The sequence below is a fragment of the Drosophila nasuta genome, chromosome 3, assembly GCF_023558535.2.
Source record: "Drosophila nasuta strain 15112-1781.00 chromosome 3, ASM2355853v1, whole genome shotgun sequence".
Lineage (NCBI taxonomy): Eukaryota > Metazoa > Arthropoda > Insecta > Diptera > Drosophilidae > Drosophila > Drosophila nasuta.
In genome coordinates, this window is record NC_083457.1 from 34,165,976 (window position 1) to 34,439,294 (window position 273,319).

The following is a 273,319-nucleotide window of genomic DNA, read 5'->3' on the forward strand; positions in this document are numbered from 1 at the left end:
GTTTAATAAAAAGCGCCAAAGTTGAGCACAGCATAAAAAGACTTTTCATTGTTGTTGCTCAGCGACAGCGACGTCGAAGTCGAAGTCAACGTCAACGTCAACGTCAACGTTGCTGGCTTTTTAGTTGTTGTTGTATTTGTAGTTGGCGCACATTTTATGTTTACAAGTGAACGAACTTTGACGCCGCTGCTTCGCTCACCGCCTCTCTCTTTCGCTCTCGCTCTCTGTCAGCTACCTCTCACTCTGCATTGTTAGAAAGTGTTTGTTGTTGTGTTCTCGGCACGTCTTTTAGAATATGTTTCGTATGTAATTTTACGTAATTAAAATGAAATTGCTTCCAAAGTGTGAGCGAATGTAAACTGAAGACAACAATGATAAAGATGAGACGACAGATAGCGAAAGTCAAATTGAATATTCTCTCCCCTTTCGAGTGTCTCCAAAAATATTGTTGCAACATAATGAGAGTTAATAAGCGAAAGGCAACAACTGATAGTTATTATTATCTCTGCTTACATCTCAAAAGCTTCCATGTGATCTCCCTAATTGTTGTTTGTCTTACCTGATTAACTACAGTGAGTAGACATTGTGTAGTTGCTACGGAAATTCATACTTTTATTGTTAGTTTGACTTACAACTTTTTCGTTGGTTACTGTGAAGCACATTAAAGCTGTTTTTTAAGATTAACGTTAATTTTAGGTTATTAAAAGACTTGATTAAATGGTACTCGACATGTTAAACTTTTTTAAAGTATCTTTAAAATTTCGAGAAAATATCATTAATAAAATTGGTTCTATTTATTTGGAAAAGAACAATATAATGTTAAAATTGTAGTAATAGTATAAAATAAAAAGCTTTTCTTATTTTTAAGGAAATTATATTAAATATCTCCATTAATTGCTAATACAGAAGAATTACTATCATAATTGTAGTTTAATTTTTCATGATTCCAAATGAAATCTAACTATTTATTTGACGGAGTAATATAAAATAGACGCCTTTTTATCACTAAGACATTGGATTGTCTACTTTCTATTTTATTCAATTTTTGTAAACTATTTTCAAGTTTATTTTAAATTTTCTGGTAACAGATCAGTCAAATCTCAATACTCAAAAAAATAAATTTTCAAAGCAAAAAAAAACATTTTTTTTATCAGTTTTAAAGCAATTTATTCCATGCTAATACTTTTGAAAAGGTTTAAATCCTTTCAGAATGCCCCTTTTCAACGTTGGCTTTGAAAATATTCAAATATTATTAAAATTTTGCTAACACAAAATATCACTTATAAGGACTAAAAGCTATGTCCGCCATTTGTTTAATCATTTCAACATGTTTGAGTTGCATAAATAATCTGTTCTAAGCTCTGTTCTAATGGGAGGGATACAAAAAAAAAATTACAAGCTTATTTGTAGCTAGAAAATACAAAATCAATCCGTATTTCCGTACATAACTTTTGGTCATGTTTCATTTGTTTGTTTTGCCGGAAAACAACACAAAAGGAACACGCAAAAAAAGAGAGAAATAAAATAAATAAACAAGCTGGAAAACATGGCGTCCAAATTAGGAAGGGTTCAACTCATATGTGCGTGGTTTTTTGGAGAGACTTAATGCCAAAAAGGACTCGGTCCTAAGCCAAAAGGGTTTCCTATCTTACAGGAAAAAGTGCAAGTATTTACAGAACAGAAGCCAGAACGGGCTTTGAATGTAAATCCCCAATCCCAAGCACATTTCTTGGGCACTGAACTTGTTGGGCTTTTGCGTCTTAGGCCACATTAGTTGACCAATTTAACCAACCCCACCACAAATCACCCTTGGCCTCGGACTCTCGAGTCGAACTCGGTCTCGGAGTCGGTGTCGGATTCGAAGTGAAATGTCAACTTTTAAAAGCCTCAGTTTCAGCTTCAGCTTCAACTTCAACCGCAGTCATAACAAACTAATTAGATGTAAAAGCTCTGCATGTTCTCTTATTGCCGAGCCGCAGGCCTTTTCCTCTTTCTCTCTCTCTCTCTCTCTCTTCCCCTCTTTATCTATCCCCTCTGCTATGGCCAAGTTAAGGGTTGGGGGTTAGTTAAGTGCGTTTTGCGGCAAAGACTTTGCTGAAAGCCCGCTGGCAAAATTCTTGATTAAAAGTTTACGTTTTCGTTTGTTGTCTTCTGTTTGCGCCATTTTTACAGCTCATTTGTTGCTATTTGCGCAATCACAAGGCCCTCGTGCCAAACCCCCCCTCCACACCATGCCCCCACTCGAAAGTTTTGCTAGGCATTTGGTATTGGCGGAAGCTACTCATAAATAATGCATTATTTACTTAAAACAGCCAACGGCCAAAAGCTCAATTAAATTTTTGAAAAATGACCAAAAGCATTGCTCCCCAGTGAACAATGAGAGATGAGGGGCAGAGGGGGTAGGGATGAGTCCACGTTGCGTTGTCCAGTGAGGGGTGCACACACACATACATACATATACACATAGCTCACATTGCATCAACTGACGCCATCAATCAAAGTGTGCGCTGAAATGTCCATCAAACGAGGCTCGTTACAAGCATCAGTCGCATCGAATGTCCTTCAAAAGCGTACACAATGCATATCGGAAGAGGTGGCACGAATTGTCAAAATACCCTACACACAGAATGTATTTAAACGTTAAGAGAAAACGAATTTAATATCCTAAATAATATTCCGAAATATAGTTACCTCAAGTTAAACTTTTGCATACATATGAAATTCTGAAATGGAAGTATTATTAAATTATAATTAGATAGAAGATCACTTTAAGATAACTAAAAAATAGTAAAAGTATTTTGTTCGTTTTTATTATTTTATTATTATTGTATTAAAATTTGATATTCATATTCTTAGAAATAAACTGAAATTTATATATTTACTATTATATATATACTATACTATACTATATTAAAGAATTAGTTCTAAAATAACCCGTATAGCAACGGACCTCCACTCGGGATATGATCCGCCCCTCTAAGGAGCAGCCGGCTCTACCTAAGCCTAAAGTAAAATAGTATAGTCAGATCAACCTTAGCATTGAAGTTGTTTTATTGTACACTATTTGTTATTTTGAGTTCAGTAATGACTTACATAAAAATATATTAATTTTAAATTGTGATTATATTATATTTTTATATTATATATAGTGATAATTTTTATTAATACTTTAAACTTTTGTTTAAGGCCACACAACAAATTTTGGTTCAAGGTACTTGAAGAACGCAGTGTAATATTTTAACTATCAAAGCTTTTAAAATTCATTAAGAGCAATAAAGTTTACTACAAATAAGCTTAAGCTTTCATTATGCTCTATAACAAAATGTAAAGATTTAATACTATGCATAAACTCATCGGCAGTAGATATATTAAATGTAAAATTGAAAACTTTACGAGTATAAAACTATACATGATTGTTACACTAATCCATAAAAGCTTTTTTAGAAGTCGCATAAAATCAAAGCTTGCTGAAAGTCCATTCATTTTGCGTATTTCCTCCACAATTCTTTTGTAGAGCTTTCAATAGTTGTTTGAAGAGCAACTTTAACTCGCTGGCATTTACGATTAATCACAATTCTAGCTATGGCTCTCTTGAGATCATCTAATTTACCTGTTGGACTCGCAACTACACGCCTGATATTACGAGTTGGCTAACAAATCTTGAACTCAGAATCTAGTGAAATGAAATTCACATAGTTCCCATAGGGTTACACAGTGCATAACAAAGTTATGCTACCACCTGCTGGACTATAAATAATTGCATTTGAAATTTGCATGCAGTTGAACTTGTGCGCCACTGTTTGTGTTGGCCTCGCAGAGAGGGGTGGGGGGAGCGAAGAGGGGGATCAGGTTAGTCTAGGCCTTGGCTATCCTCACAGTTGCAGTCGGAGTCGCATTTGCAATTGCGTCGAGTTGCGGAAATTTGCAATTCGCTGCTTGCTGTTGGTTGTGGCAAGGCATACGCTGCGTATGCGTGATAAATGTGCTTAACGTAGGCGTGGCTACACCTGCACATACAAGCCTCCCCTCTCCCACTCCACCTCCTCCCCTTGGTCTCCCCAGTGGCCCCCTCTTGGCATCATCAGCGGAAATGTGTGCGGTTCCACCTACGCGCCCCTTAACGGACCCTCCGCCTGGGGCGTTATTTATGCGATTTGCTTTACGACTTTTGGCGCGCACTATGAAGCTGAAGTGCGCCTATACTATATAGTATAGTGTGTGTGCGGTGCACGAGGGGCATTCGCAGCATTCGTTGTTGTGCCCGACGGCTAAAGATTTGATCAACTTTTGTGGCAACCAAAGATTTTTCGGCCCATTTTCAACTTTGAACCACGATTTGATTTACATCGCACACTCGAATACGAAACAGCAGCAGCAGGGGGGACGGGGCGACAGGGTTGCCACCGCTTGTAGGAAGTTGTCGACACTCTGGTTAATTGGGCGTTACACAGTTGAACTTGTTGGCTCTGTCTGGTGTTGTTGCTGTTGCTTGGTGCTTGGTGCTTTTGGCTTAATTGAATGCGTTTCTCCTCGGCCGAGTTATGGCAAAAGACGAGACGTGGGTGGAGCAAAGAATACCAGCTGCTGCTGTTGCTAGTTATTGTCGACAACTTCTCGCTTTTGTTATTGCTCTGGCAACTCTGGCAAGTGAACTTTTTAATCAGAACTTTAAATACTTACCCACTTTGTTGGATACTCTCTCGCACACACACAAAGTATGTGTGGTTATGAGAGTTAATTAAAGGCTTGAGCGCAACGATTCTAAGGAAAGTTGTGTCTACTTAACTTGTGCAGGTGACAACTCTATCAAGGTTACTATTTTGTTTAAAGTTAAGGTGTATTTTTAAGGAAAAGTTGGTTGTAAATATGAGATATCATTAAATGTAGATTAGGAAAAAATTGTGGGAATTTAGCTGTTAAGATATTTATTAAGATTAATTTTTATATTGTAAATATTTTAGGCAAAAGGTAATTGTAAGTATAATTATAAGTAATTATATGTAAATTAAGAATTGTTCGCGATACTGAGAAGTGAAAAAAGTTTTACATTTGGTTTTATATTGTCAAAACATTTAAAGATTTAATCAAGTTAAATTTTTGAAGTGTTTTGACATTGGACATTTATGTTATGAGTCTCTGAAATCTAGAGACTAGAAAGTTAAATCAATATATGAACAATTCTAGAGTTCAGAATCTATATAAACAAAGAAAATTATTACCTAAAATCTTTTTGATTTCTTTATCAATATTCTTTTGATTAAATTTTTTATATTCGAAGCTATCCTTAAACAGATATTTACTTTAACATTCCGAAGTCTTCAACTTAAGCTAACATTGATAAAAGGATTTTATGCAATCACAGCCAATCTTTAGAGAAATAGACAACCCTGGCCGGCAGATAAACTTCCTACGTGAAACACTCCCAAGTTAAGCGTATACTGTAACCTAAAGTGCGTCCAATTATACGATCCAATTGAGGCGGCAGCTAACCCTGGCCAATTAACAATCGCAATCCTGTTAACCCCTCGCCTCATTATACCATTCGCCGGACTTGGGCTTAACCCTTGTGAGCTACTTGAATTAGATTAAACCCAGTTTGCCTTTTCAGGTTAACTACAACTCTTCACTTCCCCTTTTCTGCCTCTGATTCTACTTCTGTTTTATTCTTTTTACGATGCTGCGGCACCCAACTAATTTATGGCCCAGATTTTCCTTTTCTACTATTTTTGATGAATGCATTTTGCCCCTTTCTCCTAGGTGCTTAGGAGAAAGTTTCGCTAGCCTTTCGGTTTGTAGGACAGAGAAGGGGGAAATGATGGGGCAACCGCAGCGGGGCAGATAAAAATTTGTTAAGCGGATGCGGAAGCGTCGACCGCCCGTTGTGCACACACACACACACACACATAGAGAAATACACCGACATAAAGTTGCAACAAATTAAATATGGCGGCAACATATCGTCTGGAAAAATGGCAGACCAAAACAAACTACAGCAACAAGCGCAGACATGGAACAACAACAACAACAACACGGGGGCACAGAAATGAGAACAACTTTTAGCAAAGGGTCAAAACGTGCACAGACTGTAAAATTAACGCCACCTTTTTTTTGGGGGGGGCTGATGGCCGAAACGTGTAGAAAAACTTAAACAAAAGGTCGCAAAAAAAGGGCCCGACACAAAAAGGGCGCCAAAAAAAGGGTGCAAAAGTCTAGAAAAAGGGTTGTATGTTTGTGTGTTGAAGTTGCTCATACGCCACGTGAGCCACATGATCCACTTCCCGCTTGCACTGGCAATGACACTGACGGTGGCAGCGGTGGCAAATGTCGGTGGCAGTGGCAACATGAAAGAGCGATACGAGCCAGCCACCGACTGGCTGACCAAACAAAAATAAAATCGCCTACAATCCGCCCATAAAAATGTAAACAAAGTTGCCTTGCTTTGCCAGCACAAAATACAAACAAAGTCGTTAGACAAATGCTCTTCTTAGATGCTTCGAAATTTCTTCAGACTACTACATATAAAGTAGTGTTAAATGTGCTTAATTTTTATTGAAATTACCTTCGTTTGGAACTTAATAAAGTTGGCAAAATTGATAACTCTGGTAAATAAAAGTTGGAGTCGACTTAAGATAGCTTAAGTAGTTAATTTCAAATAAAAATGTCCATAGCAGATGATTGCAAATTAACACAAAAATATGGCGATTATTAAAGAAATTATGGGGAAGAAGATCAATGTCTCAAGATATTGAAAATTTCTTTTAATTTCGAACAATTGAATTAAAGTTGTTACATATACTTGACTTATATTTTTATATGAATCACTTTATAAATTAATATGTAAAGGAAATAAAGATATTTAATGACTACTATGATTTTGTTTTCGATGGGTCTACACAGAGAGAAAAAACGTGCTAAAATCATGAAAAACTTCTTGAATCAAGATTATATGATGTCAAAATTCAACCATTCTCAAAACAAGATCAAAATTCTACAAGAAATATAGATTTCCTAACCTTCAAATTTAAGCATTTAATCTCTTAATTTAGTTTCTTGATGTTTTTATTCAGAATGTTTCAATCCAGTTCAAATTTTTAAGATATATGAAAATGTTTATAACTAAATTTAGTTTTATTTTTGCTGAATTAAATAATTTCTTTTATAGTAGACATTCAGTTGTTTCTTTTATCCAATTCAGATTTATTTTATGTTTTGGAAATCCTTTGAGAAAGATTTATACTAAATATACATATAGAACTGAGGAAGGTTTTTTTTTAATAATAATAATAAATTGTAGAGTTTTAAATCAGGAACTAATTTAATTGGCAATTGTAAGAAACTGATCAAATTTCCTACGCAGTGACAAGGAAATTCCAGAGAATTGAATACTTTAAAATCAGGTAAGTTACTTCTGAAGATTTTTGAGTTCATTAAGATGCTTTCATCAGGGTATTCAAGAAGACCTTCAGCTCATTTAAAGGACTTGCACGTGCATACATACATTGTTAGGGACTCTCGTCTTTTGGTAATCAACTAAGTAATCTACACCTATTAAAGCCAGCTTCTTCCTCTGCTGGTTCCGCTTCCCTTTCCATTTCCTTTCCTTTCCCTTGCGCCAACTTCTTGCGACGCCACAAACCCCTTTTCATAGAGGGGAGCAAAGAGAAGCGTTGCGCATTTTGTGATTGGCAAAAATTGTGAATGTCTGGCAACGATGCGACATCGACTGCCTCGACGTCTGGTAACTTTCAAGCGACGCGTCGTCTATGACGTCGTGTAGCACACACACAAACACACACTCAGCATTTCCGTGTGTGGGTGCGAGGTAAATACCTAAACAGAGCCAAGGGTGGATCGGACGGTGAACTACCTTTTGACGTTGCGTCGTAAAAGTTATTGATTTTTGCTTAAAGTTGCCTCGCGTGAAGCTTTAACAGCAAACACACACACCACACACAAGTGGCAAGTGACAAGGGGCAGGGGAGGATTTCATAATTCCATGCTGCATGCCACAAAGGACATGTTAAAGCGCGCACAGGACGTGGCTATCTAGGAATGTTGCGCCATAAATTGGCAGCCAAGCGGACAATTTTCTTTGTTCTTTCAGTATCCTTTGCCGCTGTTGTTGTCGTTGTTGTTGTTGTTGTTGTTGTCGCTTGCTGTGTAATTAAAAAGCGCAACAGGAGGGCAACAGTTGTGTGGAGAGAGAAGTGAGAGTGGGGGAAAAGGGAGAGCAGCGATTTGAAGCAGAAAATTAAATAAATTTGCATGTCAAATGCGCATTAAAAGCAGCGCAGTCTGCCTCTCTCTAGTTTTTTTTTTATCCTATATCCTTGCATCCTTCGTGTCCGCCTGATTGTGACAAGAGGGAAAAGGATTTGGCTGAATCAGAAAGAAAACAAAAATGTGCTCAAAACACATGGAGAGTAAAAAAAAAGAAATACGCGACGAGAGATGGCAATCTCTGAGGTTTTATAACAACTACAAGGAAAGCAACGACAACAACAACAAGGACATCAAATTAAATTAAATTGTTAATTCTGCCAGCAAGGGGGAAATGAAGGCAAAGAAAAAAAGGGGCGTGACTGCAATTCAGCTGCTAATGATTTTGGCTTGTTTTGAGGATTTTCAGTTTTCCACTGGCCGAATGAATCAAATGCATTGTCATTGTTAGTAAGACACCCTGTAAAATAGAAACTATAAGGCGTATACGTGACAAAAAAATATGCTAAAAACTTAATTGTTAGTAATTTATAAGCCACAGTTCCACAATTAGTTTTCTAGGGCACCTCAAAGTATAGCAAAGTCAACGATGTAAAATAACTTGTTTGTTATTGTTGCCCCAAAACAAATTGCAAAGAAATGTTCAGCCTGCAGGGAAATGTATGGTCACGAGAAGGAAGGAGTGGAGTGAAAGAAAGCAAAAACAAGCAGGGAGAAATGATTCGGTTTGCGAATACGACGAGCAAGTAAATCCGTAGCCAAACAATGCAATTTTACTTCAGCCAAATTAGTAGTTTTAGCTGAGCTGCCGGCAACTTTTGAGGCGGGGGTTGGACGACGGAGGAAACTATTGAAAACTGTAGTGAAATTTGTCTAAAAGTGGTCATTAATTGACCAAGTTAGGGAATGAACTCCCAAGGGAGTCGAAGCATGCGAATTCTTTGCAATTGTTTCGTATTTCCATTCAGTTGGCAAAATTTAGCAAATAAAACAATGATAAGTACTGCTTGTAGTACAACTATATTTCTTAATAGAGATATAAACTACAAGCTTAAAATGATTGTTACAGTACAAAAGAGCAACATTAAGAAGGGAAAGAATTTAGCTCTTAATGTTTAGTTTAAATAAAATTTTGTAAATTAAATTAAATAGGTTCTACTGCAACAAATTAAGTGAGTATTTTTCAAAAAAAAAAAACTTTATAATTTCTTATTAATCTTTAATAGTCAGCAAAAATGTTTCTGATAAATATATAAACTATTTTCTAGATTAAATTAGATTATTATAAAATGCAGTTCTATATAATATGTATACTTTTCGTATATTACTTTTTTTTTATTAAAATTCTTAATACTCAAATGAAATACTTTTGATAACAATGCAGAATATAAGAAATACGTTCTGTAGTCAAACATTAAATTCATATTTTTCAATTCAAATATATTCTAGAATATTCTCAATATTTGGTACAGTTTTGTATAAGTTACTCAATTTCAAATATTTTATAATTTGTACTCATTGTTTAAAATCGTAACATTCACTCAAAATATTATTATTTAACACACCACTCAACAAGTTCCCGGCCTAAGAGGGAAAAACACATTTTTTTCTAAAAATTTACTTTTATTCATCAATATAGTTTCCATCTAAGGCTATACAGTCAGTCCAGCGCTTCTCCAACCTTTCGATGACATTTTTGTAGAAGGATGAACTTTTGCCCTCCAAATAGCCCTACTACTACCCCTTATATGTCGGGCCGGGAACTTATTGAGCGATGTGTTAACATATTATATAACACACACAAAGAAATTATATTCAGTAGCTAAAAATTATATTTTTAGAAAAATACTATCGCGTGTATTTGACTACCCAATTTAAGACGAGAAGAACAGTGTAGATTTATTCTCAAAATATACTAAATCACATACCTCAAAAATACTAAAATATACCTATTGGTATATTAATATAATACTAAACATACCAAATAGTAAGCCAAAGCAGCTTATACCATTTTGCAGTAATCATTTTATTCTTACAAAAGTATTTCTTAAATAACATGTTTTGATTTTATTTTATTCATATTTAAATAATATTTAAATTTATATTTAGAACTTAATTCCTCATTAGTTATTATTTATTTTAAATGTGGTTTTCTGATTTTAAATAAACTTTGAATTTAGTTTAAAACTTAATTCTCCAAACATTTTTATTTGTACTGAATTGAATAACTTTTTTTCAAGGTATATAACGCTGTTTTTAATGCGACAATTTGTGCGCGCTAAAATAAGTGATAATCAGGAAATTAGTACAATGTTTCAATTGGCATTCAATTAGAAGCACATGCAAGATGCATTCAATTTAATCCGCGAGCTTAAAGCTTAACAACGCTGAAAGTGTTAATATCGCATAGCATAGACTGTTAATTTAAAAAATAAACAATCAATTGATAGCAAAATAAATAACACTACACTTCAATGCGCAACAACAACAGCAAAGTGAACGTGTGTGAGTAAAGTGAATAGCAATATAAACAAATGTGAAGCACATAAAGATATATAACGGAAAAGCAGAGCGAAATGTTAATGCGCAGCCTATCAATCAAAACGAATTCAATTGAAATTCAACTGCAGCTCAAAGGGAAAATACTCGCAGTACTCAATAAAAAGAAAAAATATAAAACGCTGGAATATTGACTGTAAATATGCCAAATATTTTTTACCAACAGCATTTTGCAAACATTATAAATCAATAAAAGTAAATACAAAAAAGACCAAAGGGCGACGGAAAAGCGAATTTTCAAACATATAAAAAAGATTCCAGAAGTGTTTACTAAAAAAATCACTTTATGATGTACAACAAATTTGATGTAAAGCGGCAGCGGCATCAGGAAAATGAATCAAAGTTTGTTGTCATTGGGTTTCGGCAAATATTTATGAGCCAGAAAATTGGGTTTTCCATACAGTAAGCGATCGCCAGCGGAGAAGGGAAGGGGTAGAGGGAATCAACTACTTGACACTTGGCCGGTTGAGGCGGCTTTCTGCTTTTTATTGCACAACAATAAAAAGCCTATCAAAGTGACTGGCAAAACGCACATATTGAGCCATTGCGTAGTCAAGCAAAGAGGAGGAAGCACTTCACTTGTGCATCATTGACAGCGACTCCATTCATCCATTCATCCATCCATCCAACGATACAACGATACATCGAGTCAGTCAGTCAAGTATTCAACCGCCGCCCACTGCACACGCCTCGGCACGGACCAATTTAATGTGCCATCAATTTTTGCCGCCTCTTCGGCTGATTTTTATCAGGCAAAAGACGCAAGAAAGTTGTAAAAAAGAAAAGGCTAAGAACGAGAGTGCTCCGAAAGGGAGAGAGAGAGAGAGAGAGAGAGAGCAGCATCCCCAGGCACAGCTCTTTGCCCTCCTTCATTTTTTTTGCTCTCTGTGTGTGTGTGTCACCTAAAATGCCATCAGCAAAATTGGAAAAAATCTATACACATAAACAGAGAGGCAGTCAGACAAAAAAACACAACCACACACACACACACGTTCTAAGATAGGTATAACTAGCATTGACAGTGTTGGTAAACGCATCACATAAGACTACTACAAATAGGCTAAGGAAGGGCGGCTGTCACTTTAAGGCCACGAATGCGACGTGAGTCCTGTCAAGGACTGAGCACCCATGACATTCTCAATTGAGGCTCAGGCAATCAAACGAAGCTTGTTATAGTCTGAGCCTTGAGTGTGTGTGTACGTTTGTGTGTGGTGGAATTCTTGAGATATTCGTATGCAATAAAAGCAAATACATAACTGTAAGCGACACTAAATGCAAACGATACTGTTACGATAGCGGAATGCTGATGGACTTGCATGACATGGATACAATCTATTCAATTGATCAAAAACTAATAGAATTGACTTGAAATGATAAGAAATTAAGACTATGAGGATAAATTTCTTATAAATATGTATTTGTTATAGAACACAAAATTAAAGTTTCTTTATAATTCAAAGCTATATATTCTGTTATACCAATTATTTTTCTAAATATGTCCCAAAAAATGACTTAGCAATTCAATATGACATAAATAGATTCCATTGAATTGCTGTACAACCAATTGAAAAGATTGTAATGATATTAAATTAAAACCATCAAGATAAATATTTTTATTTGTTATAGAATACATTTAAAGTTTTTTTTTCATATTGCTAAATATATATATCCCATTATGTAATCAAGCAATTAATCAATACAATCGATTGAATTGCTTAACAACTAAGACTGTAAAAATAAAATATTAATACCATCACCATAAATTTCTTTCAAATTATTATATTTCATAAACAACGAAATAAATGATTTCCTAAAGTTCAAAGCTAACTCTATTCGCATATAATTTAATTTGTGTACCTTTAAATATATCCCAAAAAGTTGACCGACAAAATCAAGTTGACATCGATTGAATTACTCAAGAACTTATAAAATAGATTGAATTGATAAAAAATTAATACCATCAAGATAAATTTCAGCAAAATATTTATCTGCTAAAGACCACAAAAATAAAACTTCCCTTAAGTTCCAAGTTAGCTGCTCTGATATACCAATTTTCATATTTCTAAATATATCCCACAAAAGTTGACCCACAGAAATTCCGTTGGGGATTTCTCTTTTAACCTCAATTCGGCTCGCTTCATTCCTCGCCATTCTTCTATTATTTTGTGTTTACAATCAACACCCGCCCCCGCAAAAAGCATTCGAACGTCAAAATCAACCCCAACTCCCATTTAGTTCGTGTCAATGGCCCCAAAAACAAAAATAAAACTGGCACAACAAGTCAAAAAAAATTTGTCCGTTTTTTTTTTAGGCGTAACTCACATAAAAAATGCAAACCCTTAACACCGCTCCCGCTCCTCGTCGTCCTCTCACGAAGCTCTCCAGCCAACGTCCCTCGCGTTGCCCGCAAGTCAACCAATTTGCGATAAAAACAAAACATATTGCTCAATAGACGACAAACAACTCTTGGTAGAAGAAATATTTGGCTTCTCTTTCTTCTACTTCTTGTCCTTACTCTCAAGCGCTCTTATTCTTTCTTTCGCCATCCCTCTTCTGTATTCTGTCCATCGGACCAGCACGTCGTATGCGTGATGTGGGAAAACTTTCACAGTTGCAGTTGCCATTGTCACGTGCCGCATTTGCTACCTAAACATTTTTGTGTATTCCCCCCAACTGCTTTTTTGGCTATTGTTGATTCCTAATACTCTATACTTTGGGTAATGGAAGCCGCATCAGCAACTAAGCATTTCGATTTATTTTTATGTAACACAAAGAGGCTTTTTTACTATATCTGCAATTACTTTGCATTAGTATATTAAGATAAACGAAGAGCATTTACTTTGATTCAGTTTTAAATAAATATTTATTATGTGTAGAATTCACTTTTAAAATCTTTTGTTTTTTATACTTAATTACTTTAAATAATTTTTGTTGATACTTTATATAACTTTAATACACTTAAAATGTATTAAAGTATATTTTTATTTATTTTTCCAATATTCGATTTATTTTTGTAATAATTGAGTGTATTTATTACTGTGTAAATAAAATAACTTTTTTACACACATTTAAAGATTTATTGTAATCATTTTTATTTACCACTTATATTATTTATTTTATATACATTTCACTTAGAATACTTACTTAAAAATAAGTGTTTTTATTAAAGCATATTTTTCATTATATTTTATATTCATATATTTTTAATTTTCATTTCAAATTTCTTTACTCATAAATAAGCACTCGTGTTTAAAATACTTCTTTCATTGCTTGCTCTTATTTATTGTCAAAATCAATTCAAGCAAATATATATTTAAATGCTTTTGAATGCATTTCTACAGTATTTATATTTTCTATTTTAGCATTTACCTTTTCATGTATTGATGCTTCTCGATATTGCTCAATTTCAACATTTATTTCGTTATTTATCTTCTTATTGATTGGTTTGCATTTATATTTTCAGAAATTTTCAACTGTATTTACTTGTATAAAAATATCTACACACATTTTAAAAATTACGCAGAAACATACTTAAGCGTACAACATTCTAGGCGAGTAAGCAACATTTTATGCAATTTGCTTGTCTCATGTGTTTCTTCTTCAACTTGTGTTTTTATTTTACTAGAAAGAAAACGAAACTTTTGGCATGCACAAAATATTTGCTTCGTCGAATTGATGGTTAAAACTTTAACTTTGTTTTTCGGGAGCCAGAGGTGTTTGAGTATTTTGTTGGGGGGCAATTTTCTTTTTCCATTTTTTTTTTTTTGCAACTACAATTTATAGAAAACTCAGTGCAGTTAGTGAAAACACATCGGAAGCAGTTGCAGTTACAGAAGGGGATTGCTAAGGGATTACATTTCATTTATCGATTGATTTGAAAGCATTGCCAAGTTGTTGCCATAAAGTTCTCGGAGCCAGACTTGCAGGCAGGTAACTTTTCAAGTTGAATCTTTTGCGCATTTGCATGCACTTTTCAATTCGTATCTATTTTATGCATTAGAATGCCAATTGATGCGCAAATCGGGTAATTCAATAAGCTTACGATTCTTGTTGTTGTTCATGTTGTTGTTTTTGCTATGGAAAATTGTGCACATTTTGTTGAGGAAATGAAGCGAAATGTGTCTAAATGCGCAAAGGATGTTTCCTACACACACACACACGAGCACACACTTAAAGATAAAGATACTTTTACATTGAGTGCATTTTACATGCATTTTCCAGCAGTTGACAGCACTGCTTTTTTTTCTACACAGTTTCTTATATTGTTTTCCATAGTTGTTCTCTCGCTTGTCCACACTTTAAATATGCGATTTATTTGACATTTTCTGTGGCTTTCCCTTTGCACATTTTTATGCTCGATTTTTCCGTTTCCTTAGCCCAATATGCCAAAACGAACTCATGCCATAAATTATGCATATAGTCTGAGTTATGGGCCCAGCTTGAGCCAGCTGCCAAGCTGCTATTTGCCCGGCTAGCTTTTTCTATAATCACTCAAAAGTATTAAATATGATAAACGACATTGAGCAAATACTCTTAGTGGTTAGTTTTGGCCCAGAGTCTCATAAATTTTATTACACTATGGTCAACTATATATATGTACATATATGGAGTATAATACATCAGCGTAAATATATATTGAAAGCTGTTTTAGTTTTTGATTAAAAGTTATTATTATACACTAATATAATATATTCTCCTCTTCTAACTACGATTTCACTCCGCTCTGTTGGGTTACCCAAGAATAAAGAGAGAGAAAACCAATTCACAACCCTTTTGGGATTTTTCATTATTTTAACGAAAGCAATTTATAGCACAAGGCTCCCCAAAAATGGGGCCACAGTGGAGTGCCCCCGAAAAAGAGTAGCAGCCGCCATATGCTCCAAATTGACCACAGCATCATAAATTTGAGGATTTAACATGTGAGTCGAAGCAAAAGCAAAGGGAGAGGGGGGAAAGCAAGGGCAGTAGAGAAAGTCGCCACTGGACACTCTCGACTGCTTGGAGAAAACTGAAGATTGCGAAGCTGCTGCAGGTTTCCTGTTTTTTTGGGTGCGGAATCCGTGCATAAAAAATGCATTAACGTAATGAAAATTTATTGAGTGCTCGATAAAAGGCCACTACATATTACATACAAGATCATTATGAATTTTCAAGCAGCATATGTTTTATGTGTTATGTGTGTGTGTTGACAATTACACGCAACGGAATTACTTTTTAATCGGGCAATAAAAATAATCATTTTCGTATGCTCAGCGCAGTTTCACACATTGATAAGAACAATGAAAATAAACCAGAAACTCTTCTTCTCCTTTTTTTTTGAGGGTTCCAACCATTTTTCAAGCTCGCTGCCATGGAAAATCGTTTTCCAATCACGTAAACACAGCTGGAATTTTATTGCTGCGTGTTTTTATTGCAAAGCAAAAAAAAATGAAACCGAAAACTACGAAAGCTCGAGAATCTCAACCAGAAAAAAATGAATGCAAAATGCATGCCGAAAGAAGCTGAGCAAAATCGCTGAACGCATTTTCACAGAACGTTCACATTGCAATAATAAAAGTTTTTACGCCAAACGCCGCCCAAAAGTCCCCAAAAAACAAAACGCAACGAGTCAGCAGAACCAAAAAACAAACCAAGAGAGGAAAAAGAAAACGACAAGAAAACGAAAATGAAAATGAAAATGAAAATACACCCAAAACGCAGCCACAACAGCCACCGAAATCTGTATGCCGTCCAATATGCCACAATGCGTTGCACATTGCTTTTGCTATTGCTATTGCGAGTTGTATGTTGTGCTTGTGCTTGTGCTCTACTAGTGTGCATGTAAGCCTCTATACTATATTGTATTTTGTATATATACTCTGCGCGAGTACACTCGCCATACACCATATAAATCAACCCAGGCACACACATATTACTACATATACTTCTTGCTGCACTCTGCCGCGCTATAAAGTTGCCACTATTCAAGCATTTTAATACTCTTTTTCTTGAATGAATTTACTGGTTAGTAAATAAAATAAGAAAACTATAATTTGCGATAAGGGAATTGCCAAAAAATTATAGATTTTCAATTGCAATTGAATTAAAAAATATTTTAATGAATCGAAATTTTTACTTTTAAAAATTTACTAAAGAGAAAAAAATTGATTTCTTTAAGCTTTTTAAAATAATAAATATTTATAAGAATGGAATAAATGATCATATTTCTATCCAATGTATATATACAAACAATAGTTCATTCTTAATCAGATTAATTTAAGAAAAAACAATAAAAGAAACTTAAGATTTCTTAAACATAAAATATTATACAAATATATAAATATAAATTTTATAATCGAAGATATTTCAAATTGTATAAAATAATAAATACAATTTTATTTCGGCATTTATACCGAAACTAATTAGTTTGAAAGAAAACAATATAAAGAAAAACCTTTCTTTAAGGAAAAACAATGTAAGAAGCACGTTGTAAAATTTATCAGAGGAAAAAACAATTTTAAAAATTCAATAAATGTATTAAAATTTATTGAATATTAATTCTTAATTGTATTTAATAAAAATTATACAAATGGCATTGCTTTATTGCAATTAATTACAACTTTAGAAATAAGTTAGTGTTAGTTTTTATTATATCTAACCTTTTAAAATAAAAAATAATTACAACTGTAGATTTGTTCTAATAAATTTCGTAGAGCGTATTCAAGTGCCTGCTGTGTAACTTGTAAGTTTGTGAGCACTGTTTTCCTGTTGCATGCGTGGGAGGAGTCGAGGGGCAAAGCAACTGCTGTTGCATTCTGCTCGCATCCTTTGCATTGTAGCGAGTTGTTTTCCTTTTTTGCGCTTTTGTTGTAGAGTTGCTGCTCGCGTATGCTTTATTTTTGTTATCGTGTTGCATTTATTTATCATATTCTTGGTTCTTTTGTTTCGCTCGCTGGGCAACGGGGCGTATGATGAATGCAGTGCGCATTAGAGAAAGCGCGTGCAAGAAGCACTGAGGAAGAAAAGCGTCTGCAACGAACGGGTATGCGGTGAATTTATTTGTTTTGTACTTATGGTGTCATAAAATTGTTTTAAGGCCAACTTAAATAAAAAATGCTGAGACCAAAAAAGGAGAACAAAAGATGCGAAAAGAAGCAGCAACTGCAACAGCAGGAAAAGTGTCAGAGTGGACAGCGAAATGCAAAGCAAATGGCACAAAATCAAATGAAGATAAGAAGTGCACGAGAGTGGAAAGTGGAAAAAGCACTAAAATGCATTGCTTGTCATTTTGCTGCATTTTTCCCCAAATTGAAAATGTTTCGCGTTATTTATTAAATGAAAGCAGCTGAGGACTGTTGCCCAAACAGATCGTAGCATTAAGATTGCAATAAGGAGAACTTGAACGAAAGCAGCATACAAATGAGTAATTTTAATAATTCGCTGACGACTTGAAGTTCTAAAGTTGTTAGAGTTGGGTATACACAGTTTCTGGTTATTTTCACAAAATATATTTAATATTTATTGAATTTATAACAAGATTATTATTTTTATTTATTTTATTGAATCTTAAAATTTGAATTCTGAACATACTATTTAAAAACAAGTAAGAAAGCTACAAATACTAAAAAATACCGAAGGTCACATTTGGTATATCGATATACTGAATATAGAGCGCCAAGCCTTTTACATTTTTTTAAGCATATTTTAATTTGATATACATTTAATTCCATTAATTAGACTTCCTTTACGAATTTGTTGAATTAAAAATATATCTTTACATGCTAATTTCTCATTATTTTTTTAATGTATGTGCTATACCCTTTCGACTATCATCTTAAATGCAACAGAACCAAAATGCGAAACCTTCTGCGATTCCCTTGACATGAATTTGTAAAGCGCTTGCCATAAATTTAAGCTGAAAATGCGCTTCTGTCAAGTGCCTCGTTTCTTTTGTTGTTTTTACTGTCTTTTCCGTAGTTTTTGTTTTTTTTTTTATGTTTTATATATTTTATTATACAGTTCAGCTCTGCCACTGTTGCCACCCATGGGCAAGGCAAAGCATTAGATTTAAGCTGCATAATGAAATGTTTGCAAATGCTTAGCATTGCAAATGCAACTGCCGTTCAGGTGGCAACTCAACTGCACTTCCACATAGATGCTGCACCTCAACTGGCTGGCAAATTATCTAATTAAAGCAAACGAGCCCCAAACGTCAGCTGGAGCTTACAAGCTTTAAACTATTTGTATATACATATATATGCAAATACAACAAACCCACAGCGGGGGAGCTTGGAAAAAAATCTTAAAATAAAAAGTAAAATAATAATACAGACACGCGCAGACAGCGAGAGAATTAAATGGAAATAAAAATAAAAGTAAGCGGAATGCAAGGACCAACTTTCAACTTTCAGCTATAGCAGAATTCCACTAAGCAGCTTTAAGTGTCTGTCAATGTCATATTTTTGCGAAGCTTACAGCAATTTTTTGGTTCTCGTAGTTTTGATAAGCTTAAAACAAATGCTCAAAGGCAAATGACAACATATAAAAAAGAACAGAAATGTTTTCAAGTAAACCGAAACGTGGATGCTCTGTAAATAGATACTAAGGTAATTGTTCTTTATTTTGATAAAAGAATAATACATTCATGATAAAGACAAGTAGGAAAGATACAGTCAAATGTACTCGACTGTGAGATACCCACTACCCATTGTGGGTATTAATTAAAAAATATACCACATGAATATACTGCAAAATACTAAATTATCGAATACTACACGTGGTATATTAATATATAAGATGTTCAAAATATACAAAAATATATATATATATATATATATATATATATATATATATATATATATATATATATATATTTATATATATAGTGCAAAATATACCAGATTGATAGACAAAGTCACTAAAACCTCTTTCTGTCTGTTCCATACATTTCCTGAAGGCACAAACTTATAATTCCCTTATAATAATAACAAATTATTATAAGAAATTAAGTAAAATCAAACACAACCTCGGAAAACATATAAAATAAAATAAAAAAATATGATATTTATATAAATATGATATTTATTTTTAATTATCTTTATAAAAAAAATGGCTGGAGTAGAATTTGATAGTTGAGATAACAGGTTACTCTAAGAATATATACTTGAAAGTCACTTTAGAATTGAATAAAACAAACTTTAACATTGGCTTGCATACCTTGCCACATTAAAATAATAAAATAATAACAAATACAGTGTACAGAATCAAAATTAAAACAATAATACTATAATAAATTAATAAAAAGTATAAAACTAAATTCATGAGATAAAGAAAACATTGGCTCAAATATAAATGAATAGTTGAAATAAATGGGATTAAAAAATTATCCATGAAAAGAAAATATGTGTACTCGAAAACTATTTTAATGTAACATATGTTATTACTTGCAAGCCTTGATACTTCAAAAATCATTTGCAATTAAATTAAATATTCATATCATATGCATGTTGCTCTGCAACAAAGTCGAGTTACCCTTTGATCGAAACAGCATGCAAAATGTGAATTTTTAAAAGGGGTTTCTGAGCGAGTGATAAAGTTTTTTTGCCATCGCGTTCTACAACTAAATTCTTTGTTGCAGTTGGCAGCTCGTCCTTTCAGACTGTCTGTCTCTGTCTCTGTGTCTGGCTTGTGGCTTCATAATTAAGTAATCCCCATTGCGCAGAGGCAATGCAATGCACCTTAAGCTGAGATTGAAAGACTGAGAGTGGGCCAACTGGTTTTTCCCTGACGGCTGTTATAACGGGGCATCAAGCCCAGACAGGCAAATGGGTGGAGTGGCTACCAAAAAAAAAGGAAGAATGAAGTGACTTGTACCCAAGTGTCAAGTTGAAGCAGTAGCCAGCACTGCACTGCGGGGCAGCAGCCCAACAAGTCTCCCAAAAAACTCGTCTTAGTTATGGCCATGTGCGAAGGCAATGAGCATATCTTATTACCACTGCAGAGATTACCAGCTAACAGAGTTCAGAAGAGTAGGAGCAGGAGACAGCAGAGGAGCAGGCCAACTTTAACGGCCTTTTTGCTTTGACTTTGACACATGTTATGAAATTTGAATAGATCACCGCGGCAATTACGTGAGACAGAGCAAAAAAGAGAGAGAAAGCAACACGCTTGCGAGAGTGTTGAGAACGAGTGGAACAGACAACAAGACTACAGCACACAACACACAACACGATGATGTTGATGATGATGATGCAGCAAACCTGTAAAGTGTAGTTAGATTCTAATGTTTGTTTTTGGTATATTAAGTCGAGACTCGTGAGTCTCGTTTCGAGTTGTTCAAGAACATCTGGACGATGAGTTTACATGAATCGAGTGCCTGTTTAATGAAGTTGTTCGTTGTTAAGAATGTGCGCCGAGAGTTATGATCCTCCTCTATATGCATTACACAATTCGTTAATAAACTTCAGCTGAAAAATATAACTACTCTTCAGTGGAATGTAGTAAACCCAAGTAATAGAAATTTTTGTTTTTAAGTGTAAAATTTATTGCAATCGAAAAGTGTTTTTGTATGATATAAGTTTAGACTTCATTCGTTTTTGTGTTTTAAGGAGCAATAACTTCTTAAAAAGTCATATTCTATTCAAAGCTAGCTTATTTGCAGTGATTCGAAGGAAATATTCATTTGTTCAATTAAATTTTAAAACAAAATTTACTGTCGAGTTCAAATCAAGCTAAGCATACTAAAAAGAAAGAGAATTATAAAGTTCAAATCAATATTAGTAATATAAAACCCGCAAGAGTTTAATGTTCTTAATGACACGAATTCTTTTATTTCTTTTTGAACAAAAAAGCATTTATTCTTAAAGAAACTATTGACAATATAGTAAGATAAATATAAAATCAATTTGGAATCTATTTAAGCCAGTGAATTTGATTAAAACATATTATTACAAAATGTTATGTTAAGTGTTTATTTAAGCAAACAATTCCTAAAGCAATTCAATTTTACGCTTTGGCCAAGATCTTAAGATATATTAGTCTGCGAAAACCAGGTAAGATATATCTTTGCCAGAGAAAACAAAACATTACAAGAAGAAACTTGTAGCTGTCTTTGCTGAGTTGTCGTTTAATTTGCAATATCAATTTGCCATTTCTGCTAAGGACTTCTTCGTCGCCTTGTGCATTGAGCAACTAACGTTTTAGTCAATAATCTAGCAAACTACTTGGTTAAACAATTTAAAATCAATTTGCACTGCAATTTAACCACACACACAAACACCCCACAGCAAGAGCTAGCGAAGAGACAGTTCTGTTCGACAAGAAACCGTAATTATGGGAAAACATGTTGCGCTTGTAGTTGAGAGTTAGTTGAGAGACCTAGAGGAAGAAACTACTGGAAAGTGTGGCAAGTGCTTAAAGGCAACAAGCGATGAACAGGCATTATTATGCGCCAATTATAAATGTATCAATCAAACAGCAACAACTGATAAGTTTTCGATCGAGGGCAATATCTTATCGCATCAGTCAAGCAGCAGCTCCTTTAGTTCCGTTAATTAATTGAATCTGGCTATAAAACTTCTGCAACAAATCAGATAAGGCAGGAGGGAGAGAGAGAGAGAGGGGAGTAAAGAGCAAGTTGTGTGGCTGAGACTGGTCTGGGCAGCTGGTTAAGCATTGAGAGCAGAAGACATCTCTCAGCACACACAGCACACACAGGTGGCCCCGGCACAATCGAAGTCAAATCAGGAAGACAACAACGGAAATCGCTCTTGAGGCTTGATCATTATGCATGCCACCAAGGAGTTGCAACGCGCAACGCGATGAGGAGTCGAGTCATCGTGCTTGTTGTTGTTGCAAGCTCTCGCTGATTGTGTAAACGGCTGAGGGAGAAACCGTGGCACCTCATCATCGTACAGCTGCTGCTGCCACTGTTGCTTCTACCGTTTTAATTGCCGCAAATTAAAGTATCATTAAAATATATACACAACATACACTCCCAGCCTTATGCATAAATACGAGTACGTATCACATATTACACATTCTCTCTGACAGCCCAGAAAAAAAAAAAACACTACAAGAGCGAAAAAATTTCAAATTGATTAAAACCCATTAACATGTTCTTTATCACTCAACACACTTGTGGCACTTCTCATGCTTCTCTCTTTCTCTCTGGACACTCTCTCGCACTGTCGTCAAGTGTTTCCAGGAGAAATTCTTGTAAGCTCTGGGAATCAGTTTGTGGGTTGGTCCAGCTGCAAGTTGCCTGCCTTGCCTTCTAGCTGCCAGCTGGCTGAGTCTATGATTTAGGAGGCCTGTTCACCGGGGTGCTCAAATTTTATGAGCCCGCATTGATAGATGGTTTCAATCAGTTTGCAAGTATCCATTCAGCTATGCTAACGGAAAAAGCTTTCGCCAACTTGCTGCAACTTGAGTTGATCGAAAACGAAATACTTAGCTATAAACGCACTAAAGTATTTTTATGTATACTTTATTACTGTGTATTATAGTTTTGGTAGTAAAAGCTATTCTTAACTTATAAAGAAGATATAACATATTTTTGGTCAGCATCAACAATTGAAATTGAAAAACGTTAGACATGTCGCTCTGTCTGTTCGTTAAAAACGGTTGATTTTAGAATCTAAATTTGTTGTTTACTTCATTCAGTAGGAAGATCATGTTTATTGATCTTGTTAACATATTACTAAAACTTAGAGCAAATTTTATTTAAAGCTTAACTTGAGAACAATAGTAACAATTTATGAAGATTAATTTATAAAATAAGAATAAAGTTTGTGCTCTAAATATATTTTCCAATTTTGTTAGGAATCTCAAAAATGGAGTGTAAAGTATTTGTTAAGCTACAATCAGAGAACTGATTTGATAAGGATATATAAAAAGATGTAACAAATCGTAACTTATAATGTATAATTTAATGAGTAGAGAGTATAGTTTAGTCTAGCACTTTCGACTTGAGAGCTTTTACTTTTTTTACTGCTCAAACTTAAAAGCTAGTTTAACCATCTATTGTGATCTACTTAAAAAATGAAACGAGCATCGAAAGTGTTGACCTAAAAATGGTGCTAAACGTTTTCACATTTTTTTGTATTTAATATAAACAAATTTCCTTCATCATTAACTTACTTTAATATGTAATCAAACATTCCAACTTCGATTTATAACTGTTAAATCTGCTCAATAAATAACAATAGTAACAATTTATGAGCATTACATATTCTGCACAATTTATTAAATTTTTAAGTTGACTTAAATAAAAATAAAAATATTATTGATAGTTAATTTTATTATGTTTTCTCTAAATAAATATCAGAACATACTTTTTGAATATTTCAAAGTCATTCTTTATTTCGTTGGATATTTTATGTTGTGTTATTTACAATATTTGATTTATTAAATGTAGTCATAAAATAGATTTACCACTTTAGAACACAAATGTCTTTCCATTTATATATCACAATACTCATTGAAAATTAGCTAACTAGTAATTTATTCGTTTAGTTTGGCTTCACTTTACAATTGAGTCCCTTAGTTGATAAACATCTAACCTAATTTTGAGTGACAGATCAATTTTCTAGCAAAAACTCAAATCATTTAAATGCCAATAGAGAATCTTGATGTGCTGCTGGCAACTTCATTTCGCCAATCGAACTTATTTCCACTCAACCAAACACCTCAAAAACTTTGTTCGCTTTTTGCAATTCATCAATTTTATTGTTTACCACAGAAAGCGAATGCGAAAGAGTAAGAGAGAGAGAGAGAGAGAGAGAGGAGGAAAAAGCAAATGGATAAACTATTGCAATTTCCATTTGTAACCGCAACTAATTTCAACTTTATTATTTGATTTGGAGCGATGAGAGCAATGGTCAAAAGTCGAAGGCAATAAATCACTCATACGCCAAGTGTGCCACAAGCTAGAAATGTGTCTGTGTACGTGTGTGTTTCTCTGGGCGTGTGTGTGTGTGGGTGGTGGCGAACAGTGTTGCAAAATCCCCAACAGCTGTCGCTGTACGTTTCATGGTTCGTCGCTCTGCCTTGAACCCAAGGATTTTAGCTCCTGTTGCCATTTTTTATTTGTGTGGGTTTTTTGTTACTACCTTTTTATTGGTTTGGGCCAATTTCGCGCTTATTTACGCAGTTGACATGTTGCAACACGTGCGCTGACAAATCTGTCCAGCCAGTCTTAACCCCTTATTGCCCCACCAGCTCGAAGACAATTTAACACCTGAGCGAGAACACGAGCTGCAATACACTTAATTTATTGACATATTTGGCCACTTTGATTTGCCTTTGCTTTTGCGTTTGCATTTTTTTCCCCTTGGCATTGATCTGCCCGACAATTTCATGGCCCAGTGAACAGGCAGCTGTTCTCTAGGTTCAATCACCCGCAGACACTGGGCGCCATATGTGTGCGTGTGTGTGTTTGTGTTGAGTTTTCCACGTTTTTCCGCAGCATTTTACTTCGTTTACCCTTTGGGCTAAACATAACAAAAACTTGCTACTTTTCGCGCCCTGTTAGCCAAACTGGCTGCTGGCTGCTGGCTGTTCGCTGCTAATGCTGTCATACTCTTGGCCTTAACACTTGACTGGGCCTAAACGCTTTTCCAGACCTTGTCGCTACTTTAGCGTCGCCAATCGCTGGTGAATCGCGCATCGCGACTGCACTTAAGGCCAATTATAGTTAATGTCTCAATTAGTGGCAGTTATGAAAATTATTGACTTGCAGCATAACATTGCTGCCACTTGTTGCTTCTCTTCTTTTTTTTCCTGCAGCCATTTCTTTAGTTTTTCCCCAACTATTTTCACTGCGCTGCGCAGTTAATGTCCCCCAAGTCACAATCAACTGGCTTGACCGCCGCCTGATTAAAATGGTAGCGAAGCATCGCGTCGCGACGCCTTGTTCAGTAGCTATTTGATTAGGTTGAATGACTGCACCAGATAAGATTTATTTTCGTTTGATACAGCCGGAAATTGCATCAAGATGCGGCTAGCTTATCGATAATGTCAGTTGTCTCCTTGCCTTAAGCGGGCTCTTTACTTTTATGGGAACACATTCGACATGGCTGTTGTCTTCTTCTACGTCCGTAACTCAATAGCTTAAAGGGAAATTTGAGAGTTAATGCTTAGCTTGCGATAGTATGGGAAATTAGCAACAACCACTTACTAAGAGCTTCGCAACTAGAAATGCTGTAAATATTTCCTTTTATTGGCTTTCGATTTCCGATCCTAAAGAATATTAATCAGATTTCATTTACTAATTGAAAATGAAGAAGTAAGTACATTGTATTATTTGAGTTATTTTATTTACAATCTTCCTTATTGAAAATTAAGAAGAAATATTTATATATTAAATACAATTTGCATATATTCAGGAGTGCCAGGAGTTTCAGGTGCCAGACTTTTTTCCCAGTGATTTCGAAAACACTGATTTTGTTGGCAGTGCTTTTAATAAAAAAAAAAAATTAAGCTTCACTGTTATGTACAAAATGTCATTGATTTATAAAGATTTTTCAAGTTTGGATTAGACTGTGTTAAAATAATAATGGATTTAATTATTTCAGCCTTTTTATTGTTTCTTTGTTATCAGTTATGACAACTTATCTTAACTATTTCGTCTTCTGTTCACTTCACTTTACTCTCTTTGGCTTTAGCTAAATTCACTTAGCATTTGCTTAACATTTACAATCTTCTTAGACATATTCATCTCTTGTATTTATTATCGAACCTAAAATTAAGACCTTGAATAATTTTTTAACTCGTATGCTTCAAGCATAATCTTTTTTATATTTTTTATTTTTAATTAGCTGAGCTAAATCCTCTGCTTTTTCCACTCTCTTCGGTCTAATTTTTGCTAATTTCATTAGAAATTCACCAGATGAACTTGACTTGAGTTTTCCGCTTATATATTTTGTTCACATCAATGCACACTCAACAGTTGCAAATATGAAAGGATTTGCCAACGCACTCATGCTGTTAAAGTGCTCTTTAAATGTTCACAACTGTGGCAGCTCATTAAGCATGAAAAAGACTTCAATGCCGCACATAAATTAGTCGACGGTAACAATTTCATTTGGCTAGTGGAATTGACGGCCAGCCCCCAATGGAGCAGCAGCAAAACTGTCAAATGCTATATAGAGGGGGAAGGCGAGATGATGATGAGATAGGGGATCTAGAGGGAAGAGAGGAGGAGTAGGTAGTGTAACCATCGTAGCTGTGGCACCAACTGTGCCATAAATCAAAAGCAGCGCACGGCTTTTAATACACTTGACGCCAGATTTCCGCGACAATTTGCGCATGAATTAAACATAAAAGCAAGTCGACAGGGTAACGCAACGCCCCCATATCGCTATGCTACTTGCCTCGGTTCGCCCTATCCCGCTACCCCTCTGTCACTCCCTACATGCTGCCAAAATCAGAGTGGGAGGCGAGGATGGTTTCCCCGGTTTCCTCTGAGTGGGCAAATAAAATCAAAGTAGGTAACACGCGCAAATAAAACACTTGACACATTAAAACAGCAACAAGAACTCACATGTGTTGCATGCAACAGGAGATGCAGGGAGGCGGGATGGCGGGGAATTGGCGACGGCGACGCCATGAGCAATGTGGCTACAAATTTCCATTTTGTCCTGCGAGGCAAAGCGGCTCCCTCTCAACCAACCCAACCAAACGTTCCATGCAAATAAGTGACACTCGCCGAGCAGACAACCGACAGAGTGAGAGGGGGATGGGGAGGGTACCAGGATATGAGTGAGTGTGTATGTGTGTGTGTGTGTGTGTGTGTGAGTGTCGCCTTACATGCGCATACATACAAATTTAACGAGTCGCATTTATGATACCACAGACAAGTATAATAATTTCAATTAACGACACCCGCGGGTGTGTTTGCATCATGAGAGAAGGAGAGATGAAGAGATCGAGCAAGTAAACGAGAGAATGAGAGATGGAGAAAAGGCATGCTTGGAGCAAGGTAGAAGTAGAATACGCTACTCCTGCTGCACTCGTTAAAGATGGGACAATGAATAAACACAACTCAAATAACCGCAAGGTAAGAAAATAACAAACAACAAATGTTCTAACGAAAATCGAAAATAACTTAAACTTAATAATAAAATATAAAATCTCAGGTTGACATTCTTAGCTTACACTTTGAAGTTGACTTTTGTAAAATATTTGTAGCATACTTTTGTGGGGTTGCTTAAAATGATATTAATTATATATTACACAAAAAGCTTTCATTTATTTAATTAGCAATTAGATATTTAATAAGATTTATTTTGAAATGAGGCTAATAAATGAGATCTTCTAATTAATAATATTATTAAAATTAAAGCGTCACATACGACAAATTTTGTATTTGTCATTTGAAATCTATATTGAAATCTATGGGTAATACCATGGCGAAATTTGTCCCGTGCAAAACAATTTTAAAAATAAGTGAATGTTATTCTTAAAGCTATAGATAAGCAGTATATTTAGAATAAAGATTGATTTTAGGAACTTGTTCTGTTTTACGATAAAATATATAATTTCCTTCATTTTTTGGTTTTGCGTACGAATTGGTTAATTTTTGCAATTATCACAACAGAAAACAAAACAGAAAGAAAATTCCAAAACCATTCTTAGCTCTAATTAAAATACTTATCTAGAATTACCCATATACATAAATTATGCTTCGTAGATCAGCGATCAGTGAATGTCGGAAAACACAAAGTCGTAGGTGTAAAAAAATAAAATTGACTAGTTCATAAAACGACCAAAATTTAATGGAGCTCTCTAAGTCACTGTTAATTTTCTCATATAAATCACTGTGATTTCACCATATGCCACATCACTATGAGATGCTGCGTCTGGACATAAAAAGGAGCTACCGCACAGCAGAAGCAACAAAAAAAAGGGAAGCAACAAAAAAAAATTCACGCATCGTTGGCAGAATAATGTGAATGTGAATAGCCGGCAAAAGAGTCACGTTAAGCTGGTGTATGACAGTGTTAGTAGGTCACAGGTGTGTTAATATCTGTGTGTTGAGTATAAACAAGCGTGTGTGTGTGCGTGCATTATTACGCCTCTAATTAACTAAACGCATATATTTTCTTAGCCGCATTCCTTGGCCAAGTTTCACAGCGTCGCCATCTCATCAGCATAAAAGTTTTTAATGAGCCATTTTGCTGGCTTTATCGTTAGCTGGCGTTCGCTCCTCTTGGGTTCCTCATTATTCGTCTTTATAACATATATATGTATACTTAAGACTATATAAATGTGTATAAAGCACCTCATACATCCCACATCCTACCCCAGATTGTTTCTCTTTTTGGCTTCTTGAATGTGTAACGAATTTGTTTTGACAAGCTCAGTTGACACGTTTTAATTAAATTTAATTAGTGCGTTCGCTACAACAGCAACAACAACAAATTGGCCAACATGACAGCGGGATTAGGTGGGCAGGTGAGACATGGCACAACGTCTGACAGCTGAATGGTAAATCTTTACCCCTCTCTACTCCACACGATGATGATGATGATGCCTGACATTTGTCGGCATAAATATGAGCTCGACTACAAATAATTGCAACATGTGTAAAGTTTATTGGCCTTGAACCACGCATTGAATGAAAGCCAGCATGAATGCAATCAACATTTTCATTTCAAAAGTTAGACGAGGGCACCGATCTTAGCTATGAAAAGAAAGAGAAGAACAAGCGATTCAACAGCAAAATAAACTAGCATAGAAGCCAGAGTATGTCATTATGTCAAATAGAAGCTATTCACAACTTTATCAAAGCATGTTTTAACTGGGTTACCTTAAATGGATTTAATAAGAAAAATTTTAATTTTGGTAAATATATTAACCAGTGATATTTAAGTTATTATCAAAGAGTTTTATTTAATTTAATAAGCTAATCATAGATTAAATAATTAAAGAAGAGTGTAGAATGAATCAGAAAGCAGCATTTAGTTATGAAATTAAGGTGAGTAATCATAGTATATTTTTTAGTTTAATAAAATAAAATTTATGAAGGTTAAGTGCGATTTTTGAGTTACAAACTCATTCAAAAATGTAATTAAAAAATGATAATATGTAATTACGTCTTTGAGAAACCAAATTAAGAATGAAATGAAAAATACTTTGAGCAGAAAATAAAGTCAAACAACGTTATATAAAAACGACATAGCATTCGAAAATAAAATTGATATATTTTCTTAAAAAGTAAAGATACAGATAAAGTAATATACAAAAAAAATGAGTTGATAGAAAATGTTTTAAAACATACTCACTTTAGTATGCGTTTAAAGCCAACGTTATGCGAGCTTAAATACTTGTAGTTTATAATAACTTCACTAGCGTTATGTGAGCTTAAAATCGATTAGTAAATAATAACCTTACTAATATTAAAATTAAATATAGTCAATTAAAATTTTTACTACACTTTCTGCTAATAAAATCAGCCACAGACGTTTCCCCAATATCTTTTCTATCATATCAGTAAACTTTAATAGACCACTAAAAAATGCTTTGCAGTTCCTCGTCATAATTATCTCGACTGTCTACTATATAATGTCTGCAATAGCCCTGTCATCATAGAGATTTCCATTCCTCTTGCACAACTCCAAAGCGCCACGCGAGAGAGAAAAAGCAATGAGCGGAAAAAAAGAGAGGCCAATCAATTTGAAAATTATAAATGCAAATTGATGGAGTAACAGCAATCAGGACAGCTCATTGATTACCCACATGCCAGAGCATAAACAGTGGCGACCACTTGATAAAGAACACAAGACAGCATAGAGCGAATAAAGAAAATAGATGAAAAGGCAAAAAAAAGTGCCAGGGAACACAACAATTAGAAGTTTCCTGCCCAGTCTAAGGCCCAGCTACTACGATGGAGTAGGGATACATTTGAGGTAGACAGAAGAGAGTTGGGAGTTGGCTGCTCAAAACTGGAACTGGGAACTGTGTGTGCTCGCTTGGTAGGTAGACTGTGGCAACGGCAACTTGTCAGCTCGAATGACTTTTTAATAAGTCACATAATTCATGGCCTGGCATCGGCATCGGCATTGCCGATGTCGTTGTCGATGTGGATGTGGATGTGGAGGTTGATGGCAGCTCTTGAGGATGACAATGTTTTGTGCCGCGTGCCCCAAAACGGCAGATTATTCTCTCGTGTGTCGCAGAGCAGATTGCATAGCATGCCATGGCTGCTGCTTCTGATGCTGCTGCTGCTGCTGCAGGCCAATGTTTTTTGGGGGGACGCATTGACACAGTGTCTCCCAACCCTGCACACCTCACAGCCTCAATCCCCAATCCAACGTTTTGTGCTGCGTGTCTTGTCAGCTGCTCATTTGTCAATGTAATTGATTTTATGCCTGAGCTTTTGACTAAGGTTGTCGTTGGTTGGCTGGGGCTACCTGGCTAGCATTTTGCCTGATATATTATTCGATTACAGTTAGACGTAAATCAAGTGGAAGCGCATGATGTAGCCATCAGAGAGCAGAGCGTCCGCCGTTGGGAGTATGAGTAGCAGCTACAAAGTTATTGCAGCGAGTTCATACTTTATACAGATTGCGTGTGGAATTGCTAAAGCGGGTCAAACTACCACACAAAAGGTCAAATCGAGGGTTAAAAGATAATTGCCTGAGAGATGCGATTCACTTGAAGGTGGATTTCAAGATTTCGAAGTACAGCATTGCAAAAATTGAAGTGTAAGATACTGCCAGATGATTTATCATGCTGCTTGTAATTGAATTTTAACACGTTGCACACAGTCGCATCACTGCAACTTAATTTGCAATCAATTGAGGCAAAAGCACTGACCAAGTTCGCTGCAAACCGGTAGCGCAGCTTTGGCTTGGGCTTGGGCTTCTGTGATACCGAAGCGCAGAACTGTTTTATGGCATTGCATCTTCCAGCTATGTAGCTAGATACTTTTCTCTTTATCTTCTTCTTTTCTTTAGCGCGCACTTTGTTCGCCTATTGCTGTCTTTGGAACTCATAAATTTTTATAGCTTGTAATTTGGGACGTCTTTGCACATGCGCGCCAGGCGGTCGACTTGTCTCTGTCTCTGTCTCTGTCTCTGTCTTCAGCTCAGGCTTCTTGGCCAATTGGCCGCACTGACAGTAGGAAGTGTCTTACGGCTTTCATTGGCATTTCTTTTTGGCGTTTGCTTAAAGCCAGATTTATACTTTTCGGTGTAATTAATAGCGTTGTCGTGGCCCATTCTGATTGGCTTAAATGGCTTTATGGATGCTGCACACGTTCCAACCACAAAAAATACCAAATAAAACACAACCTGTCTCGTCTTGTGCAATTAACGACAGCCGTCTTTATGACACCTGGCCGTGTATGTCTCTCTGTCTTTGGCGCGCTAATAGGGTTGTCTGCTAATTAAATTGCAACTCAGGATATTCAATGATACTTAAGGCGCAACAACAACAAAACAAAAACTCCAACTCAATTTCCATTAAACTCTGCACAACGGTAATTTTCAACTGCAAAAAATCACCTTAAAAACACCACCATGAATGTTAAGATAAAAATTCAAACGGATTGCTGATTACGCATGCTTTTTTATTAATAATTCCACCAAACTCAGCGATTTCCATTAAAAACTCCATGATAGCAATAACAAACAATCTGTTCCTGGTTTTACTATTGACAGCATTAGATTATGGCATGATTTAATTGTAGAACTTGTTTGCATAAACAGTTTATTAATAGATCAAGGAGATGGTTTTATTAATTAATCGCATTTATCATACATTGGAAATTAATACACATTGTCTTGAAAATTATTAAACCTCTTTAGATGACAACTTTTTAAATGACACTCATTATAAAAAAAGAGGTCCACAAAATATTTGAGAAGCAAAAAAATCAAGCTGAACGATAAATATTCAACGATACTTGTTGTCACACATTGAATCAATTCTATGTTGTAATGTGACCAAATTTTGTGAGAACAAAAAGTCATGGGACTTATGGGTTCAAAACGAGGTGAATATTAAGTATTGAATGGTAAACTTTAATATTCAAAATAATTTTTCTAAGAACTTGTATATAATAATTCTACCCGCTAGAAGCGCAGAAAAACCCATTAACTTTTGTCGGTATGAAATGTAGGTAACAGATTTTCCCAACTACATAAAGTATATATTCATTCGTGATCTAGGTGAACAACAGAGACGATATTATATTATTAATTTACAATTTCTAACACATCGATAAAATAGCTGTGGAGTTTAAAAATAATTCAAATAATTAGTCATGATATTACAGAAAATCAGATAAAGTTGTGGCAAAAACATGTATGTTAAGATAATTTGATGGTATCGAGCATGTTTCCAGTTCAAAATTTCTACATAAATTAGAAAAGGTAGCTAAAGGTTTTGTCAAAGTAAAATGTGGTTTAATCGTGCAATGTTAGTGCTATTTGCAGTAGCCATCGGAATATTAAGCTTCACCAAAGCCCACCGATATAAAATCGAGTTTGAAGATGATGAGTTATTCAGCGATTGCCCAAATCAACGGGAGAGTGTACTCAATATTCATGGACTCTTAAATTTGACAGAGTGGACCATAGACCGGCCACAGGATAGTTTACAATTTTCAGGAAATTTTACTACGGTATGGAATATTCAGAAAACGGATCGCATACAGGTGAGTTCCAATTAATATTCTATAATGACGAATGACGAAATGTGGATTTCAGGGTAGCTTGGATGTTTTCAAATATGAACGCCGAGAGTGGGTACCAACTATCTACAAGATGAGAGCACTTAATTTCTGTTCAATACTGTTTGATAAGAATCAATATTGGTACAGAGTGTGGGGACAACACGTAACGAATCTCGAGGAAGTAAAGGACAAGTGTTTTAAGCCAGGGGTAAGCAATTATAAACATATTCACTATTATGATATATATATAAAACAAAAAGATATACATACATTTTTAGACGAAGTACATGCATGAAACCTTCGAGATGTATCTTGATTTTGAAAATAGAATGCAAAATGTGGAAGGAGAACATAAAATACAATTTGAGTTAAAAGCATTTGACGAGTTCAACAGGATGCGTCCAACTTCCATATGTTTTGTATTCAGAGTAAACTTTGTAAAATTGCCGAAAGAAGATAGGTTTGAATTGCCTTTACAAATCGGCTTACCACTTACCTAAAATTTCGTTAATTGTTTTTTTGCAATTAATGCAATAATTCCTGTTATAATTGTCGTGAATAATAAAAAATAATTTTTAAACCATCAATATATCTCATATTGTTTGCCATCTCCTTGTCTCGTTAGATGAACAGCAAAAACGTAAAAATTAAATATATATTTCGAGCAGACTGTGGAAGATTGCAATATTGACAAAACAATAAAATCATACGTTTACTAATACTAATGTGCTTCTCATTTTGTTAAATTCGGGGGTCAAAAATTGGTCGATGAACTATATAAAAATTAACGAACAGTTATTAAAGAAGTTCACCAACTCATTATATTCTGTTTACTATATCAGGATATTTTGTAAGTAAACACATTATATAAAATTGAAATTGCATTTTAATTCACTACAAGATCCCCTAAACATTTGATGCAATCAAACCCATGTTGAAAAAGTAATTATAATAATTAGCGATAATCTAAGCAAAATCAGATAAAGTGGTGGCAAAAACATATTCATCAAATTAAATTAATCAAACCTAGCGTGTTTCCAGTTCAAAATTTCTACATAAATTGGAAAAGGTAGCTAAAGGTTTTGTCAAAGTAAAATGTGGTTTAATCGTGCAATGTTAGTGATATTTACAGTAGCCATCGGAATATTAAGCTTTACCAAAGCCCACCGATACAAAGTCGAGTTTGAAGATGATGAGTTATTCAGCGATTGCCCAAATCAACCGGAGAGTGTACTCAATATTCATGGTCTCTTAAATTTGACAGAGTGGACCATAGACCGGCCACAGGATAATTTAAAATTTTCGGGAAATTTTACTACGGTATGGAATATTCAGAAAACGGATCGCATACAGGTGAGTTCCAATTAATATTCTATAATGACGAATGCCGAAATGTGGATTTCAGTGTAGCTTGGATGTTTTCAAGTATGAACGCCGAGATTGGGTACCAACTCTCTACAAGATGAAAATGCCTAATTTCTGTCCATTACTCTTTGATAAGAATCAATATTGGTACGGAGTGTGGGGACAACACATAACGAATCTCGAGGAAGTAAAAGACAACTGTCTTAAAGTTCCAGGGGTAAGATATTATAAATACACTTACTATTGTGAAGTATACAACAAAATTGAATACTTATATTTTTAGACGAAGTACATACACGAACCCTTCGAGATGTATCTTGATATTGAAAATAAAATGGGAAATGTGGAAGGAGAACACAAAATACAAATTGAGCTAAAAGCATTTGACCAGTTAAACAGGATACGTCCAACTTCCATATGTTATGTATTGAGAGTAAACGGTGTAAAATTGCCGAAATAAGTTAGATCAAAATTGGCTTTACAAGTCGGCTTATATAAATAAGTTACCACTGATCTAAAATTTCGTGAATTATTTTTTGCATCTAACTTCTGCAATAATTTCTGTTTTAAATTACGTGAATAATAAAATAACCAATTCGAAACCATTCATATATAAATATATACATATATTTTTAGCAAAATGAAATATGTATATATTTCAAGCTGACTGTGGAAGATTGCAATGTTGACATAACAATAAAAACATATTACAAACAATTCTCGAATTTAATTATTTTAATGTATTTCTTATTTTGTAAAATTCGCAGTTTGAAGAATTGGAGGATAAGCTATATACAAGTAGTTATTTAAAAAATTCAACAACTCATTATATTCTGTTCATTTTATCGAGGGTTTACTTAAATAAACACATTATATAATTTTTAAAATTTTAAATTTATCTCCATTATAGGATCTCCTAAGCCATTGATGTAACGGTGTTGAAAAAATAATTACAATAATTGGCCTCGATATTACAAAAAATCAGATAGAATTGTGGAAAAAACATATCCGTCAAATTAAATTAATCAAATCTAGCGTGTCTCCAGTTCAAAATTTCTACATAAATTGGAGCAGGTGACCAAGGGTATTTTCAAAGTATAATGTGGTTTAATCGTGCAAAGTTAGTGGTACTGACTGTAATCGTCGGAATATTAAGCGTTACCAAATCCTATCGATACAAAACCGAGTTTGAGGATGAAGATTTATTCAGCGATTGCCCAAATCAACCGGAGAGTGTACTCAATATTCATGGAATTGCAAATACATCAGAGTTAACCAGAGTCTTACATCACAATCTTATACAAGTATCGGGAAATTTTACTTTGGTATGGGATATTCAAAAAACGGATCGTATTCAGGTAAAATCCTAGAATATTTTTAATAAAAACCTATGTAAACCACAACATTTGGATTTCAGGCTACTTTAGATGTTTTCAAATATGAACGCCGAGAGTGGATACCAACTCTTTACAGGATACAAACACCTCATTTGTGTTCAATACTGTTTGATAAGAATCAATATTGGTATCCAATGTGGATTCAACATGTAACGAATATCGAAAAAGTAAAGGACAAGTGTTTTAATGTTCCAGGGGTAAGATATTAAAAATACACTTACTATTGTGAAGTATATAACAAAATTGAATACTTATATTTTTAGACGAAGTACATACATGAAACCTTCGATATGCATCTTGAATTCGAAAATAAAATGGGAAATGTAGAAGGACAACATAAACTACAATTTGAGCTAAAAGCATTTGATAAGTTAAACAGGATGCGTCCAACTTCCATATGTTTTGCAATGATAATAAACTATGTAAGACTATCCCAAAAGTCCCGAAAATAAACAACTAGCATATATGTACTATATGTATATACAAATTCATGAATAATTATTGATTGTGCAATTAATAATAAAACCATGTCTATCTGTGCTTTCCGAAATAGTCTTCTTCTTATTCTAAGCCATTGATACAATCACTATGATGTTAAAAAATAATTCTACTAATTATTAGAATGACATTACAAAATATCAGATAAAACACTACCAAAAACATGTTCGTTAAATTGATTAGATCAAATCTAACTCAAAGTTTCCAGATATAATAGAATTAGACCCTATAGGTCCTATTAAAGTATAATGCGGTTTAATTGTATAAAGCTAGTGCTAGTTGCTCTATTCGTCGGATGTTGTAGCTTTTCCAAAGCTCATTGATACAAAATCGAGTTTGAGAATGAAGAGTTATTCCGCGATTTCAGGACTATGTTATTTACAAGTATCAGGAAATTCTTCGTTGTTATGAAATATTTGAAAAACAGATCGTATAGAGAATTTTTTTATAAGTTATGTGTATTACAAAATGTAACTTTCAGGCTAGGTTTTACGTTCTTAAATATATATAATACATAAAATTGCAAGATAATCGGTAACATATGTATATAAAATATTATATATTATTAGGAGAATTTATTATTGTCAAAATGAAATTATGTTGCAAATTTAAGCAATACATTATTAATTATTTGTCTCAAAAATTTTCTAACTTATTCCCGCACAAAGCAACTTTCATTTAATTATCCACTCTAATTGAAATATTATCTGTCAACTGTTGTGGAATCTAATTATTAGGCTTTTGCCAGCTGCAAAAACTGCTGAATTTTCTGTGTGCTTTCAAAAAGCATCAGAAAGTCAATTATGTATGTGGGAGAACACACATCTAACATATTTTGTATAAACCCCTCAAGTACCCTAAAGTTTTGCCACCAAGATTTGCAGCTACTCAAAATGCGCAAATATTGTAGCAGCATCTTGTGGCAGTTGCCAACTTGCTTCTATCACACGCAGTTGCCTTCGTTGCCTTTACTGACTGAGTCTCAGTTGGCTGTTGGCTGCTGCTTTGCCTTTTTGATGATTACAAATTAATCACACTTTAAACATGGCAATTACGCTCCTTGCACCGCGACAGACTCTGCCTCAACCTGGCTTTAACTGTAGAACTGCGATACGAGCAGCATCATGAAAGCATGCGGGAATTGCGTATGCAGTTTCATCAGAGGAGGATCCATTGAGCAGGAACCCAAGCATATCGTTGCCAACTCGGGAGCAAAAAACAGCTTCCACAACACTGAGCAAAATGATTGCAATGCTTTTTATTGATATTCGTGTTACTAGCAGACTGAACACCTCAATCTTTGTTTTGAAACATTATTTTATTCAACTTTGCTCCCCCCTTATGAAGTTTTTTTATTTCTTCATTCATTATTATTGCCGTTTTTTACATTTTTTCAATTTCCAAAAATTTGGCGGTTTTTACAATTTTTTCCATTTCCAAAATTTTGTCGATTTTTAAATTCTTTCAATTTCTAAAATTTCCCGATTTTTAAATTTTTTCAATTTCCAAGATTTTGCCGATTTGTACTTTTTTGAACTTCTAAAAATTTGTCGAATTTACAATTTTTTGAATTTCCAAAATTTAGCGATTTTACATTTTTTTTAAGTTTTTACATTTTTTCAATTTTTTGCTGATTTTTACATTTTATCAATTATCAAATTTTTCCGATTTTACAATTTTTTTCAATTTTCAAAATTTTGCCGATCTTACAATTTTTTTAATTTCCACAATTTTTGCCGATTTTACAATTTTGTCAATTTTCAAAATTTTGCCGATTTTTTACTTTTGTTTTAAATTTTCAAAATTTCATTTACCAAATTATTTTACGATTTTTAAAATTGTGTCAATTTTACAATTTTTTCCAACAAAATTGCTCGCTCACTAAACCATTTATTATTTTATTTTATTTTATTTATTTATTATTTATTTATTTATTATTATTTTTTTTTCTTGATTTATAAGTGGTGAAACTTTACTTTACTTTTTATATATATAGATGTAAATAAATACACATACATATAACATATATGTGAAAAGCCATTTGAGCCATTGCACTATGGGAAAAAAGTCGATTTTTTTTGGCATTTCAAAATTGTTAGGACAACATTAAAAAATCTTAAAAAAAAAAAGGAAAATAGTTATTTAAGTGTTTGCTCAAATTATAAATATATGTTACAATGATATATTATAAATTTAAGGTTCTTAATATTTTAAAATATTTTAATGGGTAGCGTATGTTTAATTTGAAACATAAAACAAAGCTGCACATTTTTTACTGCAAATTAAAATGTATTGAGTCTAAATCTTTGTTAAAATAAAAAAAAAGTTTCGTGAGAGTAGAAAAAGGGTTTTTACTAAATAAGAACAATATTCTTAAATTAAGAATTTCATATTTTAAATGACAATTATTTCATCGTTATATAAACGCCAGGTTTATTTGGACCAGCATTCTGTTAAACAGTTTCTAATTCATTCCTATATGAACGAAATTTAAGTATATCTCTGATTCAAAAAAAATTTGCATAACGTTCTTCAAAGATTCTCTCAGTGTTTGCTCTTTCTATGGCTTCTATATGGAAAAATTGCTTCCTTTCGCTGTTTAACTTTCGTTTTAATAAATAATCAAGTGGAGTGACTATCGTTTTGATGTTATAGCTGGACCCAGGCACTTGGTCAGCGTCGCCTCATGATGTTGCCCATGGCTTGAGCATCAGAAGCATCAGCAGCACCATCAGCTACAGCTTTAGCAACGCCGTCTTGGTCTTCGTCTTTGTTTCAACTTGAGGCTGTGTTGTTTGTTGGTTGGTTGGTTCGTTGGTTGGCTGCGGTTCGTCAAGTCCCTCATGTAATTTCCAGGCAATTTCTCATACCCATAATTGCATAATTTCAAAGTTGTTGGCAACTTAATTGCGCGCAACGCGACCAAACGCTGGCAGCTGCCTCTCTGCCAGATCTCTGATCTGACTACGACTCTAAGCGTATATACTACGTACGTATATCGCCTCCAGACGAGAGTTGACCATCCAATCGGGATTCGGTTTTGCTTGCTGCTTTTGTTGCCTTGTTGCCTGGCCTGTCTTCGGTGTAAATAAAACCTTTTTAAACGGTTGTCATGTGGCCCCCACGACTACCGGGCACTCAGACTCAGACTATGTAAAACTTTTGGGGCAGTGCTGGAAGCTGGAAGCTAACTGCCTGCCTCCACGATGAGTCTGCTGCTGCTGTCTGCTGAGATTCTAACTTCAAAGCGCGCACATCATCAAACATGTGTTGCAGCTACTTCGACTCGACTCAACTTGACTCGACTCGACGCCAACGCCTTGACAGATGACTACAAAATCCATGACTCCATCTCCATTTCCATGGTCGCAGCCTGCGGCCATTTGCCATCAAAGTTAATATGCTTTATATTAAATTTGTTGTTCTTGTTGCTCTTGTTGCTCTTGTTGTTATTGTCTGGCCTTACAATCTGCATCTGCTACAATTTCCACGCTGTCTCAGTCCGCGCTCTTCCCTTGGCTCATTTGTTGAATTGTTTCGACTGCGTTCTCTCATCAAATTACTCAATTAATTTCACTTGTATTAAAAACACTGTCCAGCGAGGACTGCCATATATAATTCCATTTTAACTTTAAGACATTCGAGTGAGACAGAAGGAGCAACCACAACATTGGCAAATGATTGTTAATTTGGCAGGCACATTTAAATGCTGAACAATGGCAATTGCTGCTCTAATTGAGAGCCGACTAGTTAGAGTATCTGTCAGCCTACTTGGCGTATGCGTGATTTCGTGCCGCCGGCCAAAAACTGATTAATGGCCACATTGCTTGCAAATGAGCCAAGCAAATCAAAACAAGCGCATTGCCTGTAGCTGAGCGGGAGAGCGAGGGGAGAGCGCTAAACCTGTTTTCGGGCCAAGTCAAATGCATTTGGCACGCAATTATGGCCCAAAGTGTTAATTGCATTTCCGCTGACGCAGAGTCAACTGCCGGCAACTGGCAGCAAACTGTTGCAACTGTTGCCAACTGTGGCACAGCCCACAGCTCACGCATTTGGCATTCAACGAAGCTGCACTCGAAGCAGCAACAGCAGCTGAAAATGAAGAAGAAGCTGTTGCCAAAGCAAAAGGCCAACACATTCAGCGATAAGGCAGCGTTCTCCAGTTAACGGTGCTTTTCGTTTGGCCCCTCTAGAGACACTGTTGCAAAGATGGCGCATGCGTGGCAGACACGCAGCAGGCAGCCAAATGGGCAGCAGCAGCTTCACGTATCCAATGCTCCAATGCACTAACGCTCCAGATGAGGCGAAACTAAGTCAAATATTTGTAGAACATCTCAGTAGACAAGCAGAGTACAAACGGACAGACAACCAGCGAGGCGAGCAGCTCCCCAAGCTAACTGCAAATGCGAAATTTATGGCCCCCAAAAGGAACATGGACATCGCAGTTGCAGCAAGAGAGTAGAATTTAAGGCAACCGACATTTAAGTGCCACACATGTAAATACCCTAACAAAGGAATGATTTGAAAATATTTGAAGGTGATTAGACAGCATAGGCAGCAGATAATTTCAATTAGAGTCGAAGAATATTAAAAATTTAAAAATAAACTATTAAATGACAAAACAAATAATATAGATTAATATGCTGAATTTGTGAAAGCTATTTTAAAGTTAATGAAGCGTTTTTACACGTTTTCTAATGTTATGCTCCAAAAAATTAAAAAGGAAAATCAGTGTAGTTGACCGACTACAATATTCTCTATGTAACATATATTATAATATGCATCAAAATTATAATTTATTGTAAAGTGAACAGATTTATGGCATAGGACGACCAATAATCAGCCAGTTCTTGTACTAATTTTGCAAATTTACTATTCGAAATACGTGTTATATAGAATATTCACGCTTATTATGTAAGTAAGATAAAGAAGTTATCAATTCCTTAATATTTATTTTAAAAAGATATAAGGTCGCAATGTTCTATTATATGCACTTCTGAAAATATATATAAAAAAAACACTTTCAAAGTCGTCACATCTAATAATCAAATATCATAAGCTTTTACTAAGAACCAATCAAGAATGCAACTGTTCAAGTTCAAGTGTCTTAAAAGCTTGCATTAAAAACATTGCTGCTCTTACAATTGAATATAAAAACTAGTTTTAGTGACTCTAATTTGCCACCTTCTAAAAGAGAAACTTATTCTTATTAAACTGTAATTTATAAATATTAATTAATATGCACAAAATAGAAACTTAGATCAAAAGAGATTAAAAACTTAAACTTAAAACTTAAAAACAAAGTTTGTTATAAATCTGCTAGTTTCCTTTCTTAAGAATTCTTGTTGCAAACTACCCGCCACTATATACCCTAACTATACCCTTTCTAATCGTATGCAAATTTAAAGCCGAAGCTGGCAAGCGAAAAGAAATGATTTCTTTTTGGCTCGCCGCATATTCATAAAGTGCTTTTTAATGGGAGCAAGAGGTCTTAGTGCCGCCAGTCAGACAACGTCCCAATCTATGTCCCAGTCTGTTGAAATCCTCTGGCTTAGACCGAGGCCAAGTCCAAGACACGTTCTTATGTGTGTTTGTAGTTCGAAACTCAAACACACACTGGGAATGAAAGCGCTGACAAGGCGGCCAAGCCAGGAGGCGTCTGTCACTTATCGAACTCTTTGCATGTCTTTGCATGCGGCCACATTTGATAAGCGAGCAGGAAAGCTAAGCAAAAGGAAAAAAACAAGCAAATCAGAGAAAAAAGAGAATTACTGTATGTAATGCGGAGACAGATTCGATTGGAACAGCTGAGACTGCGACTACGACTCGTCCATCTCTCTGCTTCTTCTCCCTGCACCTCGATTCTCCAATGTGGCATTGGCCTTCATGTGAGTATTGGCATTCACTTGGCTTTGCGTTTGGCGTTCTGGGCTTTGGCCAAATCCGTTAATAAGCCATTTTGACAAATTGGATGATTGCCGTCAGACTGCGATTGCCAATAATGTCTGTATATGTGTGTGTGTGTGTGTGTGCGTGGAAAGTGTGGCAAGCGTTTGAGGCAAGTAATGATAAAGTAGACGATTGCCAATTGATCTGAAGAGTAACGAGCAACATTTAAGCATTTGATTGTTGCCAAAAGAAGCAAAACCATGTTTGCTCTCAACAGTCAAGTTCGGCTAAGATACAAAGTAAACTTTGGAAAAATCGAAGCTGCAAAGTAAACAAATCTTAATTCGTAAGTGGTGAATGGCGTGAGCAACTTGGCTTATACTTATACTTAATAAGAAACGACATCGAATTATATCTTGAACATTGATTTAAAGCGAATGAATTTAATGAAAGTTGTTATTTAAAGGAAATATTCAAGAAAAAGCATCAAAATTAAAAAAAAAAAATTTCTTTTAGAGGAAATACTCTAGAAAGAGCATCAGATTTTAATAGAAGGTTTCATTTAGAGGAAATACTCTGGAAAAGTGAATTTTAATCAGTTTTGTTGTTAAGTGCAAGAAAAACAAACTCTATTAGTTAGGAAGCTGAAGCTGGAAACTTTGAGGGGAAAAACACATAAGTGCAGTCTTAAGGTCTGCTAAGTCGAATTTAAATATTATGTTGGATGTGGTATCCCAAATATAATTCATTTATGTTCTTTAAAGCTAATTCAATGCGCCTTGAAGTGAAATATAGAGAATACTTTCGATTAAACTTTGATGTTGTGTCTCTCAATAAAAGCATTTTACAATAATTAATAAGATTTGAAAATTCATTCATAGTTGTAATCGCAATTGGAATTGGATTGCAAATTGAGTTTCAAAAATACTTCTAAGCATTTTATTGATTGATTGATAATTAGAAAATACCCTTTCAAAGTCACCATTAATAAGATACTCATAAGTTCTTGTCGCATTTAATTCTTTAGCCATCTGTTTATTATTTTAAAAAACCACAAATTTATTTTTCAATATTTGCATAGTTATTATTTATTAAAAATTTAATTGTAAATTCGTTAATACAGTTTTCTATATTTCTATCTCAGTTTCTCCATCTCTCTAGACCTCTCCTTGAGTATCTGCTTACTGCATATCACGCTCATAGCATCTGATCGTGTTCCGGCACTCGTCATCATGCACTTGGCTGAACACTGAATAAACGCAAATTGAAAACGAAGTTAAACTAATAGATTGCCCAGCTACTCTCATTAGCAAAACTTACCATTTTTGGTGTTGAAGCAATTCCATTGGCTCAGCTCACACTGACCGGGAAACTCGACGACACATTTGCCATTGGAGGCACAAACGGGAAGCGCCTTCTCAGGGCAATTGTAGTTGCATTTGCCCAGTTCCTGGAGATCGCGTTGCGCTTCAGTCAACTCAGGCACTTGCACCTCCTCCGATGAAATCAAACGCAGCTTGTGGTGCTCTGGCGCTGAGGTAGTTGATGTGCTGCTGCTGCTGTGTTGCTTCTCTTTTTGCTTTTGCTTCTCCTTCTGTGCGTTGAGCTTCTCGCGCTCGCTGATCGCCTGATTGATGGCCAGGGGAATATGCTTCTCGGCCTGTTGCATTATATAGCTCACTTTCTGGTGTAGCTGGTTGACCTTGTCGCCAACATTGTGCAGTTGCGGCTGCTTGCCGGGCACTGTGACCACAATCTGTGATACCGGCGGCATCACCACTTTGTTATGGTCGGCAACAGGAGCTGCATGCTGCTGCCATGTGCCAGTTGCTGTATGATTTATCACCTGCGGCACTGTCTTTGGCTGCTCAACATGTGGCGGCAGCAAATCCAAATGCGGCACAGCGATTGTAGATTTTCCTTTTCCCTCGCCTTGCAACTGTGGCACGTGGCCAGTTAATACTGTGGCCGTCTGTCCATGCGGTTTTTGTGTCGTCGTCGTCGTCGTCTGCAGCACATGATTGATGTGATTCGTTATCAGTGTTTGAATATGCACGGGAAGCTTGTCGGGAAGCTGTTGCTCTGGCTTGTCCAATTCCACGGCCAGTGATGCCGCCAACAACAGAGCTACAGCAAAGACCATTTTTATTATAAATTCCTTTCACTTTACCTGAATCCCGCCCACTTACCAAACATGAAGAAAGTTCTCATTTTTTTATTGATCTCTTGCACTCTTTCCAAACGACGCTCGATTGCGTTCTGTGACGATTTTGATGAGAGCCCTCAGTTTATATACGAACTGATCGAGTATCATGTGTGCACACAAGATTTGTCATAAGCATTTCAGCATCTTTATATTTTAATGCACTTTTTATGTTAATTAAATTATAAAGCATTGCGCTCATCCCAAAAGGAACTGGTTTCGTTTTGCCTCAACGATCGACTGACTGTGACGGAAATTCGCTTGAATCGCACTTAATTCGCACTTCCTTATAGAATATTATTTTACACAAAATTTGAGATATTTTGTGTTAACAACACCTCGTGCTTGGGGCGTGGCATGTGGTTTAAGCCTACATCGCAACACAATTGAATTTCAATTAAATAACGAGTTTAGTTCTTGCTTGTTTTCAATTCATTTACAGTTTAGAATGCATTTGGTGAGCAGTTTAGGCATTCAGCCTAAAAGTATGCTTTAAATATTTTTGTATTGTAATTTCTACACAATAACCAAATTTATACAAAAGCAAAGCAAGTACTAAATATGCAAATTTCCCACGGGACGAGCAAACACAAAAAGCTTTTATTTTTGGCAGGCGAACAATCAGAATAAATGGCAGGCCCCAAAAGATGATGACATTGATAATATTACAGTTTTGCATATTTTTGTCAGGTGTTAAAATAAAGGATTATGCGAGGCAAGCGGCAATCGGATGAACAAGTTGAAGAGTCAAAAAGCTGACAAAACTTTCTTATAAAAACAATATGGACTCGACACAAAATCAACAGTTCAACAGTTGCTGCACACACAGCAAGGTTAACCTACAACAACAACTATCAAGTCCAAACAGCTCAAAATGAACCACTTTTCGGCACTTTGCCTGTGTAAGTTTAACAAGCATTGCTCCAACAACTCAAACTGTAACTTTCGCTCTCCTTTTGCTTCCCTTGTAGTCCTCGTTACGCTCGCCGTTGCCAACGCTAGTGTGTTGCCCGTAAAGCGCAATCATTTACCGGCTGTCAATCAGCAGGGCGAGGTCGTCTGGCTGGATGAGATGAGCCACTCTGTGCCGGATAAATGTGACTTTAGCTGTACGGATCAAGATTTAAGCGTATGCGCCCACAACGGACAATGCCTGCAACTGTTCACCAGCCGCTGTACGATGGCCGCCTACAATTGCCGTAATCCTCAGAAGCGTTTCAATATTGTCGAGAACTACAAATGCACACTGGGCTACGTGCCGCTCTGCAGCCCCGAAGAGCGCAAGGAACTAGGAATTACAATGTGAACAATATATTAAAAGACTTTTTGGAAGTTGATAATTGTAAAACTTAAATAAATCTATACATATATATATTATTAAAAAATTGATCTTGTATAATTTTGCTATTAACGTACAAAGATCGAAAGAGATCGAATTTCTAGCCGATGCCGAAGGAAGTAATTAAAGACATTTCACAACTTCAATGAATTCATATGCAACGGATGGTTTATGCACTGCATACAATTTCTTCATTTGGCGTATAGTTCATACACGTATTCCAAATATTCTACGTATACTTCATATACTTAAAACACTACGTATACTCATACGTATATAGTGTATTCTTCATATTTCAAATGTTCTGCGTATACTTTATATACTAAATATACTACGTATACTTCATATAAAAATTATAATACGTATGCTTTATACACTACATAGACCGCGTATACTTTATATACAAATTATACTACGTATACTTTATACCCTACATAGACCGCGTATACTTCATATACTAAATATACTACGTATACTTTATACATCTCGCATATTATGTGTACGCTTTACATTTACTGCATATACAGCTTATACTTAATGCTTGCTATTATATATAATATTTTATTGTTAGTGGTTTAAAGAATTTATCTTCGGTATAATGGGAAAATATTTATACAATTATATTACAACTTAATTAAAATTAAATCAATCTTATCTATATATAATACGGCGAAGCTGTACAAAAGCTTCTAGCTAATCAAATATAATATTTTATATTTTAACATAACAAACTAAAAATATACGGAAGCAAAGCCGTAAAGAGTATTTTCTGCAAAAACTAATATTAAATTTGATACACTTTATCCACTAAGCGATTAACTCTGCTGGCACGTTTGCAATTACTGCGTTGCTTGCATGCGCGCATTAATAAATGAATACTACTTAACGAACTAATTAAATTGGTGATTAAATTACACTTAATTGCATAACGAAACGCTCGTGTGAAACTGTCATCTTATATCAAGAATTTGACAGCATTAAACGCACTTACAAATGCGTACTGGGAATACAAGGAAGGCCAAAGTGTAATAGATCAAATTCTTGAAATAATCACAGCTTTCCTTGTAAAGTTGTTGCAATGAGCCACAGACTCTTGAGAGATAGTAGTTGAATGTACGAGTACCTAGAGAGCCCCGTTGAACTTTCCTATATAGCAGAGAGATTATAAAAATGCTTGCTGTGAATCAAAAACATTCAGAGGCGAGCAATACTCTAAGCTCCTTACATTTGAAGCTTTGCCACGAGTTGAATAAATAAATTTGTTTTGCAAATGTTCATAGAGTTAAAAGTTGGGCTTCATGTTAAGCACTCTCTTGCTAATCCGAAAAGTATTCGTAATTGCATTTGAGCTTTTCGAATATGCTTATAACAAAAGCAAACTAATTTCCGAATGTTGCATCCATTAATTTTCTCTTAACACTAGTCGACATTCAAATAATTGTACTAAAAAACTGTAATAAAAAAAATGAAAGAGAATAGCTTTTATATGATATTAAGTTGATTTTTTATTTATAGGCAAATTTAATATTATAATATGAAGCAAGTAAAAGGTTAATTAAAATTACATATTGATATCTTCTGGAGTGCAACGCCTTGCACACAAACCCCTGCGACAGACTTGCTCATCAACTTCGCGGAACGTTGAATCACGATGCTTGCAGTTAAAGCTATCCATAATGCACTGATTGGGGAACTCATGGATGCAGACGCCATTAGTGGCGCAGATGGGAAGCAGCTCGAACTTGGTGCACACCGCGTCGCAGTTTTCGGCCTCAGTGGGCGGCATTGGCATAGGATGGGGCGTGGTCGTCATGTCGCCCAGCAACAGCTGGAAGCAGTTTCTTGTCGCCACAGTTTTGGGCATCTCAATTGGGGTCATGGTTGTGACAGGCGCTTGTACGACGACGGGTTCAACCTCTGAGGCAGCCACATAAGGAACACCAGGATTAGGCTTGCCAGGATTGGGCACTCCAGGGTTGGGCAGACCGCGATTTGGGATGCCAGGGTTGGGCATACCAGGGTTAGGCACTCCGGGATTTGGCATTCCGGGGTTTGGCATTCCAGGGTTGGGCAAACCACGATTTGGAATACCAGGATTGGGCATACCAGGGTTTGGAACTCCAGGATTGGGCATACCAGGGTTAGGTACTCCAGGATTGGGCAGACCGCGATTTGGGATGCCAGGGTTGGGCTTGCCAGGATTAGGTACTCCTGGATTAACTGTTTCCACTATAGCTCTCATCTTGCGCACCTTGGCCACCGGCTTGCTCACAGTGGGTGGCACCACAACCTGCTCAGTGGTGCTTACCTTGCCTGGTTTCACCTCAACAACACGCGCCACCTCCTCCTTCACATCATCTACTTTATCCTGGGTGATCACGGGCTTTCCATTGACCAGCAACGGCACTTGGACTGTAACCCGGCCGATCTCTGAATTTGGCTTCACCTGCGCTGTGACAATTACCGAACACAGCAGCACTACGAAGAAAGTAGAGAGATTGATCAGTCAAGTATTGAATGATTCGCAAATGGAAGCTCTTACCTGTGGCCAAAACGAAACTGAGCTTAAACATCTTGTAACTTCACCTCGAGGGTCTTCTGTGTCCTGAACTGGGTCTTGGCAACGTCTTAAATACATTATCAGACAATCCCTGATGTAACTCGCCAACCGGTTGCAAGTTCAAGGCAACAGCTGGCAAACAGTGCAAAACCGGTTCCCACCAAAACTTTCCTCCATAAATCCACCAATTATTGTGGTTATTGTTTTTGGGTGGGTTTTGTCAACGCTTCATTAGCATTAATTCATATTCGAACATTCTCCAAAGAACAACTGAACACTCTCTTGTTTGTTTGTTTGTTTTTATAAAATACTTCTTTTTTTATTATTTTTATTTTTAGTATTGTTTCGTACACTTCCTTGGTGTAAATCATATAGTATGTAGTTAAGCTATATTATTAGGCGTAGACATGTACACATAGTTAATTTATATTTATATCGATGTACATAAATTGTAATGGACTTGTTTATTAGTTTTATCTAAAAGCTTAAAACTTTTCTTTACTTGCCTTTTACAACACTGTTCTATGATACAAAAGAATTGCTTAATTGGTATAAATCATTATAAGGCATCAAATATTTTGATTAGCAAAGTTCTCTATATATAGATTTTTAATATTGTATATATTCATATAGAAGAGTTGACCACTTGAGTTATGTATGTATTAAGTTTTCGTTGAGTTCTTTAGTCTAAGCTAATTAGGGATCGTCTGAACATATCCGGAGGGGTTTTCTACAGTAACGATCCCTAAACCTTTGCACATTACGTCCATCTATATAGGTTTTACATACGATTATAATATACGTAGTACGTAATTCAGATAAGATTAGTTTTGCAGTTTAGTAATATCTGTGTAATTATTTGTAAATAATTGCTTTTCATTCTAACTAAAACTCCGACTACATATCCTGGGGATTGTCCATACCATAAACGCAAATTGTTTGATAGGTTCTTCTTGGATCTGGATATAGTATATATGTGAGGCAGCCTAAGGCTCTTGATAGAAAGATATTAAAACAGAAATAAGAGCAAAAAGGTAAAACATTTCTGTAAAATAAACCACAGGCTGCCTCTTTTAACGTATCTGAAATAATATCGCATATAAAACACTTTAAAAGGTACTCAAACTAGGGAACGGTTCATATAAACATATCGTCGTATTGTTGCTAGTTAAAATTGTTAATAAATATTGTTTCATTTAAAAGGTGTTTCTTCTTAGATTCTAAACATTTGTTTTTTTTTTATAGATAATATCTTCCAAGGTTCAACAATACTACAAAATCTATAAACAATAATTGGATAGACGATTTTTCGTTTTAGACAATTTGGGTTTTTGTTCTTTCTATTTTACAAACATGAAATTATTTATACATAACAATTATATTAATATAAAAGGGATACGAAAAAATGAATGAGTTTAACAATTTTAACTAATTTCACACAATTCTGTTTTTGTTCTGTTCCATTGCGTTAGGTTTTCTTCTTGGTTTTTGTTTTCATCAGTTTTGTGTTGTTCGGTTTAAAAACTACAATAAATTTTTTATAAAATAAATTATGACTTAAGTTAAATATACATAAATATATGGGATTTTTGCTTATGATATCATTTAAAGTAGTTAATTAGTTGGTTTGTTTTTCTTTTTTTTTTCATCTGTGTGTTTCTATGTTGAGTTTACGTTAGGTGGTACAGAAACTGTAAAGTGTCTGGGCTGTTTATTCTTCTCCGTCTCCGTCTCCTTCTCGTCGTCGTCTTCATCTACTTGCGCTCTATGGGCTTGACTTCGAGCAGCTGGGGATAATTCTCCACAATGTTGAGTAAGATGGTGTCGATGTAATGCTTTAGACGGACATTCTCATCTTCCTTTTCCTGGAAGGCCTGTTGCAGCTGCAAGTGCATACAAAATACTGATTAGTGTTGAACAACGTGTGAAAGCTAAGGTTAACACAAAGTCAGGCAAAGTTATGAAACCTTTTCATCCTCTTCTTGTTATTTCATAAAAACTAAATGAACCCAACACATAATTTTAAATTTTGTATTAAACATTTTGTAAAAAGAGTGCCAAAAAGAATTTGTTAGAGAACATGAACCAAAAACCATAAAAACAGTGGCCATTAAACTGTAGCGCATGCACAGTGGCTCCAAAACCGAGTGATGTTGTGTTTCGATTTTAGTTGCGTTTCGATATTTGGAATTTTGTTTGCTTTTGTTTTTTTCTTGTGGTTGTTGGTGGTTAAGCATTACCTGACTTAAGGATGCTAATGTGGCTGAATCCACAGAATCCTGTAATACAATAGATACAATATATAATATATATAGACATATGATATGGGGTACAACGGGCACAATGTGTATGCAGCAGGACTCTCAAACTGTGTGCAACAATTAAAAGCGTGACTGTGCGTGGGCGTTGATTTTAAAGTTGTTGAGTGGACAGTACTAAGTACTAAGAAGGCTTCAAAGCTTGGGACGGGGGGAAAAGCGGGAAATAGCAGCAAATTTGCATTTCAAATACACACCTGAGCTTGTGACATTTCCTCCAGCTCCTGGGCCAGATTGTTGAGGGTGCCGCTCAACAGGTGACGACCCTGCTCCACGCCATTGGTCAGCATGGTGGCCTGATTCGTCAGCATCGTGGCCTGCAGTTCCTCGTTCTGCTCCTCGAGTGCTAAGGTAGACATAGGATTAGCTTTCTCGATCGATTTGAAGTAAGTTGCATACTTACAGCGATTCTTTTGTCGCATCTCCTCGAGCTCTTGATGCAGCTCCTCCAGTCTTATGCTCTCCGGCGATGTGGTGGGCATGGCACGTGCCCCATTCTCTTCGCGGGCACGCTGCAGCTCGTGACTCAGCTCCAGCATCAGCTCCTCGGTGGATTTCTTCTCCTGCTCGTGGCGACGCAGCGTCTGCAACTGTTCATCGTATTCCTGCTGCAGTGCGGCAATCTGATCGCGTGCCAGCTCCAGCTGCTCCTCGGTGCGATGCAAATCATTGGCCTGTTTATCACACAGCACACGCAATCGTTGCGCCTCATCGCGCAGTGCATTCGCCTCGATTTCGGTGGCTTTTATCTTCATCTGGCAGTTCTCATTCTGCAACGAGGCTTCGCGTTCCACGCGCGCCAAGATCTCGCGATGACGCTTCTGTTCCTCAGCCAAGCGTTCCTCGGCGCGCAACTCCGACTAAAATATGCAGAATGATAGCAGTTATTAAAAAAGGTACTACATAACAGTGCTTGCAAAACTGTAACCCACCTCTCTGTATTGCTCTTCGAGCATGTGATAACGCGCCTGGAGCACCGCATATTCTGTTTTGGTGCGCGTTGTGCGATCCTCGGCTATATTCTGTGTGTCTGACAGATCATCCACCTTGCGCTGCAGCAGCTCCAGCTGTAAACGATACGAAAATGGAAAAAGTTTGCATTAATTAAAATGGCATTTAATGGCGAAATTTCTTTTCGCATATTTTTTTGTTTTTGCATTTTCATTAACTACTAACACAATCGCTTTTCATGTGCCGCAAATCGTGGAGCAGCTCATTCACCAACTGCACATCTGCCATGTGATTTTTCAAATACATTTGCATATATCTTCGTCTATATACATTATCTGGGTCTCTATATAGTAATGATATTTGTATATCTATATTGCCGCGCTCTGCTCATCAAATATTCAACGAAATATTTTGCAGTTGGCGGCTTCAGATTCGACTTCGGCTGCGGCGTCGTCTTTGCTCATTTGCTTGCCACAACGAGACTGCAACACGTAGCCGCCGGCTGTTTTTGTTGATTTTTTGCTGCTTCTTTTGGTTTTTTGTTCAGCAGCAGCAAAGACGACGACGACGACGCACTCTGTGGGCTGCAGCATACACTTAATTACACTGTTCAACAAGGGAATCGTATTTCACTTTCTGAAATCTACAATGAATCGAAAACAAAGCTGCCACAATTTGTTGTTTAGTTGGAGATACAATTTCCAAACAGCAATTTGTTAGCTATTTAGCAATTTTTAGCACTTGTTGCACAGTGTTATTGAGCATGCCGAGCCCATATAAATTTCATAAATATTAAGCATACGCCCATTGACTGTTTGTTAGGCACCCACAAATGTTGGCGTTGCATTCATTAACTATTTTTGGTAGACACTTGAAACGCAAATATTTGATTGCAAACTGCTGTTCAGTGTAATTATCGGCACAAATATATATGTGTATAGTGTACATATATAATGGCTGTATATATACAATGTCTATATATACGCTGCATATTTGAGAAATCAGTCGTTGCTTGTGTGACCAGCTGCCGATAAGAAACTGTGTGTGAAGCGGATGCGTCTTTTGGGATGCAAGTGTAATACAGGGTAACTGATAGCAAACAGTTGCTACCAGTGTTGGAAAATATACTCAATTCAATGATAGTATAAATTTGAGCAGTGTGGGATAATATGCTCGATTCGTAAGTATGGAAATTTAGAGCAGATAAATACACAAAGTTATTTAATATAACTATCCAATAAAACGCTTTATATATTAAATATATTTTGCTAGAGTAAATAACAAGCTTAATAACATTATGCAGTGTTGTAAAGCAATCACTTCGCAACATGTGACAGTGTTGTTAAATGCTTATAATTTCTCAGCTGTGCAATTAGATGGATTGCTGCCTTTGCTTACAAAAAGTCAATTGAAAAGTTCAATTCAATAAAATGCGCGGCATTTGCCATACAAATTGTGGGTGGGTATTTTTATTTGGGCTGCGCAGTGACTGTCCAACTGTTCAACTTTGTTGGCAAAGGCTTTAATTAAGCTTAATTAAATGCAATTTGTGGCGAATTGGTGACGCAGAACAGTCGCTCGATGAGCAATGTAAACAGTAAATAAAAAATCAGCGGCACACACAGAAAACAATTTGTACTCGACGCGTCGAGCGGGAGAGCGAGCGTATATGGCGACTATATAATATGTACAAAATCGGACGTAACAAACAAAAAAAAAATATAACTAACGATACGGCGCACGGCACATCAACAACTGAATGAAAGGCCTAGGAATGGGGCACCGAAAATGACATGTAGACTCTATGCGAGTGGAATTCGGTGAGAGGCGCAAATAGCGAGAGAGAGAGAGAGCGAAAGAGCAAGGTCTTTAGGGCCTGATGTACTCATCATATGTGTACAATGAACCATGCCAAAAAAAAGAATTATAGTATCTTTTATATAAGCATAAGAAACTAGAAATTTTATTTGAAATTCTAGAGAAAACAACAACAACATGGATCACGAAAACAGAGACCGAGAACCGTTGGCCAAAATAAACAAAAAGTCATACAAGCCATAAAAGAAACTAGACAACATACTATAAAGAAAAGGCGAAGCAAAACACCAAGAAGAAGACGAAATAATAATAAAATAAAATTCAGCCAGACAAATTGAGTAACAAGTGCCGTTTTACAAAGACACACACAGAAAGAAAGAGAGAGAGAGAGAAAGATGGACTGTTGAAAGAAAGCGGGAAGTGGCGGGGTTATCTTAATGCTTCACTTTTTCTTGTCACTTATGTTGAAGCCCATCAAAATGTCAGCAGGGTTAGTTCCAGGGTCATTTGTGGTCTGCTCCCCATATACCATAACATTAAGATGTGTGTAAAAATCGGAAACTCACTGTGAACAAGTTTATTTTTGGTTGAGGAAGGAGAAAACTGGAAGGCTTTCGACTTTAGCTGACAGGTGACATTATTATGGGGGGAAATGGGGAAATGTGTGAGCACTAATAATGGAAAAGTGTGTGCATAAAAGATCAACACAGCTGGCAAAGGTTTTTTGGGGAAATGCATTAGGCAAATTTTGATTGAGTTCAACAAACAGATGAAGAGTTGAAAGATGAACCATAATTGAAATGTGTCAGCATTAATCAACACTATTTGAAAATTAATTTGTACGACACGGAACTAAATTAAAAAGTAAAGTGTCAACAAATGACGTATGAAAAGCAAATAACTTTAAATTGCAATGATGATTGTCGAAAGTTGTCGAATAAACTTGAGATAAGATAAAACCGATATACCAACACTGATCGATGATCAACTCATGATGTACGATAAGTATACACATTTGTATTATTTTATCTATCATCCAACACGTAAATTCGATAACTAAAGAGATGCTACCCATCATAATCACTTCAGCTCTGCGTTGGTGCCATTCTTCTAGACATTAACAGCTCATAAATTTCAATCGCAATTGAAATAAAAAAACGGAGCAATGCACAGAGTCATTACAATCAGCATTAGCTTTGACCTCAAAAGATTCCACAAGCATCAACTTGCAACACTTTCCGCTGTCTACAACAATGCTCCCATTTGTTACATATATCAAATAAGAGTCCGTTCCCATTAGCATACAACTCGTATATATTGTTTAGTATCGGACAAATGCGTAAACAAACTCTGGAGAACAGCGAAGACATGTGGATTGGCATCCGTTTTGCTTTGGCCTTATCGGACTTCCATTGACCTCCAGCCCGGATTGTGGGGTGTTGAAAGAGTTATCAAGACGTTAGTTTCGTTTGATTAATCACACGCTCGCATTCACAGCTCAGCTCCGCTGCTGGCCAATTAGCTGAACCCAATGTTAGTACGACTGGAAAATGGAAAATTGCATCATGCAATTAGTTGCATGTCGAATTCTGCCGCTTGCTGCTTTTGTGCCCCATGGTGCATGGTTACACGTTGCAAGCGTTGGGAAAAAAGAGGTTGTTCCCGTCACAAACATATATATCTCATATCTCTCATAGGTATTTCCTTTCCTTTCTCATTCCGCAATCGCATTAGACGCTTCATTTTTAGAAACTTAAGACCCAAAGGCGCTTCTGTGTTCTGTTTCTCTCTTTCAGTTACTTTCGTTGACACATTTTGTTGTTATGGTATTGCTGCCCACTAATCATCGACCAACCACTTGGCTAAGTTTCAGTTCATTCATCTGTCTCATTCATTCATCAGCATTATTTTTTCTCTAGTTTTCGTTTTAGTTTTTTCTCTGACTGCTGATCTCATTTGACGCTTCGAAAAAGATAATTTATGAATTTTTTGTTTATTTTTAACACATGTTTGCAATTTAACACAAAAAAAAAGAGAGAAGAGAACAACTATTTAATGTTATTCTTTTAGTTTCGCTGTTCTTTTTTGTTGATAGGTAAATATGTCAAGGAAATTCGTAAACATTTTCTGAAATGTTCAATTTTACTGACGATTAAGGCAAATTTATTTTCGCAAGAAATGAAATGTTTTTCCAAAGAGAATGGCGCAGATGTTTTACTTAAAAAATTTATTCATCACAATCACGAATGTTTTTATAAAAGTATTTTTCCATCAGCATTTCAACACTCATTTGTTCAGGCTCAATTTGTCTCATTTTTTGTGTTAACCAACACTGATTACTTATTTAAATGTCGAACTAATGCACTTAGCTAAGCATTATATAACACTGTTTTTGCTTGCACTTTTTGTTTTGTAAAATACCTTTTGGCAACACTCACATCATTTTCCACACATGCTTCAAGCATTTTTGCTAAACACTTAACATAAATCAATCAACTAGTTAGTTATTTTTGAAATAAATATTTATTACAATTCCTCTCGCCCTGAACAATGCCAGCAACAATCCGAAGGTAGACTAAATCACCTGACTGCAAAGCCTCGCTTATTTATAGTAAATTGACATTATTGACATGCCACGAAATACTATACTATAGTATAGAGGGTTAAACTAGGGGATAGACTAGCAAACTGTCTCTCTAACATGCAAGCATGAGAGGGTGGCAGCTGGCTGACCACGCAATAAATGTACCCTGAACTTTGCATACAACGAAAATAACAAAAAAACAGCACAAAAAAATTAGCCAAGGGGACAGGCGAGAGGTCAGAGGTTTGTGCTTACTTGCTCATTGAGATTATCGCATATCTCAGCACTGAGAGCTCCGTTCATTTTGTTGTTGTTTGTACCGTTCGCTGAGCCGCCGTTTCCGTTTCCGCTTCCACCGTTTTCCTCGAAATCACAGAGTAATTTGTTCTTAAAGTTTTTCAAATTTTCCAATTTGAATCCGTTGGTATTTGTATTATTGGTTTTATTATTAAATTTACTGGTTAACGTTTCCAAATTGTAGATCTTATTATTGTTATTGTTGTTGTTGTTATTCGATTCAAGACTGTTATTATTATTCTCAAGTTTGTTCTCGATGAAAACAAGTGAATTGGGTTCCGAATCGGATGGCACAATATCCTCAAAATCAGCTGGATTGAGACTCAGAAATGTCTCCTGATCGATCAAAATCGGTTGCTTGTCGCCGAATGCCGAATACGGTCCTCCAGTCACTCCCAAACTGTAGGCGTTACACAGCGGATTTTGCGTGGAACTTGTGTTGAAATTCAAATTCAAATCCTCCAAACTGTCCGCCGCTGAGAGCTTCTGACTAGTGTTCCGTTCACTCCCAAATTTCACACAATTGTTATTGTTGTTATTATGGTTGCTGCTGCTGTTATTATTGTTGTTGTTATTGAGTGTGTTTTGCTTTTGATTTATCGACGCTGCATTCGTTGTGGGTCCGACAAACTCGAATTGACCCGCCCACATATCATAGGCTAAGTCAATGCTATCGGGCTGGCTGGCAGGTTGACTACTCATGATTTGTTTTTGTTGAACGATTGCTGTAATAGTTTTTCTTCTTTTTTTCTTCTTATTTTTGGCTTTGTTTTCTTTTATGCATTCGATTTTTGGGGCGGGGGCGTGGCACTGGGGTGTTGGATATTCACACTTCTTCGACTGTTGTTGTTGTTGTTTTAGATTCTTGTGTTGTTTTTATTGTTGCGGAAGACAAGGTGTTGTTTTGTTTAGGTTTCAAGGCACATTTTTCAGATATTTCAAAGTTTTCAGCTTCCTCTTGTTGCTGCTTACATTTTACACTACTTCTTGGGCACTTTTCTATGCATTTTCAACCTTTTGATATGCTACGTAAATGAATATATTTTTTATTAAAATTGTTAATTTATTGAACACAAACATAAATTAAAAACTCTTAAATTATAAAACATAAATTAAATCAAATATTTATTTGATCTCTTTGTATTTTACAATCTAATTAGTAAATTAAAATATATTATTTTCAACTTTTTTTATTTTGTAAATGTTATTTGTTTTATTTATATGTATGTATGTATATTAATATTTTATTTTTAATTTTTCTGTGTACCACACATTTTTATTAGTTTGTTGTACATATTTTTTTAATATTATTTGTTTTTGTTTATACATATTTTTGAAGAATTTTTCAATTTAATTTTGTTTTATATTTTATACACATTTTTTGTTGGTATAATTTGGTATCATTTTTTTCATTTGATTTATATGCACATATTTATAATTTGTTAACTTTATTGTGTGTCACATTTTTTTTTAATTTTAGTTTGCTTTTATATTTATTCTCATATTTGTTAAAATTTTAATAAAAATTTTTATTTTTTTTTATACACATTTCTATTAGTTTGTTGTGTCATTTCTTTAAGTTACTCATTCATTAAATTGTTCATTTCATATTTGCAGCTTTTACTCTTTGTTTAGTCTACGAAAATCTCTTGGAGATCAGTCTCTTAATTACGCTTTATGAAGCATAATTGTTTTGGCAAAAGGGCACGTAGTACATTTCCCTAATGAGTTTATTCAACTTCATAAACAAAAACAACAGAGTTCACAATTCATTCTTTGATTTCAGTCGAGATATTTAATGTTTAGGCATAACTCGAAGAATACTGATGCTGCTGAGATGGTAATCAGAATCGCGAGGCCAAACAAATTGAAAGGTAATATTGTTCCGGATTGTGGATGCAGCAAGCAAGCAAGCAGTAGCCTCAAGGGGGGCCACCCAGAGTACAATGGGAAAGAAAGCAAAATACAGATCAAACAAACAAAGGAAAAATGGCAACTGGCAACTCGCAAATGGTAAATGGCATTAAAGAATTTTTTGTTGCTTTTTTTGCTTTTTTCCTTCAATCTTTCAATATTTCATGCAGAAGGAAATGCGCGATGCGCTCAGAGCAGAGCAAAACAAAAGCCATAAGGCTGCAGCAAAAGTTCTTCACTGTTTTTCTGCAGTCACGCCTCTCTTTCTACACGACTGAATTCGGCGAGTCTTCTCTGTGTCTGTGTGTGTGTGTCTGTGTTTAATTTCCGACTTGAATTGCGACTTGAATTGATGAACTTCGTGCAGATAAAGAAGCAAACAAGAAACAACGTCTTCTTCGTCGCTGCAATGCTTAGTGGAGCATAGAATGCTGCAATTCTTCATTCGTTTGCAATTGCATAACATTCGTCTCCCAGAAGAGACGCCGTCATCTTCCCTTTGCCGTCGTCTGCAGCTGTTTTTTTTTCCAACAACAAACTGATGTGTTTTTCCTTTGCCGTTCTTGATGATGGCGATTATGATGATTCAATTCAAGAAATGGGAAAATGTGTCATGCACATGAGTCTTCAAAATTCTGAGATGCCGCCACTTTTGCGCGCTGCTTAAATTGTTTATAATAAATTCGCATGATTCACAGTAGAAGCAGAAAGCTGAAAACATTTTCCTCAGCTAGAATTGCGCATGTCAAACGCTCTTAAGTGGTCGCCATAATAAATTTAAATTTATTTGCTCAGCCCAGTTCAGCAAAAGGAAAACGAATACAAAATTTCAAGCAAAAACTCGAGCATATTTAATAATAGAAATGCACTCAAGCTAACGCCAGTGTTGTAAAATACTGCAAAGGCAAGAAAGCAAAATGTCTTCGTCTAAGTTTGCTGCCCTAGATGTCAATCAAAAAGCTTCCCCTCAGGCAGGTGTTGTTGTTAATGTTGTTGTTGTTGGACCGCAAATCAACATTAAGTTAACCACAGACTTTATTGATTTATGGTATTTTTTTGTCAATGAACCATCACAGTAGCAACATCAACAACAACAACATAAATAACAACAACAACTTTCACCAGTCTCTCTTGACCAGTCGACAGTCTGTCGCATATTTCGCAGCCAACTTGTTTACCAGTTTGTTGTCGCTTCACTTTTTTTTTCTTCACTTCATTTTTTTTCTTTAAACATTTCTCGAGAAAAGCGCATCAAATTAACTCGTGTCCAAAATGGGGTTTGGCCTTTAGCTGCTGCAGTCGCTTTGCTTTTATGACCTGACCATTTATAAGCGATACTTTGATCGGTGGCGTATGCGTGATATTTCAATGCAGACGCGTTTTATGATGCTCTTGCCTGCTCTATTGATTTGTGTAGCTGCATTTGATTTGCTTGCGGGCGATTTCACGATTTTAGACAATGGAAATCAAGCTAATGATGCACCAAACCGAATGCCTTGACTGGCGCCTGTCGTGAGAATGAATTTGTGATCAAACAAAATCATAATATTATATACAAAACTCTTAAGCAGCATAATGATGAGATTTTCTCAGATTTTAATACATTTTTATTGCCGTTGCGTGTTGCATGTTGCGCCCCCACGCACACACAATGGCGGAGGGCAGCTTTTGAATGAATGTAAACTAAATTGAGCTGCTGTGAATGCTCTGAGGGGATTAGTCACAAAGAGTCATATAGTATCCCTGGATGAGGGAGGGTCTAAAAAGGAGTATATATAGAGACAGTCTGCTTAAAATATTCTTCGAAATGTAGAGACTATGAAGAGTATCAATGGAGTGTATAAAGTTCACACAAAGTTCTTGCTACATATAAAAATGTTCATCAAAATATCATCAGTAGAGAAAAATTGTTTAGAGGATACTGAGAAATCATTCTCTGAAGTATCTAAATACTATTAGTATGGGAAATATTGTTTTTCGAGGTTAATAATAGAGAATAACTGTAGAGAATTGAAGAAGTAGAGTCACTACAGAGAAGACCTAAAAATGAAGTCTAACAATAATAATAGGAACTTTAATAGGACAAAGTTTAAAATCATTTTAAGAACACTAATAAGTGATGATCATTTATTTGCAAATTATATGTGAGAAGCAAGTACAGGAAATTGAATTTTCTTCATCACATCATACTCTATCTAATAGTTTATCCCATTCAGTTTTAGTGAAGATAACTTCACACTTAGTGCTACGAATGTCTGCATCAATTGAATGCCCCTTGAGAATGTGAATGGAGTTCACACTGTCATAATCTAGTTGTTCTACTTTCAAACGCCACGAAAAGTGTTGCAGGAAAGCAATTTAACCGCATTAAAACCCTAACAAGTTCATCCATTTTACACAAGCCACACATTTGAGCCAGTTTCCAAGCCAAGCCAAGCCGAGCACATTGTCTGGCTGTGCACACACAACACATACAACACATTTTCGCCATGTCCATTTGCCATTTGCCAAACGCCCACTCACTCAGCCCTTTCAGAACATGGCCAAAACACACACAGACACATAGACAATGGCTAACCTCGTTTCTCAAACTGTCTGTCAGGGCAAAGAAGAAAAAAAAAGAGACACAGTCAGACAACAGCTGTTTGCTGTCACACTGATCTCTCACCTTGCCTCTTTGCATAATTTTCCAATGCAATTGCGAATGCAGAACAACAACGTGAATGAAGAGGAACATGGTAATAGAATAGGTAACTAAACTGTTTAGTAATCTACAGAAGTGGCAGCAGCATATGCTAAACTCAACTAAACTCAACTTGGCAACTTGGTTCCTCTTTCATCTTCATCATTATGTAAGCATCAAGGGGAAGACTCAACAGAGCGTTAAATGATTCTCTGGCAAACTGCTCTTAAAAGACAATTACAATCGCCCCTCAAGGAACATTCTACGCTTGTTTTCTATGCTGTTTCTTTCAGTGTAATGAAAGCAGTTGGTCTTTATATTATTTTGCATGTCCAGATTGCTGAGCTGTCTTTCTTCCTCCCCCCAAAGCTTTGGGCATTGTTCTGTGCTTCCAACTAGTTTCTAATTACGCTAAATTCAATGCTCTGCTGCTTTTCAGCCATGGAAAAAATATTGTTCGCATTCTATACACAGTTTCTACAGAGTTTGCCAGCTTATCAGTAGTCGACTCTATAGGTAAAGCGCCCTTGGCACTTCTAAGGTCAATTTTAGACGCAGTCGGGGAATGATTGATAATGCTTTGGAAATTCGGTTTATTAGTATGCACAGACGCTGATTAGACGCCGCCATAAGGTTGATTACAGCTAGGAAAAGTGTAGAGTGTGGAAAAACGAAACAGATGATGAATTACTAGAGTGTAAATACGAAAATACAAATAAACTAGGTCTGAAAAGGGCGTTGATACATGAAAAAGTTACAGAAATACACAAAAATTTCAAGCTGTTTATTTGTAAAATTAAAAGAGACTTGTGTAAATCAACAGGAAAATAAGAAACAATATTACTATCAAAGTTTTAAAAAAAGAAAACAAAATTTCTATTAACAATTTAAATAAATTACAAATTTCATTAAATTTGCAATCAAATTGAATTTGAAGCAATCAAAGTTCCGTGAAAAACTATGAAAACTGTACAAATTATCACACAAAACTATTGCAAGGGAAAGACCAGCGCATAATTAACTCTGTTAAGTCAACTTTCTTTAGACGGTTTTGTATATGTTTTTTTTAATTTATTTCATAAATTTACTGCTCATCTTCACTCAATAAACAACAACAGTAGCTAATGCAGCAGCAGCGGGATCAGCGGGAAAACTGAAGAAAATATCATTAGCTTTTCCACGGCGCATTTACATACAATTGCCTCTATACAAACTTATTGTTGTTATTGTCGAGTAGGGGAACTGGCCGCTGTGATAGGGAGACAAGAGAGTCTTCGGGGGGATTGGATTTGGTTGCTTTATAAAATAAGCAACTCATTAAATGCAAATTTCCTTTACAACAACACATTTTGTGTGTGTGCCGAACAAAAGAGCACTGCGCATATTTTTAAATCAATTTCGCTTTAGGATTTTCTTCACTTTATATTCCATGTTGTTATGGAATTTAAATTTGCATGTCAAGTGGAAGCATATTTCCAAATTTCAATCACAAAACTTAAAAGATCACATTGGAATAGACATTCTAAGAGCAGCAGCCAAAATACACAACACTTTGATCGTACATTTTGAAGTAGTTTGCATTAGTAATTTACTATTTATTTTGGGGTTTTGATTGGCACGCGAAAAATACCGAAAATCAACAAAACAAAACAAAACAAACCCGAAAAGTCTCTCTGTTATTTCGACTTAAACACGCGAAACGCGAAAGTCAAACTGAATGCCAAATTCAGGGGGCATTTTTTTAAAGTAAACTATAGCAAATGCAAACTGAGAGAGTCAGCGATAAAGAGGAAAGAGAGCGCCTTTTACTGAGAGCAACCCCCTGGCAGATCTTATAAATAGTCAAATGAAATAACAAAGAAATCAACGTCGATCTTCTCCCTCTGCTGGGGAGGAATTGAAAGCCCAAAAGATGAGCACTGGGCACCGAGAGAGAGAGAGCGAGAGAGAGAGAGAGCAACTGGGGAACTATATGGAACTGGCCTTTCAATCAACAATTTGCCATATGTGCGCCATCAATGTACATTTACGTATACATCTTCGTACACTCGCCACATATGGTACAATATTCAGCGAGGGGTGTTCAATAAATATAAGAAAATAATATATATATGTACAATGTTTAAATTAAAGGATTATTTCATTACCAATTACAAAAATGTAGTAAAGTGATAATAATACCAATCTCATTTTAAATCTTTTGTGATCGACACCTTTATATAGTAATATAGCTTCTTCTTCTTACAAAGTTTTTGAGCTACCCTCTCTGAACTCGCACTCGCATAATTATGAGGCATTCCATACCCAAATGCGACTCCCCCTCGAACAAAAGCGCAAGTGAATAAGCACGGACTCAAGCCATGTGAGCGCGCTCACTTAGTAACACCGCAACCGGGACAACACGCATACGGGCTCAACGATGGACACGCGCCGTCATCAGAGTAGAGGAGCAGTCTCTGCTCTCCCTCTTTCTCTCTCTCCCACTCTTTTCCTGTACGTGCGTGTCATGCGTCTGATGTCATATATAGTCAAAAGATGGAGGAGATTTCCCTCGGAGAGACTTTTGCTTATTGGCTTCTGGTTCCGGTTCTTCTTCTCTTTCTACGATGGTCGGTCGGTCGGTCGGTCGTTGTGCCGTTATAATGCCGACTACTAATTGACTGGCTAATGAAAATTTCTAACAAAATTAACGGCATGGAAAATGTTAAGAAGCGGAAAACGGGAAAACTATTCGTTTTCCAAATGAACTTGAAATTGTGCGTGATTCTTGTAAAGGTTCATGATTTATTTTTGTATGGTTTTTATAGTTGCCCCTCCCCAGCACTTACATATTTACTATATCATATAAAAAAAAAGGGCCTTGTTAATGTTAGAAACTTCCGTTTTTCGTGGCTGATGGTGTCAAGTACCGTTTTGAGTGGCTCTCTCAGAGATTCTTAACGAAAAGTCTGCAGATACGATCAAATCAAAAATAATAAATATTTATGGTACGAACATTTAATTTTTAAAATTTTCAGAAGTACTGTATTACAATTTTCTTTTTATTACTTTAGTATTTTTGCTAGTTTTATTTTATTATTACTTCAAAATAATTCATATTGGAAATATTGTTTGGTTTATTTACAATTATTTTTTTATGGTTTTTTTTTTTTGGAATTCATTATTTTTGTATTTTTAGTTTTATTGAGTATTTTATGAAAAGCAATGTTTAAATATAATCAAAGTTTATAAGCTCGATTATATTTTTCTTTAATTTTATTGCAATCGGCCTATGCAGCCCCTTTTTATTCAACCACAAACTTCAATTTCAGATCAATCAAACTTTTGATATCGTTGTTTTCGATTAGCCGGCTGAGTGGTCATAAGCCATAGACCGATGAATCGAGCCAAGACACGTAAGGCGTTTACAACAGACGCCGCAATTAGCGTCGCTTTGTGGTCGTCTTAATTTTCATATTGAATAATCGCTTAATGAGACGCACACACACACACGTTTAGATTTATGCGAAACACCTGACACAACTGATAAGCGATCGATATGTGTTTCCGATAAACCACAATCGATAAATATTTGGTCAAATTAAATTTACACTTGGCACATTTTCCTTCTTGCACGAATATTTATTGCAAATTATTTAGCACCCACCACAGAAAGGTAAAAACAACAACATCGACAGCAGCTGCTGCAGTTGGCGTCTTTTGCATTTTCCGCACAAATACAAAAACAATAACACACGCTATCGAGCAAGCGAGGTAGCAAACGTGCTCAGTCAAACACGCAGAGAATAAACGAACAAGCAAGCGAGCGAGCGAGCGAGAGAGAGCAAGAGAGAGCGCAACTCCCCCAGCCAACGCGAGGCGGCCGTCTATTTATTTTTTTCCCGTTGTTATCGCTCTGTCCGTTGTGCACGCGGCAAGAGTTAAATGCAATCTGAGCGCAGAGCGAGCAAACGAACCACGAACCAAAAGCAAAAGCATAGCACATTGGCGTCGACGCCAGCAGCGACGCTAGCTACCAACACTAGGCACAAGCTAACTTGTTGGGTGCCGTTGACGTCGCAGTCGACGTCGCAATTTCTTTGCTGTTGTACAACGCGTAGTAGTCGTTGTGGTTGTAGTTGTAGTTGTGACTATGTAAGCAGCCGAAAAAGCGACTAATGCGACTTAGCAAGGGAAATTTGCAATGAAATTTCAACATGGAAAAGGCTTAAGAATGTACAATGAATTAATCAAAATAATGAATGCCATTACAAGCTTGTTACGAACCAGCTGATTATGTAATAGAAGGAATAGTTATGTTTGATAGACATTTGTTTGGTCTGCGCTACTTAAGAAACCCGTTGCTAAGCACCCTCAACTCGACCCTCTTAAGTGGGGAGTTCTACGAGGAGCGTCGTCGTCGTCGTCACAGCAACAACTCAAATAAACAAACTACATTTTGTACACAAACTCGACCGCAAAATAAAAATAAACACAACTATAAAAAAAACCGCAATTGCAGCTGCATGCAGACTATTTATATGCGAATATAGCTGGGATCGATCGAAGAAGTATAAGGCGCATAATTAAATGCCAATTGTTTGAATAATCCAATGCATATTAACAACAATTTCATAAGATCAACGAAACAAATATCATAAATTTGCATGAGTTTGCAGAGAGAGAGAGAGAGAGAAAAGTCAACTTAAAGCTCAATGTGTGTCACATGCAGATAAGCAAATGATAAAAAGCTGATAACAAAGTTGCGAACAAGTTCTTCGACTCTTTTCTTTCTGGGTTATTATGATCGAGCTACTTCATTTTGTGCAAATTTCATCCGACCAAGTCGATTAACTAGTTCCATTCCATTTGATAAGATTAAAGCAACTCTATAAAGTGAACTAGCTGGCGTAATACTCGGTAAACACATTACTTTTGCCCACTTAAGTGACTAAGACTAAGTGCAATCATCATCACTAGCTTCCTCCATCATTCTTCCACTGCTTCACAACCACTTCCTTTAATCGCAAATGCTGAAAAAGTTCAGCGTGATTTCATTCGCACGTAGGACGTAATTGTTAACTCCCAGCGTCTCCTGTCTCATTATTTATAATAAATAATTTGCGCGATAAAAATACAAAACAAAAACAAAAGCAACACCAAAGTTGGCGATTTTTTGGTGCGGCAAGTGCGCGAACTAGTTGACTATTAATGTAACGCCCGTTTGCCTTGTACAACCTTGCGAAAAGCAAAGCTAAAGCAAAGCAAAACTAAAGATTATCGCAAGAGTCGTGGCGAAGATACCCTATATAAGTAGTATATAGAATGGACAACATTTATTGTTTTATATGCGCTTTTATGATGAGATAATGAATTCAATAAATTAGCTAGAGATTCCTAAGAAGTTTCTAATAATTATAAATATAACAATACCCTTTAAAAGAGGTATATAGAATGGATTGAAATTATTTTTATTTTAAATGTAATTTACGATGAAATTATACATTCAATATAATAACTAGATATTTCCATTATTTAGAAAACATAAATCAATTAAGAATGGGACAACATTTTTTATAATGAAATTATGATTTCAATCAATCAAAATAGATTCTTAGAAGTTTCCATTATTTTCAAATGGAATAATATCCTATATATCCAGGGATAACAATTTTCATGTGCAACGTTTAATATTATAATCCTTTTAAATAAGAAAACAAATTTATTAATAATAAGGAGATAGCTAGAGATTCTATTGAATACAATATACAATAACTAAAGATTCCTTGAAATTTATATTGTTTGAAAATATAAAAAATCAATTTTGATTTTTAAACAGATTTTAACATATTGAGCATTGATGTAATCGAAATAGAAAACTCCTCTTTAAACCGATTGCAAAATAATAAGCATATGATGCGATCTAAATAAAATTCGAACAATTTTGCACAGCAAAACGTAACAAGTTATTTTTATAACATCTCATTTTTATTGCAACAAAATAACCCCATTTTTCTCCAATTTATGGGGTATTAAAAGCGGCTTAAAACAGCTACAAGCAAAAGTCACAGTCGAAATCTGACGTAATAGGCAAACGGACAGACAGACGGACAAACGAACAGCAGGCGTAGGATTTGAGTTGTTGTTGATATTATTATTATTGCCACGCCCTAAGTTCGAGTGACGCCCCCCGTGTGGGAAACCAACATAAACATTTTATGGCCAATTCTTTTTGCGATGTTTCGCCGCAGATAGGCAAACAGTTCTTTTGGGCCCGTAAGCTCGCAGGTGTTGAACTCATTGTCTCTCGCCCGGCAGAAAAGTTAGATAATAAACTTGCGGCATACGTAAATACTTTACTTTACTTTACTTTACTTACTACGCTCGTCTATAAACAGTTAGATATGTATTTGATTGTCTGTTGTTCTTGTCTTGCTTACCTGAAAGCAAAGTGGGAAAATGTACAAATTATTATCTGATAAACCATAAAGAAATGTCGAGTATATGTTGGGTTGATTACAATAAATATTTGAGAGCTTTGTAAGAAGCAGTAAAATAAATAATTAATAAGCTGCATAAACGTATAGAAAGTACACCTAATGAATAGAGTAGTAATAAGCTAATAAAAAATAGCATAAAAACAATATTCAGCACTAAAATTGCCATATCAAGTATACGCATTATATAGCTTGATAGATAACTGTTGTAGTAAACTATATATACATGTATCAATAGTTCATAAACAGTAATTATAATGCAATATATGTGTTCATATCTTTTAGATCTCACAGATGATAATTAAAAAACGATAACTTATTAAATCAGAAAATGTATTTATTAATAAAGATTATATTTGATGCAACTTCGAAATAAAAACATATTTAAAATCGTCTATAAAACCTCGTCTATTGACTGTTATTATTGTAATCTTCTTCTTTTCTTTAATCTTCCATTTTACACTTAACTACAACCTCCTGAATCAGAAAATTAACATATGTGATTATTAATTAAATATTATATTTGAAGCCACAACAACTTTAAAAGAAACTTTCCCAACTAACATATTAAAAATATTTATGCTGTCTTTCAGTTTCTGCATATAATGAATGTTATTAATGTAATCTTATAAACAATTTTTCCTTTTCCACTTAACTACAATTTCCTGATTCAACAAATGTAGTATTTATTAATTAAAGATTATATTTAAATCAATAAAAAAAAAACAACGAAAAAACTTCACCTTACATATTTAAAAGAGTTCATAAAACCTTCTCTATCAGTTCTTAACTATATTGCCCCTTATTATTTCAATCTTTTAAGCAAGTTTCCCTTTTCCCGCTTGACACTTTAACGTTTTGTTAAGCGCATAATTCGAAAATTGTGATAAATTGTAAGTCGCATTTGCATTAATTATAATAATTGCAACAGTTTATGCCACAATTTGTTGCGTCTTGCGACGCGTGGGTTGCGCTTCGCTTTGTTTCTCAGCTCAGCTCAGTTCAGCTGAGTGTTTCAGTTTCAGTTTGAATTTTCTGGGTCATCACAACATTTGGGTTAAAAATCGATTTTCGTTTATGATTTTTACTGTTTTGTCTTTTTCGCTGTCTCCCATCCATTTGTCTTCTTTTTACACATTTCGCCCTTTGCTTCGCCTTCTGTGTACTATGGACTTTGTGTTGTATGTTGTGTGGGCAGCAGGTGCCAGAAAATTGTTTAATCGATATGATGGAAGAGCAAGCAATTTGTTGTTGTCCTATTATACTAGATACATTCGACTTGCTGTTAATGGATCGATCTGCGAGCATACCATGAAAAATAGGCCTTTTTAAGGGATTAACTAGAGACACATGGAAATGTTGAAATGACAGCGAAAAGTAAGCAAGATTTTCAAATACAATCTAGCGAAGAATTTCTATAGAAAATTATAAACATTAAACCCGCTAAATTGAAGAAAATTTTTATCAGTTTCAAAACTGCGAAGTCTATTTTATTTGTATAAGGATATAACAAATGGGTCTTCAAATAAAGCATTCAATGAAGTAGAAAAGATATGATAAAGATTTTCACTTAATTAGGAAAATTTAATACCTTTGAATACACACAAAATTACCAAAAATGTTTGTGAAAAATCAGTGAAATATTTCTTCTTCCAGAACAAAAAAATTTCCTACTTAAATTAGAAAAGCTTCAATTCCTTTCCTTGTACTTTTCATGACCCACTCAAAGTATCATAAAGCATTTTAAGAAGCTGTAAAACTTTTTACACTTTTCACCTTCAGGGAAACCCGATCAAAGAGTTTTCTTTTTTGGTTGCTTGGACTTTTCCAATCTTTTTCCTATACCTCGTATTATCTTGTACGCTTCGGGCTAATTGTCAATGCTCTGATTGCCTCGGTGGCAACAAGAAAGTGAAAAGCAAGAGATGAAAATGGAATAGAAAAGAACCTCAAAAGGTGTGTTAAGCCCGTTGGACGCATTTAATTAGCTAAGGTCAGTTGGGTTCGGGGTTTGGCCTGGAACAGACACTTGAGGAAGTAACTAAGAAAAAAAAGAAACAGTGACTTTTATAGTGCATTCAATTGCATAAGCAAAGCTCCCCTCGAGCTCTATGTCTGAAGTATCTGTCAGATCGGCTCCCACAACTCTTCCCAGACACGTCGCCAGATTACCATCTGTGTCACAAGTGTGAGTGTGTCTGAGAAGGGGGAGACTCAAGGGGAAGCGGCGACGCACTTATGCAATTATAACTGTAGGCATTCGAGTATGTTAAACCGACAAAAGACAATGGCAATTGCAATTTGTTCAATTGTCGAGAGAGAGAGAGATCTTTCGGCATTTAAGTGGAGTACGAGTATCTGAGAGACTTTGGGTATCGCTCTTGCAGCAAAGATGACGACACCAAGTTGCAACACGCAATTTCTCAATTTATCCGCAGGAAAATACAAACACACAAATACATAGAAAGTTGAGGGATTTATGGTGTAGAAACTAAAGCGGATGCTAACACTTTGAAAACATTAAATCGAGTTCTTAAATTGTGTACACTTTTTAATTAATCTTTTTTAAGGTAACTTGAAATTTTCAGTCTAATCGGATCAAAAATAGCGAAGATGTTAAGAAAAAGGTAAAGCAACCACGTTTCAAAGGTGTTGTGGTGCATGTCTCGCTGCTGGCGGTTTGTGTCTGGGCTAAGCAACTTTAATTACAACAATTTGAAGATCTCTAGACCTAGTTCTAGTTCCAGAGATTGTTTTTCACCTAGTTCTTAACAATTAAACACGAACTACAACTGCAATTGAAACTGCTTTTCCCGTCATCTCGTTGCAGATTTTCCTTTTTCTTGTATTTTTTATTTTGCATGTCGCATTTCCTTATCAATTAATTGCTTTTGCCCTGCTTTTCGCTCATTTTGTATGCAACGCCAACGTTTCACACAACAATCAACGACGCCCTTCAATCGCCGCACATCTCGCATTGCAAATGATCTGACTTGCCACATGCCGCACGCCACTTGCCACCTTTTGCTTCGGTCCTGAGTGCCTGGCATTTCCGTTTCCCGCTTGGCCTGTTGCATAAAAGAACAATCAAAGGTCTTCAAATGATTCGTACGTGATATTTTTGCGTAAAATTTTTGCCATTTTCTGTTGTTGTTGTTGTTGTTTCTGTTTTTTGTTTTCTTATTTTTTCCTGCGTTTTGGAATTTTCCTCACTTCAGGTGCAAGTGAACACCTTTCATTTTCCATTCACCACAGCTCTTAAATGATTGTGTTGTTGTTGTTTTTATTGTTGTTGCCACTGCTGCTGCACTTACTCCTTTTATTTTGCTTTTCGAAAATTTACAAATAATTACATGCAACAGCAGCCCGTCGACGATAAAAAATCCATTTACAATTTACACCTGTCGCCAGATACTCGACAAAAAAAAAAAAGAAAATTTGCATAACAACAGAATTCCTTTTATGGAACATTCGAATTCTCTCGACAATTACAAATTCCTGCCGGATATCTGTCCCTCTTCCCCCCCAAGACAATTTTGGTAGTTAAATTCAACGCAGTGCCAAAAATTGATGCAACAAAATTGTTTATTTGGTTACATCCGTTTAATTGTCTGGCTATCGGCGCCTAAATCTCAGAGACTAAAAGAGCTGAAGTTAGTAAATTTGTTGGCAATAATCATATTATTAAAATGCAGTTCAAGACTCTTATTATATTATTCTTATTATATTATTCTTATTATTATATTATTATATTATATCACTTTTAAATCTAAATAAAAGTATCCTAAATGCATTTAAGGAGTCTTTTTCAACAAAATTTTTTTTGAAAAAAAAGTAAAAATTTAGAAATTGTTTTATGTGGTGTTTTTCTTCATGCTTTTATTTATTATGACAACATTAACAAAATCTTAACTCCAACTTCATTTTTAAATCTAAATAAAAGCGTTTAAAATGCATTTAAGCATTATTTTGCAACATAATGTTGTTTACTACAAAACATTAAAAAAAACTGTTAAAATAGTTAAAATGTATTATGACAACATTAACAAAATGTTAGCTTTACTTTCAAGTCCAATCAAAAGCGTTAAAAAATTGATTACTTTGCCATTTGTCAAACATATTTATTAACGACACATAAATGCAAATGGGAAAGCTGAAATGTACACGAACATTCGATCACTTAATGATCGCAAATCAATAGTCGAATATAATCAGTTACCGAGGAAGAAGATAAGCCACAGTAAATGAAATGACGACCTCATTGGCACCAAGTTTGGGTGAGCGAGCAGCGGGCTAAGTAATTGGCAAGTCGCGTCTTAACTTCACTTCTCTTCACTTCACTTCAGCTTCAGCTGGCCTGAAATGCAATTCAAGTCAATTTCAATGACCTTGGGGCGTCGTTGCACTCGCTGCGAATTCGAATCTCTTTCCTTTTTCGGTATTTGGCCAATTTTCATGCCAGCATTTTATATAATAACGAGGCAAAACAGGAGAGCTAACTGAAGAGGAGAGTGCAACCCACACCAAATAAAGAGTTTCACCTGCCTGCCACCTAACCACGAATTGTGTGCAGTTAAAACAATCAAAGACAAAGACTCCGACGAGAGGGAAAACATGTTTTTCTGTGACTTTGTAGCGGGCGAATTTCAAGTGAAAATACACTTTTCCAGCTACCATGTTGAACAACACGAACAAAAACAAGCAAACTGAATTGCGGCGACGTTGACTGAATTGGAATTTGGTCATTAATGAATTGGCCAAAATTGACTGCCAAATCGGTAGCCTAAATGTGTCTTCAATCTGTCAATTTGTCAACGCTTTTGTCATCGCTGGTCAAGTGCAATTTTTGCGTTTCATCGGCATCAGATTTCGTTATCGATTTCAAAGAGACATTGAAATCTACCGAATACCCATGATTTTTAAGACCAATCATGCAAGAGTCTGCGAATTATGACATTGCAAATTTTTGAGATCGTGTTCGCGGAACGGATTCCCGCATTTTTGTAACGATTTGTGCAACAAAAGTTGCAAAAGCGAATAGAGAATGAGACAGAGATAATGGGAGAGCAAACTAGAGAAGAAAATATCTTAGTCTGACAGTTATATAAAGTTGACTTACCCGATAATCGTAATCATGACGATTCTCCAAGCTTATGTCGCTGTACATGTCTTCAGTTGTATCACAGTTGGAACTACGGCCCGAGGAGTTGAAGCTCGATGATCTGTAAAGTTGGCTGCAAATTGAAAGTAACACGTTTAAATATCAATTCAATTAACACATTCAATTTAAGCCAACAATTAACATTATTTCAGAAATTTTAACATTACTTGCGTCTATTGTGAACATGTTGCTGCTAACAGTGGTTGGTGTCTGCGCTAACTCGACGAAAGAGTTTGCGAACGACGCAGTGCAGACATCAACCATACAAAGCCTAAGCACAGACATCAACCGCACACAGCCTAAGCGCAGACACAATCCACAGACAAGACAAAATCAAACTGTGGAATGCAATGCGCAGTGCGCACCGAACTGTGTTTAGCCAAGACACTGATAACTGAAAACCGCACAGTTAATGTAAAACGGTGACTCCAAAACTGTGACAGTGAATTTAATGGAATTAACTAACGTTTGAGTATTACTTAAGCGATTTTTTTGCAATATATTAACACTGTAACACTAATAACTGTTAAATTTGATAATATATTTGTTTACAACTCACCTGGCTAAGGCATTGGAACTTATCTGCCTGCGGCCGGAACTGAAATGAAAGCGATAAAAATAAAAAAATAGTTTAACGACGAAATAAATCGGATATTTAGAGAATCAAGTGTGCTCTTGCTTAAAAGAGTGCCCTTCAAGATGAAGCCAAAGCAAAGAAATTTCTATAGATTGATTGTGCCTTAAAGCAACTGCAAATAAACTATCTGGCATTGAATAAAGAGCAAAAGACAACGAAAAAAGACAACAACAAAAAACGACAAACACGTGATAAACAAATAAAGAAAAAAACAACATCAACAAAAGCGAAAAGGGAAAACAATAGCCACCCACGCGAGCGATTGACGCCTTCGCCTAGGCACACAGCAAAGTCAAAGAGAAACAGGTAAAAAGAAATACCAACAACAATGGCAACAAAACAACAATAGCAAGAAAATGCAGCCAAGAAATTGTAACAGCAACAACAATAACAGCAATATAACTGAGACGAAAATAACTAAAATTAAGTTGTAAAAGTGAAAAAGCAAGACATGGAAAATGTGTAAAGTGCATTTAGAGAAAATGTGTCAAACGGGAAAATGAAAATAAATGTGGAAATATTTTGCATTTTCAGGTGTTTGGGTGAAACTCATCAAGTGTGAAATGGGTGCAGTCAACAATTCAAATAAAATGCTTAGATAAATAAAGTTTTGTATAAACTATCTTTCTCTATCTCTTACTAACGCATTTGAGACCAATCCCTTATATACCAGCGCTTCTTAAACTGTATAGTTTGCAAAAAACGTGAGCAGCGTTTTTGTTATTGTGGATTTGTTGTTATTTTACCTGCTGCGGTTTGTTTAAACAGAGAACATATGGAAAACTCATGGAAAATATTCAATTTTCCGCCTGTGCATTTCTGTAGATAAGCAAAGCCGCAAAGCGGCAAATCAGTTTTTGCACTCTAATTGAATTAGAAAATCAACGCAAAAATGTTTGCCAAAATAAAACCGAACAACCTCAACAACACCAACCGCAGACTAACGAAAAATAAGATATATACATATATATATACACATATATATAGTATATTTTGCTTATTATGGGGGGCTGTGGCTCAGCCTTAGCTGCAGCCTCTCTCTCTCTCTCCCCTTACTCTTTTCCCCTAACAACTTCGACTAAGAGTGAACTCATTAACCCACTTTGTTGTTGTTGTTGTTGCTGCTGCGCTAGAAATATAATAAAATACAAAAAAAATATGTCTCATCTGGTTTATGACTTATTTTTAGCAACAACATAAAGTGTACAAGACCAGCACTACTCACAACAACAACAAAAACAAAAATAATCGTGGCAACAGCAGCCACAACAAGCATAAAAAGCAATTCATTCAAATTAGCAAGGTTTTGCCAAGCTGGAGACACAGATAACAATTTATAAAAATACAAAATAGATAAACTAAATTTGTATAAAAAACATGTAAATTGCGTGGCGAATATAAGATGAAAGTAAACAAAAAAAATATAATTAAGCATTACATTAAATAAAATATATAGTTAAGCCAATGAAAATAATTATATTGCAAAAACTCCTAAATATATAATTAATAAACTTGAAAAATTAAATTAAATGAAACGAAAATAATAATTAAATTGCATAAACTCGAAGATGAATAAATAATAAACTTAAAAAATTCAATTAAATTGCATAAACTTCAAAATGAATAATAAATAAACTTGAAAAATAAATGCGCTTTGCATAAAAATAATAATAATAAATAATTATCAATAACTGAACTAAATTATACTTCACAACACAAATTAAAGTACACAAAAAACATTAATGAAGATAAAAGCAAATAAAACAAAATAAAACACCATATTAACAAATTTAAAAAATCATAATAAACAACAATATTGTTGTACTGTTGTTTTTGTAAAAAATTGGCAATTGCGCATATTTGTGCGAAGTGTTCGAGCCGAACAACAATTTTAATGTGCCACACAAAGTTGCGCAATTTGAGCAACAATTTTCAGCATAATCAACGGAAAAACTAGTGGCGGAAAAGCTAGAAATTCGCAGCTGCGTGTCGAATTCGAATACCCTAATAAAATTGGGAAATTAAAGGTATTAAAAAGATCTAGTTTATAAATAAAAATATTTCGTATGACAAATTTAGATTAATTTTTATTTTTTCCCCATAAATGTATGTTTTGCTTGAGTATTCGTGTATACCCTATTCAATTATAAATAGAGTATAAATAACAACTGCAAATCGTCATCGAAAATGGGAATAAAATACACGTAAAATACTTATACTTGAGCTGTGCGGTTGGCTTTGAGTTTTTCTTTTGGTTTTTGCTTTTGCTTTGGTTCACAGCGCTTGGCATTTTATTGATGCAAATTGAAATTGGCATTAAATCGCAACGAAATGTGGCAGGTGGCAGGTGCAAATCAAAGTGCTCTCGACGCGGCATTAGAATGTGGCACAGTTGCACGACACAAGACATGCAACATCATCATCTATAAACCAGCAGGCCACAAATAAAAAAATAGTCGAAAATAAAACCGGCTACAAAAAGACAGCAGAAATAAATTTAACATTTGGTTGTTTAACAACTTTTCAATGCGTAGAAAATTTGATATCGCAAAACAAAAAATTATATATTCGTGCATTAAAATGAAACAACGAATAGCACAAAAACTGACAGTTAATTATAAAAACGATCAAGGTAATGACATGTAATCAACAAAAACAAAAAAAAAAACAAAAACTACGCATTTGGAAGGAAAAAAAACTGTTTAAACAAATTATGATTGAGGTCGCATTTGGTTTAACTGCCTTTTTTATATACATTTATATTTTTCGACTCGCTATCGATAGAAATTGTTGCTGGCATTTGGACAGCTGTGGCACCTACATTCATACATTCATACATACACACTCACATTCAAATTCATACATATTCAAACAACCAGAAGTAGGTGACCTTCGCTTTAAAATAATATTCGGGTTCTGCTCGTTTTTAGAAACACTTTGGAACACACGCTCGAATTGCAGTTAATTGAAACACGCCGGCCGGAAATTGCGGCAGACAGTTTTTTATGTTTTTTATTTCACATTACGATACTCTGCAATTAAATACGAGATGCCCTTTTCGGTGTTGCTCAATCGCCATCTCCCTCGCATTGTTTCCCGCTCGCACTCAGTCTTTCTTCTCTTCATTATTTTTCCTTTTTTTTTTATTTTTGTACTTTTATTTTGTCACATGCATTTAGCAAGAAGTTCTTAATGATCTAAGGAAATCATTTAATGACCTACAAGTTTTAACTTGCTCTTAAATAAAACTTTTAATATACTCTTTCTGTTAAAGTATTAACAACGTATCATCCAAATACATACTACATAGTTTCTTGAAATTAAATATATTAGTATTATATTCTATCATATTTCTATCTTTTCATGAACTTTTTATATTATTTTTGCCCCAACTTTTATGACTTTTGCTTTGTTTTATTTATGTAATATTTTCAGTTGACACGGAAGTATTATTGCTGACTGTCTTAAACTTGAACTTGTTTAAGTTAAATTTGCCACCCATCCTATTGTACTATATATCTCTAAATAGAGAATTTAGTATATATCATAATATACTTTATACCTTATATATATGTATATGTATATACCATAATATACCTTATACCTCATACCATAATATACCTTATATGTACCGTAATATACCATATATACTTCATATACTATATATACCTCATAAAACATTTAAGACTGCCTATATTTATATATTTTTATAAATGATTATTTTAAATGCATCCGTATATTTAAAATAATATTTACTATATTCTCTGCTCTTTGTCCCCTCACAATATGCCGTAATTGCATCAGCTATTATTTAAAAGGAAGTATTTAACTATGTAGGTATGCTCTTGTCATCCTTTGTCAGAATGTTTTCCTAGAAGTTCCCCCCACTTTATCGTTTAATCACCTCTCTCGGCACCCTCAGGCAGCGCATTCAACCTGAGCTCAGCCCTTGCAAGGAGTTTTGCAGTTCTCAGCCATCAAAGTGACAGTTGAAGAAGAGACACCGGTACAGGTCACACACACACCTGTTGAATGAATGTTTCTCTTCTCTACTCTTCTCGCTCCCTAAAAGCTGCGAGGCGCACGCTCAATTGCTGTGACTGCCCTTTCCCCTCCCTACAGCTCCCTTCTGCCAACGTTCCGCTTGGTTTACAGTTGAGAATTTTGTTTGGTTTAGCAAAAGGGTAAAAATATACGTATGAAAAAGCTTGCAAAAGTCATGTGTGTAGAGTGAATAGAAATTCATTAAAATTTTTATATAAGTTTCATATTCTTTGTTCAGTCAATGACATAACTAGTGGCTTCACTATAGAAGCGAGTTCGTTGCTCCTCGCTATCGAATGCTAACTGTATAGTGTGATGCTCTATTCAAATGCGATAGAGCTGTTTATCAAAAGGGATTAAATTGAAATATTTGTTTTTGGTTGTATATTTGGATTATTAAATAGAGACATGGAATATAGAATAAAATACTATATATGCAACATATACCACATATGCCATATATACTATATATACCACATATACCGTATATACCACATATAGCGTATATACCACACATGCCATATATGCCATATATACTATATATACAACATATATACCATATATACCAAATACACATATAACATATATACCATATACAACAAACGTTCCATATATACTTAGTCACGGTTTATAATGAGTCGTAAACAACTTTTTCAATTCTCCGATTCTGTGCGATTTCTATAAATATTTCTATCAATACAGCCACTCTATTCACAACTTTCTTTTCATTAGCAACTTCCACTTGTTTCCCACAAAACTTTGCTTACGGAAATATAATTAAAAAAAAGTCGCTTTGCTAGTTGAATTTTGGAATGCGGAGAAATGACAATAAGAAACGTTATAAAATGAGTTTTTCACCCATTGAAGTTTTTCCCGAAAAAAACAAAATAAATTAAACGGTACCAAGAGCACATTAAAAATGCCATAATACCATTAAAAAATAGTCGCGTTTCTCAGGGCATTTAATGAGCAGGTTTCGAGCGGACTTGAAAGGTGTGTTTAGAGTGACCATCCTTTGGTAATATTCCACAAAACAAAAAAACTGTTCACTCACATACTTGAGGCATCGAGGCGTTTCATTTGAAACTGCTTTGTGAAGTGCAAACAAACGCAATTTGCAAATATTATTCGAGTAAATGTGGGTCAATTTATAGAGTAGATACTACTTAGCATTGGGCCCCGCCTAATATGCTTAGTCAAGTGTTCGGGGTTTTGCATAATTTGCCATTTGATTGATTGACTCGCAGCGCAGCCACAAAAAATATGAAACATAAATATAAGCCGAGACGGCATAATGCAAAATAAAAGAAGAAATATCCGAGGGGAAAGAAAAGTAAAGTTCCATTGTCTGTGCGTTGAATTTTAAGCAGACAACCACAACGAAGTTCAAGAAACTCACAACTTTGGCTGATTATTTAATTTGTTGCTGTCTCGACGCCTACCGCGACCCCGCCTCTCCTCTCCACCGACTCCTTACCAGGGTAAGCTTTATAGCTGAAGAGGTAATCGTAATCATTAAAACTTTCGGTTGAGTTTGCTTTGACTGTCGGTCGCACGTTATGACTGCTTTGACTTTTACCTGAATCGCAACAGGTATTAACAAGTGCGTCAAACTGGTAACAATATTTACAAATACTTCACTGGAAGAGGGGATAGAAGAGCAAGGGGAATGCTGGCAAATAGTGTTGAGGCCAGTGGAGTAGAGCTAGTGAAACGCGACCCTTTGTCAGCTGACATGAAGCGCAGTAAAGTCTAATTAACAGCAGGTTGTTAAAATACGCAAATGACGGCACTTTGACAATGTTCCTAACAATTATTATATGTGGGGGAGCAGGCATTACCGAACTGATAAAACCAGTGTGACAATGTGTGAGATAAATCACAGCAACTACGAGCAAGTAGAGAACGATGATCTTAAGTAAATAAATATAGTTGAAATTTATAGTTGAATTTTATAAATATTTGATTATATATAGACTATATTTTGATATACTACTTTGGTAATATTGCTACATAATTCAGTACTATTTGATATACTGCAGTATTTTTATATACTGTATGATGACAACTCTACGTTTTAAGTTGCATACAAACAGAAACCATTCTCTACGGCTTAAATTGAATATACTAATAAAACTTAGTATTGTCTAATATATTCCATTAAAATATACACAAATCTATGTTTGATATACTACAGTATTTTTATAATACCGTATACCAATAAAATTATAATTCTTTAGTTCTATGTAGTACAAACAGAAACCATTCTCTAAGTTTTAAATTGAATCACATTTATCACTAATCACATTTATTGTCTTTTATATATTCCATTGAAAAACATGATTAATGACTTATAAATAGGGTTAATCTTGATATATCTTCCGCATTCAAACTAGCACACTAGCTATTCAGTTATATAATAATCTATGTATGAAAAAAAATCATGCTCCAAAGAATACAAAAATTATATAAACAGTTAAAAAAAAAAAATGCAAAACTACATAATGTCATACACAATGACTTTTATATTTATTGATAGATTGGCAAATGATTGCTTCATTTATCATAGTTAAGCAGCTAACCAAACGTTTTTCTTACCCAAGATTATTAAGCCATTAAAACGGTTATTTTCTAGTTAATGTCTTAAAGACATATTCCTAAAATTTTATAAGAATCGTTAGACTAAGATTTCAAATTTGTAGCACGATTAAATATGGCAAGTTTTCACTGCCTATTATTTTATTATAATTAGCCTAAAGATATTGCGAAAGCTATTTTTGCCTATAGTGACACTTTTTTAAAATGCTTATAGGAATATTTACTTATTTGTTTAAATATATTTCTGTGCTTCAGAAAGTTGCTATAGACTTTTCTTTCAATAATATTTTTGAGTCTTTCAGAAAGTTGTCATGCTACGTTTACGACGAAGGGAAAATCCATTGAAATACTTAATGCTCGGGTCAAGACAAATTCGCGATTGTTGCGATTTCCAAAGAAATATTGTGATCTAGGTAGGAGTCTCGAGCTGACTCACAAAGCCACACAATTGTTTACAGAAGCGAAAGTGTGTTTATTGTTATGTGGGTGCCAATTTGAATGTGTGTGTGAGTGTGTGAGGGCGTTGATGGGCGTGTCGCTTAGCTTTCGAGTTTCTTAAGAATTAGCAGACATTTCAACAATGCTTTACATGACATTTAGGTGCAACAACAAATAACCACAACTAGAACAACATTCAACGAAATTATCGTCAAGTATACGCACATTTTTCTCAAATGACTGCGGTCATAAGGAAAATACTCAAAATATTCATCATCCATATGTGATTGTGTTGCCTCGTCTTCGTATTTGATTGTTCATTTAATTTGGTTTTATCTTTGCAATTAGCTCATTTCTTATCGTCTTGGCCATTGGCCGCATTGCTCGTCATTCAAATGGCCTTTTCTCAGATAAGATAAGTCTGTTAAGAAATATTTTACAAAGCAAATTCATTGAATTATCTCTGTTTCCACTTGATTTAAGCCGTTTACACTGGACTGCGTCAAGTGGTTTCACAATGCTGTTTACACTGCACAACAGGACACTTTTTAAGACACTTTACACTTCCTGGTTAAAGATTTTTATGCAACGTCAATTTATTTCGATCATTTAGTTGATGTACATCCCATTTACACACGCTTGCAACATTTTTCAGCGGTTTTTTTCCTACAAAATTTTCAGCACTTTTGAAGCTCAGTTTTGTGTTCGATTTTACACTTTCGCAAGAGGCCACGCTTCACTTTTCATTACAAATCAACTACAACACGAACGAACGAACAACTACAACAATAGACAATTGCATTTGTAGCGCCTCTGTGTCTGTGATTTATGGCTAATATTTCATAGACACGCGTTTTTCTTCATTGCAGCTTTCTTAGCTCTGATAACGTCGTTAAATGCCCCCGTCCGAAAGCGAAAATGAAAACTGAAAATCGACATCCAACAACATCCAACCGACAACCGAAAAAAGTGAGTAAAAGCAAAATCAGAAGACAACAATAGAAAATCAAATGCGATCACAGTCTGTCTGCCGTTGCTCTTCCTTCAACGCCTTTTGATCAACTACCAATGAAATTGTGCACCAACTGTTAACCGACTTTTATGGCTGCTTAAGTGTAATTAAGGCTATAAAACGATTTGATTTTGATTGATGCATTGCGCGCTCTCTCACAAAGGGTGTGCAATAAACACAACCACAGACACAGAGACACAGTCACACACACACAGATACACATACACATTGATGCACTTAGTCAGAGTGTTTGGAAAAGAGAAGTCTACGCTGTCTGCTGCGGTCTTCTCTTTTTAATAGATCTTATGGACGGCCACGTCGAATTGTTGATTGCAGTTCTTCGATTATTCAACTGTTTAGTTTGTAATTAATCAAGTGAATATACTTTTGACGTATATGCTGAAGCAAAAGATACACTCAAGTTACGGATTGTTTGCATTTTTAATTGCATTATATTACGATTAAAATGTTAAATTGACAACAACACATATTTAAATTTTTTTGTTTAAACTGCAAATTCTTCAAAATCTTTTTAGTGATTTATTTTATTTTATGAATTCACATATTATTTTATTTATTTTGAGGTTGTTGAAGTGTAGAAACTTGTCTGCTTTCTTATTTCGCATTATTTAACTAAATTTCAGCTGCAAATATTATTAAGGAAAAATTTGCATCGCTTTCAAGTTTTTTAAAGACTTTACAAAACACATTTGAAAGGGTATCGACAGCCACACAATTATGGCCAGTATAAGAATTTTCGTGAGTGTTTTGATTTGGTTTTTTTGTATTTCTTGATTTTAATGTTGATGTAAGACATTGCAACGCGTGCAACAAAAGGGCGTGGGCAATACATTTTTGACCACGTGTGTGTGTGTGTGTGAGTGAGTGAAGACATGTCAGAGACAGAGGTGTGTGTGTTGTCTATCTGATTGAGTGTGTGCTGCTGCTGCTGCTTTGCTGTGCGAGTCTCTCTGTAGGCATGTGCAACAATGACTCTCAGCTTCGTCAGTTTCGGCCCGTTCGTCAGTTGTTGACGCTTGTTGCAGTCATTAAGGCGTGACGCCGTAAATTACCAAAGTGTAAGCAACAGCTACAGCAACAATAACAACAGGAGCTACGACACCAACAACAAGCACTTAAAACGATAACTCGTTGTAAATAGTAATAGTAATAACAACTAAAACGCGCGCTGCGTTTTCTATTCCATGGAAAGCGAAATTTATGGCCAAAAAATCTTAAAATATTTCATTATTTTTTTCTGTATTTTAGTTTTAATTTTTTGCTGCTCGTTTTCGCGCATTCTTCGCGCTTAATAACACAAACAGCGAAGCAATAACGTAGACAACAATAAAGAGGAGTCACAAACAACGCAAAAAAACTAAAAAACTTTAGCAATGTTTCGCATACGACGCGTTGTCCGCTTTCACATACTTTTTATTATGCTGCTGCGGAATTTTGTGTAGATTTTTATAATGCCACACCGGAACCGAGTGTGACTGACGATGGATGCGATTCAGTCTCGAGTCGGATGTGAATACAATAACACAACACAACAACAAACACGCACGAACAAATGTTTGATGCGAAATTCAACGTAACGAAAAATGCCAACTGCACGCGTTTGCAGCAAGTTTCAAACTAAAAATCAACGCAAAATGCCGCTGCCAATCTGAAAATGCGGCTAACAAACAGGTTCGACGCAACCAAAAACACACATAGCGAGAGCGTGAGAGCAATGAGCGCAACCTCGATTATGTGTGTGGAGAGTGGCAGAGAAAGAAAGAGAGAGCGAACAGTGGCCGAACAGGCAACCAAAACATAATAAACAAACCAGCTAGCGATGGGCAAGTGCAGTCTCTCACTATGCTCTCTGAGAGAGCGAGAGACGAAGTGCACGCCACTCTACAAAATAAAACTATTTGCTATGGCGCTAAGGTGAGCGTGGGAGAACGCATACGGCGTTGCCAGACTGCTGAAAAGGGCAACTGCACAGCCAGCAAAGCAGCATCCACAGTGCAGTGGCAAAAATTAATCTGAAATTACTAATTTAGTTTATTAGTGTAAATTGTATTTAGTAAAAGTTTATTTTACATTTCGGTATAGTTTCCTATACATTCAATGCTATAGGGATAAAGCAAGTTATTTCTCTAATTGACATTCTTTTTATTTTTAACACTGTTTCGAGCCCTTGACAGTTATTATTTTGGAACCATCTGGTTAATGGAAAATGGCTCTAAATATTATATACCAAAACCAAATGCCAAGATGACCAAGTTTTTTTTCTGGTAAACCATTAAATCAGTATGAGTAATAGTGCTGTCATTTACTCCCCAAAACTAAAGAAATCTGGCAGCTCGTTGTTTGCTTTGGTTTCGAACAAAACTGTTGCCCTGCACTTGCAACAAGTTCGATGTTCGTCAGGTTCGATGCTAAAAACTATTTGCCCGGCCAAGACAAACAATGCAGTCTAAATGGAATATTTTAATGTGGCAACAACAAATGTGCACAAATATATGTACATATTTGCTTTTGTGTGTATCCAATAGATACCAGCAATCGCTAACTGCCAAATAACCGCTGACACTTTGCCAAATGCTGAAGAATTGCCAAAAAAAACTGTAAAAACGTGAGCCAATTATTTAAGCCTTAAGTCTAATTGATGGGCTGTAACCTCAGAAATACATAAACAAAAGTAGGCATGAAAGAAAACTAAAGTCACTTTACAAAGTTGAAAAGCAATCGCAGCAAACATCGTCCAGTGTAGACTTTTGCTTTAGCAATTTGATCGAACGTTTTTCAGTCTCACAAAAACATTCATACTTTTAGTTACTTGATATATAATAGTATTACTTTTAATAATGAAAGGATTTATAAAGAAATGGTTTTCATCTAAAAATGAGACCGAAAAAACTTCGTTGCGTTTCGTTGATTGGTTCTTCGAATATTTGAAGGGTTTGCCCTGGCAATCCTTGATTTTCTATATCGTATTTGCTTTTTCTGTGTTTGTCGCTTATGGATTGATAAAATATGAGCGGATCCTTATCGGTGGGAAAAACACCCTGATGAAAATTATTCGTAATATGGACCGGAAACTTACAAACATTGAGAATGCCGTAATCAAAGAACACGAAGAACGTCGAGAATTTGAAGAGGATGGCGATGAAATTCCAGTTCGGGAAATGTCTGTGCAGGCAGATTTTCCGGAAATACCAATTCCTCCAACTTCGACCAGGATTCTTCCAGGCTCACCGAAATTGCAACCATCGAGAATTCCAGCCCCAACTCCAACTCTAAGGGAAGACATGCAACGCTGGCGCGTTTAAACTAGTTTTGCAACAGTTTTTTTAAGTTTGGTATTGAATTAAGTTAAATTTTAAATTGAATTAGGTAAATACGGGAATCACCCACCAAAAAAAAAGAAAAAAAACTTGAAGCAAGCTTTTCCCAAGAAAAACAAAAGACATTTGCATGACAAATTAAAGCTGGCTGGGAACACAGCATAAAAAGTGCTTGGCTGGTTAACTCGATAGATGCAATGGCCGGAAAGTCAAGAGCCCAGCGGCAATAGCAGCAACAGCAGCAGCCCCAACAATTTACGAGACACTTGCACATCAAGGTTAACTTAACCTTAACTGATTGCAGCGCAATGTTTGCATCTAATTAGCCAAGATTTCCCACCACTAATTGACGCTGCACGAACACTCGGCAAAAGCATTACAAAAGAAAAAAAACTACATTGACCAGCTGGCAAAACACTTTTGGGTCAATTGCCAATTGTGGTAGCTTGACAAAATAGCGGCCTAAATTCTGTAGCAAGATGAAGATGAAAACCAAGAGTTAACTGAATTTGCCAGCAGCTCGAAAAGTAAAACCCGTTTCTGTTTCTCTCCAGTTTACTCTCTTTCGCTGTGCGCATTCCAACGGCATGACAACCCCAACAAAATAATTCAAAAATACAAAGGCAACAACAAAAGCGATAAAAAGAAGTCTGCAAAACTTGTAAGCCAAGTCAACTCGAACCGAAGACCCCAAGACTCTAAAGAGTACCTTCAACCTTTTCACTTGAAGCGGACTTCAGTCAGAACAGAGTTTAGCGAAAAAGAAGGCGACACAGGAAACAAGGAAAAATCAGTCGAGAAGTTGCTTAATCTTTAATCTGGCACTATTAATCTCTAGAATTTATATCCAACCATGAACTAGACAATTAAATGCGACCGCAAACAAGAATTCTTTTTCGCTGAGATGGTACAATTTGATGACAACAAGCACGAACATTAATTTTTGTGGGTCGCAAAGCGGAAAACATTCACAACAAATTTATGAATGTACTTGAAAAAACGAAAACAAGTCAATTGAATATTATATCGAGCAAGCCCAAAAGATTAGCTGAGAAAATGGAAAAAAAATATGCGAAGAAAAGTGTTGGATTAAAATTCAGATTATTCAAGTATTAAAATGCATTAACTTTTGTACATATTTACAGCTTATTCTAGTTGTTATATAATTAATAAACCACAACCAGATGGGCAGCAATTGAAATGACGAAAGTTAGATTCATATGAAGAGCTCTACATGATAACCCAAAGAAGCAAGCCAAATTATGAAGATGAAAATGCGAAACTCAAAAGGAATTATGGAAATTGTTGCTTACTGTCTCATGGAGCCCCAACGACGCTGGGATAAACTATCTGGATTGCTGTAAAGAATTTATATGATATTTTAATGAGAATAAGTTGCGGTATATGGGGGAAATCAATTATGACATAAGACACAAAGTTTCAATAAAGGAATATACATGAAAATACTATATATGTTTTCTCTCTCACTATTTTGATGTTTTAGTTTAGTTGGTGTTGCAATAACTGTTGTCTGCAAAGCTATTTAGTTTTCACATTTTCATGTTTTTCTTCTGGTATTGCAAAGCTTTTTTGTTGATATAATATATTAAACTGTATGCTAAATTGGTTTGCAATACAAAATTTGTTCTAGACTAATTTTTGGAAAACAAATATAGAATTATCTTGCATTTCTTTTCTAAAATCAGCATTATTACAAATCTTTTCTTTTAGCTATCAAGTAATATTATATTCCAGATTTTCATATTCTTATTGCTGCAACGCTTAATGGATTGTACCTAAGCAAAAGGTTGATCACAGCACAGCTTGCCTACGGTACGATTTAAGAGCGCAGCCATGCTCTGCTGTCAGGTGAATCTTCAGTTCACCACAGCAAGCCACACAGCACACCTTAGTTCGTCTCTCTCCCACTCTCGCTCACAGCTTGTGGTGAGTTGACGACTAAGCGGAAACAATGAGCGCTCTCTGATCACGACTGCGATTTTTGGTCTGAGGCACGCATGAATCACGGCCTAAACGAGCGGCAAAAAAGAGAGAGAGAGAGAGATCGTGATAGGCAGATAGAGAGGCAGAGAGTGGCCCATAGAAAAAAAAAAAACAAAACTGGTTTCTCAAGCCGTGTATGCACATTTTGTGTACCTACAGATGGAGATATGTGAGCCATACAAAGAAAAGGTTAAATATTCAAATAGTTTTACAGAAACAGACGGACGGACAGACGGGCGGACGGAAAGCAGTTGATGATCTCCGGCCAACTGGTCACTTTATGAGCATTACGTCAAAATGGAGACACTGATTATGCGTGTGTGTGTGTGCACAGTGTCAACATAATAAATACTTGTTTCTACTACCACATATATGTATGTATATGCGAATTTATGCAGTGCTTTCCATATCTAATTGCCGATCGTGTTGGCCTTATATAGTAGTTCCCACTTGTTTGTTGTTTTGTTGTCTTTACCTTGTAGGCGTGCGTCTCAGACTGCGTCTGGCCCAATTGTCGCGGGGCATAATGTTCAACTCCTCGTCACTGCAACACAAAAGTTGAATAAGTCAATAAATAAACTCAATGTGCAGCAATAAGAGTTCGACTTACTCCTTGGGCGATGATGAGACATGCGGCGCCAGATCGAGTTCAATGCCAGCGCTGTCATTCAAATTGTTATTGCCGTCATTCGAGTGCCCACTGTGGCCAACACCATTGCCATTGCTAACGCATAAGCTTCCATTGCCACCACTGATGCTGTTGTTGTTGTTGTTATTGTGGCTGCCACCGCTGTTACTTTGGGATCCGCCTGGCACACGCAATTGGCCGCTGTATTCATTCTCGCCATAACCCTCAAAGGACTCACCATCTGACAGCGACGAACACTGAGATTTGGCTACGCCAGCTAGTCGATAAGACAAAGAGAATACCCATTAACGAATGTATCTAATATATAGTTAAGGTATTGTATCTTACCTGTGCTCGAAGGCGGACTGCTGGGCGTTGGGCTGCTGTCGCCGGAAACAGTTTCCGCATAGAGAAAATTATTGGTGCTGGCCTTGATTGCCGCATTGCTGTTGGCCAACTGAATGCGTGGCATGGGCGCCATTCTGTCGAACCGCTCGCTCACTGCAATCTGCAATCGAAATGGAAGAAAAGCGAAACATTATTGCTTGCATTATCTAACAGTGAGTTTGCAAAGTTGTAAAGAGGTCAATAGGACAGTCAATCGACTTGCCACATGCAATCGAAGAGGCCACAAAAGTGCAACGTGCTTCAAAATCCCACCCAATCTCATTTTGCGCATTCTCTCCCTTTGACTGACATGCATGTAGAGCACTTTCTATTCCGGCATGACATTATTAAATATTAAATACAATTCATTTATTTTCAATCTATTATTCAGTATTGAAAAGACGAAATGCATTTCGAGAGCTGAGCTGAGGAAAGTGGAGTTAAATTCTTTCTAAAATCGTATTCTAATTTCAGCTTTCATTTGTAATTTTTTAATATTGAAGCCCTTTTCTAGATTAATAAACAACAAAGAATAACAATGAGATTACGGTTTTAAAGAACCTTTAAGGCTTTAAAATTTCAATGGATACTTCTAATTTAGTTACAAAGTCAAAGTATTCGACTATTAAAAACAATAACAGAACTTTCGGGTATTTCCCAACACATGTCAAGTAATTACAGATATATCGATTGTACAAAAAATGGTGTTGTGCAGCTCAACTGAAACGTAAATTGAAAGTATGTACGTATAGTAAGTGCAACAGGTGCAATATGCCAACTATAGTAAACCATAAAAAAGAGGGTAATAATCGAACGGAAGTGGTCAACCAAAAGCGTAACAAGTTCCCCAAATGGGTCGAGGTTTGTTGTGGTCACTTCCTGGTACCCAGATATTAGCATTGACAACATGACAGCTACTAGTAAGCTACAACATCCCCCGCAATTAGCTGCAGAGGGGAAAAGGAAAGGAGCTCAGTCACTGGTCGGTCAGGCGACATTTCCAGCGGCCTATTTGTCACTCCCGATATGCGTGCGTAATTACTTTATAATTGTTGTTAGTTCCTTTTCCAATCCCCAGCAGAACTTTACCTACTTTCGGCTTACGCACGCTTTCGTTACGAAGAAAGCAAATAGGCGGACGAATTGGTGGAATGATTGGGAAGAAGAAACTCTATAAATAGTATTGAGTACGATTGTCAGATAGTAGGTTGATTGTATGAGTTTGGCTCTGATGATTGATTGATATGTCATGGCCTATTGGTTGACGTTTGGTTCTGAGAATTGGGTCAGTGTTATTGTCGCTTTTGGGTATGCAAGATAATGCCCATTATTGGATATACTTATGGCCGACAATTAGCGAAGAACCTTCTTATTAGGGAAAATAGGAAATGGGAAGTTTAGCTTAAGAAATTATTGTTCATTGAGGATCGATAATCATATATTTCCTTTATATGTTTTGATGAGAAATTATAATGATCTTTGAACATAAATATTAGAATTTATTAAACTATGAATCAAACATTTAAAAATATGATAATTCGATAATCGGGGTAAAATATTTTCAAAATCTTGATTTATTTATTAGAATTTTCATTTCGGTCAATGACCTATAGCTCTTACAATCGAATAGTAATAAACATTTTTGTATTTGTAATGAAATTACTTCTTCTTAATCATACAATCAGAATAGATAATTATTTTCTGTATTGTATACTTTCTTTAAGAACACTTGCAATATCATATTTTGCAATCTAATATTGTTGTGGTCTGTTGAGTAACTTTCTTATTTGACAGAAATCTCTGTCAACCTCAGCTGAACTTGATCGCGTGACTCTTTTCTCTTTTAATACGCGGAGTAAACAATAAAATAAAAGACGCAGCAATTGCAAATACACAATTATAGGAATTTGTCATAATGGGGGATACATAAAGAGCTGTGATTAAATATTGATTATCTGACTATATATCGGCAATTACACAAAACGTTTTCAACTGGAAAAATGCGCAATAATGAAAAATGATTATTACATGACAGAAGTTCAAAACGAAAGCAAATAGAAAATAACAACAACAACTACAACAACATAAACAACAATCGCAACAATGGCAGCAAAACAAGCAACAATAAACAAATACACTTAAGCAAACAACAAACAGAGTAACTTTATTTTTATGCTTTTGACATTTGACCAAAACAGCGAAAAGGCGTAGGTAAATGTGGGTGGAGGAGAGGGAAGCGACAGAAGGAGGCTACTTCGACGAGGGCAATGAACTCGTCGCCTATCGTATCGGGTCTCAACTCGAATGGCAATCGTCGAGTCGGCGTGACGACAACTGCAGCGACGAAAAATCGATGCTGGAATGTTGGCGAAAAACTTATGCAATTGACTTTTCCTATGCATAATCAAACGAACAAGAAGAAAGAGGGCGTGTGAGAGCTTGACAGCCCCTTCTGCCCCCTGTCAAAGCTGATTGCTATAGCACCGCAACAGCAACAGCAACGTTAGTTGCCTGTCACTTTTTATATACCCTACACGCAGCGAGGTACTGCTGACTTGTAGTGTATCTTGATCGTGATGTTATTTTATTAGTTGAGTTTATTTATTCATTAACTAAATATTTAAATTTAATTTTTCATTTTTAGATATTTCATATTTTTTATATTGTTACTTTGAAAAAAATAGAATAGATAGAGTATAATTGGATGAATCTTTTTACGTTTTCCTTCTTATTTATGTATTATTTCTTGAAAATACGAATTTAACTCAATTTCTATTGAATCCAAAAAAATAAATATGTTTCCAATCAGTTTTACTCCCTTCATATTCAATAGAATTACTAATTCATTTATTTTCATATTCAATAATTTAGTTGTTATGCTTTTAGAATAAAATATTTCAGTATCAGATTTTTATTTATATTGTAGCTAGTGTAATTACTAGTTTACTTATGCAATAATTTATGTGATCAGCTGTTGTGACTTGAGAAGTATGGAAAGTATTTCTGTATTACCTTTTCAGTTATTTCTGTTTCTATTGCGTATTTTCGTATTTTATTAAGTGCAGCATTTATTCTTTGAAATTATCTTTTCTTTAAAATAGAGTATTTCGGCAATCACTTTACAGTGAGCTCCAAAAAACATCTGTGTCAGCTAATAATAATGCCAATTTAATTTGATGCCATCTGGTCGAGCCACAAAACCAAATTTTCAGTTATTGCAACCTGCGCCACAACACAACGAGCAACAACAACAACAATAAAGAGAGACCGTTTCGTTTACAGTTACACAAAGGCACATAGGATGCTGTAGTGCAATAAAGAGGGAGGGGAAAAGATAGAGAATGGGGCGGGCCTGAATCAAATTTATCTGTCATGCCTCACGGCGATTCTCAAGCATCTTCCTACATCGCTCCCTCTGCTTGCACTTCGCTGATTCGCTGATTTGTAATGCATTTTTCATGCAAGCTTGCAGGTTTTTGTTGTCGTCTCCGCTTCTATAATTATAAATGTATTTCCCATGAACGGTTTTCCATTGTTTACAACTCCAACACACAACCCATCAACACCAACATCATCATTATCATCATCATCGTCGTCATCATTATCATCAGCACCTGATATGAGTGTGCGCAATAAAAGTAAAGAACGGTGTGAAAAGTTTGCGAAAACAAAGAAAACTCCTATTGTGAGAACAATGTGATTAGCGTAAGCATCATTAAATTACTGTTGCTAAGAGCTTTAAGCTGTTGCTTTAATTGAAAAAGCTTTACTAGCCACTTAACTCTATTAATCAAGTTGTTTAATCATTCCACACTGCAGCTGCTTTGCAAACTATTCTGTACTCTAGAACAACTAGAATTTAAGCGGAATTGACGCAGTCGGTTAACAAACAAATTTATGGCGAAAGCCTAAATAAGTTACGAATATTATTAACTAAAATGTGTTAAGTAAGCTGTCAAATATTCTAAGCACTACAATAATTTACTTTTACAATTGCAGTTTAATACACAACTAAGTATTGCAATCTTAAGAGAAACAAATCAGATATGTAAGAAAAGCTTCTTAAAATTATCTTGTAAAGCTTCTATATGACTGTCTAAATATATTTACACGGTATTTAAAAGATGGAGGGGTATTTTTATATAGAATAATTCGATTTTTACTGCAGATTAATCTATGTTACTTCTCAATATTAAGACAATGAAATGCAATATATATGAAAAGCTTGTTTAAATCATCTGGTTAAGAGCTTTAAGCTGTTTTGTAAATACAAAATAAATACACTTTACAAGCTCTCATAACATGTTTCTTACAGTTGAGCACGACTTTTCCAAGATTATTCTCCATTTAAGTTTCAGATTACATCGTGAAACACATTGATACTTGTACTGAGAGCATTAGCCATATGCTACAGATCAAGAGCACATGCCAGAGAACTCAATATATTTTTAATTATAGCACAAAGCGACTCGCTTGTGGGGGCGTTTGCTACTTATTAGATGTTATCCGAGACTATAGCCAGCCAAATGGGCGACTGCTGACCACAGACTCAATGGAGCAATAGAGCAGCTGCCGTTGCCGTTGCCTCTATTGCTGCTGGTGCTGCCCCCAGTGACTTTGACATGAGTCACAAACTTGAACTTGTCCGGCACAGCACAGCACAATAAATATTGAGAAAAACGAGTGTACTACATATACAAATACATGTGTATTAAGTCGAGAGAGAACATACTCTATATATGTACACATATGTACATTTAGTGGATGATGTCAAATTTACGATGGGCAAACGCGTCAATTTACTAATCAAGTGAACTGCTGAACGATCTCTTTGGATTATTCCGAAATGACACTGCGAACAGCTGTGAAGACTGTAAAGAAAAGGGAGCAAAGTAGAGAGAGAGGTGTAGGAAGTAAATGACAGGGAGTTGAGGCAGTCTGTGCTTATGGATTACATGTGTTGTTGAGCTAATAACAAGCATAAATGTGTCTAACTTACCTACAAAGAGGAAAATAAACAACAATTTACTAATAAGATTGTATGTTGAAAGATATTGATACCTTAAGTGTTGCTAAATACATTTAAAACTAACCGGTCAAATCATACTTTCTCTGACATGTCGAAGTAATAAAAAGTTTAATGCAAACAGAGTCAAAAGATATCGAAAAACAAGCTATAAAAATATGTAGTTTCAAATTGAAGAAAAACAAACTTTCAAAAAGTCGCAGTAGTTAAAAGTTTATACCATAAAAAAATTGTAAATACATAAATGCAAAAGCCAAAAGTTGAAAAATAAATAAATGAATAATATTTATAATAAAACTAAAAAAAGGTGAAAGAGAAAATAAAATCTAAAGCAAATGTCTTTCAAAAGCTGTTTTTAAAGTTTTTGGATTAAGGTAAATTTTCAATTCGCATGGATTTATGAAACGTTTGCGAATGATCAAACAAAGGAAAGTGAAAGAACATATTGGTAAGACCGTATTGGATATAAAATACAAAACAGAATACTGAATAAAGATTCTTAAATGGTTTCAAGTAAATTATATATTTACATGTGTATTCTAATTCCATATTCCAGAGAATATAAACGTGAAACGTTTGAGAATTTGCAAACAAAGAAAAGAAAAAGAAATACTGAATAAAATACTAACTTATAAGAGCAGTAGCTCTCGGTAAGAGACATATTTGTATGTGTATTCTAATTTGATATTCTTAATAATATAATCGTAAAACGTTTACGAATGTGCAAACAAAGAAAAGAAAAAGAAAATATATCTAAGACCATTTTGAATATAAAATACTAAGTAAAATACTGAGTAAATGAACTTAAACCTTTCCAACTTATGAAAGCATTGGCTCTCTGTCGTCAACTTGAGTTGACAATTGAAAATTTGTATATTTTTGGCCCAGTTGACGCTGAGAAGAATGTCTGCAATTAACTGTCAGCTGGTCTGGCATTTTAATGAGCCTACCAGCTATGATCAGTCACATGGCTGGCTATACATGTGTACATATATCATTCATTCCTCGGGCATAAACTGGCATATAATACGTGTAATGCGATGGTATTATGAAACCACACGAACTCTGGTCTCTGGCGAACAATCGAGCGGGCAGCCAAGTTTGGTCATGTAACTCTCTCAAGTGCCACAAGCAAGAGGAGGCAAGCGAAAGAGACCAATGTGGCAACAGCAACTAGAAGAACAACATGTGGCATGGCACACGCGATTCGCTTTGGTTGCGTCGAGATTGAAATGGGATTGGAATAACTCTAGTGCATAATTCATGCGAAGCAAATGCCAGAGAGTATCATAGAGAATCCTATTGAAATTCTCTGCCAAAAGAGTGGGATGTTCTCTCGCACTCTGAGAAACCTTTTTTCTTTCTCTGGTTTCTACCTGCTCAAGATGCGCACAGTTGGCGAGATATTTTGCTGAGTGCTTCAACAGCCGGTCCATAAAGAGAGAGATAAAAACTGCCGATAAGATAAATTTGGTTTAAAAATATTGTAGAAATTTGTTGGACAAATGCTCAACCGTTAGCATCCCACTTATGCAATAGCTAAAACAACTAATCGAGTTCTGAAGAGTTTGTGACTGTAAAAAAAAAACGTGTTTTACGTTCAAATACATTAATTATAACTAACTGCATTGCACTTGGAACTGGCTACGTGATTTTACTGCAAATACTTGCATACTTTTGCACTAAGTAAAAATAAAAAAACAACAAAGAACTTATAAAGATTGCAAACAGTACGATTAAAAAGTTAAACTGTTTATAAAATGAAAATCATTTAGCGGATTTCAAGAAAATTTGTGGGATAAGTGCAAAATAAATCAGTTAACAATTATACAAGTTTTCATCTCAATAGCGTTCAAATTGAGGAAATTGATAAGGAAACAAAAAATCACCATAACAAACAACATTAAAGCTTATTTAATGGCCCTTCAGAACGCCCCCCATTAAACAAATAATGGTAGGAGGGGAAAAAAACAAACGCCCCCCATAAAAAAATAGACAAAAGTCGAAAAGAATCAGAGACCAAATAGATTAAGACAATATTGATTAATTGTGCAACAACAAGAACATGAAAACCAAATGAAAAGAGAAAATGAGAAAATGCATTGCGACACTTGAAAGTGAAGAATCAAATGTGAAGAATTGGGTCACTGGGTGGAGGATGAAAAACGTGTGGAAAATGCACAAAAACACAACCGAATGACAATACAAACTGTGGGAAAACTGTAGCAAAGTTTCTAAAGTTTTTTTTTTTATTTTTTTTGGGAACTTGAAATTCATTTACAGTTTGAAGTTGACAACTTTTTTCTTTTATTTTGGGCGACAAATTGTTTGACAAATTGGGTCAAAATACGAATGAAAATGGCAATAATTTAGCCAGATGAAGGGCACAAAAAAGGCCCTCCCAAAGCAAATGTGTAAATTGTAGTGTGAAAATTCAATTAAGATTTTCCTCAACGCACTCTGCACGGAAAATTCGCCCGCCTTCTACTACATACTACTCCTAAAATACCAGAGCAAATCCCATTTGCGACGCTTTGACATATTTTATTTTTATGCATCTCGAAAAACTGTCTGCACCTCGAGAGAGTTGCTATATTTTTTGGATCGTGGATGCCTCGCTGGCAGTTCCCGCTAATTTGTAGCCCAGCCTCGTAGCCCAACCTCACTCCTCTCCCCTCTTCCTTGTTGTCAACATGCAGCAGGTTTAAAATTCTTGAGGCCTACACACTCAAGCGGAAGCCAAAAAAGAAAACACATACATATATTCTACTTGGCCGACTGCCTTTGCTGAATGAATAATGAGGCAGTCGAAGTTGTTGTTGGGGCAGGCAGCAAGCATACTTCTTCAACTCTGCCACATCGCTTTTAAGTACTCAGTTGCATAGCAAGATTGTTGCAGACGAGAGTGCTCGACTAGGAGATGTTAAATTGGATGCAGCTCAGCAAATAAATGGCTAAATCGAGTCGACAGTTGAGGCAACGACGACCAAAGGTCACTCTTTTAAGCCAATACTTAGCGGAAGGATATCAAAGTCAATTTATTGAGGAAATAATGAGCAACATATTCAAGGTTTCTTTTGAAAAGAAATAGAATTATTAAAAATGCAATAAAAATATATTTATAGTTGTGAAATTTAAAACATTTGAGACTGGCACTTTAATTAATACGAATTTAGAAAATTCGTTAGAGTAAATATCATAAATTTTGACAAATCAAAACTAGAAATCAACGTTCAAATAAAAATAAAATGTTAGACAACGAACAAGAAGGATTTAAATTGTTTGCCAGAAGTGAATGAATGAAGAAAACACATTCAAAAGCAAGAGTAGTTTTTTGAGAAAAGTAAAAAGAAAGTTTAGACATGACATTTAATATATTTTTAGATTTAGAAATTAATTTTATTTAGAAATTGTATGCATTATTTCAATAATAATAACAATATATACATTTCACAGGGTTTATTCTAGTTCATAGAAAATAGATCCAAAGTCAAGTGAAGTTCTTTACTAAAAGTGAAACCAAGTTCAATTTTGAACACCAACTCCGTGTTTGACTTGAAATGCAAAATAAAATGCACTTCAAAACACAATGGGGAACTTCAAAGTAAAGATAGAGTTCTTAAGTAAAAACAACTATTTGTTAGGTACATTTTACAGGGTATGCAAGGCTATAAATTGCATATCCAGAAGTAAATTAATAATCCAACAACCAGTTGAAACTTCAAAAGCGAAAAGTACACAACTTTGTGCCGAAGAAAGAGTTCTATTTATGCCAAAAAATGAAGTTGTAAACTGCTGTTGACCCACAATCGTTGCAGCTCAGTGAAATTAGAAGCAATGCAAAGTAATTATAATGTCTTAAAAAAGCAATTCCCCTCATGACAATTGCAGCTGGAATGGTGCAGGAGAATTTTTATTAGATTGACGGGAACAAACGCACAGGCATCTAGAATGCTGAGATATTTGTAATCAAAAGGAGATGCGGAAGTCTGCGGCTCACGTACTTGTATCTGAAAGATACATTACAGAACTGCGTGCGACGCTCGCCGCACATGACAGAACAAAAACATAAAAATAAATACAATGTACATATATCTAGAAACATTCGTTTATAAACAACAACAAAGTAGTCGCCACCTGTTTAAAGTCGTTGCAGTACTTTTGAGAGTCCCTCTCTATGAGTTCTCTGTTTTTTTTGTACCGCGTGTGTTTACAGACTTTTCAGTCACCGCAATTGTATTTACTTAGGCCAGAAAGCGGTTGCCTTCAAAAAGAGACGAGCGAGAAAAGTGTCGCCAGACTTGGCGAGGGAAGAGCGGGGAGTTTCCCTGACTAATTACAAACATATGCGTTGTTCCAATGACCAATCGCATTCCCCCCTCCCTCCCTTCCTCTCTACATTCCCATTTCAATTGCACCTCAATTTGGTGGTGCATGCAACGGCGGCAGGTGGTAAATGCATTTGACCCACTTTGATGACGACTGCACTTCAATTCTCAACCAATTATAAATCAATTGACGATGTCATCATCTGTCTAACAAAAGTCGATAGGCAGCTTTTTTAGCTTCTTTTTTGTTTATTTCACTTATCTCGCTCTTTTCTCATCTCATTCTTCTTCTGCTTATGGCAACGAAAATAACAAAACAACTGGCGCGAGTTCTCGGTTATAAACAAAAAAAACACAACAACAAAAAACCAGAAAAAATAAGTAAAAAGCTAAAACAACAAAATCATTTCGACTCGTTTGCCTTGAATCGAATTGAAGTTCAAATCTGTAATTTTATATTTAGCTGCAGCTTTTTTTTTATATAGTATCATTGTTATATCGTTGCTTTTATGCATTAATTAGCGGCTTTATACAAGTTGTATTTTTTTAATGGAAATTCGTTTGCATTTGCAAAAAATTGTACTAAAGAATTGTTTGTTAATTTACTTCTGAGAAACTTTGGTAATGTATTGAAGAATTGTTATTTATGGAGACTAGCTGAAACTTATAAGCTGCATATATAATATTTAATATATTTCTAGGCTTATAATACTTAAAAAAACAAAATACTTGAAACAGTATATTAAAGCAATATTTACAGTTTATTTTTTGTAAAATCATTTATATAATGTTCCTTACTATGTTCAACTTTATCTTTAAATTAAATAGAAAAACTTAAATTCTCTATAACTTTTATTTTTGTAATATAAATTCACGTACACCTAAGTATACGTATTTTTCTTAAATAAAGATTATTAAAATAAATAAAAACGAGTATTTAATCCCGTTGCCAGTGCTTCTTAAACCTCCTCTGAACAACTCTCAAGCAACTTAGCAGCTTCAAAGCGCTGCTCAAACCTGTTATGCATTTTGACACTTTGCAGCTCGTTAGTGCTGCTGAAACCGTGTAGGAACAGGTCATGCCGAACATAGAACCCCAAAACTGCAATTGCAGTAAAATACTTCAGGCATAAACCAGAAGACAAACAAGTTAAAGACACAACAACAGCAAACAAAACGTGGCCAAGCCACATAACTGTGCCAAGGCCCGACAACAGCAACAATGCATATTTTTGGGCATATGCAAAGTGCATTGCAAAGCAGAACCATTAGACAGCTAAACGAGTGAGGGAGATGCCAATAGAGTGGTGGTAAAACAAGGTGGGTGGCAAGAGAAAGACAGGAACAGGGGGGACTGCTATGGCTGTTGTAATTTTAGAGCGCTAAGCAATGTTAATAGGGGCCAAATGGACTTGGGCGAAATGAAGAAAACTATCAAATTACCATACGTATGGAAAATGCAAAAAAAACACACACAAGAAAATAGGAAATAAAATCCATACGCGTGTGATGCAATGCAAAAGCAAAAGAAGAAGCAAAAGAGCGTAAAGAGCAGAGAGCAGCTGCTGCTGCATCTTTGAGTGGGTTTCGCATTACCGAAAAAACCAAAAAAAACATCGTGGCTGCTTCGAGTGTCTAATGTCGCTTCAGTTTTTTTTTTCATATAGACTGACTGGCTTCCTGTTGCATTTATGCCGGGGCAGGTGGCCATAGTTACAACAACAAGAGCCGGAAACACTTGTGCATGCTCTCAATGCTCCTTTGCTCTCATTCTGGTTGTCGCGCTCTCTTGGTAGCGCTCTTGCGTGCACTGCTTGGTTGCAATTACAGCAAATGGATTAAAAGCAACAGCAAAGCTTCCTATTTGTAAGTACGTGTGTGTGTGTGAATAGATACCCTGCAGTGAGTGTGAGTGAATAAGCGGTATTATGCAGAGGCGGAGACCTGCTTGCAAGCAGTGCACTGTAAGGATGCTGCATATAATTTCCACTTGTTCTCTATTTTTAGCAGTCTATAATACCCTTTCTCTAGCTATTATCAGAGGGTAAAAATGGCTAAAACGCAAAAACACAAAAAACTAAACCAAAGAAAACAATAAACCAAGCAAAAAGCGTCGTTGGCGATGGCGCCAACTGGCACGGCAACTGAAAAAAACAACAGCAAACGAAATGGGAATTTCGCATTGGTGCAAATGTTACAACTACAACTACAACAAGTAATTTGCTTAATTGCGCGTACACCACAAAAAAGTAAAAACAAAAGCTTAGACAGCAATGCTGCTTCAACCACTGACAACTGCGCTTACAGTTTGAGAATCAATAATAATAAGTATTGCGTGTCAACAAAAACCAAGACAAATGACTGTGCATGCTAACAACATTAATATCATATTTCATTTATTAAACTTGATAACACATATTTAACATCCAATTTAATAACAGCTCTTTATTTTGCCTTGGGTAACAGTTTGACAGTCCCCAAAAATGCTAATGAGCATTTACAAACACAGCCATGCAAACACAAGCATATGTGCATTTGTATGTGTGTAACGGCCACCAACTGTTGTTCCCCAAATGATGTAAAACAGTTAAAGAACAAAAAATAACACAAAACGCACCTGTTTAGAACTGTTGGGCAAAATATTTGAGCGTAGCGCAATTAACTAAATATTTTAAATGCACTTCACGCACACAAACTCATAAACAGACGCACACAAACGAAGAAGCGAGAGACGCAACAGTTAGATTTTTCTGCTTCTTCCCGCTTGTTATTCGTGTTATTGTTGCGCACCTCTTTTTTTTTTTGTAATCCACTGCTGCTGCGCTTCTTCTGCTTCTGTTTTCCGCTGCGTCCAACGAACTTCTTAGACAACAGGTAGTCCAAGTGATTCTTTTATTACGGCTATATTTTGCTCTTAATTATGTTTTAATTTTGCTGTTATGTACTTGTTTTGTTTGCTTTGTTGTGTGGACAAGGCCAAAAAATAAAGGTGTAAGCTTTGATTTAGTTGGAATATTTGTTGCACTTTCACTCGGGTCATGAGGGTGATGTTGATGCTTTTTACGCTTTGCGGCTTTTCAAATGAAACACGCACACACAAACAGACACAATTTGGGGTTTTTTTATTTAGCTGTATTTACTACGCGTGCGTAACGTTGGCAACGCATTTGCATACTTTGATTAGGTTTTGATTTGCTGGCTGCACAAACACATACACACGCAGAGACACACACACATACGAATATACAGGTAAGTTAGAGCGACGAAACGAAACGCAAGAACGTCGAAGAAAAGCGCGCGCACATCCGACCGAATCGCACAATTCAACGAAACTAGCAAACAATTCATACTGTGTGACCGAATATTTACAAGTAGCAAACACCAAACGTATTGACTTGAGGCAAAATACTAAAAGTGAGTGAGTTTACACTTCGAAATTTAAATTTGTGTATTTTTTTTTTTTGGTTGACTAGTGTTTAAGTTTAACAGACGATTTTTGCTTACAAAGATTATACTAAACAACAACAGTGCACAGGTTTTGCATGGTGCTTATTTAATTCTCCATTTTTGTGGCCTCTGGCTTCGAAATGTCGCTGGACGAGGACGCGGAGGATTCCTCATCCTCATCCTGCTGATCCGTCGACTGCTCCACGTCCTCATCAACCTGCTCGGACTCGCTGTGATCAGATTCCGCTTGCTGCAACTGCTGTTGTTGCTGTTTACTGCGGACTGTTTTGGCGGCAGTATTGACAACACTCGGATTGGCATTGTTAAAGGAACTGGCCGCTGCCTTATAGAAGGCACTGTTGGCTAAAGTGCTGACCAACTCCTGCTGCTTGGTAATCGCATTCGCTTGACTAGTCACCGAAGCCAAGGCACTGTGATTGCCGCTCTGTCCATATTTAAAGCCCGAAATGCTGTTAACCGCATTCAAAGGCAGCGTGGCAGCAAAACCCAGTTGTCCACTTCCCGGCGATGCAGAGCGTCGAGCGTTGTGCAGGGTTGGGCCTTGCATTGAAGGCGCATTGAAGCCCACCTTAGGCACATTGAAGGTGTCCAGTTTGAAGACATGACGAGACGCCGTTCGATTCCTTGACTTCTCTACGCGCAACGTCTGCACAGGCACAATGGGTTTCTGGATCATGCGTCGCATGTTCCGCGATTGCAGCTGCTGTTGCATTGTGTCGAAATCACCGCTGATAGCCTCACCAGCATCGCCCCCAATAGCATTAATTGTACGTCCCGCCTCCATGCGTTGCTCGAAATGTGGCTGATTGTGCGCATTGACCTCCGGGTGCAAAACTCCCTTGGCCAGTCGTTGACTCGCCGTCTGCTTGGAATGCTCTGGCAGCAGTGGCGCAACCTGCACACTAGCCGGTTGATTGCAATAAGTGCCTAGTCCCAGTCGTTGCTTCACTTCCAGCATCGTTTGCTGGGCCACTTGACGTGCTCGATCGGCACCCATTTCCAGCATGTAGCTCAGCTCCTTTCGATTCGCCATATGTCGATCGATCTGTTCGCGTATGGGACGCAAATGCTCAATGACGGCATCGGCCACACGTTCCTTGTACCGTCCGGTATCCAAGGTTTTGGCCTCCTCTACAACGGTGGCAATGCTCGAGTTCGTTACATGGGCATGTATATTGACGAGATTACTGACGCCTGGACGCGTATTTGGATCGTAAGAAATATCTGACGTAAAGTCTGTCACAGCTTTTTTTGATTTTCTCTTTGATTTGCTCAGGGGAGTCGGCCAGATTAATTGTGCCCTTGGGATTAGGATCCGATTTGGACATCTTCTTCGACACATCACGCAAAGACAAGACTCTGGAGCCATCGTCCTGCTCAATGACAGGAGTGCAGACGGGAAACAGCTCGCCATAGCGTCCATTGAAGTTGCGTGCCAGATGCTGGGCCAGCTGAATGTGCTGCAGCTGATCAATGCCAACGGGTACATGGGTAGCTCTGCAAAAAAACAGTTGGGTTTAAGTCAAGGCAAGTATAGGTTAAAGCACTCTCTTACTTGTAGAGCATTATGTCGGCGGCCTGCAGCACGGGATAGACATATAAACCCAGCGGCACATCGCGCACCTGTCGCGACTTCTCCTTGAACTGCGGCAGCTGCGCCAATCGCGGCATTGTCGTCAACGAGCTGAGTATCCAGTTTAATTCGCTGTGCTCCAGCACCGCCGATTGCACAAACAATGTGCACTTGGCCGGATCAATGCCGCAGGCGAGCAGCGTGGCTGCCATGGTGAAGATATTGTCACGCAGCATTGGAGGATTGTGTGGCATTGTTATCGAATGCATGTCCACAATGCAAATCGTGATGCTATCGCTGCTGTTCTGCTCCTGCATTTGCAGCCATTTTCGCACTGCACCTAAATAGTTGCCCAGATGCAGTGAACCCGTTGGCTGGATGCCACTGAACACCTTGCGCGGCCAGCGCGTGCTGCTTGTCTGCCATTTGGAGTGGGGAGTGAGTGAATTGTTACATCACCGTCCAAGACTTCTGCTACTCACCGGCTGCTCATTGCTGTTGTCCACACTGGGCGACTTCTTTTGCTGCTTGCCAGCTGCGTGTAGTTGCGATGTCGCCGACGATGGCACTGTTCGTTGTTCCTTTCCGCCAAATCCAATTGTGGTAGTTTGAAATTGATTGGCATTCAAGAACCGTTTGGCCAGCGACATTTGCCGCGAGATTGAAATGCAATTGGAATGGTTCTTGGGAACATTGATTTTGATGGCCACGCGAAACATTGCGCAAGTGTTTCTTATTCGGAATTTTGTGTGCGGTTTCTGTTTAAATTACATAAATAGTTTTAAATGGTTTTGCATATATGGATCACACTTAATAAAAAAAAAAGCAAAAGTTAAAGAAAATAACACCCCGAATCTGATTGTGTGTTTAATTTTGCACTAGGTATTTCTTTTTTAAAAACCAAAATATGAACATATGTCAAGTGTGACCGAACAAAACTGACACTTCGATAACTTAGTTGTATATCGATTGCTACACCTTATTTCAAGTTGCGTGCATTTATTTTGCAAAGATAGCTGAACTTTCCCTACCGACAACCAAAGAAATATACAAAAAGGTTCATTGTGTCGATAAGTCGTCTATTTCATATTCGCTTTTATATATGTAGATCGACTGAAACATATCGACCGTTATATTAAAAAATAAAAGTATTTATTAATACATAAACAATTATAAATCGTATTATTATCACTTATTAGAAATTCGTTGTGAACAAACCTTTATTTAATGGCATTGTTTAATATTTTAGCTTATCGATAAACGTAGATAGTCTTGCCAATCACGACCAACCATATTCAGCACCCACCGATAATTTGTAATAAAATAAATGCGCGCTTGTTATCGTAAATTTAAACGCGATTTTATTGCTATACTTAGGACAACGATTTTCAATTATATATTTTTGCAATACATTGCAGTTCTATATATTTATCGGCGAATTTTTGAAATATTTGCACAATGAGAATTTTCAACTCGCAGACACTTTTAGGTATATCGAAATGTGTTGATTTTTTGTTTGTTGCAGGGCAGCAGCAAGAAAACGATCTAGAAATTAATGGGTTTGCCAAAAGCAGCAGCCACATTCGCCTCACGCAGAGCCTCAGCGCAGGTCTACAAAGAAACATCAATTTAATCAATATATTAAGAAGTGGGAAAGTGTTTTTCCAACTTACTGGATGAGCATGACAGACACGGGCAATATCCTCAGACGATGCGCCATACTCCATGGCCAGAACAGCCTCATTGATCAGCTCACCGGCCGAGGGGCCAATGATGTGCGTTCCCAGCACGCGATCTGTGGCCTGATCAGCCAAAACTTTAACGAAACCATCGGTCTCGTTGTTTGTCTTTGCACGCGAATTGGCCATGAAGGGGAATTTGCCGACCTTGTAGGCGACACCCTCCTGCTTCAGCGTCTCCTCGGACTTACCAACCCACGCGACCTCGGGATGTGTGTAGACCACGCTGGGCACGCAGTTGTAATCGATATGCACATGACCGCCATTGATGCCCTCGATGGTAATCAAGCCCTCATCCTCAGCCTTGTGGGCCAACATTGGGCCATGAATGCAATCGCCGATGGCATAAATGTTTGGCACGACCGTCTGGAACGTGGCATTGACGGGAATGCGACCACGATCGTCCTTCACAATGCCAACACCCTCGAGGCCAAGACCCTCGGTGTAGGGGCGACGTCCCACGCTCACCAACAGAGCATCGCACTGGATCTCCTCCTTGGCACCAGACTTGGCATCCTCTACGTTGACGGTGACATTGTTGCCGCTGCGTGAGGCGCCCATCACTTTAGTGCCCAGCTTGAACTTGAGTCCTTGCTTGGTGAGGACCTTCTGGAAGGTCTTAGACACCTCATTATCGATGCCCACACCGCCAATAGTGTCCATGAACTCAATGGCAGTGACTTCAGCGCCCAAACGAGACCACACGGAGCCCAGTTCGAGGCCAATAACACCAGCGCCGATCACAACCAAATGCTTGGGCACCTGAGCCAGTTTCAGGGCTCCAGTGCTGCTTACAATCACCTCCTCATCGATCTGCACATAAAACCACGTAAGAGATTGAAGAAAAAAGAAGTGATATTTATATTTACCGTGATGCCTGGGAAGGGAGTCACTTCGGAGCCGGTGGCAATCAAAATGTTCTTGGTCTTCACCGTTTCGGTGGTGCCGTCGTTCTTTTTCACCAGCACTTCGTTGGGATTGACAATGCTGCCAAAGCCGGTGAGCTGGGTGACCTTGTTCTTCTTGAACAGCATCGCGATGCCGCCCGTCAAGCCCTTAACGGCATTCGTCTTTTGGGCCATCAGCTTCTCCAGATCGAGCGTTACCTCGCCGCAGTTGATGCCACGCTTTGCCAGATCACCGGAGTGTGCCATATGATAATAATGCGAATTGTTGAGCAGTGCCTTCGATGGAATGCAACCGACATTCAAACAGGTGCCGCCGAGCGTTGCCTCCTTCTCCACGCTGACGGTCTTCATGCCCATCTGGGCCGCTTTGATGGCGGCCACATAGCCACCAGGGCCAGAGCCAATCACCACAATATCAGCTTCGTGTGTTGCGGAATAAAAACGGGCATTTAAAGAGCCCAAAATGGCAGCATTGGTGCGTAGCTGAGACTGCAAGCAAAAATTTAAAGAACGGTTTTAATTTCGAAAGACACACTGGTCACACTGTCAATATTATTTTTACGGTTTTGTTGTGTTTACGCTAATCGCAGAGGCATTTAACAGTCTTTTTGAGATTAACAATCTTAATAACAGCGGTTAATGAACGGCCTTGACATTCACAATCACTTTACGGTTTTGACGTCACTAATGCAGTTAATGCCAAAGTTATGACCTATTTAGGTTAGAATTGCATAACCCTCGATTGAGATTTTTTGGTAATGTTTTTTACATTAACTTCTTAGTTAGTACCTTGGCAACAGCCGCAGCTCTCGATAACGTCGACTGCATTGTTGGTTAGTTGTAAAATTTACTTTCGTGTTTTGAAATTCCACCAACTACTACTATGATTTCCAATAATTTTCAATGTTTGCACTGAAAATTATTCTGGAAATTTTTTGCTAGAACACGGCACAAATCGCAGATGATGACTGGGCCAGCGTGACCACAAGTTGCATTGCAAAATATACCACTGTATTGTGAGATATATCACATTTGGTTGTTGGAGACTGGTTACACTATTTAGAGATAAGGTCAATTGTAGACCATTTAGAAAATTTATTTTAAATTACATCTAACGTTTTTAAAGATCCCTCAAAATTCTTTAATATTCTTTTGCAGAAAACAAAAAGTGGAATTCGTTACATTTTCCCGCTCAATTTAGTGTATTTATTTCGATAAGAACTTCATTTCGATATGCAATGTAATCGGACCAAAATTTTGGTATTTCAGGCCCTAGCATAGCATGCATGGTATGTTTAGTTATTCGCTGTCTGTGCACACTTGTACACGAACACAACAAGATGGCGAGAGTTTGTCTGCAAATTCAGTAAAGAAAATCGCAATAAAACGTGCAAAATAATTGTTAAAACATAGTTAAAAGTGTTAAGCGGCCGCAATAGCAAGCCGAGCAAATAGTGCTCGCAATTTGTATATGCGGCAGCGTCTGCTAGCGACTTGCGAAAGTTGCTGCGCTGTCTGGCCTTGTTGTTGTTGCTGTTGTTGTATGAGTGCCTAACTTGAAAGTTCGTCTGCCTTTTGTTCCTGTTCCTGCAACTGCGACAAAATGATGAGCAACTACGGCAACATTATGATGGACTCACCACGCTCCTCGCCCCATGGCGGTCGATCGCCAGTGGTGGCGCGACAGGACTCGTCGGGAACGTTGAAGACAACGATATCGTTAGGTAAAACACCAACAATAATACACACAGGACCATTCTATTCGATGAAGGAGCCACCAGCGAAGGCTGAATTGACAGGTGACAAGGATCTCATGACCGAATATGGACTGCATCATACGTTAACAAAATTCAAGGAGAAAAAGTTCAAGGAATCCTTGGCCTCTTTTCTGCCAAATATACCAGGCATCAATGACCTCATCACGCATCCCGTCGAGAACAGCACACTGCGTAGCGTAATCGAGAAGCCACCCATTGGTGGCAAAGAGCTGCTGCCACTGACTGCCGTGCAGTTAGCCGGTTTTCGTTTGCATCCTGGACCGGTTTGTCTCATCCTTCCAATTGTAATTGTATGTATTTCTAATCATATTTATTATTTACTATTGCCAGCTGCCGGAACAGTATCGCACCACATATGCAACACCTGCGCGTAAACACAAAAACAAGCACAAAAAGCACAAACACAAAGACGGCGTCACCACGGGCGGCACAGAGTCAACGCTGCTGGGTAAGTTCAAGTGGAGTTTGCGCTTAGCTGCAACTCTTCTCATTGCAACCTTTTTAGATTCCGCTGGCTTGGAGACCTACGAGAAGAAGCACAAAAAGCAGAAACGTCACGAGGATGACAAAGAGCGCAAGAAGCGTAAAAAGGAAAAGAAACGAAAAAAGAAAAATCAAAGTCCTGAGCCTGGGTCAGCGTTGGGCATGGGCATGCCCGGCGGTGGCGGTGCCTTGGCTGGTGGCATGGGAGCTGGACCAGTTATGGGCGCCACAGCGGGCATGTCGAATAATCCAATGGGATCAAGCGGCGTTATTGGCGGCATGAATACGGGCATGGGTCTTAATAGTTTTCCGCCATCGCTGCAAATGCAACAACAGCAGCAGCCTCAACAACAGTTGTCAATGCAGCATCAACAGCAACATCAGCATCAACAACAAATGCCCAGTGGAGCGTTATTGGGCTCTGTGCTTGGCACAAGCGGCGGTGGACCGGGTGGCAACTCGAGTAGTGGCGGAGCGGGCGGTCCAGGCAGCTTATTAGTGTCACAGTTTTAGGCGAAATCCATTAGTTAATAGACTTGGCTCATTACCTCTCTCACACAAACACACACATCCATAGCTCCTTTAACAACAAAAGAAAATCACATGTGTCCAAAATACAAACGCACGTTCTAAATGCAATTTCTTGATAACAAAAAAACAAAAAGAAAAAAAAACAAGTTTCATGTTTAGGTTATAATTTAAAGTTATGATTGTAAAAATAGTTTAAATTGTAATTAGCCAACTTTTCGTTCGTTTTGTAATGCATTGCTAGCTTAATGAGATTTATTTAATGCAAATTATGGTACAAAATGCTAAATTTTCGCTCTAGATTCCACAATTACAAACCCCCAACACTTCAAAAACCTAATTATATACACCGCATATACATTTACAAATTTATACAAATCCTAGCATGCACTTTACAAAATGATCAGTCATCAAAATGAATATTCTTATTTTGCTTAAAATTTTAGTGCTAGCTACAGTATTTCTCTTTGTTTGCAATGGTTTGTTCTTCCAGCATGTTTGTATAAAAAAAAAACAATTAATAATGAATGAAAGAAAAAAGCTGAGATTTAACAAAACAGAAACCTGTACTCTAAGTAATTAATTATATATGTAAGCGCCCATTACAATAATAAACGGCATAGAAATGTAATAAACAATTATATTTAACAATTTCGAATTTCATACTTAGCGGGCAATGAAAGGGAAAATGTTGGCAAATGCAACAGCTACTGCGAGGAATGTACTAAAATATACCGTAAATCGACAGTACTTATGGACCAGCTGAGCCTGAAAGCAAACAGCTGATTGGTTTTGGAGAGCTGCCAGATAGTTGAAAGGCCATCAGCCCATAGATATACATAAATAAATTATCAGTGAATGAAATGTTGTAATTAAAAGGTAACCTGCAGTACGAAACTAACATTTGATTATCCCAGTCCCATGTGTAAGCACTTCATCAATTAAAACACAACGATAAACGTACAATGTATAAACAAACGTGCACCAACCTATTGAACCTATCCAAAGATGAGGTCAAAGCTTGGCTAGATAGCTTTGATTCTGTTATTACTGATTGCGATGGTAAGTGAAATAAATTATTAAATGATGCTACATCACAAATATATATATGTATGTATGTAAATTGCGTAACGATAGGAAGTTTTCGAAAGCAGACAGGCTCTACGTCACCAGTCACTATAGGTTTGTGTAGTTATGCCTTTTGCGTGTTGTGCATGTGTTTTTGTGTGTGCGTGTGCGTGGCCGCGCAAATTTCAATGTCAAAGCACAATGTCAATGGGGTGCGGCTAACAAGACCTCTTGAAGCTGCTCCACTTCATGCTCAGGAACATGATAATTGATATTATGAAATATTATAAAATTTGTTTGTCAACTTTAGACAGACAATGAACGAATATAGTCTAGTATTATTTAAAAAACAAACCATTTATTAAATCAAAGATACTATAGAATGAGATATGATACAATATTTACGAGATTTAAAAAATTATATTATATTTTTAATGAATATCATATGTGGAAAACTGGTAAATGAAAATAATTCCAACTTAAATTTAATAATACTTTAAAGTTAGAAAATAATTCTGGTAAATGTGTATTATAAAATTTGTGGTAAATATTTTATTGATTTTCTGGATGATTAACTATTATTTATATTCATAACAATTTAATCTTGCATTTATACAGGCGTGCTCTGGGTCTATGGTGAGCCGATTGCTGGATCCGCAGATGCTATGAATAATTTAAAAACCATAGGCAAAAGCATTTATTTTTGCACAAATAACTCTACAAAGACTCGCGCCGAGTTACTTAAAAAGGGCGTTGATATGGGATATCACATCACTGAAAATGGTATTATATCAACTGCCCATGCAACAGCAGCTTACTTGAAGGCACACAACTTTAGCAAAAAGGTCTATGTGATTGGATCGGAGGGTATTACTAAAGAACTGGATGCCGTTGGCATTGCGCATACAACAATTGGCCCAGATCAGATGCACGGATCGTTGGGAGAGTTTATGTCAAAGCATTTAGTATTGGAGAAGGATATTGGCGCCGTTGTGGTTGGATTCGATGAACATTTTAGCTTTCCGAAAATGACAAAAGCCGCATCGTACCTTAGCGATCCGAACTGCTTATTCATCGCCACAAATACGGATGAACGTTTTCCAATGCCAACGCTTGTCGTGCCAGGCAGCGGTAGTTTTGTGAGAGCCATTCAAACATGTGCGGAACGGGAACCGATCGTTATTGGCAAACCGAATCCGGCCATTTGTGCACCATTGATCAATCAGAAGATTATTGATCCATCGCGCACTCTGATGGTTGGCGATCGTGCTAATACAGATGTACTTCTAGGCTACAATTGCGGCTTTCAAACGCTGCTCGTTGGCACCGGCATTCATCAGTTGAGTGATGTTGCCGAGTGGAAGCAGAGCAAAAATCCAGAGGACAAAAAGCTAATACCTGATGTGTACCTGCCCAGATTGGGAGATCTGCTGCCTTTTATTGTTGATAAGGCAACTGGTGGCAGTTATTAAGTTTTTAACTTTTAACTTTCATTTGAATTTATTCATTTATTCTCAATCAACTAACCTATGTATGTATTCCGCTCAGGGACGCTATTAAAATATAACCAATAGATGGGAATTTATTTTACACATAACAAAAATATAAATGTTTCTAGTTCAATTTACAATAAAACTACAATTATTTTGTAAACTGATCGTGTTTATTGAAATGCCATCAAGTGTAGCGCATATGAACTATCCATACATAGGTGCAAGGGAGACAGCATGCACAGCGAGCTAACTGTGTTTGCCGCTCAGCCGACGCTCAATTGTGGTTGGGGCACGAACGTTTTTTGTGCCAATTCGGCTGACAGTTATAATCAGTGCGCCATTACAGCATGTTTAAGGCGAGCGGCACGAATTTGCTAGATCTTCAGGCCGAGCAGGTGAGCGACTGGCTGAAGAGCTTCGATACGATTATCAGTGACGGCGACGGTGAGTAAGCATTTCTATGTGTGCGTGTGTGAGTAGAAGACTGCAAGTCAAAGTGACCGCAAGTGGAATATACCAAAGTATACTAACTTGCTTACACTATTTAAAGTGTGCTGTCCATTTCAAAGTTTAAAAAAAGCGCATCTTTTTAAATAATTTTCCAGTTTTTTTAAATAAAATACGATAACTTCTAGATCTTAGAACAGGTTTTTGTTGCCCTTCTGAACGATCAGATTTTTATCTAGAATTATTAAAAACCACAAAGCTATAAAAGGCAACATATGAGATATTGGCGTTGCCACCTATCTTAAGTTATGTATCTGTAGAAGCTTTACGCGCGCGATCGAATTTGAATTTAAACTTATTATTTAATTCATATTAATTAGGCACAATATGGTTTGATGATACGGCTATCGAAGGCGCTGTAGAAGTGTTGAATGCACTGCAATCACGTGCTGGAAAAAAGATTTACTTGATGACAAATAATGGCCTCAAGACTCGCCATGAAATCTTTCAACGCGCTCAAAAACTGGGCATTCATATACCAAATGAGTCGCACATCATTTCGCCGACACAAACCATTGTTGATTATCTCAAGCAGCACAAGACATTCGACCGCACAAAGCGGGTTTACGTGGTCGGAAATGCGGCTATTGCTAGGGAATTAACCGACGCCGGCATTGAGAGCTTTGGTGCTGGTAAAGCCGAGGAACTGCAGCCAGGTGACAAGTGGCAGGAGTTTGTCCAGCGTGAGTTTAGTACGCCCGCAGCTGCGGCCAATATTGGAGCCGTTGTTGTCGGTTGGGACGAGTATTTCAGCTACTGCAAATTGGCCCGTGCCTGTCACATTTTGAGCAGCAATCCCGATTGCCTATTTCTCGTTACGAACAAGGATGCCGTGCACAAATATCCCTCTCTTCACATACCCGGCACCGGCGCTTTTGTCGCCGCCATCGAAACCTGTGCCGAACGTCCGGCATTGGAAATGGGCAAACCGAATCCTTTGGTGCTTCAGCCACTGCTGAGCACAGCTGCATTGCAGCCAGAGCGTACGCTAATGATTGGCGATTGGTAAGCAGCAGCTGCGAAATGTCATTCAACGTCAAATCTGTCACACTTTCTCTGCCTTTGTAGCTGCAAAGTCGACGTCACCTTTGCTAGGAACTGTAACATGCAATCCCTCCTAGTGGGCACGGGCAGCTATCAATTGGATCAGTTGCGTGAGAACCCCCAGCTGCCAATGCCAGATGTTTATCTGCCCAAGCTAGGCAATCTATTGCCTTATATATAGGCCTCGATAAAATTGTAAATAATAGTAATAAATAATAGTGTGAACAAAAATGATAAGCAAAAACCGTGTTGAATAATAAATACGCTTGCCTGTCAATAAAATGCATTTTAACAAATTTTGTACTGTCTAGTCTATACATACATAAATAACTTAGAAAAATAGTAAATGAACGTATAATGTCATGCTGATAACAGAATATATTTTTCAATTGTAAATTTTTTATTCCACAGTCAAAAAATTCAGCTAGTAGCTGACGTTCATGTTATACCCATTTTTAATATTTATTCAGGTCAATAAATTAATTAACGAAATTATTGATCGTGGATGTTTTTATATACACATCCTCGATCATTAGACTATGTATATATGGTAAAATAGTCTTTGTTATATTATTTGTATTTTTTGGTATATTTATTTGGTATATTTCTAAATTAATACTGCATTGTATAGCTTTGATTCACAATAGGTGGCGGGTATCTCACAGGCGAGCACACTCGACTGTATCTTGCTTAGTTGACCTAATATATTGTAATTACAATTTCAACACCATATTGATTGCATCAATGAGTTAGATAATCCCATAATGGAGAGAAATACAATTTTAATCTTATATAGTGATTATATATATAATATTAATATAAATTTTATATATAACGTTTGGCTTTTAATAAAAACAATAGCGCCTATATTTTTTTTGTATCAATTTCACGGTATGAAGATGGCGTGAAAAAAATATTATACAATCTTGATCGGCCTGCAACAATAACATGTGATGTGATCGAAAGTTATAATACCCTTCGACCTCATAGGTAGCAAGTAAAGAAACTTCTAATTTAACAAACATTTATTGTTATGTAATAAGTGTAACTTACAGCGGACAGCTTAAAATTTACATCAGCGTTTTGTATTCCATAAGCTTTAGAACACTATTCCTTTCAGCGATTTCCCTGTACACCAATCTGGAAAATAGATAAAACAAAATCTAGAATTTAAAACGGATATTTGAAAACTTTTGACTATTTTTTTCCAGACCTCTAAGGCACGAATTATTGCGTAACTAAATACAATAATAAAAACTCACAAAGTGGTAGACAAGTAAGTCGTTTATAAGGGCAATTTTGCTTTTACTTCTCGTGCTAATTTTACAAGGTTTATTTTAACTTCATAACATATAATAGTTGGACGCATCCTATTTAACTGATCAAATGCTTTAAGCTCAATTCGTAGTTTATGTTCTCCTTCCATATTTTGCATTTTATTTTCGATAACTATATACATATCGAAGTCTTCTTGTATATACTTTGTCTGGAAAAATAATTATTTTATATTGCCGCAGTATCATTCAAAATAGTTTATGATTTTTAGATATCTTACCCCCCGGAACATTTAGACAATTGTTCTTCATTTCGTCGATACTCGTTATGTATTTTATCCATAATGTGTACTAATATTGATTCTTATCAAACAGTATTGGACAAAAATTAGTACTTTTTATAGAGTAGAGAGTTGGTAACTTTAACCTTAAAATCACATTTTGTCATTAGCATAATTTTTTAGAAAATATTAAAAGAAATCACCTGAACGCGATCCGTTTTCTCAATATTCCATAGCATTGTAAAATTTCCTGATACATGTAAATTGTCCTGTTGTCGGCTAAAAGTCAACTTTGACAAATTTGCGAGTCCATGAACATTGAGTACATTCTCCGGTTGGTTGGGACCAGGGTTGCCAATGCAAATTTATACATTTCCCCAAAAATCGGGATAAAATTCCCCAAGTTGGGGACAAAAATCCGCTGATTCCCCACAAATTCCCCACATAGTTTTTTTTTTAAATGAAAGTATAAAAAGCTGAGTATAACTCATATTAGTATTTTTAATTAATTAAAATAAAAACTCAAACAGTTAACATTCATATTGTTTTCCACATTTTTGTTGATAGAATTTTGTTTGACGGGTTGAACTTGACGCTGCCGCCTAGTTTTTTAATGCCTTCTCTTGCAGCCATAAATGATACAACAGTATCTGTATTCATTCGATTCCGGTTTGCCGTTTTCAAATTCTTAAGAACACTAAATTTGCGCTCGACCGATGCATTTGAAAAAGGCAGTATCAGCAACGACGAAATAACAATTTTCATATTTTGAAACAAGTATGCTCCCGCAGCGTTTTTCAGACGAAACACTTTACTCTAGTAACATTCAGCATCAATGTTATTTTGAAGTTCAAGCCCATGTTGACAAAAATCCAGCATTGCGTGAGCTCGCCATTCATCGTCTAATTTTTGTGCTGTCACAAATTTATAAAGGACAGGAAATCAAAAAATGTAAAAATCCCCGAATTTTCCCCACATAATGTCAATCCCCAATAAATCCCCAATCAACTTAAAATTCCCCGCACTTTGGGGAATTCCCCACAAATTGGCAACAGTCACTGAACAACTCATCATCTTCAAACTCGGCTAAGTATCTATGGGCTTTTGTGAAGCTCACAATTCCGACGACTACTGTCAATTGCACTAAAATGACACGATTCAGCCACATTATACTTTGATATGTTAAGACCTATTCTCTCTTACTCTTTTATATGTTGAAATTTCGAGCTGGACACGCGCAAGATTTGATCAAATTATCTAGACGAACTTGTTTTTGCTACCGTTTTATCTGATTTGATTTGAAATTATTATAATTACTTTTTCAACACTATAATAATTATAGGTGTAGTTGATTTTATAATGAAGGGATATACAATTGCAATCTTTTATAATGTTTTTATCTAAGTAAAAAGCCGATAAAGTGAATAGAATTTTGTAGGATTTTAGAGAAACACCATTAAGGTGGTGATGACATTATTGAGTAATGTTTAAGTAATAGAATGTTGCATAACTCTTTTAATGCTGCACAGACTTTATGAAATAATTACAATACTCACCAGCATTTTTATCATATCATTGTTTGTTATCTTTTAGTGTTGCTATCAGTTTAATTAAAACGCGAAACGCACATGATGTATACATATCATTTATATTTATTGTATTTTTTTAAAAGTACATACATAGAGTTCCTCAATGTGCTGGCAAGTTTTCCCATAACGCTCTTAATTAAGCTTATTGTAATAGTAATATCTTTGAGTTGCGCTTGCTAGTAACCAACTGCTGTTCGTAAATAGTTCTTTCAATCTTTTAACTACATTCTATACTTTGCCAGACACTGAAGAATTGACGGCAAAATTGTCTTAACATTTGCATTATTATTTGATGTGATCCCTCAAAAAGCTCATTAGACCAAAACTGATATACACATATGTATTTAAATTGAACATATTCGAAGTAGCATAAGAGTTTATAGTATAGTAGAGTGTTTAACGTTAGATCGATAACTTAAGCTTAAAGAGATGTGGCAACTTATAAGCTAACTGTACAAATAATATATAAGAGGTGCACTTGAAATACTCCACAAGAGTCAAGTATTCTTGTGCTGTTTGTAGTCCTGTGATATGTTTTTATCATTTTATCGGTTTAGCAAGTGTCTGCATAGCAATTTAGCGCGTAAAGAAATCCCATGAAGCGTTCGTTTAGCAAATCAGGTAAAGAGCAAATAACTGAAGCCATAAATCATCGATAAATTTCAACTCTATTCCACTCTTCTCCACTTTCCTCTCCTGCCCTTTTAACATTCACACTCTTGCCCCTTTGCCGCTGCTGCAACGCTGCGTTGATTTCTTTAAGGACTGTGTCTAAATTGCTAAAAGGTAACATCAGGTGCTCGTCGGCGTATTGGCCAAAATGCGTGAGCTACGCGACAAATAGCCATACCAGTAGAACACATTGATCAGAAAGAAGAGCAGCGGAAACACAATTCGCGAGGCACGATCGATCTTCGATACCGAATTGTATTGCGGCGTCCGTTTGCCCTTGCGACGTGCCTCCAACTCCTCCCGGCGATAGAAGGACATGCGTCGACGTCCCACCACAGGCGGAGAGTTTTGCTCAGCTGCTGCTGCAGCTGCCGCCGCTGCAGCTGCCGAGGTGCAAGGTGCTTCGTCGGCACGCAGCTGCGTCTGCTCATCATCCTCGTCGTCGTCGTCATCGGAGCAGGTGGCCTTGCGCTTGGGAAGCCGCTGTCGGCGTCGCCAGCTGAACCAATCCAGACAGCGCCAGAAGCTCGAGCCTCCCAAACCATGTCGACGATTGCGTGTGCTGCGCCTTGAGCGCAACATGCCACTCGGATTGCCAGCACTTGGCATATTGATGGCGCACATGGACAATGGTATTACCTCGTAGATCTTGGACTCGCTGCTGCTGCGAAAATCCGACTGTCCACTGGCATCGACATCCGTCTCGGACTCGGCCGAATCCGAGTCGAGTTCCTCGATAATGAAATAACACTCGCCCGAACCGTATTTGGTGAAATAATGCACAACAGCAAACTGCAGAATGGTGGCAAAGATGAAGCCAAACGAGAGAAAGACAAAGAAATCCAAGGCAGTGGGATACGACACCTTGGGCAGATCAGTGCGTGCCTCCAATCCCAGAAAGGTCATGGTCAGCACGGTGGTAATGCCAAGGGAAACTCGATCAGCGGTTGCCTCGCGATTCAGCCAAAAGGAGACCCAGCTGAGAACGACTAGGAGACAGCAGGGACCGTAGACCTGGATGAGAAAGTTGCCCATGTGTCGCTGCAGATGAAAGTTGACCATCAGCATGGAGTATTCCGCTGTCGAGTGATAAGAGCATCAGTCAGCATTAAGAGTTAAGGTAAGAGTAAAGTGACAACTTACACGGATGATGCGTTTCGAGGGTGATGCTGCCCGCCAGATTTGTGACAAGGCCACCGCCTCCTGCCACGCCCCGTCCCGAACCGAAGGCACCTTTGTCTAGCTTTAAGCCAGTGCCGCGTACATGTTGATTTTTGGCACCAGGACCAGCGAACGTGGTCATTGCCTTGTTGTTGTTGTTGTTGCTGTTGCTGTTTGGCGTCTGCTTGGGTGACAGCGTGTCCTTGTTGTTGTAGCCCTGGGGCATGGGTGCGGCTGCCTTGTAAACAATGTCCGTCAAATTACCCGCCGGACAATCGACCAAATCGAATTGTGACAATTTCATGTCCTCAGCAATGGCAACTGCAGGACGCTCTTTGTTCCACCGATAAATGACATCCGACGTGGTGTAGCCAACTGTGGCCCCAGTTGCCAATTTCGGGAGGTGGAAATAACATGAGAGTTAGAGAGTGCGATTGTGTCAGATTTGTTATTCTAAATATTGGCAATTAAGAAAGAGAGATAAAGACTGAAAGAGCGAGGGAGAGATTGAGATTACCTCAGCAGTGATGGCAACTGGGCTGAGATAATTGAGTAATGATTTTATTTGGAAAAATTTAGTGAGAAAAGTTGGACATATTGTTTAAACTCCTATAAAATGTATCTTTTAACTGTGCATAAAGGAAGTAAATAATTTCGAAATTTAATGGTATCAACTACTTAATTAACTTAAGTCAGTTTGCCCTAAATAATACTATTGGCCACTGAAATCACTTTTCCGATTTAGGTAAAGTTTTAATCTAATGATTGGCTTTTCTGAAATCAAATTAAGTTATCCCAAGTTTTCCAATTCATAAGTTATGGGCACACTTTTCTTGTATTTATTTACCTTTCTGTATTAATCCTGTTTCTGTTTCTTGTTTAAGGAGCTGACATTTCAATACAATTTTGTAGCTGAGCACCAAATAATAAATAATAGCTTTTCTATTAAAATAATTATTAAAATTTCTATTGCTATTAAGAGTTAAAATGAGTAAAGTTGTAATACCAATTTTATATATTATACATAAATAAATAAAAATAAAAAATAGGTATTGTTTATTACTATAATTCCGTACGTACAATTCAATTATTATTTGCACTTTCAGTTACTATAAATAATTTAATGTACGGTATTGTTCATCTTTCTTTTGATACTAAACACTTAAATTTAATATTACTCCAATCCTGGCAACCTTCAAGGAACCTCTTAAATATTTGCTAAAACGAATCTCATTTATTTTATGATAATTACTTTCACTTGTTTTTACAGTGATTAAATGTTGGTCTAAGCAGATTTTGCTTTCTGCCATGCACAGTCTTTGGCTCATTCGCAGTTCATCATATTTTTCCACATCGCTATTCCAGCATTCACATTCTCATTCTCACTCACACTCTCACTCACACTCGCACCCATAGACTAACTAACTAGTACTCGTACTCTTCCTTTCCCTCCCCTTCCAACCCATCAATCCATTGCTCTGCAAACGTTTGCTATCAACACACGTACAGTTATTTTATTTTATTTTGTTTTGTTGTTGTCGCCTCGCTGCACAAATTGCCAAACATTGCGACATGTGTGTGATGCGGATTGGTTTACCTTATTCCCCAATTCTTTTTTTTTTATTCTTTTTTCCTATTTGACTTTGGCAATATTTTCAGTGACTCTTCGTCGTCGTCGCATCAAATGGGAAATTGTCAACATTAAGTGGCAGGCAATAACGGCAACGTATGGAACGGAGTGGCGAGGGGTAATTGAATTCTTGACTGCATGCAACATTATTCACAACAAATAGGAAGCAATAATACCTAGAATAGCTCGGTGTCGTCTGTTAATTTACGTTTCGCAGATAAGACTACACATAATAAAGTGTTGCCTTCTAACTGGAGCTTCTGATATTCTTTATGTTCTACATATTTAATGAACATTTGATATTGAAAATATCTTTAGCTATCGCCCACTCTTTAAAATTGTTTGCTGAAAATGCATCAACGTCAGCAGTTTGTTGGTAAAAATAATTGAAATGTCACCTGCATAGCTCTCCGAGTAGAATAATCAAGTAGAGTCAGGTGTTTTGAACTTGGGTAAAGAACTAGAAAATGTCAAAGGTATGAAAAGCTAACGAGTAAAGCTTCGAGCGGTATGGAAAATAAACAGAAGAGTGTACTCATATCTGAGTCTGAAGATTATACAATTTTGTTTAATTTTTAAGTGATTTATTTTTAAAATAATTTCAGAACCTTTTACCATCGACTTATTTTATAAACGTATCTCAGTACTTAAGTTTTAAATCTTTCTTTGAAGCCAACTATAATTAAAATGAAGTTTAAGCATAAAATAAAACTTATTAATAAAAACTAAAAGTATTCAATTAAAATTTGAACGAAACTAAAAGAAAACTTAAGCTGAAAAATTAAAATAAGAAAAAATATATCTGAAATTGAAATTCAGATTAGAAAAACAATCTCCTAAACGGATCTGAGATAAAATATATTTTAATTGTTTTATAACAAGGTTGAAGCTACTCAAAACTTAGTGAAGGCGTTTTAATTTCTAACTATCAATGACAATTATTGCGCTTTAAGGGGTTTTAGAATCCTCCTTTGGCAGCATCAATTGCCATTAGCGCAAGGCAAATCCGCAGTTGGTCCCAATCCTCTTACTATCAAAGCATTTTACTCTTTGCACATCATCTCACAATCCAATGTCATGGCATATTCATTGCATAAATCCGAGTGCCCTTCCAACTACAACAAGTGGTCGACCCATGGACATGGACATTCATAAGGCCATCAGCGTTCACATCAAAGCGCCTCTCAGCGCCAATTATGCATAATTATGCCAAAGCACAACCATCGCCTCTTCCTTGCCCAACAGTTTTTTTTTCTTGCTCATATAACGTATTTTGTATTTGTTTTTTATGGTTGTTTTTGCACTCACATGATCCAAATTTCAGAGGACATTTCTGTATGTCCATGGGAAAATCCGCGAGATTCATGGGACAACCGGCTTTGATTGTCAGACGACTCGAGTACAGAACGCGTCCATTCTGATAGATGCGAACGAACTTATTCGGCGTGGTAATCGTGTGCAAATAGCTCTGTTTGCCATTGTAAAAATACGTATCGGGCTTCCAAATGCGCGCCAACATTGACACTGACAGCGCCAGCGTATCCTGGCCACCCTCGAAGGCGAGACGTTTATCCACCCAGGATTGCCGAAAGTAACAGTCCATCGAATATGTCTGCAATAACGCACAAGCCAGGCAGAGAGAAAGAGGGAGAGAGAGTGAAAGTTCATAAGACACTGCAGTTACGTGACTCAAGTTGGAAACACTCGCAATGTCCTTGGAGTGCAGTATTGAGTGCGGGATTTTGTTGAGGCATTTGTTGTTCACAACTTACCATATCCACCTCCGATATGGGACCCATGCTACGCACCATTATGTCGACTTCTATTGTAGCCGGGGGACCTGCAATAAAGTACATGGTTCATTATTTTGTAAAATTTGCAATTATTGTGCAATTCGATAAATTTACAGTTTTGTTTGGACAAGAAGCAAATGGAATTTTGAATTTATAAACAGCACTGAAGTTTCATATAAGCTTTTTAATATATAATCAGTAGTTTTTTATTAAAATTTAAGCAAACACGGTTAACTTGTTATTTTTGCCATTTAATGGAGAATCCTATTTTTAAAACTTTTCAATACAATAAAATTTTAAATTTTCTTGGTAAACATTAGGAATAATAATAATAATATTAATAATAATAATAATATAGTAATCAACAGAATTACCACTATCTAAATATTGCAAATGACAAAGATGATCATAGTTTTATATATGCACAAAGCATGAAGGCATTTTTAAAGCAACCTAATTCCCCGGCAAAAGTTAACTTAATATTAATATTTTTCAGTGTCTTTTTATACCCGCTACCCATAGGGTAGAAGGGTATTATAACTTTGTGCCGACAGGAAATGTATGTAACAGGTAGAAGGAGGCATCTCCGACCCTATAAAGTATATATATTCTTGATCAGCGTCAACAGCCGAGACGATCTAGCCATGTCCGTCTGTGTGTCTGTGTGTCTGTCCGTCCGTCCGTATGAACACCTAGATCTCAGAGATTATAAGAGATAGAACTATAATTTTTGTTCGACAGCAAATTTGGTTGCGATCAGATAAAAATTGTCGAAGTTATTAAAGAAATACTTTTGTATGGGCAAAATCGCCTACTTACTAGGGGTCTAATTTGCTTTGGCCGACAATCTGGTATATTGTGGCGTCTATCGTATATTTTGAATGCGGTACTATATCGATATACCAAATATATCATTTGGTATATTTTTAGTATTTTTAGTATATTTGGCATATTTATGTATAATAATACCCCAAAATATATTTTTAGTATTTTTGTAGTATAATTTTTTGAGAATAATACCGCAAAATATATTGCTTTTATTCAAAATGGGTAGCGGGTATCTCACAGTCGAGCCCACTGGACTGTAGCTTTCTTACTTGTTTATTTATAGAATGCAGAAGAGTACAATTCATAAAAATTTCATAAAAATATAGAATTTCTGAAAGAAAATGAATTAAAATGAAACTCAATAATCATATTAAAACAATTTCTAACGCTAGCTCACTTAACTTTGCGCTAATCAAACTTCATTCTAATTGCATTGTTATAAAAATCTTTGAAAACTTCGAAGTTAAGTTTAGAAAGTTGAGCCAGACTTTTTAATCTCTTAAGTGAAGTTTTTGCAAAGAGTCCAGAGCTCTACATTTCCCATAGTGATATATACGAGCTTTATATTTCGTATAATTCCTGCATATGAATTATCCCCCAAAGTCCTTCACATGAAACGGAATTTAAATGTTGCCTCTGTTGAACAATGACACTTAAGCCGCTTGGCAGACAGTCTCATTCCATGGCAGCCCCCTTACCCCGCACCTCCGCACTATTCGCGGTCCGTCGGTGGCCTCACTTTATGGCTGGGATATCATCATCATATCATCTATCAGCTCTTCATGGCGTTGTATTTTGCGCTAATATGCAGTTTTTCTTCCCCCGCTTTTTTTTGTTATTTTGTATTCTGCCTATGCGAACAGTTTTTAATGACTTTGGGGCTCTGAGCTTGGCAAACATGCGTTGTGCATCCTGCAAGCTGCAGCCTGCCGCATGCCGCATGCCGCACATGCCACCTACATCGGCATCGTAATGTTACGGCACTTGGCATCCTTTCGACTACCTACGAAGCGTATGCTCGCATCCTGCTGCACGTCACACGGCAAAGCAGCCATTCTTAATGAAGTGTTTAAAACAATGTAATTTGGGCTTAAGTTGCGTAAACGCAAAACTTTTTTCTTTTCTTTTTTTGTTTGTGGGCGTCGCGCGTTAAGCTCCATTGAGTGCCCGCCAAACCGCTCATTTCTCGCACTCGCACTTGCACTCGTTCTCTTTCTCTTTCTCAGCCGCAAGGCTTTTAAATTTCGAAAATATTTAAATTTTTATGGTGTCGACAATTTGGAAAATTGAAAAAGCTTATCAATTTGCCGACGCGTCTGCTGAAGGGAAATCCTTGAGAGTCACGACAAACAAAACGAAACGAAACATAGCGAAATAACGATAAAAATATAGCGAAGAGGCGCAGGGAAATACGCAATGAAAGTCTATGTAAATATTTGTCGATTTTGACACTAACTATTTGCCAAGGGAATTGCCGTCATCATCATCATCATCATCACCAGCAATGACGACGACATCCACGTCATCTTGACTCTCTCCTGGCAACGATTTCCGCTTCATTAAACGTTTCCGCTGAAGGGGCAAATCTGCTCACATGCTGATTACAGGAATCTGTGAAAGGGTAAACAGCCAAAAGGCATAAACAAATCTCATCCCGGTCTTGCCAAGGGATGCAACCACAGCACAGCGGAAGCAGCGGCACCTTAATCTCAATATCTCAGATCAGTCGGAAGCTATATAAGTTAGTAATTCCAGATTACCTTTACATATAAATCTATATACATATATTATTATTTTAGTTACATTAAGTAATGTTGGGTACAGAAATAATTGATAATATATGTAAAAGTAAAGTCTGATAAAACTTAAATAATACTGCTTCCTGTTGACGACTCACTTCGTTATTACTTTTAGCTGCTGCTGCTACTGTTCTACTTTTTACGAGTGATGATCTACTTCTAAAGACTGATGATACCGATAGCTTAGTGCCTATCTACTTGTTAATGTCAACCGATTCCGATAGGATCTATCGACTAGCCTCCACCTCGATTGGAAATCTTGATACTTCTCGATCTCTAAAGATAACCATGAAAGAAATATTTTAGGTTGAAGAGATTTTAAACGAGATTTCGTTCTTTAATCATCAGAAACTATAGTTTCTGTTGTTGTTTAAATCGAGTTTCTACTCTACTAAAAACTATATACAATTAAAATACAAAATATAATTTATTTTTATACTCATCTAATATATCCCATGTATAGCCATCTAATATATTAAAACATCTATTAACATTAAATTTTTCATATATAGCCTGGTAGTTATAAATGCTTGAAGCTCTCTGAACAAATGATGACTCCATTCTGTATATATTATTATACATTCATTAACATACTGTTTTGCGCCGCCTGAATCCAAATTATATATGCGTCTAACTATTTATCAGCAGACTATATCTGCATTATCTGCATTTTAACTGCATATTAGCCACGGACAAACTTGGCTTGGCTTAAACTTACCCCCAAAATCGGGTCGAATGCTATTGTCGTAGCCACGCAACAAATTGTCGAGCAGCTCGGAGATATTAGCATGATTATTGCTTTGCGTTAGCCAGGAGCGAGTCAGTGAGCCGGCACCAATCTCGTCCAGGCGATGTGCATCGCCACGTCCCTTGATACTGCCGGCCATGACGCCAAGTTGAAGACCGATGGACGCTTGCCAGGCATTTGTGTAAATGCAGCACATTAGAAGCCAGCAGCTAATCAAAACTTTAAATATGCGCAAGCTCAAACGTTGTCCTTGCCACAGCCACAGCCACATCCTCGTCCACAGCCAGGAGGACATGCTCCGGCCGACGACGACGACGATGAGGTCAGCCGACGCATTGCCGGATGTTGTACTTGTTTCGGTTGCTCTTCTTGCTCCTCTTCGACTGCAGCACATATTGCCCGACTGTTTGTTGTTGTTGCTGTTTGTTTGCTGCTGCTGATGTTATTGTTGTTGTGTCTATTGTTTAGACATCTGACGGACAACTGTTCTGGCCTAATCTACACATCCGTTTGGCTAACATTTGTCGTTCCAACTGGCCAGCGTCCAGTACTCCTTGCAATCTTCTTCTTCTTCTTCGTTCGCCGCCTGCTGCTGACAGTTTCTCAGTTTGTTTTGGTATTTATTTTCATTTATGCACCGGAAGTTGCACTCGCCTGTGACACAGGCTGCATTCCGAGTCGGGTTTTTCTTAATTTCCACAAGCACATCCCCACAGCTCCTCTTCTTCTGCTTCTTCCTCTCGACTTGTTTCTCTCTCGCTCAGAGCATTAGTTCCGTTTATCTTGTCCGTTATCTTGACTTTGGTCTTTGTGTATTTCAATTCGCTTTCGCTTTTGCGTTCACTTCTGCTGCGATGAGCTTTATGATTTTAATTGTTTGAACTGTGCCTGTGACTGTGTCGCCTCTGCTCCTGGCACTTTGATTCAATGCCATCCACTGTGATTGGCCAATTAGCCAGCAGCGTTTTGATGGCTGCCAAGAAATTAGTTAAGTTGCTGGCAGTTAAATTAGCTTTTATTCGAATCTGCACAGATTATACACATTATATTTAGATTAACGGTAATCGATTAATTGAAAACATTACATATTATATTTTTACTTTATTTTATAACTAGGCGTATGCGTAATATGTTGACTACCATTGGCAGCTTTATAACAATTCACATCAGGGCGTATGCGTAATATTTTATAGTTTTCGTTTAATCACTTTATATTTATTTAAAATAAATGTCCACATTATTTGATTAATTTTCTATACTTGCAAAACATTTTTAACAACTTTGATTTGTGTTTATTGAATTGTATGTACAATGTGACGTATGCGCAATATTTTGAATTCACAATTAAATAGGTTTTCCTAAAATTTACTTTCTATATTTATTGAGTTGCCACAAATATTTTAAATTGCAAATATTTTTTCACTATTTACTGAACACGTGACGTATGCGTGATATTATCATAATTATTATTATTAGTTTTTTAGTTAAAGTTTTCACTTTTGTATTTATTGAGTGTGTTTTAATTTTCTCAAATTAAATTAAAAATAAAGTTCTTAAACTTTTTGCAGCTTTTATTTATTTTACACACATTACACGGCGTATGCGTAATATGAATCTTGGTTAAGTACACGCCTGGGAAACGCGTGAAGATTAATGCACGCAAAGCTCACGCTGTGAGGGGGATATTTCACACAACAGAAAACAACAAATATTTATAAATTAATCTCGAAAACCAAGTAACTCAACTTATATTGATGGCAAGTTATTAAATGGAATAAATAAAATATGCACCCAACGGCACCGACCACCGAGCTGTTAATGAAAAATCAACTGCCATCGGGCCAAGAGGCAGGCGAGATGTCCTTTAATAAATCTACTCGTATTTGGTCATTTGGAAGGTGCATCAAGGCGACGACGAGTCCATCTATCTAATTATGCAAAATACTTGTACTTGTGTGCAATGCGACCCATAAAGTTGATAGTTGATTATGTGTCTCACCCACTAACCTAATTGTGTGCTAATGCTGCTACCTGATGAGGGTCCATTCCAAGTGCATTTTGCCTTGCCTCCTTCTTCCTCTTATTCTTCTAGTTACTGATAGCATCTCCAGTCAGAGACGGAGACTGAAACTGAGGCATCGAGGCCTCGTGTTCGTCAATGCTACTTGCCACTTGATTAAGCGCTGTGTTTGCTAATTAAGCATGTGGTTGAGCCGCAGGAAATGTGCATTAGATTCACTTGGTTTGCCCAGCACTTGACGCATGTGAAAAATTCTACAAAATTCAGCTAAGCTTACAAAGTAAATTAATTCAGTGTGAAGAGCACTTTTTTTCTGTTTGCCATCAGATACCACTCTAAATGTTGAGAAGGGTTTTGCTATCGACTTTCACCATAAATTAACCAGCTGATCATAAATTTGAATGCCGTAATCTGAGCTACACACATTTTGCTATATTTTCCCTTCATTTGAATCACTCTTTTCGTATTCTTTTATTTTGCATTTTTGCTGCCAGTTTGTTTCGTCACAAAACAAGCAAACATCAGCCATCAGCATCAGCAGCTTTACTTCTAATTTCTTGCTTTGGTTGTCGCGTCGCGTCGCCTCGCGACGCCTTTACTTCGCCTTTCCTTCCTTCCTTCTCTTTCTTCTACTCGCCTCCCTCTCGTCGACACCTTGTTGCCTTTGTTAACTGGCGAAAGGGTTAAATGCGGCCCCGAACCGAGCCCGGCCACAAGCGTAAAGCACAACTTGAGCACGTTCAACGCATTTTCTCATCAACGTCGTCTAAATTGCACTCAATTTTTGAAGGCTGCCCTCCTCTTTCATCGCTGCCTGCTTCCGTTCTTTCCTCCTCCATCTCTTTCTTCTGCCACTCTTCTATTCTTCATTCCCACTTTCTATAGAATATGTCGCCTTTTTTCGGGTCTGCCTGCCAACTGCATTGTTACAAACCACTGTGTGTGGTGGCCCTTGCAGGGTATAAATTCACTTTGCAAACGCCATCAAGCATATCAAATAATCGTGGTTTATTCTATTGGCTTCCTAATGTTATATACAATTTGGTTGATCAAATATTATTAACTCCATTATACGAAATGTGCTTTACGTTCAAACTTTTCAGTTCAGAAGGAAATTATAAGTTTATTTTAAAGTGATATAATAGCCAAGTTTCTCTGCAACTTGAAATATTTTAATATTTCGAACTTTTTTCGTAATTAATTGTCTAATTAATTTATTCCAAAATTTGTAATAGGCCTTTAAACAATCTTTCTTGACATTTTATAATTATATTTTAAAGTGATATAGTATATGAATATTTTCTGCAAGTTGGAATATTAAATATTTCAATCTATTTACGTAGTTAGTTGTCTCATTTATTTGCGATAGGATTTTAAATTTAATGTGGAAACTGAAAACATCTTTCTTGAAATTTTAGATAATTCTTAAAAATTTTTTAAATTTCTTATTCTGTCTTATAAACTTGCATAATTACAGGGTATTTAAACTAAACTATATGCAATTCTCAGCAATCTGAGCAGTTTTCTAAACATCTGGTGCATATAACATTGTTTGTTATATGGTTTCTTTTTGTCTTTTGCTGTGAATGCTGTGTGGGTGCAGCAGGTGGTTTCTATGGACTCAGGTCCTGGCATTATTTCGAACGCCTTTTTGTGTCTGCGCTTACCAAATGAGTTTTGCATTTCAATCTGCTAAAGAATTTTACTATACTCCAATTTAAATGCATATATGCTAGTTCTGCTTTTCTGGGCAACGTGTGAATTTTCATTGTCTGAACTATGGAAAGAGAAAGGGAAACGGGCAAAAACGGATTTGGCCACAAGTTTTCTAGTTAACTTAAGTAGCTTTAAAAATGTGCAATTTAATTAAATGCAAGTCAAAATTTTGTGGCCAACAGAACTCGGGCATAAAATAATGCAATTGTTGTAATTATTTTAGACTAAAGCTGCTGCACGTGCTGCGGCAACGATGGTCAGGATACGAGGCACACGACTTACGGAAATGTTTGCCAGCCCAAGCAAAAGCAGCGGAAGGAAGTGGGAGTAGAAAGTGAAGGAGGTGCAGCAGATAGCACAAAACGCAGCCTCGCTTCTTGGCATCTGACTTAGCTAAGTGCATTCTCCTGGACTATGGTGAGGACTAGCAGAATAAGAAGGATTATTCGCGAAGAAGAGGCATTCTTGAGTTATCAACAGAAGATTTTCCTACAAAATTATTGAATATCTTAATAGAAGAAAGTTTATGTTAAAAATGATGAATAAATTAAATTGAAATTTTTATTCCAGAAATCCCAATAAAAATTTAAATGCAATTGAAAAACTTCTAAATGAAGAAATGTAGCAAAAATGTTGTCATTTTAATTTCTTTCTTTCTTGTATAAATTTAGTTTATATATTTTATAAATATATTTTAAAAAATCGTGAATAATAGAAGAGCTGGTAAAAACTAGCTACATCCCATGGAAAACAATTGTGTAAAACTGCAAGTTTGAGACTATAATGCAATAAAGATACAGAAAACTTTGAATTAATTTTAATGAATTTGTATGTAAAAAAATCTTTTTACAATCCATGAATTGATTTTATTTGCTTTTATAATATATTCAAAGAAGAAAGTTGGTAATTGGAAAATTAAACTTCTTACCCTGAAAAAGGAATCGAAATGCATTTAACAGGCAGAGTAATAAAAAAAAATAGGAATCTTTAATTTTAACTTTTTAAAAATAAAAAATATGCTAAATGCATATTAAAAAGATTTAAAGATTTAAAAGATTTTTTAAAGTAACATTATAAATAAACTGTTGTCTAATTTTCAATAAATTTTGGAAAAGCTTGTTTGTTTTAAAAAAAATTTAAAATATAACGCCACTTTTATGATTATCTTTTACACAATGCATTAAAAGATAATCATACAATTCAAGTTGTTATAAATGTACCTTATAGTTAGAGTCTTTAACGCAGTTAACCGAGAAGAGGATTGTCAATACTTACAATACAATAACTTTTGTGCCATATAAATTTGTAACTTTTGGCCTAGCTGCATTATGAACGCTTCGGGTATTACTCTTAAGTATTGCCAAACATTCAATTTGCTGCGCTCGAGCCCAAACGCATTTCAAAGGTAAACAGAAACATTTCAACTTGGCTGCAAAATTAATGAACGCAAATGCAGATCCCCATGAAGAAGAAAAGAAGAGATGCCATTGCTGTGACAAACCAAACCAAATACATACAACATTGAGAACTGACCCTAAGACCCTAAAGTAAACAAGTTTCATGAGTATGGAGGGGAGACAATAAGAAGCAGAAGAAGTGGACTTCAGACTTGTGGGGCAAGTAACGAATCCCCAAACCAATTCAATAAAAGCAATACTCGTAGACGAATGCAAAAGCATAAGCTGCGAGGGCGGGGGGATGAGGATGAGGGCAGCAAACCACAAAAAATCTGCAAAATTCAATTAATTTAAATGCAGTTTTTGTTAGGCTGTTGTATCATCATACCACACACACACACACACTATATGCAGAGTAACGAGTGGAAGAAACAGAACGAGGGTTGGGTTAAAAGCTAAACGCATCACTTTACAATGTAAATCTCAAGAGTGCGATGCCCAGCAGCTTTTCTATTTTGCTTTTTTTTTGAGACTCGTATCTGCTTTGCATTCGCCCAACCGACAGATGTTTTGTAACACAAAACGGGAACTGCCAAAAAAAATGAATGCTCTATAAAAGGGTATGGCTGAGAGATACCCTGTAGTAAGCAAAAAAATTTTAAGCATAATTATAATTTTCTTCAACTATCTGACTTTTCTATACAATTCAAAAATTTTACAAATTTTGTAAAATAACATTCTAGAATACATTTTACTATGTTATACCCTTTAAACTACTTAGGTTTAGGCCCTTTTTCATACGGCTTATGGTTACGACTGTATAAAAAGTAAACTGAGGACTTGTAGATGGTTGAAAGTGCTGTAGTTGTCGGCATCAAAGCTGCAGAAATACATTTGTTTCGGTCAACTTAGCCACAATCGCCAACAATAAACAACTTTATACTCATTCTGCTATCAATCAAACGTTCATTTTCTTTAATATTTTGTTGCACTTTAAAATTTACATTAACTTTGTACTTATTTTACTCTTGTGTATTCAAGTATTTATTGTAAAAATTTCATTCTCAATTTTAATGCATGTTGAAAATCTTTGCTTTCCTCTTTGGAAATTTGCATAGCCATAAATTGCATCGGAAAGCCACATTAGAACACTCATAAATAAGGCTAAGTCACGCCCAGCAGGTTCCCCACTCCCAAATGGATTGGTAATAGTTTTGTTAATAATTTGCTTGGTTGACCAAAATTTTTTGGGTTTTATCGGATTTACACTCCCTCTGGTGTGCTTCTCGTTCGTTGTTCAATCTGCGATAATTACATTTTACTTGCACTTTACTTTTTTTTATTACATTTTATTTAAATGTCATATTTGTGGTTGTTCACATGCGGGTCAACCGCACTGCAATTGATTTTTAATACATTTGGGGTTTCAGTTCAGTTCAGTATTTGTTGAATACATAGATTTAATTGAGCAGTTGTCAGTGCGTCTTCTATTTGAAATTAGCATTAGTTTTATTTATTTATTTATTTTTTGGCATCCCGCTCGACATTTTAATTGGCTGTTCATAAATACTGATATTGTTTGAAAGGCTAATTAAGATAAACGCATTTGCATGCGCATTTAAATTGTAATTTATTTCGTGTGGCATTCGTCAATCAATTTGGAGGCCCATGAGATTCAAGTTTTAAAAATTTCGATGTGTAAATAATTGTGCATTAATTTGCTCTACTTTAATATGTTTAGAAGTTTTATTTTAAACGACATTTAAAAATGAACTTGAAATTTATTGAATTTAAATTTGTTACACATTTATTACGTATACGCCAAGTAGCCGTAAGAATTGCTTCAAATTTGTTTATTATTTTTGCATTTAGATAAATAAATTGACATGCATTATGTTTCATAAAATATTTTTATACTTATTATCTTCCATATTGCGATTAATTATATTTTTATTACTACATTTCACGCACACGCTGATAGTTTATATTATATTATATAAGTACGTACACACATAAGTACGTAATATACGCCTACTATTTCTTTAAATTTTGTTTTATTAAGTAATTTCTTTAAGATGTAATTCCGTTGATTAATTTTTTTTGCATTTAACACATGCGGAAAATGTTTAGATTAGCGTCAGTACAATTCAGATATATTACGTATACGCCAAGTTGTCGGATGAATTATATACAATTCTTTTTTATTTAGGTGTATGATGAAACTCTTTTATTATTTTTTATTTAATACTATTATTCGCATTTCATAAATTATTTTTTCACATTACTCATACGCCAAGTTTAACAAATATAGCAATTTTTTGTCCAAATTTGTAAAATTTATAAAAATTGAATGAAAATACTGTATTGCAAATAATTTATATAAAATTCATTTCTTTTTTCAATATTTATATTATATTTTTATTCATTGTATATTACGCATACGCCAAGGTGTCATATTTATTTATGATTGCGTTGCATTTACTTTTTAATTGTAAATTCAGATTAAAATTAACTGCACTTCAAATTTTTATTTTGTTCTTTGTTAATTTGTTATGAAATTTTTTAATGAGAATGAGTAATTTAATTACTTCAATTATTATTACTAATTAACTGCTTTTCGCTTCACAACTTCACAGCAAGAAAAAAATGCGGAATGCATTTTTCAATTAATTTCACAATCCGCCGTCGCGACCGCCGTCAATTCAATCAATCCGCTTCTAATCGCCTTGCAAAGGACATAATACTTTCTTTTGATGCCGCCGCCAGCCAAATGGCAATAATAAACAACAAAAACAACGGGAAGAACAACAACAATGACAACGACAATATGTTTACAAATAAACAGATAACGAGGCGCGTATTGGAAATGGAAAACGCTTAATGCCCGTTGCTCGCTTAGGAGAGAGATTTGGTCACAGGAATACGTCGAGACGCGCCAAGCGCGCAACGCCAACTGAAACGACATTAAAAGCAAACGCTTGGCCAAGATTCAATTGTGCAGCAGCAGCATGAGCAGAGGATACGCCGACAGCATAAAGCACACACACAGAGGCGCACACACTCACACTCATACACACACACTGACTGCGACACATTCACGGACATGCAAAAGGCGCAAAATCAGTTTCGCCCTGCTGCCACAGCGGGACTAAATCATGGCTGGAATCCATTAACACTACGAGCGAGGTTTGTGGGTGCTTCAAGCTGCCTCGGGGGCTAAGTGGAGGCGTGTGTAACAGCGCTTCATTCATGAATATCTGACTGAGTTTTTTTTCGTCTTGTTTACGTTTAAACTTTGGCGCCTGCGCGTTGCCAAGCCACGTGCTGTTTGTTATGACGCCCCCAAAAAAGCAGCACCTGTTGCATGAACACTGCTCCCATTTAAAGCGTAACTAAACTGTCAATCAAACTTGCATTTTCGTTGACAGTCCAAATTTCTCAATTACGATAATTAACTGGAATTACTTTTTTATATAACATGACTTTTTCGGCAAGGTATAAAAGGCACAACTTCTGCTTTTGTTGGCACAGTCAAGAGTCAAACATGGCAAATCTAGCACTATTTCAACTTATTGTTTACAATTTATTGCAAGCGAACCTAAGAGATGTGATTATATTTCATTGTGCGCAGAAGTATGGTAAATATTATGCAATATTTCAATATTTAAATTTAGCAGTTATTAAAATTTTGTTAAACATTTTGAGTCGGTATCCATTAACTATCAATTTTAAATTTCATTTTTGACTCAGCTCTTCTGCCGCTTGTACAATTATTTTCGAAAAACTACATTTTCTCACAATTCGTTAATCTCAATGTGGAGCAAGAGCAACTGTCTAACTTTCACAAGGATTATTTGGATAGCGATTTGACCAAACTGGGAGTGTTCTTAGATCTAAGCTGCAGCCACAGTTCCTACATAACAAATCAGGTAAGATTGTTTACTTCTTTTTAACTTTGACTACAACATAAATCATGCAGTCAAGTCAAGCGCGTCTCTATACGGAACACTTTCATTGGCTGCTCTATGATGAAGTGGGCAACATGACTCAACTAGAAGAACTCTACAACAAAGCAAATCTAAGCATTAATGCAGATGTCACCTATGTGAAGTTAGCGGAAGAATCGAATGAAGGCAGCATTTTTACCCTCTATGATGTCTATAATAGAGGCAGCCATTTGGGAGGCAAACTCAACGTTACCATCGATCAGAATGTTTACTGTAATCGAAGCAGTTGTGAAATCAAGGAGTATCTGAGTGAGTTGCATACGAGAACCAGGCTACAACAGCGCAGTAATTTAGAGGGTATTACCTTCAGGCAGGTGGCGTTGGTAAGTTGGAGATTGCCTTTAGTTTTTTTTATCACTAAGAGAATTGACCATAAAGACTTCCTTTAAAGGTCACCGTGTTGCCGTTGAACTCAAGCGAACAAGTGCTTCTCGACTTTTTGAACAGTGAGCAAGATGCTCATGTGGATTGGATATCTCGTCTGGGTTATCGCAACAATCTGCATTTGCAGGAAATGCTGCAATTCAAGTAAGCTAAAAGAAAAAACATTTTACAAGCAACCATAAAATATTATATACAACTAAAATCTTTTCAAAATTAAAACAAAATTAGAAATTTATAAGTTAACCAGAAAATTGAGGAAAATTGTAGATTGGAGGTTCTTCAAATAGTATTGCATAAGTTTAAAAATTTAAGGAACAGCACAAATTATTAAATCAAGATACAAATTTCCAGTTTATTATATTTAGAATGTTTATAATATATTCTTTCTTAGTTTTCGTTTTATAGTTACTGCTTTTATGAATGCACATTCTTCATCAGTCATTAATTTTACTATACTTTTTAATATTTTTAAAATTACAAAAATTTTGTTTTAAGATTCAAATCATATTTTTGGATAAGACTCGAATTTAAGTATTTTTATACCCGCTACCCATAGGGTAGAAGGGTATTAAAACTTTGTGCCGACAGGAAATGTATGTAACAGGTAGAACGAGGCATCTCCGACCCTATAAAGTATATATATTCTTGATCAGCGTCAACAGCCGAGACGATATAGCCATGTCCGTCTGTCCGTCTGTGTGTCTGTCCGTCTGTCCGTATGAAACACTGGTTCTCAGAGACTATAAGAGATAGAGCTATAATTTTTTTTTCGACAGCATTTGTTATGTTTGCACGCAGATCAAGTTTGTTTCAAATTTTTGCCACACCCACTTCCGCCCCCGCAAATCAAAAAAATCGAATAGCAAGCGTAATTTTAAAGCTAGAGTTTTGATATATACAATAATTATTATAGTAGTTATGATTCCTGAAAATTTGGTTGCGATCAGATAAAAATTGTCGAAGTTATTAAAGAAATACTTTTGTATGGGCAAAAACGCCTACTTACTAGGGGTTGCTTTGGCTGACAATCTGGTATATAGTGCGTCTATGGTATTTTTTGAGTGCGGTACTATATCGATATACCAAACATGCCATTTGGTATATTTTTAGCATTTTTTCAGCACATTCTGTTGTTGTTTGAGAAAAATACCGCAACATATATTTCTTTTATTCAAAATGGGTAGCGGGTATCTCACAGTCGAGTACACTCGACTGTAGCTTTCTTACTTGTTTTTTCTGTTTCCAAAAAAAAAAATATTTACTTAATTCCAATATTGATCGACTTTCTCATTGACAGCGTCACCAATGTTTGGGTGGATCAGTGGAGTCTCAACGATACCATTGGCGGTGCCATGGGTAAAGTGGTCAACGAGCTTGTGGAATTATCGACCACAGCTTTTGTACTCTCAACTGCACGGCTAAAGAAGATCTTTCCCACCACCGACATTGGACAATTTCGCTCGGTTTGCATATTTCGCACACCACACAATGCGGGCATCAAGGCTGGCGTTTTTCTCGAGCCCTTCAAACCAAGTGTTTGGCTCGTTTTTGTCGCTTTGCTGGTGCTCTCTGGCCTGCTGCTGTGGCTGATATTTCGACTGGAGCATCATTGGATGCGACGCTATCTGGCCTATATACCCTCGCTTTTGACCAGCTGCCTGATTAGTTTTGGCGCTGCCTGCATTCAGGGCTCGCACTTGATTCCACATTCGACGGGCGGACGACTGGCGTTCATAGCACTTATGCTGACCTCCTTTCTCATGTACAACTATTACACATCGATTGTGGTGTCCACCTTATTGGGTTCGCCAGTCCGTTCCAATATTAAAACCATACAGCAGCTCGCAGACAGTTCACTAGATGTGGGCTTCGAAACAATACCGTTTACTCGGGTATACTTAAACGTAAGTTTTGCTGGGGTAAATTACAATATTTATACTCACTACACATAGAGTAGAATGGTATTATGCTTTGTGCTTCCATGAAATGTATGAAATAGGCAGTAGAAGTCATACCTAAAAATTCTATATATTCGTAATGTCATGTCCGTCAGTCAGATAAAAATTGTAAAACTTATTCAAGAAATTTTGTATTGCAAATTACGTTTATTACGAGTCTTAGCTGCTTTGGTACTTCATCGATATACCATATATGGCTTTCGTATTTTAGTATTTTTGCGATATATTAATTTGGTATATTTTAAGAATAATATCGCACTGTTTTACTCTTGTCCAAAATGGGTAGCAAGTATCTCTGTCGAGCACACTCAAATATAGCTTTCTTACTTGTTTAATAGAGTTCCCCTCGTGCTGATATCATCAATTTGGTCAAGCGAAAGGTTGATGGTCGCAATCCCAGCAGCATTTGGTTCTCGGCTCAAGAAGGCGTGTTACGAGTTCGCGATCAACCTGGCTTTGTATTCATCTCAGAGGCTTCATTCTCTTACAACTTTGTAGAGAAATATTATATGCCTCACGAGATATGCGAACTGAATGAGATCCTCTTTCGCCCGGAGAGCACTGTCTATACCATTGTGCATCGCAACTCAACGTACAAGGAGCTGTTGAAGCAGATACAATTGAGGATGCTAGAGGGCGGCATGACCCAGAAGCATCGACGTTTCTATACGAAGACCAAGCTACACTGCTTCTCCAACAATTATGTCATCAATGTGGGCATGGAATATGCTGCACCTCTCTTTATGGCTCTGCTGGCTGCCTACATTCTCTCATTTATTATTCTAGTGCTTGAGCTGGGATGGTCATATCTGAGTAGACACCACTTGCAGCGTTCGATCGGTGGTCAGTAAGGAGAATATACAATTTAAAATGTAGTTTTTTAGGTAGGTAAGTATCAAGCGATTTAATAATTGGCCAATTAGTTAGTCCTGCCTTTCAGCTGTCGCTCACTAGCCACACGCATCCATTAACTTGTCAACTGTCAATTTATGATGATTTATAGTGTTCTTATAAAAGCACTGCAAGCTAAACGATTTTGTCATTAACTAGCTGTAATTGAGGTGCAATCATGTTCACAATTCAATTTATCATCTATTATTTTGTGCATATTGCCAAGTTGAATAATGTCTTATTTCTACACTGTTGGCCAGCTAATTGTGAGTTTAATTTAAAATTTGATTCTTATGCTAAATTATTGTTTATTTACAGCACTCTTTCAACTGGTACACTTAGCACATAATTCTGGGATATTCAATCAATTTTTGGATCTAAATGCTTCTTTCTCGCAAGCGGAGCATTTGCAAACACAACTCGTTAATCATGAACTTATTAAGCTGGGCATTTACTTTGACATCAATTGTGATCAGAGCAATGAAGTTTTGCAAATGGTAATTTAATTTCCTTGTAAATATTTGAGCAATTAAATTTTATTAAATTTTTATTAACAGGCAAATATACAAAGCTTATTTAATGATCATTATCATTGGTTAATCATTGATCGCAACTTTAATTTAAAACAACTTCGAGAAAGATTTGCTGAAGCACTACTTTATGTCAACAGCGAGTTAACTTATGTGGAACCTCAGGCAAATCTTAGCAGCTTTATACTCTACGATTTATATAATAAAGCTAAGCACTTGGGCAGTAAACTAAACATAACCATCGATCAGCAAATTGTTTGCAATGAGCGAGGTTGTCACGTCAAAAGATATCTAAGTGATCTGCATCTGCGACTTCGATTGCAAAATCGCAGATATTTCACTGACATTACACTGAGAGTAAATGCAGCAGTAAGAACAAGATACAATTTAATCTCTTAACTAAATAAACTTAATGCTAACTCATCGATTAAACTAAATTATTTTAATGGTAGATCACCGCGATGCCTGTAGATTCCCCAGAGGAGCAGATAAAAGAGTTTCTAAGCAGTCTTGATGATATTTACAAGGATTCATATGCCAGGCTGGGCTATCAAACGCATCAGGTGTTCAAGGACTTACTGGATTGCAAGTGAGTTGCATTACATAATTAAGAGTGAAATAATATAAAAAATTAACAAAAATGTTAAAGGAGATGTTTGTTATTTGATAAAAAAAATATTCTATTTATTTGATTTATAATATACATTATATATCAATTTCAATTTTTTTATTATTATTTTTGGTTAATTTAACTATCACTACAAAAGGATTTTTATATTTTTGAAATCAAACATTCAATTTTTATTTTGATGTTGAAAAAAAAGATTGAAATTAATAATTATACTACAATAAATACAATAATTATTTATTTGAATAAATTTAGATCAAAATTGATAAACAAATATTTTGTATTTAAGTTTGTTTATGACTCAGATAGTCATAATTCTTACTTAAAATCCCTAAGCATATTTTGTCATATAAATTTTAGCTTTTCATTCACTTTTCGCGATCGCTGGACGGACTCGGAGCTAACTGGCGGCCTCATTGGGGATTTGATAAATGGCAGCGTTGATATGACAACCACCGCTTTCTTATACACCTTGGGACGCACCAAGTACTTTAGGCCCTTGACCTGGCACAGTTCCTTTCGCTCCGTCTGCATGTTTCGTAATCCACGCTCAGCTGGCGCCGAGTTGCGTGTCACGGAATTCCTCGAGCCATTCAGCTGGACGGTTTGGCTTATGTTTAGCGCACTGCTGCTGTTCACTGGCTTCTTGCTATGGCTGACATTTCTGCTGGAGCGTCGTCTAAACCGAGCTAGCAGCATGGAAACATCCTTGTTGACCAGTTGCCTGTTATCCTTTGGTGCAGCCTGCATTCAAGGAGCTTGGCTACTCCCTCGCTCAACGGGTGGTCGCATGGTCTTCTATGCGATAATGTTGACCTGCTTTCTAATGTACAACTATTATACATCTATAGTTGTGTCCACACTACTGGGAGCACCGCCAAAATCAAGTATACGCACCATACAACAGCTGGCAGATAGCAATCTGGAGGTGGCCGTTGAACCCACCATTTATACGAAAGTTTATGTAGAGGTGGGTTAACATTGATCTATTTAAGTTATCAAAAAATCATTTGCTTCATTTGGCAGACTGCTGAATTTCCCGATATACGCAGTTTGTATTTGAACAAGATTTTAAACAAAGATCCCAAACGCATTTGGTTGCCCTCAGAGCAGGGCGTGTTGATGGTTCGAAATCATCCTGGCTTTGTGTTCATAGCAGAATCAGCTAGCGCATATGTTTTTGTACGAAAACATTATTTGCCACACGAGATTTGCGAGCTGAATGAAATTCTATTGCGCGATGAGACAAGCGCCAATACGATCATATTGAAAACATCTAATTTTGCAGAGCTTTTCAAACTATGGTGAGAGCAACACAAATGTCTTATTATAAAAGAATTATAAATTATTCTGTCATTTAGTCAATTGCGCCTCTTAGAGACTGGAGTGCATTTCAAGCACTTTCGCTATTGGGTGCGCAACAAGCTGCATTGCTATCAAAGCAATGTCACCGTTGTGGTGGGCTTGGAATCCGCCGGACCGTTGTTTCTCCTACTACTCATGGCGTATATCATCTGCTTGTTTGTTTTGGGCCTGGAAATACTGTGGCATAAACGTCAGTTACGCAAAAGAAGAAATTAAGGCAAGTGGCTCGCTAATTTATTGGCAATTTAAAACAAACATGCAGCTGACAGGCGACAGGAAAATTGGCCAACGACTTTGACTATAAAAGGAAAGCTCCGAAAGATGTCTGAAGCTCAAAAGTCAACAATAAAGAAAATGCAGTTGCTGCACTTGGCCAACTTTGTGCTATACAATTTGCTACAATCGCGCATCACTTTCATTGTCATCTTTCACTGCTGGCAAAGGAATGAAAGTGATTAACTAACTAATAAATTACTTAATAATATTATTTAGTTCTTTTCTTTTTACAGCTTTTTAAAAGTAATTAACTAACTAATAAATTACTCAATAATTTGATTTATTTCTTATATAATTGTAGCTTTACAATTCGCTCAACAAATCTATAATTCGCCGCAACTCATCTATCATCAATTTGTGCACTTGAACGACTTGAATTGGGAGCATTTGGAACAGCGCTATTTGGATCATCAGCAGCCCACTTTAGCTATCTATGTAGATCTGCAGTGTGAGCGTAGTGAAGCGCTTTTAAAGGAGGTAAACTGAGAATTTCCTGCCCTAAGCATTTTCAATTTAAATTTTTTTTTAGGCTAGTCAATCGCAGCTTTACAATCAGCACTATCATTGGCTTCTACACGACAGCTTATCTGGCTTTGGCTTCTACCAATTCTTTGCACCCTTCAATCTATCTGTAGATGCAAATGTGGACTATGTGAAGCAGGAGGTTCGCGACAATGGAGACACCAACTATGCGGTCTACGATGTCTATAGCAATGGCAATCACATTGGTGGGAAACTCAATATAACTGGCAATTACGAAGTAAACTGCAATGTTACAAAGTGCACATTGAAGTGTTATTTGAGCACCTTGCATCTGCGCTCCAAATATGGCCAACGAGAGCAGCTTCGGGATGTGGTATTGCGTGTGGCCACTGTGGTGACTCAGCGACCCATCACCTGGTCGCCAGAGTGTTTGATACGTTACCTCAGCCAGGATAACAACACGCACATCGATGCCATAGCGCGGTTTGGCTTTCATATCAATCTGGTGCTCAAGGATATTCTGCAGTGCGGGTGAGATTGAAAATAATATTAATAGAGTTACAATATGATAATATCTTCATTTACTATTGTGCTTGATTTATCCATTTAATTTATTATTATTTAACAAGTTGTAAATGTTGAAAGGCAAATTTTGATGAAGATAAATTTTTCTTTATTAATATTTTTAATTTGTTCAATTTTCTCTTTTAATTTACTGATATTTAAATTGTAATATGTTTAGAATAAACTAGGATCACATATGAAGCATCAAATCCTGACTTCAACGAGCTGCGCTTAGTTATTTCTTTTAATTTATAGATTTTTACAAGGAACAAATGTAGAAAGCCAAGACTTGAATAAACGGCTTTGCATTAATAATTTTCTTAAAATTTTCATTGATTTTCATTTAAAGAATTTACTTTTATGTTTATTGGCAATGTAATTAATAAGGAGAAAATATAAAATCAGAAACTTTTGATTACAAAAACCCGCACTAACTTTAATTCTTATTATGAATTATTTTCCGTTCTATTTTCCATTTTAATATTTCTTTTTTTTAGAAATTTTACCTATTTTATTTACATTATAATTTGACTTGAAAGAGCTGTATTACTGATCCTTCCTTTTCAGCATGAACTACACTTTTACGGATCGCTGGAGTTATAGTGATATTAATGGCGGGTCTGTAGGCGCTGTGGTTGATCAGACAGCGGATATTGCCTCGGCTCCTTGTTTGGCCACCGAGGGTCGCCTGAAGCGTATGTCGGCTATCATTGAGACGGGTTACTTTCGCTCCGTTTGTATCTTTCGCACACCCCACAACGCTGGCATACGTGGCGATGTCTTTCTGCAGCCCTTTAGTGCCATTGTCTGGTATCTGTTTGGTGCTCTTTTATTGCTAATTGCCCTACTGCTTTATCTGGTATTTTATGTGGAATACAAACGAATGCCGCGACGTCGTCATCTCAACTATATGCCCTCGTTGCTGACCACTATCCTGATCAGTTTGGGTGCAGCTTGCAGTCAGAGTTCTGCTTTAATACCGCGCTCCACTGGCGGACGTTTAGCCTACTTTGCGCTGTTCCTCATCAGCTTCATCATGTACAACTATTATACGTCTGTTGTGGTTTCTTCGCTTTTAAACTCGCCCGTCAAATCGGACATCAAGACAATGCAACAGCTGGCAGAAAGCTCCCTGCAGGTGGGCCTGGAACCGCTTTCATTTACGAAAAGTTATCTTAATGTGAGTTAGACATTATATTATTAAATACTTTATACTCACTGACTGACTGTATTAGCTGCGCATAGTCCAAACGGTAAGAACTATGATGCTGTAATTTACATAGAAGATAATTGAAACACTTTCAGCGTGCATTAAGAGGGGGTTAAAAATTTTTACTCTACTCTACTACTAATGGTAATTTCCAATATCTAATTTCATATGAGTATGTCAGTAAATTATTATACATCAAATTATTTGGCCTGATTTACTTAACTTCTGTCATGACTAAACAGCTGAGGCTACGATGCAGCAATTTATATTTCAGCGTGCAATAAGAGGGGATTTCTTCAAAATATCTACTGTAACTCTTAACTAATGACCCTTTATATTAGAGACTGTAATTATGCTCTAGCTCTTAGTATTTGTTCACATTCAATTGCTGGCTAAAACTATAGTTTCTTCATTCCTGCCCTTCCCTAGTACTCTTTACGTCCTGAAATACATCTGTTCAGTAAGCTCAAAATTGAGACACAAACGAATAATCCGGAACTCTGGATACCCGCCGAGAAGGGCGTACTACGCGTAAGAGATCGACCCGGTTATGTGTATGTACTGGAAGCCAGCTCTGGCTATGCCTATGTGGAGCATTATTATACGCAGAAGGAGATCTGTGACCTCAACGAGATACTCTTTCGTCCCGAACTCTTGATCTACACGCATCTGCATCGCAACTCGAGTTATAAGGAGCTCATACGCCTCAAGTAAAGTATTTGGCTTAAATCGAAACTATGCAACTAACTGAATATTATTCGTTAGATTATTGCGCGTTCTGGAGTCGGGAGTTTATCGCAAGCATCGCAACATTTGGGCACGCATGAAGTTGCATTGTTATGCCCAGAACTTTGTCATTACCGTGGGCATGGAGTATGTGGCGCCGCTGTTCTTTATGCTCATCTGTGGCTACGTACTGGTGTTATTATTGTTGCTGCTCGAACTCGCCTGGGAGCGCTATGTGCAGCGTGCACGTTAAACACTTTGCACCTACTTTTTTGTGTGGCTTCTTGCACCTTGAAGCAGCTCGACTGCACGTCATGGCTTTAAGCTATTATGCAAAAATGGAATCAAAATAAAAGCACTTTGCGTTAACTTTTTCCGCTGTGAAAATTATGCAGGAATGCAACGACCCGGTTGTCCGTGCCTTCCTGTTGTCAGAACTGAGGACTGAGGGACTGAGGACTGAGAGCCCGCGCAATTGCCGTGCACGCCTCGCTGCGTTGACCACGTTTTCATGTTTTCATGCGATTGTCGTATTTGCATTAAAAACTTTTCCCGGTTTGCCGTATTTTGGGCTACGATTTTTCTGCGTTTTTACCACCACCCTCCCATTTTTTCCATTTGCATTTTTATGCCCAAACAACGAGCAAAAAGAGTCAACAAAAATGGAAGACTGCAACGTGTGGATGCCACAGAACACAGTTAAGAGATTAAACGGTTATCAGCATTTGGCAATTGCCGCTTGTCGCAACCTTTGAATGAAACCTTGACAGCGGATTTGTCGCAAGTTCTTCCTCTCTCTCTCTTATCACCCAGACATAACTAATCAATCATTTCATATTTATATATATTGGATTTCGCAGTGAGTCACGTGATTTATGTGGCAACCTGCGGGCAATACTTGACACCATTTCATTTCAGTTGCACAATCGGAAAATTGTGGCACGTTGTTGCGAAACCATAAAACAGGGCACCAATTAATGCCAATGTATCCGGATATTTTTTGTTCGCATAAGCAGCACAACTTTATATACCACTTAAAATTGATTTAAATGGGTAAGCGAGAGTCAATAAATTTATTCATTTCTTATTATTATTATTATTATTATTATTATTATTATTATTATTATTATTATTATTATTATTATTATTATTATTATTATTATTATTATTATTATTATTATTATTATTATTATTATTATTATTATTATTATTATTATTATTATTATTATTATTATTATTATTATTATTATTATTATATTATTTTTTAATTTTTATAATTTTTGTTTCATAAACCGGAATAAATACGAACCTCCCCAATTCGCTTACCACTTCAACTGTCTGACCCATGAGCAGGCAACTGTTATGACAAATTGCCGTAGAGCTGACAAATTGCCAGCTCAATCTTGTTGTCATCAGTCCTTCCCCATGTAGTAACTTGTAGCACAACGCTGTCAATCTTTGCACATTACATTGAACGACAAATTGACACCCAATTGTAAATTATTTACTACATTTACTTGTCTTTATCGAGTTGGCAACAGAGCTATGTACCCCCAACCGATACTGTAACCCTATCGCAGTCACCCTGCGTTGCAGTTGTCAACAACATGTTTTGGTTTTTGATTCTCTCTCGCATTCCCAGTTTCCTTTTTTTGTTACATGGCAACTTTAACTTGCTCTACTCTGTGAATAATTTCACTTTTATTTTAATAAATTTGAATATAGTTTTTCTATTTTAATTTATTTACATTTTGCTCTGTATACTTTTACTCTTTTAATTGGTTGTGGCTGAATTAATACAAATAAATTACTATCTTTCGAATTTCATTTTAAATTAATTTTTAGTTGTATTTACGTTTTAATAAAAAGTTGTTTAATTTAATATTTCTATCTAGTTAGTCAAGGGTATTAAAAGTTCTCTGCACTGCAGTGCACTGCAATAGAAAAGCAGCAATGCATTGCTTGTATTTATTTTTTGTTGCATACTTTGCGGCTGCTGCTGTTAAATTGATTTTGGTGGTTTGTGTACGTGCTAAACGCGCACGCAAAATGGTTTTTGTTTAAACTTGCATCTGGCAATTTGTTTCGAAATTCAACTCTTCACTTTATATACCTGCTTTACTACAGTTTAGATGGTGTTGTTAGTCTGAAAATTACTCAGTTCTAGATTTACGATAGCTGTTGCCATTTGCTGGCGCTGGTCTGATACTATCTTAAGATTTATACGGCCCGTGTTCATCTTATCGGCAATTGTTATTGCTGGCAACTGGGAAGTTTAATCTATGCCCAATGAATTACTCAGATAAAGATAATGTTGGACGATAATGTTAATGATAATGATAATGATGTCAATTGGCACTTAAGCGTTCAGTTTAGCTTTTAACTTGATCACATTCAGTTGGTTTTCATTGTTCGCACGCGTTCAACGTAAAGTCCTTCAAAAGGGTAATCTATAAAATGTGTGTAATACTTGATAAGGTCTTAAGGTTTTTAGTATCTGTAGAAATTTAAGTACCAACGTGTTTTAGAGAGGAAGAAAGGGAGAGAAAGGCCTTGCTGCAGCTCAACGAACTTTACTTTGAGTTGTTGTTTCAATAAAAGTGGAATGTCAACGAAATTCGTTTTAAATCCGGTTTAAGTTACTTGCAATTCTCGTTCAGTCTGCTTAGAGCTCCTTGACATTGCGCATACGCCATGTACGCCTAATAACAATAATAAGTCTGCTGCTTGAATACTTAATTAGTCTTCCAAATTCGATTATTCAATATTCTTTCAATTCATAATCTTCTTTAGCAGCTGCCGATTCACAAACAAAACAACATTCACAAAATTTAGCTGACAACAGGTGACAAAAAAAGTGACATAAAAAACGTGATGTTGCTGTCGCTGCCCCCGTCGCCCTCTTGCCCTTTGACTGTCTACTGTTTTCGTAACTGCAGCGCTGCTCATTCATAGCAACTGGCAGAACCATTTCTCAGCTTTATAGTATATTTACTTGCAGTTAATTACCTGCCAGATCGGCATTTCTTCTTGAGCTTTTTTTTATGCTGCCGCTCGCAGCTCGCGTGATTTTTTAGCGCTTCAGCTCTTCGACGTCGCCGTCGTCGTCGTCGTCGTCGCTGTCGCAGTCGGTGTCGATATTGTCAGCGTTGTTGTGGGTCCCGTTTGGTGGGCGGTCGGTTCATTCAGATTCAGTCGGTCGTGAAACGTTAAAACGTGCGAAACGTTGTCAGCGACGTTATCTAAAATTCCCTGAGTTTCCGTTCTATAAATCTTAGCTACAAATAATTAACAACAGCAGCGGCAACATTTGAAATCAAGTACTTGCGAGATAAAGCTTGAACAAACGGTGCGCTCTCTAACGGGTAATCAACTTATCAAAATTTCTATTCGACACATTTCAAATCAGTGCAATTATTTTCAACAAGTTATCTTTATAATGCAATAAACAAATCAGCCCAGGAGTAGCTAAAGTCCACAGCATATTATAAAAACTTTTAGAACAAAGTTTTTATTGACACTTTCAACTATTTTTAGTTGCATATCCTAATAATATGATTAGCCATTATCTATCAAAAAATCGCCCCAGTTCTAATTCTAAAAACCGGTACACAAATTGTAATCCCTTTTTACCTGTTTACGACTCAATTAAAAATGCTGATATACCTTTAGCCTCGAACGTCTCTAGTTTCCTATGCAGTTCTATAGTTCTATCGTCTTTCGCAATACGAAACTGAAACTTCCTATATGCAATTTAAATGCATAGTACATAAAAGTAAATATGATGTGAATAACACAAATTTAATGCGGCGGCATAAATTGTTAACCCAAGGCAAATGTCGCAAACTTTTTTCGTATGTCTCGATTTACATTTCGGAGTTATAATGCGAAGTGCATTTAGCATTTTGCGCTGGATGAACGGACGGGTGTCAGGTTTATTTTCATGGGGTATGCAAAACGAAAGTGACAACTAAGCTGGGATAGTCTTACAAAGTGGGTCAACAACACCGCTCTATGTGAGAGTGCGAACACCTGAATGAGTCAGATAGAGAGAGAACTCAATTGATCACTTACAAAACACCAATGCGGATCGAGAACTTTGCCTGAGAATATCTAGCGGCTGGCAATTGAATTGATATCGCTTTAATTACAATACAAGCACTCGGTTAGTTCTCACGTGGGTTGGACAGACGTCTAAATAGCGTGTGTTTTTTCTTCTTTTTTTCTTATTTGCTAATCTCAAGCATTGACAAGGTCAAATAGCTGAGCAGCTCGTTGAGATAATTTGATTAGATACAACTGTTCTGGCCCACGACAATGTGATATACCCCCAATTTCTTCCGCCCCTTTCTTTCTTTCTCTCTCTCTCTAGTTCTCTTCTTTGCTAATTTGTGCAGCCTACGAAAGGTATTTAAGTGACTATTGATTGTACGTAACTGATCGAGTAATTGGCGATATAATTAATTATAAACTTGTGCGATATCGTGACAACTTTTTACACCAGTCACTTAGCATCTCATTGATCTTTTGAATGGGCCTCAATCGTCACAGTTTAATTAAAGAAAGTTGTCTACCCTTATATCTTCCTGTGTATGATATTTAATTGATTCTTTGAATGAGAAACGATCGATAGAATTGGGAGTCAGCTTTTTTTTACTATTACATTTAAATTTTTATCATATTTCATGAAATGAGAAACAATCTTTTTTTATTTGTTCATAAACATGATCGTTAATATTTTATATTTTCTTCACTTTATCTAAAAGTTTTTCCCCTATGTACATCGATTGATTTATAACTTAAATACATTAGTATTGTTCTCTAGCAATTGTTGTTTTGCTGCATAAAGTCACAAGCTCTTGGGATTGTAAACAAACAGAACCATTTGTACTTTGCCCAGCCGAGAATCGTTGCCAACAAAGTGTTGACTTTTTTTCTATATCCGGGCCTAGTTCAGTTCCCTTTTGATGCCATCCAAATAGTTGATAAATAGATTGTATTTTAATGATATATGTGCGCACGTATTTAAACAAAACTTAATTTCTAGTTGTGTTAAAAATAAACAGCAATTAAATTTAAAATCACTCGAGTGACGCAATTGCTAATTAAGCCAGACTTTTCGGCCAGGTCAACATATAAAAGTAAAAGCCAAATTTGCGTCGTCATAAACAAATATTCTGTGCCAATACGCGTAAATTCTTAAGCCAAGCACATAAATTTAAATAAATAAACACAATAGTAAAATGTCTGGCTAAATATTATGCACATAAGGTGAGCGAGATAGGAAGTGTAAAATACTAAAACAATAATAAACAGTTGCATCACTCGGTTAACTATTTGAAGCACGTAATTCCCATTTTTTTCGTTGTTCTCCTGAACTTGCTCAATGAAATTTCGTTTGCCTCAAGACCGCTCATCGCACATGTTTCGCCTACTGAATTAAATTATTATTTTTTTGAAAAGCTTCTCTCATCGTAATCACTTGTAAAGTAATAAATGTATTAATAAACTGAGCGCAACACTTGAACTAATTTAAGCTGTGCGCTAAACGAGCTTTTAAATAGCGTGTCATTTTTTGGATAATATATTTTTATTGCACCTGTTTATACAATAACTGTGAGAGAACTGTTAAATTGTTCAAAGAGAGTTTTATTCATAGTGTTTTAAATGACGCTTTATAGCTTATAGGCATCTTAAAGACTATGATGAAACTGAAGATGAAGATGATGAGGAATATTCTGAAGGTTGTAGCGAAAATTCGGCAATTTAGATAATATACTTAAACTTCCTTAATATTGAGGATAAAGTTGTATCTAATGAAATTACTATGTTCTGTAATCTTTTTAGTCAGCAATTCGCGATATACAATTAAGTCATTTAATTTATATAGAAGCACGATTACTTGCATTCAAATTTGTTTAATATTTATTATTTCAATGATGATTAAAAATAAGTTGATATGCAAAAACATTTGGTATTTATTGATACTTTAAATAGAATATTTAAATGATTATACAAATTTAAAATGAAGGATGATATTGAGCTTAGCATTTCTCCATTGCAGTACTCCTGCTCAGAATGGCGGCGACAAAGCAGCAAGAGGCGGAGGACAGCGAGCACAATCCCCAAGTGGTTGTGACTCCTTCGGGAGCCGCTCACAGCGTGCGACATGATCGCAGCCTGTGGCGAGACTTGACCGCCTACTGGATACTCGGTCTGTGTAATAACTATGGCTACGTGGTCATGTTGAGTGCTGCCCACGATATCATAGCGCAGTTCAACGATGAGGTAAGTCACCTTAGGAAGCCTGTTAAAGAAAATACTTTATAGTTTTCTCACTTTGTCAGGAGACGGAAGTTGGCGATGAAGGTGGCAATGGACGCGAATGCCATTTGGTGTCCACCGGCGCCATTTTGCTAGCGGATGTGCTACCCTCGCTGTTTGTCAAGATACTCATGCCCTTCTTTCCCTTCTGGGTCAAGTGAGTTGTTTCCCTCTTTACTCTTAACAACTCAATGTTAATCTGAACTAATCTTTGTAGTGTACGCATTGGCTTGGCGGTTGCCTTTTCTGCAGCGGGTTTTCTGCTTGTTGGCTTTGCGAATGCCGAGTGGATGGCGTTGTTGGGGGTGGTCATCACCTCAGCCAGCAGCGGCATTGGTGAGACAACCTTTCTGGCCTATTCCTCGCGCTTCAACAAGTGAGTTGCTGACTTTCATTTTACTGATTTGTCATTTAACACATTTGTACTTTATTTGCTTTTAGAAATGTCATCTCCACTTGGTCATCGGGCACTGGAGGAGCTGGTGTCATTGGCTCATTGAGTTATGCCACGCTGCGCTCCTTGGATGTCAGTCCACGTGATACAATGCTCATCATGTTGGTCTTTCCCGCCATTGAAGCTTTCGCTTTCTGGTTGCTGTTGCGACGTCCTCAGGTGTTGCCTGTCACCACCGTGGAATCCACTGAGGAACTCATCAGCGATGATAAACCGTTGGTGGGCTTCAAGGAGAAGTTGTCCTACATCAAGCACCTGTTTGGTTACATGCTGCCGCTCTGTCTGGTTTACTTCTTTGAGTATTTCATCAATCAGGGCTTGGTAAGTAACTGACATTAATTTCAACTCTTTGTCAACTTATTTTGAATTGTATTTGCTTATAGTTCGAGCTGGTTTACTTTGAGAACATCTTCTTGGATCGCGCTTCGCAGTATCGCTGGTTGAACGTGGATTATCAGATAGGTGTCTTCATATCGCGCTCCTCCGTCAATCTCTTCCAGCTGAACAAGATCTGGCTGATGTCAGTATTTCAGTTTGTCAACGTCGTCTACTTCCTCACCGAGGTCATTTGGTTCTACACGCCCAGCATCTGGATTGTGTTCACCATTGTGCTGTGGGAGGGTTTGTTGGGCGGTGGCGCCTATGTGAACACCTTCTATCGCATGTCCAAGGAGATACCGCCAGGTCGTCAGCAGTTTGCCATGGCCATGGTGGTGCAATCCGATTCCTATGGCATCGCCCTGGCCGGTTTCCTCGCCATTCCCGTGCACAATGCCATCTGTGGGCTGCCTGCCTCGGTGCGCGGCGTTGTCTGGTAACAGGAAGAACAGCACAAAAATGCGCTCATAATGAGTAATTGATTATGCCTTTAAACTAGCTAATGAGTAGAGTATAAAAGTGTGTGTGTGTGAGTGTGTGATTATGTATGTGTGTACATTCTGTAGTATTATCTGTGTACGTGTGTGTGTGCGTGTGTGTGTTTGTAATCGGAGCCTTGTTGAGGCCCAGCTAAGTTCACATTTGAATTTAGCTTAACTTTTATTAATCTTAAGCCGAAAATTTAATAATACAATTAACTATTCAATAGTCAGGGTCTTTACTTTTAAATACTCGTAAAAGAAAGCACACAAAGTTACCATATTTTACATTACAAAGTTGATGATAAATCGAATTTGCTAACGTTACAGATCTGAATTAAAATAAATAATTTGAACATTTTGTTTGATGACTCAAAAAGAAAATATAATAATATATTTATATGCATTAGGGTATCGTCTTGTTTCATTTAATGCACTACGTATTACTGTAAGTAAAAGCTATAAATTTAAAGCATTTAGAGTTGAAACATTAATATGAGCATTTGTCGAGGAAAGGTTATCAATAAGCCGCGAGTTCAATACCCTTCAAAATTCCTAAATATTCACTTCTATATAAGATTATGCGCTGCTCGAAATGTTCACTTCTGATAGAGTATATCGTAGTGTGAGGGTCTGTAAATGAGATAAACCATTGGCTGGCATCCTTCGGGGAAATCGTGAGTTTTCACCGTTCCACCTTCTCCCCGATCGAGGTACTCAACTCTCACTCCGACTCCCAACGCTGCGCACAACGCAATGATGTGTATGTGATCGGATTCCTTGAACATCGGTTCGACTTCTTGGTGTCGAAACTCCTCAATGGATAGATTACCTTCGATAAAGTGCTGATAGAATTCAGCATCCGCCTGCAGTTGACCCGATGTGATTAGGCGCAGATAAACAATGACATAATCCGAGTAACCCTGATTGTTGAACAAGCAATGCAATTCATGTCTAGCTCGTTGAATGCCTCCTGGAGTATCTGGACAAACACGATTGATCACATCTATGAACTGCAAGAAAGACGAACTTAATAATTAAATGAAAATTATGATATTCTAATTTTTACAGTTGCATGAAAGTCTTCCAAGGTAAAGCTTGGAAATCCAAGGCGCATGAGCTTATCCTTAAATCCTTCGGCAAGGGTTCGAAATTTGTGATAAGCTAAGCTATTGGAAATCAAATGCTCGAGATATGAATAGGCAAAAGATCGAAAGAAACAATTGCCATCGGGTCGTGTGCGTCGCAGATATTTATATTTGCCAGCTAGGTTCTCTATCTTGGCCGTAAAAACGGGATCTCCTTCATATTCAGCAATTAAACATGCTAACGGTAACTCTTCACTGACCATGGGCGTCGTATCCGAGATCTAGTTAATAAAATAGCAGTTCTACAAAATATTACGCATACGAACTGTGCGCTCACCTCTCTTTCAATTTCCCGCTGTTGTTGTATGATTAAATCATCTGCATTGCCATCAGTTTGTCCCACAGAATCCATATTTTTCATAAAAGTGTTACAAAAATATTTCAATTTGACAACGGGAAATTTTTCGTTATAAATTTTGTGAGAGCATTGGCAGCAATTCCAAAAAAGAGTAAATAACTATTAAACTACAGCGTTGCACAAGTGTGTCATTCAAATGTAAAATGTATTTATTTCAAATATTTATTTAACGGTTTTGAATACGTCGATAAATAAATCGATTATTATTTCGATACGCTTATCAATCGAAGCGCCTGCCTAAAAGTGCGCCACACATTATTATTCCCTCTTCATCTTACAACTTGTTTCATTTGAACAACTAATTAATTGTAGACTAATTTCGCTGCATGTTTATTTAACACCGGTTGTTGTTATTGGCACCAATAAGTCAACTACGTAACACCCGACTGACGTTTCAAGCTTCATCGGCGGCTGTGAATCGCTGATCAGCTCAGTTTGTTTTTAGCTGCCGACTGGAACGGTTATAGAGCGGCATCTGAATAGTTCCATTCATCAACATATATACATATATATTTATTAAAATGCGCGTCGTCATCTTATCAGCACTTTTACTTTTACTTAATCGTGACTGGGTTAAGGCAGAGTCTACAACATCTTCAAACAGAACGAACAATAAATTACCAAATATAATTATTATATTAGCAGATGACATGGTAAGTGTAGTAAAATCGATTTTGGGTCAACGACAGCAATTAACATTTGTTATCACCCATTCAAAAAGGGCTTCGACGATGTGAGTTTCCGTGGAGGCAGGGAATTCCTCACACCCAACATCGATGCTTTAGCATATCATGGACGCATCTTGGATCGCCTCTATGCGCCGGCGATGTGCACGCCTTCTCGTGGCGCTCTGCTCAGTGGCAAATATCCCATACACACAGGTGAGCTACAAATACAACTAAATACCAAAAATAGAAATTGTGAATAGTACTCGTATATACAAAACAAAAATATTGTTCGCGATTGTCATTGGGTTCAAATTGTATTCAGCAGGTCGAACGTGATTCTATAAAATACTAATAATCATAATAATATTGTACTCTAAATCCAATTCTGTTGGCGTTATAGTCGTGTCTGTATGTCTCTCTGTTTAGAAACAGATTAATACGTATGTATACATATGTGTTTGTATTTAACTTTTTGACGTTCACTTTTGCCATTGCATTTTTCATTTTTTTACGAAGATTTTGTAACTAACTTCTTTGTTATAAAGTAAAATCTCTAACAAAACAGACAGCATTATTACTTTTTGGATAAATAGAATAAGAAATATGAGATAGAAAAAGTGTTCGTACGTAGACTTTAGTCGGGCACTGTATTTTCCAATCTCAGCTACTATAAAAGCTTATAGTATTTGTATTTGAGATAATGTTTTTTTTTGCTTAAATGCACCTCACTATTTTGTAAATAAAAATAAATAATAATTATTTGAAGAGTACTAAATACTTACAACTTTAAAAATGATACGCCTTTAAATATATATATTATATAAATAATTAGTAAACACTGTTTCATGACCGAAGTAATTTTATTTTTCTTATTTATGTGTTTTGAAAGCTGACGCTTAATTATTAAGTTATCATTTACATCTTGAATTAAAAGTACATATGTATGTGGTAGAACCAATACAACTTAATTAATTTTTGATATTATACAAAAAACAATTTTTTAATGCGAATATGAAGTTTGACATTATCTTTTCACATCTACAAAATTTTGTTATCAAAATTTTATAGATGATAACTTTAACTTACTTATTTGTTCATTCCTTCAGGTACCCAACACTTTGTGATTAGCAATGAGGAGCCCTGGGCGCTCTCACTCAATGCAACTCTGATGCCTGAGATCTTTAGGGAGGCGGGATACTCAACCAATTTGATAGGCAAATGGCATTTGGGCTTCGCTAAGCCAGAGTACACGCCCACACACAGGGGCTTTGACTATCATTATGGCTACTGGGGCGGCTACATTGACTACTATCAACGACGGGCTCAGATGCCGGTGGATAACTATACGATGGGCTACGACTTTCGACGCAACATGCAGCTGGAGTGTTCTGAACGTGGTGTCTATGTCACCGATTTGCTGACCAACGAAGCGGAGCGTCTCATAAGGGAGCAGCCAGGCAAGCAAAAGCCTCTTTTCCTGATGCTCGGTCATCTAGCGCCGCACACTGCCAACACCGATGATCCGTTGCAAGCGCCCGAGGAAGAATTGCGTAAATTTGCGCACATCAAGGATCCAAATCGCAGAAAGTATGCTGGTGAGTTAGAACTGAACTTCCACAAAATATATGCTATATATTTCCATTCTATTCTTGCATATCCTTAGGCATGGTATCCAGACTGGATCAGAGCGTGGGTCGCATCATCAGCGCCTTGGCACGTAGCGAGCAGCTTGAGAACAGCATTGTCATCTTTTATTCGGATAATGGCGGACCTTCAGTTGGCCTCTTCGCCAACACCGGCTCCAATTTTCCACTCAAGGGTCAGAAGAACACACCGTGGGAAGGCGGCGTGCGAGTTGCTGGTGCTATTTGGAGCCCCTTGTTGGAGGCTCGTGGAAATGTGTTCACTCAGCCCATCTATGTTGGCGATTTCCTGCCAACACTTGCCCATGCGGTTGGCATAGATTTGCCACAGTCCCTTAAACTGGATGGCATTGATCTGTGGCCACAGTTGGCGGGTACCAAAGATGCCGTTCATGTGCCTCGCGAGATATTGCATAACCTGGACGATGTGTGGCGGGTTAGTTCCTTGATGCTCGGTCAGTGGAAGTATGTGAATGGCACAACATCGGCGGGTCAATACGACAATTTGCTGATGTATCGCGAACTGGATGATCTGGATCCACGCGCAAGTCGTTATGTGGTTGAAGTGCGTAATTCACCTGCATCTAAAGCGCTTGCACCTTTCGATTTACAGCGATTAACCCAGTCAAGGATCAACAATCTCAGTCGAGCTGTAAAAGTGCGCTGTGGTGACTTTCAACGGGGCTGCAATGCCTTGGTCGAGGAATGTCTCTTCGATCTGAGCGTGGATCCTTGTGAGACTAACAACTTGGCTTACTCGAAGCCCCATTCGGACGTTCTTTCGGCACTGCGAGAGCGTATCCATCAGCTACGTGCAGGAGCTGTGGCGCCTGGTAATCGACCCAGTGCCAGTTACGCTGATCCCAGTTTACACAAGTGCACTTGGGATAATTTCGAGGTGAAACCGGCGGGTTCAGGTAATATTTTTCTATTATTATTATTTGCTTATTATAAATGGTATACTTATTAAATGATATTGCAGTCCGCCTCGAATGTGATTACCATGGCTTACCTTGTGACGCGTAATTTTGCTGGACCAGTTACTGGAATTCGTATATTAAAACATTATAGTTTGGCACGACCTTAATAATATAGAATGTAAACAAACGCAGCACTAGAAATAATAAATTCCATTTTTTTTTCATATCTTATGAATTTTAAAAAAAATTTCTCACAGACAATATTAGCTTGGCGCCAACAAATTGAAGCAGTTCATTTATTTGGCCACACAGTTCATTCCGTTAAGTATCGATAACAATAACAGCAGAGCAAGGAAAGGAAATCGAAAAAGTATTGCATTGCCTGGCAGCCGGTGGTCATTAATATTGTTGTAAATAAAAGTAAAGCAATAAAAATGTGTGTTGCCATCGAATCAATCTGTAACAAATGTAGTGGTTATTACATCGATGATTTCATTTACTCTATTTTTATCTATATTTTTTCCGATATAATTTTTAACGGAAATCTAAATGAAAAAGTTTAACCAGGTGGCAGCTCTGAGAATTTGTGTGTTTTGAAAAAGCTATTTTGAAGAAACAAAAAGTACAGTCTAAATAATTTCAGAACATTATTTAATGGCTGCATGAAATGTTGATATCTTAAAAACATTGTTATTTTGTAATAGTAGTAAATAGATCAAAAACATGTTGCGCATCAGCATTGCCATATCGCCATGAGGGTGGAAAAATAGGTTCAGTATGAACATCCTCACCAGCTGTCAGGCAAATAAAGACAGACTGCTTGAGAACACAACACAATGGAGGAACGTGCCGTTTTAGCTAATATCGCTACAATTATTACCAAGGACTTGCTCATCGATGATCCGACCAAACAAAACATAAACTGCGGCTTCTCCAACAGCAGCTTTCCACTGCTCGATGGAAGCGACGATGATGAGGCGGAGATTTTTGCACTAATGCAGCGTAAGCGAGCCGATACAAAGAACCCAGGAAAGCAGACAACAGCAACATTAAAGCGCAGACAGGTCGATAAAGTGCCAAGGGAAACACTCAAGTCCAGAAAGACGAACAAATTGGAGTGGGAATATGCGGAACTTAATTTACTACATCGCTATGTGGATGCTCAGTTTGAATCCTTTTTGCACATGCGAAAGCTCACTTATCTGGTGAGTTCTCCCCTAGACGTAATCCAACGATAGTATCAATAGCCTACATATTCCATTCATAGAAAATACAGCAGGAGTTGCAGCCGATTCTGGAGAGGAATGTGCTCCCGGGATATCCCACGCCGCAGACAACACTCGCCTTAGCTTTGTGGAAACTCTCAACGGACGAACATTTTGAAGAAATTGCGCGAAAATTTCAATTTCCATGGTCGCTGTGCCAGCAAGTGGTTCGCAGTTTTTGGCACATTATCTCCGATAACTACGAAAGCTTCATCAAATGGCCCAACTCTCTGGAGGCTCAACAGAGTACTCTGCAAGGGTTTCAGTCTGTGTCCCAGCTAAGTTGCTTTCGCGACCTCTTTGGCGTCATTGTCCTTAAACGCGTCGACATCTTTATGGAAAGTGAGCATGCCGAGGTGGCTGTGGTTCTGCAGCTCATCTGCAATGCGGAAAATAAGATCATCGATTGCTATGTGGAGCTGGAGCAGGATTATAGCTTTGAGGAGTCGCCCATTGGACAAACACTTGCCCTCAATCCTCGCACAATGCCAGCTGGCAGTTATCTCATTGGCAGCCACAGTTTCCCTCTTAAATCCTATTTGATACGACCCATTGAGGCGGAATGCTTTCGCAAAGATGTGGTATTCAATGGGTTATTGGAGCCAGCTTTTCAATTGGCTGATAATGTGCTGGATAGTTTGGCACGTCGATTTCAGACGCTGTATGCGCTTGAGGCGCGTGATTTGAATGAGGTGCGGCTGATAGTGGAGAGCATTTGTGCCATGCATAATCTGTGCGTCGATTACGAGGATGACTATTTGGAGGTGGATTCTGGAGGAGCGCATCAAAAATGTAGCTGGGGTGGAGTGTTATCTGAGCGCAGAGGCAGCGAGAAGGATGCCAAGGGATTGCATAGACGTGTAGAGCTCATCGATGCATTGGTCAACACTGATGAGGGCGATTAGATTATACTTTTCAAATTACATTTTGTCACGGTATAAGTTTGGAATAAATAAGACATCATTTTTAATTGAATGTATACTATATTTATAGAAATGGGTTATTGTAGACACAGTTTGAAGAATTTGTCATGCTAAAAACTATGTATATGAAGAAATATATCAAAATATAACAAAATATTTTTAAAGGCGATAAATTAACAAAAATTAAACACACCACATCCGATATCAATTATCGATAGCCGAAGCCAAATAATCGATTGAACACGGCTTAGTATTCAAACAAAAATCTGGCAACTCTACTGCAAAAACAAAACAAATGCACGTGTGATTTTGTTTGGTGCCTGAAGAATTGAATTAAGCAAGCATAATTTAAATAATAATTAACTTCATCATGGATACTCATGATATATTTCGACAATTGACCGCAGGAGTGCGGTTTACCAAAAAGCGTACCGTACGTAGAGTCCACTAAAAATAAAATAAACACACACATTAATCGTACACTTTATTGCAGGCGCCACCGGCAGTTAGCGCGAAGAAGTCTCAAATCATTGCAAAAGAGGAGTTGCCCAAGCCAGCAAAAGTTGCCAAGTTAGCAGAGGATGACACTGCAACCCAACAGTTTCGATTGCTAGCCGATAACATTGGCAGTAACGACACAACAAATCCAGCCAAAGATAAACGTAAGAAGGGTAACAAAAAACAATTGTCACCGGAGCAGTTGGAGCAACAACAGCGCGAGGAGCAGGTTCAGGCCATACGTAAGGAGAACGGTATTACAGTGCTGGGCAAGGATGTGCCCGCGCCCATTTCAACATTCGATGAGCTGCAGCAATACAAACTGTTGCCCCGACTCAAGGAGAATCTTTTGTCGTTTGGCTTCGAGCAACCGACGCCCATTCAAATGCAAGCGCTTCCCGTGCTGCTCAAGAATCGAGCACTTATGGCGTGTGCACCAACTGGATCGGGTAAAACATTGGCCTTTCTTACGCCCATTATCAATGGACTGCGCTGCCACCAGACAACAGGATTACGTGCTCTCGTCTTGGCGCCTACTCGCGAGTTGGCTCAGCAAATTTATCGGGCTTGCATGGAGCTAACTCGCTCCACGGGCTTGCGAGCGCACATCATCAGCAAAGTGAGTGAAGCGCAACAGCAATATGGTCCGGAGTGCAAGCAAAAATATGATATTCTGGTGTCGACACCAAATCGAGTGCGTTTCCTACTGCAACAGCAGCCACCGTTGCTTGATTTGTCGCGCATTGAATGGTTTGTGCTCGACGAAGCGGATCGTCTGATGGAGGATGGCAAGAACAACTTCAAGGAACAACTGGATGTGATCTATGAAGCCTGCACGCACTCACAGAAGCGTGTGGCATTCTTCAGTGCCACATACACGGTGCCCGTGGCCAAGTGGGCGTTGCGTCACCTCAAGCAACTGGTGCGCGTGACCATTGGTGTGGCAAACAGTGCCACGGATACAGTGCAGCAGGAGCTGCTCTTCGTTGGCTCCGAAAGTGGCAAATTGATAGCTGTGCGAGAAATGGTGCGCCAGGGATTGCAGCCGCCTGTGCTTGTGTTTGTGCAGAGCAAGGAGCGTGCCAAGCAGCTGTTCGAGGAGCTGCTCTACGATGGGATTAATGTGGATGTCATACACGCCGAGCGTACGCAGCATCAGCGAGATAATTGTGTGCGCGCCTTCCGAGAGGGTAACATTTGGGTGCTGATCTGTACGGAGCTGATGGGGCGTGGTATTGACTTTAAGGGCGTTAATCTGGTCATCAACTATGACTTTCCCCCTACCAGCATCTCGTACATTCATCGCATTGGACGCACTGGTCGCGCTGGACGACCAGGACGCTCTGTTACCTTCTTCACGCAAGACGACACGGCCAACTTGAGAAGGTAACTTCTGCTATACTTGAATTTGTTTTTTCTGTCAACTTTAATAATTTTATTACTTTGCCAGCATCGCACAGATCATCAAGAACTCTGGAGGCGAAGTGCCCGATTACATGTTGAAAATGAAAAAGGTGAAGAAATCCGAGGCCAAGATACGTGCCAAGAAGCCTCTGGAGCGTGAGGATATATCCACGAAAATAAAAGCTGAAAGACTGCCGTTGCCAAGAGAATTCGATAAAACCAAGAAGCCCTTGCAAGCAGGGAAAACGCAAAAGCAGCAAAAGAAAAAGGATACGGGGAAAAATCCAGGAAATAAAAAGCCGAAGAAAGTTAAGAAGGCAAACTAATAAACCTACAAATTGGTCAATATGCTTTAGGAAAATATATATTCATCTGTTTAATAAAATCGTATTTTAAACAATTTTCAATCTGTTGATTTTAAGCTAAATATTCCCCTTAATTTTTGACTCAAAGATGCTTTAAGGTTAAAGAAGACACCCTAAGCCGGATAAATCATAGGAAGAAAGATCAATATAACTAATTATTTTCATTTTAAAAACTGTTTAATATTTGTTTATTTCAACAAAAATATGTCATAGAATTCCAAAGTACAAAAAATAATACACTTGCAAAATTTGCACAATTATTTTCTGCACTAAGGATTAACAAATGGTTCAATAAAAAAAAATTATAGAAATTAAACAATTCCAAGTTATGCTATAACTAAATCTTACTTAATTAGTTAGAATATTTAATGCAATATTCCAAAGTAAAAAAATATGTTTTCAATTCTTCAATTCATATCAAAAATAACTCATTTCTCAATTTCTTAAACTAAATTAACTGCTTAATAATACTGTAGACTCTTGATAGTTACGGTAGACACTTATGCTTTAAAATATGTACATTTAAATGTATGTTTAAATCATGTTTTTTTTTGATTACGTTTATAGAAAAAAATTAAAAGAGGAGGTATTTGAATATTTCCGATAAATTTTCTATCTGCTTAGCAAACAAATTCCATTAACAAGAAAAATTTCATTTCATTTTATAAACGAAATGAACTGCTTCAGTATTAGTAAATGTATGTTATAGATAACATACTTGGATATGTACACTTAAAGGTTGATATTTTAAACTTCACACTCATGATTACGCTCATGGATAAGCAGTTGATCCTTGCGCGAGAATTGCTGTCCACAATTTGAGCACTTGAAGGGCTGTTGTCCCGTATGGAGGCGAATGTGCCGCTCGAGATCGCGTCGGCGATTGAAACCCTTGGAGCAGAAGCTGCATGTGTGGGGACGATCACCACTGTGGATACGTAGATGTGTCTTCAGATCATAGTTACGAGCATAGGACTTGGAACAATGCGAGCATTTGTATGCTCCCTTGCCCGTATGTAAAATGATGTGAGCACGCAAATTGGATTTCTGGGTAAACACCTTTGGGCAATGCGGACACTGATGTGGTCGCTGTCCGTTGTGGGCATTAATGTGATCCCGGGCATGATGACTTTGGGCAAACTTGCGCGGACAATGCGGACACGAGTAGGGACGCTCGCCAGTGTGCGTACGCATATGTGATTTGAGCGTGTCCAGGCGATTGAAAGCCTTTGGACATTCGGGACATTCGTGTGGACGACCTGCCTGTGGCACTCTCTCGGTGTCTTTGTCGTTAACGTTGTCAATGTAATCCTCATCATCTTCGTCAGCGCTAAAATCACTTGGGCTGTTGTCATCTGACTCTAGCTGCAGCTCCGATTCCAAATTCTTAGCGATTTCTCTTGTTCTTGCCGATTGACGCATCGAATAAGGACTTGGGCTGGAGTCGGGTTCCCGGAACCCAGTAAAGGGCGGCGACATAAGCTCATCAAAACTCTGCTGCGGTTGCTGCCGTGGCGTCTTCGGCAGTTCCTGTTCCTCCTCTTCCTCTTCAGCGTCTTGCTGCGGATCTCGCTCTGGAGTGCTGGGAGCAACAGCCTCTTCGTAGTCGCAATTTTCATCTGGCTCCTCTTTCACGACGTTTTCGTCTGGCTTGGACAGCTCCTCAAGTATGGCACAAAATTCATCGGGATCCACGGGAAATTGCTTATGCTGCTGCTCCTCCTGCTTCAAAGTCAACAGCTTGTAACTTTGGTCGCATTTGCGCTTGAACTTGAATGCGATCTGTGCATCCAAGTAGCAGGTCCAACAGATCCACTTGGGGAAATTGTCGTCCACTCGAATCTTGCAATCGATGCATTCGTTGAGCATGTCTGCCAAGCTGATCTCCTCCTCCTCCGGTTGTTCCTCGCCGAATATGTCGACCATACCATCGGAATTGCTGAGGCAAATACGGCATACTTTCTCCATAATTAGAGAACTACGTATAAAATGTATTTAATTTACATTCGTGCAACAAGTATACCCAATGTATTGATTCGTCGCTTCTTTGTACCGTGACTTATCGATAGATTTGCGATTCTCGATAATGCTGACAGCAGCAATCTATCGAGCCTAGCCTAAGCCATAGCGCGCAAATAATCGATAGTTGGCATTTTCAAATTTCCCCCAGAATGAAATGCAATTTAAAATACGGCAGTTTTATTGTATTAACTATCTCGAATATGTATATATTCTTATACATATGTCCGATATCGTATTGTTTCTTTATTTACTGTGCAATTATTTTAGTTTTGTTTGCTTTTGTTTTATTTTATTTACGTGTTGCTTACGCTTGAGAGTGAGTGTTGTTATTCTCTTAATGCTAAATATATAAATTAGTGTAGTTAAATGCTATTCTTAAGTTTTATGTGGTTTTGCAAACATCAAATGTGTGTGTTTGTCAAGTTAACAACGTCTTAATTATTATTTAATTATCATAGAGTGCATGTGGATAGGCATCAAAATAAATCCAGAATAAATAATGTATGAATAAATTATAAATGTGGTGTTGTGTGTATGCATGCTAGCTTTTGTTTTTTTTTTTAAAGGGCAACAACGAAATATATATAAAGATGTATATTTGTATATGTGTTTTATAAATAAATAAAATGCAAACAGGCCTAAAACTAAGCAAAATCATAGCTTTGTTTTGTTTTTTTGTTTAGTTATTTCGAGTTGGTTCCTTAGCTTTGTGTTGTGGCGTAATTGTCACAACACTTAATAAATTGCATCAATTTTCGATAGATTTTTCGACTTTTACGTACTTGCTATATAGTACATTACAACTACAATTCATTGTATGTTTACTGTTTGTTTTTTAAGCATGATAATCTATTGGCGCTTATTTTGAACAACTATTCATTAAGAATTAATTATTTGTTAATTTTTATCTCGCTTGTGATTTTTATGCTGAAACAATTTACAAATTCGAAACGTCAACCACACTTAGTATTTACGCGGTCAGTTACGAAGTTAATATTATTATTATTCTTTTGTATATATCTAATACACTTCGATTGCGTAGCTTAAGTATAGTATATTTGATTTTCAATGCTTTGTATTTTGTTTGTTTTTGTTTTTCGAGAGTGTTATATAAATGTAAATGAATGATGTGGCGAGAGGTGAGAAGGGGGAAAAGGCATGTCAGAAATTTCCATGAAATTTTAACCAACAGTTAGTTTTGTTTTAGTTTGCTTTACAAAGAACATGTAGTATTTAGTTACTTAGCTTAATAAATATTACAGTACATCGTGTTTAGCATATAATATATATATATTTAGGTTTGTGTGTGTGTGTTCGTGTTGGGCTGATTGAGTGTAACGTGTAATTGAGAATGTGTGTGTGTGTATTCAACTAAAGCTAGGCATATTTTGTTAAAAACGCGCGACACAACAAACATTTCTCATTTTTAACGCGCCATCAAATGGGGGAAACGATTAACAATTAAGTATCAATTATACAATTATGCTTATGCTTAAGCCGCTGGAAAAAATTTGGCTTCGATTTGTTGTAGCAGTTAACTGTCTGTCGGTCTGTTTTTCTGTTACTATTTCATGTGGTTGTTTCTTGCAATTTTTAGCTGTTGTTGGAGTCCTGTTCCTTTTTTAATAGAAGTGCGGCGGCGGCAACGTTTGCGAGGGCAGCGCTGACGACGCCGGCTTCGGCTCCCATCAGACGACAGAATCCTTGCGTATCCTGCGTGTTTTGTGTGTGTGTGTTAGCATGTAGTATGTTTTATGTGTGTGAGTTTAAATATAAGGACAAATGCAAAGAAATGACATTATAGTTGAGTTAGTTATGCAGTTCAACTAATTTTTGATTATTCTGATGTCTAAAATTATTATCGCACCACATATAATTCTCAGTCTGAGGTGCACGCATAACACCAACGCCGCCACCCAGGCGACGATAGTTCATGCAGCCGCACAAGCGCCATTGATTCGTCTCAGGATCGTACACCTCAATGGTCTTCAAGTAGGCGGAGCCATCAAAGCCGCCCACAGCATATAGCTGCCCATTGACAACAGCCAGACCGACCTGCAACATCAGAGATATTTTTTAGTAGAGCGCAATAGAATTAAGAGCGTGTCCTTCACTTACGCCACTGCGACGAGAGGTCATGGCCACAATAGGGCTCCAGGTGTTGGTGAGGGGATTGTAGCGTTCGGCGGACGACAGTTCCATGCAATCGTCACGTCCGCCGACGGCATAAATATAATTATTAAATACAGCGCAACCTAAATGCTTGCGACGTGTGCTCATGGGATTGACAGCAACCCATTTATTTTGCCTGTTTAAATAATTAATCAATACAAATTTTAATATGAAAAATTAAAAGCAACACTCACCTGGGATCGTAACGTTCGACGGTGTTGAGCGGACATTGGCCATCGGAGCCACCAATTGCATAAAGATGACCGCTTAGGACAGCAACAGCAACGCCTAAACGACGTGTGGTCATCGGTGCCACCTTGGACCATTTGTTCTCCTTGGGATCATAGCGTTCCACATGATTCAGACACTGTACACCATCCTGTCCACCCACGGCATAGAGAAAACCATCCAAAACAGCAACGCCAACGCTGGTGCGGCACGATGTGGTCGGCGCCACATCGCAGGACCATTGATTGGTCTGTGGATCGTAGCGTTCAATGCTATTCAAATAGCTTTGGCCATCATGGCCGCCAACAGCATATAAAAGATCATTGAGAACGGCAACGCCAACGCCACAACGTCGCTTGCTCATCGGCGCAACCATTTTCCAATCGTTGGTCTGCGGATCAAAGCGTTCAACGGAGGCAATCGCATCACCCGAGCACCAGCCGCCCACGGCGAAAAGCACTTCACCGCGTCGTGTGGGTTTGCGAGGACGTGTGCGTGGACCTTGCATCAATGGACGTTCCTGCGGCAGCAGTAGATAGTTTTTAGCCTCGTCGACCAGATCGCGACAGGCTTCATCGGAGCGCACCAAGAGATCGGAGCCCACAGTACCGACTAGGAACTTGGGCGAGAGTAGAGGCAAGCGTACATGTTGCAACACCTGCAAAACGAGCATTTATTAGTTAAACATCAAGTGAAGCAGCAAGAATAGAATATTTACTTGTGCCAAATGCTGACGCCGTTCGGCGACATTGTACTTCAGCCAGGACATGACCGCATTGAAGACCTGCTCCTCGCTGCGCACATTGAGCTCATCGCTGCAAATGATATCCACCAACTGGCCCACGGGCAGCAGCAGGAACTCCTCGCTCTCCATCACCTCCTGGAAGTTGTGCTGGGTGAATTTGTCGGCAATGCGCAGCAGTTCGCGGCAGGAGTGTGTGTCGGCAAAGGCGCGTATGCCCAGACAATTGGTCGGATCGAGTTGACGCTTGAGGAACTCACAGCAAATGTCCTGGATCTCGACGAGCTGCAACAGACAAGCGGCTGGTAGCAAAGTCTGCACGTTCGATTCCTCGACAATAATGTGAGCGGTATAGCAAAAGTCGATTAAGAGCTCCATGGCATTCTCATCGATGTCGCGTATGGTGACCTCCGTTTGTCGTGACTCCTCCAGCTCACCGGTGAACATGGCACAAAAATACGAGCTGCATGCACTCAAAATAACCCGATGCGCAAAGATCTTGCGTCCGCCCACATTGAGCACGACGTCGCAGAGTTCACGATGGCGACGCAGCATATTCAGCTCGGTGAGCGTTACTTTCGGATGCTTCTCGGACGTGTGCGTGAGACGGGCGGGCGATGGTGGACGTTCGGCACCGCCGGTGCCACCGCCACCACCCAGCCCACTGCCCGTTGTGCCTGAACCAGCAGCGGTGGCTGTGGCGGCAGCACCGCTGCCTAGGCCGGTGGAGCCCGGCAGCAAAGGATCGCCCATTCTATTCGCCGCTAAGCGCAGCGGGGCGGATGCCCAACCCCACACGGCGTCTATCTAAAAGGTGTGAAAGGAAAGGAAGCAAAAAAATAAAAGAAAAGAGAGTGAGTGGAGAAGATTCAAGTTAATAATGTTACGCCTTCTTTGCCTTTGCCCGCCGCCCACACAAACACATATGCAATGCATACAGCGCAAAACTGGAGATGTGTGCGTGAATAAGCGCACTTGAACGAAGCTCTACAAACAAAACATACTCAACAAAATATTCTAAGTATGTGTACATGAAAATAATATAAGTATGTCTATTTAAATGCTTACTAAGAGCACATTTTTCACATTTGTATATTCAATTTGAAATTGGATTTTAATTTTCATTTTATCGCATTTGTTTTCATTGCTGCTGCATTGTGGGCGTGAGCAAACGTTTGTCACGCGCTCATCTCTAAATTTTGTTTTTGTAATCTTTCCAATACCTTTGCGTCTCTGTTGTCCACGGATCCAAAGCACGTCCACGGAAACCAGGTGCAGGCGGAAATGTTCGAAAATGCAATTTTGCTGCTTGCTTAAAGCGACATCTGTGCTAAATAATTTTTGCGTTGCGAGTTTACAAATTATAGCAATTGCTTGCGCAAATCACCAGATTTTTACTTCACTTGCACACTGAAGAACGTTGGTTGTCTTGTGGGAAAAATCGAACAATTGCAAAACAGACGTTTTCTTGCAACTATTCCTGCAATTATTGCAGTAGTTTAGAATCGACAAACAATGCTGTGCATTGTGTAAGCACTTCGAACATAATTTGATAATGCACTTGCACTTCTTTCGCACATTAAACAAAATTTTTCACAATATTTTCATCAAAGACTTCTCGTTGGAAGATACAGCGTGACCAAGCGAACTTATATCAAAATATTGGCTTTTACATCGCGAAATATACCAAAATACCGATTTGACATTTTATTAAGTTCTCAGCAGTGTATCAATAATGTTTGTAAAAGCCACATCTTTTCCTTAAAAAAATTACTTCATTGTTAGAAAACAGATTAATAAAGATTTTTAAGTTAGTGTATCTTTTGAACAGCCCTATTTTAGTATTAATTAAAATCTTGAATGGTCACACTCTCTAGACGATACCGATAGTAAAACATTTCCAAAAAATATAATATTTTTTTATAAATTCACGTCAATTTTTTGCAAATATTGGTATTTAATATAATCTAACTTCAAATTTTGTGATACAGTAAAAGATAGGTAATATAATAAATATCTTAATAAAATCGATATTAAGTAAATATTAAAAACATCGATACGTTAGTAGTGCCATCGATATTTCTCCACCTCTGTGTATAACTTTCATATGTATGTATAAGTGCGACGAGGAAGCATTTTCCAAAAAAAAATTAAAAGCTATTAAAAATAGTGCAAAATAATTAATAAATTTAAGTTCAAAGTATATGTAATTAAAACCAAATAATATACGCATAAAAGTATCAACAAACAAAACAATTTGAAGAAGTAAATACGAGTGACGCAAAAAACACATACACACAAACACACACATATAGGCAGCCTCATTTTTTTTTAGAAAGTACGTGAGAAAATACAAGTTTGGTTGTGTGCGTACGCATGTCGAGTGGAGAGTAGGAGACTTTTTGTTTCTGTTTAGCGACACATTTAATTGTGGATGGCTGACAACACAAACAAAAACAACATAAAAACAAAAACAGATAATGTTGATTGCCACACATCAGCAACAACAACAAGAAAAGCAGCGAGAGCAGCAAGAAATGCATGTACCAACAACAATCGAAACCATGAATTACAACAATTGCATTGGAAATTGAAATTTGTGCGACAGAAGCAGCAGATAGCTACAACAACAATTGTCGACGATTGGCAGCCATATTTACAAATAAAACAACAACTAATACAAAAGCGCGATCCACGATATTGCAAAGATACGTGACGAAAAAAAGTTCGAGAAGAGGAAGACGAAGACTGACTTGCGCATGAAATTAGTGTGAATTAAACAAACAAATAAATAAAACCAATAACAAAAAACTTTTGCAATACATACAAAAATCACGTCAAAGCTGTATTGATTAACGAATAGACGAAACAAAAAATAAATAAAAAATTAAAACAAAAGCATATACGAAATATTATGGAAATAGCTCCTATCTTTAATACCGCCGTCGTCGCTACAGCTGCCGCTGCCTCAGCCGCCACTTCGTCGACGTCGTCGTCAACGCCAGCGTCTCAGCACAAGCAACGACAGAGACGCAGCACTGCAGCAGCAACCGCCGTTTTGGCAACCGCAACAACTACAACAACAACTAGAACACATACCAACAACGCTCCACTTGCTCCGGGTAAAGAAAGCAACTCTAATCCAAATGATAACGGTAAATTCCATCACACACATTTACTCATAATATTTCAGAATTTAGACATTGACAAATTGTTGCTACAATCGTTATCGAAGATTTCGATAATTGCATGCATATAGTAACAACATAATGTTGACTACAAAATTTGCTAACTGCATAAAGACTTCAGGGGAGAGAGACAACGATTTTCTCCCCAACCAGTGGTGCCAGAGATTTAAAAGTAAAACTGCTAAAAAAAAAATGTGTAAGCATATGGTCAATAAGCGAAGTAAAGTCGCAGACATTTCGCTTCTTCAGGCAACGAATATTCACCATTTAATGACTCAATTAAACACAAATAACTAAGTCAGTAAAAGTTGCTAAAATTCGGATATGAAATAAGAATTGGCTGACCAACTCTAAAAATGGCTAGATCTAGTTAGAAACTGGCAAAAGTAGCAGCACTGTCCCCAAACTCACTCTCTGGTTGTTAGTATTTTTATCTCTCCGCCTCAGTAGTTTTCCACGCGCGCAGTTGCAGCGCAGTCGCGTCGCCTGCAATGCTCTCGAAGGCAGGTCGCTGAACTGAGCTCCCCACGTCTGAGTCCAGTGTAGTTTTTTGGAGGCCAAAACGCGAAGCAGTCAGTAACAATGAATAGTGTTTGCAATTGTGATTGTTTTTGTTTTGTTTTCAACATTTTGTTGTTGCGCAATTTGCAGATCATTGGCCCTGCCTCAGATCGTATACAAATTGTAGAAGTCTCCACTACTAATAGAATAATACGTATATTACGTATACGTATTATCAATGATTAATCAGCAGTTTTTTCAAGGTGCTTTCTATTAAATATAGTATTTGTTGAGAAACTGAAAACTGCAGGCCAAGGTGCCAACAAAATAGTGTTTGAAGGTCGGTTATAGGTTTTGGGTTATTTTAATTAGCTGCTTACTTGATCACATTTATCGATTGGTTATCGATAACATGCTTAAGGGGAGTCAATAACTCATGGTGATAATTATGTTTAACAGAACTAACAATTCCATTAGCAATTGTCTTATTGTCTTATCTAAACATTTTGTAATCTTTTGTATTTTCATTTTAAAGTCAATAACTTGGCATTGCTTGCGTCGCTGACTTTGCAAAAGGTGCTCAACATCAACAATATCAATAACAACAACAACAATCACATACATAATAATAACAATAATAAGAATGGCACAAGGAGCGATAGTGCGACGTCTTATCAGCAATTGTCAGCAGTTGCTGCGAAGGCAACAACAGCAGCGCTTAAACTACAGCAGCAGCAACAACAACAACAACAACGACGACATTCTGATAACGAAGCTGAGAATGATGTATTAAATCAATTGCTAAAAAACGGGCGCGGTGTTTACAACAACATCAACAACAACAGCTGCTGCTGTCACGCCCACTGGCGTTCATAGTGCGCCCATTGCCATCGAGAAGAAGACGCAACATCATAAGCAACAGCAACAACAGCATCAGTTGCAGCTGCAACAACAGCAGCATGGAGGAAATAGCGCACAAAAGCAACGCCTCAACTCATCCATATCATCGACTAACTCAAGCACATCCAGCAACTCCTTAACGGCCAACAGCTATGGGAGCTCATGCTCCTCCTCGGAGGAACCGATGACGGCACTGACCACGACAACATCGTCAACAACAAGAGGCGTAGGCATTATAGCAACCACTAACAACCATAACAACAACAGCAACAAGTCGTCCAGCATTAAATTGCCAGAGAAATCGAAAATTCCGTCCGATATACTCGACGATCTGGCCAGCCGCTTCATTATCAATGTGCCGGACATGGAGCTTAATAATCTAATACGCATTTGCTTTCAAATTGAGTTGGCTCATTGGTTCTATTTGGACTTCTTTTGTGCCCCAGCCACGGATGCCGTTGATCAAATAACACAGCAGCAGCTGCAGCTGCAACGGAAATTGCCCATTGTTGGCATCAAACAATTTGCCATGCAGATCTTTCAGGTAAATCATTGTGTTTGATGATTATAATTGAATTAAACATTAATTACTCGGTATCTATGTGCAGCACATTCCCTTTCTGAACAAGCATTTTGGCACAGTCGAACAGATATTGGAGGAATGGAAGAACTATAAGCTATCGGTGCCCACATATGGCGCCATACTTGTATCAGAGGATCTCAATCATTGTCTGCTGGTGCAATCATATTTTGCTCGTAACTCTTGGGGTTTTCCTAAGGGTAAAATCAACGAGAACGAGAATCCTGCACACTGTGCCACCAGGGAGGCAAGTCAATTACATCCTATTTAAATCATTTCGTTCGTTTTTTAATTGCATTTGTTACCCACTGCAGGTGTATGAGGAGACGGGCTTTGACATTACGGACATCATTGATGCGGATGATTACATTGAGGCTCATATCAATTATCAATATACACGGTTGTATATAGTGCGCAACATACCGCTGGATACGCAGTTTGCGCCGCGCACGCGTAATGAGATTAAGTGCTGTGATTGGTTTCGCATTGATGCATTGCCGGTCAATAAGAACGATGCCATATCAAAAGCCAAATTGGGCAAGAATTCCAATTCCTTCTTCATGATCATGCCATTTGTTAAGCGCTTGAAGAAATGGGTGAATGATCGACGCAATGGTGTCGAGCCATCGACGACTCGTCGTAACAAATCCTCTGGCCAGCACAGTCCCAGGGCCATTCTAGGTGTCGCCAATTCCGCATCGCCCACAATGCTGATCAACAGCAATGGCAACAAGAACAAGGAGCAGACGTCGCGACGTCAGCGACACAAGTCGATGGGTGATTTGGATGGTGTTAAATTGAATAATCTCAATGGAAAGTCGGGCGCTGGTTGCAATGGCAACAGCAATGTGAATGGCAACAGCAACGGCAGCGGCAACATTTGCAATGGCAATATCAAGCGGAATAGCAACAGTAACAATAAGCAACTGAATGTGGCTGCAGGCAGCAATACAATAACAACGGCAACAACTGCAGCAGTGCCAGCAGTTTGGGGAACACCAGCTGTTGCTGCAGCAACAGCTGCAACTCCAACAACAACAACAACACCAGCTGCAACAAGTAGCAAACGCCAACTGTTTCATAGCCAAAGCCAGAATGATGCCCAACAGCCGGCAAGCAATGAGAAGGTAAGCAATGGAAAGCCGTTAACAAATGGTGAGAATGCTAAACAGAAGCCATTGCAGATTGTCAGCTCCTTTGATTTGATACGCAAGGAAAAGCAGCAGCAGCAGAAGGCGGCCAAGGCTCTCAAGCAACAGCAACAACAACGTTCGCGCACCAAATCGCAGAGTGATAAGCAAAGCAATCAACAGCAGCCAATGGTTGTCAAAAGCATTTTAACCAAGAATAACACACAACAACTACTGCAGCAACAACAGCAGCAGCAGCAGCAGCAACAACAACAACAACAAAGCAATCCAACAACAGGAATCGATTTGATTGCCATGCTGACAGCAGCAGCTGCAGCACAAAAGACACCAAATCCGGAGCAGCAGCAGCGTCCACGACCTGCTTCGGTGGTTTCACTTAACTCGCCAACAGCAGCAGCTGTTGCCGCTGCATCTAGCAGCAACATTAGCTCAACGCCAGATGCTCAAACACTGCACAAATTGCAGCGCATGGCATCGGGCACCAATTTGCGCATCTTAAAGCGTGCGCAATCGCATCAACCACTGGCACAGCAGCAACAATTGCAGCTACAACAACAACATCAGCAGCAGCAACAACAGCAGCAGCCGCAAGTGCAACAACAACAGCAACAGGGGCCACTTACATTTACGCCCAATTTTAATTCGTGGACGAATTTCACATTTACCAAAAATATTATAGCAAATGTGTTTTGCTAAATCAAAGAATTTGCTTTGGTAATATTTCACAAAAACTTCCTAAAAACCAAAATTCTCCTGCATCTTTATTTGCATTTTTCTAAGTCAAAAGGCCAGCATGTAGGCAGCATAAGAGGACCGTTAAATAACCGTTGAATACTATATGTTTTAACAGACTTTCCATGGATCTCTCGAAGCGCACATTTTCGAGATGCATTTTTTCAACATTTTCTACATTGAATTGTAAATAGTTAACAAACAGCAAGGAATGTATAAAACTTTTGTAATTAACGTAAAAACATTTTGATACCAAAAAAAAAAACAAAAACAAAAATCGAAAGAAGAAAAGAACACACGAATGTTAGATTTATAGATGAAGGGGAAATTATAAGAGAGAGTCTTCCGCTCCAGTAAAACTCATGTCATTTTGTAAAAAATTCAGTCAAAATTAATATTTTTTGTTATGTATCGAAAAGTTAGACACGAGAGAAGAGAAAAGTTCAAAAAAGTACAATGCGATACGAAATGATATGCGATTCTCTAAAATTAGTATGTTATGTTTAAATTTGTTTTTAATTCTAGTAAACGAACGAAAAAGTGAACGAAGCAAGGTATCCTTCTAATTAGAGTTTCAGATGAGTCAAAAGAAAAGCAAAAAAGTGAATGAAGATAAATGAGAGAGAAAGAATATGATAGAATACGAAACGATAAAGAAAAGAAAGCTTAGCTTCTGTTTTCTATACTTTTCATTAATTGTAGATTCGTTCATTGTGCAGTGAGCAATGAACTTTTTATACAATAACCTTAAACAAACGTGAAGAAGATCAAACGAAATATGTATGTGTGCAGGTGTGTGAAAAAATCAAATGGGGAAAACCAACTAATATGCAACGTGTTGCATGACTTTCTACCCCGCTCCAACAGCGGCCCCCTCGGCCGGCCCAATCACACACTACAACTTAAGATGTAATGCAAGTGAGCAAAAAGATACAAATAATAACGATTGTAAATAATTAATTGTGATATAGTATTTCTTAGCACAATTGTGATCTTAACAAAACGGCTAGCTACTACGACAACTACAACTACAACTACTATTAAACTAAACATACATACATACATTACATAAACATACAACATGCATACATTACCTAACCCACAAACCGAACAAGTGTTTTTATAAGAAATTTTAATAATAATTCAGGCGACAAAGAACTTGTTTATTGCCCCCCGCAAAAGAAAACTAAAAGACAGCTTCAAGCAAGTGCAAGAAATCCCAAGATTAAGTGAAAAGTGAAAAGCGAAAAGCGGGGCAATCTCAGGCAAGCATATCCAATAAATAAGAATGAGAAAACCTATGATAGATTTAACGAATTTAACAACATTTTAAAGTGATAAAGTGTCTCTCCTGCTGCTGCCTACAGACTGGCCTTTATAATGGTTCTATTTCATACAAAAACGAAATCTTCAATTATTTTCCAACATTTTATAATTGACTTTTAAAGCTTTTTGAAAAGCCATATTATTTTTTTTATTTTCGAAATTCAATGTATTAATTTCTACAGATTTTCATTTATTGTAAAATCTTATAATTTGCATTATAATTTCAACAAATTGAACAGCAACATAACGATGCTGTTCAATAAGCGTCAGACAAATGTGCAATGAAATTCACATTCAATTTTTTATTTTGTACTTTCCTATTATCAATTTTTTCTTCAACTTTTTGAAATTTCATTGTGCATTTGTTTGCGCACAACAAATAGACCGACCATCGTCAAATTGCAATGAATATCAAATATTAAACAATAGAAACCACTTTTACAACAACAACAATATGAAAAAGAAATCGCAACGAAAATGTATAAATTGTATTAACTACAGAGAAAATTACATTTATGATTATGTTTATGGCGATTATGTGCAACATGGAAAGCGACGGCTTTTAACCATACTACAAGTAAATCTACCCACACTATTCCAAATTCAAATTAATTTATGTTTCTCAAATTCAAAATCAATAGACATAGCAAATAACAAACTATAGTTAACGTGCAGTTAAACTCAAAACCACGAGAACAGCTAAAAACAACATTTAAGTTAATATTTAAGCAAACCAATCCGATAAATTTGTGAACTACTTGGACCCCCATACAATAATAGTTTAAACTTTAAAGTCTACACACTTAAAACTCAAAACATTTGAGAGACATATTCCAACTCTTGAAACTCTACACTTGCCGTAGACTAAGTCTAGATCATATGCCCATTCAATACCGACCTTTTTACTTTGCCTTTGCAATTACATCAAATTTTGTCGATTAAAAACAACGTCCAAAACAATTAATATATAACAAAAAACGAATGGCAAAATGTAGACCACAAAAAATAAAACCGAACCGAAAAAAAGTTAACGAAAACGAGAACAACGCAACGTTAAAATACAAAATTACTCATAATATAGTTATCTGAATCCCCTCCCTTAATTACCAAATTCCCGTCTATTCATTTTATGTGCAACCCAAAAATCAATGGCAATATTTTTCAAAAAAAGAAAAAAAAACCGGCAATAAAACTGTTCAAATTTTATTTTGTACTCCCGAGAACCAGCAACAGAAATTGTGTTTTTCTTTACAACCAACAACTGAAAAGTGGGTAATGTTTTTCAGAAAATAATTAAACATTTTTTCAATGTTAGCAAATGATAATCCATTGAAAATACGTTAAACTGTTATATGTTATGTTAAATTTGAATTCCACATGAGGAGCATTTTTATTTGTAAAGAGAGGAGCATGACAGTTTATTGAATTGTATGTGTTGCAAGGTGGCAACGCTAAATAAACGACGAGTCGATTGTCTTGAGTTATCTGTTTTATTCTGCATTTCATTCTCTTCTGCGTTTTTTCGTTGGTCAAAAAAAGAGCATAAAATTGCTAAATTTGTGTTTCAATAAATATAATTTAAGTTTAAATAGTTGCTTAACAAAATGGTATGTAAAAGTGTGAGTGCATTGCGATGCAAATCGCAAAACTTGAACGCGGCCAAAGTTTTTGCTGACGTGAATTGTACATGTGTGCAAAGGTGTTTTTGTGCGTGTATGTGTATGTGTGAAGCGGCCGCGTCACAAAAAAACGAAAACTGCATGCCGAATTTGTCGATTTTTTCAAATGCATAATAGTGACTATGATTAATCACCATATCAATTGCATTGTTCTTATGTGTGCAGTCGCTTGCGGAAAAGATTACGGGGCTGCTGGCGCGACCCAATCAACAACCGGATCCTGCTGGCGGTCCTGAAGCGCCCTGGTATCTCAAATATGGCAGTCGAGTGCTGGGCATCGTTGCTTCCTTCTGTGAGTATTGAAAAGCCAAAAACTAAAACAGTAACAGTAACAGAAGCAACAACAAATGGCAAGAACAGCATTTACAACTGTTAGTTGCATCGATTTTTTATTATTCTAATGGGCCTTGCATGTTATCTATTCAAAGCGTCGTGTCAATGTGTATGTGTGTGTGAGTGTATACATATGCGCTGGTGTTTGTGTTGTGTGCCACCCCCAACACTCACACGCCCGACACAACACTCATAGCACGCACACTCGCTCGCTCGCTCTTCGACCTGACATTGATAAAGACAAAAGGATACAGAAATGTTTGTCTGTATGTGTCGATATGTGTGCCCTTTATACGCACATACATACAGAATGCATAACTTTTGTTGCCTTTGTAGCGTTTCTGAATTCTTTGTTCTCCTTGCACATTAAATTGTCATTAAATTTGCATGGCTCTTTTTATTGTTATTTATTTTTATTTTATCAGCAACATTTACGCTCTATTTGCACTTTCCCACCCACATTCGCTGTCTCTCTCTCTCTCTCTCTCTCTGGTTCTCTCTCACAGTGTGCTGTTATTTTGCGTAATACTTTATTGTGTTTTCTTTATTTCCCACCCAGAGTTGCCATGACATTCAAACCGCACTTCCTTCCTCTTCCCTGCCCCACTAACAGTGCAACTCAATAGGAAATATACTATACTATATGTTATTTGTACCTTTTACGAGTTCCGCTTTATGTAAAATAGGAAAAAGTGGAAGGTCAATGACACAGAATTTTATTTGCAACTTACTTTCGTAATCAGAAAAGTTAATATAAGAAAAATGAGAAAATATTATTATTTTTGCAATGAGTTCAACGATTCTCTGCGGTATGTTTCATGATAATAACTAATTCAAATGTATGCAAATCATTGTTGCGGCTTCCTTAAGCAGGTTTTTATTTATTTTGTGCATACACTAAAATGTTGATTATGAATAATAAGAGCAATAACCTCAAAAACCTCAAAAATAAGATCAGTTTACCGGCAGAACGAGTTCGCTTTTCAATTGTTTATCTTTTAAGGTTTCAGTTTCATAATACCCTAGGTTATAATTATGGAAATCGCAAATCTCTAAATTCTAGAATTATCTACGAAGTCAAGTGACTTAATTAACACATTAAGGCATTCGTTTGCTTAGTTGTTACAATTGTTATCAGTCGAATTTAAGCTCACACTACGATTTCAGCTGATAAAATATTTAAATATTATAATTTCGTAGGCATGTGCTTGAATATAGTATCATTTACCTCATCGGTATGGATCGTTAGCTTATAGCAACTAGAAGACAGACAGACAGACGGACAGATAGTCGGTGACAATGTGTTCTTTATTCTCTATTTATTTGTCCAGTTGTCAGATCACCGCAGTGCTCCAATTTGAACAAGTGCTTCTGCAGGTTTTGTCACGCTTCTCTGCTCTCCGCGTAGCACTTTTATAATGTATTTTATTATTCTTTCTCTTTGTTAAATTATTTTTTTTTTTTTGTAGAAAAATAAAAGAATTCAACCTTGTAGCGAATTTAGCAGTTGGGTGAGTCAGTTTCCAACGATTAGATTACGCTCGACATGTTAAAAAAATTGCGTGCAATAATGAGGCCAAATGTGGTAGGCGTTTTTAGTTGGCACTGATTGAAGTTATATACATATGTATATAATTAATCGTTAAATAGATAATTTCTGCATTTGTTATGTTGGTTTTGTATGTTGAGAAAGCAGAAAATAACGCCCCTTATTTGATTATGTTGTGGGTGGTTTGGTTACGCTTTATTTCCACAAACATTCAGTCTTAAAATGTGATTTCATTTACGTTTTAAACTCTCTGATTTCAATCTGTATTATCACTTATTAATAGACCTTTTCTTTTACAGTTGCCATACTCTTCGGTCTGTGGAACGTCATCTCGATTCTCACACTGGATGTATCATGCTTGGTCGCTGGCATCATTCAAATGCTGGCCGGGTTTATAGTAATGGCGCTGGAAGCGCCTTGTTGCTTTCCTTGTATCGAGCAGGTCGATCAGGTGGCGGGTAAGGTGGAGGCCAAGCCAATGTACTTCCGAGCGGGTCTCTACTGCGCGTAAGTAACACACTCAGTTTCTTTTTGCGTTGTGCACTCCATTTAATTACTATCTCTTTTTGTCCATAGATTGGCTGTGCCGCCCATTTTCATGTGCTTCGGCTTGGCGAGTCTCTTTGGCAGCGGCTTAATCTTCGCAACTGGAGCCGTCTACGGCATGATGGCGTTAGGCAAGAAGTGAGTATTGTTAGCAAGCTGTAAGCTCTAAACAAAATTAGTTGGCTAGTCTCTTAGTGTGTTATCGTGTAAAGAGTGAAGATGATAAGAGGAGGAGAAGGCACTAAATGCTAATCGAAACCAATGTTTTCTCTATTCCTTGACGTGCTTGCGCTGTGATTACGCTTACAATTCTAACTAATGTTATCTAACACATAATTAAATCGACCAAATACACGAAATATCAATATATGCATAACATTAGAGCTTCGCGCGAGGACATGGCTGCTGCGGCCACATCGCCCACACAAATGGGAGGCGACCAGGCGGGCGGCCAAATGCAAATGGGCGGCGATCAACATATCACACTCATGGAAGACCCCGATGTTTGGCGTCCAACATAAACACGCCAACTAAATGCATAAACTGCCAAAACCAATTAACAATACCAACACAGACATAAACACAAAAACACCTTCACTGCAGATACTCACACAAACACCCCAAAACGAAAAGAAAAGAAATGAAAACCTAAAACAAATACAATGGCAATTAGACAAAGAAATATCACGATGAAATATTGAGTAACAAATATTTTATGGCGCATAGCTTTTAGTGTTCGTTCCAATTGAAAGTGAAAAACAAAAAATAAAAACAATAAAGAACATCATAAATAATACAAAAAACACCCCACCAATTTGAAAAACAAAAGAAAACTAAAGGAAACTTTTCATAATTGTTACTAAACACAATGTTTGCAAAATGTTGTTTGGTCATTTGTCGTCCTTTGCATGTAGTTGCATTTCTCCATTTTTAAATGTCTTTTGTCGAGTGCGACGGTGTTGTTAAAAGTACAGTTAAATATACTAAACATACATATGCATAAATACATATAACAATTTACATATGTATATATATAAAATATATATAAATATATGTAAAGTTTATTTTTAGTGAGAAAATTCTATTGATAACAAAAAACAAATCAAATCAATACTCTAGAAAACAAACCTAAAGGAACGAATGATGAGCAGCTTCCACACAAATGCAAATTAAAAGTAAATTTATGAATCGTTGAGCAATAATTGTACAACTATAATTGGAAACTATTAACTTGATATTATGCATTGCTTGAATGCCAATCAAATTCAATTGTTAAATGTTTCGTTTAGCTTTCATATCACAATATATATATCTATGTATATTTCGAGCTATTAATGTATACCTGAATTGTTCATAATTGACTTCTAAATATTGTAAACAAATCAGTTCTCAGACGTAATCTCACTACAGCTTTGGCCCTACACAGAGACACATTCCCTACAATTTAGAGCATATGTATTTATTTTATATTAGTTATATTAAGTTTAAGTTTTTGTTATGCCTAAATAGTAACTCGCAGCAAAACAATACTCGCAACACATTATCTAAAAGAAGAAAAAGAAAAAACTCAGCATCCTAGTGGATCCATATTGGCATCCAATGTGGCTTGCTCTCTATCTCTTAATAAATACTACTTGCATAATCTCAATATGATAACGTGTTACTGGTAGCTAGAGAAGAGTCCTAGCTTGCAAAACTAGTTCAAATTACATAGTTAAAAATAATGTATATTGATTTCATATCGAACGCAACACTAAAAATTATCACTCAATCAAATATTTGGTTAACTTAAATGAATGAAATGCTTCAATTTAAATATATACTTAAATGCTAATGAATTGTAAATGCCAAACTGCCCCAGAACAGTCCAGTATGCAGCAAAAAAGCCAACTACAACAACAACAACAACTACACCAAGAACAACAGCAACAGCAAGAAGTACGCTAACATCCAGGCAATCAAAAATTATTATGTTGTCAACTAGCCCAAAATGATTGTTTAATTCTGTAGTGCATAGTTTTTCCTTTAATAGTTGCGTAGCTAACTGATCGATTATTTAAGTATTCCATTTTTGATTTCCTTTTATGTAGTTTGAATCCGCTCTCCATTTAAAATATTTGGAAATGGATTTGGAATTAGATTTGTTGAGTTTTTCGCCTCTTTTTTCCTTTAATAGTTAGACCTCCAAACCCAGTGTTATTTGAATAATCTCTACCAATTGTACGATTGGAATTTCTGTTCTTTCGACTGGACTTTGGCAATGCACGATTCCTTTGTTCGCACACAAACTTTTTAGTGATCTATTAATTTTGTCTTTTATTCCCAGTATTATCTTTATCAGTACTTGTGTAGTCTTCATTTGCTTTTCACTAATTATTTATTATCTTACTTGTTTAGAGCTTCCGCTGATGACATGCGCGCGGCGGCACAGCAAACAGGATACGGCGGAAATGCTGCGTCCACGACGAACGATCGGGCGGGCATTGTGAACAATGCGCAGCCGTTCTCTTTCACCGGAGCCGTGGGCACGGACAGCAATGTGTGATGAAGGGATCAGCGGATCGTGCAACGTGGCTGGGAACGTGCGATGAGAAAACAAGACTCAAAACGCAACGCAACGCATAAAAGGCACCTACAGCAACAATAACAATAACAGGAACAGCAAAGTGAAAACAGAATCAACGGAAAACAAATGCCTAATTATATAGAAGAACGAACGTGTGCAATTTATTTGTTTGGCGACCAAACTTTATCATCAACTGCGTCGCAAGTATGTTAGGATCTCTCGCGGTGTAGAGGCATCGACAATGTTGACAAACATAAACAGCTAAAAAAATGATAAGGCAGAGAGGCGAACCTCAGAGAAACCTCTTTTTAAAGAACCGTCTAGTAATTGTAAAAGTTAATTGTGTTAAATGTTTTAGCGTTTTCTGTTTCTAATTTTTGTTTTTGCTGTGTATTCATTCCAACTTTGGTTTCCTCGTTTAACACAATCAAATGAAAATAAACATGTTTAAAATTTAGTAAAGCAAGTATGTAATTGAATTGAGCATAATTAACTTAAATTATTGAACGAAGGCATAATTATGTGAAGTTTACTTTTAGTCATAGTTTAAATATACCTAAAATATATTTAAATGCATAATACAATTACTTATTAAAATATAAATAAATAAATGTATGTAAACCATAATGAAATTGAATTATTATGCATAAATTAAATTATGTTAAATAAAATTTATTATACAAGTAATAACAATAATGTTGGTTAGCAATCAGAACTATACTTTATTATTAACAGCACCGCGTTCACAAGAGTGGATGGAAAATCGGATCATGCAGAATAGCAACGACTTCTGATACTTACAAATTAAAAACTTCGAGAAATTAATAATGTTTCAATCCAAATCTAAACACACACGATGCTGCGGATAAGCTGGATAGATATTTTATAGAAAAATTATGATAAAAAAAGAGTGCGTCTGAGTCTAAAACTAAACTTTAAAAATATTGGTAATTATATTTAACAAATTAAATATTGCAAATGTAAGGGACATTCTTGAACAATATTCTGAAATTAGTTCCATTGCTCTAGATTTCGTTAAAGAAATTGTCGGCTAAATTTAATCTCTCATGTTTTTTCAACAATAGCTTTATCAGCAAGCTCCTGTTCAAGTTTATCAAAAGTTCGAAAATTTTTTTTGGTAATAGTCAACATATAGTAATTGTGGAAATAATTGATAAGGTTTGGAATTAACTAAAAGTATGTTTTTGTATTAAAACCATTTGTTGTGATTTAATTTCAACAATATTTATTTCAAGTATTTAAAAATATTTTAACGGCTTTAACTCTATAGTTTGCAATTTTTTTTGTAACTTATGTAGCTTTAAATGATGGATAACATTTTAAATGGAATTTTGTGAAATTTTGTGATGTTTGATTTAAGCATTCTCCTCGCTTTCTTCTTCATTGTCATTGTCGTCATCATTTTCGGCATCTTCTTGGCTTTCTTCACCATTATCATCATCATCTTGTTGGTCTTCTTCTTGGCCATTACCATCGTCAGTATCCTCGTCATCTTCCTCATCATCTTCATCAGTCTCCTTCTCGTCAGCCTCCTGTTCATTAGAGTTAGGCCAGCGGTAGCGACGATCGCTGATCTCAGCGCCAGACACTGCAATGATCACGGCGAAAAGAGCTGCAAAAATGTGTGTGATGTTAGATAGTCCTTTATAAGCGTTTCAATCCTTGTGACTCACCGAAGCTCATAATCAGGAATTTGTTGGAAAACATATTGATAATTAATTATAGATGCAAATGATTATAATGCTAACTGAACAACTGACTGCTCTTTTTATACTAAGCACTAAAGAGATTATCGCAAATTTTAGACAACTGAGCAAATATTTGACTCTATTCAAATTTTAGGCCAACGTAATGAGGTTACTATCGTTAAATGTGGGTCAGTTAGTCTTAGCTGTCTCAAAGAACGTAATTTCATTGAAGGATTTGCGGCATGTGTTATGAATACTTTATACTAAAAATGTTTGTTACGCGTTATCTCCGCAAATTGCATCAGATTTATTTTTAAGTATTAGGTAAAGTATGTAGCAAGCTCATTTTAATTTTGACTACTCTCTAAATAAATTCTTTATACATGTGTAAATGTAAGGGGAACCTAAAAATTTGAAGCCAAATTCTGCTCTCGTAGTTGCTTATAAATAATTATTAATTGTTGGAGTTTAAAATACATAGCCTATAGCTAATAGTTAGTTAATTAATTATTTTGCAAGTAAAATTTAAACATAGGAAATTGCAAATAAGCGTAAGTAATATACAACATGAAATTGATTTTTTGTTTTCGAAAATTTGAGGCTAAGCACACAAAATATTTGTAGCATACTTTCAGGCAGATCGTTTGAAGTGCATCCAAAATTAATTGTTGCATACTTCTCGGCTGTTATTGGCTAACTCCACAATAGGAAAACGATAAATTTTCGTTTTGGCTTTCTTTCAATCTTCTGTGCGGTTTCTATACCGGCATTGTAGATGACGATAATATCTGGTAGATATAATATCGTTGTGTCAAAGATGCAAGACTCAAGGCAATTTATGCGACCCGCTCTTCGCTTTCTGATTATATTGATCGTTAGTGATAAATTAAAATTGCAGCATTTAAAAACACATAATTATATCGCAACTTTTCATATGGCCATAAATTGAATTGGTTGTCCTTATTCTGTACTTATGCTTTTATCTGGGCGCCCCATTATACTATAAAGAGTCAAGGCTTGCTATAAATTCAAAATGTTCCAATGAAGTATTTTACTTTTACAGAAATTGAAAAGCCTACTCTGAAAATGAATAAGCACTTGTTGTATGTTTTTTGTGGGTTTCCTTATTCAAAATATCTTGATTTGAAAACCCTAACTAAAACGTTATTGATACCCACATTTGATTTGGGTCTGGGCAGATGCCACTTATCTAATGCTTTCATATGGTTTATTTTGCTTTTGATAATATTTAATGTAGCATAAAATCGCTTGTCTTTTGTGATAGATCTTCAACTGATCCTCTGCGGTATCGATTACAGGCTGCGCAATTTGATGCGAGGGTATGCGCATTGTTTTGATTAGATTGTTGATATCGTTGGGATGTGGGTCAAGTGTTTTGAGTTGGATTCGGGATCAAGGAAGCGTCAACGAGACTTTCCCACAGTTGCGTCGGCACTTTCAAATTTTTTCTGGCTAAATTCGCAGTAGGAGTGAAACACTGATGACAGCACGAGTTTCTCTTCAAGTTGTTTTTAGTTATTCTTTTTTTTTTGGCAACCTGCTGCTTAGCATATTAGCACCAAAGAACACTGCTGGTGACAACGGGCGGTGTTTCACAGGACAGCTGAAAGTGTCAACAGGCGGCGAAATGCAAAAGGTAAAAGTGAGCTGTTAACATTTTGCGACTGCCATGAAATTGTTCACTAAACACCGAGACGAACTGAGTTGCATTCGAGTCCTTAGCGGGAGGCGGGCAGCGTGCGGCACGCAACAGGATACAACATGTTTGGACATGCAGCTGGGCTGCACATTGATCGAATTCGATGCGCTTTATACGCATCGATTCGAAATTATTTGCTAAACGGAATTAAGATTGCAAGAGAGGTGCTGCTTCCGTCTTTGCTCCTTTTAGCAGGCTCCCTTTTGTTGCCACTTTGAGCCCATCTCAGCTCGTATTAATCTTTTGTCCGGTCATCTTTCGCCAGCTGCCGCCGTTTGCCTTTTGTGGTTCCTTCAGACGGTTGACCATTTGCCGTTTTGGCCCTGGCCAAGTGCTTTCCTTGCTCTTTTGTTTGGCCTACTTCAATGCACTGCCGACGGAGTTTGCTGCCTGTTGTCGATTCTTTATTTTTTACTACTTCTAATACTTCTCTTTCGCCTGGTACTCTTTGTGTGTTGCCTTTGTGTGTTCATTTGCTTAAACGCATCTTATCCCGTTAAAGTGTGCACTTCGCTTCAAAAGTCCTTTCGCAGAAAATTGATCCTTTTTGCCAATTTCCGTCCAGTGGCCAGGATTCTTTAGATGCTCCCAAGCGGACACTAATTGAGTCTTTCTGATCTCCCAGATGAGATTACTGTAATCCAAGACGTGAGTTCCGTTTGCAATTTCATAGTTGTTCGATAGTTCCTAAGAATTCTATTCTTTTTCGCTCGGACTGAAAGAAACTGTTGAATCATGAAAATTTAGTTCAAAAATTAGTAAATTTTATTAAAACTACTGATTTTTAAACTATGTACTGACTATCTTCTTATTTAATATTTAAACGGTTCTTCATTTTCCCTGTCTGGCAATTCCTTTATACATACATATATTAAACAACAATTCGTATACATAATTTGATTATTTATCTTTAAGTTAAGAATAATCTAAAATTCTCAGTTAAACCATTTATCGATTGAAAGTTTTCTCTCACATATTTTTTATATCATACTATTATTATCAAATCCCATTAAAATAGATCACACAATTTTCCAGCAATAAACTTCAACAGTTGCCTGTTAATTACGGGCTTCATATAACCCTCATCATTATAGAGGCCATTAAAAACTAACCAATCTCATAAACAGGCCACACCTGGGTGAGCTTCTAAAAGCTTTTTTTAGTGATGTGTAAAGAACTGTTTCTCTTTCTGCCCAATTAGATGTTTTAAATGCCATAAAATTATTATATTATGCTGAATTGAATTTTTGTGTATTCAATGCCCATGTCTGTTCTAGCTTCCCCCTCGCTGAGCTCCCTTGTTGTGTATCAACACCAATGCAATACGAGAATCGGGCGCCCCGAAATATGATTATTAATTAAAATTCCCAAATCAAAATCAAATTACCACTAAAAATGAAGAATGCATAAATTTGTGTAAAATGACAACACACACACACATACACACACACAATGTTGCAGCGGAGTTGGAGTGGAAGGGGATGAGAATGGGGAAGGGGGAAGAGCAGCCTGTCGCCAGCGGCTTCCGCTGCGTCTTCCAAGAATGTCTCGATACCGAACAATGTCATATGGAAAATGCGTATTATAATAAAATTAAATTATGCATAATTATAATTTTTTGTTGCCTGCATTTAAAACAAAACTAGCAGAGTGCAGAAGTTGGGGGGAGCAGAGCTCATAAAACTGTCATAAGGCACTGCAAATGAGAGGAGCTAACGAGATATGGGGAATTTTCAACAAGTTTTTTAAATTTTCCTTCTTCTCTTTTTATTTGGTTGGCACACGTGTGGCAAAGAACAATGCGTGCAGCAAGCATATTGAGTGCATTACACTCTGCTACAAGTTGCATGAACTGAGATTGAAATAGTTTATTGTGCATATAAGAATATTGAAATAGGAATAACAATTCTGTAATAATTTAAAAATGAATTACTAGGTACTTTAAATAATATTTATTAAGTATATAATAAATTAAAATTACTAGATTTGAACTATTAATTTATTTTATTTATCTCAAAGATATTTATCTATGTATATTAATAATTATGTTTGTCTTAGTGTAGTTTTCGAATGTTAAATATAATTAAAAGAATGGAATAATCATATAATACAATCTTTATAATCATATAATTCTTCAAATCAATATATTTTATTAATTTAAAAGTGTTTAAACTTTAATTATGTTTATTTAAGTTTATATTAATAATATTGATCTTATAGTTTTCTCCTTTTCTCTTCGCATATTGTTAGACTTGTCAAAATTGTATAATTTAAAATTCTTTTACTATATAATTCCAAATAAAATATTTAAGTTTAATTAAAGTATCATTTGTAAGTGGCAAGTTTTGTAGCATAGTGCAACAATATGGCTATAAAACGGGGGGGGGCAAAGAATGTTTTTGTGCTCAATTAGCGCATAACATTGTCAAAACCTTCCGGCAGCACCCCAAGGCCCCGTCGCTTGTCTCTGCCCCCGCCTCCACACTCGTTTATGGCCTCATCCCCAGGCAACTTGTGCTGTGTATTATCAACAGGTAAAAAGGCTGAATTGGTATGCGTGAGGGGAGCCAAAGAGGAGCGAGAAAAGCGAGTGTGGCTGGCGCATTGCATAATCGTTAAAATGGGTGAAAAAAACCCTTTTTGTCTAATGCTCATTTCCATGCGTTTTTCCTGGAAAATTATGACCGACCAGCCAGAGCAGGCAGAGCACGGCCACAAAGTGCTCCGACAATAGTTTACCATATTTTTGCCTCGGCTTACGCGTGGACGCTATTTAAATTATGAAAACGAGGAGCTCGATGCGCTTGGGTTAGCTGGCTGGCTTCCTGGCGCCGTCCGACCTGCTGCATTGGGATTCATATTTGGGATTGGGATTGGGATTGGAAATTGGACTGAGATAATGTGTGTGTGTGTGGTGTGGAATTTTGTTTGTCTGCTTAACGATTTAAATAATGTGTTGGGGCACAGGAAAGGATAACAAGCGCGCCATGGCGCTTATTCCATGGAACTATAAATTGTCAGGCAACGAGTGCATATTAATAGGGCAGGTGGAGAGAGAGCATGAGTCTCGGCGAAAGTAGGAATGGTGGCAGTAACAACAGTAACAGTAGTAGCAGCTGTAGCTAATCTTATCAAACACTGACAATAAGCCAATTAGCAAGCACCTACAGCAACGAAAAGTAGCAAACATTACGCAAAAGGTTCCATTTGGATTTGTCTTCTTTTCGTACATTTGTCGTTTTTTTCCTTTTTGGGTTTCAGGGAAATGCTACCAGGGAAGCTGTCAGTAGGATTGCGAGTAAGACGTCAGCATACAAGGATATCAAACGCAGCTGCCGGCAGGACAATGTAGCACAAAGTCAAATCGCAAGATGCTCGCGTCAACCATAAAACTGGTCACAGAGATAAAACGCATGCCGGACCCTAGGACGCAGGACACAAGGAACTGTAGACCGCCCCTGGCGAGTGCTACGACATTTTTGGTGCACGCCAGGCAGCCTCTAATTTGTGAAACCTGCCTACAGTTTAGAGATCGACATCGCCTACCTACTGCTGACGAACCCCCTGGAGAGGATGAATCATAAAAGAGCATCATCCTCCTTTGCAAGTTGCCATGACATTTGAGATTTAGCAGTCGATTATTGTCCTTCCCGTATTGTATTCTATATGTAGGGACATCGCTCAAAAGCGCAATTCTTTTTGTGATTCTTGCCCACAAAAGGCACCGAAAATTTGCCATAATCATGACATTTTTCTCTTCTTTTCTTTGCATCTCTTTCAGCATTTGTCTCGCTGTTTTCAGCTGAATCAAAGCAGAAGATATCTTCTTTATTTTTTTAATCGTTGTAATGTTGCATCTTTATGAGGAGTTACCCAAAACACACAAACTGAGGAGCAGAACGGCCAGCTCTCTATTTAGAAAAATTGAATTGTTGATCATCATCTACTCTGTTGATTTTTTTGCTTCTACAGAATTTATCATTGTTCTATTATCTAACATACTAGTAGGAGTCTGATGTCTATATCAACGGAATTGTTCAGTTTTCCTGAATATGTAGAAAAAGCGGAAATTGTTATAGTAAAACAATTATTCAATAAAAAACATTTATTTTCTTTTTTTGTGTTTTCTTCTCTATGAAATATTATTTTTCTTCAGAATTAAAACATTTAAAAATTAGTATATCATTTTTATTTCAGGCTTCTTTAATATTTAATCTCAATTAATTTCCCAAATGCTTGATCACTTAAAAATGTAAAAAATAGCCATTGTTTATGCATTTAGTTTAAATATATCTAAAAAATCAACAAAGGGATTTGCATATTTTTCATATTATCTCAATGTATTCCTAATGAATTTTTTTCCACTTGTCAATTCAAATTGCAATCACTTGAAAAAATATGATTTAAAGAGTTTACCCAATTGCAAATGTTTTTATTCAATCGTAGTTTTTGTTATGCTCGTATTCATTTGTAACTCGTTAAATGTTGCGATAGACAAAATATGCATTTCATACTCGTATATTTGCCGGAAAGGCGAACACTATAAATTATCAAGCATTCATAGGTCCGGTGAGAGACTGACTATACAATAAATCCCCGAAGAACGTTTTTCATTTACTGAAAACGTAACTCATGAATATTTCAGCAAAATAAACAGAAAACAACAACGGCAGAAAAAAAGAAAAGGCCATAAAAATAAAATGCAAAAATGGGCGACAGACGTCGAAGTAAAATCAACAAATAAACAAAAATAATGCACAGTTTTATTTAGGATCAGGTTGTTGTTGTTATTTTTTGTTGTTTTCTGCTCTTTGGAGTCTTTTTTTTGTATTTTGGAGCTTGGGGATGGGATAGATGAGAACTGGAAGCTGGCCAAAAAGCAACAATCACAAAAGTAACCTCAAAAATTTCAATAAAGACCACAACAAAGCAATTTATATAAAAATACCATAGTGTGTAAAGGGGACAAGGGAGTTGGGTGGGGAGTGTGAGTACGACAGAAAGAGAAAACAACGGCAAATAGAACAAAATATTGAATAAAGTGAGGGGAGGGAGTAGGAGGGAGCGAAGGACCTTACTGGTTGGGGACCCGCCACGACATTTTAACAAAACAATAGAAATCAATTGATTGCGTTGTGGGAAGCTTAGCACTTGATTTCCGCTGTTGTTGTTACTGTTATTTGTTGTTGTTGTAGTTGTTGTTGTCGGTGTTATTTGGGATACCGCCAAAGCGGCAAAGGAGAAACGAATCGCTATATTGGGCGCATTGCGTGAGCCACCCACAAAGCCAAAGGACTCGTTGACGTTGTTGTTATTGCTGTTGATGTTGTCGTTGTTTTTGTTGTTGTTGTCGTTGTCGTTACTGCCGTTGCGTTGTGGTGTGGCTAAAATTCTATTTTTCCAATTTTTGCGCAATTTATTGCATTGTCAAGGGAATCGCAGTGGAGCAGGATACACAACAACAACAGCAACAACAAAAAAATGAAATAAAGAAACGCAAAAGGCATAAGAAAAACACCAAATACAAATACCAAACAAGTTGGCAAGTAATCAACAAAAGGCAGCAACTATTCAAATACCCTGTAGTTAGTTGAATAATTAATCAAAAAATTGTTATAAAATTGGAATATTTTGCATATTTTTTAATTTAAATTGAATTGAAATAGTTGAGAATAATTTAGTTTAAACTTAAATTTATTGTGCATAAAAGTTAAATTTTTATTGCAAATATATTATATTCCTGCTATCCAATCTTGTTGATAGTTGCAAAATTAAATTAGGCACTTTAAAGAGTCTAATTATTTTTATTCTGGCCACTTCATTCTTTAACACCATTCATATTCTCTTCAAGTAATCCCTTTGCTTAATTACAGGGTATAAAACACCAAATACAAATACCCAAACATAGTGCGGCTTGTTCAATTCTATGTGGTGCCTGGGTTTATGTGGATCGACTGGCTGCGGCCAAGGGTTTGCTTATGGTGCTGGGGCTTTGGGGCTTTTGTGCGGCAAGCGTAAAAGTAAACAAAGCTAAAAGTGGAAACGCAAGTGAAATAATGCCACAGAGCTGCACGGAGATGAAGCGAGAACCGGAGCTGAAGCTAAAGCTGGAGCTCGAGCTGGAGCAGGAGATGGAGCCGGAGCTCAACAAACGGCAACAACAGCAACTAAACATCAATAAGCATTGACTAACTGGGAAGATGTGGAGCTGTGTGAAGCTTGGAGCCTGGCAACTGGCAACTGGGGAGTCACAGCATTAATAGCTGAAATTAAATAATCGCTCCTTAAGCGACAGAAGTCGACGTCGACGCAGTAGACAATGAAAAGCATCCGAAGGTGGAGAGCAGACGTTGTTGGAGCACAAAAGAATAAGTGAAGACCCAACTGGGATTTGGTTTCGATTGAATAAAATTAATTTTAATTGGTTCATCGATTCTGTAGGGTGAAATGCTAGTGGCAATAATTTATATAATGCACGCAGCTTACTAAGTGATTATATACAAGTTTTGTATAGCAGATGTTTTATTAATATTCAAAGGGAGCAAGGCATAAAATTAATCTAAGTATTCCAGTAAGGAATAGTGATTTAATTGTTAAAGTTGTAATACGAATTATCATACTTTCTAAGTTTGGTTTTTATAGCAGCTAAAACTAACATATTACAATTTTAACTAAAATTCGATCCTCAAAATTTTAGTTGTAATAATATTTGTCTCTTATAACAAATTATCTTTGTGGTTTCTTAGGTTTTTAATACAACAGCTGGACATCTGCATCTTCAGCTGCCTTGAGCAGTGACTCACAGATGCGTTTTCACTTAACCAAAAGCAATCCTTAAATTGTCAGTCGACAGATTTTAATCGCGGTTTTCCACAAAAATACAAGTAGAGGTGTGTATGCTCAACCTTGGGATACCCGTACTCAGTATAAAATACACTTCTGGTATATTCAATACCAAAACACATTCCGTTGCATTCAAATTAACTTCATTTTTGCAACTACTTTTTTTCTAGAATAAATTCTTTGCCATCTACATATTATGTAGATCTTCGATAATAATTATTCCTCGCAGTTTGACCACTAAACTATAATACCCTTCTAACCTCTAGGCAGTCGGTATCAAAATCCATTATCCATTAGATTTTGACAGGCGCTTGCGTTTATTAATAAAATTTTATTATGTTCTTTACGATGTTCGTAAAGAAAACAAAAAAGATGAGAGACAAATCCAACTAGATAAGCATCACGTCCATAAAGGGTAGTAATAACAGAAATTCACAGAATCGGGATTCAAAATACATTTTTTATTTTATATATGCACTTTACCTGGAAAGAAAGATGACAAAGAAATGTTCCGAGTTCAGAGATCGGCGAGTTTACAGCTGTTTAGGGTTCTCCACCTGTTGATAAGGCGGCTAATTTTTTGTGTGTGCCCATAAAAAAGTAGAAAAGAAGAGAACGAAATAACAATTTCAGTGTTTGTTGGCCTCTAGCAAATTAGTCGATGATTTGGTTATCCCAAAAAGGGTGCGAAATGCTTTAGGAGGCAGGAGAATAAGCATAAGGAACCTTTTCCCTTGGGCTCGATTCCGTAGGCAGATGAAGTGTGAATTGCTGGTCTGTGGCTCTGAGAACTTTTGGCTTAAAGTCGAAATGTAATCAAAATAAAAGTAAATATATAAAAGGGAAACACAGCCAGGATATATGTATACGTAGTGTCTTGTGTGCTGTATCCTGATTGTGTTAAACGGTTTGAGGGGGAGAAGCAGATGCCTCGTTTCTTTTGTCGAACTGTGAGTGAAATCAATGCCACAATCAAAATCAAAATCAAAATCATTGCAGCACACATACAAACACACACAGCACAACACATCAGACAGCAAAACTTGTCTAAGCCTTTTTTCGGTTAGTATCCTGAACTATCCTTCAAGGAGGCAGCAGCCAGTCGAGCGTGTTGTTGTTTATTTTCCTGCCTTTGGGCTTTCCCTGCCAATTTTATTATCCCTTTTCCCAGAGTCTGTCTGTCAGTCAGTTGTTGTGTGGGAAAAAAGTATTTCATATTAAGATAAACATGAGCCTTTTTGATTTGTTGTTGTTTATTCTCTGCTCTCATGCTGCTACTACTGCTGCTGTTGTTGTCCTGGTCCTTGGCCTCAAGTAGACCGTACGTTGATTGAATCTTAAGACTGGCCGCCTGCTTGGTAGCCTGCTGAAAATTTGATTTCAGGTTAAACGCAATTAAATTTCGCCTTAGGCTTTGATTTCTTCTCTTCTCCCCCGTTCCCTTTGCAGTCCCTAAGCTCCACAAATTTGTTGTTTACGCTAGAGAAAATTGAAATTTTATGCATTTCTCCATTATTATTATTATTGTTATTGTTGTAGTCGTTGCTAGTGTCGTTGTCGTTGTCGTTGTTGGCTTAGGCTCAGTGCGGTCAGCTGTCGAAAGGATTTGAATTTATTTGAGACCTTAGCTTCCATTGCTTGTTTCCATGAGGCGTTGATTAATTGATTCCATATACAACCATTTTATAGAGGACTGTAGAGTAGTGTGCACATCTAACCAACCATCCCAATGACCGACACATTTGTAATGAAATTGTTTTGGAGCCTCTCAGCCAAGGATTAGATTCTATGTCGTGCTGCATTCTCGCCTCGACTAATTAGTTTCTGAGGTTTCATTGCGATTCAAAACCACTTGAACTAACCTTTTACTTGCTTCGAGCTTTAAGACTATTTAATAACCTTGACTTTAATTTAATTTAAAGTAAATGTAACATGCCATTTCAGCAAGAGCTTGATTAGTAATAATTAATTAATCAATTTCTGGAAAATTGCCATTTGATTGGCAGAAATATTAGTTTATTAATTTGAGAGACGTTTGGTGTACCTTAAAGCTAATTGTAATTAAATCTAAAATAATTTCTACAGAGCACTTGCTTAGCTTCACAGGCGAAACAAATTTAATATAAACCATTTTATTTTGATCTTTATTTTAAATTAACTTTTATTTTTTTTAACTTATTAGTCCAACAATTTTATAAACGATATATTAATGAGTTTAATGAATATTTTTAATGATAAATTCTTAAACTATTTGTTCAGAATATTTTTGCTATTAACCGTCTTATTGCCAGTTTTATTATATGTAAACTTGTTCAATCATTTCTATGAAATTCTGAATATATGCTTTAAATTATTGATCTAAAATGAAAATGTAAACTTTCAAGAACATTGTTATAAAATTATGCATATATACTTTAAATTATTAATGTGAAATAAAAATGTTATCGCTTCTTACAAGCTACCCACAAAATGACTTTCCAATTTTAAATACTTGAGCATGTGCATTTTTCTTGAGTCCTGCGTCAAGTTCAATGCCAAAAATGTGTCGTCACAGTGTGGTTCAAGGCTTTTGGGAGCCAGCAAAAAGTCATTGGCATATTTCACGCTCACTTGGTTGGCCAGACTAAGCACTTCCTCTTTTTTTTCTTAGCCAAAGATTTTGGCCAAGTCACAAAAGAAAAAAAAAACTTTGAATTGGCAGCAGCCGCATTCAGTGGGGAGTTTTTGGTCGACGAGGACCATAAAATTCAATAAAACGCATATTTGCTGTCGTTTGTTCCGAGTTTTGGGCGCCAAAGTGCCACAAAATGTTTTCGGAGTTTTGCTGGAAAACTGGCGAAAATGGCGCTAAAGTTGCTAAGAAAACATAGACAAAACAGACGGCAGATAGGAGCAAACAAGTGAGACAAGTTCAGAGCATTTTTATTCATACAGACAACGCCATTCCCATCATCATCATCATTATGGTGTTCGTCATCTTGAAATGATTATAAGTATTTTTTGGCTGATTTAGCATATTTTTCGCCTCTTACAGTTCTATTTTCGTCTCTGTCTCTGTCTCCGTCTGTGTTGCTGTTGCTGTCTCGCTTCTGCCGTCTGACTGGCACGCACTTCCGCTTCCGCCTTTTGGGTTTGACGTTGGCCTAAAGACTTCCGTTTTCATCGGTGCTCTAACTTCATTTTCATCTTATTTGTGCGCCATGAACTTGACAGTTGTCTTACACTCAGCAGACACTTTGTTTATGGGGTATGCACTCGATGTAGTGGGAATAATTCGAATATGTGTATCTGAGAATTATTGTAATTAAGAAAAATATCATAGAAATAAATAAAAATGGGAAAAACTCCTCTTTAAATAAAACACAAGAACTTAAAACAAAAGCTTAAGTTTTGATTTTTTAAGTCTATCAAAAACTCAGCCAACCATCCCGTAGATTTACAGGGTATCCCTAAGTGCTGTAAGCTGAGTTATGCACCTCTTTCCCTTTGCTTTTTTTCTGGTTTTTGTTGTTGCGGTTTGTTTGCATATGTCGGGTACGCAATTGGAGGCTGACGCAAAACTCTTGGATGGGCAAATGTGCAAATTTGTTTTGCTAATGTTTATGCAAATACGCAAGACAACTCAGCGATGAGGGGAGGAATGGGAGGGACTAAAATGGTAGTCGTAGGCGTTGAGGGAATTAGTGGGGATGGGGGACAGAAACTGGAGAGAGTTGAAGCTGGAATGCGTACTCATATTTAGATGAAGTTGACTGTTGTTGCTTATGGAAAATGTCTTCTAAGTAGATGCTTCTTCTTCTCTTTTTTGCTTATCCCACAACTTTGTTTTTTCCCTTCTCGGTGCTCCATTCTCTCTCCTGTTAGCCAGTTGCCTCATTGTCGCGTCTTATGTAAATTTAATGCTAAAATGTTTATTTTAGTAAGATTTGCTTAGCTCTCCAAATGTTGCGTCTGTTTTGGCTCCTAATGCTACTCAAGGGGGGCCGGGTTGGGAAGTTGCCCGACCCCCCAAGAAAAACCTGTATGTTGTCCTTGCTCGTTCTGTGGTTTGTTCATGGAAATGGGGGACGGGGATCGTTCATATAGCGTCCATAATGCTAAACGACGCATAATTGAAACATTATGTCAGATTATTGTTAGCAAGCGAAGAGATTTACTTAGTTGACGGTTTTTTTTTGTGTCCTTTCGGGGGATTTTCTTGACTTGTCCGCAAAATTGCTGACAGACAGAGGAGAAAGCGAGGGAAAGGGAGTAGGGTGGAGGAAAGATAAGTTTGGGAAACATACGAGCAATGTCAGAGAGATTTGCTTATTTAATGGGAACCACAGATATGAGAAAATATGAGGGCATTAACATTGAAATAGACATAGAGCTGGAGTATAGTAGGGAATATTCGCAGTAGTAGTTTGAGTAATGACCACGATAAGAAAGCTCACAAAGTTCTGGCATCAAAGTCGTAATATAAAAAGAAATCAGTGCAAGGAGGCATGTCAGATTAGATTCTATTTATGACTACTAAGGGAAGCAATCTAAAGTTGAGGATGTAACTCAAATGTACTATGAAATTGGAGATAAAATAAAGTGTAAAATTTACAGAAAAGTTATTTGAAGTTTTTCAAGTGTCACAAAACGAAAAACTAAAGAAGAACTAAATGTTAACTCTTTTCCTTTTGCTGTGCAATTTCCATTATTTAATTACGCTTTCCTCCTTCGCCATATGTTTTCTTTTCTTCCCAGAAATCCTAATTTATATTGTGATTAATGAAGCTTTAAATCGCCCGTAAACCGAGCTCATTTTTCCGCGTTGCATCAACAAAGCGAATCCGAAACTTTTAAATTCCCTCAACGTTTTGCCATTAATATCACATTTATCAATATCACAGTTTTTCATTTCGCTGTCGTCGTCTCCGTCTCCGTCTCGCAAACGAATTATTTTCTTTTATTTCCTGTTTGCTTTTCTTTCCTATTTTTTTATGTGCAATTTTTTCTGTTCGTAAGAGAAAATAGAAGTAAATAGAAAAACCCATTTCCATTATAAATACAATGCCACATTTCTACTTTTCCGGTTTATACCGTTTAGATCGATTGCATTTTATAGTTTGTTTTAATGTTGCTCTCACAGGACGACGCAGGACGTCGGAGTTGAAGTCGGAGCTGATGCTGGCGTTGGAGTGGAAGTCGAAGTCGAAGATGCGACAGGAGAGGCATTTATTTTAGCTGGTTTGTTGCAGCTTCCTTTTGGCCCCGGAAGCGCTACAAATTGTCTGCTTGCAGTTCTACACAAAATACGACAAAAAAAAAAAAAATGATTTTATTGCTTCCTTTTCATTTAAACTGAAGCTGAATATAACATCCGTTTGTGGCACACACACAATGCGGCCATTGTCCTTGCCACTGCCACTGCCACTGACATTGCCACAGCAGCGACTGGCACTGCCATCAAAAGATTCTTAAGTGTCCTGCTCCTTCCATTTTTGCCCAATTTCTGCTATTATATTTTCACTTTTGCTACAATTCAATTAGGCAGTCGCCTTTGTGCATTAACCAGAGAATGCAAAAGGTCAAAAGTGAACACATCCCGCTTTGCTCTCGTCCATTTCGTCCTTTTTTCCAGCGGGAGTCACTTTTTAATGGACCAAAGCTAAGGTAGGGCAAATGGATGATAGAATGCATTCGGTATGGGTAATTCATGTGAGTGCTTAGAGCACTTCAAAGATGATCAGAAGCATTGGTATCGGGTGTCATTTAATACTTTTTATGGAGTGAGTTCTATCAATGTTGGTCAATTGGATGAATATTGATTGTCGATTTTCTGATTGCCTTAGACTTATTATTATAAAAACACTGATTTCTTTGATTCACTATACTACATTTTATTTAGGATTATATTGAAGGTCTTATTCCAGAATACTTTAATATCGTATTTTATTATTACTACCATTAGTCCAATCTATGACGTGTTCTTCAACTATACAAATTACAGCCTATTTCTAAACACAAATTTATCAAAATAATCGCTGAATACAATGCGGGCAAAGTAGAGGATCAAGCTGGCTAGTTATAATATCAGCTTAAAGACCTCAGTTGCTCTTGTTTTCATAGTAACTAAATATTATATACCTTTATTTCAATCACATTTCAGTTTCTATAATGGTTGAATTTCAATTTTCTAAGAAAATTTTTCTTATTTCCCTTTTCGCATGCGTACATTGTGTTGTCACTGATTCTGGCAACATGCCCACCTCTGAACCCAATAATCCTTTCCGCACAATCAACATTCAAATGACACCTCGAAATACCTGATTAGCACATTCATCTCACACTCACACTCGCACACACAAACACTCGCATAGAGTGTGCAAACAACAAATCCAACCACGAAGTGAACCATTTTCGCAGCAATTAATCAAATTAAACAAGGACATTCAACCACAAGGGCGACCTTTTGGGAAAGTTAATTGAAAATTTAGCGCTTGTCGAGACATAAGGGTGCTGGGGTTACGGTGTTACAAGGTTACGGGGCTAACGGGTGTCTGTGTGGGAGGTTTAAGTGACCTACGACGACCGACGACAGCTGCAGCAATCATTTTTGGCATGCTCTTTAAAACCAACAACAACAACAACAACAACAATCGGGATCAGGGAACAGGATCAGCAGCAGCATCAGCAACAGCAGCAGGATTCACGCACTGTGGCAGAGCAATTACGCAGACGATTAGGCACAATGCCCCTAGCTGACAGTCCCCTCGCCTTCCTTCCTTGGCCACCTTTTTGGTTTGCCATTCACTATGCTTTGCCTTTTTTCTTTTACTCGGATCTGCCAATTTTTATCAGCTGTGAAACAGTTGCCATTGAAATGGAGCAGAAGCCGTTTAGATAGATGGCCAAAGAAAAAAGGCAGCCAAGCACAGATACACTGTGAGAAACGCACGCCTCACAAATTGCATTTCGCTTGGCATGCGATGCGCTTGAAGGATCCCACAACAATTTCGCAGAGTGCACAACATAGCAAGGAGTCGCAACATTGCGTTCAGTTCTAATCCCGGACCCAACACAATTCCAATTCGCAGCAAACCCGAAGCGACGCGTCGTTTAAAGGAAAAACATTGCGAAAATTGCTTTACAATTGATTAAACACTGAACAAACGCACGGCACGTTTAAATTTGGGTTAAATAGATTATATGAACTGGAAGTGTTATGAAATGATGTGGTCCGCTAGCTCGACTCCTCCACAACATCCCCCTCTCTCTACTCGTCTACTCTTCGCCTCTTGCTTTTATATCCATTTCTTTTATTTTGTGTTCTTTCGCTGGCTCAGCCCGATGTTCTTTCCACTGGTGGCGTCGCCTTTTCACGCTCCAAGTGTGCCAGTTAATGGATTTGCTAGATGTTAACCACAGTTAAGGATTTGCTTTTGGGTTTTCGTTCGTTTATTGGTTTCTCGACGGTCATTTGATACAGCCACAGCTATGTACGTGAGGCAGGACCACATCGCAGCACTCGATTGACCTTCGTGTTTTTTTTTTGCTTTGTGGAAAGTGCAAACGAGTAGAAAGTCATTACTTGAATTTCGCATATAGATCACTGGGTTGAATAAGTTGCGGATAATGAGCACAAATGAGAAATTGAAAAACTTTTAATGGGCATTCGAAGGAAAAGTAAATAAACCAAGCAATTGAGAAATCCTTTTGATATTGGTTTTGATTCTCCAGCAAGGGAATCTTAAACAATGAATTTAGATTAATTGATTACAAGAAATGAGAATGAAGTCTTTGAAAGATCAAAGTTTGGTGTGAATGAAATAAAACAATACTTTTCTTTAAGGGTTGATTACAAGTTGGGAATATAAAATAATTATAAAAGAAAATATAAATTTTATTGAAAGTTTTTAAGTAATATTTAAATTATTTAAATAGTTTGTTCTTTTAGAATCATGATGAACTTAATGTCACATTTGTATTTAAATAAAAAGCTTTAAGAAATAAATGGCTTTGAATCTAAATTCATAATTGAAAAGCAAAAGTTGTGAAATGTTCTTGCAAATTGATTGGAATCAAGGATTACACACATTCCAAATATTCAATTGAATTCCACTTGAAAGCTGCCTCAATAGACTCGAACCTTCATCAATCACCAGTATCTGGCGTAATATCTAAGCTCTTCTCTTCTTCTCTTCTCTTTTTGTTCACTCGTAGGCGGCAAAGCTTATCACTAACCCAAATCTGTCCGAAAAATATTCAAACAAAATATGTTTGAGAAACAGGATAAAGGATATCAGAAGCCAATGTCGCTCACTGAACTAAGCAGGCAAACTATGCAGACAATGTCTAAAAAAAAAGGATTGAATAACTCGCTTCTTGAATTTGACACGCACTTTGTAAGCAGATATCTCGATAGCTCCTAACTAAGGAACTGTCCAAAATTGTCCAGCTTTAACTAACGCCAACAAAGCGGGGACAACAGAGGTTGAGGCGAGCGAGGGGACAGACATTGTCATGAATCATAATGGCAACGTCCTTTCTGACTGCTTTTCGGGCCACTTTATTTTTGTGTGTTGCGCCGTTGCCGGCGACTTTTTGCCATATTTATAATTTAATTTAGCTGAAATTTTGTGGGCGTTAAGCTAAAGGGAGCCCAAAAAAAAAACTTATAAAGAAATATGTAAGGATTCGCTCGCTTGACCGGAAATTTGAGCGCTCGTCCCCCTTCCACTCGCTCGCAACTCAATAACGTTAACAGGCACTAAAAGTCCTTGCTGGGCTCATAGTAGTTTGCATGTTAAATGCACATATGTGTGAGCTCTATGCTTGAGTTTGAGGTTGGGGTTGGGTTAGGGTTTGCTTAAGTTATGTACTGACCATATAAACTATGTCCTTCATGTATGAATAGACAGACTATAAAGTACAGCGTGTGTCTGAAGAGGAAAGCAGCGACATTGTGGTCACATTGCGGCGAGGCGTGTTTGGTTTTCTGGCCCGGGGGGTCCACAGTCCGGTCTTTGGCGGAGAGACAGAGGGAGTACGAGAGGGGAAAAGAGAGAGACTCACACGTGTTTATGAATACATAGAAATTTTTTGACATTTTTATGGCTGCTTTGGGGCATTGCTGCGCTACCCTCGGCCAGCGGGAGCAGTTAAGATTGTGGGGAATACCAGAGATTGCAAAGGATTCGATAAGCAAGACAGGCAACAACAAACTGTTATTACAAAGTATCCTATAACAGTGATCGTGTTACATAACTAAGGTTCCCAAGGGCTGAAAAGATCTAAAAAAATAGAATATTTTAAAGGATCACAGCTGAACAATGTGTGAATTATAATTATTATCTTTAACGATAGTTTTAAGGAAAAATAAAACTAATTCTATATTGTAGCAACAAAAAATTAACAATAATAATTAGAAAACATTATTAAAATAATGCGAAAATATAATTTTACATGTCTAAAATATTACAGACTATTTATGCTTTCATATTTAATTTTGAAGAACAATGTTTTTGAAATTATAATATTATAAGTATTTTTATAGTATGTTAAATTTAAGAAGAAATATTGTTGGCGTCTTCGCATTTTTGCTTTTTCTTCGTTTTGTGGTAGCGCATACGAATTCAATTAGATCATAACATTTTATGACTTTGGCTTGTCCATCATTTGCCGAACTCTGGTTCTGACTACCCCTTGACTTGTTTATCGTGCTCGCTCTCTGACCATACGGTCGAAGTTTGTGTTGGTTTGTTAGTTTAGCCATGTGGGTGTTGACTTTTTTAATGTTTCAATATGACTAAATGCTTTGGGGCAGTGCCATGGTTGTCCAATGCTTGGCTTGGCTTGGTTCTGGTTTCCGTTTCGGTTTTTGGCTCTGGGACCAGCCCAGTTTCGTGCTGCTTCCCTGGAGCATGTTTTGGTTATGTAGGGCGACGTCTCTTAAGTATTTATTTGGTGGCCTTTTGGATATTTATAGGAGGGACTATGTGGTGCATATGTGCGGGAGGGCTGCCTGAAGCTAGAGTGAAGCAAGTGTCAAATTCTCATGCGTTACGGTCGATATCCTTTTGGTTTTGAGTTACGCAAGGAACCCAAAAGGAGCCTCTTAAGCACATTGACAGCTACTCTTTTGCTTGGGTCTTCCTGCTGCTGCTGTTGCTGCTGTTGATGCTGCTGCAGTGGCTCATCACTAATGAGGCTATCAAATGGCTGCTTTGCCAAGTGCCACTCGGTTCGCCTGTCAAATGTGTCAAAATTCCAGTGTGCGGTTGATTCCCTCTCTCTGTCATGCCACACATCTCAGATCTCAGATTTGTATGTCTGCGGCTTGTGCGGGTCTCTTGCCCACTCTTCACATACACACAGCACACAACACACACTCAGAATGTCTCCTACTCAATGCTTCGCATTCTCGATCCCATTCCCATTCCCCATCCATATGTCTGCCACACTTGTCACTTGTGTTTTTATAACAGTTTTGTCTCTTGAGTGCTTCGTCGGATTGTTTTTTGTGTTCACTCCTCTTCCTCAATATGCATTTTCCATACTAAAGTGCTAAAATCTGTGTCATTTATTAATTTCGGTTGAGTTTTCGGGGCTTTTACATTTGTCATTAGCACGAATTTGACATTTCAATTATTGGCCTCATGGTTTCTTATTTTTTCTTCTTTTTGGCTTGTGGTTGGCATAGGGAGTTGACATATGAGGGCTTCTAATGGGTTTTACAAATGGCAAATAATAGTTTCAGAAATTGGTATGGTAATGATGGCACTTATGTCTATGCTGTTGGACAGACTTTAGATTAATGCATTCATCTATCTTTACCCCTTGATTTCAGACATTCTCTGAAATATTTCCAATAGTTTTGTGACCTATTTGTATTTGTGCATATTTGAAAGTAGCCCTTACAAATATTATCTATATTTTCTTTTAGTGACTGAATAAATATTATAAAAGAATTTTTGAAAAGCATACTTCACATTTCCTTTAAGTTTAAAGTATATTTAGAGTGGATGACTTAGCTTAACACCTTTTTGGTTTTTATATATTTAGCTTAAGTTCGAATCCGTAATGTTTTTATATCTTTCATCTGGGGTTTTCGGGTTTCTTCTCAAGCACTTTAAGTTCTGCAACCCTTTTCAGCAGCGTTCAACATTAGCGCCTTCTAATCACAATCACGTCCCACACCATCCATCAACATCAGACAGAGCGTTGGTCCTGGGCCATCCTGTGTATCTGACTCATCTGTCCTGTGAGTCCTGTGTGTACTCGGCGCGTCCCGTGTCCTGTGTTTCCCATCTGTCGCCTTGTTTGCACTTCGTGCTTTTGCATTCAAATTGCGTTTATTCAAATAGATCCGAGCGCACACAATTTCAATTATTTTATGCTGATTCGCAGGCGCCGCATATCTTTTGTATCTGTGCACTCGTGTATCTGTATCTGTTAGATACTTGTGCTAACAACAAAATTTCCTTCTGCGTTTTCGCTTCTTTTTTTGAGTCACACAAAATTTAATTATGCAAAATCTTTTACCATGATTCCCTTTTCTTTTTTGCGCAAAAATGGCAGAAAAGTAAAAGAAAATCATTCAAGTCATTGCAGAGCTTCTCTCTGTCATTCTCATAAAAATGCAAACCAGCGCGTTCACTTTTTGATGACACTTGAATGTCACATATGAGTCGGGAAATGTCACCACACACTCTGTACACTTCTCGGTGGTATTCACTATATTCTCTCACTCTCTTTCTCTCTGCTTGTTCCTCACTTTTACCCCTTAGACATGTCAAAAAGTTTGACATTTAGTGGCTGGCAAAAAACTGTCATCACGCGCTACCAACTTGACGATGATTGCTCGGTTTGGCATTACGGAAAAAGTTACCAACTGAAAGCTGTCGCTGTGTGGTGATTTTATGCTCATACTTGTCAGAAGAGAAGAACTATTATAGTCAAGCTATTGAAGCATTGTTTCAATAGCTAATTGAGGCTGTGAAGGAATTTAGCTTTGAGTTCGAGCAAAACTTTTATTTGTGAATTGAATTTGTGACTGATAGGTAAACAAGCGATCTTCTTAGAGCTAAAGCTAGTTTCTTTGAAATACTCTTAGCAAATTTATGTATCTTAAGTTTTGACATTGTTTGTACATTCACATGTATAAGTAATTCAATGTAGCCTCTCTTTACTTTTTATAAATTGACAACAAAATTATAAAAATATTAAAAAATATAATTTTAGAAAAAAATGTTTATGTAAATTATTTAGTTTTATGTTCAAATCATTCTTCTTAGTAATAAATCATAACAAATTTATAATTACATTACCTTGTCCTTTCATATCATTTTTATATGAATAATAGATTGCTTTATACATGTAATATTAATAGCATAGTAATATTATGTAGTAAATTGTGTCTTAGAAAAAGAATGTATAAATTAACCATGTTCATATAACATTCATATATCATAACATAATGGAATTTATTTAATTATACTTTACTAAAATATGTACAAATTTATTTTTATTTTCTATAAAAAAACTAATAATATAATGAATTATTTGTACCCTAATTTAATATATTCTTTAAGTTACCAGCTGCCCATAGCAGATCTCCTTTCGCTCTGCATATAACGCCTTATCTAAATTCTTGATTGGTTTGTATAGATCAAACACTGTCTATGAGAATAGAGAATGTAAAGGGTGTAGGATATGAAAGAGCATAAAGGAATGGAAAGGCGCATTGTCTGCTAATTTCAGACTGCTCTTTAATCTCGTTGACGGAATCAAAACAGCAAATGTCTAACCAGCTGGGCTTAAGCCTCTTTTTCCATTTCCATTTCCCATTCCTTCGTTGGCATCCCTTTTCCCTTTTTTGGCTGCGACCCTTTTCCGCCTCCGCTTTTGGCAGTGTGCGCTTTCATTTACAAATTTCCACACCTACGCACACAATTGAGTGCGCGGGCAAGTGCAAAGAGCAGCAACAACAAATTGTTAATGCCATTTGACAGTTGACAATTATAGCAATTGTCATAGCATTTAACATGGCCAAGCGCAGAAGAGAGAAACAGTCGATAGCCAGCTCTTTTGCTCTTTTGTTTCATCGCCTGATGCTATACATATATATGTGGCACTCTCGTTGAGTCTGGCCTGTTGTATATCCTGTCACTCATTTACCCTTTTTTTTTTTTTTTTGCATGTCAGCGAGCATTAGTTTCGGGCTAAGAGAGAGAGTGAGAGAGTTCTCGGACGCTGCTTATCTGCACCAAATTTGCACAGTCATTGTCGGGCTGCTGCTCATGTTGTGGGGGGAGTTTTTTGCGAGTTATAGAACGAGCACTCTCTCTCCGCCCTTTGTCTGTTTTTGTGCTCGGCCAAGGCATCCTTTCATTTTTGCTGCTGCTGCTGTCCTTTGCCAGGACTCTGCTCGACTCGACTCGCCTCGCACTTTTTGCCAACTTTGCATATGTGCGAATAATTCAGGAGGGCAAAAACAATGTCGTCTGCAGCAGCTAGAGAAGCCTTGTGAACCCGACGCTGGATTTACTCCAGATTAGGGATCTTTGTTAGTTGGTTGCTCGCTTGGCTGGCTTGTTGTTTTGTTTGTTTTGAAATAAAAATTACAGTTGTTGAGTGGCTACCAGTGGGTTAGACTGGCATGAATTAGTCCAGCAGCTGTATCCTGCCAAGTAAAAGCTGGACTTTGCAGTTATGCAAAAAGAAAGCCAACTGCTAGCTGCATGTTTAGCTTAAAAGTTAGTTACTACTTATTATAATAAAAGCTAAAAAGTTAAAATTGAAAATCGCTTTGTTTACTCAATGTGCTGCAGCAGCTTTATCAAGTTAAGCTCATTTTAGCTTAATCGATAATTTATCGTAGCAAGTTTTAATCGCTTTGTGGCTTGTCGCAGCTAAAATATTCGTCAACTTTTTTCAAGTTCATATTTTCGTTTTACTCATATTGGCTTATCGCGTAGCAGCTGACTTAAGAGCCAAAAGTGTCTCATTTCTTTTTATGGCATATCACACTCTCGACTATTCAGAAATTGGCTGCCACACACTCGCACACACACACACACAATGTGCACACAATCTCAAAAGTTCGACGAGGCGAACAAATATGAAAACTTTCAGCGCAACGAAGCGAATTTTTCTTTCTTGATACGAGAGGCAATCTCTCAACTCCCATCACCCATCTCTCCGCTCCTTTCCCATGATTTTCTCCCTTTTGCTGTCTTCAACTCGACGGCTTGTACTCCTTATATGCGGCTCAACACTTCAAGCTGCGCCAAATGCATGAAAATGCAGCTCCTTGACGAAACCTCAATCCGGCATCCTGCCTTGTGTCTGCATCCTGCCACAACACCAAAAAGCAACAGCCACTGAAGTAGGTCAGTTAAGGGAGTTCTCTTTCATTCTCTGACTCTCTCTCTTGCTCCCTGTTGCATCTTTGTAGTCATTGTTGGAGCTTAAAGAGCGCGTCTGAAATCCTTTTTGTGTAAACAAAATTGTGCAGTTTGTCTCACCCCCTTGGCTGCACAGCATCTCATTGCTCTGACATGCACTGTTACCTCCTGGGCCATTGTCCTGGACTTCATTGTAGCAGCAATTCAAATGCAAAATCCCATTTTGCTTCTAATTGCTTTATCGCTCAACAAGCTGTTGGATGTGTTTATGTGTTTGTTGCTGTTACTGTTGTTGTTGCTGTTGCTCTGCTCATTTCTCACTCGTCGCTGCCTGTTGACAGGATCTGCATCAGAAAACTGTATCAAAAATTCCTCCTCTTCGAGCGACCTCTTACTTCCCCCAACCAATCAACCCCCGTCCCTGTCAATTTACTGTTTAGTTTTGCGCTCTGTCAAATATGTTCGAATTTTCTAACGATTACAACTTGCATTGGGCCAAGAGCAGCAACTGAACCTGAGCCCCGTTGGAACTGACCTGATTTTCCATTTTTCCTGCCATGTGTTTTTCATGCTGAGTCTTTTGGGACCTTGTTCGCCATGTTCCGAAACCATGTGCAGCTTGTTTGTTGTTGTCCTTTAGTCCAAAATACGGATTTGTCCAAATGTGTTGTCAGAGTTAACAACCTGCCATAGTCCCTTGTACTTCCGGTTCTCCCTCGCTCACCCCTTGCTCCCTCCTCCTGCAAAATTGTCGATTAATTGCTCTGCCAAAGTAGCGAATGCTCTGAATATATTCTCAAAAATTGCACATTTTGTGCCAAAGTGGAGGTGTTATTGTTGATACGAGAGGCAGGCCAAACAAAACTGGGTGTTGCAATATCACAACAGTTGTGACTGGCAGTTTACGTAATGTCTTCAGCAATTTGCAAGGTAGTTAAGATTAAAGTAACCGTTAGTAGGGATAATTGTAAAATGCAAACTTTTGTTTACTTTTTTTTTTGAAGGAGAGTATTTGCAGTATTTCGTAGTTTAATTTAAATTTGAAACTATATGCAACATGGAAAAATAAATAAGAATTAGTCCAAGTTAAACTCCGAATTATAATAAAAAGTTTATTTCAAATCAGACATAAAACTAAATAATAAATTTTGTTTAACTGGTATTCAAACCAAAAATAACTTACCATGATTTAAGTCACCAATTTCAATTAATTGAATATCCAATAGCAAACTGATTTAATTGGGTTCCATTCGAAACTTTAGCCAATTATAATGAAATTAAAAGTTAATTCGAAACAAGACATAAAACTAATAGTAAATTGATTTAACTCGATTTGAACCCAAGTTTTAACCAGAGTACTTTAGTTTTAACACATAGAAACTTTTGTTTTTCGACTCTTTTCATGTTCATGGAAATCATATAATAAATTTTATGAACACGCATAGCTGGTTGTTCTTCTATTTTTGTTGTTTGTGTGTAATCAATTTTATAACACGATCCTGACAAAAGATCAACGTGCCTTTAACGCGATAGTTTCGACTCAAGTTCCAAGCGGGGTCTCTGGCCCAACACTTTTGCCCCATTGCCCAAAGAGACAGAGAGAGAGACAATGTCAAACCCATTTTTAAGCAGAAACAAAACAACAAACAAAAGCAAAACTACACCCCATAACCCCCATAATGATGTTACAATAGAATAAAATAGAATAGAATGCGATAGTGAAAATGGAAAACAAGAAATTATATAAATGCTTCTTTTCTCTCGTCTTGTTTTTTTGTCATCTGTTGTTTAGCCTCTTCTGTGGCCTTTGTGCTCGGAACTGATGCTGCACCGCGAGACGTCTGCGAGTCTGTTGTTGGCCCATTGTTGTTTGGCCCACGTTTTAGGGGCAATTCCCATTGTATTAGAAGAGCCGTGGACGTGAACGTGGACGTGAGTCTAACCACAGGTGTACTATGCTATGTACGTGCATATAAATCTATACGCGATGCGTGAGAACTTTTCTTAGCTCAATTTATGTGATTTTTGATTCCTTTTGTTTTGTTTCGTTTCATTTTTTTTGTCGATTTGTTTTACGAGTGTGGTTTGAGCCTCTGTTGGTAAAGCAAGATTGTTTGTCTGCGTGTTTTTGTGGTCAGGACAATTGCAAAAATCATCGGGCTAAACTGTGGGTGGGCTCAGCGCACTGGCGCCAGTCTCTCTCTTAATACATAGAGTAGAGGTAATTTATTGCTGAAATGGAAAATCAACTTGTTTCGCCACACTTTTCATATGGGAACCGCTTTCACCTAGTTTTCCAGCACACTGAATTCTCATGCATTTTTAAGCACACATTTGGATTTGCACTGAGTGCTCCAGTAGTTCCTTTAGCTACTCTTGCTGCTGGTCTTTTTATATGATGCTCCTGCTTCGCCATAACAATAGCGCTGCGCTGAATTTCTACCAGTTTTTTTGGGCTTCTTGTAAAATATTAATTTTTATACGCTTATAGAGTAGCTCAGCTCAGGTGTGGGTTGTGTTGCAAGTGCTGCGGCAGGTGCCACATTGCGGGTGGCTGGCTTTCGCTCTGAAAATTGAAATGTAAAAAGACGTTTAATGTGCATATAAAAAATTGAGCAAGGAAATTGCATTTGAGTCCTCTCCATGCTGCAGTCGTAGTAGGTCAAAAAGCTGTTGCAGAAGCCAATCTGGCAGCGGGTCAGCTGAGGTTACATTTTTTATAAATGGGTGCATTCAACCGATGCTGCAGAGTGCTCATAGTTTCTACAAGTTGTGCTTAAAGGTAAATCAATATTAAATTTTATAACATAATGCAATGTAAGAGGATTTGATAGATAAAGCTAAAAAGGCTAACAATTTTACAAATAGTCGAACAGTAGTATTCAATATTACTTATTAAATTAATTTCAATCACTTGAAATATACTCTATAGATCCTTGGGGTAAAAAATTGTATTTCAATGTTACAATTTGAATTGTATTCTGTTTTCTTTTATTTAAGTAGAAAAAGCCTTTTATCCTGAGAAACTATTCAAAATATAAAATTATTCTGTCTTCTTCATACTATTGGCACAATCGTAGTCCCTTGATCCCTTAACAAGTCCATGTGCATGTTATAACTAAGAAAGCAATTACCATTCAAGAGCAGCTTAAATCAAGCCTTCCGCAACAATATTCTCAAGAATCGAGGCCAAGCCCATAAACCAAATTGTCGCATAGTAATTGTTATATCCGACAACGAAATACCAGAAGAGCGTATCAACTTTATGGTCATTGAAAATGACCTCTTTATTTTAGAGCTACAGAATGTGTAATATAAATATAATGAAAGTATAAATTAAGTAATATATGATATGTTTAAATATATTATTCTAGTTGGCTTTGAATTGTTAAAGTTTATTATGCATTTAATTTTGATACTTGGATACAATTTGAAGAAAGAGTTAACCCTTTGAATAGTTCCAAAAAAGTAAATTTACCGGACATTTGACAGTCGAGCAGCATCGATCGATGGTTGCTCTCTTGTTATAATTTGTACAGTTTAAACAAAAGAATTATTATGCAACATTTAGCCTGGCGCTGTGTGCAGTGCTATTCTCTGTGTGTGAACAAATGGCAACAATTTAAACCAAATTGCCGACTGGACGCCCCGTGGCGTCAACGTTTTGGTCTCGTGCCAATGGCCACGCCCCATTTTACACCTTTTGATGCGAGTCGCTGGCAGAGGCAGAGGGCAGAGGCAGAGAACAAGGCGTGTGCTTTGGCTGTCTGGCACGCAACTCGGCACTTACAATATCACCACCTCGGGAACCTGCGAGAACTTTAGGGAACGGTCCGGGTAAAGGACACGCCCCACACACTATGCACGCCGAGTCCAATAATAACCTGGGTAAATATTCGTACTTGCTTTAAATGCTCCACGACATTTGATTGATGTGCTCTCTGGACAGCTGCAGAAATGCAAAAATACATATTGTATATGGCCCAAGTTTGTGGTACAAGTATTGGGGGGAAAGCCGATTTGGTGTTCGCTATCAGCTGCTGTCGCACTTCGTGTTCGCTATCCTAGGGTAATTTTTAATGCACGTTCTTATTTAGTAAGCACATTTCGTTGGTAAAGATCGTTTGATAGCGAATACTTCAGTATTCGTTTCGAAAATACCTTACTGCGAAAATATTGTACCTAAAAACTTTTGAACGAAATTAATTTTGGGTAAATTAAGTTTCTTCTTAATATAATTAATAATGTTCAAATAATTTAAAGTTTGTAAATGTGTTTGTCTACAAAAATTTTTCAATTTAGTTAAAAAACACTTTTATTAGATTTCCTAAAATATTTTTCATTTATAGGATTTTTTTAATCAAGACTAACTTAAATTTACAATTTAGTAAATTTCATTAATGTATAAAAGGAATACAAAAATCTAGTTTTTATTTTTTCTAATTATTTATGGCTTTAACCAATTATTTAAATTGATCTAGGCAGTGCCAAAAAAAAGTAAAAGTAGTATTTTATATTACTTAGAATATTATATTACTGCCACATCAGTGTATAAAAATTTCAAATTTATAGGGTGTTCCCGGTTCGTTGTGTTGCCATTTTTACACATATTTTTTAGGCGATTTAAATATGCATGAGCGTGAAATTTTGCACGAAAATATGTCACTAGAGCAGCAACTGCGCCAGCACCAGCAAGAGCAACAACAAGAGTGCCAACAACAACAAGAGCAGCAAGAGAAACAGAAACATTTATGACAAAATTCCATTTGGCGATCCCATTCCACAAACACTTTGGCACAAGCGGTGGGTGTTTAGGCTAATGACTTTCGGCAGTGGCGCCCAACGTGCGGGGAGGGAAGTGGAGTTGGAAAGGGGAGTAGGTTCATGTGGAATTTGTCATGTGTCAGTATGACTTAAATGCCGAGAAAATAATAATTTTTTTTGCGCGCTTTGCGTACACAACAACAGGCAAAAATTCGAGTCGAGTGGTGCGACTCTAATGGACTTTGATAAGGTGGCAACACCAACAGCGAACGGTAACCGGTAAATTTATGCAAATCCGCATTTGACCCAAATTAGCACGAAAATTTGTTAGATTAGGCGCATTTCATTTCCGCTGCCAGAGTGCGCCGAAAAAATCGGATTGAAGTGAACCACGTTAAAAAAACGACAAAGTATAACACCTCTTTATGTGTGGGGATGGGAAGGGCTTTTAGCAGAAGACCATTTCGATGCCTGAAATGGCTTACAAGCCATAAAAATTGCATGTGTGCATGTAGGGAACATTACTCGGACTACCGACTCCGGAGTTTCTTTGGTCTCTGGACATGAATGGGAACATTTGTGGGTAGCTTTTAAGTGCAACTCTTTGTATACAACTTCCGTTTGGCGTGTGACGCTGGCAAGAAATGCAAATTTCTGCATATATCCTTCTCGCTCGTTCTCTCTTTCTTTTTTTCCAACTGAAAGTCGAGTCCAAGTGTTGGAGTTGAGAATCCGAATTGAAGTCGAGTCAGCAAGCGCACACGCATTCCATTCCATTAACTTTATCAATGTAAATCACCGAAATGTGTTGGCTCCGCGACTCGTCGCACTCTTTATTCTCTCTCATTCTTTCTTTCCCCCTTTCCCTATCCGTCTCGCTCTAGCACGACTTTCGACTGCCCCATTGTTATGAGAGAAAGGCATGTGATACGAACTACGAGTATGAGCGATAAAACAAGTGCGTGCTGCCATTGGGGCGTGTGGAATGTGAAAAGTGCTCATAAAAGCAAGACACCGAAATCAGCAAATAGCGAAATGTGATTGTGCAATGGCCACACTTGGCCAAACAACATGGCCAAAGGACATGTTAACCTATTCATAACTCAGTTATCACTTGTAATATCTTCATAAAGTTTTGTTTGTTGTCTCGAGAGAAAAGTAACTCGTTAAAAAATAAGTTTAGGGGAAAAAATTTAAATATTTTTAAAGCTGTTGAATATTTAATATTTTGTATATATAAACTTCAATATTTTAGCTTGCAACTTTAATATAATATTTTTTTAATACAAATCTTGAATATTTTTGTTGTTGGATTATATACATATGTTTAATAATTATGATCGTGGAATTATGAATTGATAAATTTTACAAATTCGTATAAATTTGCGATTTACTTAACAAATACGAATATAATGTGAGGTTAACTCAGGAGGATAATTTTATAATTTCTTATCAAAGTAGTTCATAACTTTATACTGCACCTGTTTACTCCTGAGTAAATCACCGTAAAATCAACCTCAACATTGAATTTACTCTGTGGGAATACACAAAGTTTATTTAACTGAAATTTCCATGTAGATTACTTCCTTAATATAGATATTGTGTCTTGGGTACCTCCTTCTTTGTCGAATCCGAATTTATCACCATTTGTCAAAGCTTAAACTCCCTGTAGACATTTTAAACAATCATTTTCCACGCATCAACTGTGCCTGTCACCCCTCTCTTCATTCTCACTTAAGTCATCTGTCAAGGCGTGAGAACCTAACACTCCATAACATAACCATACTCGTGTATACCATACTATATGGTATATACAATGCTACGTGGGGCGTTTCTCGTTTCGCGGCAATTTTCAGTGCATTTGCCGTGGCACCCTCCCAAAACAAACCATTAGCATGTCAAATCCAGCGTCAATCTCCCCTGCTCCGTTGGAGGTGCCACGTATAGCAAATCCCAACTTCAATCCTTTTGGGCTGTCAGGCCTAAAAATAATATTTTCTTTAATTTGAACAGGGAAAACAGAGGCCGAGGCCGAGGACAACGAGGCGAGCCAAAGACTTAAAGCGCCCTTTGACAATTTTCACGTCAACTACAAATCCCGCCCGCCGATAACATGAGCCAGACACAGGCTGTCCCCCCAAAAGAAAATTCCCAGCCTTGCCTCATTTGGGGTAAGCGCAAAAAAAAAGGAGAAGAGAAAACGAGCTGAGACCGAAGGAAAAGATGGAAAATAAATAAATTTACATACATGCAGAGCATTCAACGAAAATCTGTCCCTGGCTGCCTTTATATAATATATACAAAAATAAACACAATTTTTCTCGACTACTGTCTGTCTCTCTGGAGGCATGGCATATCTGTTCCTATATGGTATGTGCACATACATACTACACTATATATATATATATAAATATGAAGCGGAAAATCAGTGACAGCAGCCAAGCGCCGCTGCCTTTCCTGCCTCCTCTGCCTTCCTCTCTGCCTGCAACACGTACGAGAGTATTTGGAGTCTGGTTGGAGTTTTGAAGTGGAGTTAAATTACTTTTGGATGGATGAGATAGGGTTTGCCACTCTGTACAACTCCATGCTGCAAACATGAGGGCATCTCTCGTGCCCAGTGCGTTTTTATCTTTTGTTATTTTTATTTGAACTTATTCCCCAGTTATTCCCACAGTTTCGACTGTTTGTCCATCTGTCTGTTAGCTTGTCCGATTTGACTGGCAGCGAATGAAATATGGCTTTTGCCCAAAAAACCCAAGCGAAATTTTGTTGAAAATCTGCCACAACGAGTGGCAAAAGGGGGGATTGTGACGGGTGTGGGGGAGTGGAAGAGGAGAGACTAAAGGCTGGACAAGGTGTTGGTTTAGCAAATTGCATTCTGATACTTCGGTAACTTCTGCTCCCTATTGATTTTTGTAGCTGCTGAAAGTGTTAAAGTGACTTGAAGTTCTTCTTTGAATTTCGATAGTCGACGTCGACGTCGATGTCGACAATCAAATTCAAATTGACGCCCCAATTAATGGTCTGCCCCTATCTGCCATGCTTTGGGTTTGCCTCATTGATTTATGGCCAAATCATGTAAATTTCACTAAACATCAGACCCGATGATTATTATTGATGAACTGTTGTTGTGTTGCGTAAGTCCCCTTTTCTCTAATTTCATTAAATTTATTTTTATGACTTTGTTGCTGCAATTAAATGATTTCTAATTGCTGTCAGGCTAAATTTCTCATGGGCTTTATTCAGCGATTCACATTTGATTTGTTGATTTATTATGTTCGACTTTGACTGCGCTTTGTGGCTCATAATTTGTCATATTTTCGAGGCATTTGATAAAGATTTATTATGACATTTCTTTTGTTGTGTTCACATTAATCAGCCCTTCATAAAGTTTATCGTATGAATAACTCTGCGACGAGTTATAGTTTTCTTTTATGCAGCTAATCGAATAAATTTTTTTTTTTGATTACTTAAGAAAGAATCGTATCGGTTCATATTCCTTTGTGAAATCGCATGGGTTAAATTATGTCATAATTAGGGGTATATTCCGGGGTATATAAAGTTAACTAAGTGGTAAGTGTGCAGCCATAGTTATAGCTCAATTAAGCACATTTTCACTGATTCATTTGCATTTGATGTAGTTCATAAAAGAGAGAGCACAGTATTACGATAGAAAGAAATACACAAGCTGGAAAAGTTTAATGTACGCTTTAAACACGTTTAAGCTCGCACAAGCTCTTCCGCTTTAATACCAATCTAATCCAATAGAATATCGATTGGTCTTTAAGCTAGCTCCAACACAAATGTATTGCTGTTAAAGCTTCTCTATTTTCATTGAAACTCCCAGGACATTCAATGCATGCCTAACCCAATTTTTGACAACTTGTCGCACACGAAATTATGCAGAATATCAGCATAGAAAGTTAATCAATGAAATTACATGCAGCATCAGCATAAAATTTGTCATAGTCATTGCCACACACGCACACACACACACATCTATACACATCTATGTACACCCACACACACTAACTTGCACAGAGGGATAGTCACACCCAGGTCCCCAAGCAATCAGCTAAGCACATTTGATTTTTGCCTTCCTCGGCAAAAGTTGAAAAAAAAAGTAAAATAAAATAAAGCTGGAGGACACATGAGCATTTCATTATCGATGGATAGTACGAGTATATTATATATCTAACATACACATAGATATAGATGTGAGAGTGTGTGTTTTTATATCCCCCACAATAGTTAAATGATAGCCAGAAAGAAATCATCATGATTGACAATTGACAGTCGGTTGCTGGATTTGTTTGGGTTTGGGTTCGACTGAGGACTGCAGAAGATGGAGAAGAGAAGCAGAGGGGAAATTCCAGCAGCAATCAAGCAGCAAATTTTCTTTATTTCCTGCGTGACACGAACTCTGGTCAGTTTTTATGGCAGCTGTATCGAGAATCGAGTTAGCCTTAGTCTTATCACTCATATGATGTGCGGGCTGTCCACCACCAACGTCCAATCACCAGCCACTCGACGGCAGTGGACCAAAAGTGGACACACACTAGACACACACACACACACTAGACACACACACACATACACCACACCACACCACCATAAACTGACCATCACTTTGATTTTCATTTCATGGTCGAGAGCTGTGTGAGTGCGACCCTTTATGGAGTCTAGACGGGACCCTTTCCTAATTTGTTTTCTATTTGCTGCTAATTTCTTCATTTTGCCCTCTGCCTCATCAGCTCATTGAGTTTTTCAGTGTGCTAGGCTCATATTATATCTCCCATCACGATGCTGGTGTCCATTGATTGGCGTGTGTTTTGCTCCCTTTGCTGTCTGCTTTGGTCCCAAGTTGGTGATAAAACTTTAATTTTGTTTAAATTAAGTGGACAGCGTTTCTATTTATTTTTCCATTTATTTGTTTGGCCGCTGATTAATGGGCAGCCAAAGTGGATTAGTTAAGATAATGTTTAATTAGTTAAATTGTTTCCAATTTTAAACAGAATTTAAGTGTATGAACTTCTGTATGGTTAGATATGATTAGATCACAATTAAAAGATATTTCGAGGGAATGATGTGGTGTTGAAGTTAAAGGAAATGTTTAATGTAGGTATGACTTCATTTGAATTTCATTTCAAGGAAAGTAATACTAAAATGTATAGTATTGAAATGTAAAAGATACTTTATGAAAATTCAATATTTGCTCTGACAACAAAATTGTTAAAAATGTGTTGTTATAAATTTCAATTCGTTCGTTTAGTTTTGTGCCAAAAATAATTATCTCCCATCTGGTTTTCTGTATTTTGGCAAAGCGTTCTTTTCTTGCTAATACAACAAGAAGAACTTTCAACACAAAAACCATTTAAAGTGAATTGACTTTATTGCGACTTATTTAAATGTTCATCCTCTCAAACTACATTTTCAAGCGTTAAATTCAATTATTTGACATTATTTTTATTGACAAACTTAAACAGAGACATTTTCTTAGAAACATTTCGTCTACGTGCTTTGATTTCAAGCTTTGCCTATTCGATTTCAACTGTTTTCTCTGCTAAGAGCCAAGAGCAAATCCAATTTTATGGTAACACTCGATACTCTATTTGCACATTTGCTTTTGTTAAAATCAAATGGCAAAAGCGCAGTGAAAAATTTTAATTAAAATCCACAGACACACCCACACACACACACACACACACATTCAGGAGGAAAATCCTCTAGCTTGGAGCATATGCGTTGAGTATTTACCTGGAACGTGAGCCAATTATCAGGTAGAGTAGAGAAAACAGAGTACTTTTCTCTCTCTCACTCTCTGCATTATTTCGCTGTCTCACTCTCTTCCTGTTGCATTCTGTAGTCACTGTTGCTGGCGAGTGCAATCGAAGTTATTAATCTGATTTTTTTCAAATCGCCTGCATGCAACGTCATCATCATCATTGTCAGCTCGACATCGTCATCATCTTCAATAAACAGGAACGCGTCTTGACTGCAATTTCCATTTATAAGCCAAGTTAAGCCGCTTATCTGCTACCCGAAATCCCGACAAATTGGCTTCGTCTCTGTCTCCGTCTCCATCTCCGTCTCAATCTATGTTTCCTACTCTTTCTTTGAGTTCGTCGCCGTCTCTGACAACAATGCAAACGTCAAAGTTGCAGTTGGAGACAGACGTTGATTGGGCTTTCGATTTGGACTCTTTCGAAATTATAAGGAATTACAATTTTGATTGACAATTTATGGTGGTGCCTGTCAACGGGAATACCTATAATATGCGTTAGTTTCTAGTCTCTGTCATATTTTGAAAACATCCATCGATTACGACTCAATTTCAAGTTTTTTCTCTCGTTTTTCTATCATTGTTGAGGCTGTCAACAAAAAATGCCAGCTACTGTGTCCAGTTCTTATATTTTTTAGGGATGCTGAGATAAATGCGGGTTGAGCTACCTAACGATCCCTACCATCAAATCGTTGACTGCCTTATTTATGGGATTATGCCAAAGAGAGCGAAGAGGTTGCTACGGTGGTTGAAAATGCATTTCAATAAAAAATATAATTGAAAAAAGGCAAAAGTTAATTGCCCAACAACAAGAGCAACCATTGAAGAGCTGCATGCCATGCTCATTCATTTATCATGCTTAAAGTTTGCATAGAACGTGAGCAAACAATTTACGGTAGCATCGAACTTGCATCTAATGAAAAGAATTCCATTTCAGGGCGTGCCAAAAAATGCCAAATCGAACTCTTGAGGGTAGGGGACACAAAGGGATTGTACGGCTAGGGGAAGGGAAAACAAACAGCGGGTGGTCACTAATTTTTTACGTGACGCTAACATCAGCTGAGCAAAAAAGTCGAGCAGTGTGAATCAGAACAAACGCGAAAATCAGCGCCAAGGCGCCAAAAAGTATGCAGCGCCAGACGAAAATCAAAGAAATGAAACTTTTGTACTACTCGCGACTCTGATTGCCAGATTTACCCCCATATTCTCCACTCCACTCCGCTTACACTCATTCTCTTCTCTGCTGTGCTTGGCCTTCTTGGCCTTGTAATTGCGTGGGTGTGGGGAGTGCGAAAACGAAACGTGCAAATTGCAAGAGATTCCAAGTACCCAACAGCGAGGGCAGTTAGTAAACTTCCTCAACATTGCAGTTGACATAGTGTCACATATATTAGTTTGATTGAAATTTTATAGTTAACCAGTCGAAGTGTGAAAATCTTCTGCCGACGTCTCATTTACAAGAGTTTTCTCAAATAGTTTTTGTTTAATTCCTGGAAAAATATTCTATATGTGATATTTTTAGTTAAATCGATTAAATTACCTGTTAATACTTGAAAAGTTGTACTTTGTGTCATTCTTTTGATTTATTCTTTATATCAATAACTTTTTTAAGTTTTTATTAATTATGTCAATCATGCCTTGTAGTTTTGGTACGTTTTGCGGCTGATCATGAAATATTGAAAATTGAGTTATCTAAATTTTAAAATCTTTTCCTATAGATTTATCTAGCAATTTCTTTTGAATTATTGAATAAACTAAACTATTTTTATGTTCGTAACAAACTTTTGTTTTGGTATGCGTCTGAAGAACATATCTTTAGGCAGCCCTCGCATTGTCTGACTGTCTTCTATCTGAATGCTCCACTGGCCAACTCTTAGTCCTTCTATCTGTCTGGTTGTCTTCTCAGTTCTGTCTGTCAACCCATTTCCTGCCGCCAATAATTAAAGTAATTGCTACATTTCTGCCACTTGCCTTTGTCTGTTTAGTTAGGGAACGAATGCAGGAAACGAATACAAGGAAATGGTAGATAGGCACACAGAAAGATAGAATGAGGAAAAGAGAGTCAGAGAGTGAGAGAGAGCGGGCCTGCCAAAAAGGAAACTATTTTAAAAAGGCAAAAGTACTTTGGTTTTAATTGCAACTATCCAACTAGATGCACAACTATTCAACAATATTCAGCTGTAGCCAAGAACGAGTGTACTCAGAGTATTCGGCTATTCAACTGCGCTGTCTGCGTGTCCTGACAACATTGTAGTTGTGTGTGTGTGTGTGTGTGTGCTTAGTTGTAGTTTTGGCTTGCTGCTGATGTGTCCTGAGTGTAATGTCCTTTTAAGGTCCTGCAGCTACAATGTGCTTCCGTTTGCATGCAACTGCCGCTAAGCTGCTTAACTTGGCCTTAACATCGGTGGGCGTGGCTCTGCCCTGTTCTGCTGCCTTTTGGCCTCTCACGACGATGCGTGTTAATGATTACTTGAGTTGCTCCATTTTGTGGCCTGATCCTGGACTCAGATGGAGCTCCCAGAGAGCGAGCGAGGGCCAAGGGAATATGGCAAGTGAGTGGAGCACATAAAAATCAATGTCATTGCGTTGTTTGCTGTTTGTTTTTGGTTAACATTCCTTGGTTCCGTTTCCTACCGCACTTTAGTATTTCTTTCCTCCCTCCAAACTCTGTCTCTGCTTTTGCTCTGTCGACTTCTCTGTGATTTTCCCCATTGCTGCGATGGCAGCCGCTGCAATTTGCTGCGCTATGCTGCAAAACTTTTGCGGCAAAAACAAAAAGTTTTTCACTTAAACTTCGCCGCATTGCTGCAGTGTAACACTGCAAGCTTAAGATACCCTACGTTTAGAGGGTATGTCGAGAAGACTGAGAGATCTTCTGTGGTCCATGTAAAAGTCTGAGTAGTTGGTTGTTTTTTCAATTTTATGTTTATTCTAAGCAGAAGTGATAAGTTATTGTTTCATCTCTAGATTTGATGGATCATTGCAAAATATTTAACAAAGCTTTGTTAAATCTAATGGTGAATCTATATTTTTAAACATGTTTTTCAAAATTCGATTATATATCAAAAGAGCAATCTTTCGAATTATTCTAAAAATATATCTGAAGTAAGATATTACATGAAAAGATCTGCTTTTAGATTAATTCTAAAGCCTGTTTTAAAATATGTTAGTTACATATTTAAATTATGGAAAGCTTTACATCTTCTATAAAGATGTTTCTTTAAAAGATAAATCTTTAGATTTCTTAGAAAAAAATAAATGCCTAAATATTCTTTCATCTTTATATTTTGCATAGTTTTTGCAACAGTCTCATTAAATCACTTTTATTTCCTTTACTGTGTTATATCAAAAGAGTTATCCCATACTTTATACGCTTCAATGAAATACCAAATACACCCTTTAATTCCCTTAGGGTATTCGATATTCGTCGCTGTTTGCTTTTGGTTGACATTATTGTTACTCTTCTGATTATTCCCACGTTGGTAGCAGGCCGCCTCTGGGCTGGGACAGCACTTAAAATTTGTTTAAACATAAGTGGTTAATTATGCTGAACGCTTGCGTGCCACGGCCATGAATAGTGAGAGCTGCCACTCTCTCTCTATATATATTACATAGTAGATAGTAGGACACAGCCACACACACCTCAGCTAACGTGCAACTTCCAATCTGCTACCTCAACTATCCTCTTTCCTCCCCGCCTGGGATGCACCCCTATAATTAGTTTTCATAATTTTATGCTCGTATCACTGCGTTTGAGAGTTGTCTCATGTTACCGGCAGTTTTTCAACAATTTTCCCAAAACTATTGCTCCGCCTCCCCTGCATTTTCAACATCTTCTGCTCACTCACTGAGCGGTTGAGAGAAGGAGAAGAAGACCCGCATAAAAGTTGTTTTTATCATTTCGGAAATTAAAACAAAATATTTACATTTGCAATAAGTTGAAACTTGGCTGCTTGACTGAGTGCCACTGACAGGCAGCAGTCTGTCACTCAGCCAGTCAGCCAGTGAGTGAGTCACTCTCTCAATCAGACACTTAGTCAGTCAGTCAGTTGTCAGGCAGCCAGCCAGCCAGCCAGTTGGCCAGTTAGTTAACCATCTCATTCATTTTCTTGCATTTCATTAGAGTCCTTGAAGCATTCTCCTTTCTTGGCAAGCACATTTACGCCATCTCCTAATTTTTTGGCTCAGTTTCGTTTGCTGCTTCATGCAGTTTATGACAACTTGACGGACATTTTGAATTATGCATAAAGTCTAGAGAGTTTTATGCATAACAATGGATTGGCCTCTATGGAGAGCACTCTCTTAATGTAATCCCATTGTCTACGAACCGAGCTCTGGAATTGCTAATGTTCATTTGCATTACAAGTTGCGGCTAAAAAGTTGTGCGTTCTCGTAGGCGTCGGGATCCTAATAATAGGAAAACTAGTCTATGACTCGGTTTGCACAGTAACTAAGTATATTTACGCAAAGTTTAAATAGTTGACAAACCACTTGAAATCGAGAAATACTTGGGCAAATTTTGTGGAATTAAACTGTGATTCAACAAAACATAGCTAACCAAAACTGCAATTTTCAACTTAATGAAATTAATTTGCAAAAACATTTGATTTAATTTCAATTCTAGACTTTGTTTAATATATTGTTGTTTAATATTCTGATGTAAGCATTAGATATTAAGAATATTTAAATAATTTTTGGATTTTTAAGTATTATTGTTGAACGAATATTTTTCGTAAAAAAGTTTCCAATTACTAAGATCGAGTTTTAGAATAATAAAGTAATAAAAATTTAAGCATTAGCAGCCAAAATCCAGAATCCTAAAACTACATTTAAATATTGGATTTCGTATTTTAGTATAACAAAATAGTTTTTAGCTTTTGCAATATATCAGTTCACTATAATTTAAGCATAACACATATCAATGGCATAAAACATCGAAAAACTACAAGTACTACATTATTGGAATTTTAATTATTATATGTTTTGAATGTGTTCAATTAAGAAGTTTAAAAGCAGTAAACAAATATTTCATTAGAAGCCAGTAAATTAAAAGAAATGGCATCAATTCATTAATATTGTATTACTGCAAAAACTATAAAAAGAACACTTTGTGTTATTTATTAGCATATTAATATCAGCGATGGTAATCAGCCTTCAGAGACGGCAATTTAATTAGCTAAAAAGCAGCAGCAAATGTTCCCTAACTCTATAGGGAGGACTTAATATCTTTTGGCTTGATCTAGGTGCTCTGTGGTGTGTGTGTGTGTGTGTGAGTGTGTTGTGTGGGTGCTTTGTGCTGTGGTGTGGCAGTCATAAAAGCAGAAGAACATACATAATAATAAACAGCTTTTGGGGACTCGCTCAGTGGGCTCAAAGGACGCTCTTAATAACTTAATTAACTTCCACGGCGAAGAGATAAAAATCAAGCGCAAAAAAATTAACAGTGAATCTGCTCGGTGAGGAAAGCCCAATAAAAGTGCGTTGAAAAAGGGCGAAAATAAATAAGGATAAAGTGAAAAATAAAAATACAAATAAAAATAATAAAATCAAGGGGGAAATATAAAAAATTAAGCAATTACATGCACGCGGGCCAAGGAAGTGCACAACACAATTTTATTTGCGTCATTTTGTCATCATAGGGCCAGCAGGAAAAGCAAGGATACAAGCAGGATACACACACACGCACACACATGTAGTCAACAAATGCCAAAAAGTCAGAGAAATTAAAGCGTCGACTGACAAATTACCCAAAATGAAGCAAAAAAAAAAACAAAAAACTTACAAAAGTGGAAAGCAAGAGAAGAAGAAGTAGAAGTTGCGTGTCTTAAATTTGCCATAAAAGTGTCACACAGACAGACAAGGACATGCGTGTCTTTTGTTTTTATGCGACGCCCCCCGCCTTCCGCCCTCTTTGTGCTTCTCCCTCGGCCATAAAGCTTGACGAGAAATGGCAGACAGAGCAGCGAATGCTTGAGGTTAGGTTCATTTGCTCTAAATCTTTTAAATGCCTTTATTTAGACTAAAAGCGTCGAGCAGACGTGACGTGGCAGCCGGAAGAAGGCAGAAGAAGGAGCCAGCCAGGATCCAGGACATGGCCCGCCTGTCAGTTTAATGTTTAGCATTCGAGGCAAAAATTTTTCCCTCGCTCTCTCTCAGATGTTTTTGCAGTTGTTTTGCGGCAAGTGTTTCGCTGGGAGCTTTTTGGCTTTAATGTCTCGTTCGCATGTCCTGTGGGCAGGACCTCGACTTCGACTTCATGGTCCCAGCTGCTGTCGTTGCCGCCTTTGCGTGTTGCGTCGCCTTTTATGTTGAAACGCGTGTAAATATTTTGTTTTACAGCTTCTAAACACAGCGTTCTAATAGACTTGGCGGTTACTTCTAGCCGTAGGTGTCTCAATTTTCTAAATAGTTGCGGCTCCGTCCCGCCACCCTGGGTTAAGTAAACAAACCGCAGCACAGCAAAATGTTTCGCAATGTTCAAATCAATGCCAAGCAGAGCAAAAATACCATATATGTATGTTCAGTATGTGGAAGTAGAAGTGTGTGTGTGTGTTTCTATACTTTAGCTTTGGGCCACCTTTTTGATTTCGCAATTTCTAGCGGGGCAAGAAATGTTGGCTTAAACGTCGCCGGGGGCGACCACTTTTGGGGGTTCGCTTCGCCGACAAATGTTGACTGAAGGTCCTTTGAGGGATTTACGTTTATTAAATTGAAGCTTAAGCTTTGTAGCCATTAGATTGCTTTACCTTTTGAGCGAAAGCTCTGCGTTATGCAGATCTTAGGTATGGATTCCATTTCTTTTTCGGCATCTGTATTTTACATATGACAAAGGTAAGCAAATATTTTACTTTGGTCACAGTAAAAACTACGTTAAGGAAGAAGGTGACGAAGTGTGGTAGCAATGGGTTACTTTTTGTGTATCTTGGCTTTATTTATTTTAGCTGGTTTTAAGTAAATTGTGTCCCTTTTGAGAGCGAACAGGACTGTTGCATGATTTCTAAAAGAGAATTGAACCTACTTCTGTCGTCCTACATTTTTTCTTTCATATTAAACTGAATATTTATAAAATAATATTAAAGTTACTTTAACTTAGAAGAATGTTTCATATAACAAATTATTTAATACATTCTGTTTATTCATTTTCTATTTTATAGTTTCTGTTGAGTTTTTCCTTCTTGTTTACTTCCATAACTCTTTTAAAGCTTATAGTATAAAAGTAAAGCTGCTCCTTAGCAAATTTCTTTATCTTCCACTTTAATGCATGTAATTTCTTTTCGTTCTTTCTATTGCTTAAGTATACTCACACTTGTTCCGTAACCCTTTTTTTTGTAAACTCACATTCACATTCATCTCGAGTTGATTTCTTGGCGTGTATGTTGTTAGGAGCTGGTTCAATTAATCTAATCCCCGAGGGCAAGTCTTCACAATTTGCTTTCAACACATTTGCCCATTTGAAATACCCTCCTCGACAGCTGTCGGCTGCTTCGTTTCCTTTCTGGCCAAAGTTAGTGAAGCCTGCAAAACATATGCATTTATATGGGAACTACATCTGCGTCTTGTCCAAAGTCGAGCAGCGAGTTGCGAGCACCAAGTACTGGGGATTTGGAGTGCGGAACCCAACTGCAATTACAGTTTACAAATGTCCGCACAATTCACTGCACATGAAACACCATCAATAAAATTAGAGCAAAGGACATAACAGAACAGAACAGAGCACAGAACATAGAATATTCGATGAACAGCAGAGGAGCAAAGCGAAGAGAAGAGGAGAAGTAGAGCAACAACCGCAGGCAATTGTTTATGGGTAGCTCATACCCAAAGAGGAAGACAGAGCCCATAAAAGACAATTTATTAAAAATTCTCTACGCAAATCCGTTTCGAAATTAAAATAACATCATTTTGATTGAATACTGTCCCGCAGTCGACCGCAAAACATATGCTACCTAATTTTAAATTGTACAACACAAAAGAAAGAAAAAAAGCATAAGGAAAATGAAAAGAAAAACCACTCGAGAACACACTCGCAGAGTGACTTAAAGAAAAACAAAGCAGAGACGTAAAAGAACAATAAGGAAAAACAATACCGAGACCAGTTCTTAAATTGCATTTGAGCCACAGACCGCAGCAAGGGCCGAGACTGAGGTCGATGTAGGGGTAGGGGCAGCAGCCTAGGCCAGGGTCTTTGGGACACGGAGAGACGGAAAATTTATATAAATTGACTTCTTTATTGTTGTTGCATTGCCCTATAATTTCGCAGAATCGAGTGCTCTGGGCCCGAAACAATTTACCACCTAAGAAGCCACAGACGCAGCCGCAGTAGCCTCAAACTTGAGAACTAAAAACCACGAAACTGAAACGGAACCTTCAACTGAACTGGAGTCAGAGTCAGAGTCGGGAGTCTCGACCACGACCTGATTGAATTTTACGCTTCATTTAAATTGAATTTATTATCCAGGCCTCCAGGAACGCAGGTGGGCGCTCAGTTGGGAGCATAGCTTAGGTGGGGCCAAGGGCAGCGGGGAGCTGCCTCTTCAGCAGACCCCGAAATCATAATTAATAGACACGCATACATTTTCGAGGAGGTTTTTGGAGCGGAGGCTGAAGGAGGTCTGGAGGAAAAAACAACAAGGTAAAAAGCTTTTTTCGTTCCAACTTTTGAGCCTTATAAATTTCCACGCTTATTTCAATTACCTGGCGGCGCTTTCCTTGAGGAGACAAGACCTCAGGAATTTCTCGCACTTTATCATAACCCAAGTCAGGCCACGCCAAGGCAACCAACCTTAGGATTATGTCTCGCCCCGGCGATATGTATGTGCTCCAATTTGTTAGCGACTTTATTAGGCAACCTTTTCGCCCCTCATATCTTGGCTCAGCTGAGTTTTTCTTTTGGCGTTTTTTATGGAATTTTTCCCGATATTGTTTTATCCGCTTCGCTTGCTTCACGTGCTTGTTTACCTTTTGCTTGCAAGTTTTTGCTGTCGCTGTCAGAAATTTCAGTTACAATAATACAAAAGAACTTTTTACTTTTGGCGAGATTTTCTTTGGGGTTTTTGGGTTAACAGGTTGCGCGCCCTTGTGTACTAATAACGGACTTGACTTTCTGCAAAGCTCCGGAAAAATCAACTCGACCTTAAAGACCTCTTTAAGAGTTGCGACTGGCAACTTGCGAATTGGATTCGCTAGCTAGCTAGCTGCTTGGTACTTTGAGTCATCAATCAATCAATCAATCAATCTAACGAACAGTCGATACGAGTCATCAAGTCAACCAAACTGACAGCTCTGTTCGGCAAAGTTCACGAATCAAATGCTAATCAAATTGAGGCGCCTTTCATTTTGGCACTGCCAAGAACAGGCCGAAAGCTTTTCGATTATGCAAATGTGGCCAACATTTATACAACATTTATTCAATTCGAGTGCTTGGCAATTTCAAAACTTACTCGCATTTCCATAACTTATTTAAAGCTTGAGATGTTATCACATCTTATGGACTCTGTCAAATCTAGTAAAATTTATTGATAGTCAATTGATTGATGTCCTTAATTAATGTGATTAGAGGTTTTAATATCGAATATTTTTATTATTTAAATAAATATTGATAAACTTTGAATAGTTTTTCTTACAATTTCGCATAATTTCTTATTGATATTTACGACCCATTTGTTTTGTGATTTCGCAATGTTTAAACATTGAAATTGATATTTACGAGTATGAATTTATGCCAACATGCTGAGTTGCCATTAGAAACCACACCTTAATTTAGATTGAGCTAGCTTTGTATTTGTTGCCAGAATTTCATTTTAAAATTGGCAGCTTTATTTTGAGAGCCAGTTCAGTTCACCTTTTGGCCTGTTCGTTTGTTCCATTGTGTTGTGCGGTTGGCCTAATAAAAAAATAAATTTAATTACCAGCCACAAAACTAATTTGAAACTTTATCTCTGGATCAGCAGCATACACACCACACACTAGAACAAGGCATTATCTAACATAAATTTCCCATTGCGTGTCCAAATGCTATTTGTTGTCTCTGGAACGCACTTTGTCAGTCCATCAGTCCAAGAGACAGTCACTCAGTCAGTCAGTCGGGCAGTCGGCTGTCAGCCAGCAAGCTAGCAAGCACACGTTTCCAGCCAGCATTTCACCACTTTTCCGACTATTTCTGCCATTTTCACACACACACACACATACGAAACTCAGACAAAAACTGACACGAAGACCACCGCACCACACAAATTTGAGTGGCGTGCATTTTTGTGGTTTGTCGGTGGTCTCCCAAGCTATATGCCACTGTCTAGTCTGATTGCCTACGCACATTGTGTTCGGAACAGGCTAAATGCTGAATACGGGAAGCTGCAAGTTGCTAGCTGCTGGGCACCCACAGGACTCTCTTAGCTGGCCAAATGTGCTACGTGCCTTAGGCTAATAGACTTGACCTGGCTAAGCTTGGGGAATGGGAATCAAAATGGGAGTGGAAATGGCTAAGATTGGGAGCTGGGGAGAGTCTGATTTAATTGACTGTGTGGAGTGAGATTATGGTGTCTTAGGCTTTGAGTGCGAGTGCTGTAGCTTTTTAGGAATACTTAAATGCTAGAGTGGCTATAACAGCAAATAGCAGATAGTTCCTACAAAGGACATTTAAGTTATTGAGGTATTAAATAGATTCTTGCAATTAAATATTTGTGTTGGATTGCATGTAGTAAATATAAATCTTGCATTTTTATAAAACGAAATAATTACTAAAAAGATAAATATATTATAAAAGTACATCTTTTAAATTAAACTGTTAATTATTATTGTAAAAGTAGTAAGAGTACTTCTACTGAGCGAAGCTTTAATACAAATTACAATAAATAAATAAGAAAAGAGAAAGTGATAAAGAGAATTTTTAAATTAAATGAGAGTTCACGCATATATTCTTTACTGAGAAATATAAATTTATCGGTGATATTATATAAATTCCTTAAATTAAATATTTATATACATTTATTAATATATATATTTAATATTTATATTTCTACTCTTTATAAACCAATAGACAAACTACTTAAAACTATGTTTCTATGAGAGAAAACAAATATTTTTTTTAATTATATAAAATATGATTGGTATTATAAAACCAGATCTTTACTTACGAATATATTTCATTATATTTATTTATTATATTATATTATATATGAAATCTGTGGAATGTTCCCGCTGCAACTTTGGTGACATGCTTATTTTTATTGCTTGTCACACATACTTTTTGTTTCTGATGGGAATAGGAATCTGTATTGGAAAAAACGCAAGCACCATAATAATAGAAGGCTTAATGCATTGCATCGTAAATTTCCGTTATATCCGTAATTGTCAATTGTGTGTGTCATAAAAATCAATTTGTTGAGGAGAGAGAAAAAAATACAGAATAAAGAAAATGCCATTTTACGATTTTTCAATTAAACAAATTACCCGAAACAGTTGTTGGGCTGAGCATGTATAGTATTTTAAAATACGAGTAGCTTCTCGGTAATGGAAAGTGGCACGCGTTGAGGATTGATATCTTCTGTCTGTTGCATGTTGCACGTTGCACATTGCATGTTGAGTGTGTGGCATGCGGGTCGCTGGGCCATCAAATTTAATTTACAATAAAAATTTCAATTGTTGACGGCGCTGATTTAAATAGTTTTAAAATTAATTGCGTCGTATTGTTAAGCCAAAAACTCACACAAATCGCCCACACTTTCATCGGAGTTATTACGAGGGTCTCACAGGAACTTGGAACCACATGAAGAACCACGGCTACGTTCCACATTTCAAAACTCAACGAAGTGCAACGAATTGAACGAACTTTTCATTTTTCTTTAGAATTTCCGCTAGTTTTCGGTTTTCGGTTTTTGGTGACAAAAACATTGTGCGCTCAATTTTTCAACTTTTCCTCCCCTTTCCCCTCACACTCTCTGCGTATGTCAGCGACCTTTTGGCGACTCATTGGCTCCGGCTGGATGGCTAGCTGCTGCCTGGCTGGTTGACCTGACCCAACGTAGACGCCAGCTCTGTGGCCGCAGCCACCGACATTACCACCGAGGTCTCTCGTTTTTGCTGTTGCTGCTGCTGCTGTTGTTGTGTCAACCAAAGTGTTATTAATGGCTTGTTTTTACTAAATTTATTGCTTGCTATTTATTAATTTATTGACTTTAAATGCAATTAGATAAGAAAAGTGCATTGCAGTGACCATGGTCAGGCGGTAGTGCTTTGGGCGCCTTTTTTTTTTGCTCTCTTGGGCTCGGTTCATGTTTCTTTTGATCATCGAATGTGTGTGCATATGACATGTACACTATTTACAATATGTTATAGTGCGAGTGTCCGCTGCAGCTGCATTGATAACGGAAATTGCTATTTGTTGTTTACCAATCTTTAATGTTTAATATTTATAAGTGCTGATGATAAACCAGAATATTCAATGCTAATGTTGACCAAATTTCGTGATTTCAACTATTGTAAATGCAAAGGTACTTGGTATTGTACATTATATATATTTATTAAATATAATTATGTAATAAAACAGATTAAAATTAGAATATCAGAGTTTTTTTTTAAAACCATACATATTATTAAACATTAAAGTTAACCAAATTTTGTGATATCAAATATAAAGTTAATTGGTGTAGTATTTCGTTTAAGAATTCTATAAACGTAATATTCAATTATACAGACCAAATTTCGTAAGGTTTACTCTAAAAGATTTTGTTTCGTTCGAATTTCAGAGCTCTTATATCAAGATTAAAATACACTAACTTAGACCACGAACCGTGATTTCAATTATATTAAGTTTTGAGCTATATAGGATAGTATTTCAAGAATTCTATCAACTTACTATTTAATCGAAGTTTTTAAGTTTCGTAAAGTTTACCTACAAAAATTCTGATTATTTCGCTATTATATTTATTACAATATCAAAACTTTCTATACCTGTTGGCTATAGAGTAGGAGGGTCTCATTTATGGTAAGTATTCGCCTTAAATGTTTTTAGCTATTTGGGTCAATTAAATTAGTGAAAGGTGTAACTTCTTTCTCACAAACTTAACTCGATACTCCTCATTGCGTGCATATCAAGTTTCATGACATTATCTTAATAAGATAACATATTATATTAAGATTAAAATACACTAACTTTGACCACGAACCGTGATTTCATTTATATTAAGTTTTGAGCTATATAGGATAGAATTTCAAGAATTCTATCAACTTACTATTTAATCGAAGTTTTTAAGTTTCGTAAAGCTTACCTACAAAAATTCTGAATTTTTCGCTATTATATTTATTACAATATCAAAACTTTTTATACCTGTTGCCTATAGAGTAGGAGGGTCTCATTTAAGTCATGTCTCATGTTTTTAGCTATTTGGGTCAATTAAATTAGTGAAAGGTTTAACATCTTTCTCACAAGCTTAACTCCACACTCCACATTGCGTGCATATCAAGTTTCATGACATTATCTTAATAAGGTCCTGAGATATCACCATGAATATATACATATTTACGTCGTGACATAACATTGCTGTTGTTATTGAGTCGCCAGATATTTTGGGTTACCCAATTTCCAATATTCAGTATGTTTAATAAGTATGTGCATATATTAATTTGTTTGTTTTCGCTTTCCTTACAACTCTGTCCGCCAAAACATGTCACAAACTCACTCGTCGGCCAAGTTGTGTGTGTGTGTGTGTGTGTCTCTGGCTGGCCCAATCAATAACAATTTAAAAGCTGTTGGGACAACATGTGGCAAGGCTCCAATAGCTCAGCCATCCACCTCCAACGAGCGCCCCACAGATTGCAGCAATTACGCAACATGCCATGCAACAACAAATCGAAGTCAAGACAAGCGCCACATTGTGTGTGTGTGAGTGTGTGGAGGAGATGGAGACAGTGGGGAAAAAAGCTGGAGAATGGGGGATGTTCTACCCTCAAATTTTATGTCACATTTGCGTCACATGCCGAACAGCCGAAAAATGCCAAAGAAATAAGCTGCAAAAGCTACAAAAAAATAATATAACAACAATCTGTATATATAAATAGCTGGCGAAATGCGACAAAATACGACAAAACACCATAAAAGTTAAACAGTAATTTGACATAGACGACAAGAGCATATGTGTGGGAATAGCAACCATGGGAGACGCCTCCTTCATCGTCTCCTCCTCAACATGCTTGTATTTTAAAAATGGTTTACAAATTTCCTCTGACAAGAGTAAATATTTTATAGATAAAGCTAGCAAGTGCGTGAGTTTGTCCCTCGCCTCGACAAAAGCGTAGGCGCGTGAGCTATTTAAAATAAAAGACAAGCAGAGTAGCCTAAAAAAAGGAAAAAGGTCCTGAGCCAAAAATATATGATGACCCAAATAGGTCATAACGGAGCACATGTTTCTGTTAGCCAAGCGGATGGTCAGTCAGTTGAGGGTTCTTTGAACTTTGGGGCCATTGCGATTTGTTTCAAAATAACAAACTCTCCGTCGTCATCGTCGTATTTTATTTTTGTGGTTACAACTGCTCCTGACATTTTCACATTGTGGTCCACAGAATATTTCTAAACAATTTTCCATTATATTTTGTTGTACCCTGCACACACATTGTGCTACATATTGTGTTGCTGCGAATGATAAATTTCGCATGTCTGCAGTTAATCAAGGTTTGCAATTACAATGTACAAGATTTGTTGGTAAATATTTACATTAAAGCGTCTGCTCTATGTTTTGAATATTTCCTAAAATTTTGCACGTTTTAAAACGTTTATTTTCGTTCAAATATTCATGTTAATGCAGTGTTGAATATTTCATGATATTTTCCAGCAAGGTAATTAAAGTCAGCTTCTAGTCTTCAGTTAAAATTCTATTTTAATTGGCTTCTTCTTTTATTATGGATATCTGGGTTAGAGTTTCCGGCTTTCAGTGTCGACTACGAATCGACCACATGGCAACATCATAAACGTGTTCATCATCGCTCGCAAGAAACCACAAATCAAAATGTCAAAATTGCCACAGCTGTTGATGTCTCTATAAAGGTTGCATCTCTCTCTCTTGTCTCTCTCCTCTCTCTATCTGAGTTGCATCGCAATAACTGGAACGGAAACAGGCAACTGGGCGATGGGTAAACTCGGTGGCTACCGTTTTGACCTGAGGTGAGCAACCACCGAAGAACTCTGAAGCAGCGGGGCAGCCCATTTGGATCTGCTAATTATGGTTGTTTTGGGAATATGCTGAAGATCGTACAAATTCCCAAAAATTATGCATTACATGCAAGCGTTCTGTATTCTTTGTTTTTTTTTCTGACTTATTGCCTTCATTTTTTTGGCTCCTTTTGGCCTGCTCCTGGTACACGTAATTACGAAATTATAGGCTTACCCTTTTGCCTGACTGATTAGACTCATTTACAAATTTCTCATTCTCCGACTTTACTCGCTGTCTCAGAGAAAGGTTACAACCCACGTTCGCTTAATAGACAAATTAACTCGGTTAACTCCAGAGGCAGCTGTCTGGCGCAGTCTGTGCGTCCGTCTGTCTGTCTGTCCGTCTGTCCGCGTGTCTCTCTGTCTGTCTGGCCTATACTTAACTTCGATAACATCTTGTAAATATTATGTAATTTTTTATAAATTTCCCATAATTATAGTGGCCGTGTTGTTAGGCTATTTGATTTATAAGTGCACATAATTTGCTGCAGTTTGCAGTTCGGTGGAAGTTTTCCTAGAACTTACAATTATTGATAACATTGAATCAATTATTGTTTATTGAAATGGTTGAACTACAATATGATAAGCTAAAGGAAAATTGGTACACATAACTACTGTAGTAGCTACTGTTATTGTTAAAGTATTTATTAATATTTAAAATCAATTGCGTGTTGTGTATTTTACTTGTTTTCTAATGAAAGTCTTAGCAATATTGTAAGCCATGTATAAAATTTTCTGTTCTCTGATTAGTTCATCATAAAAACATTTAGCTCACTTTAACGACTAGAAACTAGTTTGGGAATAGATTACAATCTTAAATCAATTTATCTCGCTTCCTTTCCGTGGGTGTTCTTTTCAAAATTTAATCTCAATCTTTAACGTGACGTTGCTTGACTTAATTTCTACTTCGGATTGTAATTTAGATTAAAACTTTTCCAACTAGCTATCTGTAAATGCGTTGACAACATAATTTTTCATCATTAAGCCATTCTTTGAAATTGATTTAAATGAAAGCATTAGCTTAAAGTTATTTCTCTTTCTTTCCCTTTACATTGATTACCAATTAATTTAGTTTAGTTACGGTAGAGTGCACTTAAAGTAAACTGAAATCTATTCAATCACTATTTCCCCTTTTTAGTCAGTGCTTGCTTTTTATTGAATATTATTTGTTTACTCAGTTCCTACATTTAAAATATCCCTCTTTCAGCTCATCCTTAACTTTTAGTGCGCACATTAAAAAGCGAGCTGATTGAAATGTTTTGAAATGTTTGCCATAGGTACTCACAGACTTCTATAGCAAAGGCAGCAGCTACATTTAGACATCCCTCTATTTTAATAGAGTTGTTTAAGGTAACTGTAAGTTTTTAATGCATTTTCGTGTTTCAACAAACGCTGGCAACTTAAATCAATTTGAGTCGAAAAGGGAATTTGAACAACAATTTTTAATGGCGTATTTTGAATGGTTTTTCATTGCACGTCTGGCAATTTATCATTGGGGGCCTCTTAACGAGCCCCACGAATGCTCCCCGAATGCGTTGACTATAAACAAACAATTCAAATGTTGGAATAAGAAAAAAAAAAGCGCAACGCGAACTCAACACTTTCATTAAGGCAAAGAGATACCAAAATACCAAATAGTACAGAGCACAGTATTGGGCAACAATAAAATATCTTTATTGTTCAAAGTGGAGAGAGGTGCGTGGGGGGATCGAATGTGAATGGAGATGTGGAATGTAAAGCTGTCATAAGGCATAAAAGCTGAAGGGGTCGATTCTTTGTGTGCTTCTGATCGGGGAGCATAAACAAAAACTGAATGTGACTTAAATGATAAAAATGTCAGAAAAGTGTCAAATGACGTCGACGCGCGGCAACGAGGGCGACGAATGATGATAAAGAGCTGTGACTAAGCAGCTCCCAGGCGACACCTCTCCCCCTGGATTTTTCCATAACTTCTTCACTCCAACTACGCAAAGTCTTTTAGGGGGACAAAATTGCTTTAAAAAATGAGAATAATTAAACGCACGAGACACATACGTTGGATGAAACTGTTTTTCTATACTATATGAGACAGTCTCTGAATATCATATTGCAGTCGCCATCTCCATTTCCAGTTCACCGTCTCCGTCTTCCTCTTGCTCTTCTGCTCTTCGTCTCCAGCAACGCCCCCTGCTTCCGCTGCTGCTGCTTTGTGGCAGGGCAGCCTCTGGTGATCTTGCCGCTTGATTTATGCGCCGCCTTTACTGAAATTTTGTATCTAAATGTGGCATTTAAGTTATCAACAACAACAAGCAAACGTTCAACGTTCAACGTGCAACGTGCAACATGCTCCTCTCTCTCTCTCTTTCTGTCCATTTGCTTTGCTGGCCATCTGCCGACTGGCGGGAGCGTGTTCCTTGTCTGTGTTCTGTATTCTGCATTCTGCGTTCTGCTTTCTGTGCTCTCCATCCACAGTCGACTTATTCTCAATGCCCTTCAGATTTCTGCTTTTCAGCTCTTGCCTCATTTCTTTTGTGTGCGTTTCTGAAATCCCTGAAATATTTCGCGGCATGATTTAGTTGCATTTCACGCACATCACACGCAACGCACAACCCGGCTTAGTGGCCACATCGGGGGGGGAAACGGGGGACAACAGGGGAGGGAGAGCACAGAGGGAGTATTGGGACGCATTGTGAATGCGAGTTATTCGCGTGTGCGTAGCTGGCATATCTTCATAACATATACTTGCTTGTTGTGTATGTTAGTTTGTAGGCGCTCTGGGTAGGTGTGCCCCACACAGCAGAAGAGTCTCTCGCTGTCAGACCCCAGTCTCTTTCTGCTTTACCCTTTCCCCCTCTTCTCCCCCCTTCTTCGCTCAATCAGTACTCGATTCCCGCTGCGTGCTCTGTGTGCCATCAATTTTTGTGCCCCGATATTTACAGCTAAAGTCGCACAAACTGGCGGCCCATCAAAATAATCTTCTACAGTTGGCTATAATAATTATGTGAAGAAGTTTGCTTATGACTTGATACTTATTACACAAAATTCAAATTTGTGCGTATTGCTAAAATTGTGTGGGTACAATAAATTGCATAAGGCTTACAAATTTATTAGGTGCGTCTATATAAAAGATTTTGTAAATTGAAATATTTAAGCATTTAAAATTGGGAAAGAAATTAATAAATTGAAGTTAATATATAATCTAAAGAATATATTTGGTATACTATTAAACATTATCAAGTAATTAATAATTTTGTTAATAATAAAAAGTATAAATCAATTGTTTTTACTTGAGATAAATTAAAATAGTAATTTGACGTCTTGGATGTTTCGTTGGTTCAATAAATTGCATTAGAGTTACAAATTTATTAGGCGCGTCTATATAAAAGATTTTGTAATTTAAATTACGGCAAGATTTAAAGTTCAAAAAAGAAATTAATGAATCGATGATTAATGAATAATATTAAATATTTACTAATGTTACAAAATTTTGTTAATCCGGAGAAAAATATTTATTTACTTATTTTTATTTGGGATGAAATAGAATAGTAATGTTACATTTTGGACCTTTTCGTAGAATCAAATGTATTTCTTTTCAATTATTATATAAAATAATTTCTTATCTTATTATAGCTTATTAAGGGTATATCCTATTGGGATAATATTTTGGGTTAATACTAATAAGGTCAAATACATGAAATCTTATTAAAGATATATCCTAGCTAGTATTTAATTTATTTTTTTACTTCTTTAAAGCTCATTTAAGTAATAGTCCCTTTAGTTTGCTGTGTAGTGCATTTAAAATTTTGCAGCTTGCCGAAATTGGATTCCTTCACAGTTTGGAGCACTGTGTCAGTGTGAATCTTCAGGCTCCATGGGGTTTACTTCTGAATTAACATTAACTGCAGACAAAAGCGTAGCCAGAACAACAGCTGCCTGCCAATCGACTCATCCCAGAGCTCAAAACCGAAAGCCTTAAGCCCAATTCCTTTATGACGCGACTTCAAGTTTCGGTTTTGTTTTGTTTTTTTTTTTGCTTGTTTTTGTCTTATGCTTTTTTTGATTTAAATACACTTGAGGCTCTTAATTATATTGCTGCGTGTTTTGCTTTCGGTTCGAGGTACGAGGTTTTGTTATTTTTGGCTGAAAACAAAAATCACCTGCGGCGTTTCGATGGGTTTTCGCTTTGTATTGCTCACTTTCAGCTGTTGTTATTGTTATATTCGGTTGTTGTTGTTGTTCTTGGCATGTGTTTCATCTTCATCAGCAGAAAGCGGAAATTTAGTTTTCGCTAATGTGCGCTAATGAAGCAGCTCGTGTCCGAGTCGCTGTTGGAGATCCGCAGGTCTCCAGCTACTTGCTCAATTCGATATTAGGCGCAGGCTTTTAGTTAGCCATCGCTAATTAGCTGCTGCTCTGCATTTACACTGTACTATGGCTATTGTGTTAAACTGACCCAGCTGTCTGGTTATCATAATTAACAAGCTCGCGCATTGACCAACTCACACACACACTGACACACACAAACACACAAAAGACGAACACAATTGCAACCCATTTCACATTTCCCTCCCACAATCTCGACGAGGCCACCCAGTGAGTTGTTTCCGTTGTTGCCTTTTGGGGCCAAACCCAACGGCCACTTGAACTGCGTCAAGAGTGGACCACACAGATACACACACACTTACACATACATTTACACAAATATAGCATTTCTCACTCAGTTAGAAAACCTCAACGTAGTCGCCTGACAGTTGAGTTGGACAGCCTCGAAAAGGCTTCGTTTCTGTCGAGTGGCTAAAAAAGGAAAGAAAAAACAGAGGAAAAATACGTACTTTTCCCTGTTCTGTTGGCTTTTCATACAAATTGAATTCACAGTCATAATTTTTGCTGTGCACCGACTAAATACTCTTTATTGTCAACAGCTTTCAGTACAATGTTCAAATTGCAAATTGACCGAGAAAATATTGATAGTAAAGTGATAAACAATCATTGCAAACGAAACTTTTGATTGAAATTGTAAACAAACAAAATATTTATATTGGAAAGAAATTTGAAATTGGCAAACAAATTGAAATTGCAATTTCCAATTACATTTTGTTAAAGATTTTTTTTTACATATTACCATTTTAACACATAAATTGTACTGAAAACAAATTTCATATTGCAATCATCTTATCTAATTTGGAATTTAATAAAAACATATTTCTTTACGTATTATATATTATTACTGTAACGCGTGAAATACATCAAATTATTTAATAAAAAATGGCATTGCAATATAAATATAAGAGATCTAAATCGAAATTTCATTGTCAATCTAATATTTAACGTTATACTATATATATCAACTACATACACACATGTATTTTTCATTGCAAAGATAAAACCAGATGTTTACATTTAAAATTTCAATGCAATATGAATTTGATTTTGATAAACCTAATTGTTTTTACATTTTAAATGAACATTTAAAATATGTTAAATAATTATTTATTTATTATATGTATAACACACAAGAATATTAATTTCTTACAGACATTGACTATCTAGAGTTATCTATCTAAATTTACGTTTGTAATTTATAATATAAATGCTTTAAATAGTTGTGATTTATTTCTCGCAAATAAATCAATTGAAGCCTGCTGTTGATCAATTATAATTCCATATTCTTGAGTCTCATAGGATATTCTAAATTCGTCGTGTCAGACAATCATAATTTATTTGGTATTTTTTGTAGTGACATTGCCTTTGGGCGCGACATTTTTGTCAGCAGGCTGCGACGCCTGCGTCATGTTTTATGTGGAAAAAGAAAAAGTGCAGTGCGGATGGTGTGTGGCGTCTCCGAGGGCAACTCAGAGCGAGTCTGGGGAGAAGTCAAGTCAAGTGGTGACAGCTCCGATTCTTCGTAATATGGTTGTTGTTGTTTCACTGAGGCCTGCGGCTGATTATGGCCAATGCTTGTTGTTGGGCCTTGGCTACTGTTACTGAGTGCTGTCTGAGCTGTGTTTGTTTAGACTCCTGCGTCCAGTGAGAATCGGTGGCCAGGCCATCATCATGATTTACAAATCTGTAGAAAAACGTGAACGAACGAAAGAACAACTCGAAACTCATTGTGGTTGTGGCATGAAGTATCTGGTGTCATATTGTTTACACAGACAACTGTGTGCGGTTTGATGTTGTTCTCGTTGTTGTTGCACTTGAGCAGGGGATTTGTGAGATTAACGTGTTAAAAAATAAATATTTGGTCTAGTTAGTTTTCTCTGGCAATTTGTTATTCAGCTCTCGACAACAGAAAAAAAACAAAAACAAACAGACAACGACTCCGACTATGACTCCGACTCCGACTCCGATTCCGACTGCAACTCGAACTCAGCATGCAAAGTTTTTCATTTCTGCAGTGTTTCATCTTTGCAGTTTTTCCCCGTCAACATCATCAACTCGCAGCATATCCGCTTCTGCTTCTTCTACTTCTTCTTCTTCTTCTTCGTAGTACTCGTTGTTGTCGTCATCCTGGTCATGGTCATGCTATGAGTATCTACAGTTCTCACTCTTCCTTCAACTTGTTGTTGTTTGTTGTTTCACTCTATTTGAAATGTGCATAAATTCATTTCGGTAATGGGGTTTTCCTTGGATTGCTTCGCTTTGGATTGCATCCTTCATTTTTTGTGTCCTTTCTGCTGCTCTTATCCTGTGTTGTGGGTGCTGTTTGGGCTTAAGAGATTTGTTGCAGCTCCCTTACCATAATAAATAAGCTTTTGCCATTGCGGTTCAGCTTCACATTTAATAAGCAGCAGCTGCCTTGGGCGATGACGAATGCTCACTTGCTCAACATTAAGTTGATATTAATTTGAATTAAACATAAATTGTATAATGTTTTCTGATACACTTATAATTTGTTTTGACTAATACAATTTAATGGTATTCAACATTAACAGATACTTAATTAAACTCATGGAATAACAGAAATTCATTGATACAATATTAAACACGTAAGAAAGCTACAATCGAGTGTGCTCGACTGTGAGCTATCCGCATTTTAAGAAAGACCAAAGAAGTGACGTAATAATTTTAAAACCAAAAGCTATTTTAGGTAAATAATAGAGATACTAGAGAACATACTGGTTTTTTTAATTTATATATATACAATTATATTTTAAACAGAAAGTTTTACTAATATTAAATAATAAATCTGTTAAAATTGTTGTGTTAATTTTAATGTTCTCAAAACGTTGTTGACAACTCTCTAAGGCGCACATTTAATTTGCTTTATGGAGATTGGTAATAAATGAGTTCAAAGATCTCATTGAAAGCATTTTCGGCAACATTTTGTCCCTAGGAAATTATGACAAATGGCAAAGGACTGAACTGAGGTTTTTCCTACATAATTTGTGGTTGCAATTTCCAATGCATTTGCAATGCATTTTCAATGTATTCTCAATGAATCAAATTGTTTTTCCCATTGCCATTAAATATAAATCAAAATAAAGAGAAGCCGATGAATGGGAACGAGAGGAACAACCCTGTGAATAGATGACTAATTACGTCATGCTCAATTAGTTGTATTTAGGTCAGCATTGCTGGGGAGGGAGTCGAGGGAGTGCCGAGGGGCAGCTGCCCAATCGAAAGGTGGGAGCGTGTTTGGTCAGTTATAATTGATCGATATGGAAATTAATATGGCACCGACGAAAAAAAGGGGGCAAGAATTAAATTGAATTTAAATAAAGGACGAGCTGCCTACGCATTGTGTGTGTGTTGTGTGTGAGCAGACGACAAAAAAGAAGGAGCGAGTGAAAGGGTTATGAAGGAGCCCCGGGGGACCTTAGCTTCGACCCTTGTTATAGCTCCTGCTGTGTTGTTGTAATTGTAGTTGTTGACATTTCGTAGCGTAAATTGGTATTTACATATGTCCCGTTTGCCGGTTAACGGCAACCAGCAACGGCAACCGATCAATTTGGCCCCTGTGCCTCGCTTGCTGCATTACCAATTGGAAAATGTTGTACATGTCCTTTGAGCTTTTTCGTCCACACGTGCAGAGAGCGGAGAGAGGTGTTGTTTGTGTTTGTTTGGTGATTGTCCTTTCGTCCACGTCGCAATGCAGCTGTTTCATGCCCATTTAACACCTTCAATCCGCTTTTGCCTTTGCCTTTGCAAACGTACTACCAATAGATACATAGATATACTTCCACTTACAGCTACACATTTAAATATTGTACACATATAGTACACACATAAGAGAACAGAACGTATGTTGAGCTGGAAAAATATTATCGCTCCGACATACAGTGTTTGTCAGCCCGGGCATGTTTGCAACTTGCCACACGTCCTGTCTTCCTCTAGCTTCGTTCTCTATGTATATCTCTGAATTTGTATCTATCGGATGCACAAGGCAATTGGTTTATTTTCCAATACGGTAGCCGTTCAATTTGAGTGGGAGTCGATAGGGAAGTGGGAGTGGAATGGGAGGGGGCAGAGCAACGTAATTTGTGTAAACATTTGCCAGGCTTTTTCACTGATTTTTGGCTTGCCGTTCTCCCTTTCCCTCTGCCCTCCTCAACTTCCTATCATCTTGTTTGCTGCCGTATTTTCTTCTCTCTTTTTTTATGATAAACAGTGTGAGAATTCGTCGGCTGCCTCGTAAATTTCGTATTTTGAATTTCAACTTGTCGATTTTCGTCGATTTTACATTTTCCATTTTCGTGTACATCTCTTGTGTAAACACATCACACAACATTTCCATAGCTACATGCATTGCATTGCCTGATTCAGATGTCTGCCAATTGTTAGACAACAGCCAAAAGAAATATTGTGCATAAATTTTTTGGCGTATTGCGAGCTAAATCGATAACTGGGTCAATGAGACGCGTTTTAAACTCGAACATTGGGCTAAATTCCTGCGCCAGAGATTATTTATGCTGCCGGTTTTTGGTGTCACAGTTCAACGATAAAGATCTCTTTTTCCCAGAGTTCAGTTTTTCCTGCACTCTCACCCAGCTAAATGATCCCGAAAGATGCCGCTGAGCACAAGAAAGAGAGAGAGTACGCTTGAGTGCCGCAATGACAGCACACAAACTGACAAAATAGTGCAAGTAATGCGAGGTAAGGACTCGGCCACCACGAACTTGCCACCCACCCACAGACTTTGTGCGCACAATTTTCCCATTTTCCCATGAAAACAAGCCAAAAATTTACTCATATTTTTGTTTTTCTTCAGTTACTCATAGATCATTTTTAATAGGGGTTGTTGGTAGGATGCTGCTTTCGCTCTGTTTCAGTTAGTTTCCCTGTTTATGGGCATTTAGTTAATCAGTTACGGCTCTTTGATAGCAAGTTTGGTAACGGGGGCGGTTTTGGATTACACAAAAATTATAAAACACGTCACGGTTAATGAAACTTTATGGCGCCAGAGAACAGCGAGAACATAGAACATAGAACATGCTACAAAACAGGGTCACTGCCACTTACCTGTTCTCTTCTGTTCGGTTTCCCCAATTAAGCGGCAGGTGTAGCAAGTTTACGAGACTACGAGTTACGAGCCCACATATCATTCCTCGCTCCTTTCGAGTGCTCATTGTTTTGTTATTGTTATTGTTATTTCAAGCGTTCAAAACGCTGCTCTCTTTTGCCATATTTTCTATTTTCCCGCAGGAGTTGAAAATCCGTTTGGCTTAACAAGAGCTCGGGGTCTTCAGGGAAGGGAGAGGAACACACACATCTAGCGGATGGCAACGCCTCCTTTGGTCAGCAACATACATCAAAATTAACTGAAATGTCAGCTGCAGTGGCAACAACTATTTTCACTGCCCAGTTGCACAAGTTGTTGCTGTTTTTTATGTGTTTATAATTCATGCTCATTCATCTTGCACACACACTACAATTCGTGTATTCGTATATTCGTTGTTGCAACTGCCACCAGCATTGCCCTCGAGTGCTGTCACATTGGCATTAAATGTTGAGCATTGAGACAGTCAGCGAACAACAACCATTCCGATAGAGATAATTACAATTGTGTCATATTTTTCTCATTAGCGCTGTTCCGACTTTCTCATAGATGACACGTTGTTCGCATCTCCACACAGACACACACATACACACACTTAAACACTCCCATATATTATATAGCTTTGAGTATACACTACTATTTTGAAGAGCGCACCTTTTCCTACTTGAGTTTGGCTGCTGGTTTTCCCTCAGTTGCTGTTGCTGTTTCTGTTGTTAATTAGCTTTGCTTGATTACTTTCGAAAATTACAACTGTCAACGTATTATTTATGACTGAAAATTCATTTCATTTGCAGTTTCCAATTCCTTTTCTTATTTTTTCTTTCCACCAGGAAAAACCATTTGGTAAAAATAACTAAATAATTTTTCATTACACAAACCCGCAACTCATAAAATATTTCCATGAGCGAAGTCTTTAGTTTCGTAAGAGAATTCCATTAGTTTCTAACTTTCCTTTTAAATTATTATTGTAATATAACTAAATGACTAATTGACGAATGGTCATGCAATCAATGAAATGTATTAATTGTTTTAAAATATAAAATATTCATTTCTTTTTTCTTTCTTCTTAAATGGACAAATTTATTTATTATTTCCTTAACTTTAAACACAAAGCTCTTTCGTTAAACAAATAATCTCACACTTCTTACTTTCTGCTGTTCAAGAAAACTTTATTTCTTTAGCAGCTATAAACTTATAGTGTTCTGTAAAGCTTTATGTTGCTTACCAATTTATATTTTATATTCAGTAAGAAAACCTACATAACTCTAAGTTCATAGGCTAGTTACAGCTTGAAGATCAAAACCCTCTTTCCCTCTTTTGAATCCTTTCAATAAAACATATTCAGGTCTTTTATATAGCTGAAATTTGCTTCTGGTAATTGAACAGAGAAATGTCTCAAGAATATGTGACTAGAACACTAGCTTTCTGCTGTTTAAAATATGTTTTTGTAAATCTTCGCTTCATTAATTGTTTACATATTAATTTTAAGCTCAAAGTTGCTTTTTACTTCTTATTCAGTATCAAAATCCTATTTACAATAAATTCTTTGACTTAAATGCCAAAACCCTCTTTCCAACCCTTTGAATTTTCAACAAAATTCTTTCAACTTTCATATTTATAGTCTAGCTACAATTTGGCCATAAAAAACACCTTCGATGTGTCCCAAAAATATGTCACTAGCAATTAATAGGAACACATATCGAGCACAACTCAGAGGAGCAACCAAGCGTAGAGCGTTGCCCCAGGAAAATTCCAGTTAACCTTATGTTGACACATCTCTGAAATGTCTTGTCTATTGTGGTTTGTTGCCTCTGATGGGGGGAAGCTGACAGAGAGTTGATCAAATTATCGGTCTGACGTGTGCAGCAGAAAAGTATCTGCTAAATGCGATCGAGCGTTGATCAAATGAAGTGCCGCCGCGTCTACGTTGAACTATGTTGTTATGCCACAACCACAACTTCAATTTGCCCCACTTGGGCCAGCTGTGCACTGTGCTGTGTTTTGGGCTTTGCTGTGGTGCGGTGGTGTGAATGCAATCACTTCCGTTTCACTGATTCTGTTTGCCTCTTTGAAGTGATCGTGCGTGCTGATAAAAGCCAAAGGCAGCCGAGTATCTTGTATCTCATCGTATGAAGTATCTTGTATCTGACGGCTGGGCATTTACCTTGCCAGACTTTTGTTTGATGTGCTCTGTTGATATTTTCTATGGCAATTAATTGATTGTGACAGATTGCTATGAAGTGCTCCCCTTTCCCGTCTGCTTCTATCATCCCTTCTGTTCCTCGTTGCTGTTGACTGACACTTTTGTGTTGTGTCATGCGTTTAAATTGAGAACGATTCTGTGCCTCGTTTGGGGAGCCATCATCGCCCGACGTGCTAGACAATGTCTTCCAGTAAAAAGTAATACACATTCTACATTCTGTGTTTACAAACTGAGGAAGGGGGGACAATGCGTCTAGCTGCAATGCTGCAATTGCCATAAAAGACGCAAAAAAGCTGCCATTCGATGGCGTTTGCTGATATGCAAAGCAGATGTCGTTGCATGCTGCATACTGCATGTTGCATGCCGCAGGCTGCGTGTTGTTCGAATGTCATCGGAACTGTGTTGCCCCCAACATGCATATTAATTTTATTGCCAACTATAACAAATCCATCGACAACAATTGTGAAATGCATTTAATAGTTGCACTAAAATCCAGCAACAATGCAAGCGACAACAAAAGATAGTTCTACCGAAGGATTGTTGGGAATATGCGACTAAGAGTTGCTCTTTTAATCTATAAATATTTAAATTATTTATAAAATATTGATATTGTTATGTTTGCAAATATATTTAGAGTCTAATAGTTTAATTCTTAGCTAGATTATCGACAAATTGTTTTCTCATTATTGTATCAACTTTTTTCTATTTTTTAAAAATACAAAAACAAAAAAAAAATGCGCATGACATTTTAATTATGTAAATAATATTTATACTTAAATAAATGTAAGTAATGCATATTTATAATATGTTATCAATGTTTTTATTGGAGAACTTGAAGTGCCTTTAAATAAATTGATGAATGATTTCCAAACATACTTTTCAAACACTCCCATTTATATTCCCTAGAAACTTTACGAACTTTCTCACTTATTCCACACGCCCTTTCGCTTTCTTAGATAAAAATGTAGAGTACAGATAGATGGAGGAAAGGAGCAAGTGCATCACAGTTGACAACAAGTGGGGGACAGCTACGAGTCGCCTGTGTCGTCTGACAGGCTGTCAGTGACAGAATACTGTCTGTAGTCAGTGTCGTCATTGTTGTCGTTGTCACCGTTGCACTGTACGCTGGTGGCATGCCACATGTGCAGTACCATCAGCAGCAGCAACAGAAGCAGCCGGAGTACAAAAACAAAACAAACTATAAGATTTTATTGCTTTTTCGTATGTAATAAAAAAAAGACGACGCGAAGCTGATGCTGCAGGTTGCTGCGGGTTGCTGCTGCAAGTTGCTGCTGCAAGTTGCTGCTGCTGCTAGTGGCAGGAAGCAACAAGCCGAAGCCTGACAAAGCCCTAAAAAGAAGAAACTTCTCCCGTTGCCAACCCCCTTCACATGTGGCAACTGCAAACAAGGGCGTTGCACGAGCTGTCAAAATGAGCAATTACTTTGCAAAAATGTTGCACAACTCACGTGTTCTATGTTGTCTCCTCTTTCCCCACTCTCTTCTCCTGTTTCCCACTCTCCGCACTGCAGAAGTCGTTTGTCTTGTCTGGCTGCTGTTTTGGGCCAAGTTAACGCTGCGCTACGTTCCGCCCAGAGAAGCTGGCATATGGAATATGGAAATTGATAGCATAACCTACTTATTGTTAACTTTAAGGATTCATCCCGTAAACCTACATGTCTCGCTCTCCGTCTCTCCATCTGTCTACAGCTGCCAGCTTAATTAATTGCTTAGTCTAATTACCCAACAAACAGCTACACAAGTTACACCAGGTTACAGCTAATCAGGGGCAGCTGCTTTATCGCCCAGATGTGTGCCACTCTCCTCTAGACCTTGCAATTTGTGGAGTGAAAGCAGCAAAATGCTGGCAATCAAGCTTAACAAGTGAACTTGATCTATTGTTCTAGTCGAAGACAGCTTGTGAGGTGTTTTGTAGGTCGGAATTTGGGAAATTTATATAGCTTGACTGCTTGCCAAATAGTTTACTTCTCGGTCTGTGTACGCTATGTGGTTGAAGATACTTTTAAGATAAGTTAAGTTGGACTTAATAGACCATAATCCTTGTATTTAAATATTATTTAGGAACTTCTATAATATTGAAATTATGTAACTTACTTACTTGATTTTGGATGGGATTATAATGTAAGATTAACTGAAATTTTATATTACAAAATATAGTATGAAATATTTGTTATTTTCTTGAAGTTCAGTTAGATAAAACATGCCAAGTCAATCTTTGTATTTTAATTGATCACTTTTATTTCTATATTTGGAAAAACATTTACTTTAATTTTGTGAATTTAGTTAGGATATTATCTTGTGTATCAATTTTCATGAAGAAGTCAGTTCAGAAAAATGGACAAAACTTGTCTAGACTTAAGAAAATTACTTTCTGAAAACACCTTTGCAATACTTGGATTCTTATAGGATTATTTCTTGTATTCTTGACTGTAATTTATTCTACAGAAATATAGTCTAGAAATATGAATGATTTTGCTATTCGAACTCGACACTCACCCATGTTCAAGCATTAATACTTGGCTCATTTACAGCTCTTAACTAAAAATGCTGTTCTAGGTCAGCTCTGAACTTCTTTAATCATTCTGTACAGAAAATTCCATTTCCTTTTTTATTTCGCCACAATATTTAACAACGAATTAACAGCACAAGCTTATTACCATGGTCTTTGTCCTTGCCTGTTCCTAAGTAGTTGGCCATTACTTAGCCTTATGGCTAACTAGCATATTGCCAATGCTCAGCCACGCCCACTTTAAAAGCGAGCTGCCTGCTGCACTTAATGACATGACCACAATGGGCTGTAGCCCATTAAAATTTCGACTCAAACTCAACCCAAAAATGTTGGCACCATTCTCGCTTGGCTTCAATCTCTGGGTGCTGTATAGTATATTTCGTTTCGTTCTTTTTTTTTCTATCCCGCGCTGTAAACGTCAGAGTCGCACACACGTGAAAGATGTTGACGTTTACGACGTAGACGTAGAGAGTTCCCCTCCCGGTTTCCCTTTTCCCTTAAGGTTGCCCCGCATGATGACGATGATGTTGCGGACTGCGGCGATGACGATGACGTTTGCACCAGTCAAAGTGTGTTGCCCCAGTCCTTTTAGAGTCTCCTTTCCCCACTTCGGTCGACCAGACATGTCCCCCTCAGCATCTTTCCGTCTCTCTCTCTCTCTGCCCCATTCATCTTTGCTGCTGCCTCTTCCTTGCAACGCTGCCGCGGGTGTTAAATGTGTTGCCACTGGCGTTGGCTGCAGTTTCCTTCCCCAATTTTTTTATGCGCTCGCTCTCTTTCTTTATTTCTTCTGCTGTCTTTTTTCTGCTTTTTTGGGCAACTTTTGCCGTTCATTTAATGGCTTCATTTCTGCTTTGACATTTTTCCAGGCAGTCGTTTTTCCTTGCTTCCCCTCCTCATGTCTCCTGCCGCCCGCTGGGGCATGTTTGTTGTGCTGTCAGCCTGTCAAGCTTCCACTTCCCGCTGCCTCCGCCAAAACGTCACTTTGCTCTCTTTTTGGCCTTTTAAACTAATTGCATTGCCGTGTGCGTGTAAGTGCCGCAAGTGTGTGTGTGTGTGTGTTGCAAGAAAAGTGCAATAACTATTTAAATGATTGCAGAGCGCACATGTGGCTGCCACAGCCGCAGACTACACTAACTTCTTGACAAAGAGAGTCCTTTAGATTACTTCAGAACTTAAATTAATTAAATACATTTTTAAAAATTATAAATACTTAATATTTAATTTACTTTTTAACTTCCAATTTCATAATGCACTTTATTTCCAGTTTTATTTAGAGTATCCTAATTTCGTCTTGCCTTTAATTCCAGCTCGTTGTGCCAATTAAATGTTGCTTATGTTTGATTATGGCTGTCAATTTGGTTGCACATTTGCTGCTGTTGCTGTTGTGTTTGTGCTGTGGCTGTGGCTGCTGTGGATGCCACGCCAGCGTCTTCCAGCTGTTTGCCATCAATGGGGCGGCAGCGTGAGTGTTAAAGTAGTTGCCGCAGAATTGTTTTAAATGTTTTTCACTCGAATTGTTTGCTTTTTCTATGGAAAGGGGCGAAGGGTGTCGACAATCGAGAATCGGCCGTTGACCGCCCCAAATTGCTGGGGCGTGACCCGCCCCCTTGCCCGCAACTACACCCCCAACTACCCCTCTGATAACTGCCGGCAATCAATTAATCATAATTCTGATAGCACAAAACATGTTGCAACACGACCGCAGCAACGGCAACTCGCCACTGAAAACTGAACAGAACTGAAAAGGCAAAATCGATAGCACACAAATCCAAATCCCCCCAAAAGCCCCTTCACCATCTCCGTGTGCCGCATTGACTAAGCTATTGTAAGTGTGAAAAACCATAACATGTGCTTATCACATCGCAAACACAAAACACAAATACGGCAAGAGAAAGAGAATCAGAAACAGAAACAGGGACTGGCATGTGCAGCTGAAAACCATGACAAATTAAAGACAACTCCCCCAATTCCAATTCCAATTCCAGTTCCAAATCGATGCCCAATCCTAAACCCAATTTCCAATCCAAATACGAAACGTGCCACGTTGCGGCATAAACGATAATTACATGTGGCAGAGTCGACGTTTCACCTACAAACGTCTCTTTACGATACGACACGACACATACGACATATATTCGCATTATCCTTATTGATCCTTATGGACGCGGATTATATGCAATGCGAGGACATTGATAAATTGTAACAAACTGCAGCCAGCGAAAGGAGCATTTCTTTTTAAATCTCGAGCAACGCTCTCCAACATGTGCATTACAATTTTCTTTTATATGAATACCCTGTCGATAAAGAAGATAAGGGAAAGAGGTATGATAGAATTATGAGAAGTAAAAAAATGTATTATTTTCTAGCGAAGAAGATTTTTGAATATTGGATATGAATATATTCAAAGCTAAAGATCAGAGTATACTAACGTTTTTTTTAGTTAATAAATATTCTTGATTTGCAGATTGATCACATATTTCTCACTCTACAGAATATCTGAGAGTTTGTCACACTTGTCTAGCTGCCAACATGTTTTCTTTTTGTGCACAATAGAAAATGATGCAGTGCCTTTTTTGCTCGGCAGTTTTCTTCGGGAAATTTATCGCATATGTCGCAAGTCTCACATGATATGCCAGATTCTCAACTATCTGCCTCTTTTTCTCACTACTTTTTTGCAGTTCAGCATCCATCTCTCTCTACGCTTATTGTAATTTTTAATGGTCTGCTGGCATTGCTTCCTGCAGGTCATGCAGACTAAGAGAGAGAAGGGGGAAAAAACTGAAAGCATTCGGTCTGCTGGCTTGTAATAGAATTTTTGCATTGCACTCCGAGCTCAGAGCAGAGCAGAGCAGAGCTGAGCTGCCTGCAGCGATAAATGTGATAAATGAAGGTTTAGTTGGTCTTGTTTTTGGTCTGGCTAGAAATGCATTATGCAGATGGCCGGTCCGAAGGATTTACGAGTGCGATGTATACTATGCATCTCTTGCTTCTCGTATATGCCTCATGTTTGTCCTCGTAATAGCCCCAAAGTCGACAGACAGGATAAAAAATTATTAGCCAGCTTTATTGCTGACTGACGATTTATAAACGTGTCGTTGTTGTTGTCTCTGCAACGAGTGTCAAAGAGTATATCAAGTTTTTATCTTCACAGTTTGAGCGTATATTGCAACCATAAAATATAATTCATTTCTACAGCAGTCAACAATAAACATTCTTAAGAAATGAGTTTGTCACCAAAGCAAACCAAGTATGTGACATACAAATCTAATGCAGATACTTTATGTAATCAAGGCCAAGCTCAACAAAGAGGAAAGCTACAGTCGAGTGTGCTCGCCACTCATTTTGCATAAAAACAAAATATTGCGGTCTTAATTTTAACATATATAACTAATATAACATAAAATATTAAAAATATACCATAGGTTAAATTTGTTATTTTGATATAGTACGACATTATCAGTGTGCAAAATTTACTAGATTGTCAGCCAAAGCAACAACAATCCAAAGCTTGTTTTTTCTATACAAAAGTATTTCTTAAAGCTTTAATATTACGCTTACTATTAGATTTTCATTTTGATTTCCATTTGTGGGGGGAGGAAGTAGGCGTGGTAAAAAATTCAAGAATATGTAGACTTTATCGGGTCGAAGATGATTCCTTCTGCCTGTTTCATACAATTTCTGTAGGCACAAAGTTTTAATACCCTACCTATGGGTAGCGGGTATAAAAAGAAAGTGTATATTAAGAGCTTAACTATCATAATCGCTACTTTCATTATTATTACTCAACTGTTTTGGTTTTAGTATTAATATTCCGCACTTCTAGCCTATGGGTAGCGGGTATAAAAAGAAAGTGTATATTAAGAGCCTAACTATCATAACCGCTACTTTCATCATTATTACCCAACTGTTTTGGTTTTAGTATTAATAATCCGCACCTTGCATTTGATTCCCTCATTTTCGCCCCCATCACATTCACTTCCCATCTTTAGCGAGTATGTTTTATGTTCTTTGCTTTTTGATTGCCTTTTTAATGCTGAGGGCCATATGCCAACTATGGCAATTTATGACAAATAAACATTTTTATATTGCATTTCCTGCAATTTATCGCAATGCAGTTTGCACTTTTCAGTTTGCACTTTTCAGTTTACAGTTTTCAGTTGCAGTTTGCAGTTTTCATTTCGCCCCGCTTATCAATCGAAACAGCAGCATATAGTAGATGAGGGGAAAGAGAGTGAGAGGGGAAGGGGATGCAATATTATTTGTGATATTTATTTAAAAAGCATCGTTGACTATTGTCCATATCTGTTCATATTCTTCGCATATATTCGTTATACTATTATTCTGTATTTATTTGCATATGCGGGAAAATGCAAACAAAAACCCAACAACAAACATTCACACCGGCCATTCGAGTGTATTCGTTTGTTTGCCAGTACGAATAACTGAGAGTATCATCGTATATAGAAAATAATGCGCGCCATGCATTTTAAATCGAAACACAAACATGCAGATAGAAAGAGATAGAGATGCAGATGGAGAGTGCACACTTTAAAGATTAACCACGAGCGACACACACACACAGACTCCCACACATACACTCATATACATATCTATAAACATATGTCGAAATTGGAATAATTCGTTCTCTGCGCTGTTTGTGTTGTTGTCTCGGCTTTATTCTTGTTAAATCAGTATTAAATGTTGCTTAAGCTGCTGAAAACAATAATAACAAAAGGCTGGCCACATGTGAAAAATGGAAATGGACAATCTCATCTTCACTTTGCTGCTCACTTTTTTTTTGTTTTTGTTTTTTACCTTCTCGGGATTGTTGAGGTTTTTGTTCTTTAAACCGATTTTCATTTCAATGTTGATAAGTTGCCACCGCTATACCGTATTTAAATATACTCTATAACTTACTGGGGCTTATTGAATTTGTAAGAAATAGTGGAAGAAGGAAATAAATAGACTAGCAATATAGATGATGATAGATTAATCAAATTTTAGATTAATGAATGAAGATTGTAATGAATTATTCACATTTCTTTATTCTACTTTTTTTATGCAGATTTATATTTTACTCGAATAATTTTTATTCGACTATTAATTATAACATTGTTGAAATAACAATAGATTACATAATAATACATTATTAATTTTTTCTGGCATCTGATATAAATAAAAGGTTTTTTTTTTATATAATTCTAATAATTGGTTGAAGCTGAAAAATGAATTTCTATGGATTCAATTATTAGAAAATTTCTATAATATTGAAATTACAGTTTGTTATGCCTTTTTTATCCACATATCTGGTGTTTTCCAGATATCACCAGGGTATTTGTCTATTCGTTATGCAACGGAACACTTGAGGTTTTTCCATGTTGTTGTTGCAGGTTTCTTGTCCTTTATTTACTTACGCGACTGCACACCGACAATTTGTTTGCTTTTGTTTTTTCTGTCAATATCGCAGGAGCAGTGCACACTTGTCATCATCATCATCATCATCAACTTCATCATCCGTTGGTGCTGCTGCTGTTGCTTCGACTTTGGTCTGGGTCTGTGCCTTGGGTAAACACAAAATCCCACGCACGTCGCTGCCAAAGGAAGATTGTGATGGAAGTGAAAGAGGTAGAGGAGGAGGAGGAGGTGGTAGATTTGTAAAGGGTCTGTGGCAAACGCAACTTTTGCCGCCAAAATCCACTTGACTTTTTTGTCAGACACTTGAGGCAAGTCAAACTGTCGGTCTCTGAGCTCTGCTTCTATTTACAACTGCACTATGGCTTCTACTACTTCTGCGACTTCTCCATCTTCGACTTCGTCTTCGACTTCTTATTCGTTCTTCTTTTAGCCATCTTACGGTTTCTAATTATAAACTGCTCTGTCAGCAGGCAGTGGAGCGACCCGATAAAACCCTTTCGAAGTTCCAAGTTCATGAACTTCAGCATTGAACTTCAAGCGAGTCAACCAAGCCGAAAACCAACTTCACAATGGTTTTAGCTACAGTTTACAGTTCACTTTTAGACACGAGGTTTTCTTTCTTTCTTTTTGTTGTTAGTTTTTCCTCTGCGCAATGTAATTGTTGCTGTTGCTCTTGTTGTAGTTGTTGTTGTTGTGGAAGTGTTTGTTTTCATTAGGTTGCAGTAGCCATCTGTTCTTACTTGCAACTGCAGCAGACTTTTAATTTGTGTGGATTTCCAGTTCCGTTCTACACCGACAACTCGATGGCGCAGCTCTTGGACTTGGGTGAGGTCGAGGTCGTTTTGCTTAAGGTGGAGGTTGAGGTTGAAGAAGTAACGGACAGAGAGTGGGGGCACATTGTGAAGGTTCCGCTTTTCCTGCCATCTAATGTAAAGTGGAAGTTGTAATTTAGTTAGCTCCAAATGACTTTTCGGCACAACATTATCATTATGTGCATTTAATTGGTGTTTGTCTTGCACTTCTTCTCTTCCCTTCATGACTTGCCTTTGACCCCGGCACTAATTTGTGTGAACTTCCACTTTGCCGCACTGATTTCCAGTCGATTCTTTTATTTTTTCGGGTGCGAGTAACTGAAGGAAATTGTTGATGCTATCTTTAAGATTTCGACAAATTTCTTTAATTTCCCTAAATTATGTGAAGCTTGTGTGCAGACAAGATTAATTTAGAGTAGTTATGAAAGAGAAATGAAGATGGCTTAGAAGATGTTTTGGTAGAGTACTTTTTTTTAAATTAGATATTGTGTAGAATCGATAAGGGAAACGTATATTAGCAATGTAGGTCTTCAAGATTAAATTAATAGAAGTTGACATTTGATTGACTCTATTTAAATCCGACATTGCATTTATTCCCATCTCGCAATGAAATGAAATTGTTGTGCCGCATTCAATACTTCCATATCATTAAATGTGAATAGTTCTATCTGTGCTCTGCCACATGGCACAGTCATTTACCAGGCTTGTGACACACAGCGTACAGGACTCTGCCACAGAACGGAGACCGACAACTGTCCACACAACCGCAGAGCACATCGACGACAACGTTGGCCATGAATAGCGGTGGCAAAAAAAAACCGACGTTGAAATTAATGAGAAAATTCTCAGCTTGATATAAAAAACCGCAAGATAACACAACACAACACCACGTAACAGGACAGCAGGAAGGAACCTACAACTGGCATTCAGGATATGCAAACGGATATGCAAGTCCAGTTTCAAATGCAAATAATGCAAAGGCAAAGGCAAAAGTAAAACGCCAACGTCACGTAGAAGAGCGAGCAACAACTTCACAACAGATAAAAATTGCAATGCATTTAACAGCATTAAAGAACTCAACAACAACTACAAACAACAAATGACAACAACAGCAAGCAAATGCTAAATAAAATTCATAAAAAAATAAGTGACACTGGCAAATGGCATTAAAAGTGAAGCGAACATTTAATGAAGGCACAACTGAGAGTAGATTAAAGGCGAGAAGTAAAATCCTTGGCTCTGAAGTAGAGTATTCACATAGTAAAGAGTTCAGTTCGAAATTGAGAAGAGGAATTAAGTTGAAATATGAATTTAAGCTTCAAACAGTAATTGATTAAAATATTAATTAGTAAAAATCTTAATACGATTAGTAAATTTAGTAAGAAAAGTTTGATTAAATACGATTGAATATATTATTTAATAGATATTTAATTATATAAATATTTTATTGCGAATATTTTAGTGAAAAATTCTTGGGCACAAAGTAGATTATTCACATGCATATGTAGTATAGAGATCAGTTCGAATTAAAGAATCGAAATAAGTAGTTGAAATATCAATTTAAGTAAATTAGGTTAAAATACTAATTTAGTTGAAGAATCCATAATAGCATTTGTATAAGTATTTTGTTGAAACCTTTAAATTTGAATGTAGATATTTTGTGTGTGTTTATTTAAGGTAATATTTTGTAGAGTATATGAAAAAGTTTATACTCTTCGCATTATGCATAAATGGGGGGCTATATTAGGACTGGAGTAGGGCAATAGGGCCACAGCGTAACCGAGCTTATAACTGTTTGTATAATGACTGAAATCTAATGCTGGTTGACTTAGTTGTGCGATATCATTTAATGACACCCACAGGTGACCGTAAAAGCAATCATCTAGCTGTTGCAGGCTGCAGCAACTGTGCCACTTCCAGTGGCACTTGAGCCCGTTCGACATATGCTGACAAGTGCTGCTGTTGCTGCTGCTGTTGCTGTTGTTGCTGCCACTGCTGCAATGCTGCCGATGACGGCACGTGGCAGCTTCAACTGCTGACTGGCACTAGGATTGCGATTGTGACGGTGACTGCGACTGCTACTGCGACTCTGACTGGCATTGGAAGCGGGCTTGGGATTGGGATTTGGGCGAACGTTTGTCGGTCACGTGCAGCAACTTCAGTTTACTGCCAACCCATCCCCAAGTGGCAGACTGTGTTGATGTTGGGGGAGGTGGGTAAAAGAGAAAGAGGAAGGGTGTTACTTGCAGTTGAACGCTTTGCCAACTTAATTTTCGTTTGCCTCTGCAGCTTACCTGACTGCAATATTCCTTACCCGAGCATAACCAACCACATCATCAGCTCCGACATTGGCATCGGCATCAGCATCCTTGCAATCCACATTCACATCCTCGTCATCATCATCAGCATTGACAGACGCGTCCATTCACTTGGAATGGCAAACAAGTAAGCATGCTATAACAGCATTTAAATGTTCCTTCACATGTGAAGTGAAGTACATACGCTACTCCAATGAAGTTTTTTCCGGAGTAAGTCAAAAATATTCAATTTTTAGCCAAGGGAATTAAACGACGGGAATCGCGTAAAGTCAGTGAAAAATTGGGGAATATATTCATATTCATATATGAATATTCAATATTTTAGAGAGAAAGCTCTAGGATTTAAACTCTTGAATATTCATGTTAAATCGGAAATGCATTTATATATGAACCCTTAATAAAATTTTAAGATTTTAGAGAATAAGCTTTTCATTTTTTAGAAATTAAGATAAAATTTAAAACAAATGACATCGAATGTAAATATAAATGTGTTAATAAAAGAATATTTAAGATTTCAATAGCGGGAATATATTTATTTAATAAGATTTTAAGATTTTAGGGAGTAAGCTTAAGACTTTGAACTTATGAGTAGTAAACATTTAAAGCAACTGACACCCAAAATAAAAAGTATGTTAAATATATTCTGAAGATTTTAAGAATATTCATGTTAAAAACTAATGACGCAAAGTAAAAATAAATATGTATGCTTCCTTTTTATTATAAATATATAAATATATATATATACCACATATACATTTATTTAAAATAATCCAAATAATAAACAAATTCCTTTCTGATGTTTTTTGTAAACACTTCTATTTTGTTTTGGAAATATGGGACACCAAAAGAGTAAACCTAACAAACTTCATCAAATAGTTGAAGTATCCTTGTTGGTAAGTATTTCGATTCGAATGGGACGTCAGCCAACTGGCAGCCATTTCAATTTTTTGCCAATTGATTGCAATTTTTATGATTAATGCTGGGCGCAGCTGAGTGAGTGGGAGTCGGAGGAGGAGTGTGGAGGGTGGAGATGGAAGGACACTAAACTCGAACGCAGCCAATTTAATTAAAGTGCTGGCTGTGCGCCGATAATTATGCAACAGCTTTTCTCTTTGATGCATTTATCGATTTATTGAAGTGTTAACCAACACTGTGGCAAGTTGTTGATATGCCTCGATTATATATTATCCCATTACACAAACACATACACTTACACACATGCACTCACTTATTCAGTACAGCACATTGTTGATTGACGTCATGCGGTTATTTTGTCACTGCCACGCCCACGTTTGGGGCTTGGACCGCCCCCCACACATACTAATGACATGCTTCAACGCGTTTCACATTGATTTCGCCTCGTTGGCGCGTTATTTATTATTATTTTTGCCGCATGTCTCCCATTTTTATTTATCTCTATACCCAGCAAAAGAGGTGTCAAGGGAAAGGGGCATAGACAATTGAACTAAAAGCACTTTAATTCTATCAAGATAATTACAACTAATTTGAATCCTATCAACAAGATTTATGATAAAAGAAATTCAATATGATTTTCGGCTATTTACAGGGTATGAACTATAACAGTTTACTATCATTTTAAGCATTGCATTTAATACTTGTTTATAAAGGGAACTTTCAATGTTCGTGGAATTAATTTGCTGTAAATTTAAGAGAGTTTTTTAATCACACACACAAACTCTCAGCTACACTATTTATGAATATTGAATAGTAATTAAAAGTTAAATCGATTTTCGTTGCGCACAATTACTTTTAAACTTAATTTAATCAATAGACTATCAGCACAACGAATTTAATTCTATAAAAATAACACAATTTCACATTAAACGCTTAATTTAAGTCAAGAAAAAGACTCAACTTTCTTCTCCTTTGAAGTTTTTGTATAGCACTTACATAATTCAATTGTAGGTCGGCAAACAGTTTTAACCACAATGTCTATGACGCACTTAGAACCTCTTTCGGAAATTAACTTAACAAAGAATATTAATTTAACCGAAATGCGTAACTCCCTTGATATTAATTTACTCACAAACACACAGAACACACCCTGAGACCCCCTTCTACCTCCTTCATTGTGTGTCCTTTGCAATGTCCTGTGCTATGTAGTGCTGCCTGCCTCAAAAAGTCCATTAAGTCGACGGCATTCTAAGCACTTGCCAAACAATTAAAATAATTTGCCACATACTCGCACCGTCCCTCGACGCAATGCACTATGTACAACTACAACAACAACAATAGCAACAACAACAACAACAACACAAACTAGAACAACAAAGTTTATTTTTTCAAAGACTAAAATTGCCAGCACTTAACTGAGACAGTGCTCAACTGTACTTCGAGGCTAGACCAGGACATGCCACAGATGCCCAGAAGAACGTCAACTGTGTGAGAATTTAGATAAATATTAAATAGAATATTTAATACTCTAAAGTTTGAAGTCTAAACAGCAAGGCGTAAAACAATGTATGAACTTGGATAGAGGAAATAGTTAAACAGTAAGTAAAGTATAAAGAAGATAAACTTTTCTAGCAAAAGTAATGAGGATATTTGGAAAAATTAAAAAGAAAAGAAATAATGGTGCAGAAATAATTGAAAAATATGAAATAGCTAATATTATTTTGAATTTTTGTTTGAAATTTATAGAGAGCAAAGACTCATTTTTACAAAATATTTAATTAGTTGCAGTTCTAAAACTTGCTGCAATTAAATTATTAAAATAACTATGTATATCTTATGTTTCATAAATACATAAATAAATTGGACAATTTTTATTATCTTAGCTACACAGAAAGAAAAAACGTGCTAAATTCTTACATCAAGATTACATGATGTCAAAATTGAATCAAGAAGGTTTATTCTTAAAATAAAATCAAATTTCTACAAAAAATCTAGATTGCCCAATATTGAAATTCAAAAAGTTCTTAAATCAAAATTTGCAATCAATTTTTCAATCTAGATTTTTTTTTCATTGAACGGAAGATTAATTAATAAAGTCAAAATTAGTAAAATAACAATGAAAGCTGTATAAAATTTGATATTAAAGAAATTTAATAATTAGATTGGCATCCATTTAAACAACATCACTTTAATTGCGTATACTTAATTTAATTTCGATAAATTCGATTTTCATTCAATTAACAAAATGCACTTAAATGTTGGAGACTTAAAGAAAAAATCATTTCACCTTTTCTACTGCAAGTTTTAAAATAAATTTGATGACATGCCAAAAGCAATCTAGATGGCAGGTGAGGGTATAAAAGTTCTGAGTCTGCATATATGAAGTTGATTGTTGTTTCGAGCTCTTGTTGTTTTTGTTGTTGTTACTGGGACTATGTGTGAAATATGCCACTTTAATGAGCCAACGTTGCGCACTGAGTGCCGCCTCTCTGCTGTCCCCTTTTGTGCCAATGCTCAGTGGCAAAGGGGAGGCGACGAGACACGCCCACTCGACTAAGCTTTTGCACCGGCAACGGCAACAGCAGTGGGAAGGGGCAGTTGCAAGTTGGAAGTTGGAAGTTGTTGTAGGTGCAACGACGTGGACTAAACTGAGACCGGCCCGCGGCGCATGTCGTGAATGTTTGACGTCCAACAATTCGCATCAGGGCACCAGCATGGGTGCATAGCATAGTGAGAAGGGGAGAGGAGAAGGGGAGGGAAGCTAGGGTAGTTGTGGGACTTGTGAGTTCTCTCCTCTGGCTGCTGTGGCACTCAAGTGCTGTTGGACTGCCACATGGCCGCATGCCTCAATTGACATTTTGAATTGTGCCGAGTGCAAAAAAAGCATTGCATATCCAACGGGGTGTGAGTGTGTGTAAATGTGTCTGTGTGAGTGTGAATGAGTTAAGTGCACAGAGAGGTGTATAAGAGTGTTTTTGTGTGTGTGTGTGCGTGTGTGTGTGTGTGTGCTAGGCAAGGATAATGCCAGGCAAAAACACGTGTTTAATGCATAAGTGCGAACGTGACGCTAAACTCATTTAAAGGATTACCAACTAAAGAGAGTGTGTGTGTGTGTCCTGTATATACGTGTGTGAGTGTGTTGGTGTGTAAATGAGATTAAATTCTGTTGAAAGCAACGAGCGATGGCGACGCAACGCGACAAACGCGACAAAGTGCGGTCCACGCTCGCTGCTCCTCGCTTTTTTTTTCCAACTGATATTCAAAGCGCTTTTCTGCGGGTCGCTTTTTAGTGGGGGTTGGGGGTAGGTTAAGTTTATTTATGCATACTCTTCTCCACACATGTGTGAGCACATGTGTGTGTGTCTGTTTACACGAAAGTAGGTTAAAAGCACTTTTGGGCCAAAGCCACGCCCACCGCCCACAACGCCCCACTCACGTCACTCTGCTTCGTGTTGTTCGTGTGTTTTTGTTTGTTGTTTGCATTTTGTCTTTGGTTTTTGGAACAGTTTAAGCGTCAAATTGTTGCCCATTGTTTTCGTGTTCGTGTTAATCCTTTATGTAGGCGCCTTCCCAATCTCCCTTTGCCTCTCCGTCTCGCTGTCTCTCTGGTTGCCGGTCTGCCTGGCAGACAAGAAGTTGACTTTAAATTTAATTAATTACAATTTCATGCGCTGCCTGTTTAATTCATTCAGAGCTTGTCGCCAGCTTTTCCCCCATTTTCCCCATTCCCCAGCGATTGCCTTCTGTTTTGTTTACTCGTTTCATAAGATTAAATATCAAATATTTGTCTGTCTGTCTGACTGTCTCTCCTTCTGTTTGTTTGTTTGGCTTAGGACATGGCTGTGCACTTGTGAGCCAGCTGGTTCGCTTGGTTCTTTGGTTTGGGTGTGTTAATCGCTTGGCTCTGCCCACCAGGGTTGCCAGGTGTATTTGCCAAGCACTTTCGGAGCACACGAATTGGGTTAAAGCTGCCAATTTGTTGTGTGTTTTCTTAGATAATACTCTGTGTAAATACAAAGAAAACGCATGAAATGAAAATAAATATTAAACATTACATTTAAATGCCATAAGCTGACTTTCTTTAAGACATTTTGTTGAAATTTTCATATTTGAAGTTATCAGTTTAACTTTTATATTCAATTTTATATTAAATATATATTAAATTTTAAATTCAATTACCACAATTAAATTTGGAAATAAATTTATTAACATTTCTATAGTAAAGATAAATAAACAAACTTTATTAATTTTATTTATCATTCTGTAAACCTTTTTTTATCACTATTGCGTGAAATATGGCATTTATTAGATTGATATTGGACAAGTCTTTTTTTAAGGAATCTGTGTTAATATTTCACAGAAATAATTTTGAAGATCTTAAACAAAAACGGAAATTTCTTTATAAATTGTAATTGACCTTACTTGATTTTTTATTAGTACATCATTTTTCTTTTTCATTTCAAAAATACATAAAATTTATTTATTATATTTTGAATATTTTACACTTTAATTTATTTTCATTTTTCGCTTCTCTCATTTATTCAGCTTAAACAACACGGTCTCAATTGCAGCCACCGTGTCGTACTTTTTGGCTGCTTGACAACCCTGCTTAATCAATTCTATGCGGTGCTTTTGATGCGTTTGCTACTCCAAAGGGTTTTAAAATTTTAAATGTTTATTGACATTTTGGCAATTACATCACCACTCGCATAAGCTGCCTCCGGCCTCTGAACTCTAGCCTCCGTCATCTGACCCCTTTTCACTCCACTCCCCCTCTGTTGACATTTGCCAGTCGCCAGTTTTGTGCTTATCAAATGTTAAATTAATGATGCCAAAACATGAGCATTGGCTGACGCAACCTGCCACTGCGTTTGCCACTTTAGAGACACCAACTCTAGAGACGGCAACAACAACAGCAACAACTCGAGAAACTCGAAATATCAACAGAAACTTTGACAGCAGCTAATGATATCAGAGCAAACTGCAGCTGAAGCGCTTATCGATGCTTAATTCAATTATGTTAATTTTCTTAGCACGATAAAAAGTCGACGACATTGTCCAGCTTTCAGTATTCATTTTCTGTACATACCCTGTAGCGATTAGAAAGCGCTTGGGGTATACTGACTGAGGGGAAGTGATGGTTGAATAGGAGTTTATTATTATCAGATTTTTTACTTGATATACTAATAAGAATTAAATCAATTATTAGAAATTGAAGCTAATCTTTTAGTTTTTTGTTTTCATATAATTAATTTGAGTTAAAAGTTAGTGATAAAACGAAAAATATCTTATAATTTTAGTATAGTTGAAGAAACGAACTTTTATATATTTGCTTATATACACATAAATATATTTAAAAGTATAAATAAAGACATTTTGAATTATAGTATCATTAATTTGATGTAAGTTATTGTGGTATTAAGATTTATCGTAAAAATTAGATATAAAATTATAGCTTATTTATTATATTAATATTATATTTATGGATGCCACAAAATAAATATCAATAAACTGACTTTGATGCCTTATACAAGTAGATGTTGTATTCATTTTACAGGGTGTTTGCTAGTTTAGTATTTCATCTGACTCTTTCATAATATTTTCTTTGTTGTCTTTTTTGCCGTAACAATAGTCTATCAATGCTGTCTCATGCCGCTCACAGGTGGTCAACTGAGCGTGAATAATGCTGGGACAGTTAGCGACAGATAAAGAGAGAGGAGAGAGGAGATGGAGTAGGGAAGAGAGAGAATGAATTAGAGAGAGTGAAGCATTTGCATACATAGCTGGACATCACAGAGCTGGGACACTGTTGGATGAACCCAACGGGTGTCTAATTATGCAGCTCGACTCGTGAATACCTCCACCTACCTTTCTCTTCAACTCTCCCTCTCTGGGCTTTTGGTCGCGTCAACGCCGTTGTCTTTTGTTCATCAAACTGTTTAGAGGGAAATCAAGATAAACTTTTAATTTCTGGTCAGGTCATTAAAAGTGGACGTGGGAAGCATTGCCGACAGTTGAGGGAGCAACTCTTCCTGCTGTTGTCTCTCTCTCTTTCTCACCAACTGTGAGTGACTCTTCGCCGTTTTGTACAATTTATTCAAATTTCAACTGCAGTCAGCGACTGAACATAAAACTGGCATTTTATGAGCGCACTTTTAATTGTCCGCCGAGTCCAGGGTCTGTCTCCCTCTCGCTCTCTCTCACACTCTCTCTGTCGCTCTCTGTCTGTCTGTGTCCCTCTATAAAAGGGTTAATTTGCAAGTAGGGGGCCCAACCATGTGTTGCCAACTGCGCCCGAGTGAGTCCTTCGACCCTTTTTAGCCTTATTTTTCACTTAGCGTCCATCTGATAATTAGAAATTTATTAATCTTAATTATGTGTTGCCTCAAAGTACGCACTTTGAATATTTTCAGTTGGTTTGCTCTTGCAAAAAAAGCCTGATTAAAGGCAGACCACACAATAAAAAAAATAAAATAAAATACAAATAAGTACAGAAAAACTCCAAAAAAAGGGTTGCCTACATTTCGGTTAAGGGGTTGCCCAAAACTTTTGCTTTTGCGGTGGCGTCATCATGAAAATAAAATTAATTTGATGCACCCTCGGAAAACAAAAGAATTTACATTCGGACGTAATTCATTTTAGTGTTTGGCAATAAAAATAAAATAATACTCATAAAATTCTCATGCTGCACGTCAAAGGATAATAAACTCAAGAGGAAGTCAACTTTTCTGCACTTTTCTAAAGTTATTATATGCCTTTTATTTTTATATTCATTTTGATTATATATTTCAAAAAATAATTCAAGTTGATTCTTGATGGCTTTGAGCTTTCGAGTTTTATTAGTTTATAAACATTTTTAATATCAATTCGATGCGAAGATTTAACAATCTGTAAATCTTTGGCGCAATCCGGGCGATTTCAGTCATGTTTCTTGATTAGATATGTTTTTCTTTTCACAATCGTATCATAAACATTTTCTCATAAACGCCCAATCTAAAACCCATAAAAATGGTCCAAAACATTTGGTAAAACTTTCCAAACACACAAAACTTTCATGTAAATATTTTAGGAGGAGGAGGAGGAGGTGGAGAAGCTGCTGCTGCAGCTGATCGATGATCATATTAAACTTTTAACCCGTTTAGAATCGAATCTCCCAAAAATAGAAAATTCAAAACGCATTTGTTGTGTGTGTTGTTGTTGTTGTTGACGTGGGCTGCAAATGAGGCGACCGGAAAAACGTCTCAAACAACTTAAGATATAGAGAGAAAATTATTTAAAAACACATTAAATTTGCATATTTATGCGCCGAGTTGTGAGTTGACGTGTTTATAGATCTGCTCAAGACCCCAGAACGGAGTCTGTGGGCAGCCAACTGTCATACATACACGAGGTGATAAAAACCTTTTTAATTGGGTGTTGTACATAACGAAACGTCTAAAGTTTTCTCATTCCACTTCCCCAAAAACAAAATACAACGAAAAATAGCAGAAAGCAGAAAACATTTCTAAAATATTCATATATGCCAAAACACATAACCAGCGAGCAAGAGCGAGAGAAATATAATGTGCGGCATGCACAGACGTTGCAGACGTGGCAGTTGTGGCAGATGCCGCACTACGTGACCAATGTGAAATCCGTTGACTTATGTCAATATGACGTAGCCGGACGACGGGTTCTGTTCGCGTTTTTGCCAGGAAATCGACTCGGAATCAAATGAAGATAGACAGCACAGACGACGACTCGACAACTCAGATTGCCTCTGCCTGGGTCTAGATTTGGTTCTGGTTCTGCTTCTCGATCTCGCTTGTGTTTTGTGAGAAATCAAATAAGGACAACAGACTGCAAGGACTGACTGACTGACTGTTTGACTGACTGACTGACTGACTGACTGTTGCCTGAAGCATGTCACGGCCTGAAATGACAGACAGAAAATTTTTGAACTTGAATTTATTTGCACGACAGCACAAATTGTGCCCTGCAAAACGTTAAGCTGTTGCACTACTTTTAGGGGTAGCTGTGCACACTATTGAAATTATTATTTATGCAAACAGAAATAATCGTATATTTAAGCAGATTACTCGCAGCTGCTTCAAAAGTGTTTTATTATTGTTTGAAGTGCTTGAAATAATCATCAATTTAATGCGTATGTTAATTTAGCTAAAATTCGTTTCTAGCTTACGGCGATAGAAATAATCATGCATAGAATAGAATCATAATAATATTTCAAGTTTTTGCTAAGTAGTTTTTAGCTAAAATACTTACCTCATATTAAGGCAAGGAACAGCAACCATATTTGTAGCTACTCATCATTATGAGAAACCTTATGTTTAGGTTTAATTAAGTATTTCGTATCATTTCTTTTAAAGTTAGACCAAACTTCTTTTTAACAGCAATTTTAAGTCATGGTATTAACATATTATATGTATGTAATCGCAGACATAGTGTTGAAAAATGTAGCTGTTATAGTCTTAAAGTAATACTTATTATAGGAAATACTTTGAATTTGTTTAATTAAATTGTTTTAAAGCTAAGTCAAACTTAGATTTAACAACAGTTTTAAGTATTGGTATTAATATAGTTGTATTATAATAATAGTGATGAAGATTTCATAGCAATAATAGTTATATAATGGTTTCATCTAGTTTCACTTTTCTTTAAAGGTTAAACCATATTCTTTTCTATTTTCATTAAAAAATAGCTCTAATAGATACTTTCTTTTGAAGACCATTTCACAGTCGACTTCTAACTAAAACTTCAAATTTGTCGTTTAATTTATTTTCACGCCACGTTGTCAGGCGTCAGATTGGAAAGTAGTTTTCACATAGGATTAAAACACTGCAGACAGAGCACAGACATGCTTCAAAATACGCTGCTGTGCGCCTAGCACCCCCTCTCTCAATCCCTTTGCTAGGGACAGCTGTCAACAATTTGCGAAATGCTGTTCGATTCCCAGTCAGCAAAAAGTGAAAAAACCAGGAAAAGTTGGAGGTGGCAAAGTGTTTGGCATTTTTAATAAACCTCGTTTTTTTTTGCAGTGACGGGGATAAAGTGGAAAAATATACATTTATTGTATGTATAATAAATGCATGTGTATTAAATTTCCCATTTGTATTTACTTTGGCATAATGCAATTTGATGCGAGGAGGGCAATTGATATCAGATGCAGTTCGAATGGTCAGCAGGTTGTTCGCTGTGGTTTCAAAGGGCGTCGCACGTTTTTATTTGCACGTTGACGCCTCTCTCTCTCTTTCTCTCTGTCGAAAAGGATGCGTGGCGTGAGAGGTAACGTGGCAAGCAACACAAGCAATTTGCAGTAGCAAGAGGGCAGCAAGTGGACGTCGCCAGCTGTCGGAGGCTGTCGGGGAGCTGTCCACTCGATGCGTGCAGCCACAAAATGTCATGCACCTGTCAACCGGGCATAATAAGATGCCAAAACAGTTGTGCGGTTTTGGCCTGACCAACCAACCAACCGACCATCCAACCAGCCTAGTCTAGCCCCGGGCACGAAAGGATAACAACGGGCTCAACAGCCCAACAGTTGCCGCACAGCATGCATAGCTTCTCTCACCCTCTCTCTACTCCACTTCCCTCGAGCAGCATCAGCCGCATCATCTAGGGGGTCGAAATCGGATGAGCTTTTGGCTCACTGACTGAGCAACTCCTACTCATACTGAGCTTCGGGGATTCTGGAGGCTTCAGGCTTCAAGCGTCCGGTTGTGGTCAACTCCGTGTTTCTGGCCATTGTTTAGAATGCCGTTTAGTTAGTTAAAGTTGCGGCATTCCAAATGCAGTATGTTGCTCTCTCTCTATGTGTGTGCTGCAAGTTGCGCAGTCCCCTCTGAATACTTTATGAATAGTACGAATATTTATTCACTAGCTGCGGCGCAGCTGAAGTGTTTAATTAGCTTAACTGCCTCGCAGCCTCTCCAACTCTTTACTTCTCTATTTCACTCACTCCATTGCTCCCTTTCTCTGTCACCAGCATCTCGCACTATTGAAGGATTTATATTAACACCATCTTTTGTAAGCTAATAACTTGTGCAATCTCTGAGAAATGGGTTTTTGTATCCTACAAATGGAATGACGTAAAGGGTATATTAAATAAAATGTATTAAATGGAATGATAAATTAAATATAAATACTTCAGTTGATAAAGAACTGACTATAACTAACTATAAATGAAAGCAAATATTTCAGTAGATACATTTGATTATTTATTAATAATTGTTTACCAAATTTTAAACAAAACAAATGATTAAAGCTTGAGTCTCTTTTTATATGTTAAAATAATCCCAATTTATAATATTATGGCTTTCATTTTTAATTGAATTTCTATTTATAACGAAATTTTTTTTCCTTTAAAATCTACAAGATACTTTTGTATCTAACATATGCAACTTTATTTCTACCTTGAATTCATGAATTTCTTGTGCCAACACTTGACATAAATCTTCGTTATTTTCCAGGGCATTTGCTACTTTATCATATTCTCCATTGTAAACTGTAACTTATCTTTCTTGTTAATTTAGCAAAAACACAAAAAAAGAAGAATTTGAGAGGCAAAAGCAGAGAAAACTGCCGCCATAGTAATTTTTCGCACTTTGCAGCTTTAGCTTCAGCGTCTGCTCATCTCTTGTTGTCCACTCGAAGAAAACTTGGTCCAGGATTCGTCTTGTGCAACGCTTGTCCTTGCCAGGCTTCCATCAGCAGAGCCTCAGAGAGGCAGCAGAGGAGGGAATTGGAGGCTGCCTTTGTCGCGCACACTTCAAAAAATATGGCAAGCTCATAATTTTAATCCAGCTTTCAGGCCCCTTCTCTTCTCTCTGGTCTCTCTTCTCTCTTTTCAGCTACGACAACGCCTGCTGTTCACGCACAATGTGGCAAATTAGCAACAATATTTAAAACTAACTGGCAGCATTCCCTACTCTTCCTTCTGTTCTCTCCTCTTCGGGCAGCTCGCCTCGCCAATTATTTAAAGCTCAAACTTTTGCCATTTGCGACAGCGAACTAGACAAAAACGTAAGCAGGGCGCTGGCCGCAGTAAAGCAAAGTTTATGCTAAAAGCTTTGCATTATGGCCAAAACACTTCAAGCCAAGCGTAGTGGGGCATGAAGGGGGGGTAGGTAGAGGAGAGAGGCACAAAGTTTTCTATGGAAATTTTCGTGATACATTTTTTGGTTTTGCAGATTTGAATTTTCAATTTGCTGGCCTGACAATTTTTAATTAAAAGCAAAAGCGCGAAATAAACATTAATTTTTATTAAGCTAACAGTTGTCCGTTCATAGCTCCTCCTCCACAACTTGACTGCTGCCTGCGGCTACTAATGTGAATTGCTATGTTAATAACATCATTATCAGCCGAGTTGTCCCGCTCTCTCCCTCACGCCCTCTTTCTATAGAGTTTGAGAAAGAGAGTGGGTACTGCTTTGGCTTTTAACGCCTTTGCCATTACTGCTGCCTTTGCTTTTTGCCATTTCATTGTCCTTGTCCTTTGGCTTCTTAGCTGGCCGCATGCCTAATGCGGCCTCAACCATTTGCCATCTATCCATGTGCGCCATAAGTAGCTGCGCCTTATCCTTTGCCTTTGCCTTTGGCTCGTCTTATCCTTATTGCCGCATCGCATCTTCATTTTTGCTCGTTCAGCTTTATTAGAGACGCGCTTTCCGGCCAACTTTAGCAACAAACACCATCTCCTCGCCATGTTTTCCTTCTGTCCACGGCAAATCCTGCCATCAAATTTACACAAATTTCTGCTCAAGTCCGGCCACGCCAAAGGACTCGCTTTTTGTTATCGCTCAACGTGGCAACGAGAGCTTTGTTTTTTAGGGCTTAGCATGCTTGTTGTTCCTCATGTTGTTGTTGTTGCTCGACTTGGTGTTCTTATTATTATTGTCGTTGCCGTTGTTGCTGTTGTTGTTGCTGCTGTACTTGCTGTGGCTTTTTCATATTGCCGGAAATTGTGGCTACCGGATGTGGGATTATGTTTTCAAGTTTGTGCCGGAACTTTCGACGCTTCACGTTTGCCCACAATAAACCGTAGTCATGACTGGGTTACGGTACACTCGAGCTTCTTCCTCTTCGTATTAGGTATTACGTATTTCGTCTTGAGTCTTGGGACAGGTCAGTTCTCAGTGCGACAGTCAACCTTCATTTGAGAGAGGTTGGCTTAACTTAATTGATGTATTATTAGGGCCTACTTACCGGGGATTGCAAATGGCACTTAAATACTGATTTTTCGCCTGAGATTTGCAGAGCGTATCCAAAAGGATGATTCTTAATGGAAGTGAAAAAGAAATTGATGATTGAAACGTTTAAAGATATTGAAATTGTTTAGGTATTATTTACTTGGAGATTGTGAACCGGAAAAAGGATTATGAAATTGAGAAAACTTTCTTTGAGATCTGAAAAGTGTACTGTAAAATAAATACCGAAATAAAAAAGGTTTATTTCTATAAATTAAATACCTAAATACATTAATAAATTTTCTAGATATCATCTATTTGTGTTAAGAATGTTTTTTTACATCAGAGATGTATTCAGATTTTCATCTACAGCTTTTTAGCAGCTTTAAACTAATTTCCTTAGTTACTTTTGTTATAACCACAAAATTCTGTTCCATGCGATTGCTTCGGTATAAAATTCTGCCCCTCTGTAGAATTACAATCTATTGTCAAGGTTACCCACTTTGCCCTACCTTCCTCTTCGGTTCATCAACCACGTTGCGACTGGGCTTCAATTAATTTTCACAGTTTCAGAAATTGCTGGTCCTACGCATTATTCGCGCCAAAGTTGCCACTTGCGATTTAGTTGGTCGCAACTTTTATTGGCTTGTGGCGCCTCTTGTGTTGTCACCAGGCAGCAGCTGAGAACAGCATCTTGAGTTGGAGATGGAGTCGAAGTTGAAGCTGGGCAACAGCCACTGACTCACTTGGCAGTCATCTCTCTCAACGTCGACGACGTCGTCGTCATCGTCATTTACGCACTTAAAGTAATTAAGCGAATTACTTCAGAAGTCGCCAAGTTTTCTAATTATATCGAATAAATTTGTTTAATACTCCATCTATTGCTCTCCCTCTCTTTGAATTTGCTAATGTGCTGCCCCCATCACCCGCACTTTAATATTTATTTTCCCCGCTGTCTACGAATATTTACTGCAGTAGATCGCTTAGCTTCCCTCAGCCCGCAAACCAATTTACACAGCATTTGCATACCCTGGAAACATAAAAGAGCAAAGTAGTAGTAAGGAAAGTTGAAGGATTTGCTTGACATTTCAGGAATTCAATTTAGTGAAGATAATAAGAAAGACAATTAATGAAGTGTATTAAAATATTGATTTAAAATATATTTTCATAATAAATAAAAATAAATATAAAAACAAATGAAATAATATCTAACATTTAGTAACAAGGCCTAACTTACATCTATGTATGTATGTAAGTTTCCTTAAGTAATATTAATTTAATTTGTTACTCAATTAATTCACTTTAAAATAAAAATCTAAATAATAAATACTTTTTAATTTAAATTACTGGGTATCTTCGACGTAATCTCCTTTTTTTCTCCCGCATTTTCGTTTTCCCATTTTTTTGTATTTTTCGTGATTTTGGCGTAGTTCCTGATTGTTTACTCTGGTGGAAATGTTAATTTCTGGACTTTTGACTGGTGCTACGCTGATTTGGAGCAACTTCACTGATTTGAATGATTTTGTTTTGAATGGCAGGCGTCAGTTTGGCCATTCGAATGTTTTTTTATTTCTCGTTGTATTTTCGCTTGCCCCATTTGGTCGTTTGATCGACTTTTGTTGCTTTTTGATTATTTGCCTCAGTTGCTTATTCAATTTCCGCCTTTATTTGGTATTTATTTTCGTTTCTTTTGTTTCAAATGATTGCTCACTCGATTGGCATTATTTTTTCCTTTTCATTTTCATTTTTATTTAAATGAAATGACTGCTCTTTTTGTGGGTATTGAGAAAACCTCGTAATGGCTTTAATTATCCTGCAGCTAATGAGCTGTTCACTTACCTGTTTTAATTCGATATTATATTAGCAAGTTTAAACAAATTTTAATTAACTTTCATTCACCGACAGCTCTCATGTATGCGAACGTTGTGAAAGCTTTAAGCTTGCTCTGAGTGCAGCACTAATGCAATAAGCTTTCGCAAACAAAAGCACACTAATACATGCACAGAGATAGAAATACGATAGTGTGTGTGTTGTGTGCACAGATGATACGAAAAGTTCTCACATGCGTTCGCTCACATAATTCTTTGTGAGAATGTGAGAACTTCGCATCGAATTATGAAAGTATGTGGAACAGTTCATAACTTAATCTGCTCTCACACTTATTAAACAATCCAATCTATATCAAAAGTAAATAAACACGCGCCTCTCGAGCACCAACAACCCTCTACTCCACTTCACTTCAGTTGAGTTCTGTTCTGTTCAGTTGTAGATGTTGCTTGTACAACTGCAGTACGATTGTCGACTGTCTGACCCAATTCAGGTTTCTGGAATTGTAACTGTAGTCAAGTAACCCTCGCGGCAATCTCACGCCCCTCAGGCACTTCTCCTCACCTCGTTCTCATCCTCATCCTTCCCCGCGCGCCCTTTGAATGTCCCGCTCTCCGACAGTTCTTAATGAAGCAACGCACGTAAACAATAAGCAAACTTTGAAGCGAAAATTTTGCTCAAATAATGTTGGCTTTTCATTTTTTTTTCTTTTTGTTGTTGTTGCTCTTGTTGTTTGTTGCTGCAACTTAAGTGGTGAGGGGAGAGGGCAGAGATGTAAGGCGGCAGCAAGAGATACGGATGCGAATGCGGATACGTGCGGCGTGATGCGCCGGCAGGAACTGGCACGAAGGTCGTCCTGCTTTAGGTCCTTGCAAAAGTTTTGCGACTGTAACAAGTTGCTCGGAATTAGTTTGCGCAAAGTGTGGCAACTCTGGCGCGGCCCCGCTGCCTTGTTGCCACGCTTGATGCCCCTGCAACCCGCAACCCTGTCAGCTCATTAATTTTAAGGCACAAAACGGAAGCGTGCAGCCAGTTTCCGGCTAGCAAAAGGCCCACAAACCGCATCCCCTCTGATCCCCACGCTCTCTTCTATCCATCTTCACTCTGGCCGGAGACAGGCCGAGTCCTGTCACGGGTTTGGATATTCCTATTTGTATTTGCTATTTGCTGCTGTATTGGTATTTGTGAGCCGCACTTGAATTATGGCTCAAATTCTTTTGGCCCATGCAGTTTGTTGCTCCAGCTGCCTCTTAATAAGCAAGCGGCACAGAAAACTTTTCAAGTGCGCGAAATATGCGCGAATGGCACGCGATTCCACTTACTAGAACAGAAGTTGAAGAGAGAGAGAGATGGAGACAGAGGGAGATAGAGTGAGGGAAGTGGCCTTACAACAGCTGATGCTGCAACCGAGCAATGAATACGAAATTAATGTAGGTCGAAATGGCAAAAGCATGCGACTGAAACTGAAATAGATTAATTACGACTGCTTCAACTTGGGATCCAAGGAAATACTTAAAACTCTCTCCCTTTTCCCCCAGTCTACCCTTTCTGCAGTGCGAGCCAGCTGAGAGCTATTAATTTAGCATATAAATAATTAGTTTGAAATATTACCAGAATAGTTGAAATAGTCGTATAAGCGGCAGCTCATTAAGAATAATTGATAAGACACGAATACTAAAGGGCAATGGCTTGGCAATCTTAAAATAAATGCACTTTACGGATAGGATACATGAAGATGATATGGAAAAAAAAATAAAATATAATATTTTAAAATTCAAATTATAGCTTTTGCTGAAGTTAAACACAAATATGTAAGGAATTTGTTGTTATTATTATTGTATTGTATTAACGAATTTAATTCTTTATTGCATTGAGATGAGTTAGACAAAAATGTGTAAGGAATAAGATTAAAATAAAAGTATCTTTATTAAGAATCTTTACTGGCAATTGCACATGGATTCTAAACTATATGTATATCTGTACACTATCTATTCATTCCTCATCCTGTTAACTGAATAATCCGTTATAATTGCAGTGTTGTCTGGCAAATTATATTGACTGTTTGTAGTTGTCTTTTTGGGGTACTGAAACCAGTTGAGTTTTTTTTGTTCGGGTCTTACTTAACATACAAATTGTTCTTTTCTCGGTCGTAATTTCTATTTGCATAATCTCTATAGTTGTCCCTTCATATCTGCAAAGTACTTATAATGTAAGAGCATTGTCTCTGTGTGTGTGTGTGTAAATAGTATTTTTAACAATGTACTGCACATATTTCAAGCTGAAAATCCTTTTAAAACTGAACATGCTGAATGCAGTTCTTCGGTCCTTTGTTTTGCCATGATGCAACATGCCACAAACAGCAACTGCACATGCAACAAAAACTGAAGACTCAAAACTGTAAACTGTAGACTGAAAGCAGCACTAAGTACGAACAGGACCTCCTCAGCCATATTTGTTGTGCCACTTTCCCAAAAGAAAATATGCAGCTCGGCATAACAAAAACAAATAAGCAAGCTGGGGGATGACAACAGCAGAGAATGTGCGACTGGCAGTTACCCTATAAGAAGTCAGTCATGTAACTTTTTCGAGTACTAACAAATCTTTTTATTTATATTACAGATCAATAGTTCTGAACTTGTGGTAACCTAAGGATAACAAACTAAATAAAGACTTTTAAAAGTTTAAAGAATCGAAGACATATTGAAGGCACAGAAGATACTCATCAAATGGCTGATATCTTAATCAAGTTGCGCACTTCTTTAGCATGTTCTTCTTTTCTTTTCCTAGTTTACAGGGTATGCCAAAAGAAATGAGCACTTGTTTGTTTGTCAACAGTTTTGTGCTGTGCAGTCCTTTTGTGGCTTGACTAGTTTCCTGCCTGGCATCCTGACTGCCTGGCCTGCTTGCCTGCATATGTTGTCAGCGCTAATCAAGCGCACATATGATAAACATACAACTCTATAAAGAGAATGAAAGAGCCAGGCAGGAAGAGACAGGGGCTGTCAGGATTGCCAGGACTTATGCAATTGTATTTGTTTAGCCAGCCAAGCGGTTTGCCTTAAGGCTGAGGTCCTGCATCCTTGGCATTCTCTGCATTTCTTTCAGCCTTTTGCCTTTCTGCACAATTTCACAGGCATTCTCCGTAGCAACAAAGCAAACTAAACTGGTTGGCTCTCTCTCTTTCTCTTTGCCCTTTGATTGATTTATGTTAATCCATAATCCCGAGGCAATTATGCAGATGCACACACAAAGTTAAACTTGGGCCAAATTGCATATTTCATTAATGGGCTTAGAAATGCTAAAGGCATAACAGAAATTTCAGCTATTTCTGCGCTGCAGCAGCAAAACTGCGACTATCCTAACATTTTTATTATGTCACTATGTCACGCAGATACTCTCTCTTTCTCTCTCACTCTCTCGCTGCCTTGTTCCCACTTTGCGCCGCTGTCTCAGTCTTCGTCTCTATGTATCTCTCACTTTTTCAGCTGACATGCTGACATGTTAAAGAGCGTGTAAGTGAAGTGTGATGGAAGCTGAAAGATATCAAAGAGCAGACGCGTGAGTTTCGCATAGTTAGGAGGGTGTAGTTACAGTGTCTGTCTGCTGCTTTTGACTTTGTCGCTTTTTCAATACCCTATTCGCAATAGCGATAGGGTAACATGACGTTGTGCTAAGTTGAGATTCACAATGATATCCGTATTAAGAAATATTCTTTTTTTCGAAAATTTAAAAATGTAATACATTTAATTTGATGATGAAACTTTGCTTAAGGATATATTTTTTTGTTTGTAATATATCCTTAAAATTTCAGCACAATCCATTTACAAACACAGATATTATTAACATATTATTACGTCAGCATTTAGCCTAGGTATTCCCAAGTCGTCTTCCTTTAACAAGCCAATCCCTCGTACTTGCCTCTTTTTATGGTTTACTTTTAGTTAGTTTGAGTAAAAAGCATACAACTTTACCCCCGCCTCGCCCCCTCCACGCATCTGTGTCTGTGGTTCAGCTCAGTTTCTGTCTAGGTATTCTTTATGATGGAATTTTTAATGAATTTACTTTTAGTTTGGTGTCACAGAGCATCTGCATACCTGGTGAGTATGACTACTATGACTATGAGAGCGAATATGCCATGGAATATATGTCTAAGCCTTCATGGGGACTGACAGCTTACATATTTTCTTAGAAAATATATATTAAAAACGTGCACAAAATGAAAGGTGTAAATTTGTTTATAAAAGTTAACTTTCTGCCTCACTGGCCACATCTACTCTTTTTCTCTCTCTCTCTGGCTTTCTTTGTCTGTCTCTATCGTTTGCAAAGCAAAGATGCAAAAGATAGAACATGACGTGGCATCCAGTCCATTGTCATATGTGTTGAAAAGTGCCAGTCATGTTGGGTGGTCGAAGTACTAAGGAGCACAGGACAGGGAGAATATGGGGGCGAGGACGGGTTTCTATATTCTTAGGCAGGTTGCAAATTTGCAAATTGAATGCGACAAGTCAAGTGCTGTGAATTTAATTTCCATTCACAAGCAACTCGATTAAAGTGAAAGAATGAAAGAAAGTCGAAAGCGACAAAGAACAAGCACAAGTACCACACAAACTCAAGCACAAGAAAAGAAAAATGAAAAGCAAACCCAAATGAAAACTGAGATAAAATGATTTGCTTTTCTTTCTTTAAGCCAATATAAACATATAGTATTCATTTTGTGCAGCATGAAACTTTTGGGGTTAAGTAAATTTTTGCTATCAAAAAATATGTTTTAATCTTTTGATAGTGAAACTTTTATAATTTGGAAAAACATTGTGGAAACATGAACTCTGATTAAAATATAAAATTCCCTCGGTGAAGCAAATTATTCAGGATTTTAAGAAGAAATGACAATATATAAAAAGAGCGATTTAATAAAAAAGAGTTGAATCTTTTTAATGGAATCATGTTAATATTCATAAAATGTGCTTGTGTTTAGTTTTGCAATATCTATTATAGATTTTAGAATATCTCATTTTGTATTTGTCTATCAATTTTAAATATTTGCTTTTAAATTGAAATTTCCTAAAGCGAAATTGTTTTGTATATAATTTTGTAGGTCTAAAAGTTTTCCATTTGAACAACAATTTTTGTTTGTGTATCAATATTAAATATTTACTCTTGGATTAACTCTGTTGCTATGTAATTTAACCAAGCCGAACTGCTCCCATTTCTCTGGGGTGTCTTGCCACCTCACTTCTTGCCCCATCTCCCTCCCGTTTTCGCACTTTGCTGTTGCCGTGGCTTGTGGACATAAATCTGTGCGGCAATCTACGTTAAGCCGGTTGCAGTTAAACTTATGTTTAAGTTCAAAATTAGTCGAAAGCTAATTAACGATAAGCGTTTGGCTGTTGCCTCAAGTCATAGCCAAAGTCAGACTAAGAGTAAGAGAGACCGAAAGAAGAGGCCCAAGTTTTGGCTGCCGTCGAAAAGTTTTAATGCATTTATCGAATGACTTTGGTAGCTGTAGCTAAGTGCATATTATCGGGCATCTATTTCAATTTCCTGCAGCAATTACAAGCATGTACTGCACACGCATCCCTTTCCACCTACCCTGGCCATCGAAACCAGTTGCTGACTTTACGTAAAATCTATTTGGCAAAGTGTCGTTCGTAGCGCCCACGCGTCTGTGACCTTTAGCCGGGCGCAGTTCAAAGGCGAATGCTGGCAATTTGCTTGTGTTCGCCCTCAGTGTGTGAGCGTAGAACAAAAAAGGGAAATTTACTCTATGCTCTTGCCTCGCTCTCGTTTGGGAAATTCCCGCTCATTGAGTGCGCACAGGCGCGCTGTCTAAACCGGTTTTTGAGTGTCACTCAGAACAGTTTTGAGCCAGAGTGTGACTGAGTAAGTGAGTGAGTGAGAGTCTGAGAGTAGAAGTTGCTGCAGTATCTGGAGTGAGAGTGCGAAGATTGCATTTGTTCCACTTTCTGAGCACGTTTCCTTTTTCTGTTTTTTTCTCTTTTTGCCACAACGAACACCTTTGTGCATTGAGTTTTGCTGTCCGGCATTTGGTCAGCCTTTTGGGCTAGAGGCGTGTCCAGGATACATTCATGTGCTTGGTCCTGGTGGCTGCCAGCTGGTCAGGATGCATTGCGGCTTCCTTTCACCCAGAGGACACATAATGGCTGAGATTTGAGTTGTTGCTCTCGGCTCCCATTCATTTGAGGGCACATTTAAAGTTTCGCTGCTCCAGTTTCTAACTAAATTCAAATATTTAAATTTGAAGAGACAAAAAAATGTATTTGTATGTGGTTGAAATTTAAATGTATTTAATCACTTTTTAAACTACGCATTTTCTGCAATTTATTTTC

The 273,319-nt window shown here is 37.1% G+C and overlaps 25 protein-coding genes and 1 long non-coding RNA gene across 41 annotated transcripts; 15 read left to right on the forward strand and 11 right to left on the reverse strand.

The window, feature by feature from the left end:
• Positions 1–33,181: 33,181 nt before the first annotated feature.
• On the forward strand, positions 33,182–33,975 carry LOC132788183 (uncharacterized). The gene is made up of 3 exons (XM_060795514.1): positions 33,182–33,421; positions 33,474–33,647; positions 33,718–33,975. Exons 1-3 carry the CDS (start codon positions 33,182–33,184, stop codon positions 33,937–33,939), a joined length of 636 nt encoding a protein of 211 aa, XP_060651497.1. The 3' UTR covers positions 33,940–33,975.
• Positions 33,976–34,552: 577 nt separating this feature from the next.
• LOC132788184 (uncharacterized) lies at positions 34,553–36,672 on the forward strand. The gene is made up of 6 exons (XM_060795515.1): positions 34,553–34,792; positions 34,845–35,021; positions 35,088–35,147; positions 35,926–36,162; positions 36,222–36,398; positions 36,465–36,672. Exons 1-6 carry the CDS (start codon positions 34,553–34,555, stop codon positions 36,651–36,653), a joined length of 1,080 nt encoding a protein of 359 aa, XP_060651498.1. The 3' UTR covers positions 36,654–36,672.
• A 6,974-nt stretch (positions 36,673–43,646) lies between these two features.
• LOC132791509 (uncharacterized) lies at positions 43,647–44,878 on the reverse strand. The gene is made up of 3 exons (XM_060800460.1): positions 44,778–44,878; positions 43,909–44,715; positions 43,647–43,837 (listed from the first exon to the last, which is right to left on the reverse strand). Exons 1-3 carry the CDS (start codon positions 44,797–44,799, stop codon positions 43,770–43,772), a joined length of 897 nt encoding a protein of 298 aa, XP_060656443.1. The 5' UTR covers positions 44,800–44,878; the 3' UTR covers positions 43,647–43,769.
• Positions 44,879–45,582: 704 nt separating this feature from the next.
• LOC132793213 (uncharacterized) lies at positions 45,583–46,150 on the forward strand. Its single transcript, XM_060802947.1, has 2 exons — positions 45,583–45,693; positions 45,763–46,150. The coding sequence occupies exons 1-2, from the start codon at positions 45,666–45,668 to the stop codon at positions 46,095–46,097; spliced, it is 363 nt and encodes a 120-aa protein (XP_060658930.1). The 5' UTR covers positions 45,583–45,665; the 3' UTR covers positions 46,098–46,150.
• A 1,471-nt stretch (positions 46,151–47,621) lies between these two features.
• On the reverse strand, positions 47,622–48,774 carry LOC132790639 (uncharacterized). The gene is made up of 2 exons (XM_060799253.1): positions 48,673–48,774; positions 47,622–48,608 (listed from the first exon to the last, which is right to left on the reverse strand). The coding sequence occupies exons 1-2, from the start codon at positions 48,701–48,703 to the stop codon at positions 47,692–47,694; spliced, it is 948 nt and encodes a 315-aa protein (XP_060655236.1). The 5' UTR covers positions 48,704–48,774; the 3' UTR covers positions 47,622–47,691.
• A 1,072-nt stretch (positions 48,775–49,846) lies between these two features.
• On the reverse strand, positions 49,847–100,662 carry LOC132790634 (rab11 family-interacting protein 3). 10 transcript variants are annotated; one of them, XM_060799242.1, is made up of 12 exons: positions 99,950–100,662; positions 87,940–88,099; positions 87,574–87,868; positions 87,439–87,507; positions 86,273–86,317; positions 73,452–73,490; positions 72,851–72,965; positions 51,941–52,075; positions 51,412–51,868; positions 51,206–51,354; positions 50,931–50,969; positions 49,847–50,573 (listed from the first exon to the last, which is right to left on the reverse strand). In XM_060799242.1, exons 2-12 carry the CDS (start codon positions 88,070–88,072, stop codon positions 50,445–50,447), a joined length of 1,605 nt encoding a protein of 534 aa, XP_060655225.1. In that variant the 5' UTR covers positions 88,073–88,099; positions 99,950–100,662; the 3' UTR covers positions 49,847–50,444. The 10 variants fall into 10 exon arrangements, with proteins under 10 accessions (XP_060655225.1, XP_060655227.1, XP_060655226.1 ...); XM_060799244.1 differs by lacking the exon at positions 86,273–86,317; XM_060799243.1 differs by lacking the exon at positions 50,931–50,969.
• Positions 100,663–100,774: 112 nt separating this feature from the next.
• On the reverse strand, positions 100,775–103,275 carry LOC132790633 (uncharacterized). The gene is given in 4 exon segments (XM_060799238.1): positions 100,775–102,052; positions 102,054–102,297; positions 102,356–102,792; positions 102,856–103,275. Coding segments are annotated over 4 exon segments (2,085 nt in total). The 5' UTR covers positions 103,093–103,275; the 3' UTR covers positions 100,775–100,885.
• A 433-nt stretch (positions 103,276–103,708) lies between these two features.
• LOC132790636 (dihydrolipoyl dehydrogenase, mitochondrial) lies at positions 103,709–105,993 on the reverse strand. Its single transcript, XM_060799249.1, has 4 exons — positions 105,810–105,993; positions 104,982–105,509; positions 104,047–104,925; positions 103,709–103,984 (listed from the first exon to the last, which is right to left on the reverse strand). Exons 1-4 carry the CDS (start codon positions 105,846–105,848, stop codon positions 103,919–103,921), a joined length of 1,512 nt encoding a protein of 503 aa, XP_060655232.1. The 5' UTR covers positions 105,849–105,993; the 3' UTR covers positions 103,709–103,918.
• Positions 105,994–106,320: 327 nt separating this feature from the next.
• On the forward strand, positions 106,321–108,375 carry LOC132790637 (mediator of RNA polymerase II transcription subunit 19). The gene is made up of 3 exons (XM_060799251.1): positions 106,321–107,061; positions 107,129–107,246; positions 107,304–108,375. Exons 1-3 carry the CDS (start codon positions 106,624–106,626, stop codon positions 107,792–107,794), a joined length of 1,047 nt encoding a protein of 348 aa, XP_060655234.1. The 5' UTR covers positions 106,321–106,623; the 3' UTR covers positions 107,795–108,375.
• Positions 108,376–108,561: 186 nt separating this feature from the next.
• On the forward strand, positions 108,562–110,513 carry LOC132790638 (glycerol-3-phosphate phosphatase). Its single transcript, XM_060799252.1, has 2 exons — positions 108,562–108,871; positions 109,496–110,513. The coding sequence occupies exons 1-2, from the start codon at positions 108,775–108,777 to the stop codon at positions 110,347–110,349; spliced, it is 951 nt and encodes a 316-aa protein (XP_060655235.1). The 5' UTR covers positions 108,562–108,774; the 3' UTR covers positions 110,350–110,513.
• A 131-nt stretch (positions 110,514–110,644) lies between these two features.
• LOC132790640 (glycerol-3-phosphate phosphatase) lies at positions 110,645–112,212 on the forward strand. The gene is made up of 3 exons (XM_060799254.1): positions 110,645–110,814; positions 111,198–111,882; positions 111,946–112,212. Exons 1-3 carry the CDS (start codon positions 110,718–110,720, stop codon positions 112,100–112,102), a joined length of 939 nt encoding a protein of 312 aa, XP_060655237.1. The 5' UTR covers positions 110,645–110,717; the 3' UTR covers positions 112,103–112,212.
• A 2,954-nt stretch (positions 112,213–115,166) lies between these two features.
• Positions 115,167–131,354, reverse strand: LOC132792994 (gamma-aminobutyric acid receptor alpha-like). Of its 2 annotated transcripts, XM_060802550.1 has the most exons (6): positions 131,312–131,354; positions 123,667–124,669; positions 120,301–120,368; positions 119,837–120,140; positions 116,881–117,273; positions 115,167–116,816 (listed from the first exon to the last, which is right to left on the reverse strand). In XM_060802550.1, exons 2-6 carry the CDS (start codon positions 124,088–124,090, stop codon positions 115,858–115,860), a joined length of 2,148 nt encoding a protein of 715 aa, XP_060658533.1. In that variant the 5' UTR covers positions 124,091–124,669; positions 131,312–131,354; the 3' UTR covers positions 115,167–115,857. The 2 variants fall into 2 exon arrangements, with proteins under 2 accessions (XP_060658533.1, XP_060658532.1); XM_060802549.1 differs by lacking the exon at positions 131,312–131,354 and having other exon boundaries at positions 123,667–124,731.
• A 1,019-nt stretch (positions 131,355–132,373) lies between these two features.
• LOC132788185 (ionotropic receptor 75a) lies at positions 132,374–136,029 on the forward strand. The gene is made up of 6 exons (XM_060795516.1): positions 132,374–132,467; positions 132,580–132,758; positions 132,809–133,159; positions 133,228–133,364; positions 134,518–135,124; positions 135,517–136,029. Exons 1-6 carry the CDS (start codon positions 132,374–132,376, stop codon positions 136,027–136,029), a joined length of 1,881 nt encoding a protein of 626 aa, XP_060651499.1.
• Positions 136,030–136,247: 218 nt separating this feature from the next.
• On the forward strand, positions 136,248–139,886 carry LOC132788186 (ionotropic receptor 75a). Its single transcript, XM_060795518.1, has 9 exons — positions 136,248–136,335; positions 136,388–136,566; positions 136,627–136,968; positions 137,052–137,188; positions 137,588–138,197; positions 138,254–138,531; positions 138,589–138,782; positions 139,170–139,345; positions 139,398–139,886. Exons 1-9 carry the CDS (start codon positions 136,248–136,250, stop codon positions 139,884–139,886), a joined length of 2,493 nt encoding a protein of 830 aa, XP_060651501.1.
• A 597-nt stretch (positions 139,887–140,483) lies between these two features.
• LOC132788187 (ionotropic receptor 75a-like) lies at positions 140,484–141,104 on the forward strand. The gene has a single exon (XM_060795519.1). It carries the CDS (start codon positions 140,484–140,486, stop codon positions 141,102–141,104), a length of 621 nt encoding a protein of 206 aa, XP_060651502.1.
• Positions 141,105–144,222: 3,118 nt separating this feature from the next.
• Positions 144,223–149,876, forward strand: LOC132790237 (battenin). 4 transcript variants are annotated; one of them, XM_060798706.1, is made up of 6 exons: positions 144,223–144,310; positions 147,916–148,139; positions 148,199–148,332; positions 148,393–148,551; positions 148,617–148,950; positions 149,013–149,876. In XM_060798706.1, the coding sequence occupies exons 2-6, from the start codon at positions 147,930–147,932 to the stop codon at positions 149,445–149,447; spliced, it is 1,272 nt and encodes a 423-aa protein (XP_060654689.1). In that variant the 5' UTR covers positions 144,223–144,310; positions 147,916–147,929; the 3' UTR covers positions 149,448–149,876. The 4 variants fall into 4 exon arrangements, with proteins under 4 accessions (XP_060654689.1, XP_060654691.1, XP_060654688.1 ...); XM_060798708.1 differs by having other exon boundaries at positions 144,280–144,296; XM_060798705.1 differs by lacking the exon at positions 144,223–144,310 and adding an exon at positions 145,031–145,216.
• A 6-nt stretch (positions 149,877–149,882) lies between these two features.
• LOC132790238 (ubiquitin thioesterase otubain-like) lies at positions 149,883–151,125 on the reverse strand. Its single transcript, XM_060798709.1, has 3 exons — positions 150,912–151,125; positions 150,556–150,855; positions 149,883–150,499 (listed from the first exon to the last, which is right to left on the reverse strand). Exons 1-3 carry the CDS (start codon positions 150,993–150,995, stop codon positions 150,086–150,088), a joined length of 798 nt encoding a protein of 265 aa, XP_060654692.1. The 5' UTR covers positions 150,996–151,125; the 3' UTR covers positions 149,883–150,085.
• A 295-nt stretch (positions 151,126–151,420) lies between these two features.
• On the forward strand, positions 151,421–154,445 carry LOC132788025 (arylsulfatase B). Its single transcript, XM_060795314.1, has 5 exons — positions 151,421–151,645; positions 151,714–151,873; positions 152,767–153,255; positions 153,324–154,220; positions 154,286–154,445. Exons 1-5 carry the CDS (start codon positions 151,514–151,516, stop codon positions 154,327–154,329), a joined length of 1,722 nt encoding a protein of 573 aa, XP_060651297.1. The 5' UTR covers positions 151,421–151,513; the 3' UTR covers positions 154,330–154,445.
• Positions 154,132–154,816, reverse strand: LOC132788029 (uncharacterized). Its single transcript, XR_009632615.1, has 3 exons — positions 154,479–154,816; positions 154,316–154,417; positions 154,132–154,231 (listed from the first exon to the last, which is right to left on the reverse strand). It is a non-coding gene; the product is annotated as an uncharacterized LOC132788029 (long non-coding RNA).
• Positions 154,817–154,844: 28 nt separating this feature from the next.
• On the forward strand, positions 154,845–156,462 carry LOC132788027 (uncharacterized). The gene is made up of 2 exons (XM_060795315.1): positions 154,845–155,428; positions 155,491–156,462. Exons 1-2 carry the CDS (start codon positions 155,060–155,062, stop codon positions 156,391–156,393), a joined length of 1,272 nt encoding a protein of 423 aa, XP_060651298.1. The 5' UTR covers positions 154,845–155,059; the 3' UTR covers positions 156,394–156,462.
• A 212-nt stretch (positions 156,463–156,674) lies between these two features.
• On the forward strand, positions 156,675–158,829 carry LOC132788024 (DEAD box protein 52 homolog). Its single transcript, XM_060795313.1, has 3 exons — positions 156,675–156,844; positions 156,905–158,295; positions 158,360–158,829. The coding sequence occupies exons 1-3, from the start codon at positions 156,782–156,784 to the stop codon at positions 158,637–158,639; spliced, it is 1,734 nt and encodes a 577-aa protein (XP_060651296.1). The 5' UTR covers positions 156,675–156,781; the 3' UTR covers positions 158,640–158,829.
• A 154-nt stretch (positions 158,830–158,983) lies between these two features.
• Positions 158,984–160,724, reverse strand: LOC132788028 (zinc finger protein 771-like). The gene has a single exon (XM_060795316.1). It carries the CDS (start codon positions 160,644–160,646, stop codon positions 159,426–159,428), a length of 1,221 nt encoding a protein of 406 aa, XP_060651299.1. The 5' UTR covers positions 160,647–160,724; the 3' UTR covers positions 158,984–159,425.
• Positions 160,725–161,757: 1,033 nt separating this feature from the next.
• Positions 161,758–165,491, reverse strand: LOC132788023 (kelch-like protein diablo). 2 transcript variants are annotated; one of them, XM_060795312.1, is made up of 5 exons: positions 165,066–165,491; positions 163,819–164,649; positions 163,067–163,758; positions 162,819–163,008; positions 161,758–162,755 (listed from the first exon to the last, which is right to left on the reverse strand). In XM_060795312.1, exons 2-5 carry the CDS (start codon positions 164,593–164,595, stop codon positions 162,510–162,512), a joined length of 1,905 nt encoding a protein of 634 aa, XP_060651295.1. In that variant the 5' UTR covers positions 164,596–164,649; positions 165,066–165,491; the 3' UTR covers positions 161,758–162,509. The 2 variants fall into 2 exon arrangements, with proteins under 2 accessions (XP_060651295.1, XP_060651294.1); XM_060795311.1 differs by lacking the exon at positions 165,066–165,491 and having other exon boundaries at positions 161,758–162,413; positions 162,568–162,755.
• Positions 165,492–165,938: 447 nt separating this feature from the next.
• Positions 165,939–171,196, forward strand: LOC132794413 (myb-like protein Q). Its single transcript, XM_060804857.1, is given in 6 exon segments — positions 165,939–166,997; positions 168,067–168,335; positions 168,337–168,975; positions 169,040–169,258; positions 169,326–170,138; positions 170,196–171,196. Coding segments are annotated over 6 exon segments (2,844 nt in total). The 5' UTR covers positions 165,939–166,756; the 3' UTR covers positions 170,859–171,196.
• Positions 171,197–173,671: 2,475 nt separating this feature from the next.
• On the forward strand, positions 173,672–179,475 carry LOC132794414 (calcium channel flower). 2 transcript variants are annotated; one of them, XM_060804860.1, is made up of 5 exons: positions 173,672–173,827; positions 174,065–174,191; positions 176,081–176,288; positions 176,358–176,465; positions 176,710–177,141. In XM_060804860.1, exons 1-5 carry the CDS (start codon positions 173,825–173,827, stop codon positions 176,846–176,848), a joined length of 585 nt encoding a protein of 194 aa, XP_060660843.1. In that variant the 5' UTR covers positions 173,672–173,824; the 3' UTR covers positions 176,849–177,141. The 2 variants fall into 2 exon arrangements, with proteins under 2 accessions (XP_060660843.1, XP_060660841.1); XM_060804858.1 differs by lacking the exon at positions 176,710–177,141 and adding an exon at positions 178,725–179,475 and having other exon boundaries at positions 173,674–173,827.
• Positions 179,476–180,187: 712 nt separating this feature from the next.
• On the reverse strand, positions 180,188–180,674 carry LOC132793240 (prostatic spermine-binding protein). Its single transcript, XM_060802988.1, has 2 exons — positions 180,588–180,674; positions 180,188–180,526 (listed from the first exon to the last, which is right to left on the reverse strand). The coding sequence occupies exons 1-2, from the start codon at positions 180,619–180,621 to the stop codon at positions 180,270–180,272; spliced, it is 291 nt and encodes a 96-aa protein (XP_060658971.1). The 5' UTR covers positions 180,622–180,674; the 3' UTR covers positions 180,188–180,269.
• Between the last annotated feature and the right edge of the window lie 92,645 nt (positions 180,675–273,319).

Bases quoted from the DNA above. Each gene is read 5' to 3' on its own strand.
- LOC132788023 (XM_060795312.1), bottom strand. From the start codon at position 164,595: ATGGGCGATCCTTTGCTGCCGGGCTCCACCGGCCTAGGCAGCGGTGCT. The intron at 163,009-163,066 runs GTGAGTGTTGCT...TTATTTAAACAG, and splicing joins GTCGAACGTTACGATCCCAG to GCAAAATAAATGGGTTGCTG. The intron at 162,756-162,818 runs GTAAGTGAAGGA...CTGATGTTGCAG, and splicing joins TGACCTCTCGTCGCAGTGGC to GTCGGTCTGGCTGTTGTCAA.
- LOC132790638 (XM_060799252.1), top strand. From the start codon at position 108,775: ATGTATAAACAAACGTGCACCAACCTATTGAACCTATCCAAAGATGAG. The intron at 108,872-109,495 runs GTAAGTGAAATA...GCATTTATACAG, and splicing joins TGTTATTACTGATTGCGATG to GCGTGCTCTGGGTCTATGGT.
- LOC132791509 (XM_060800460.1), bottom strand. From the start codon at position 44,799: ATGAGAACTTTCTTCATGTTTG. The intron at 44,716-44,777 runs GTAAGTGGGCGG...TCTTTGCTGTAG, and splicing joins GAGAACTTTCTTCATGTTTG to CTCTGTTGTTGGCGGCATCA. The intron at 43,838-43,908 runs GTAAGTTTTGCT...GCGTTTATTCAG, and splicing joins TTGCTTCAACACCAAAAATG to TGTTCAGCCAAGTGCATGAT.
- LOC132788024 (XM_060795313.1), top strand. From the start codon at position 156,782: ATGGATACTCATGATATATTTCGACAATTGACCGCAGGAGTGCGGTTT. The intron at 156,845-156,904 runs GTACGTAGAGTC...ACTTTATTGCAG, and splicing joins GGTTTACCAAAAAGCGTACC to GCGCCACCGGCAGTTAGCGC. The intron at 158,296-158,359 runs GTAACTTCTGCT...TTACTTTGCCAG, and splicing joins GACACGGCCAACTTGAGAAG to CATCGCACAGATCATCAAGA.
- LOC132790237 (XM_060798706.1), top strand. From the start codon at position 147,930: ATGGCGGCGACAAAGCAGCAAGAGGCGGAGGACAGCGAGCACAATCCC. The intron at 148,333-148,392 runs GTGAGTTGTTTC...TAATCTTTGTAG, and splicing joins TTCTTTCCCTTCTGGGTCAA to TGTACGCATTGGCTTGGCGG. The intron at 148,951-149,012 runs GTAAGTAACTGA...ATTTGCTTATAG, and splicing joins ATTTCATCAATCAGGGCTTG to TTCGAGCTGGTTTACTTTGA.
- LOC132788028 (XM_060795316.1), bottom strand. From the start codon at position 160,646: ATGGAGAAAGTATGCCGTATTTGCCTCAGCAATTCCGATGGTATGGTC.
- LOC132790640 (XM_060799254.1), top strand. From the start codon at position 110,718: ATGTTTAAGGCGAGCGGCACGAATTTGCTAGATCTTCAGGCCGAGCAG. The intron at 110,815-111,197 runs GTGAGTAAGCAT...CATATTAATTAG, and splicing joins GATTATCAGTGACGGCGACG to GCACAATATGGTTTGATGAT. The intron at 111,883-111,945 runs GTAAGCAGCAGC...CTGCCTTTGTAG, and splicing joins ACGCTAATGATTGGCGATTG to CTGCAAAGTCGACGTCACCT.
- LOC132790238 (XM_060798709.1), bottom strand. From the start codon at position 150,995: ATGAAAAATATGGATTCTGTGGGACAAACTGATGGCAATGCAGATGAT. The intron at 150,856-150,911 runs GTGAGCGCACAG...TTTATTAACTAG, and splicing joins AGCGGGAAATTGAAAGAGAG to ATCTCGGATACGACGCCCAT. The intron at 150,500-150,555 runs GTAAAAATTAGA...TCTTTCTTGCAG, and splicing joins TGGAAGACTTTCATGCAACT to TTCATAGATGTGATCAATCG.
- LOC132788187 (XM_060795519.1), top strand. From the start codon at position 140,484: ATGAACTACACTTTTACGGATCGCTGGAGTTATAGTGATATTAATGGC.
- LOC132790637 (XM_060799251.1), top strand. From the start codon at position 106,624: ATGATGAGCAACTACGGCAACATTATGATGGACTCACCACGCTCCTCG. The intron at 107,062-107,128 runs GTTTGTCTCATC...TACTATTGCCAG, and splicing joins TTCGTTTGCATCCTGGACCG to CTGCCGGAACAGTATCGCAC. The intron at 107,247-107,303 runs GTAAGTTCAAGT...CAACCTTTTTAG, and splicing joins CACAGAGTCAACGCTGCTGG to ATTCCGCTGGCTTGGAGACC.
- LOC132790634 (XM_060799239.1), bottom strand. From the start codon at position 57,360: ATGAGTAGTCAACCTGCCAGCCAGCCCGATAGCATTGACTTAGCCTAT. The intron at 51,869-51,940 runs GTGGGTTACAGT...TGCATATTTTAG, and splicing joins TCGAAGAGCAATACAGAGAG to TCGGAGTTGCGCGCCGAGGA. The intron at 50,574-50,930 runs GTAATGCTTAAC...ATGCACTTGCAG, and splicing joins CATTAGCATCCTTAAGTCAG to CTGCAACAGGCCTTCCAGGA.
- LOC132788186 (XM_060795518.1), top strand. From the start codon at position 136,248: ATGTTCACAATTCAATTTATCATCTATTATTTTGTGCATATTGCCAAG. The intron at 136,567-136,626 runs GTAATTTAATTT...TTTTATTAACAG, and splicing joins GCAATGAAGTTTTGCAAATG to GCAAATATACAAAGCTTATT. The intron at 138,532-138,588 runs GTGAGAGCAACA...TCTGTCATTTAG, and splicing joins GCAGAGCTTTTCAAACTATG to TCAATTGCGCCTCTTAGAGA.
- LOC132792994 (XM_060802550.1), bottom strand. From the start codon at position 124,090: ATGTGCTGCAGTCGAAGAGGAGCAAGAAGAGCAACCGAAACAAGTACA. The intron at 120,369-123,666 runs GTAAGTTTAAGC...ACTTTATTGCAG, and splicing joins CATTCGACCCGATTTTGGGG to GTCCCCCGGCTACAATAGAA. The intron at 120,141-120,300 runs GTAAGTTGTGAA...GCGTTATTGCAG, and splicing joins CCATATCGGAGGTGGATATG to ACATATTCGATGGACTGTTA.
- LOC132793240 (XM_060802988.1), bottom strand. From the start codon at position 180,621: ATGTTTTCCAACAAATTCCTGATTATGAGCTTCG. The intron at 180,527-180,587 runs GTGAGTCACAAG...ACATTTTTGCAG, and splicing joins ATTCCTGATTATGAGCTTCG to CTCTTTTCGCCGTGATCATT.
- LOC132793213 (XM_060802947.1), top strand. From the start codon at position 45,666: ATGAACCACTTTTCGGCACTTTGCCTGT. The intron at 45,694-45,762 runs GTAAGTTTAACA...CTTCCCTTGTAG, and splicing joins CTTTTCGGCACTTTGCCTGT to TCCTCGTTACGCTCGCCGTT.
- LOC132788185 (XM_060795516.1), top strand. From the start codon at position 132,374: ATGGCAAATCTAGCACTATTTCAACTTATTGTTTACAATTTATTGCAA. The intron at 132,759-132,808 runs GTAAGATTGTTT...TAAATCATGCAG, and splicing joins GTTCCTACATAACAAATCAG to TCAAGTCAAGCGCGTCTCTA. The intron at 133,160-133,227 runs GTAAGTTGGAGA...CTTCCTTTAAAG, and splicing joins CCTTCAGGCAGGTGGCGTTG to GTCACCGTGTTGCCGTTGAA.
- LOC132788025 (XM_060795314.1), top strand. From the start codon at position 151,514: ATGCGCGTCGTCATCTTATCAGCACTTTTACTTTTACTTAATCGTGAC. The intron at 151,646-151,713 runs GTAAGTGTAGTA...CCATTCAAAAAG, and splicing joins TTATATTAGCAGATGACATG to GGCTTCGACGATGTGAGTTT. The intron at 153,256-153,323 runs GTGAGTTAGAAC...GCATATCCTTAG, and splicing joins AAATCGCAGAAAGTATGCTG to GCATGGTATCCAGACTGGAT.
- LOC132788027 (XM_060795315.1), top strand. From the start codon at position 155,060: ATGGAGGAACGTGCCGTTTTAGCTAATATCGCTACAATTATTACCAAG. The intron at 155,429-155,490 runs GTGAGTTCTCCC...TTCCATTCATAG, and splicing joins TGCGAAAGCTCACTTATCTG to AAAATACAGCAGGAGTTGCA.
- LOC132788183 (XM_060795514.1), top strand. From the start codon at position 33,182: ATGTTAGTGCTATTTGCAGTAGCCATCGGAATATTAAGCTTCACCAAA. The intron at 33,422-33,473 runs GTGAGTTCCAAT...TGTGGATTTCAG, and splicing joins AGAAAACGGATCGCATACAG to GGTAGCTTGGATGTTTTCAA. The intron at 33,648-33,717 runs GTAAGCAATTAT...ATACATTTTTAG, and splicing joins ACAAGTGTTTTAAGCCAGGG to ACGAAGTACATGCATGAAAC.
- LOC132788184 (XM_060795515.1), top strand. From the start codon at position 34,553: ATGTTAGTGATATTTACAGTAGCCATCGGAATATTAAGCTTTACCAAA. The intron at 34,793-34,844 runs GTGAGTTCCAAT...TGTGGATTTCAG, and splicing joins AGAAAACGGATCGCATACAG to TGTAGCTTGGATGTTTTCAA. The intron at 36,163-36,221 runs GTAAAATCCTAG...TTTGGATTTCAG, and splicing joins AAAAAACGGATCGTATTCAG to GCTACTTTAGATGTTTTCAA.
- LOC132790636 (XM_060799249.1), bottom strand. From the start codon at position 105,848: ATGCAGTCGACGTTATCGAGAGCTGCGGCTGTTGCCAAG. The intron at 104,926-104,981 runs GTAAATATAAAT...TTTTATGTGCAG, and splicing joins CTCCCTTCCCAGGCATCACG to ATCGATGAGGAGGTGATTGT. The intron at 103,985-104,046 runs GTAAGTTGGAAA...GTTTCTTTGTAG, and splicing joins GTGTCTGTCATGCTCATCCA to ACCTGCGCTGAGGCTCTGCG.
- LOC132790639 (XM_060799253.1), bottom strand. From the start codon at position 48,703: ATGTTTAAGCTCAGTTTCGTTTTGGCCACAG. The intron at 48,609-48,672 runs GTAAGAGCTTCC...CTTTCTTCGTAG, and splicing joins CAGTTTCGTTTTGGCCACAG to TGCTGCTGTGTTCGGTAATT.
- LOC132794414 (XM_060804858.1), top strand. The intron at 176,289-176,357 runs GTAAGTAACACA...TTTTGTCCATAG, and splicing joins CGAGCGGGTCTCTACTGCGC to ATTGGCTGTGCCGCCCATTT. The intron at 176,466-178,724 runs GTGAGTATTGTT...TTACTTGTTTAG, and splicing joins ATGATGGCGTTAGGCAAGAA to AGCTTCCGCTGATGACATGC.